A 288,358-nucleotide genomic window follows, 5' to 3' on the forward strand; every position below is an offset into this window, starting at 1 on the left:
TTTTAGCATTAGTAAGACTTGTGTGTTTAATTTGTATGTCATTATGTTCTTTTCATATTGGTGAGCAATAAAGAGTATTTGTATTGTATTAGTAAGAGACTAGTTAGGTAATACACAAATTTGACGTATCTTTTTATTTAAAAAACATTGAAAAATGAGTAACAGCACATATATAATAATTACCTATATGTATAGCATAAATACCTATGTTAAGTTTTTGCGTAGCTTAAGAGATTTCTTAAGTTACTATTTTTGAAAGCGTTTTACAATAAAAAGACACGTTCCCCTTACGGGTGGAGAATACCTACCTAAAACCTTTAGCTTAGCTTTTGGTATGCGATGTCTACAGGAAAGTCACAAATGAGTTAAGCATAGGTACCATGAAGAAACCAAACTAATTGTTAGTTAAACCGCAGCCAAATACCACTAGACCCTACTCATAGTGTTGTATTCCTGCCGGTGAGTAAGGTTGCCAGAGCTCAACGAGGGTGTGGAGTGTTAGGGTCGGCAACGCGCATGTAACTCCTCTGCAGTTGCAGGCGTACATAGGCTACGGAGACTGCTTGTTTGCCACCGATGCAGTATTAAAAAACATACTTAAATTGAATATATTGATATTAATTTATCTACTTAACGCGATTATACTGATTAATTTTAGCGAGCAATTTCCAGTCCAATGACAAGTAATAAAATATTATAATAAAAGCCCATAGGAAGCTGACTTATATAAATGTGCTAAACAGGAGACAATGGCGTATAAAACGGTTAGTTAGGTACACGCAGGGCACGATTCCTCAGACGAATAATTCTCAGTGCTCACAAAATATTTTGGTAGGTACCTATTATGAATATTAGAGTATGGCCGAAGTTTCATGCAGAAACCGAACTTTCATCATGTTTCGGCTGAAAGTTCGGTTTCGGCCGAACCTACGGCAAAACGGAACAAAGGTTCGGAAACTAAAGGGTTTCGGCAGAAAATCCGGCTTTCGTCGAACACTAGTACTTACGTACATTAGGGTGTTTTATATATTTATTTGTAGTATTTGCAACTAAAGCGGGTGACGGGAGCTAACGATTTTAAATGCTAAGAAGTATCTCTATCTAGTAACAAAGTAGTAATAAATTCTAGATACAAAGATCCCTTTGTTTGACAAAATTATTGAAAGTCATAATGTAATGATTGTCAGATTATCATTAGTCATAATTCTGAAACAGTTAACTTTTCAGGATTTTCGTAAGGATATCCTACCTATAGATAGGTTAGGTTAGGTTTGTTTTATGGAAATCCTGAAAAGTTACTCGTTTCTGAGAACAAAACAAATTATGACTAACGAAAATGCGGACAAACAATGCATTATGACTTCATCCTTTATAGGAAATAATAGAGACTAACAAAGATGTCATCATATGTTTTCATAAAATCAATAATGAGACTGTGTAAATTCCAAAAATACCTGAATTATTTTAGAACAAACAACATTAAAAACCAGTTATTCGATTATAGGGACAGCTATAGCGAGGTAGTGATCAAATTTCACATACGTACGTAAAGCTCGTCATTAAGCGTAATGACTCTTAGGGCCAGTTGCACCAAACCACCTGCTAACGTAAGCACAGCTCGCTAAATTTTAACGCTTACGTGGGGGTCTTATCGATTGCTAAATAAAATGCGTTGCACCAACTATAAAATAACAGAAAGTAAACGCTAACCGTGTGGCCATATTATGAATGCGTTCCTACTAAATTTTTTATGGTAGAATTATTTTTTCATATAGCAACCCAGTCATAAATGTCAAAGTTGTCAAAATTTCAACAACGAGAAAACTTTTGTAGGCGCGAATTAGTTTCTTTTCAGGTTTTAAATCTAAATATTACACAATTTATGCCATGCCAATCTTGAATATATTTATGATTATATTAAAAACAATGTATCTTAATGGCACATTAAAGTGAAACTGCTGACTACGATTGTTCAGTGTCCAAGTGCAAAGCCGAATCAAACAAGGAGCTGCATTGCCTGGTAAGTTATCTTATTAGTTTAATACGTATCCCTAACTACTTTCAGAGCCCTAAGCACAAGGAATTACCTACGCTACCTCCGACTATGACCCAAATACCGACAGTTGGAGTAACATTTCCAATTACATATATTGTTGACACAATAATACATAACTGTTAGTTCTGTTAGTAGCAGATATGCAAGTTACTTTTGTACTTTAATTTAAACCTGCTTGATCTAAGCATTTTCTTTTTGCCAATGGTTGAAACGGATCACAATATATTTTTATGCATAATAATTTCATGTTACTTTCTTTTCAGGTTTGATATACACCATTTGATATGGAATACAAGATGAAAGTTACACACAAGTGAATCGATTCAAGAAATCAAAGAATCATACACTAGATTAACTGGAAAAACTTGTTGTGAAAAATAAAGTATTACAAATAGTATCTGAATTTCATTTTTGATAATTAAATATATTTTTAGTTACCTTATCTTACTTTATTTTCTATCTTACACTAAATCCTTTTTAGGTAGTGACTAATGGAGGTAAAAGGTTATCCGGAGAGAAATCAACAACTCATTGACATATAATATATTATTTCACAATTAGATTTAAGTGCCTACTTATTATATTTTCTGTCATACTGGTGACTTCACTTGTTTATTCCAACTATTTTTTTTTCTTTATTGGAGTGATCATGATATAAATCATTTATGAAACATGCATGGGCTGTTGAGAAACTGGTATGGGGAAAACAAATAAAATCACCCTCAGATTGATACCCTTTTATTATGACTGAATTTAGAGCTATTTAGGTATGTTAGGTTTTAAATGATGATTTATAGGGACTGGTAGGTTAATATGTAGGTAGGGTATTGTCAGTAGTCAATTGTGTATAATAAATGTGTAGTGAGGTTTAAAAATAATGGGTTTACACATTCTCTAAAGTATGTTGTAATACTCTTTTGCAAATTAAGACCTATGGATTATATTTTTACTAATTTACTGCTATGTTATTTCCAATACATGGCTAGGGTTACATACAATTGTTACATTGTAATTTATTTACATGCAACTTTTTTTTTTTTTTTTTTTTTTTATTATTAAAGTACATCCACATCATACATATTATAACTTACACTAAACACATTTTAAAAGGTAATAAATACTGATATATACAACAATTATGGAGTACATAACATTGACTACTTATATTATACATAACAGTGAGATTACCTAAACTTAGCCTAAAACTAATCTTATACTAATCTAAAATTATACTAATTTTATTCTAACTACAATACTATAATTTCTGTTATTGAAATTTATAAAAGACACAAAATATAATTTAATTCACTGTAACTGCAACTTCACTGTATGACTGGTTGAACACAAGTAAAATTCAGGTGACAGAACCTAGGTATTGGCTGTTATATTTATAAATGGTATCCAGTATGAAAGGAAACAATTAAGATGGTCAGCTCTTTATCATTTCTCACCATGCCTGTCACGTTCTAACAAGTATGTAAGCGCAAAAGTGACAGGCATAGTGACAAGTGATAAAAATGGAACCATGCTGCCACTGCAGGTTATACCTATTAAACTACTCAGTTGTTCTCATGTATATTCGATATTTCCAGAAGAATTACTTTATTAGGCTCGGAGGCCACTATTGTCTAGACACAGTAAGAGATCCTTTGGCGTAGTATCAAGGTAAGTATGTCATCTGGCATGTCTAGGACACTGTGGTAAACCTGAAAATTCTAGAGGGATACCTTGACATTCACAAGCAGAGCTCAATGTGCAGGGATGCCTCGGCAATATGCTGAAGGACGCCCTGCCATGCCATGTCGCTAACGGGTGTGGGACCCTATAATAGGTATAATGTAATAATTGAAGATAAGAGATACCCAGGTAGCCCACACTCAAAATAAATGTAGATTTTTGGAGCTGTTAATTGTTAAATCTAATTGTAACTTTGTATTCTAATAAATATTAATTTAAATGTAAATATCACCATAAATAAAACTATTTTTAGTTCATTACTTGCAAAGTTGATGTTTCTAGGGTTAGTTAATAAGATATGTTGTAAAAGCAAATAAAACACAAGCAAGTATGTATGAATTGAAGTATTATAATCAGTTTTACATTAGGTACACATTTTGCCCACTTATATATAACCTATTATGCCGACTGGTCTGCAATTGTCCAATACATTTTGATTTCATATGTAGCATCTTGTTTTATGTGCGTTTATAGTTATAAATATAGTTCACTTCTGTTGTGGGTTACGAATTTCAGAGGCCGACTTTGTATATGTTTATAGTTGTATTAGTTGTCATCTCACTGTTTTCGAATATCATAGTTAGTCCACTAATATTTCCAAGGGATATAACATTCTTATCTTGATTCCAATAAACAGAGAGCGTTTTAAATTGATTTTAATGACCAGTCTGTCGATAAATAGTGTTCATTACATGCCGTCGAATTTCACTTTATGGGACGTATTTTTTAACCTGTGATAGCATCAATCTGGTCTTATCCTCAACTTAAACTCATTCTGCACTCGATTTCAATTTAAAACACACTTTTTCTTTGAATATCCAGAACAAATTAATGTATTTTATGAAACACAAGTTGTCCCGCAACTAAAATGACATTTAAAACTATAATGTCAACTATCACACGTTTTTGCGTTTAGATATTTCCACCTTTTTATTGTTATAAATATATTTTTAATAATTTACATTACTTTTTTACTCAAATTATTTAATAATCATACATAAATTCGTGAAATACGGACAATTTCCAAAAAGCGCCGCCATATTTATCGAACGACTTTGCTGTTAACCAGTGCTCTACCACCGGTTAAGGGCAGCGTAACTTTTTAACGGACACATAGCGTGGTGCAACCCAATTATGCAGTTAGCATTCGCTAGCGCCATTTTTACACATGATCAGTGCATCAAATGGGCATGGTGCAACTGGCCCTTAATGTCTGACGCAGCCGAGTGTACTCGTAAAATGGTGATCAACTTAAACATCTTAATATGTAAATGTGTCCGTCTTAACGTCACTTGCTTCACTGTGACCACGTTTGGTTACATGACAACTAAGAATATGAAAAAGCCAAAGGTAGAGAAACATAGCAATTAGTCGATTTACTTTTAAGTTATTTATTTGCTATTTACGTTATTTTACCGATGCATATTGAATACTTTTAGTAAAACTATAACATGTACTTGCCAAAAATACTTAGCGGGGTCAGACTAAAATAATAAAAAAACCGGGCAAGTGCGAGTTCGTTTTACTCGCGCACCGAGGGTTCCGTACAAACTTTCAATTATCTCGTGTAACTATAAAGGCGACAAGGCTTTTGATAGTTTTGATCATATGTACCTATACTATGCATAATTGTATACAGCGCCATCTATCGGCAAATTGTCTAACTAATTTGCGCGATGTAATGCACGTATGTTGGTTTTTCGTGAACCGATTTCAAAAATTGTTCTTTTATTTGAATAAACGGTGTCTTTAATATAATCTTATAGCAATTCCCAGTGTAATAAACACACTTATAGTTGGTTAAATTGCAAACTAGATTCGGAAATGTTTTTTGTTAATTAAAAAAAAAGTTACCAAGATAGAGGTCTGATTATATTTTTCCTGTAAAATTTATAGTAATGTTAATATTATGTAAAAATTTCATAATTTTTCATAGGTAAACTTCGGCGATAAGGGGGGGGGAATGGTTTTTTTTCTCATTTTCCTCCATAAATAATTTTTTTTCCACTACTAAAAAATAATAAAAAAGATTTGGAATGTACAATTTAAGCTCTTTCAAATGATACCCCACTTGACCTAGTCACTAGACTTTGAAATTTTGCCCCCTCTTCATATTGGGCATTTCCCATAGTTATTAAAAATAAAATAACTAAATAATACTTTCAATGTGTCTGGGTTAGCGTTGTCCATAAATATTTCAAATCGATAGCTTAAGTGGTTCTCGAGATATTCAGCGTTGTGACAGACGGACGGACTGACAGAGTCGCACCATAAGGGTTCCGTTTGTACCTTTTTGGTACGGAACCCTAAAAACACACACATTTGCAAACTAAGCTAAGAAATATTAGAGTAAACTAAGCTCGGGATAGATTTTTGTTAGTTAATAAAAAATATACATCTAGTTCGATGTGTACTTATATTTTTCCTGTAATATTTATGATTATGTTAATGACAAATACAAAAAATTTTTTTGCTAAACTTTGGAGATAATGGGGAAATTGTGTTTTCTATATTTTCCTTCATAAATCATTTTTATTCATAATAATTGTTGAGCATAGACTTTTCGTTTGACACGACATCTATTGTCAAGTAGCAGTATACCTGACTAGATGTCGACTACGAAAATAATACGCGTTTTGGATTGAGCACTCTATGCTTACTTATTTTATGTTACAAAATAATACTAAGGCGTATCAAGTACCTACTAAAAAAAGCGGCCAAGTGCGAGTCGGACTCGCCCATGAAGGGTTCCGTACCATTTATGACGTATTAAAAAAACTACTGACTAGATCTCGTTCAAACCAATTTTCAGTGGAAGTTTGCATGGTAATGTACATCATATATTATTTTTAGTTTTATCATTCTGTTAGAAGCTGCAGAAGTTACAGGGGGGGGGGACACATTTTACCACTTTGGAAGTGTCTCTCGCGCATACTATTCAGTTTAGAAATATTAGAAACCTCAATATCATTTTTGAAGACCTAAAGAAGAGATACCCCACACGTATGGGTTTGATTAAAAAAATATTTTGAGTTTCAGTTCTATGGGGAACCCCCAAAATTTATTGTTTTTTTTCCATTTTTGTGTGAAAATCTTAATGCGGTTCACAGAATACATCTACTTACCAAGTTTCAACAGTAAAAGTTCTTATAGTTTCGGAGAAAAGTGGCTGTGACATACGGATGGATAGACAGACAGACATGACGAATCCATAAGGGTTTCGTATTTTGCCATTTGTCTACGGAACCCTAAAAATACTGTAGCAGCAGTTTGACAGCTGAAACAAATGGCTCTGTCATTTCCCACGACATTTATCAGATGTATCACAATATTTCTACATTTTTGAACTGAGCCTTGTCTAAATGTAACATGAGCACAAGGCGCGCTCCCGAATTACGCATACTTACGAATTAAAAGCATGAAATACACGGATTAAGAAATGGCAGTGGGTCGCATCGGGCCCCGCAAGTAATGAACTCAGGAACAACGATATAGTCGGGTAATGGCCGTAGGGCTGTGACACACTTGTATCGATATCGATAGATATAATTATTACAGGGATTGAGTTACAGTGGCTTGTATCGGTCGGGCTCCGCAGGTAATGAACTCAGGAACAACGATATAGTCGGGTAATGGCCGTAGGGCGGCGACACGCCAGAGTTCGTATCGATATTTAAACAGTTTTGATTTGAAAGATTTGGGAGCTTTGCTGATGGCGAAGGCTACTAAAGTCACTCAAATTTATTAATCATGTATCACCAATTGTAACAATGAAAGCAAAACAAATAGAATATATACTGTACATCAGAGCGAGCTCATCGGCATTTACAGTGTTCCTATATGTCGACACTATCCGTCCGAAATATCGGCTGGGCCCTAGCGAAATTGATCGTAAAAGTGTCGCAGAATAATAAAAGACCTACGCAGTGCACATTTGTTTACCAATGTAAGCCAAACTATAAGCCGCATCCTATAGAATACATATAGATCTCAATCTGCCTGCCGACATTCCCAACTTTTCGATATATCGACACTATCCGTCCGAAATATCGGCTCGGCCCTAGCGGAATCGATCATAAAAGTGTCGCAGAACAATGGCTGCGGGTGGGCGCCGCGGGCGGTCCCTTCCCTAATTAATTAACTATCGATATTATTCGATATGCCCACCTCACTATTTAAGGGGCGACGTGCTGCAAAAGTTGGCAGATTTAGGACTATTACAGTTTTCCACCACCATGAGCATGACCATCTAATTTTTATGTTGCGTTGCGCATCACACGCGGGCGTTTTTTTTAAATTTAGAGCCTAATCTCTGTGGTCACAGAATAAATTGAAATATTCGGTAGACATCGCCAGAGTTTCAGGCTCTGAATTTCTAAAATACCTAAATCTGGTTTTAGGTGTGTGATGCGTTCACGTGGACAATCAAGGAGCTTTATGTTTTTATATGGTTTTGATATGACCTTGTTGATCGTGATTGGCGCGCGTCTCACGCACGACTTTCACTTAATTTTGCATATGTCGCCATCAGACATGCCATCAGATATATCGGAGCGGCCATAGTTCTCACAAATATCTGAACACGCCTCTATTGTCGAAGCGTTAGAGTGCGTGTTCAGATATTTTTGAGCACCTCTGCCGCTCCGATATATCTGATGGCGACTGTTCCAATCAAAGTGAGCGCTCTTCCATGTCCTATCAAAACAAAACCATAACAACTTGCTGTCCAAGTCTGAATCGTGCGCAAGCTCTTAATTTTATTTAATGAGACTGGTTTGGCGGCCCTTATATTATCTAAGGTAAATATTTTTCTGCCCTCCGGTCGGAAAGCGTCAACTTTCGGCCCGGTGTGTTAAACGAAGTTGCCGCTTTCCGACTCCATCGAACAGAAAAATAGTATACGCTTCGGGCAGTAAGTAAATAAGAAAACCTCAAATCACATGTGTGATCTGAGACATTTCTAGCTTTACTGTCCTAGCTATGTAATATAATTTTACAGTACATATGGCGCTAATTTACCGCCCTAGTATGGTAACTAGCGCTATAGGTGCGTATGTCGAAAATTTAAAGGGCCATAAGTATTGAAAAACGTTGTACAATTACACGTGCGAAAAGGTAATTCGTAACTCGTGCCGATTTAAAACACTTCCCTTTCGCACTTGTGTGTATGTACTAATGTCGTTCTTGTTCAGTCTTTAGCAAAATTAATCAGAAGTCATACCTATTCCTAAACGGACTGATACGGACTGAAACTCAGTACCTATTTCAATCATCATTAACCTGAATTCAGCAAACAGCTCAGGACAAATGGGCTAATGCAAATTCCAAGCCATTCCCTCCCGGCCCATTACCGTTTTCACCTAACGCTATCGAAATAAGTGACCAGATAACATTATTCTAACCTTAACTAACTATCCTAATAAAGTATGGTGGCTAAAAGGGGGTATTCCAGGCGGACACTCTCTGTTGAGAGCGAGAGGTAAGTATATGTTCTTTCCCTGTTCCTCTTAGCAGCAAGATAGCAAAGAGTCGCACCAAGAAAACTGCATGGCATTTGTAATGACAAAGTGTGGTATGTGTATATAATTCCATCTAATCGATTTGATCCCATAATATTTATTTATATTTTTATTTTTTATTATTCCAAATTCCTGTGAAAATTAGTCGTTTATAATGAATAGGTATAATAACACTGCTTCACTTTGTCTTGTTCAAATCCAAGCTGCCAAGTTAGCTTAGATGGACGTAGATATAATAACCCCTAAACGCGTTATCTAAAAGAGGGCGAAGACAACATTAACCTTTCTTGTCTGGATAGCTGGTACCACGCGACGGCTGATCGCTCTATCGCTCGTGCCGCGGCGTAATTAGAAAAAAAAAATTAGCATACGCTAGTGACGGGCTATTGATGCCTAGGTATACTCTGGGAAGCCAAATTTGTTGGTAGTAAAAGGCGCGTAATCTAAATTTGGGTCGCGTCTCCGCGGCCCGTTTTTTTCTAATTTACCGCCTCTTCTACTTGGCTTGGCTAAAGTTTTTTTTTTCAAGCATACGGCCCGCCTGATGGTAAGTAGTAAGGCCATTATCCAAATTCTACCACAGTAGAAAATAATTTCGACAAATTGTAGAACCTATTTGTAACAGATAAAATTATTTCGTCCAGCATTTTGTAGAACCCTCCCCTTAAAGTAAAAGGCAGCCATAGAGAGTAGAGTATCGTTGAAATTAAAAACGCGGCCATTTTGTAAACACTCCGTTTTACGAGCGTTCGCGGCTGTAATGACGATTAATTCATATTTTGTAATTATTGTTTGCACTTCCGCTGCTTTTTAATGGGATAATGTTTTGATTTTAATTAATAAACTTTTTGAAATATTTTTTTAAACGTTTGGTTCGGATTTATAAGTAAGCGATGAAGGAACAAAACACTACACGTTTAGTTAATCCCAAGAATTGGCGTAGGCACTAGTTTTTACGAAAGCGACTGCCATCTGACCTTCCAACCCCTCTGGGTGGGTTACCCTCTGGTAACTAGACCTTATTGGGATTAGTCACGTTTCCTCACAATGTATTCAAGTAGTTTATTGCTTTCATGTACATAAGTTCTTATGAAATAAAAGTTTCAAACATGAGCCCTGTAAAAGCATGGCAATTCTTATAAGTAACTTAAACTAATGTTTTTTTTTACACTTGGTAGCAACTGTAACAAGCTTATTATACAAAAAATTACACTTTATAGTTTGTCGTCTAAATATTCATTCACAGAATAATAAGTTTTTGTAATAAGCATTTGTTTTAATTTCTTTGCAAAAATACTTCCTTTTTCTTCTTTTTTAATTTCTTCAGGTAATTTATTGTACAATTTTATTGACATGTTTTCCTTAACAAAAAAGCGACAGGTAAATGTCAAATGATATTTCGTACAGAAGTTCCGAAAAACTCATTGGAATGAGCCAGGGTTTGAACACATGACCTCCCCGGATTCAAAGTCAACGCATTTCTCTTAAAAACCTATTTCATCACGAAACCTGAACGAGTTTATTCTACTTACAGGTAGGTACTGATAGTTACAATCTTTAGAAAAAACTTAGCTTTAATTAGCAGCAGGAATAAACTCTTAAATTAAAATAATAGATGAAGCCCAGATTGGGAAGCGCATCCAACAATTTTAATTGCAAACTAAATTCCTATCTCCAAATCGCGTTTTATTAAAACCCGAGAATGCAATGAATAAAAATTAACAACATTTAAATACGAGCCCCGCTCACGGCACGAACTGTCAACAATAAATATCAATTTAACACACTCGCTATGAACACAATGGAATACAATTAATTACCTAAACTTTTTATAATCGCCCTAATTACACGGTTTGGCCGGTTTGGCTGAACGACCGCGGCCCTGGGCGATTAAAAAAAAAACAAATACACTCCGTTTCACGGAGCAATACATCAACGTCCTTAGATAAGTCTACTAAATAGGTACTTTCAGCATTGAGTTACGTCTTAGTCGAAGTAATTAAGAATAAGGAGTTAGAGCTGGTATTGTGGCATTTGTTTATTTTTCGAACTTTAATTGAGGGTTCGAGTTAACAAACAGAACGGGGATCTTATTTATGGATCGCCCGCGGAGCGTTTTTAACGAGTCTTTGTTCCACAAATAGCCTTATTACATGAGTATTATCCATTCATAATAAGCTAAGAATAATGTCCTTTAAATAGACGGTGTATTTGGCTTAAGGACTCGCACGCAGGCTATAATTGTAAAAAATAGACGGTTTATTGATAGTATTTACGATAACAGGTGACTATAAAGACGTTTCCGTTTTATTTGATCAGCCATTTGTTGCAATTTAGTTGCTACAAAGACAGGTAAAAAATAATAACAAGCCTATCCACTCACATGATTCTGGTGGCTAGAGGTTCCAACATTGCGCACCTCTAAAATGATCATGGCAGCTCCGGGTACCAAACGGAGTGTATGCGGTTTTTGATTTTTTATCTGTGAATGGCTACACATATACGGTATAAACTATTTTCAAAACACAGACTACCAACGTGACAACATTTAAAAAATGTTTCAACCACATAGACATAAATAAAGTATTTTTTATCTACACTACTTTGCAAGGTGTTTGAGAAGTGCGTGTGTGAAAAGTAGTCGTGTGTTTTTAAATACCGTAAGTGGTCAAATTAATATATTTCTATGTGTATTATATATTAAAGTACTCATCGTGTATTCGTTTATTAGATTAAAACTATATTTTATTCTACTTAATATTAATAATCAAAAAATCTCACTTCAAAACAATAGCTCAGTAGTTTTTGGACGTGTTTCGTAATTCAAATTCCCAGAATAACAGTATTAATATGTATTTTAATTTAATATGTATCAGATTATGATATGACTATATTTTAGTACTCGAGTGTCTAAATTAGCCACAAAAAAATCATGAACGTATTGTTTCAGGGCAAGTTGAGTAATTCAAAAGTTTCATATCGGAAATTGATTTATTTATACTCAGCATTTTTAAACGAAAACTATTTAAGTGTTTAATATCGTTTGAAAGCTCATTAAGTCTCCTTTAAATTGAGTACAAAAAAGATATGTTATTGCTTTAGATTTTTTATAAATAATAACTTTCTACTAAAAATCTGTAATTATTTAATTGGGTCAACTTTATGTATTTTTAATTATTATTTTTATTATAACAGCACATACGTATGCCATAAAATAAATTGCTTGGTTTTTTATCTTTATAACATAAAAAGAATCGTTGCAAATGCTTTAGAAGAAACAAAGGTATAGATTTTTGAAAATAACATGTCACGGGGCCGTCGTATCTGCAAAATGTCAGAGCAATTCAGGCAGCAGGCACCTTTTGTTAAAATCGGAATCATGTGAGTGGCTATACAGTATTGTTATAATAATCCTAGCCTATTGTGGTGTCCCACTACTGGGCAAAGGCCTCGCCCTTGATCTCTACGACTCCCGATCTAGTACTTCTTCCGGCCCGTTGTTGAGGAAGGCGTCTCAGGGCCTACCGCGAACGCCGAAGTTCGAAAAGCAGGCAACTTTCTCTGTCACTCTAAATTACGCCTTGCTTGGAGTAAAAAAGAAAGATGCCCGCAATTTCTGAACTTCGCTGTTCGCGGTACGCTCTCTAGATTATCCCACCATCTCTGTAAATACTATAAAAAATATTGATACGGGTTTTAATAATGAAGGGAGGCCTATTTGACCAATGTTGTTTTTAGAAGGAAAATGTACTTATATTAAACTGTCTCTGTATCATGTTTTGCTAACCCCTCCTTGCTCCAGTTCCTTGCTTCAGTTAGGGTTGCCTTACGTCCCGTGTATACGGGACTGTCACCGTATGTATGTATGTATCGCGTCCCGTATTTTTCCCGTCCCCTTTATGTCCCGTATATCAATTCCGCTGTAGAATACGTTTTTAGTAAAACTCTTCGGTAGCTACTAGTAGACCCCTCCAGATTAGGTTCATAATATTAATTTTGCTGAGTCCAATTCTTGGGTGCCTGAAAGTGTTTTTAAAAATGTTTTTTTTTTATCCGAAACTTTTTAAGGGTTAGCATTGTACGTCTACCACTCGCTGGCCAGAAGGCCTACCGCGAACCACGTTCGACGTGTTGCCTCCCTGTCACGCTTACGTACGAATTTACAAGTGCGACAGAGAGGCAACACGTCGAACGTGGTTCGCGGTAGGCCCTCAGACACGCGACGTTGAACGGTGATTAACAGTCTTTATATTATAGTTGTCTCTGGTATCAGGCTTGAATTGAGCCAATGGTCTAATTAATAACGAATAGGCTGATGAATCGATATACTGCAGTCTAAGCCGACCTTTCGACAAACGCTATGAAGTGCAGGTTACCTCAGTAAAAAGTTAAGTGGTGTAAATTATACAATAGAGCATTTTTATCGGAAGGAAATCACGTGCCAATGAGAACGGTAGCATATTGTACCTATGGTACACACACGAAATGAATTCAAAAAATCAGGGTCTTAATTTCTATGGTCAATGATTGGTCACTGTATTCAGATATTGTCTAATGACCTTTCCAAACATCACCGATAATTGCATGCAATTTGCAATAAGATGCATTGCAGCTAGCGGCATTTGGTCGATTAATTAAATCCGTTTCTACTACGTACTTAGCAATTGTATAAAATCGTATGCCATTTGTTGCTACGTCTGTAGACGCCTTAAATGTGCATAGATTTAAATTAATAAGGTAGGTATAGCTACATAATACCTCCGCAATTCAATTAAATAAGTGTAGGCACTTCGTTAATATTAGTGCCAAATAATTGGCTGACCACTGAGTCCACATAATCATCTGAGTCATTATGTGGCCATTTGTTGCAACGTCTGTAGACGCCTTAAAGGTTTAAATTAATGAGGTAGGATGAGGTAATTAATAAGTTATTATGGTGACTCAGTGGTTAGCCAATTATTTGGCACTAATATTAACGAAGTGCCTACACTTATTTACTACAACCTAGCTACAAAAAGGGAAGCGACCTTTGCCGACGAAGACGGCTGTTATGATTTATGATAAAGACGCCATCGGCACCATATAAGCTGAAAAACCGCCCACTTGACAAAGGGCATTTCCGATTGTGCAACTTTCTCATCCATCGATTTCCTGGATGTGGTTAGATTAGAGGATTGGGTTAGAGGCCGGTTGGTTGTGTTGTGTTACCTCTTCTTCCAGTTTTTATACTAGATATAGTGGCAACCACGAACACTACTGTCACAGCTACTGTTACTACTTCCATTGTTCTGGGACACATAAATGAATCTGGACTTTTACCGATTTTTTTTGCAATATATTGTTACTTTTGTGATATAATTTATGATATGTGCTGCCATCTATTACTGATATTTTAGTACTAACCATCGTGCTCGATGAGATTGAATTTATAAAGTTTTCATACGAAAATTTATTATGGTCTCGCATTTTTATTAATACGATAGTTATTAAAACATATTTCCAGATTATAAAAATGAATTAACAATATTTTTGTGTTTTATTTGCGTGTATATTTAAAACAGTCTTTGTAAACACTGAACCTAATGTCAAACTATTGAAACGTTTTATTTAACCTTTTGGATGTTTGGACTTCATCTATTTTTAAAAATATATAATACGAAATATCTTATTTACGATGATCTTAATTGAAATAACAGTAAATACTAATTATTTATAAAATATCTGTCCTGATCTGCCCGATCTGCCACGTAGTGATTATATGCTCTTTGGATCTGCCCTTAAAAATGGCATGTCCGACTTGTACGAGCAAAGTCCGAGAGCAAAATATGTCAGCTGTCAATTTCACTACACGCATCGACGCTTGTTTGAGTTTGACAATCGAAAAACACCAATGATTGTATGAGTTGTTGAAGATTTCTCATAATATTTAATTATTTTTAAATAATATAGTCATTCGTTTTCCATAATTATGCTTCGTAGCTCCTAATTCTATCTACTAGTCAATATCCAAATTTATTGTTTAATGGGTTCTCGTATGTGCGGCTCCAAATGTCTCTTTATATGTTTGGGACTAACTTGTATCGTAGGTTGTTATTTGGCCTTACTTCCTATAGAAAACGGTAAGTAATCACTTCAGAAATATTTCTACATCATTGCTAGCACATTAAACACTCACAATTTTTGTCCTCAGAGAAGCTGCCATCACCTAAACCAGTTCAAACACATATCTCAAGTTTGTCTCAAAAGGAGCGATTAGCAGTAATAGTACCATTTAGAGATCGATTTGAAGAGCTTCTAGAGTTCGTCCCGCATATGCACGACTTTTTAAACAGGCAAGGGATCCCATTCCACATATTTGTGATCCAGCAGAAGGATAACAACCGTTTCAACCGAGCTTCTTTAATTAATGTGGGTTTTTTACATACGAAGAAAGACTTTGACTATATAGCGATGCATGACGTGGATTTATTACCTATGAATGATGATTTGAAGTATACATATCCAGCTGCAAATCCTGTTCACATATCGTCACCGCAGACGCATCCTAACTATCACTATGCAACATTTATCGGAGGGATCTTGCTGATCACACGGGAGCACTTTGAGCTGGTGCACGGCATGTCCAACAACTATTGGGGCTGGGGGCTGGAGGACGACGAGTTCTACCTGCGGCTGAAGGATGCCGGGCTGCAGGTGGAGCGGCCTGCGGGGATTACCACTGGGACGGCAGACACTTTTAAGTATGTATTCAAATAAACTATATTAGTCATAGTCATATTTATTCATAAACAATTTACATTGTGTTTGAAATTAATTTACATATAAATTTTCTTATCTAATATACACAAACAATTCCTATAAAATAAATTTTCGTAAGACACAAAAAAAAAAATCTCATAAAATACTTATAAAACATAACATAACGTAAAATTAAATTTAAGACATAATAATAAATAAACAGAAAATTATAATGTCATGAAGAATAAATACTGAGACTAAATTTCATTAAGAGGAAAATTTAAATTTAAAACATAATCAACCCAATAATAATAATATTTCATTTATAAACACATATAAGTACTCGTAATTGTTACATTAATTCTACTTTTTACTAAAATATTCCTCCACAGAGTAGTATTACATTTCACCCAGTTGTAGCTTACTAATACTACTCTTTACAATTGAGATCTTTCTGTGAATGCTATGAGGAAATCAAGAATCAACTTTGTTTCCTAGCCTAGGTATGTTGATTCAAATTGGAAAAATGGTACAATATCATGATTATCATGTAATGTGAATGTGACTCTTAATTCATTGTTTTATTACTTCCTGGTTAATCTGATGATTACAAAAAGATTAGTGATAAGAATGTAGTAGGAGTTTGGATTAGTATAAGCATCCTGATAAGATTATTACTAGTCACACATTTGATTTGACCTATATTACCTCTTCCATTGCAGCATGAAACTACAGAGCCGATTTTGCTAAAATTGATATGGTATATGTACATATGATATAGGTGTCACAGGCAGCATTTATAATAGCAGTCAGACTTCTAAAATATGCTTTCTTATAAACTAGTATGCCCCTAACAGAGACCTTGTAGAAATCACATATGTTATATTTTAATCTTCCTAACCTTGTAAAGCTATACGTCAACCTCATATTCAAACTCAGTACTTGTAATTATTATTATATAATATAATTAAAAAAAAAAAAAAAAATATATATATATATATATATATATATATGTGGCCTTCCAGAAGGGTCATGTACATGAAGCATAAGGGCCATTCTATGATGGAAAGCCACAAATGAACTGCTTTTCTTGGGTGCATTGACTGATATATCCCTTCAGCTAGGGGACAATAGTGTCAGTTTATTAGAAGAAATGTTACACCCGGGTATGTCTTTAAACTATGTCCAAAAGAGAGGTATGGGCATTGTGAATGTCATCTCGCTTAGTATGATAGGCGACAGCATAGCGGATGTCATACCAGATCTAGAGCAGAACCCAACTGGGGAAGTACCTCCACCTTACAGAAAAACGCAGCCAAATAACACTAGACCCTACTCGTAGTGTTGTGTTCCTGCAACAGGGTCGGCGACGCGCATGTAACTCCTTTGGAGTTGCAGGCATACATAGGCTTCGGAGACTGCTTACCATCAGGCGGGCCGTCTGCTTGTTTGCCACCGACGTAGTATTTAAAAAAAAGAATGACATACTCCATATCTTGAACCAGAACTTTCAAGAGTAACCCAGGAGAATGTAACAAATGACAACAGAAGTTGATCCCCCTATCAACCACTTGAACCAAAAGTATTCATGACAGTCACGACTTTATTTAACAAACACGGAACATGCACTTCTAAAAACTCGCTTTACTCGATTACAATTGAAATTTCGAAACTTAATTTTCCAGACATATCCACGACAAGACGTACCGCCGTCGCGACCACCGCAAGTGCTACAACCAGCGCGAGGCGACCCGCCGCCGCGACCGCGACACCGGCCTGCACGACGTCACGCACCGCGTGGTCAGCGAGCACGCCGTGACGGTCGACGGGCTGGACGCCACGGTCGTGACCGTGCAGCTGCTCTGTGACGAGAAGAGGACGCCGTGGTGCCAGTGTCCTAATACTGTTGTTAAGAAACCAGAGGCTAAGGCGAAGAGTTAATATGACGACTTCCATGCTCATATTTATACATAACACTCATAACTCATAATGAATACTATTCTCATTGGCATTTTGACACACTGAGAACTTAAGTTTTGTTTTTACATCCCGAATACTAAAAGGGACGATATATGTGCGTAGCGCATATTGTTAAAGTGAGAGAGATTGTTAGAATACTTCGCGTTCTGTATGCTATGTATTATTATTAGAGTGAGATAAATATGGTTAGATTGGTCCGTTTACCAATCTTACTGCTTTTGTACCGATTGTGCGTCGCGCCCTAATATCGCTAGATTTTCTATTGAAAATGACAGATTGATTCTACAAATTGGGGCATTGCAAGTCTTATTTTAGTGTTTTTGTTTAAAAACACTTTAAAACAACCGCATTCGATAATGTCACGATGGACGGGCTGGACGCCACGGTGGTGACCGCGGAGCTGGGCCGTGACGAGGAGCGGACGCCGCGGTGTGTCCTAATACTGTCGTTAAGAAGCCAGAGGCTCAGGCGATGAGTTAGGGATTACTCAGTTTTTTTTAGAACAATTGACTCTTATTAGTCTTACATTTAACAAAAAAATTAAAAGCCTTAAACAAATTTTACGGCTTACCTCACGTGTTTAGAGTCACTCGCGCGACATGTTTCGGAGAGACTAGGTCTCCATTTTCAAGCACAAACAGTGCGAGCAGCGGTCGCGACGGCCGGCTCGTGCTGCTCGCACTCGGTACGCGAAGTGCGCGTCTCGCGACAGTTTAAATTAGAAAATTAAAGCCGTATTTTGGTTTGGCCCTCTCAGACCGTAAGCTATTGCAGTTTAATGTAATGTGAAGTTTAAAGTTATTAAAACTAGCCAAAGCGTAGCCATATATTCGGTCTGAAATAGTCAAATTGGTGTAAAATTATGAACACGTAGTTAATTTAAGTATCTTGACGACAACTATTTGTTAGCGATTGGTTATTGGTTAGTACCTATTAAAATGGAAAGTTTTGGACACCGTATTAAATGTTACTTATATCTTGTTAAGTGCAGTAGGTTCAGAAAACGGATTTCATAATAGTCGTAGCGTTTTTTTGGATCACAATACAATTAATTGGCAATCTCAATCATACGAATCCTCAGTTTTTGACATTCGCTCGATAGAAAATAATCACGAACTGCACTTAAAAACTTCAACAAAATATGCACTAAAACTAAAAATATGAAAATTGCTTCTAAAAATCGCCAATATCATGTTTGAGGGAACGTATCGATTACTTTTTTATTTATTTCAACGTACTAAAATTAAAAAAAACATGATACCCGCACGGGCACGCGCTTCCATCTCGCTCACACATACGCTCAGTGAGAGTGAGGGAAGTACACGAACTTACTGCACCCTCAAATGTTCTTACTTTTATACATTGTTTTATTTATACTGTATCTTTATATATAACCCTGCGACATTCCATGGTAATTAAAGGATTAAATACCCATTGCTATAAAATAGTTATGTAAATTCTATAAAAAAAAATTGTAAGGTCTTCCTCACATGGGGCAACCCAAAAATGGCTACTTGTGAAGTCGCGTCACGTTGCCCCGTACGAGAAATGCCCAACTAGTCAAAACTACTTTTACTGCACGTATATTTTGCTCTATCTGTGCCCGGCGCTATGCTGGCGCCACATACAGGGATCTCTGGAATCACAGCCATAGAAATAACAAAATCAACGCCATCTATTTTGACACTTGCTTGATTGCGTTGGGCTGTTATTTCTGCCTTTCTGTTTCTATAAACTGCTATATATGGTATATGGGCGAGTCAACATTTTGACCGACACAAATCCGTCCACAACTTTTAGACTTCGTTGTAAGATTACAATTTTAAATAATATTTGTTTCAGTTTATGGTGTATGTGAAAACATTCATGGCCCCGACTGTTAAACCTAACAAACAGAAACTATGTATATTAGAAGCCCTATTACTCAGTAACTCACGAGACTGAATGAATTTCCAATATAACTTGTAACTCTGGTAGCTGTTTAAGAAGTGTAACGCTCTTACGGTAGATGTCGCCAGGGTCCCCTAGACCCATATGGTGGAAAGATTCACTGGCTATGGATGAGGTCTTGGTGGCTCAGTTGGCAGAAGTTAGCGCTAAAGTATCGACCCAGAGGCCGTTCAGGCCGTGAGTTCAGGTCTGCCTTAAGCAGTAGTTTTTCCACATTTAAATTTATTCTAAACTTCAGAGACATTTTGAGTACCTAACGCAAGAGACATTCAAAACTGTCGGTCAGAAAGTTGATTCGCCCATTCGACTTTTTTATATCCATACAAAACATACGTCAATACGTATGTTTTGTATGGATATAAAAAAGTCGTAATTCTATCTATAGGTACTATAAATAATTATACTTATATAACTCATCAGTACAGTACCATCACTCAAACGGACTGAACTTCCCTTGCAATTAATTGTGATTTAAGCAATAATTACTCTGTTGTAGTTTTATGTACATTTTGTAAATATTTTATACAGTAATGACAATAAACATTTATTTGATCCGACATTTTTTTATTTAATTCTCAAAATTTGTAAAAAGGGGGATAAAAGGAAACCACGTTTTAAATAAATAAAACACTTTATTGAAGCATTTCTAAGCTTATTGTAACAATATCCTTGTAATATTTTCATAAAGAACTCCAAAATGATGGCAAATAGAATTCATTAATTCCAAAAACATGAACATAATAATAAGCATTGAAACAACTGAAACCTTTTAAGACGTCAAATACGTCCATCGTGGTCGATAGTGTCAAGTAGAGTGCATCTAAGGATGGTATTCCACCTGTCCAATGTGCATTGCCTCGCACTCTCTCATTAAGCAAAACGTGAGATGCAAATACACATTAGACCAAGAAATTGAACAGGTGGAATACCATCCTAACCTCGGCACAGACTGGCATTACTAAGTGTGGACTGCCATTATAAACGTATTTTCATATGCTAAAAGGGCTTTCATAAATTTAACAAACCTATGTTGAATTTCATCGCTTTCTAACAAACACAAATGTCAAAATGACGGATAGGGACAAACGATTATCAACGGCTTATTAGGCCGCGGACTGGACGCACGTGGCCTTAAGAGTTGACAAACGTTTATGAATAACGGCCATTAGAAATTTTAAATATAGTGGTACTCCCACACTATTCACTGCAGTCTGTCCATGCTAATAGCATGATCCTACTTTAGTGTGAACGCCTATAGTTGTCAGTGTACAACCATTGGGACCACTCCCAGATCCGACAAGTATTTACACAAAAGCAAAGAGAATTTGAAATAGAGGTGGATTTTCATAGAAAAATGTTTTGCCACAGTAAATTTACTGCCATCTTTCGAGTTTCGGAACATGATTGTTAAAGATTGTGTAATCTATGCCGTACATTAGGGGTAAAAAGATTTTGTATCTGTGGTTTCCTCTTTGTCGCTGCCCTCAGCCCAATGCGGTTGTAAGATTGTGTCGTCCCATTTATTTTAATTATTTTATGTTTTACTCAGCCTTTATAACTTTTACAAACCTCTTTTAATGTAATGTTTTCGATCATATAAAACTAGATATAGTTGTGTATTAATTTACTACGATTAATACAGACTCATATCATAACTTGGTGTTGCTCATTCGTAATCTCGGTTAGTCCCTCGTCTGCTTCCCGTGTGCTCCTTATATTCCGAACAATGATTAATAATGTGTTAAATATCTAAAAGTGGCGCCATCTTACCGGGCATCGGCTAAAGGTTGTTGCGCCATCGCTCGATACGATGCCGCTATATCTTTGGCCTTTGATCTATTAGATGGCGCCACTTTTTGATATTTAACACATATCAGTGAAAGAATAAGGATCAAAGTCAAATGGCGTTCTAAAAGTTTTCTTTGACAATCCACCTCTATTTCAAATTCTCTTTGCACAAAAGTAACAAGGTGGATGTTTTTGGACGCTAACAAAAAAATTAATTAAACTAAGTTGAAATTAATTACAACCCATAATGAGTACAATAAATTATCAGGAACATAGTCCGAACATGATAGCAATAGATACAACATTCAGAAAATACACGTGCCAGGTGGCGCCACTATCTACGTAAAACAAACGTTTTTGTAAAAAATATAATATGAAAAAAAAAAATGTTCTATATACTATAATAAAAATCTGCAGTTGGACTCTAAGAGCAAATAGCTACAGTAGAAAAAAAACGACTAAGTAAAAATAAGTTTTTTTTTTTTTTTTCAGTATAAAATGTATAATAATAATTAATAACAAAGCGCCGACCACCATACTCAACATGCTCGCATAAAACAAGATTCTCACAGATCATTCATGTAAAATAAGTACAATTACATATTTAATATGCATAAATGCTACACTAATAAATAACCAAGGTTTGGAACCGATTTATTTCGGTTTTCCTCCGAATTTTTAGAAGAACGCGAACGTTTTAAGAACTTTATTGTAACCTAAAAACCGGTTTACTCGACGAGTGACGAAACGTGAACATAGACACCGAACGTGAACATAAACCGGTTAATTTGACAAGAACTGTTCTTTTAAAAACCGGTTTACATATAACGTTTTTTTCGAGCGCAACCGAAATTAAATGGTTTTGAGCCAAGTACATGATAACGGTTTCGAAATTTAACCAGTTTCCGAGCCTCGTTAATAACTTTTGAGATTAGTAGCTTAGTAAGTATTTTCTATTGCACATGGATTTAATAAATAAAGAAAATACATGAAGCTTCCAGGCTATTTCATTGTGGCACCGTGAAACAAGCAGACAAATCATATATATTAGAAACGTTAAATTTGAACTGAGTTAACGTTACTAAATTGGACACACAATCTGTATTAAAATTTGTGCCTTATAATAGTTATAATATAAAAAATAGGTCCCGGATACTAATATGCTGAAGGAAAGTTTCGGAACATGTGAAATGTTCACATTCTTCATTGGGAGAATATAACATTCCTTTATTTCATGTTATATTTTCCAAGAACTTCGAGAAGTTTCCAATTTTTTTTGGAAATTTTCCGCATTTTGCAAATAAGTAGGGTGTCTTGCATGAATGAAATATTAGGACTTGGAAGTCTTTCTCTTTGTAAACTCTTAATTTAATATGATTCTTATATTAGACAGCTGTTGGGGAAATCTTGGTTATTAGGTACAAATCCTAGGCAAAGGCAACAGCGCAGGCATATTACAGTAATGAACTCGTTTACAAAACATACCACATTTTCTAAAATACCAGATGCAATATTTATCACATTTGTAATCAAATGATATACATAATACATATTTATGGATAAGTAACATATTTTGTTAATTGAACTTTTTTTTTGTTACGTAAAGTAAAAAAAGTTTTTTTGCGAATGTGGTAAGTATATTACGAGTGAAAAGGACACTGAACACTACAATAAATGTTCTAACTAAATGCATGCGAACTGTCACAGTCTGTCTCATATTTATCCATTACTGGAAACGTACACTCGTCGCTCGTAGAACTCTTGATCTATCAAATTATTCAAATATATCTAAGGGATAGTGTCAACCCACATCCTGATTCTGGTCATACAAAATAATGCATGAAAATTTAGCAATGTTTACGATTACATTACCTTTCAAAATCTACATGAATATCAAAAAAATATCTATGTACTTCTGTATCATAGAAATTAAGGAAAGTGTTCAGATTTCTTCGTAGTTTACTGAAATTAAAGTTCAAGTGAATTTAAACGGCTGCCAAAGATATATTACGCGGTTTAGACGCGTGCTGTGAATGAAGATCATAAAATTATATTTTCAGGTATTGACATAATATTTTGTAGGAGATTTGGAGTTAAAACCTGACTGCGGTAACCGATATAAGATGTGGGAAGAATATATCCCTTCGCCTGGTAAAGGGTTAATTAATTTGGCTAAGCAAGCGTAAATGTCCAAGTTAGGCGAAAATCGCCAAGCTGTATAGTTTCAAATTAGCCTATAGCTACATTTTATGGCGGCCCTGGAGTCGAATAAACAATAAGGTTCAAAACAGGCGACGTCAAAGACATGTTGACGTTTTACGCCTTATTACAAAGGAGTTACGCAGCGGCTTACGTGAGCGATGACTCACGAATGCGACGCGGCGCGGCGGCCCAACGGCATTCGGAGATCGCCCACGTAGGACACTTCCATAGGTATCAAAGGATTGGATTCGCGTTCGCGAGTTATTCGCTCACGTAAGACACTGTCTAAAGGTGCTAAAGTGTATACATATCTTTGACTGCGACTGAGGATAACGCTTTTACATATCTTCACCGCAGTACAAACAAAAACTTCAAATTAAACTAAGGATAAAAACAACCAGATATTTACTAAATATCATTCAATCAAAAATATTTGCATAAGTATTCTTTCGTAACGAGTTTGAAGTATGAATGTTAATTCAGTAAACAAACAAACAGTACCATTTAATCAACTAAAACTTAAGGTTCAACTGGAAGGTTTCTACACTTTCTACATAGAAAAATAAATAGATTTGAGACAATTAAGTAACAGGCAATAAGGAACTTCGTACGCGTTTACTGACATCAGACAACATACTCGTAACAGCATTCCCAGAGGAAACTTCCAACATGATTCCTGGGCTGGACTTGAGGCTTGCTTTAGATCATTTGTTCCAATTATTAATACGTAAGTTAAATTTGGTAGAATATTGGCCTATTACAATCACCTTATCCGTGTGTATGCTAAAATTAACAACTATTTATTAATTATGATCACAAAAGTCGAGCCCGGAACCGATATACCATCTAAAGCACTTAACTGACCATTACTCAACCTTAAGGTTAGGTGAATTTGCAGGGAAAATTAAAAATGTACAGGTCTAAAACGGAGTTACTGGACATGACAAGGGACGTTTCGATAGTTGCCGATTGAGACTAGTAAATTGTAGCTTTTTAAAATGCGCCCCAGGGTGATAAAAAATTGGTAATTTTCAGAAAACTGACCAATTGGTCACTAACGTATGTGGTTTTAGTCATTACGTACATATCTAATCCCTATCCTCCTTGACCAACCTGTTGCTATCTCTATCGCACGCGAGTGATTATATGCCTGTCCCGCCCATGTGCCGACGGTCAATGCCGCTGTGAAGGCGGGAAAGCAATAGAATTATACGAGTGCGATAAAGACAGAAAACGGTATTTGAATGTTCGATATTTTCTGTGATTAACCCAGTGTAAGATTGAATAGTGGTCAGTTAACTCATACGAATCTAGACCTTATTTAGCATGCGGGTGTGACTAGAGTGCCTCGCGCTCGCGGCGGCGCGGGCAGCACGTCAGCTACAGCGGGCAACCGCCTCCCTACGACATACAGCAAGATTAGCACGGAGGGTCACACAAACAGTAAACATAGACGACACACACTTCTAGTATCTACGGACACAACAATATTTATACCCAACACTTCTTTGGTATAAATAATGGCGGCAATGGATATTCTATATAATATTGCCGGTTACGCCTTGATCTTTTAGGTCATTTATTTTTCTTTTCAGGTATTTCCAGACATTTTTTCGGCGAGAAAAAGGGAATTGCCAGCCTCGTATCCCTATCCGGCCTCGGTGTGCCGGCCGGCTAAATAGCCGTACCCGAGAATATTACAATGAAATTGTATTTTTTTTAATTATTAAAAATTTCAATTGGGCTTAATTAACCAATCGCTGCGTTTGTAGATCCCGTAACGTGACAGTAACATGTTATATAAGCAACAAGATGTAGCACACTTGAAATGAAAGATAGAGATGTCACGATCAACTTTTTTTCAGTTACTTAAATAGTGGCTTCCGCATTGGTTTTGTGGTGTAGCGCTACACCCTGACATCCCGTTGCTCTCAGCAACTGTCGATTAAAAATAAAGGTACAAGTTGGAACTCGAAGACGTGTCGCGACTGCAGCTGCGACAGTTCGCGGCGACACGAGTGGTTTCTATGTATTTCTATGAATTCGAAATCAGTAACACGAAGTCAGCAACACGATGTCACGCTTCGGCGAGCGGTAGACGATATGTCGCTCGACCGCAGATCACTATTCAATCCTATTTATAAGTGCTTGTTGCTAGGCCTACATGAATAAAGAATATATTGACTTGACTGAGTATTAGATGCGACGACGTGTCATAGCGACGGTCGCCGCGACACGTCGTCTACATTCACGACACGGTAACGTTCGAATTTGTACCTTAAGTGTCTATAAATTAAGCAAAACGACGCTAATTTGTTTCAAAACACTGATTATTTTTTAATATAGAGTGACGTTATTTTTCGCGCATCAACAAATATTTTAGTCTCCGTCGCAGCTATGTACTAGTGAAATTTCAAAGCGAAAGAGGTCTTGAAGAACTGAACAGTGCATATTTTATAGACAATATAATAAAAATCCAATAAAAATTATCTAAATTTATAGCTGAATAAAAGAGGAAAAAAGACAAATATGCAAACCAACTCAAATATGAAGCAACGGACTAACACTCACAGAAACTCATTTTCTGTCTCGGCGGCGGAAATAGCGAAGATACCTTCGTCTCATTACCCTGCCGCTGTACAGTTTCTGTGAATGAATCCACTCGTTTAGAACCAACAGTACTGCTGTGCCGGCGAGATTCCCAAGTTGCGATATGTCCACCTCTACATGGAATTATTCCGGAAACTTCTCATATTTTTGTATGGTCATCGAAATTTTCCAGTTACAAAACGAAAGCGTCTTTTCATGGTAAATTTTCGTGAAATTTCCGAACGTTTTTAACTTTTAGGAACTTTCCACAACTTGCACATCTATAATAGAAACCCCCTTAACTGACCATCGGTGAACCTTATACTCGTATCTTTGGATTAAGTTTGACGAATTATCAGTTAACAGCGTGGACGGTGCATGGTATTCGGGATATAAATGCGTATTAAAGCCAGTAGGCGTCGAGATGTCGATGTGATAATGATAAAAGCGCCCAACTTTCTATGGACCGGTGTCGGTGTCACAAGCGAGCGACGCTAACATTGCGTTATCACGTCGATAGCCGATACCAAGAATTTAATAAAATGACGACGACAACTACAACTAACAACAAATGCGCCCAAAATTATGTTTAATTAATAGGTAGGTACCTACATTTTATGATTAGGTAGGGATATTTTCCTGTGTCGGATAAGTAAATATTTAGTCAATATAATGGTTAGAGAACATATTTATATTTACGCATCTTACTTTTATAGATAAGATAATGCATAACATAAGTATACATATACTTATTAAAAACATACATGCAGCATATTGTTATTTACTCTAAGTAATATAAACCTTGATATAACTAGTGAAGGTAGTTAATGTTATAAAAAAACATTGCCTACATATTTTACATAATAAATACCTTGTCTAAGCAAAAACTGTACGTAAATTACTCGCGAAAAACAATAATATTTTATAGTAAAGTTATCACTACGTTGTACAATAATTTGGCTAACTGGTATTATAGTGGCTACAGATATCAAATCATTTAGTGCCACTGCCTCGGCAGGACTAAGTCAAAATGTATAAAAACTATCACAGAGGGGTTACGGAGGCTATACACAATTAAATTTATATATTTTTCTAAAAGTTCTCTCTTTCATTGAAATATGCCTATTGAGACATTTGCCAATATCGTGTCGTATAAGAGATTTTAAGGTGTTTTATATATAAACAGTAATAGGGTCTACCTTCAACCAAACTGAATATAGGTCTTAGCACACTATTGCAACTCAACAGCCACTCGACTCAAAATTAAATATCTTGTATGTCCTACAGTACAATGTTAAAATTTAGGTAACTGTCGGGTGGTCTACGCGTCGTCCACTCGTCGTCCACTAAGCCGAACCAAAAGTGAGTTGAGTTGGTGTGGAATTGATATAGTGTGCGAAGACCTTATAGATTATCGTCTGGTATTAAGTTTGTCTTTTGTACACTTGTTACTCTGCGACAAAGTTCAAGTAAAATATACACCTACCTGTATTTTACACAACTTTACGTTTCTCGTAGTCCGACTTATAGCCACCCACAATACATACGAACGATATTGACAAGTATCTTTGTAAGAGACAGCGTCCGAAGTTTGAGCGATAATTTGGCTAATTCTTAATACTTATCTAATAGGCAATAATACGAAATACAAATACACACCGAATTAACGGAGTTTATATACAACCACACGGGAACTGGTAATTATAATATAATAATTAGTCGTAATAGTCGTAGGGATATTAGCAAATAAATAATAAACAAATAAATATCATATGTAACACTATTTTACACAGATCTAGCTAGCCCCACAGTAAGCTCAATAAGGCTTGTATTGTGGGTACTGGACGAGGTTATGTATAACTACTTATATAGGTATATAGTAAACATCCACAACTCAGGCGCAAATATTTGTGATAAACACAAACAAATGCCGTTACCAAGATTCGAACCCGGGACCTCTAGCTTCGTAACAGGAATGATCGTAAGATTTTTTTTTACTATTATATAAAGAATCTCGACTTACTAAATTTAAGTTACAACGTATAATACGAATTCATTGACAAATATGACAAATTAACAACATATTAATATACCTCGTAAAGTTATTATCCTAATGCAATATCTTGTTTTGCAGTAAAATACTGCAAGAGTTTTATTTCTATAAAAAACAATAATTATGTATACATATGTATATATTCAAAATACATTTACCTACTCTAATATTGAAATTAAAATTGGCACTACGACAATAAGTTGCTGGAATTGACTAGGGTCAGAACTACAAATATATTATAGGTATAATTCGTTCGTAGGAAAATTGGGTATTATTATGGAGTATAAATATATTAATACTACATGCATATTATTTATCTTTTAGTTTGGGTTAGACCTCTATAAATACATAGATACATCAAATAGGTACAATATTTACTATACTATTTATACAAATTACTGTTTTAATTGATTAACTAATTTAACTTTCTATTAACTAACATCAATTCGTATTAAGTTAAATTTAAACGATTAGGTACTTTATCGATTTCTATGGAAGCGTTTTATTCTTGGGAACATTATTATTTCAAGGAATATTGATTGGTTTATTTTTCAGTGACCTTTTATACGTCATCACATAAAGCTTCTCTCTCTCTCTTCTTTTCATCTTTTTAAGTTTCGTTGAAAAATTAGGTACAAGATCTAGAGTAAACTATTTATACTGACTAATGATGTCGTTAAAGCTGAATGTTACGTTTGGGTTGACCTCAATAAGCGGGTTCACACAGAACGTGCTGCCTCGCGAGGAATTTGCCGCGCGAAGCAGCTTGGTCTGTGTAGACGTGCCTCGGCCGCATTGCCTCGGGTGAGACCTAATACTGACTGATGACTATACAACTCCAAGTTGTTAAGTGTTACGAGTAATATAGACATGCAGGTGATGCAGGGCAACATCGACTGTTGACAACCAAAACCATAAGTAAACGGATATTTTACACGACATACTTTTTCATAAATTGCGAAATTTACCACAGATCTACAATGTACAAGAATGCTTGACAAATAGTAAAAGTGCGCCAAAAATCGGAATGATGTCAAATGTGATAGGAAGTAGGTATTAAATTCATGTGTTTCCTTTTGTAACAAATATCTAGTCAGTTAGTCACCCACCGTATCCCCTGAATACAGCTTTTCAAATTTTGAAGTCCGCTAACTTTACATTCAAGAGCTGCAAGGCTCAAAAGTGGTCACAATTTTTCATTTGCCTGCCTCTTTCGCACTCATGAAATGTATATATACCTGATGGCTTCCCTTTACACACATAACACAAGCGAAGGCGTCATTCTTGATTTGTGGAATTGACTAGTTACTATAATTTTTTAACCGAGTTTTGGTTGCCAACGATTGCAGTTTAATTTATTCACTTCGTGATTGTGACTGTGACGTAATATGACTGCATCCCTTACGTCATATTACGGAAATATAAGACAAACATTTGGCCAAATACAGCCATGTGTTTCAGACAATAGCCTCAGTATCGCTTATAACATGAATCCCATGCTTCGTCAAAATGAGCCTAACAATATCATTGCAACTGCGCGTCTTATAATTCTTGCTCTCCTTATCTTTCAGTTTAATACTCTTCATTTTATCACACAACTTACTTACCTCCGACTTACTCTTCTTTATGTCAGGCTTATTAAGTTTACGAATCGTCGATGTGCATCGTTTTTTCGGTTCCACTTTAAGCGTAGTATCCACATTGCCCTCACTTACCCTTCTCCTATAAAGTTCATACTCGCACTCATCTTTGGCTAAGTAACTGTCAAGAGAACTATAAGTTTCGCTTACCTCGCTGACAATTTTGACAGCTTTCCCTGGCACGTAGTTGACTGGGACTTTATCAACGTAAGCTTGCCTGGGCCTGTCAACTATAGGACTGATGGAATCTGTCATAGTTGGCATTAGGTAGTTCGATTTCTTTCTTTTGACAGTTATAGTTTCATCGGTTATGGTAGGCTTGTCTCGTATTGAGATGAGTATGTTTTTGAAGCTGGTTTCTTCAGGGGACATCATGGGGACGTCTTGTGGAGATTTTCTGAGATTGTTGAGGTTATACTCACTGTATCCAGGGTGGCATGCGAAGAGGGCAGGGTTAGTTAGACACTGGATAATATTGATTAGGTTAGTTGTTAATTTATATGTAAGAATGCATAATCAAAATTGCTTAAATTCAAACCGACTTAGAAGATAAAAGATGTCGGATAGTTTCGAAATTAATTTTAGCCCATACTTTGAGGACTTAAGCAATTTTAATATGATTTAAAATAAATTTAAATCTAGATTTTGGTGGTATGCTTAAGAATAATTATAGAACTCTGTGTCTTATTGATGATATTTGTTAAATATTAAATATCGTTAAATTTTATTTCATATGTAACGAATTCTCACTTGAATAAATGACATTAATAAGGCATCCATAGAACTAGCTTCCTACCATTCTGCGTTAGCCTAAATCTTAGAGAGTAAATAATAACTTAAAATAGATGACATATACCATAGAAAATGTCACCAATTCCTCCAATGGCCCAGGCTGGATACCAGCCATTTTACACTTTTCTTTCTGAGGTCGGTTACCTACTTTTTCTTTGATATATGACGCGCCGTACTGCCTACGGTGCTGCATGATGTAAGCAGATCCGTTAAATATTTAGCGCTCTCCCGCCGTGAATGACCAACCGCACGGGCGTGGGTCCCTCACGCGAGGGACGGGTCACTCACACGAAGGACGGGCGCCGCTGGCCCGGTAACATGACAGCGGGTAACTCACTTGAGCGTGGCGCCGTAGAGCCGGTGCTGGCGGATGTAGGCGAGCACGGCGTCGTCGGTGAGGTACTTGGCGCTCTCGCGGCGCCGCACCAGCCGCCGGATAACTGTGGAACTGACCTCGTTGGCGATGTAGTTTGTTACTAGGGTTATGTTTCTCTGAAAAAAAAATTAACACGTAAAAATAATACTCAAATAAGGAAATTCGCGCCGCTTTAGCCAAAAAAATACCACCTTCTCTTCTTCTAAATATAGTAGTAAGCCGTAAGTTGAAAATAAGTTTTTGGGCTGATTGTAATCGTCATGACATGCGCTATGACCACTTTTATGTTATTCTTAACAGGTATGGCGACTTACCCGATACTTATACAGCATGTCGGAGTCGAACACAAACTTGTCGGGTTGGCTGCCGGCCCTGCTCACTACCACCAGCCCGTGCCGGCCGACTATCGTTTCCAACTGTAATAAAAACGTATAGGCTGTACCTAAATACATTGTACCATTGTACCTTTCTCAAGAAATTACCTTCAGTTACAGTATTTTTCATACTCGATGGGTACGCTCATAGGCGACATTTAAATACAATTTTGCGAGATTTCGCGTTTTAAGGTTGTAAATTATATGGAGATGACACGACCTGTCACCCTACCCATCGAGTTTGAAAAATACTATAGGTAATGTTTGAGTTTTTGTGTTTTGAACGCTCCGGTTGTGGAATACGAATTCTTTGTCCATGCCCTGTGTATGGGTTATGGGTCACATGGAACAAGCCTCCATCACAAAGTCGTAAGCGCGGCTTCGACCGAGGCACGTCTACACTGACCGTTTGCCGCGCGAGGAAATCTTCTCGCGAGGCTGCTCGCTTTGTGTAGACTCGTCCATCTTGTTTATGTGATGTTTTACATATGGTACTACAACACCCACGCGCATAATCACACCCTAAGATAACACAACATCGAAACTAAAGTATATACTTATATCATCATCAGACCACAAACCTGGCGTAGAGAAGGATTCTAAAAGGTCCGCACCACACAGCAGCTTAATCGTGAAGGTTTAGTCCTGGTTGCCGTTTAGTTATCAGGTTGTCGGGTTCGTTAAGCTCAGACTGTTTCTGGTGTTTCTGTGTCCTAGATACTAAAATAACAGTCCGATTGGCCAATATACTACTCAATCGTGGTGCTTTTGTACCAATTTTGTACTAAAATGACAGATAAAACTGTAATTTTGTTATTTAAGAAAAAAACAAAGAATACACTTACATCGTCATCAGACCACAAGCCCGGCGTAGCGAAAGATTCTAACAAGTCGGCGCCACACAGTAACTTGACCGTGACGGTTTCCTCCTGGTTGCCGTTGAGTTTCGTCATGAGGTTGTCGGGCTCGTCCAGACTGTTGACGTTGAGCACGTCGTCGGGCAGCCACGGGGGGGCGTCGCAGCGGCTCGAGCTCAGGTGCTGATTGATCGTGTCCTGTAATCAGAGGAATATTTTAAACCACACATCACAGCGATAATAGAGGACGAAAATAACATTTCACACTTTTGTTTATTATTTGTATACTCAATTTATCGCAGTATCCAAAACTCGTGATCTTGCCAGAGGACTTCCCGATTATCGAAAATCAAAATGTTGTTATACTGCATGTTTGAGCGATAGAGAAAACAGCAAAATTTCAAGTTTAGATGTCCGCGGTACGCTCTTAGAAAGTATCTTCCAATATGAGCCTTCCCAGTGCAATAAAGTTCGAAACCACAAGAGTATGTAAACATACCGCAAGAACAGCGAATTCTGTACCAATGGCAACACTAATAACTACCCATCGGTGGGCCTTATGTCTTGGCAATAAGGTTTACGAATCTTCAGTAGTGGATGATGATATCACTTGTATGTTACGTATGGTAGACTTACCTATATTCAATCAATTTCCATTTATTTCAGAATTGTAACATTCCATAACATAGTCTATATTATGTCCGTTGTAAAATAAACGAGTCTGCTATGGAACTCGGGTGTTTTATTATTGAGTGGCACCCCTTTACAGTCTCAATTTAGTTTAGTTTAGTTTTAATTTAGTAATAATAACTTTGTATGCACTATGGGTACTGACTGCCTGAAATAAAAACCTTTTATTTATTCCTGTGACATTGGCGCAGTCAGTAGGATTAATGGTAGTAATAGAGGAGTGGTGTATTTTGAGTTTAGTGTCGCATGCACCGGAAAGAAATGTTTGTTTACCGGGTGGCTCCATCCCCTAGATCAAGACCATGCGTGTTTTATAAAAAAAAAAAAAAATGTATGTGTATTTTGACTCAGACAAACCTGGTGGTGTTGTAATGAGACCCTGGTGCGCGTCCAGCCCTCCTGCTGCGTCTCCCATTCGGACACCTTGATCCATGCAGATGATCGCAGAGCCAGTTTTAACATGGATATCCTGCAAATATGATACATTTAATTTAATATTATACGAAAATACGGGCAAATTAGGCAATACACTGATTTTTTTCAGAAATTCAGAGCATGAATTTCTATGGTACACATAATAAATTCGAATTTGGTTAATTTGGGGCACGTTTAGGGCTAGCCTGATCTGTGTGTGTTTGTACCTAAGTAATATATAGCAACAAAACCATCAGTACCTGAATTTCTATGAACCGAGAATAAATTTATATGTTGTCTATCATATGGTACTTGTCATTTTGTATGAAAAAAAACTCCATGGTCTCTGAATATCTGAATTAATACCTGATAATAATTAAGATACAGTCCAATTAAAATGTACACTTGATATCAAACTAATATCTAAAAGATATCAGTTAGTTATCATTCGCAAGTTCATTGTGGTCGGACTTGTCTGTACTAGTCTAAGCGCGAGCGAGACGCACACCCAAATGATATCTAACTAACATCATTCAGATATCGTTATGATGTCAAGTGTACGTTCGAATTGGTCTCATAGATAAAAAGCAATAAAATTGCAATTATCAAAACAGTAAACACGCTTATCTAGCGCCTTGACCCGCGCAACTAGTGACATAACCACATAATTGTTAATTATGTGATCATATCCATGCACCCGCCCCCACTGTAACCCAATCCACCCGTGCTAGCTTCTAAAATTATTTTTTTCTGGAATAAAGAAACATACCTTATACTCCTCACGACACAGGCTTGACCTAGCATGAGGGCTACTGTTAATCTAACCGCAATGTATATCCCTTCTTCTTCCTTGCGTTGTCTCGGCATTTTGCCACGGCTCATGGGAGCATGGGGTCCGCTTGACAACTAATCCCAAGATTTGGCGTAGGCACTAGTTTTTACGAAAGCGACTGCCATCTGACCTTCCAACCCAGAGGGTAAACTAGGCCCTGTTGGGATTAGTCCGGTTTCCTCACAATGTTAACCACAATGTAACCGCAATGTATATCAAATTTATAATTACCTACTTTTGTCAACCCTGCCTCTAATCAACTCTACCTTGTTAATAAAGACATTTTGTATTTGTATTTGTATAACTTGTATTGGAGAATAGAGTTCACAAACACCTTTACACAAGCGAACTTTCCAAAAATATATTAACACGCCTCTAAGCCACTGACAATAAGGCTGTGTAAATTATATCTTTTCGGAAACATGGCTTGAAAAGATGTTTGTGAACTCAACCAGACATAAATTTATGCTATTGTTATGTGTGAAAATACAATCAGCTTATTATTTTTCTTGCAATCATTATTAACAAGCAGTTTTCCTATCACATACGTAACATATGTTTGATAAAGTATGATAAGGCATGTCTAATTAATAGGAATATATTTTACACTATAAAGAAATATTGTTTGATATTTGTATTAAATTTCATTCCTGTAACGATAAGCGGTTATATGTATAGTTTATTTAACAAGAGGGAATTAATGTTCAATACTAAACATTTGATTTTGTACCGTGTTTTAATAAACAGTACCTGGGCGACCGAGCTTTGCTCGGTTATAACTTATAACTATTTATTGTAATATGGTGGTGTATAGGTGATAATCTTAACTACATTTTTTTACTAAATTAAACTTGTCTAAAACAATAAAAATTAAAAAAAAATATATAAACTTGAACATATAAAAAAAAAAAAAAGTTAGTCACCGGGCGAGATTCGAACCCGTAACACTCGTTTCTAGCCGTCCACGTCTTAACCCGCTGGACCAGACGGACAGTGACCGGCATTACGAAATTAGCGATCATATTCTGCGTCGAAAGAAAAACGCATGAAAACTCGAAAACACGCGTTTTCCCAAACATAAGACTAATCTAGATCGATTGTATACCCCCAAAAACCCCCATATAACAAATTTCAGCGAAATCGTTAGAGCCGTTTCCGAGATCACAGAAATATATATACATATATATATACAAGAATTGCTCGTTTAAAGGTATAAGATATAATATTATAATACAAGCATCCAATGATTGAGTGGCAGTATGTGTATGCACACCTGTATGCTAATCTGACAAGCATATATGGCATGGCATATATATTATGTAAACAGCTGCCTCACAATATTATGAACACAAATGAATATTTGCCTTCATATTATTCACATGGATAACAGGTCTATAACAATGTGCAAACAGTGCATTTACTGCAACTTATTTTTCTGATAATATCTTCATTGAAAGACTATTATACATACACGGTACCTTCTGAGGTCCATAAGCAATTGTTTTGTTTTTTAATTTCAAACCTATTATTCAATAAAAACTGAAAATAAAATGTTCAATATAGGTATACAAAATGTACACACATCATCACAAGGTTAAATAAAACAATTCTCACAAAGATGGTAATCATGTGTGAATAGAAAAATTAGTAAGTTATATGCCTGATGCTTGACTTGTGCATAAGAACTGCAGTTTCTGCAAACCACAAACCAGATCAATATTCTAAACTATAAACTATAAAACTTGGCAATTTGCCAAACCATAAATTTGGTTATGGTGGATGGTGGATAACATAGCTATTGGGTTACAACATTAGACTTGTTCTAACTATACTATTGTATATATAGCCACTAATTTATGAAGATAATGATGTTCAGGCAAGAATGAAGCATTTATCTGACTCAGGAACCTGTTCTTCTACTGAAGACAATAAAGGATTGAATTATTAAGGACACACAGCCATGAATGATAAGCTCTTTGTTGGCAAGAACATATCTTCCTTCAGAAAGTTACTCCATCTTGAACTAGAATAAAGGACTTACCTATGGTGTGCGGGCACCAAGTCCTTCTTGCCATATTTATCATGCACAGGAGACACTATGCCGCCGACCACCGTGCCCAAACCCAGCGTGTGAATATAATCTCTGGCGATTTCTGAAACATCAGCTAATACCATTGAAACTACTTACTTAACCGACGTTAATACATCATAGAAACCAGCACGGCCACTAACATATAATTAACATGATATGACCGTCACACTTAAACACCTCGGTCGCGTTTTCTTGTAAGAAATAGGAAAATTGTCTACGCAATAACAACTCACCGAACATTCGTAAATGCATGTAAGTTGGTGGGCTGAAGCTGCCACAAGCCATTAAAACTATCTTCCCTTGGGACATTGTGATAAAAATTATAGTCACAATTCAATAATACTGTAATAATCTTGATTGTATCATCACTACGAAATAACAACAAAAATGATCAATCGATTGATTTTTGTGGCAATACGATCAAATACGGAAGTAATTCGTACAGTTTGCGCATGTGAGCCTAAGCACCGGATATTTGGTCATCCTAATTTGGTAGGGAGCTCACAACTGTCAAACTTTTTCTTAAAAAAATGATAGTGACCATATGGTGGTGGAAATTATTGACTATCAGCCAAATCAAAATGTAGTTAAATATTATTTAAACAATTTAGCACTGAAAACAGGCAATTTCTGCAAAAATAAACCATAAATAGTAATTAGAGATCGTAGCGTATCGTAAATACACCTGATATTATTTTTTTTCGAAAATTTTGTAATACAAGTATCATCTTTTCATAACATTTGACATTTGACCCAGAGTTGTCAAACAGTACGTAAATCGGAACACAGAACGTATAACCTAGCTAAATTAACGACCTCACCTTTTCAACAAAAATGCTTTAGTTAAAGCTATTTCCTAAATTATTTTCATAATACTTTTAACCTGTCTCGTGGAAATGTTTTCCTCTTGAAAGACAATTTTCATCGTAATTATCAAACAGATGTATCTTGTTTTATCACATGCGATGGTATAACAGTTTACTTTGCCGGCAGACAGAGATAAGCGGCAAGTGCATTCATTTCGAGTGACCTTTCTCTCATAAAATTGTTCCATCGAGGTTACCTCTTGAGGTTTTCCAAAATAAACATGAGATTAACGTTACGATTATTATTTTCTTCTGTTGTTCAGAAAAGACCATTTTTCGTTTCTACCCCGATCTTTTATGTGAATGCCGGTAAGTTGTTTCATTTAAGTTCTTTTGCTGACTTTTTCTGGCTGTTGTTATGTGAATTATTTTAAGCTGTAGCTCCAACTCCAATCGTATTTCGAGTCGAGTCCGCAGTCGTTTTAGCGCCGCGATCGGCGCTAGGTATTAATAAGTCAGTCATGATACAAACATCATTATTTTATCTATAGCCTTAGGGAAACTATTTCCATAAGTTATTTAACTTGAATTGATTCAGCAATATAATTGTAACAAAGTCGCTTTTAAATAGTCATAATCCATTTTGAAAGTTGTTAAATTAAAAACGGAACGGTAACACTGTTTAAAATTAAAAATAATTGAAACAACTTCACAAGCTGAAAAGTTTTTATAAAATGACCATTTGCTATGCTATATGGATGGAGTGGGGAGCTGGGGAGAATTTGTGGTGTGACTGAGCTGTTACAGAAAATCAAGTTCATTTATCTCAGATTGTTTATTTATGTTGGGCTTCAAATAACAGTTCAAAGCTTAATATAAAATACTTTTTTCATACTAAACAGTGGTTGACCATAGTCTTGCTTGATAAAAAGTGACAACAGGGCCTAGTTACTTGTTCTAGTTGTAATATTAATTGTTGCAGCCCCGCACCTAGGCCACCTGTACTCAGCGGTGGTGGCAGACGCCATACAGAGGTTCGAGAAGCTGACTGACCCCCACTGCAATGTCTTATTTAGCACAGGTAATATAAAGTACAATTTTGTTAAAAAGGATGCATTATGAAATAAAATAAAAAAATTAAATTTGTTTATTTCAAGTACATAATGACTCATACATATTAATTTGGAACACTATACTATAAATACACATGCATTAATACAATAAAAAATAATGCAATCTATAGCTGTTGGTTCTCCGAACAATGAATAATAAATAATAATAATAAATAATAAAATAAACGTTTTTCAATGCATCAGGATTTTAATGATTAGGAACTCTGCCAAAATGTCAGTTGAGAAGACCAAGACTTGTGTGCTAGACGGCAAATAATCATCCATTTTAGTCCTAGTCACAAAAAAAGACCAGAAGAATTGAAAACGGGTTTTTTTTCAATACAGACTAAATTTTATGACTCTACTTTTTTAAACAAAATATTGTAATGAGACCCTTAGAGAAGATGTTCAGCACAAGCAACATGTCAAAAGTGGGTCATTATACTTTTAGATTTAGATTCTCAATAAGGAAAAATTTTAAATGCCACCGTATATGATCCGTTTATTATGTAATACCTAATACAAGACTGTGGTATGTTGTGAATGAGTACAACACATCATTATGTTCAGTTTATGAGTGTTTTATGGCTACTTGTATAGATGGTCAATTCTCAAATGAACCATCACATTACATATGGGGTACCTGTTATCTTTATGCAGGTTGTAAAATTATGAGGTGACTCAATGTTGCCTGTCTGTTACACAATTTTTTTACTTTACGGCTTCAAATATGGACACTTTTTTTAATAAAAATATTCTATACAAGCTTTTGCCCACAAGTTTGTCCATGTAGAATTGTTATTTCCGTGATACAAACTATCTTCTATCTTTCCCTGGGACAAAAATGATCTTAATGCGAAATAAAGACAGATACCTTTTTTCGTATTATTTATATCATTAATTCATAATCAGTAAGGGTTGAAATTTGAGTTTCTCCAGCCACAGAAAGCAGCAAATAACATGACAGTTTATTATTCAAATAGGCATATTAAAATGCGCTTATGAACGTCAAATAAAGGCACCTCTGACCCGAGAAGATTTTAATCCCCCCTCAATTGGAGGCGATTATCTCAATATGGACCGGACACATTTTTTTAAAACATTACATCTTATAATTAACATGGATTAAATAAGAAAAAATACAATTTAAATTACTATATGGACAACATATGTATGCAAAATTGCAGAAAAACACAGACTTTTTTGTTATTGTGTAAGTTCTTACAACAAAGTTGAAGAATGCTATGAACAATACCTATGGCAATAAGCCTGCAAATTGTTAGACTAGAACAGCCCGCGTAGCCAACGTGCCTATCGTTCACGCTCCGTGGCGAACGAAACGCAACTGTCACAGTCGCACTAATATTGTCGCGAACGTATTGCGAACCAGCTAATATTTGCCAACGTCATGGAGTAGATGGCGCTAGTAGTCACGTTTAACTTAAGTAACCGCTTCTAGGTTATTGGGATTTTTTGAGGGAAGTTGAGAGGGTAGATGAGAACGACAGTAGGAAAAAGGAGGTTGTGTGCGAACAAATCGACGCGGCAGTGATATTTGCTTTTAGATCAAGTCAAGAACGTTCTTATGGTGTTATTAGAATAATGATGTGTCTCTGGTATATTGTGACCCACGTTATCAGTACTCAGAGTGAACAGTGATCCAGTGAGGCTAATATGAACTTAAGGTAAACTTTGTGTGAGGAATGGGGTCGCTATAAGGGGAGGTTTGGAGGCGACTATTAAGCTCAAGAAACCAGGTGGATAATCATGTGATACTCATGTTATATGTAGGTAATAAAGTCGGACACCAGCACAACTCATATCGTCATCTCACTAACATCCAGGCCTCGTATAGGTATGTAGTACATTTACATATCGCTTTCCAGTATCCGTAAAAGCATTAGCTCATTCGATAGGTTAATAAGTATGGTGAGCTTGACGACATGGTGGAGGTGCTGGGATAGACCTATCGCGAACGGAGTTCTCACTGTTTAACAATACCGATATTTGATATCAGATCGCATTGCCACTCTCTGACACATGGGCCGCATGACGCGGTCTCTTCTTGTGTCCTAAATTGCAACTAGGGACTGCTCGGAACAATCTAGAACCGTACGCGCGGGAGTGTAGGAAATAACATTGGTCATGGGTTGACGGAGAGACCAGTAATGGACCAAATATGACAGGTCGCAGCCGTGATCCCACTCAGCTCAGCTCAGACATCGATGGACGCTCACACCAGTTTCAGGATTCTGCTTTCAATCAGTTTAGTACGGAAATTGATCAGTATTCAGATCAGTCTTAGGATCCTGTTATTAGTTGGCTCAGCACAAACATTGATGAATGCTCAGACCAGACTCAGAGTCCTGTTCTTTATCAGCTCAAGACAGATCACTCACAACTCAACTCAGACCAGATGCACGATTGGATCGATATCAGAAACGCAGTGTCTCAGCACATTTCTGTAACGTCATCAGAAATTGCACAAAGTGTCAGGCCGTGCCGATTCACGACGCAAAGGGTGAACCATGCGGTTCGAGAATGGACGGCTCAAACACATCGTTATTCACAAGTGTTCTTATTATCTGATTGTTGATTTATTTATATGTTTGCCTATAGACATCTAATTTTAATTAAGAGTAGCATTGTCTTTCTGGGCGGGAGTGTCGCGAACGTATTGCGAACCAGCTAATATTTGCCAACGTCATGGAGTAGATGGCGCTAGTAGTCACGTTTAACTTAAGTAACCGCTTCTAGGTTATTGGGATTTTTTGAGGGAAGTTGAGAGGGTAGATGAGAACGACAGTAGGAAAAAGGAGGTTGTGTGCGAACAAATCGACGCGGCAGTGATATTTGCTTTTAGATCAAGTCAAGAACGTTCTTATGGTGTTATTAGAATAATGATGTGTCTCTGGTATATTGTGACCCACGTTATCAGTACTCAGAGTGAACAGTGATCCAGTGAGGCTAATATGAACTTAAGGTAAACTTTGTGTGAGGAATGGGGTCGCTATAAGGGGAGGTTTGGAGGCGACTATTAAGCTCAAGAAACCAGGTGGATAATCATGTGATACTCATGTTATATGTAGGTAATAAAGTCGGACACCAGCACAACTCATATCGTCATCTCACTAACATCCAGGCCTCGTATAGGTATGTAGTACATTTACATATCGCTTTCCAGTATCCGTAAAAGCATTAGCTCATTCGATAGGTTAATAAGTATGGTGAGCTTGACGACAAATATGGAAGAGTGATAGAGAGAGATGACTACGCTACGCTACGGAGCGGTAACGATTGTAACGTTGGCTACGCGGCCTGAGCTGCTTGTTTCATGTTTCGCTGGCAGTAGTGTTGGTTAAGACTCGAGTCCTTTGAATCTTCTGCTTCGAAACTCGACTCAGTTTTTCAGACTCGCATATTACTCGAGTTCTTTTCAACTTGTTAGAGACTCGAGTCTCTTGTAGGGACTTGAGTCCTTTTTAGAGAACTCTCTATTTTTTTGTTTGCAAAATTTCGAAATGCTTTGTCTTTAAGTAATATTCGTGGATTAGGCACACAAATAATACAATAACGCAAAATTTATTTACTTTTATTTAGGTTAAACCTATGAAATGGTTAACGGAGTCTTTATTTGGAGGCTCGAGTCCTTTTGAGTTCTCTTAAAAAAGACTCAATAAATGACTCGCCTCGGGACTTGTTAAAAGACTCGGAAGTTCTTTAAGCGCCGAGTTTCGTAAAAACGAGTCGAGTTCTTCAAATTCAGACTCAAAAAACTCGAGTTCCTATCAACACTAGCTGTCAGTGATCTATAAATATTTTCAGTTTCAACTTGTGGCATTTTCCACTTGCCTACTTTCTTTGTTTTGTTTATAAAACTTAACATAAAGGGAAGTTGCTTTTCCACCAGAACAAATATATACCTAAGTTACTTATACATGATGCCGTATAGCACCATCTAATCCAGCTGCCAAATTTGGGAGGGTCACGATTTTTTCTTAGACTTCACACTTTACGTCAGTAACTCTTTGGTATAGACATTATGTAATGTAGTTTTTTTTCTAAGACTATTATTGTCGCTCAGGCACCGACGAGCACGGTACTAAGATCCAGCAGGCGGCCTCAAAAGCCGGTCAGGCTCCAGCCGATTATTGCTCAACAATCTCCGAGGAATACCGCCGGCTCTTCGCGGAGTACAATGTCGAACATACAGACTTCGTCAGAACTACGGAGGATCGGCACAAGAAGGCTGTGGCTCACTTCTGGGTAAGATCATTTTTACGATTATCTAGGGAATTTCTGGCTACGAATGTCATTTGACCCTAATTCATTAAACTACATTGTACCAAATGGCAACACTGTAAACGCATTAAACGATCCCAGTTTAGACCAGTAAACTGTGACTAACATGTACCTAGGTTGAAAAAAAAAATACCTTTATAAAATGCTTTATTTAGGTGTCCGTGCCTCCGCTTGAACCACATACACTTTAGCAAATACCTACGCTTTGCTGCTTGAATACAGTGAACTAAATTGTATTTTCCTCATTGCGCGCAGTGAGTAGAATACAATTTAGAATACAACTTATAGCAAATAAAATACCAGAAGTAATAAACAATGAAACCAAAGATGAATTGTTCAAACGAAAACTTAAAGACCTGTTAATTAAAAAGTGCTGTTACTCTATTGATGATTTTTTGAATGATACAACCTTATCCAATTAAAAAATAATGTAAATATTAATAAAATGTAAATCATATTTTCTTATATACCCCATTGACAAATAATTAATAAATTAAGATTTTTACAAATTGAAAGATATAAATGGAATTTTTAATTATTATCTATAAAATATTTTTTTGCTGATGTTTAATTTCACCAATTACTTTGTTAGTTAAAATGAAAAATATTTTTAATAATTTTTAAAATGTCTTATATTTTTCCACTAAAAAGACGTGTCATATTGCATATATAATATATAAAAATAGTTTAAATGTTAAATATATAAATATAATGTTTTAGTAAATAGTTTTAGTTATAAGTATATTGCCATATACCCTAACAGGGTTCATGTGAACACTAGCTGTAAAATGCTCTTTGTAAGACCATATGTAACACATGATTATAAATGAATTATGAATTATGAGGGAAAGTCTCTTTGTCTCGTGCTGCTTGCAATCCCAAAATGTGGGGCAATAAGTAATTATTCGATTGTATAAATAAATAAATATTATAAGAAATTTTACATAGGTTGTCCTAGTACAAGATAAATGAGGCTTGTGTTGTGGATACCAGGCAACGATACATGTAATGTAATATATAAATACCTATTTAAACACATAGAAAACATCCATAACTCAGGAACAAAATAATTGCGATAAATACACAAATAAATGCCCTTAGCCCCTTACCAGGATTCGAACCCGAGAGCTCCTGCTTGGTGGGCCTTTAATTTTACTTAAACTAGTCTTAAAATTTAAATGAGGCCGGTTTCTTTAAAAATAAAAAAGGAAACAAAACAAGAAATCAGATTTGTTTCCTTTTCTGAAGAATGATAAAAGGAAACTAATCTGGTATTTGATCCTAGAAATAATTGAAGAACAATGAGTCATAACCTCTTAAGGCCCAGCCATAGGAATGAAAAATCCAAAATTTGCCACTGGAATTTGAACCTATAGTGCACGGAATACAGTAGATTTTATTTTGTTTGAAAATTGCACGAAACAAAACAAATGCAACTGTGTCCTAATTGAATATGATTTAAATTTCATCGAACTGAATAAGTCCTATAGGTAGGACCTTGGGCCTTACGAGGTTAATGAAAAGCAAAGTATATACCTATGGATATATCATTAGTAGGTAACTATCGGGTAAATGGCTTCTCGGCACTGACGTCAGTGAAATGACTAGCCAAGGTCGGAGATAAACTGTCACGATAGCACAAGTAAAAGTAACGAGCAAAACTGTCGCCAATTGCAGTGAATGGATCACAATTTGTACCTAGTCACATAGTACATGTAGGTACAACATGTTTTCGTAACATATATTGGAAGAATAACATACATTTGCTATAAATCCTGTATAGAACTTTTCAACTAAGGTTTTTTTTGAGATTATTTATTTTTCCAGAGACATGGCTACTGGAAATGTTAAAAACACTTACTTACGCAAAGTATAAAAGCATGCATGTGTCACCTCACCAACAACATCGACAATTCAATCAATATATGTTTTAGCGACGCAACAAAGTTTTATAAAATTATTTATTAAGGGTTCGTTTCCGCCACAAATGTGCGGGGATGCGTAGCGAGGGCACAGAATAACTAATAGTACAACCGTACAGAAAGTTCACTCCTTCACAAAAGTCAGATTTCGGTATAAAATTATACCTATACTCGCCGCCTGCAAGCAAAATTGAAACTTATAACCGCGCACGAACCGTGAATCTTCTTTGCGCGCCGCAGTTTTATGACCCAGCTGTGAGTGCCGGCACAGGGTTGTCACTTGACAAGTTTTTGTACCTATACCTACTAATTATTTTTAAGGTAAATAATTATGTAGGAATTACAAACGATGATTCTGTAAACATAATTTTTTTATCCGGAGATAGTATGTCTGATTCTCATCTCACGGAAATATATGTCGTTCAGTTCCTAATATTGTTTCTGGGCAATCAATATTCAATAAATTAAGGATGTCTATTTTAACTTTTACTAAGTAAGGACTCCGGGAACTAAAGAAGAAATGCGAACCGATCGGGCGCCGCCGCCTTTACGCTTGCTTCCAAGACGACGCGCCATAATCATAGTCTATGAGCTGGCAACTTAATTATGTTAATTGTTAAGTTAGTTTATTGGACCGATGGGCGTTTAACTGAGTATTTGTAACGAAATAAAATACAAATAGGTACAAAAATCAAATGTGTTTATTACAACATTATCTTTTAATTGTTTTACTTTTAAGTATTATTTAATTGATTTAGGTATCCCAAATTTAAAAGTTCGATTATTAAATCTCAGAGTTGAAAATATACAATCTTAATAAATAGTCCGCAGGGAAACACGAATATGGCAATTACCTACGTAAATGAATCTCTTGCAGTAATTGAAATATTTCACTTCGAGGATTTCCGTGTAAATAGTGCTTAAAATTGTGTGTAAATGCAATCCCTAATTTTTGAACGTACTCATTTATTTCCTGAGAAGGCACTCGGCGGCAAAATTTGTTCAACCTCTCGTGCTTCGAGGCCCTCACACGCTCAAAATTCCACTATTTGAACCACTCGCTACGCTCGTGGATCAATTTTGGAATCTTTCGCTGCCTCGGGTCTGAATATAATAACAAGAAGTTAAACAACAACTTTGCCCCCTTGTATAATAAATAACTATTTAACCACACCTATGCGAGGAAACTACAATTTGTTTTCATTGCAACAATTTGCAATACTTTTAGATAATTTACCTTGACCTCAGGTAACGTGTATTATTATATTTATTATTATTATTAGACTTGTTGTTTTTGCATAGTCTATCTTCTTGTAAAATTATGTACTTGTATAATTTAGGGCATGTAAGCATAGAATGATAGCAACTTAATCCCTTAACGTGTCATAAAAAAATATAGTTTTAAATTTGAACTCAAATGGCTGTCAATAGAGTAGAAGATTATATCAGCCATATACGAGTATATAGGTTGCATATGCGGTAAGGGGTTAAGTACGGTACCTTTTTAGGTGCATAAAAATGTAAAAAATGAGCGCTGTCTCGCCAACAAACCGCATAAGCAGTTTGGCGAGTAACTTTAAAATTGATTATGTATATGTGCCTTTGAAAAAAAAATGAAAAAAAAAAAAAAATTAATTATATGTAATATTTATTATTCAAAATAATCGTTTAAGTATTATTAGTCTATCCAACAAGCTAATTAACGCGTGAACAACAAATCAAAATCTAATTACGTTAACTCTAGAGGATAAAATGCAACTTTACTCACTGTTTTTAAAGGGTAAAATCAGCCTGTATGAGCGGGTGTGGTGAAAAATATGTTTTGTTGTGTGAATGTCGAAATTGTTGAAAAGAAAGTACGATTCGCGAAAAGGTCACTACCTCTTAGACTATATCAATCATCAACCTACTTGACGACGTAATGAATAGGTACCTTCTTGTTTAACATTTTGTGATACATTTTTGTTGATACGAGTATATGTGTGTACCTATAAGTTATTCATAAGGAATAATTTAGTAGATGCTTAATAGACCTTACCCCCCAGGCTATTGAAAAATTCTTAGAAGTAGGTATTTACCTAGTCTAAGCTTAGGAATGCATAATTCATTTTAATTTGGTCTAAAGCGCTTTAGTTTTATGCAAACAAAACAAATCAAAATGTTATCGAATTTGATTAATGAGTATTTATGTTATGGTTTAAAGTTTAAATTCATCAAAATGACTTAACTTTCAATATCGACCAGAATTAAAAAAAAATGTTATATCTGCTTCCTTGTTCTTCCGTTTATTCAGACATCAGTAAACAGAACAATAACTTTTATACGGATTAGATCGAGATTTAGACTTCAAATCCACTGTGTATTTTCAAATTTGCGCGAGCGCCACGTGACACGACTATCGTGATCGTGCGAGCCGAGCGGCAGCCCGCTGCTATACGCCTGCCCGGGAGGCGCGCCGGCCAAATATACCTAAACTGCGTAGTGACAGTGGTGAGGGATGTGTTTGCTCTAAAAACCAATAGATAGAATAGATAGATTGCCCACAGATCTGCGCTACAAGGGTTGGTAAATAAAGTGATTCTGTTGGTTATAAATAAATATAATATCCCTCGCGACGCATCCCTCGCACATCTCTGAAGGAAACGCAGCCTAAAGCAGGGCAACATTTTACGTGTGGCCGTGTGTGTGACTTTAAATGCGTCCCGCGGCAAGTCTCGCACAATGCCGCGAATATTAGGGCCACGAGTTTTTTTTTTCATTCCGATTTCAAAAGATTACAATCCATCATTCTAGCGAAATTTGTAACGATATCGTCTGTTCTAGAACGAGCTGGTAGAAGGCGGACACATCTACAAAGCCGTGTATTCGGGCTGGTACTCCGTCAGCGACGAGAGCTTCGTGCCCGAGGCGCACACGAGGGAGGTCCTGCAGGGCGGACGGAAGGTACTGTTATGAAATATTACAGGAGCGAACATTAAAACACGGCGTAAATTTAATATTCGAAAACGAGTGATGTCCACAACTATTCCATCTTGACAGTTACTTAAGGAGGAGAACAATCGAATATAAAATATTGTGGATTTCCGCAAAGTAACGCCTGATTCAATACATTATTCCTCAGGCTGTATTTTTTCTAGTGGTAGTAGGTATATGACATGACATATATTTTCCATGTAGGTGTTATGTTGTTTTCCTGGTGCAGGTGAAGGTGTCGGCGGAGTCCGGGCACGAGGTGGAGTGGACGGAGGAGCCCAACTACATGTTCCGGCTCAGCGCCTTCCGGGGCCACCTGCAGCGCTGGCTCCGAACAGGTGCCACATCCTTCGTTCCTGGTGCAGGTGAAGGTGTCAGCAGTCCGGGCACGAGGTGGAGTGGACGGAGGAGCCCAACTACATGTTCCGGCTCAGCGCCTTCCGGGGCCACCTGCAGCGCTGGCTCCGAACAGGTGCCACATCCTTCGTTCCTGGTGCAGGTGAAGGTGTCGGCGGAGTCCGGGCACGAGGTGGAGTGGACGGAGGAGCCCAACTACATGTTCCGGCTCAGCGCCTTCCGGGGCCACCTGCAGCGCTGGCTCCGAACAGGTGCCACATCCTTCGTTCCTGGTGCAGGTGAAGGTGTCAGCAGTCCGGGCACGAGGTGGAGTGGACGGAGGAGCCCAACTACATGTTCCGGCTCAGCGCCTTCCGGGGCCACCTGCAGCGCTGGCTCCGAACAGGTGCCACATCCTTCGTTCCTGGTGCAGGTGAAGGTGTCAGCAGTCCGGGCACGAGGTGGAGTGGACGGAGGAGCCCAACTACATGTTCCGGCTCAGCGCCTTCCGGGGCCACCTGCAGCGCTGGCTCCGAACAGGTGCCACATCCTTCGTTCCTGGTGCAGGTGAAGGTGTCAGCAGTCCGGGCACGAGGTGGAGTGGACGGAGGAGCCCAACTACATGTTCCGGCTCAGCGCCTTCCGGGGCCACCTGCAGCGCTGGCTCCGAACAGGTGCCACATCCTTCGTTCCTGGTGCAGGTGAAGGTGTCGGCGGAGTCCGGGCACGAGGTGGAGTGGACGGAGGAGCCCAACTACATGTTCCGGCTCAGCGCCTTCCGGGGCCACCTGCAGCGCTGGCTCCGAACAGGTGCCACATCCTTCGTTCCTGGTGCAGGTGAAGGTGTCAGCAGTCCGGGCACGAGGTGGAGTGGACGGAGGAGCCCAACTACATGTTCCGGCTCAGCGCCTTCCGGGGCCACCTGCAGCGCTGGCTCCGAACAGGTGCCACATCCTTCGTTCCTGGTGCAGGTGAAGGTGTCGGCGGAGTCCGGGCACGAGGTGGAGTGGACGGAGGAGCCCAACTACATGTTCCGGCACGAGGTGGAGTGGACGGAGGAGCCCAACTACATGTTCCGGCTCAGCGCCTTCCGGGGCCACCTGCAGCGCTGGCTCCGAACAGGTGCCACATCCTTCGTTCACAACGGTTGATTCCAATTTATTTTTAGGTTTAAGATCATTTAATCTCATTAAGAATTTTACAATTCACTTGCACGAGATAAAACATTAATAATGAAAAGATTATAATAATATGGATATGAGCGCACAGGCACTAAATTATAACATTTTAAAACGTAAAAAAGGGGTACCTGATCAAACAAATATTTATTGACCGCGCGCTTTCGAAAATGCATGCAACTAGTGACAGTAACACCAAAACAAGTAATACACGGAGTCATTACAGCTAGATATGGCATGATGCGTACGCTGAGCGTAGTTCGATTTGTACACATGAGGTTATACTTGTTTACTCGTTTTATTTGTGTTTCTGTCATTTGTCAGTATCATACATATTTAAGTTTTAGTTAATAGGTATCTTATATGTTTTTTTTTTTTTATATAAATTACCGTAATTCTGCATACCTACGTTATTTAATATTTATTCGATATATGTTTTTTAAGTAACGATTTAAAGTGAGATATTGATTTTGTTTCTTTAATGGTTTTTGGCAGTTTATTGAATAACTGAGCACCTTCGCAAAGTATACTTTTTTTTCCATAGTTGGTTCGCGACGGACGTACAATTAAGTCATCAGCATTTCGTAGTTTCATTTTTTGGACCTGATATTTTCGAGTAAATTTTAGCTGAGATAAGATGTCATTTTCAGTTATTTTTCGTACCAATATACAATTGTAATATATGTAGGTTTGAGTTACGTTTAAGATTTTTGTTTCGTTATATAGTGTTTTGGTTGGGGTTAAAAAGTCATAATGAAATAGTACTTTGATTAATTTGTTTTGTGCTATTTGAAGAGTCTCAAGATTGGTTTTGGCAGTAGTACCCCAGACTTCTATAAGATAGTCTATGTGCGGTTTTATGAGCGAGTTGTATATAGTGTGGCGCACTTGCGGTGGAAGAGTATTGGCAAAGTTACGCAGAGCACCAGTGAGAGATGTTAATTTTGATTTTACTTTGTCGATGTGTGGTTTCCAGGTCAAGTTCTTATCGAGTATTAATCCTAAGTATTTTTCACTATCTACTTTTGTGATGATTTGATTATTTATTGTTAGTGGTTGAAAATCGTTAATTGTCTTATTTTTTGCTGCGAATATGATGTAATTTGTTTTGTTTACATTGATCGTTAACAAGTTACATTGAAACCAAGTGTTTAGCACGTTTAAATCGTTTTGCGCATCTTTAATAACATCGTTTATCGTATCTCCAAAATAAAACAGACTAGTATCGTCTGCATAGAGTGTGATGTCACCTTTCAGATCAATTTCTTTTACGTTGTTAATGTAAATAAGAAATAGTAGAGGTCCTAGTATTGACCCTTGAGGAACACCGCAGGTAATAATTTTTGGCTCACTTTGATAATTTTGAATTTTGACAATTTGACGGCGGTTAGAAAGATATGATTTTAGGATGTCTAATGCTACACCGGTAATACCTAACTCTTCTAATTTTCGTAGGAGTATGTTGTGACTGATTGTATCGAACGCTTTTTTGAGATCAATAAAAATACCTAGTGCTAGTCGTTTTTCGTCTATTTTGACTTTAATATTTGTCACAAGGTCTATTGTTGCTGATAACGTATTGGATTTTGGTCGGAAACCATACTGTTTTTCGTAAAGGAAGTTTATACAATTTAGATGTGATTCAAGTCGACAATATATTATTTTCTCAAATATCTTCGAAATTACTGGAAGAACTGATATTGGACGATAATTGCTAGGATCGCATTTGCTCCCCGATTTATAGATTGGCGATATTTTTGCTAATTTTAGACTATCAGGAAAAACACCCTGATCAAGACAAGTATTTATACACATAGTAAGCTCTTCAAGTATGAGGCTTTCGACGCATTTAATTGTTTTGGTGTTAATGCCATCCATTCCACAGCTCGTGTTTGGTTTTAGGCCCTCTATTACTTTAGAAACTTCATCGCAAGTAGCAGGCTTGAATTTAGATATTTTGAGTGATATTGAAGTACAGGTGGGTGTTATATTGTTACAATCATTTTTGGGGATTGCGTTTGCTAATGTCGAGCCAATATTCGAAAAAAAATTATTAAAAATATCACACATATCCTTTATGTCAGTGGTAGTTCCTGTTGCTGTACTCAGTTTAGTTGGTGTTGAGTGTTCCTTTGTTTTATTTGTAGATAAGCTGTTGATAAGCCTCCACATTTTGGAGGGGTTATTCTTGCAATCCGCGAAAGATTTATAGTAGTATCTTTGCGTTTTGTATAGCGTTTGCTACTTTATTTCTTTTTGTTTTGAATTCTTGACTTAATTTATCGTCCAATGGGTTGCACTTCATTTGTTGCCATAGTATGTTTCTGGAGTTGATTTCCTTTATAATGTCCGCATTGATCCAATCTTGTCTCGGAGGGTTAAGGATCTTTGATTTAGTTATTCTGTTTTTATTGATGCTTGCAATCAGTCGGCTCTCCAGGACGGCGTAGTCCTTGTTCCCATTTCCCTCGTTTTCAATTTCGATTGTCTTATACAAATTGTCATAGTTAATTTTTCATAATTGAGTTTTTGTTTGGGATTAACGTAGCATTTTTTTATTTCAAAGTAAATTTGCTTGTGGTCGGACATAGCCGATTCAATAATGGCAAGGTGAAAATTATTTTCGGTTAAGTTCGTACAGACATGGTCCAACAAAGTTTTTGTTGTACTGGTTTCTCGTGTGCAGTAATCTATGTGAATCTTGTTAATAATCTGATAGTTATTTTCTTTGAGGGTTTTTTTATATTTTCTAACACATTCATCTGTAGACAGTAGATTTATGTTAAAATCACCAAAAACTATGGCCCTTTTGTGGTTCTGCAATTGTGATGAGTATACTTCCAAGAAGTTTTTAATGCTATCTTGATTTGATCTATATATAACTCCAACATCAACAGAGAACTTTTGTAGATGTATCCATAAGTAGTGGTTTCCATTCAAGCACTGTTCTTCTATTATGTGGTGTCTTAAGTGGTTGTGAGCGAATATGGATACCCCTCCGCCTCTTTCGTTGGCCCTTGTATTGAAATAGTGTGTATAGCCGGGTAGCTGGTAGTTCATGGCTTCATCCTTAGATTTTAGCCAAGTCTCGGTTAACACGATGATATGCACAGTACTTTTTATAGCTTCTATAGCACATTTCAGTTCGTCAAATTTTCCAGTTTTAACTATACTCCGAGTATTAGCATATAGACAATTTAAAGATGCTTTGCTTGTTATTACGTCATTGTAAGTGTTGATCGCTTGGTATGTTATTTTGTCCGTCGTTCTATGCTTAACGCAGGGTGCTGTCAGTTGGAGTTTTTTGGCAATGTTTTAATAATTTTAGGAACACCTTTAACATACTTTATGGTTAAAGATGTTTCACCGTTATTGATTCTCTGTTGAAGTTCTTCCTTAGTTTTCTTGTAGTTTGCTTGTTGTTTAGGAGTTTGGTCACTAAAGATTTTAATGGTCCTGTTCTCTACATTTTTTCGGTTTAGTAATATGGCAATAGCTTCTTCCTGCAATTTAAAGCATACTTTAATATGGCGATGAGTATCGGGTTTGTATTTTCCTAATCTAAAAATTTTCAGTGGTTCTGGGCAATCGTTACGCACTGTTTTTAACAATTCCATAACTTCGTGTTTATCTTGCTGCCATCTTTCTGTAGAGACAGTCAAATTAGGTTCAGGTAAACCAGATATAATTATGTTTTTTGTTCTCAAACTACGCTCTTGAAATTCGCTAAGTATGTCTTCATAGTTAGTGGGCTCTGTTGTAACAGTTGTAGATTGGCTTTTTAGTTGGTTGACGTCTGAGTCCAATTTCTCAATTTTTTCTTCAATCTGCTTGTTTACGTTGGCGAAATTTGCTATGTCACTTTTTATTTTATTTTGCTCTATGATTAAACTATCGGTAATATTTTTTATAGTGTTCACTTGATCTTTAATATCCGATACATCTTGGGACAATTTTGAAAAATTTTGGTTTTGTGTTTCGTTGCAAGTTTTTAGGTACGCCATAATTTCGCTCATTTGTCGACGCATTTCCGATAATTGTGATTGGATTGCTTCGTTATCATCTGTTAGTTTACGTTTGTTCCTAAACGTTATATGTGAATTATCAGCACGTTCTAGTAACAGTGATTCGCTTGTTAGCTCTGGTACGGAGTCACTTCGCTCCACACTCAGGCCACTTCCAGTTGGCGAGCGTAGTAGACTCATGTTTATTTATTAAGTACTCACGCGCCGCCGCTTGCAGTGATGTTGAAGCGGGACAAAAAATAGGAGCCCGTTCTCGTTGCGCGAGGTGGCGAAGAGCCGTCACAGCTATGCGTTATGTGGTATGCGTATGATTAAAAAGTTGCATGAGGCGGACACTTATTCACTTTATATTTTGTCTTAGCACTGTAATTTCAAGGTTGAAGATGGTATGCACATCGAAATATAATTTATTAAAATAAATAGCGACACGTCTGCTCTGAGCGCTCACCCGTAGTCTGATATACAGTTCATCATAGTAGCGGACGAAACAACGCTTCAAAACTATCTCCATCCGGGAATTATTTCACAGTTGGCGTTGTAAAGCATCTGTAACAGGGTAATTGTTCTACATGCAGGGACTTATATCTTTTTGTTAAAACTATTAGAAGCAAACAACGCGTCATTAGTATCTATAATGACGAGTTGTTTGCGTTCCTTTCGATGCTAACTGGACCACTGCTCATGCTCATACCCGGATCCCTTTGTTTGACATCATTATTGAAAGTCATAATGTAATGAAATCGTTAACTTCTCAGGATTTTCGTAAGGTTATCCTTTAGATAGGTTAGGTTAGGTTTGTTTTATGGCAATCCTGAAAAGTTACGCGTTTCTGAGAAAAACCAAATGATGATTAACGAAAATGCGGACAAACAATACATTATGATTTAAACTTTAATGGGAAACAATAGAGACCCACTCATACCACTATAAACAGTTTGTAAGATTTGAGGACAACTTCCACTTGACCATAGGCCGTGCAATAATTTGTGTGACAATTTAGGCCAAGTATTGTTCCAGATGGGGTAATAATGCCCAGCAAGTTCCAGAAGCAGTTACAAGAACAGTTAGAGCGAGAAACTTATTTCCCCGACATCTCCGTCAGCCGACCCGCCTCGCGGGTTCACTGGGCTATCAGGGTAAGCAAACAGCAGCAGGGGTGGGCTCTTCAAACAGTTAGTCTTTATTTATTTATTTAAACTTTATTGCACAAATTATAAAAAATAATGTACAAATTGCGGACTTACGCCTAATGACCTTCTCTACCAGTCAACCATCAGGCTAAACAGAGACATGTAAAAATGGTGCAAGGAGAAACAAAAATGATATTTATTCGAACTATCGCCAGCTCTGAATATACTGGAGGCCATTTTCTTTCGACTATGACATTTATTTCAGTTTATACTCGTAGTTTAAATAGAAGTGCGTGTGTCTATTTAGAATAACATACATTAATAGTACATTATGATAAAGGTAACAAAAAAAGTAACCAACGAGGAGGTCTTAAATAGAGTTCGAGAAAAGCGGTGCCTATTGAGAACCATCGAAAGTAGAAGAGGAAACAACAATACCCATTTAACTAAATTTAGTTATAACATTCAACATGTGTCAAGTAGCCAATTGTGGCAGGTGCCCGGCGACGAAGAGCAGAGCATCTATGTGTGGCTGGACGCGCTCGTCAACTACCTCACCGCGACCGGCTACCCGGAGGAGCAGGCTGTGCGCGCCCGCGGCCGCGCCTGGCCCGCCGACGTGCACGTCGTCGGGAAGGATATACTCAAGTATGACTCATTTTTTATGTTTTATGTTATAGTATAGTCAGCAAACGAGCAGACGAGCCGCCCGATGGGAAGCGGTCATCGTCGTCCATGGACGTAACAACATCACAGGAGGTTGGATAGATTTGTTTTTGTCTTGCGACGGCTTAGATCTATAGCATCAAGAGAAGCTGCAATGTCAGCCTATCATGGTTATGTCGCCTCAATTTTGCGTTACGGACTTATCATTTGGGGTAATAGTACTGATATCCAAAGAGCATCTGTGTCCCAAAAAGCTTGTATCAGGGCGGTAAGCGGAAGTGAATATCTCGCCCACTGTAAACCAATATTTCAAGAACTCAAAATTTTACCATTGCCTTGTCAATACATTTTAGAAATCACCAAATTTGTTAAAAAAACACCCTCAGCTTTTCCCACTTCATGATGAAGTTATAAACAAGCAAAGGCCCAGCAGGAAGCCGCTTCAGCTGTATCAACCTGCGCAAAAGCTAAAAGTCTCCAAGTCGAATGCTTGCAATATGGCTGTTAAAATATTTAATAGAGTCCCAGATGACCTCAAAATTCTACCGGTATGCCAATTTGAAAAAAAAAAAAAAAAAATCAGTGGTTGCTTGGTAAATGTTATTACTCTGTATTTTTTTATTTTTAAAATGATATTTATTATGAATTGTTAATTAATTTTGCTAATCTTATACTGACTTTGAATTTTAATGTTTAATTTAACTCCTCATGTAAATAATTATGTAAATATTTCTACGCTGATGCATGCCGGCAGAATATGCCGACCTAATACCTTCTACTAATCAACAGTGTATGTACCATATTCTTGGAAATAAAGTATTGAATTTAATTTAATTGAGCCACATTGCCGACCCTTGAGAATCCCGTCAAAAAAGACGAGTGACGTGAGTTCAGTTAAACAACGTTGCGTACAACACTTTTTCTACGACCAAGGGTAAGTGCTTTGAAACAAAATTGTAAATTTAACAAATAGTTTTTATATCATCTATCGCGATTTTGGAGGCAGCAAATTTTTAGTGACTTCTTGGGCCATCGCTGAAATTTCTTCAGGCGTAGACACTAAGTTATATATAAGTGAAAGACTCACTGTTTTTTAACACAAAAGTTAAGTTTTTATTCGACAACCACAACCACATTCAAGAAGTAGCAAAGTATGGAGGGATACGGGCGGGAAAATGAATGAATGAAATTTAAAAAAAAAACATGTATATGGTTCACTTATTTCTCAGAGATTTTATTTAATTTAAAATAAGGTCGGCAACAATGTATTTCATACAATATTTTTTAAGTGGTCATTACAGGAAGTATCGAAAAGTCCCAAAATGATATTGGTCGTATGCACAAATGCGTTTTTGGGGAATAGACTTGTCTTGACAACTATAAGGTAGGGTTTTTAAAGATGTGTGCACAAATAAAAGTATGGGAGTAGTAAATTTTGACGACCGGTTTGGCCTAGTGGGTAGTGACCCTGCCTACGAAGCTGATGGTCCCGGGTTCAAATCCTGGTAAGGGCATTTATTCGTGTGATGAGCATGGATATTTGTTCCTGAGTCATGGGTGTTCTATGTATTTAAGTATTTATAAATATTGATATATATATATATATATATATATATATATATATATATATTTTTTTTTTTTTTTTTTTTTTTTTCACCCAACTTACATAAATTAGCTATTTATTATTAACTTTATTAACAGCATTTTGTTTTATACAATTACCATTACAAAAAGTGCATGCAGAAAAAACGCAAACAAAAAATACAATCAAAAATAGAACATACAGGAAGGACATGCGTATTTTTTATGCTAGGGAATATGCTAGTCAGTTTGCTCTGGCTCCTACACTAGGCTCAGCCTGTCTCGTAGGTAACCCAGACTCAAAAGAGTTTATACAATTGGTACTTAAAGCCTATAAGAAGAGGAAATACTAAAATATTATAATTTAACATTTTTACAATTAAATTAATAAACAAGCAATTTAACACTACTTAAAACTAAATTAAACTAATTTAAATTTATCATTATGTGTGCGACTCGATCAAGTTGATTGTTGCGAGTGAAAGAGTGTGTGTGTGTGTGTGTGTGTGTGTGTGTGTGTGTGTGTGTGTGAAAAGAGAAAGTGGTTATTTATCAACTTTTAGAAGTTCTTCTATATTCTCGTAAGAGAGGGAGCTGAGCCATAAAGAATTTTTTTTCTGAACTTCCCTAACAGTACATTTTTTGATGAGAGTTTTACTATTAACTTTGTTATATACAAAAGGATGGATGAAGTTAGGCAGACGTTGAGCAAAAGCTGATACAGTCGGAGGAACTGGGACTTTGAACGTGCGCTTTTGCAGCATGCATTCGTAGTTGGGAGACATCAAGACTGTTTTGTGAATCCTTGACACCACCCGCAGAACAAAAATACCACGAACGCTGAGGACACCCAGATTGCTGTACACTAGTTTGGTAGGATATCTAATTGGTTTTCGAAGGGAGACCTTGATAACAGCTCGTTGCGCCCTTTCCAGTGTAAGCATGTAAGTTTTGCATGCTCCGCCCCAAGCAGTTATACAGTAGGCTAGTACAGATTCGCAGATACTAATGTAGACTGTTCTAAGCAATGACTTGCGTGCCGAGTTTCGTAAATTTTTAAAAACGTAAATAAGTCTGCGTACTCGATTTGCTGTGGTTATTACGTGGTTCTTGAAATCCAGTTTTTCGTCAATTACCACCCCAAGATATTTTATGGCAGGAGCCCTGTCGATCGGCTGGCAAGAACAGGGAGTTGCTGGTGATTGGGTTCGGTTGCAAGTGTGAATTTTGATACTGGGTGAAGTAGAAGGAGCTGAGGCTTTTGTTTTATGGAAACAGATGAGTTTTGTTTTTGTAGTGTTGAGTGTAAGCAAGCTGCGTTTCAGCCACTCGGCTACAACACCCAGACCCCTTTCTGCGGCTTCAGAAACACTTATCCAGCTGCAGTCGTGGAAGATTATTGCCGTATCGTCAGCATAGCAAATTATATCAGCGTTAAGTAAACTGCCTGAAGCAATGTCATTTATGTAGACATTAAATAATATAGGAGCCAGAACGCTACCCTGCGGGACTCCGAAACTAATCTCCATAGGGTTACTTATGTCTTGGTCTATCTTCACTCGCTGTGTTCGGCCTGACAGATAGCTGCTGAACCATTTCAAGGCAATCCCTCTTACTCCAGCGAGTTCTAGTTTTTTTAATAGGATTGGGATTGAGACAGTGTCGAATGCCTTGGTTAAGTCCAGAAAGACACCGATGCAGCTTTCGTTATTGTCCAGGTATCCTGATATTAGCTTTGTCATAAGTACCACTGCGTCTTCAGTCGACCTTTTTTCGCGAAAGCCAAATTGGCGATTTGAGATTATGTTGTTTTTTTCCAGGAAACTGACCAAGCGCTTACTGCCCAATTTCTCTAGGATTTTTGAGAGAGCTCCAAGCAAAGAAATATTATATATATCGTTGTCTGAGTACCCTCAACACAAGCCTTATTGAGCTTACTGTGGGACTTAGTCAATTTGTGTAATAATGTCGTATAATATTTATTATTTATTTATTATTATTTGTTAGTAAAACTTATTTTCGTTTTATTTACGTACTTAAGTTCTGCCAGAGTCAACATACTCGTATAGTAGGTGTAGAGGCACAATGTGTCGTTGCAGATTCCACGGGCTGTACTGGCCGGCCTTCCTCATGGCGGCGCGGCGCCCCCCGCCGCGCCGGCTCGTGTGCCACGCGCACTGGACCCGCGCCGGCCTCAAGATGTCCAAGTCCAAGGGCAATGTGCTCTGTCCGAGGACCGCGCCGGTCACCGGAGATGCTTTGAGATACTTCCTGCTCAGGGAGGGGACGTTACATAGCGATGCCAGTAAGTATACGATAGGCGCAGTTCTGACGCAAGATAGTAGTTATCTCTCTCTGCTAAATAGTCAGATCTGCCTCCCATTAGACCGTCGACAGTCTCAAGCTGTCTTTAAGATATTTCCTGTTCAGAAAGGGGACGTTACATAGCGATGCCAGCAAGTTCTTAATAAGCGCTGTTTTGACCCGAGTATTATTTTATACAATAGTTTGAATATTTCCGAAGCGATGATGATAACTATTGTATAGGAGCTGATTTGTGTCTGGTAAACCGGTTGTCGATAGAAGACTCGTATAGAAGTCGTCAGAAGCCCTTTGCTTTGCGTATACATTTTTTATTTCGGCGGACTTTTATTTTACAGATAAAATTGTTTTATATTAAAATAAAAATATAAAGTAGAAAAATCTGCCAGCTCTCTGGTCACCAGTAGAATCGATGAGCATTTTACTTAATTCCTTGAATAGTACCTTGGCGTTTGGACCCCAAGGCCCTAGAGTCTCGACTCCAAATGCCACAAAGTGGTATTGGGAGCTGAAATCTCGATATTTGGAAATCTTGGAAAAAAAAGAAAGTCGAATATTTTTATATTATAGTTATCACAAAACCTACTTTTTACTTACTTTTAGGGTACCAAAAAGGTCCGTCTTCTGTCATATGGCTAAATAAGCATCTCGAGAACTACTTACACTACCAATTTGAAATAGTTTTGAACACGGCTCAAACGCATCAAAAGTGTTCTTTTTGTAACAAATACATGTTTTTTTTTAAAGATTACAGTGAGACCAAGTTAATAAACATCGTGAACTCCGAGCTGGCGGACACATTAGGCAACCTGGTGTCCCGCTGTTGCGGCGCCGCGCTCAACCCGCGAGGCGAGTTCCCCGCGCTGCACGAGGCCGAGGCCGCGCAGCTCGCCACGCGGGACGTCACGCAGGCGTTGCTGACGCGGGTGGAGAGATTGCCAGGTAACGGACCCGCGAGGTACCCTTCTATCCAAAGTTGAGGCCGCTCAATTCACAAGGCGACAAGTCGCATATACCAATTCCAAACACAATTAAAGCTTAAAAAAGATATATAGTTGTTATCATCACCGCGTTGCCTAGTAATAAGATTTACGTTCCAGATGGCGTTAATTTCATTCTATTTTTTGACTTCGATTTAATTACCATACATAACCTATCTATTAAGATATAACATAGTATTATACATTATAAACCCATTGACCTCCTGATTAACTCAATCTTGGATAGGAAAAGCTTCTGGGATGTCAGAGGTTAATGTAATAAAATAAATAAATAAAAGACGTGTGTTTCCAGACCAGTGCCGGGAATACTACGCGACGTACCAGTTCTACCGCGCGGTGGACGAGGCCGTGGCCGCGCTGCACGCCTGCAACCTGTTCTTCGAAGCTCTGAAGCCCTGGGAACTACGAAAGGTAATTACGTATACATATTTATTTATGTATGTTACTGGGAAACTAATAAATCCGGATATTATATCGAAAAAATATCGACAACAAATAAAAATCTACCCATTTATAATTTTTAATTTGTATGTTAACTCGTATTAGTTCACAAATGTTTCACAATTTTTCTTTGTAAGTTTCCGTTTCTCTATTACTTTCTTACTGTAGCTAGTGTATTTTGTCACTAGTGGTTGAGCCTACCATGAGTGCGCGCGCACTGCTGGGTCCCGGTGGAATACCAGCGCCGCGGCAGCAATGCTGCAGCACATGCTGAATCGGCGCCTTTTCTCGACTATACAGTTGTGACAAAAAAATCCTAGTACTTATCTAGTTAGTAGTTAGTTTGTACTTTAGTTTTAGTTTTATTTTTATTATAAGTTTTTTTTTTTTTTGTCACGATTTAGGAGAACCGCCAACGAGAGCTGGATGTAGTGCTGCACCTGGCACTGGAAACCTTGAGAGTGTCCGCCATAGTGCTGCAGCCTGTCATACCGCAGCTGGCCGGCAGTCTGCTGGACCGGCTGCAGATCCCGCCGGACTGCAGGAGCTGGCGGCATTGCGAGGTGAGCATGTAGACACAATTGTATTAAAAGAAAGAAGATAAAATTACATAACTAGCTCAGTGGTCCCACACTAAGCTAGGCCTGTATCGTGGTGACCGCTCTACAGAATTACTACATACATTTTTGGGGTATCCGTTAAACTAAAATACATTCCTATCTTGGATAATTGATGAAAAACATGTGTAGAATCAAATACATGCAAAGAGAATACTAACGTCTAACGTTTCTAACAAAACACACGTTTTTATTTGTTCGGGAGGGTATGCAGATTTTCTCACAATGTTTTCCTTCACCGAAAAGCTAGATTGAACCTTAGGATTGAAAGTCACACTTCTTACATCATACGTCCTGGGAAAATAATTAGAAGGCCTAAATTCATGACGTTAGATGTACGAGTGATCATTAGTAGTATTTGTAAATGTCTGTCCGTCGCACAGACGGCGTCGTGGCGCGTGGCGGGCGCCATCCCCGAGACCAAGCGCCTCCGCGGCGGCAAGTTCGTGCTGTTCCCCAGAGTGTGCCGGGACAACAAGCCGGCGCCGCGGGGCGAGAGGAAGGCGGCGCAGTGAGGCGCGGGGGGCGGGGGGGGGGGGGGAGCGGGGGGGACACTGGCACGTGTTGCACACGCACGCCGCACGCCCGGCTCGAGCGCCGTCTCGGGCCTTACACTGATTGTAAGAGCTTACCGCGATGGAGCAGCTTTTTAGTGCAAAACAGTCCGAACAATTACAACGTCATGTCACTATATCTAAATGATATTTAACACATTCACTGCCGGGAACCCACCTGGTGGGCGCTCGTAAACTTTGTTCAGATGCCGGACAACCCGCTGAGCGGGCTGTTCTGTACGCAGCTGTAGACCACCGGTACATTTACACGTCACGTGTTTTTTTGTGCGTAGTAGGTTCTGCCATCTTGTGGACAACACCGGAACAATAAACATCACATTTACGCCTCGCGCCAAAAATCTGACGGCTCCTGTGCTGCCTCCTACAGCTCATGCACGCTCCCTATCCGTAACTGTAACGCGAGCGATACGTATGTACAATAACTAAATGACATCATTTAAATATCACTCTGATGTCTATTGTATGTTCGAATTGGCCCAAATGACGGCCAAACCTACATATCGCTATCCTAATTCACACTCATACTAATTACAGGAAAAAATTTATTTTAATTAATACCATAGTGCATAAACAAAATGTCTAAATTAAAACCAATTTTTCCACATAATTAATAAAAGTGTGAACTAAAGTGTCATCGTGTCGTGACACATCTTTGTTACCACAAAAATAAGTGTCTTCCGGTAAATATCCCGGGTCTGCAGTATCGGGTTCTTCGAAAAAGAAGTGTACAGATTTTTATAAAGGGTCGACAACGTGCATGTTGCAGGCGTCCATCAGCAACAGTGACTGCTTACCGTCAAACGGACCGTATGCTTGTTTGCCAACGACGTAAAATAAAAATAATACATTTGACCACTCTAGACATTACTATTTATTGAATTCTGACTGTACCATCAGATAGATTAAGTCTGAGAATTATGGAAATTGTAAACTTAGAGATTTGATCTACAACCGTGGAACATTACACTAGACAAAAATACATTGATTGACTAAGACAGGTTAAATCTAAGAACATTTCGTGCTTTGAATTTAACAGATAAACGAGATGGCGCAGTACAGTTCCATTCACATAAATTTTATGGTAACTCTGATTGTCAAAAGTTGACGTTTGACAATTCAGTGACCGCAAAACATATGGCGCAGTACAGCGCCATCTGTTTTGGATGTCAAACTAAGGGACACTTTTTTCTGAGACTTTACCTCTCTATTACAATCAATTCTCTTTCCATTGTTCAAGTGAGAAAAACAAATACCACGCAATTAATATTTTGCATAAAAGGGGTTTCCATAAGAAAACTGTACCATTAACATTAAAAACTACTAATTCCCAACCCCAACCCACCCAACCCTACTATGGCGTTCCGTACAATAATCCACTAATTTGGTAAAGAGAATGTAATGCGTCAAGCTTCTTGGGTGCTCAAACTGCTCAATAGTGGTAAGAAAATATCCTGAGATCATATGTTCATAATAACAATGCCAAGTTAAGGGTGCCAGCGATGATCTCGTGCTTTCTGTCGATTCTTGGCTGTATGCACCGTGGGCACGAATAACCGCCCGACAGATTTTAAAGGTTCATGACCGCATTTAGAGACTAAAATTTCAGACCAAATTGTCTGAAATCTGTCTGGTGTTAGATATAATGACAATTATTGTGAAAGTTTGTTTCCGTTATAAGGCGAGTGGGAAAAGCCTTTTTGTCTGCGTGACTTGGTTTATACATACCTGGCAGTCAGTTTTAAATTAAACTCGCAAAATCTGTCTGGTTACTCGAGCCCATGGTGTATATACTGGAATTGTTTAATGATTATAGTATAATGATAGTTTAATAACATATTGTATGTAGTAATTTAAAGCCGAACGCATTTAAACAAATTCATGTGCAGTCGGCAAAGCTAGCACCTCTGCACCTAGTTTAGCCGACTGTACCAATGCAGTAATATGAGTACGACAGCTAATTACCTATAATGTATAAACTGAAATAGATGTAATACGAAAGAAAATGTAACCATGTCCTCCAGTAATTTATTATAAGTCTTGTACTTGGCGTTTAAAGGGATATTGATACTGATATCTTAACACATACGTATAGCAAATAATAAATAATAATGACAACGCCCGCCGCTTGCCGCGTGTACTATAGACTTGGGTTAGTTTATTCTTACTCATATATTTATCGTTATTTTCTTGTCAAACCTAATGGACAGTTAATAAATAGATCTTTACCAGTGTACCTAACATTTAGGATAACCTACCCTTATTCCGGCACCCCACCAATGCTTGGCACCTTCAGCAGCAGTGGTGCCGTGCCAATCATAGGCTAGCTTACCATATTACCTTTATGTGTTCAGTTACCTGACTTTAGTATTGTATCCCCTCTTCCAGGCACAATTTATCGACCACAGACGCGTCAGTAGAATTTCTACTTTAGCATTTAGTTTTAAGATTCAAATTAGAGCACTCTCGGCAAATGTAATCAAATGAATCATCAAAGCTGGATTAAATGGAATAAAAGTATTTGAGTTTTTTTAGTGGGCGGCGAACATAAGAGTTAACATGTCGACTCATTTAGTCAATACATCTGTGGTGCATTTGTGTAGTTATTTTTAAATCTGATTGTTATTTATTTGAATTGTAAATACATTTGTTGTTGAATTACATTGTTTTATTTTTCCCACTACACCTGCATGTAGAGCACCCTTAACATTACATGAGAATGCTCACACGCAGAAATGCTAACGTTTCACTTCATTTTAACATAACATTTTTAACTAAGTCCGTTTTGTGACATTCTATATCCAGATAAATTTATAGATTGATTTTCAAATTAGCTGTGAGTAACGGCACAGTTAGTAAATTCAGTTGTGGTAAAGGAATAAAAATAAAACATCAAAAATTATATCGGAGTCAATTTATATTTATGAATACGCTTATGAAATAATAATATTTGCATGGAAATACTGCAATAACGACTAACAGGTCAAGCTAACATCCCGCTACACTAAGCTACTTACAGCCGAACGAAGACGTACCACTAATATCTCAACACCGATCGGACAAGGGCGGCGTCGTGGTTAAAACAAGGCAAAATTAGCTAAACTACCCATGATTGGCACTGAAAATTACCAGTAATCGGCACCTGATTTGAAGGAAAGTCACTGCTGATATTATAAGTTGGTGCCAACTATTGGCAGGGTGCCAATAATAGGGTTGTTTACCCTATTTTGATCAGAAATAAGTTATAAAAACCCGTTGCTCTGTGTACACGGGCTAAAATTTCTTCATTGTTTGCAGTGGCGTAGCGTGCCTTGGCGGGGCCCCGTATAAAAATTTGTTTGGGGGCCCTTAGGAAGGGTAAAGATTTCTCACAAAACCGCACGTTGGGGGCCCCCGTGGCCCGGAGGCCCCGTATAATCGATACGGCAGATACGGCGGTAGCTACGCCCCTGATTGTTTGTCAAATATGTGACTGGAAATATTTTCAGTTATTTGCCACATATTATGATTTAAAATATTCGTAAGTCTTTTTACACAATTTAAACCATACTTACAAAGGTATTCTTTGACGATTCACCCTATATCCGATCAGCCAACACGCCGAGTCAAATGCAGCCGATGAGTATAGTACAGGTATGAACGATTACAAATAGTACAATAATATAAAATGTTACAAAATTTGGTGAAAGGTAAATGCTCCGATTGGCGAACACCGACACCTGACTGCACTCGCCGCTCGCGGGGCACTTGCCTAATATGTTAAGACGTCAATCGGCTTCAGCTTCAAACGAAATTATAAGAAAAATTGCAACTTTAATAATTATTTTGTCTACATTGTAGGTATAACGAGAACATCAGGGGAAAATCTATGGAAATTTTACCTCACTTTTTCTCCTATTCAGATCAAAAGAGCTTGTGATTCTGTGTACTTACACAACAAATCTGTACAATTTTTTTCGAAATCCTCATAAATTAAAATTGAACCGTCTTTCAAGCCAACTGACGTCTTATATTGAGCAGTTGCCCTGCGGTCCCGCCCCGCGGCTCGGGTCCGGGTGCGCCCCGCGAGGCGGGTGGAGCGGTGAGACTAGCTGAAGCGCCTAGGAACTATCCCATCTCCCTCCACCGGCGGACGACGCGGGGTCATACGAAACTTTCCACATGGAAAAATATTGGAAATTAAAAAAAAACAATGGAGAATTTTTCAACAAGGAAACTTTCTTCTAAGACGGCGCATTGTTAAGTTTTGGCGTCAAGTATCTTGATACATCTCAGCAATTTCAAAACTTATGAAAGTATTGTTTGGTGAACTGGTTATTCATGGCATCGATTTCATTTCTACAGTTGTCGTTACACGATTGGTTAAAAATCGTATCAAAGATGTCTCTTTTAAACAAACATTTTCATTGTATAGGCAAATGGGACCTATTCAAGCCTCTGAATTTTCAACACATAATTCAATACTGTAGTTCTGATTTTTCGATTAATTGTTGGTTTTTTCTTTAAACTTTAGCGCGGGTTTCGGAAAGCAAGCAATCGCAGCATTTTTAGATTTTATTGTTTAACGATGCGTCACCTTCCAGGAGTTTACGAGAACTCTTTAAGGTCTTTGAAAACTTTTAGCCCCTTTGTGCCTCGGGTTCGTATCTGTCAACCGATTTTATCGGCGGTGGTTTTACGATATACGTATGTTTCCGCAGTGAACCCATGTTCGCCCGCCAGTGGTGTCTCTCGGTGACCTACGCTATGGCAATACTTTTCGACTTTTGTGAGCTACTAGCGACGACGGCATAACACTTGAGATACAAAAATAATCATGAATTTACCTTATCATTGAAAATATACGAATAATAAATTTGCCAATCGCAAATATTACAGTTTACACGCAAAAAATACAAAAATGTATTTTATCTGTTTACTTGATTGTCATTATTTTGTCAATACGATTTTTATTAAACAATTTAAATGATAATCAAATATTTCTTAAAAAATTGCCCAGTTTTAAAAATCAGTTTATTTATGAATATTTTATAAAAAAAGAATGAATAGTGATACATTGCACCACGACCGCCGCCGCTCGTGCTCGTCCTCCTGGCACACAACTGACACAACACACACCAAGTCAACAGTAATCTATACACGAACTCGGCAGCACAGTGGCGCCCTCAATATCACGCGGTAAACGGTTTCCAAAAGTTTGTGCAATACGTGGGACTGTGGGCGCGGGCCGGATAGCACCGCGAAAAGGGCGAAGTATTGTTAAAATATATATTTATCGCCATGGAGATTTTAAAGTAACAAACCGTTGTTTTCCGCAGCTCTACGTAATATATTATTATTACATCATACAGCCACGGTAGTATTCATACATTTCTTATAACGTTCAAATAAAGTTGAAATATGAATTATGTTTTCATTTATGACGGAAAATCTGTATATTACTATGCGGTTTTTTGCGAAAAAATAACATTGAGTTGTTTGAAATCAAAGAATACTCGACCCCACAGCCGCGTACAGATATATGTATCTTTACAACTATACAGATTTAATTTTAATAATATATTTATAAACACCGATCCCTTAGTCACTCGCAACAACATCTGGCACGACGTTGGAAACATCCGACACTAACTTTACAAACATGACACGTTTCCATCTGTCCTGTCAGATTACATTAGTACCCTGTCAATTTACAAATTTGACACATTTACACCGCGAAGTGACATTACTGTGACAAGGTACTTATTTTTGGAACGACTCTCAAATATATCGTTACATAATTATTGCTCTGATTTAATCTCGAATAATGACGTCACACCCCGGACGATGACGTCACAAGACTTTGTGTAACCTCTAAAGTACAATTCCTTTGACGGTAGAATGCAAATTAGTGATGACAGAAATATGAACCTTATAAATTAATAATTAATGTTCAAATTTGTCGGACGCGACTTCTGTTTGTACTTCTGACGATCAAAATTTAAAAACATTGAATTTTTCACAAACATCGACATCAAACGTTCAATATTCTGTCATCACAATGCTGCATTCTAGAGAATAATAAGGAACATTTCTCTCGAAGACAATTAAGTGTCTTATTTTGAACCTTATAACAATTCCGTAAAGTCTATAGATGGCCAGTAAAGTGTCACCGTGTGTGCGTCTACTCCCGAGCCGACCTACTCCGGAAGCCACTATATAAACATGTCCGAAAAGCCTAAACATATAAATTCGTCCTCTACAAAAATATACATTTCAAAAGTCATGTAAATAATATAAATTCAATACCAACCCGACGTTCCGATACATAAGGAGTACAGTCGAGCGCGGGATATGTACAGTCGCCATCGAATACATATTCATGAAGATTTAACGTCTCTGATGTATGAGCACATTGCTTGCTATATAAATCCAAGGCGTAATTCATGGAGACTGTACAATCTTTGTTGGTGTGAAGTCAGCCATAAAAAGCTACAAATATATTTTAGAAAAACTTTGTGCGAAGACTACACTTGTATACCGTATCTGGCATGTAAAGAAATATTTTAACAAAATTAGTCACTAATTAAAAAATGGTTCCATCATACCTCACACCGACAAAGTTTTGCGTAAAAATAACTACATAAATACCACTTATACATATGTTTTGTTCACATAATACTCGTCCCGAAATAATACGAAGCAAAAAATCAGTCGAAAAACTGCAAATATCAACATTTACTTACAAATAACTTAATTGTTCATGATCGTCACACACTCGGAACGGACAGGTACATTGCAAAATGCATCATATCAGATAAGTTTTAAAGGTCAATTTGGTTTTCAATATCGTAAGAATTGATTAAATTTACATTTTCGTCACAAGTTTAATACATTTCACGATATAAAATTCAAAAAAGCTACATCCCCGAACAACACTTTGAACCTTTATACTCTGCGTTACGTACACTGGCCATATCGTTCAACTTCTTATACATTTATGTACAATTTTGTTAAGCGCGTGTTCGGGAAAGTCCATCGATAATCGACACAGTCGATAATTGGTATAAAAATCGACAATCGGTTAAATGGAAATTCTGACGCGTTTCAACGGTAATGTTTTTAGAGTTACATCTTGGAATCACCGATTTATTGGACATTTTTTTATTGATTTACATCCAAGGATCATCGTATCATTAATACATTTATTCTTATCATAATAACGTGAGAGTGTAGGAAAATCGGTCGTCGCGTTTCCGATTGATAACTTGATTATAAATAAAATATATACATTTCCTTCCGCGAAACGTAGTCAAAGTAGACCACAAAGTCATAAAATACTTATTTCACATTGCGGTCGCAAATCTAGTATTAGCAGGAATAGGGTCACAACGACTTACAATTTGTGCTTGGCGGGTAATTAACACGAAAACAGTAGTTCGTCTCGAGTTACTGGACTCACCGATAAAAAAAAGTTCTCCAACTCAAAATCAAAGTCGCAGTTTCTGACCTCATACGGAAAGTGACAAAATGCGACAAGTGTAGTTAGAATCACTCTCGGGCCGTCCTTTTCATTAACCTCATTGTTCTGTGGATGCCGGCGGCACTCCGCGCCAGGAGTCTGCGTCGGTCCGTCAGCTCTGGGCGGCTGCAGCGGGAACTGCAGGTGCTGCAGGTGCAGCAGGTGCTGCGGGTGCAGCAGGAACTGCAGGGGCAGCCGGTACTGCGGGTGCAGGTGACGAGGGCTGCAGCAGGTGCGAGGGCACCGGCACCACGCGGAGCCGCGCCGGGATTTTCTTAGTCGGACACAGGACCTGCCGAAACAAACATCTCTTCTCGAATTAAAGATCCCACGAACGAGTGAACCGGTTCGCGATTCCGATCAAAAAGGGTGCTCTCGATTTCGAAATCGAATACTTCGGACGACCGAAGAAGTTTTTAGAGAGCTTCCAGAATATATTCTCGTTAATTTCGTCCAACTACGTCTTCAAAGAGTCGATAAATGTACAATAAAAGCGTGGCCCTCACCCTCCTGGCGAAGCCGAAGCAGCCGCGCTGGTCCGGCGGCGGCGCGGCGCGCGGCGCCAGCTGCAGGTCGCGCGGCGCCTCCGCCGCCTCCGCACCTGCCGACGCCCACATGTACCGTTAGCTTTGTTTCGTATACAACTATTGCACAAGAACATATATTCAATGCGTCAAATACGACTCGTAATTTAGTAACCGATTACTGATCTGACTTCTTCACCCTACGGTAAGACCCACACTTTATAAAATATGTATCGTCATTTATAATATTTTGGCCCGCATCAAAAATTACTCGTAATTTCATCCCTATCCGATTAAACTTTTTATACACGATACGATACGAATCCTCTTTATTGCACGACCTCTGAAAAAATGTACACGGAAACACATATAATATATGAAGATAGAGGTAAACGACGGGCGGCCCGTACACCTTGGTGAGTTGGTGACAAAAAAATTATCAATCACGATTTAGAAATTTTAGCCGATGCGTCAAATACGACTCGTAATTTGATCGTTGTTGACTCGAATTCCACCACACCGTGATGAATTATAGAATAATATAATAATATATATAGAATAAACTACAGACGACTGTTAAGATTTGTTAATCTAGTTAACACTTTAAATATCACGCATATCGTGCCGGCACGTCATCTTGGACCTAGTCGGAGTGCACGACGATTAATATTGGCCCAGAACCGCGAGCGTCGATTGACGTCTTTGGTGGTGACTGTGATCTAAACCACGACCTGAACTATGTCTATGATCTCTGCGGAGGTTGTGACTGACCCGTTTGGAAGACGTTGAGCTCGGCGAAGCAGCCGGTCTCGATCATCTCGGTCTGCCAGGACATGGAGACGGAGCCGGTGTTGAACTTGCCGTAGAAGGTGTCGTCGGCCGCGTCCAGGGCTACGCCCTTCACGGTCGAGAACTGCTCGATGTCTAGTACGTCTTTAGCGTACACTGCATGCGGCTGAAATTTTTTTAAAAATATTATTTAAAGATATTTACGTAATGAAATAATTAACATATTCTACCTGTATGTAACTGAATCACTGAAATTAATGATGTTATCGCAAGCAACTTAGGTAGACGTTGAGTTCCCGCAATGTTGGGTACAGGGTTGACTGTATAATGAAACAAATGAGTCATACACATTTTTAGTATGGTAAACTCGTTCACGTTTTTCCTGTAGATATCGCAAAGTCAAAAACTAACTTTTACCCTGCACCCTTACGAGATAATTTTTTTCAGTACTTGAGACTCAAATAAAAAAACCCGATCTTTTGTTGTTTTGGCACCCTTTTTAAAAATATGTTTAATTTAAAAGTGGCCAATAGTCTCAATACGACATATACCAGAAAAAAGAGATGAAAACTCGAGGCGCGCCCAGGTGAGCGAGCTGAAGAAGCGGTGCTGCTTGACCTGCGCCGCCCGGAGCCGCAGCCGAGACGCTAGGTGTGACACTCACGTCGGGCACGAAGGGCGCGTCCACCATGCCGGCCTCGAGGCGCGCCCAGGTGAGCGAGCTGAAGAAGCGGTGCTGCTTGAGCTGAAGAAGCGGTGCTGCTTGACCTGCGCCGCCCGGAGCCGCAGCCGAGACGCTAGGTGTGACACTCACGTCGGGCACGAAGGGCGCGTCCACCATGCCGGCCTCGAGGCGCGCCCAGGTGAGCGAGCTGAAGAAGCGGTGCTGCTTGACCTGCGCCGCCCGGAGCCGCAGCCGAGACGCTAGGTGTGACACTCACGTCGGGCACGAAGGGCGCGTCCACCATGCCGGCCTCGAGGCGCGCCCAGGTGAGCGAGCTGAAGAAGCGGTGCTGCTTGACCTGCGCCGCCCGGAGCCGCAGCCGAGACGCTAGGTGTGACACTCACGTCGGGCACGAAGGGCGCGTCCACCATGCCGGCCTCGAGGCGCGCCCAGGTGAGCGAGCTGAAGAAGCGGTGCTGCTTGACCTGCGCCGCCCGGAGCCGCAGCCGAGACGCTAGGTGTGACACTCACGTCGGGCACGAAGGGCGCGTCCACCATGCCGGCCTCGAGGCGCGCCCAGGTGAGCGAGCTGAAGAAGCGGTGCTGCTTGACCTGCGCCGCCCGGAGCCGCAGCCGAGACGCTAGGTGTGACACTCACGTCGGGCACGAAGGGCGCGTCCACCATGCCGGCCTCGAGGCGCGCCCAGGTGAGCGAGCTGAAGAAGCGGTGCTGCTTGACCTGCGCCGCCCGGAGCCGCAGCCGAGACGCTAGGTGTGACACTCACGTCGGGCACGAAGGGCGCGTCCACCATGCCGGCCTCGAGGCGCGCCCAGGTGAGCGAGCTGAAGAAGCGGTGCTGCTTGACCTGCGCCGCCCGGAGCCGCAGCCGAGACGCTAGGTGTGACACTCACGTCGGGCACGAAGGGCGCGTCCACCATGCCGGCCTCGAGGCGCGCCCAGGTGAGCGAGCTGAAGAAGCGGTGCTGCTTGACCTGCGCCGCCCGGAGCCGCAGCCGAGACGCTAGGTGTGACACTCACGTCGGGCACGAAGGGCGCGTCCACCATGCCGGCCTCGAGGCGCGCCCAGGTGAGCGAGCTGAAGAAGCGGTGCTGCTTGACCTGCGCCGCCCGGAGCCGCAGCCGAGACGCTAGGTGTGACACTCACGTCGGGCACGAAGGGCGCGTCCACCATGCCGGCCTCGAGGCGCGCCCAGGTGAGCGAGCTGAAGAAGCGGTGCTGCTTGACCTGCGCCGCCCGGAGCCGCAGCCGAGACGCTAGGTGTGACACTCACGTCGGGCACGAAGGGCGCGTCCACCATGCCGGCCTCGAGGCGCGCCCAGGTGAGCGAGCTGAAGAAGCGGTGCTGCTTGACCTGCGCCGCCCGGAGCCGCAGCCGAGACGCTAGGTGTGACACTCACGTCGGGCACGAAGGGCGCGTCCACCATGCCGGCCTCGAGGCGCGCCCAGGTGAGCGAGCTGAAGAAGCGGTGCTGCTTGACCTGCGCCGCCCGGAGCCGCAGCCGAGACGCTAGGTGTGACACTCACGTCGGGCACGAAGGGCGCGTCCACCATGCCGGCCTCGAGGCGCGCCCAGGTGAGCGAGCTGAAGAAGCGGTGCTGCTTGACCTGCGCCGCCCGGAGCCGCAGCCGAGACGCTAGGTGTGACACTCACGTCGGGCACGAAGGGCGCGTCCACCATGCCGGCCTCGAGGCGCGCCCAGGTGAGCGAGCTGAAGAAGCGGTGCTGCTTGACCTGCGCCGCCCGGAGCCGCAGCCGAGACGCTAGGTGTGACACTCACGTCGGGCACGAAGGGCGCGTCCACCATGCCGGCCTCGAGGCGCGCCCAGGTGAGCGAGCTGAAGAAGCGGTGCTGCTTGACCTGCGCCGCCCGGAGCCGCAGCCGAGACGCTAGGTGTGACACTCACGTCGGGCACGAAGGGCGCGTCCACCATGCCGGCCTCGAGGCGCGCCCAGGTGAGCGAGCTGAAGAAGCGGTGCTGCTTGACCTGCGCCGCCCGGAGCCGCAGCCGAGACGCTAGGTGTGACACTCACGTCGGGCACGAAGGGCGCGTCCACCATGCCGGCCTCGAGGCGCGCACAGGTGAGCGAGCTGAAGAAGCGGTGCTGCTTGACCTGCGCCGCCCGGAGCCGCAGCCGAGACGCTAGGTGTGACACTCACGTCGGGCACGAAGGGCGCGTCCACCATGCCGGCCTCGAGGCGCGCCCAGGTGAGCGAGCTGAAGAAGCGGTGCTGCTTGACCTGCGCCGCCCGGAGCCGCAGCCGAGACGCTAGGTGTGACACTCACGTCGGGCACGAAGGGCGCGTCCACCATGCCGGCCTCGAGGCGCGCCCAGGTGAGCGAGCTGAAGAAGCGGTGCTGCTTGACCTGCGCCGCCCGGAGCCGCAGCCGAGACGCTAGGTGTGACACTCACGTCGGGCACGAAGGGCGCGTCCACCATGCCGGCCTCGAGGCGCGCCCAGGTGAGCGAGCTGAAGAAGCGGTGCTGCTTGACCTGCGCCGCCCGGAGCCGCAGCCGAGACGCTAGGTGTGACACTCACGTCGGGCACGAAGGGCGCGTCCACCATGCCGGCCTCGAGGCGCGCCCAGGTGAGCGAGCTGAAGAAGCGGTGCTGCTTGACCTGCGCCGCCCGGAGCCGCAGCCGAGACGCTAGGTGTGACACTCACGTCGGGCACGAAGGGCGCGTCCACCATGCCGGCCTCGAGGCGCGCCCAGGTGAGCGAGCTGAAGAAGCGGTGCTGCTTGACCTGCGCCGCCCGGAGCCGCAGCCGAGACGCTAGGTGTGACACTCACGTCGGGCACGAAGGGCGCGTCCACCATGCCGGCCTCGAGGCGCGCCCAGGTGAGCGAGCTGAAGAAGCGGTGCTGCTTGACCTGCGCCGCCCGGAGCCGCAGCCGAGACGCTAGGTGTGACACTCACGTCGGGCACGAAGGGCGCGTCCACCATGCCGGCCTCGAGGCGCGCCCAGGTGAGCGAGCTGAAGAAGCGGTGCTGCTTGACCTGCGCCGCCCGGAGCCGCAGCCGAGACGCTAGGTGTGACACTCACGTCGGGCACGAAGGGCGCGTCCACCATGCCGGCCTCGAGGCGCGCCCAGGTGAGCGAGCTGAAGAAGCGGTGCTGCTTGACCTGCGCCGCCCGGAGCCGCAGCCGAGACGCTAGGTGTGACACTCACGTCGGGCACGAAGGGCGCGTCCACCATGCCGGCCTCGAGGCGCGCCCAGGTGAGCGAGCTGAAGAAGCGGTGCTGCTTGACCTGCGCCGCCCGGAGCCGCAGCCGAGACGCTAGGTGTGACACTCACGTCGGGCACGAAGGGCGCGTCCACCATGCCGGCCTCGAGGCGCGCCCAGGTGAGCGAGCTGAAGAAGCGGTGCTGCTTGACCTGCGCCGCCCGGAGCCGCAGCCGAGACGCTAGGTGTGACACTCACGTCGGGCACGAAGGGCGCGTCCACCATGCCGGCCTCGAGGCGCGCCCAGGTGAGCGAGCTGAAGAAGCGGTGCTGCTTGACCTGCGCCGCCCGGAGCCGCAGCCGAGACGCTAGGTGTGACACTCACGTCGGGCACGAAGGGCGCGTCCACCATGCCGGCCTCGAGGCGCGCCCAGGTGAGCGAGCTGAAGAAGCGGTGCTGCTTGACCTGCGCCGCCCGGAGCCGCAGCCGAGACGCTAGGTGTGACACTCACGTCGGGCACGAAGGGCGCGTCCACCATGCCGGCCTCGAGGCGCGCCCAGGTGAGCGAGCTGAAGAAGCGGTGCTGCTTGACCTGCGCCGCCCGGAGCCGCAGCCGAGACGCTAGGTGTGACACTCACGTCGGGCACGAAGGGCGCGTCCACCATGCCGGCCTCGAGGCGCGCCCAGGTGAGCGAGCTGAAGAAGCGGTGCTGCTTGACCTGCGCCGCCCGGAGCCGCAGCCGAGACGCTAGGTGTGACACTCACGTCGGGCACGAAGGGCGCGTCCACCATGCCGGCCTCGAGGCGCGCCCAGGTGAGCGAGCTGAAGAAGCGGTGCTGCTTGACCTGCGCCGCCCGGAGCCGCAGCCGAGACGCTAGGTGTGACACTCACGTCGGGCACGAAGGGCGCGTCCACCATGCCGGCCTCGAGGCGCGCCCAGGTGAGCGAGCTGAAGAAGCGGTGCTGCTTGACCTGCGCCGCCCGGAGCCGCAGCCGAGACGCTAGGTGTGACACTCACGTCGGGCACGAAGGGCGCGTCCACCATGCCGGCCTCGAGGCGCGCCCAGGTGAGCGAGCTGAAGAAGCGGTGCTGCTTGACCTGCGCCGCCCGGAGCCGCAGCCGAGACGCTAGGTGTGACACTCACGTCGGGCACGAAGGGCGCGTCCACCATGCCGGCCTCGAGGCGCGCCCAGGTGAGCGAGCTGAAGAAGCGGTGCTGCTTGACCTGCGCCGCCCGGAGCCGCAGCCGAGACGCTAGGTGTGACACTCACGTCGGGCACGAAGGGCGCGTCCACCATGCCGGCCTCGAGGCGCGCCCAGGTGAGCGAGCTGAAGAAGCGGTGCTGCTTGACCTGCGCCGCCCGGAGCCGCAGCCGAGACGCTAGGTGTGACACTCACGTCGGGCACGAAGGGCGCGTCCACCATGCCGGCCTCGAGGCGCGCCCAGGTGAGCGAGCTGAAGAAGCGGTGCTGCTTGACCTGCGCCGCCCGGAGCCGCAGCCGAGACGCTAGGTGTGACACTCACGTCGGGCACGAAGGGCGCGTCCACCATGCCGGCCTCGAGGCGCGCCCAGGTGAGCGAGCTGAAGAAGCGGTGCTGCTTGACCTGCGCCGCCCGGAGCCGCAGCCGAGACGCTAGGTGTGACACTCACGTCGGGCACGAAGGGCGCGTCCACCATGCCGGCCTCGAGGCGCGCCCAGGTGAGCGAGCTGAAGAAGCGGTGCTGCTTGACCTGCGCCGCCCGGAGCCGCAGCCGAGACGCTAGGTGTGACACTCACGTCGGGCACGAAGGGCGCGTCCACCATGCCGGCCTCGAGGCGCGCCCAGGTGAGCGAGCTGAAGAAGCGGTGCTGCTTGACCTGCGCCGCCCGGAGCCGCAGCCGAGACGCTAGGTGTGACACTCACGTCGGGCACGAAGGGCGCGTCCACCATGCCGGCCTCGAGGCGCGCCCAGGTGAGCGAGCTGAAGAAGCGGTGCTGCTTGACCTGCGCCGCCCGGAGCCGCAGCCGAGACGCTAGGTGTGACACTCACGTCGGGCACGAAGGGCGCGTCCACCATGCCGGCCTCGAGGCGCGCCCAGGTGAGCGAGCTGAAGAAGCGGTGCTGCTTGACCTGCGCCGCCCGGAGCCGCAGCCGAGACGCTAGGTGTGACACTCACGTCGGGCACGAAGGGCGCGTCCACCATGCCGGCCTCGAGGCGCGCCCAGGTGAGCGAGCTGAAGAAGCGGTGCTGCTTGACCTGCGCCGCCCGGAGCCGCAGCCGAGACGCTAGGTGTGACACTCACGTCGGGCACGAAGGGCGCGTCCACCATGCCGGCCTCGAGGCGCGCCCAGGTGAGCGAGCTGAAGAAGCGGTGCTGCTTGACCTGCGCCGCCCGGAGCCGCAGCCGAGACGCTAGGTGTGACACTCACGTCGGGCACGAAGGGCGCGTCCACCATGCCGGCCTCGAGGCGCGCCCAGGTGAGCGAGCTGAAGAAGCGGTGCTGCTTGACCTGCGCCGCCCGGAGCCGCAGCCGAGACGCTAGGTGTGACACTCACGTCGGGCACGAAGGGCGCGTCCACCATGCCGGCCTCGAGGCGCGCCCAGGTGAGCGAGCTGAAGAAGCGGTGCTGCTTGACCTGCGCCGCCCGGAGCCGCAGCCGAGACGCTAGGTGTGACACTCACGTCGGGCACGAAGGGCGCGTCCACCATGCCGGCCTCGAGGCGCGCCCAGGTGAGCGAGCTGAAGAAGCGGTGCTGCTTGACCTGCTCCGCCCGGAGCCGCAGCCGAGACGCTAGGTGTGACACTCACGTCGGGCACGAAGGGCGCGTCCACCATGCCGGCCTCGAGGCGCGCCCAGGTGAGCGAGCTGAAGAAGCGGTGCTGCTTGACCTGCGCCGCCCGGAGCCGCAGCCGAGACGCTAGGTGTGACACTCACGTCGGGCACGAAGGGCGCGTCCACCATGCCGGCCTCGAGGCGCGCCCAGGTGAGCGAGCTGAAGAAGCGGTGCTGCTTGACCTGCGCCGCCCGGAGCCGCAGCCGAGACGCTAGGTGTGACACTCACGTCGGGCACGAAGGGCGCGTCCACCATGCCGGCCTCGAGGCGCGCCCAGGTGAGCGAGCTGAAGAAGCGGTGCTGCTTGACCTGCGCCGCGCCGCGCCGCCCGGAGCCGCAGCCGAGACGCGAGCCCGCGTTCTTGGCGAGCAGTGCGGAACATAAAGACCGCGCGCAGTCGCTGAATTTGCTCGAGTACTTCTCCTGCTCGTGCTGTAAAACATGAAACACTCAGAGTCAACTTCCATGTTCAAACGTGGTCAAATCCGAATTCATCTAATGCATGAAACTATCGCTGGAGTCTGCGCGCAAAGAGAAGAGTCGTGGAATATAAGGGATACATTCTATGACTCTTCTCTTTCCGCACAGATTCAGGAAGAAAACTGATCTAAACTGACCTTGACCCGCCGGTCGACCTCCTCCCTCTTGACCTTCTCCTTCCTGGCGCGGAAGGGCGCGCGACCCTCCAGCATCTCGTACAGCAGGCACCCGAACGAGAACCAGTCCGGCGAGAACGTGTACCGTTCATTGTCGATCACCTGAAACCGGTCATATCTGTCAAGTCATTGGCCAAATATCCTCCTGACAATTACATTAAAATACAACTTTGAACAATAAAGAAGAACGACGAACTAACCGACAAAGAGGGCCCTAAAAAGCAAGATTAGTAAATACCAATCGACTGAAAGAGGATAACGAACCAAAGACGGCCTATAGAAAAAGTTTATCTCACCATCCTACCGACTGTGCCAGACTATTTTCTTTAACTAAGCTTTCTTTTTCTTTTTTTTTCAACAGCTAACAAAAACTACGCAGTGGCTTTTGTAGAGAGAAGCTAATAATACAGAGAGAAAAAATCCAGTTAAAGAGATGATCCTTACCTCAGGCGCCATGTACCCGACCGTGCCGACCCGGCCGCGCACGGAGCCCCCCTCCGGCACGTCCACCGCGAGCCCGAGGTCCGAGATGCGCACGTGGCCCGCGTCGTCGAGCAGGATGTTCTCGGGTTTGCAATCTCTGAAATGCCAAAATAAAATTATTACAATTGTCGCATGTGCATGGTTTTCGGATTAATATTTAGGCGACTCGGTCCAAACTTAATTCCTAAATCCTATAATGTAACGAAATTCATGTAAATAATAAATAATTGATATTCTATTCTATTCTAAATAAATATGTGGGGACAATAATAATAAATCCCATCAAAAACAATACTTGTCAAAAAAACCAAGTCTCGCAACTCAGTTGTTCTGCGGTAAAAAGTTGTGAGATCCATGTAATACCAAGTCGGTTATTAATTTATTCAGTCTCTACTTAAGCGTCTTTCTGTCTTAATACGTCCAGTCTCTAAGACCACGATCGTGGTCCATAACAATTGAAAATCAATTGTGTCTGGAATCTCCGTACTCGAAGAATTAAGTTGTTACGTAATAATTAACAGCATCTTATAGTGACGCATATCAATATTAAAATTCTTTAATGTTTTATATAAATATATTGAGACTTGGCCATCGCCTGAAAACACGTGTAAATTCAATCGCCCGAAAACACATGTAAATTCAATTATTTAGTGCGATGGTACTGAGTTGCGAGACTTGGTTTTTTTGACAAGTATTGTTTTTGATGGGATCTCATTTCTTTTTGTATTTTGTAGACAGTTCTACTTTTTTCCTTTTCGGTACCTTCTACTTATTGTATATATGTATAAATAAAACATAAAACATCGTTACGAATAAAGCCAATATTGAAAAATTTAACTGAAGACTTGGCTGTATGGGCTTAATTTTCTTTGCGGTCTTTTCTAGATTTTTTAGTTTTTCCTTGATTCATACACCAAACACTACTTATATTCCAAATTTGAAGCTTCTAGGTCTGCTAGAAGTGCCTTAGAATTTTGATGATCGGTGAGTCAGTGAGTGACAAAATTAAGAAATTTGACCCGTTATAATTCTTAAAATACTGGTTCAAATTGAATGAAATTTGAAATATACCGTGTCTTTACAATGCCTGCATGGTTACTGAAAATTTCAGTCTTCTAGTTTTATCCACAACGAATTTACAGGGGGTCGAAAATGGTCTGAATTGCTTCGAGAAAAGGATGGTACGGCCGTGCTTTTTTGCTCGACTTGGTGATAGATATTGTTTATTGGACACCACATATTGAAAAGGAGAATACAAAGAGAACGCAAATTACAATTAGGTAACAACAGGCGGTCTTATCGCTATAAAGCGATCTCTTCCAGACAACCTTTGGGTAGCAGGAAACAATAACTTACAACAATGAACGGGTAGTGCCAATATATACATACATAAAAAGGCAGCGAAAGGTAATGTGATTTTAAAAGGCTTTTAAATATGGGAAGGGATTTTGCGCATCTTATTTCCAACGGCACAGCATTCCACAAACGAACAACACAACAACAATCTTACACAGATCGAACTAGCCTCAAATTACGCAAAGCTTGTACTATGGGTTCTAGGCGACGATATACATACTGTTAACGCCAATACATAAAGCGTTGAGGCACAGGAGGAGACGCCCCCCCCCCTCCCCGCCGCGGCGCTCCAGCCCCAGCCCCGTGTCGACGCCGCACATGTTGTAGATGTGGAACTATCTATACTGGCCTGTACACGATGCCCATCTTGTGGAACTATTTATACTGACCTGTACACGATGCCCATCGTGTGGAACTATCTATACTGACCTGTACACGATGCCCATCTTGTGGAACTATTTATACTGACCTGTACACGATGCCCATCTTGTGGAACTATCTATACTGACCTGTACACGATGCCCATCTTGTGGAACTATCTATACTGACCTGTACACGATGCCCATCTTGTGGAACTATCTATACTGACCTGTACACGATGCCCATCTTGTGGAACTATCTATACTGACCTGTACACGATGCCCATCTTGTGGAACTATCTATACTGACCTGTACACGATGCCCATCTTGTGGAACTATTTATACTGACCTGTACACGATGCCCATCTTGTGGAACTATTTATACTGACCTGTACACGATGCCCATCTTGTGGAACTATCTATACTGACCTGTACACGATGCCCATCTTGTGGAACTATCTATACTGACCTGTACACGATGCCCATCTTGTGGAACTATCTATACTGACCTGTACACGATGCCCATCTTGTGGAACTATCTATACTGACCTGTACACGATGCCCATCTTGTGGAACTATCTATACTGACCTGTACACGATGCCCATCTTGTGGAACTATCTATACTGACCTGTACACGATGCCCATCTTGTGGAACTATCTATACTGACCTGTACACGATGCCCATCTTGTGCAGATGCTCGAGGCCGCACGCCACCTGCGCGGCGTAGAAGCGCGCGCGCTCCAGCCCCAGCCCCGTGTCAGCGCCGCACATGTTGTAGATGTGGAACTTCAGGTCGCCTCCTACAATCACAAAAATCACTATTAGAAAATCAGAAAAAAAACATCAGTCGTTCGCGAAAATCGCGAAGCAGACCGTGTGAGAGACGACGACAAAAACGAATACGGATGTAAAAAGGAAATGGCCTGAAACTAAACAAAATATAAATATTGAATCGGCGGAAATATTAGGTTAAAAAATGTTTCCATTTGAAAATGAAAATCAAAATGAAAAACTTTATTGGTAACAATTGTTACAGGTCGGTATTACATATAGGTGTGTTACCTTATTAATTATTAAAATTATCAGTATATGAATCATTAACAATGAGAATATAATCAATATAATATAAATGTCAAGCTGTTATAAGCATTAAATTATTAAATCATTTGTTTTCCTCTAGTGTCCTTCCAAGGGGGGAAACGGAGGATTGGCTCAAAAAAACAAGCGCTCACCGTTCATGATAGTGAGAACGAGACAGAGCGCGTCCTTCGTCTCGTACGCGTAGGCTAGGTTGACGACGAATCGCGAGTTGATCCTCTGGAGTATTTGCTTCTCTATCAACACCATCGCCTCTCCTTTTCTCTTCTTGATGCGCTTCTTCTCCAACTTCTTACACGCATACATCTTGCCTGTTGCGCGCACCTGAAATTAAAACGAAAATATTCAAAACAGTAGTTCAGTCGTCGGACTTCGGACCGTCAACATCTACTGAGCATGCCTCGTAGAGAGGCGAAACACGTGTCGAATTTTGTACTTTCGGTGGTGGATTGTTATATTTGATTGCGTATATATTTTTGAGTTGATTGCGTATATATTTTTGCGGTGAGAGGGTGGGAACATTAATGGCATATAAGAATTTGCAAGTAAGTATAACGGATTAGCACTGATTGACTAGCACGTTATCTTTTCGCAGATTAGCAAAGTATTTTTTTTTTTTTTATTAATGGTTTTCCGCAAAGTAACGCCTGATTCTATTTATTATTCGCACCTGAAATGTTAAAAAAGACGTAGGGTCAAAGATTTAGGTCATAAATTCATTACGTCTACATCAGTTTAACGATATGTATAATATTAATAAAAAATACAGTATCTCAATACGGTCCTAATAACCTGGGACTAGTCAATTTATAGTTAATTGCAGAATTTCCACAAAAACATTGTCAACAGTTAATAGGTTTATAGTGAGGACTGGGGTTTGTTGTCAGCTCTAAATCAGACTCAACTGAAGGTTCTTCTTTCTTAGGTTTGCAAATCAGATTTTTTTAAAGACGGGGCGTTGTGAGATTAGGGCATTTTGTAAACAGAACGTTTAGCAAAATTTTGCTTAAGCGGTGCCATCGGCTGTGCTCAACACCATATCTACTGCATAATCCAGTGAAGCGCACACCGAACCTTCCCTTCCCGAGGGCCCCATACATTCTGAAGGTGTATTGTTTTACTGAGTGGGCTTGGAACTACCTCCACTGCAGGTGGAAGCCCATGACGTCCATATTTCACTTGACAGGTGCACACCTCGACCAACCCTTCCCGAGGACCCTTTACATCCCTAAGGTGCGTTGCGTCACAGGCCGGGCCTCGAATCACTTGCACTGCGGATAGTCTATGGACACTCACCTGACAAGCGCAAACCTCTCCAAACCCTCCTTTCCCGAGGACCCTGTACATCCTGAAGGTGTGCTGCGTCACAGGCTGGGCCTCGAGCCACTTCCACTGCAGATAGCGGTGGAAGTACATGGAGCGCTCGAACTCCGAGAAAGGCGTGCCCGCGAGGAAGTTCTTCACGCATCGTATGCATGTGCTGAAGATGTCTTTTGAGCCGGCTGGAAATAAGAAAATAGTGTGTTAATATCTAGTAGATTACGCAGAACTACCAGTGCCGCTTACAAAGGCCATCATAAAATACTTCTGCTGGAAATGCTGAGGCAGATTCTCGAGGACACCTCTTACCAGCTCTTAAATAATAAACAATCATGATTGATGCAGCATGATAGTCTTCTTAATAACATTAAAAGAGTAACTTCACAAGCCATGAATAAAAGATTATTCTATATCAACCTGCCATTTTTGCGTAAAGCAAAAATGAACTGAGGTTTGAGGGCATACCGCAAACATCTTCGATCGCTCTTACATATTCGAGCGATAATGAGAAAAATAGTCCAACTAATATGGACGTTACGCTCCAACATCCAGGTATCCTCGTCGCCGTGAGGTAACGCCGAGCTCGCGTCGTCGATCGCCTGCTTGTCGACGACGTCGGTGACCGCTTCACCGTCCTCGTCTGTGAGGTAGCGCCGGAGACAGTTACCTTCCAGCGACGAGCTCGCGTCGTCGACCGCCTGCTTGTCGACGACGTCGGTGACCGCTTCACCGTCCTCGTCTGTGAGGTAGCGCCGGAGACAGTTACCTTCCAGCGACGAGCTCGCGTCGTCGACCGCCTGCTTGTCGACGACGTCGGTAACCGCTTCACCGTCCTCGTCTGTGAGGTAGCGCCGGAGACAGTTACCTTCCAGCGACGAGCTCGCGTCGTCGACCGCCTGCTTGTCGACGACGTCGGTGACCGCTTCACCGTCCTCGTCTGTGAGGTAGCGCCGGAACACGTCGACCGCCACCGCCGTCCGCGTCTCCTCCATCTCCACATCGTAGCGCTCCGCCTGCAAATATAAAGAGTCTACATTAAACTTGCGAAAACAAGGTCATGTTATCTCTCTGGTCTTGATAAAGAAGGTATCTCTCTACCTTCTTAGACATCACCCTAAATAAAAAAGATTCTGGACGGAGATAAATGGACAGACTTATTATCCACTCGCGTATCATCATCATGTAAATACACCATAAGCTTCGAGTCCAACGTTGAGTAACGGCATGAACAGCGGCAGGAGCATGAGCAGCAAGGTGTTTAAACGATATCCTCGCACCATACCCTGTTTACTAACCATAGTGGCACAATGAGCAGCAGCTTGCCGATCGGCTGCTAACTACACAGCCTACACTCACCGCATCTAAGAAGCTGTTGTATTTGTGGTACTCCGGCTTGGTCCGCTCGCAGAACTGCCGGAACAGCAGCTGGCCGATCGGCTGCTAACTACACAGTCTACACTCACCGCATCTAAGAAGCTGTTGTATTTGTGGTACTCCGGCTTGGTCCGCTCGCAGAACTGCCGGAACAGCAGCTTGCCGATCGGCTGCTGATCGACCACGTAGTCGTAACCTACATCTGTAACAAATGGAGAGAAATCATTACTTTTCAGTTCCTTATTGACTTTGGGTGCAAAATTATAGCAGAGATAAAGGTGACGCCGTGGAAGACATATCTACTCGTAAACGCGTTCAACGCGAGTTGACCGAACTAATTCTGCGGAGACATTCGGTAAGGGTATTTATTGGTGTGTTTAGTACAGGGATCGGAACCGGTTTTTTACAAAAACATCGAAATAACCATATATTTCGGTTTATTTTATACTCTAAATGTAGGACTCAGTTGTGTTTTCAGATAACGACTTCGTATTATTAGATTGCCTAATTAGAAATGAAGTAATTAACAAAGAACGAAAAAATACCGTTTTCGTTCCCATACAAAAAATACCGGTTTCCGATCCCTGGTTTAGTACAAATATTTGTTCCTGAGTTATGTTTGATTTTTTTTCTGTATTATATAATTTATATATATTGACATCTAGTACCTACAACACAAGCCTTCTTGAGCTTATTGTAGGAGTTAATCTGTGTAAAATAGCCCTATAATATTATTTTATTTATTTAGTTAGTCAGTGTCACCATAAATGTCAAATTTCTATGAACATGTAACGATTATTGTCATCAAGTAACCCAGTAATACCAGAGAGAGCGCACATAGAAATGTTATATTTGCTATATATGTATAAACCCAATAAGGGAGGATCTATGCTATGAGATAGAGGTCTATGATTTGCGACATGAGGCTGATTTTTTAGGGTTCTGTACCCAAATGGTCAAACGGGACCCTATTACTGAGACTTCGCTGTCCGTCCGTCCGTCCGTCTGTCATCAGGCTGTATCTCATGAACCGTGATGGCTAGTCATTTGAAATTTTCACAGATGATGTATTTCTGTTGCCGCTATAGCAACAAATACTAAAAACAGAATAAAATAAATATTTAAGGGGGCCTCCCATACAACAAACATATTTTTTCGGCGTTTTTATAAATAATGGCACAGAATCCTTCGAGCACGAGTCCGACTCGTTTTTTAACGATGAAAATGTTTTTTAGAATGCAAATAGTAGACGATTAATTAAATTACCTATCTATTATTATCAACAGAAAGGAAATGCTAGGTCGACAGATTCCATGTCTGCTAATTCGTGAGAAGCACAAAATAATTAGTCTGGCAAACACAACTTGTCAGTTAGTAAGAACCAGGAGAATGTCAGTAAGAACCAGGATAATGTCAGCAAGAACCAGGAGAATGTCAGTAAGAACCAGGAAAATGTCAGCAAGAACCAGGAGAATGTCAGTAAGAACCAGGAGAATGTCAGCAAGAACCAGGAGAATGTCAGTAAGAACCAGGAAAATGTCAGCAAGAACCAGGAGAATGTCAGTAAGAACCAGGAAAATGTCAGCAAGAACCAGGAAAAGTATACTCATCCCTTTCTTTTGGATGCTAGTACCAGCGTAAGACAAAGACAGTATGATTCTCACTGTCTATGTTTGAAATGAGACAGTCCTGGGCCAAACTATACTTTTAGATATTTGTCGACGTGACAGATACTTTCTTCATAAAGATAAACGACAAAATCACGCCCAAAGCTACAATCTATCTTCAAGTGTCTTAAAATCAAGGACAATTCACTGATCCTTCGTAACCTTTATACCAAGGAGATAAGGTCCACTAAAGATCAGTCAAGTCCAGTTCGTGACCTCGACGCCGGCAGTGAATATTCTATGAGGCCCACACGCGGGCTACATATAGCACATAATCCCGGCAATCGTGAACTTAATACAATATTCACGGTGCTGCTTTATTCAGCTAGTCGCCGCGTCGGATGATCTGATACAATATTAAAACTGATTCATACACGGATAACGGAACTATACGCGTTTAGCTTTTTACCGCCATTTGTTGTGTTCAATTATGTTAAACTGTCCTAGGGCCTGACGTGTTCGGGTGTCTTTTCTTGAAGGAGACACTAACATCGGAACATGCAGAAATATATTTCCATTTGATACATGACAGCTGGTTTAAAGCTAACAAATTCAAATTCAACAAGCCTTTAGTTTTACAAAATAGAATAAAAACATCTTATTATACATTTTGAAAAGCGGAAAAATTACTGCATTGGGTGAGACTTGAACCCACGGCAACTGCATCGATACTCCAGCGCTCTGCCAACTGAGCCACCAACACCTCATCCATAGCCAGCGAATCTTTCCACCATATGGGTCTAGGGGACTGTACCGAAATCTACCGTAAGTGCGTTAAACGGCTACCGGACTTCCAAGTTATTTGAAATTCACCAGTTACGATGTGCTACCCATACTAATTTAATTATAACAAGCAGAAAAGCCCGCGAACGATTCTATTAAGCTAATAGAATAGAGAATAGTTAAAAATTAATTTAAACCATCTTATTGTCTAACCTCACTTGTTACTTAAACTTTAAAACTAAATTACACTTAATTTTACGTTTTTAGAAATCGGAGTCAAGATTGTTTTGCGTTCCAGCATAGGCCTCCCCCAAGTTTCTCCAAAATTGCCGCTCATTGCCTTTCCGCCCCCATGTGTTCCAAGCAATAGTTTTGAAGTCATCTTCCCATCTTCGTAAAGTCTTTAGTATTGAACAAAACAAGGAAAAACCGAGCAAATATTAAATGGAAACTGAATTCAGGGCGCCGGCGGCTGGCAGGCAGGCAGGCGCCATTTCAGTTCATAATGTATAGTAGTGCGATTACTTTCAAATATGTAAATATTAAGCGCTTATTCGTAGTTGCGGCAGTTACTTCAACCTTCATAGTGCTCTTTGGGTCATGGGAGTCGTTGTCATAACTTTAACTTTTGAGGAGATTGCTAGAGTCAGATCAAGCTAAGTTGGCAGCGATTTTGTTAGCCAAGACTTTGCAAGTGTTAAGTAAACGTTACAATTTCATAGAAGTTTGACGTTTAAAATAAAACTTGTACCGTCTGGGCTCTCAAAATCGTTGCCCACTTACTTTCTTCTGACGCTAAGATTTTCTGCAAAATATAATTATTGCCGGCTACTGATAATCATCATAAGTTCTTGACTTCTTCACCGTACTTTGAAGCATGAAGCTCATTTTGACAGCGTACGCCGTAACACTTATATGACAAGCGTTATTGATGCTAAATAGGTACAACCATATTAGATAGTATGTTATTTTGGAGATAAAAAACGATCACACGATGCATTTAAGGGTTCTGGGCGTTCAAAGAGTCAACGTGATGGAGCACACAGCCAGAGATAGGAAACGAAATGGTTGCTTGTGTAACGAGTACATGAAACAAGCCTAATGGCTTCTTATCTGAATCGTGGCTTTCCCTACTTGAATATAGGTCAGGAACACTACACATTGTCAAGTTTTCACTATTCATTCAACAATAAAGAGTAAAAAATTCGACCAAGAGCATGTCGGGCCATGCTAAGTGTACGGTTTCGTAGTTACCATTCTGACAAAATAGGCCAAACGGAGGCTATTAGTAAGTATCATGTACATTGAAGCATAAGGGAGTACCTTTGCAGCGCTATGTACGTCTTTTTACTAAGAAGAGAAGATTTTTTGCAATAAAACGACTACGCCGGTCATGTGTTTACATTGAAAGTATTTATTAAGCTCTTGTTTTAGGATTTTTTATTATATTTTTTCTTTCAGGGCGATTATTTCCGAAAATATTAACTTTATTAAAAAATGATTTTGGAGACCCTTATTCATTTTAAAAGATCTACCTAATGATACCCCACACCATTGGGTTAAAAATCAATTTGTATGGGAGGTACCCTAAAAAAATATATTTGTGCACTTTTTATTTTACCGTTTTGTCGCCTTTCACGATTCATGTATCCATGCCAAATTGCAGCTTTCTAGCACTAACGATCACGCAGCAAAGCCGCGGACGGACAGACGGACGGACATGGCGAAACTATAAGGGTTTCTGTGGTGACTACGAAACCCTACAAATGGCTATTAGTAGATTATTAGTTACTAGCTATTAATCATACTTATCAACGGAGGAACGCTCCGCCGCCCACGATAATAATCAACATTTAATCACATAGGATTCATTAAATATATAATATTCGTTCGAACAGGCGATATTAAATATTAATCTTGTTGTAAACACCAGAATCAATACAGTGAGATTTCATCAAAATTGTAAGAGAAAATATCCCCAGCACCACTTTTCAGCCTCAACATTGGATTTCTTTCAGATTAGGAACACTACTACAAAGACCAAAAGTTAAACTGCGGTCTAATACTAAATATATATAAACACTGTTTTAGAGAGCCTGCTCTATATTTCTAAAAGGTTTATTTCGCTAACGATATTTTTTTGCAAAAAGAAAAGATAGTAACTTTTATATTGAAGAAATTTTGGACAAGTGGGAAAAAGCAAATGGAACGTTTTGAAAACGGACTGAAGGCGAAAGGGATGGTTTGGAAAAGCGATTTGACTTTTCAAGGGACATTTCGCATGCGTCCTAACCGTACGATAGTTAAAAATAAAAATGGCTATTATTAACGAGCTATTAATCTTTGTTATCACCGCTCCGCTCCGCCGCCCCGGAATAATGAAAACTTAATCGCATGGAGTTCATATATGATTAATACGATAACCTACTCTACGTAAAGCGATGGCTATCTCTGTAATTGTAATGGCTTGGGAACACGTGGACTCGTTTCGCGACAAGTAATAAATGTTAATTAATTGAGAATATTGATCATGTAAACGTACAGTTTACAATATCTAGAAAAACACGCGAAAATATATGACGCGCTCTTACGGCTCTAAAATATTCAGCCAGATATTTTTGCATGCTTTGTTGTGCGAGACATGTGTGCTGCAGTGGCAGCATGGTTCCATTTTTATCGCTTGTCACTATGCCCGTCACTTTGGCACTTACATACTTGTTAGAACGTGACAGGCATGGTGACAAATTATAAAGAGCCGACCATCTTAGCCCTACTGATCGACTGTAAAATAGGTATACTTATAGGATTAGAGTTATTTCACACTAGCTTCTATCCGCGACTTCATCTGCGTGAAATGCTCATGATAATTAAATAATTAATAAATATTATAGGACATTGTTACACAAATTGAATAAGTCCCACAGTAAGCTCAATAAGGCTTGTGTTTTGGGTACTTAATATATATATATATATAATATAATGTTTATAAATACAATACAGTACAATACAAATCCTCTTTATTGCACAACCTCAAAATAACATTTACAGAGAGACATACATAATACATGAAGACAGAGGTGACAACAGGCGGTTTTATCGCTAAAGAGCGATCTCTACCAGACAACCTTTAGGTAGCGGAGAAGTGATAATATTAATTTAACTATTTAGGAGGTGCAAAAAACTAAATTGGAAACTACATAGCTCTAAAGAAAAAACTTATAAATGCTAAATCTACAACAATATAACAATACTTATGTATATATACAAACTACTTACATATACAGCATACATATATACGTTTACAATACTATTAATTGTAGCCAAGTTTGATTGCATTAATGATTGATTAAATACTTAAATACATAGAAAACACCCAATGACTTAGGAACAAATATCCTATATATTGTTGCTCATCACACAAATAACTGCCCTTACCAGGATTAGAACACGGGACATAGGCAGGGTCACTACTCACTCGGCCAGACAGGTCGTCAGAAATATGATTGATACAAACTATCCTTTGACCTTCCCTTGCCACTAATCACACTATCTCCATACCCATATTTCATCTAAATCGGTCCAGCGGCTTAAGTTGGAAGAGGCAACAGACAGACTGACAGAGTAACTTTCGCATTTATAATTAATTAGTAGGCATTAAGGCACCACTTGAATAAATATACAATTTGTAGATCGGTCAAGCGAGTGCCTTTTGCCTAAGAATGACTTGCTCGACTGAGAGAAAATATTTACGAGAACGAATTGAGTTCACGTTATATCAAGCCCGTTTCAGTCAGACAGTAGTTAGAAGTTACACTATTCATTATTTATTTGAGAGCAGACGAAACTCATTTTAAAACTTTAAAATGAGTTCTGTAAAGTAAGTTTGTGAGCAAAGGCGGCGCGAGGTCTTTAATGGAATCGAGGATCTTGAACTCAATTTTTTATTTGGCAAACATCGAATTACAGTCGCGACTATCGTATATTACATTTGTTAAATTTAAATCAAGTGTAAGTATTTGTAAGCATATACGAATATCGATCAGTTAAGTCAAACATTGCAAATACAAGTTATCATTTTCGAAGAAAAAGAAAAGAATGAATGAAAATTTCACGCTTCCGATGGCGTCAAAATGGTTAACTAAAAACTTCATATACATGTGTTTTCTCATACATACGCGGAAACATAAAACCTTACAGAAAACCGCAGCCAAATAACACTTGACCCTACTCATAGTGTTGTGTTCCTGCCGGTGAGTAAGGTTGCCAGAGCTCAACGAGGGGGGTGGGGTTAGGGTCGGCAACGCGCATGTAACTCCTCTGGAGTTGCAGGTGTACATAGGCTACGGAGACTGCTTACCATCAGGCAGGCCGTATGCTTGTTTGCCACCGACGTAGTATAAAAAACATGTAAATGTTGTAAGTTAATGGCACGGTCTACACTACACCTACCTAGCTGGCATCCCCTTATTTTCCGGCCGGTTAAGAGTCGAGTCCTTCGAGTCCTCTGCTTTAGGACTCCACTGTGATAATATTAATTAAGTCGAATCTCGAGTTCTTTTCATCTTGTTAGAGACCCGAGTCTTTTGTAGAGACTTGAGTCCTTTTCAGAGAACGTCCTTGTAAGAAATTTCAAAAGATACATCATTAAATAACGTTTATTTTCTTTGCTTTATTTATATTAAACAGCAAAAGAAGACGTAAGAAAACCAGTAGGTATGGTATGGTAGTATTTAGATGAAACCTAAAACTGTTGACAAAGTCTTTTGTTGCGAGAGTTGTGCTTAGAAAAGCCTCAATAAAGAACTCGCATCTGGACCTAAAACAGTTGGAAGTTTCTAAGTGTGTCTCAGTAAGTAAAAACGAGTCGAGTTCTTCAAAAGACTCAAAAGACTGAGTACCTATCAACACTACCTTTACATATAGTAATGTACTGTCTTCGCAGTGATGAATATTGCAAGTCACTGTAGTCGGCCGGGCGTGTCGCGTTAATTAATATCTAATTGGTATCAATTGCCGGCCCCGGGGAGCGAGGGTCACCACTACAACTAACTACATGTAAATATAACTAGATCTATTAACTGTATCTCGTTCAGTTTACAATATGATTGAACCTCGATTAATCGATCATACGCGTGAGGCCGTCAAAAATCGTGGGTGCTATATATAGAGCTGAAAAAATAGTTATCGAAAAAAGTTCGGCCAGGATCCTTATTATACGCAGGCAAGAGGTTTATTTATTCTTGTCCAAAATTTGTCGAACTTCATTTCGCAGCTTAACGTTTTAATAGGAATGATTCCGCATTTCAACTAGAGTCAGGCAGCGATTTTGATAGACGAGACAGTATCAGTGTTATTTTAAACGTCAAACATCTATGAAATTAGGCCGTTTCCTTAATACATGCACAGGCCGGGCTAGCACTCGCTGCTAAGTTAGCTTGGTCTGCCTCTAGTTGGATAGGCGGTGTCGCCACTAATTCGCCATTTGAAGCCAATCATGTCGGCGCCAGGAATAACCTGCTCGGTGCAGTGCATTACGACCGAATGTTGATTGATTGATCATCAAAGCAATTGATTCTTGATTCAAAATATGATTCGTCTCTTCACAACAATTTATTTATTATCAATATTTATAATCTCAAATTCATTACAAAAAATTGTTTAAAACAATAACTTAAATATTAAGTGCCAGGGACCCGCTAGACGCTTTTCTGTTGGTACGCGGTTTTCGCTACAAACGCGTAAAACCTCTATCCTTTTAAAAGGGGCCTAACGCAAATTTGTAGTTTTTATATCGAGTTACTCGTTTTAATCAAGGGTAAATGCCATAAAAAATCACACGGAAACTAGACAATATTTGCGAGGGCAGACTAACCTAGATAACTTAACCTAAGATAGAATACAATCACGAAAATAGGAGTCTACTTTTAATTTATTTTATTTATCGTTACCATGCATACCATAGCAGTATACTTTTGGTATAAAATAGCCAGTGATATAGTCGACGTATCCGACGAGATTTTTTTTAAACAGAAGGATATTTTCTGAGTAATTGAGATAAAAAGTAAAAACGCGCGACGGCCACATCTTCCGTCAGAAGTCTCACGCGGGGCATCACATCATTCTCTCCTACTAATTTCCTGGCTTAACGCCCCCTCTTAAAATAATATAGTTTCGTACTTCAACTACGGACATACTCACTAATTCGCCAATGACACCAATTGCGTCGGCCCCAGGAATAGCAGTTAATCATTTGGATCAGGCTTTTTGGGGAATTTGCACAGTTGACTAACTAGATAATTCAATGTATATATATACCGTATTTTTTGACATTTAGATTTTATTCTAGAAAGGTTCTAGACTAGTATTTTTATGCAATTTTGATGTTTGACGATCCTTTTGTGTAATTCTTATTATTAAGTTTACCATATCTATAATAGTTCAATGTTTTTTTAGAACAATAATAACTGCATCAATAAATTGCTCTGATATTTAGATTAAGATGATATTTGTAAAATTTGACGATTTAAAAGTGCTTGTTGCTAGGCCTATTTGAATAAAGAATATTTTGACTTGACTTGACTTGACTTGACTTGACTTGACTTGACTAGAAGACACAATACGGTTAGGTATTAAGATTGGGACAAGGAAAATGTTAGTCTTGTAAAAAAATACTTAACATACATACGGAAGCCAAAACACGGTGTTTTTTAAATTCCGGTAACTTCGGGGTATGGCTAAATAAGTATATTTAAGGAAACCGAATGGCATTTATTTTTTTTCGTGAAAAGAAATTAATAGCGTTATTGTAACACGAACATTATATTTAAATCCACCAAACAATTGAAAACTATGACATATCAATAACATTTCGAATACCGATCGTCCGAGATAGTACTTGCGTTTAGCAGCGAATGTATAAACTCATACTAAACACTAATTTCGAATTGGAGGCCATTCAAACTTATTGAAATGATGTAATTTTACATGTACGGACCTACGGACAAGTGCAAGCGCAAATGATTACAAAATGATACCATTTAGTATCATTTTCACTTTCATGTCAAAGTGCACGTTCAAATTGGCCTCTGGGCCTCAATGGTACTACCGTTAGGTAGTGCACGGCGTAGCGCTACGCCGTAGCACCTGCAGCGCATAGCACGCCAACTCATAAGAAGTGGGGAAAACGTAGCAGCCTGCGTAACGCAAACGTACAGAAATGGGTTATGGGACAAACGATCAACGGTTTGTTACATTTGACGAACGGTTATGAATAACGCCATATAATATACCTATACACCTACTCTTTTTGATTAATTGTTTTGTTTCCGCTACCCAAAGGTTGTCTGGAAGAGAACGCTCTTTAGCGATAAGACCGCCTGTTGTCTGCGTCTATCACTAATCAATTGCTTTAAGCTGTACCTTTTACTGAGGTGTGCCAATAAAGAGTATTTTGAATTTTGAATTTTTGAATTTTGAATTATATCTATCTATCTATCTATATCTGTGTATATAGAGCATTTATTTATTTAACTCATTCGGCGCTAAACGACACGTTGTAGTTTTGCCTCTACGAAGCATTTCCACTACATACCGGGAAATCCATGTTATCGGTTACGACGTAGCGCTACGATCGTAGCTCAGCGGTGAATGTGTTTGCATCCATACACAAAAAGAAACTACGACTTTGGAAGTCTAAATACTCAAATCATGTCACTTATACTTCTATAAATGGTGAGCCGTTTTCATCGTTCTCAAGTGTATAGGTAAGTGAAAGGCGATCGTTAGTCGTCGGCTAATGATGAATTAATGTCAAGATTGATAACTGCTCAGTCAACAGTCGGAACACAACCAGCACTGCTTCACTGCAAAATGGACCTTGGCCTAAGAACACTAAGTTGATATTTGAGTCAATAAAAGGGAAAAGGAAGTAGGGCAGTAAGATTTCGATTCCTACGCTCAGAATGTCACTACTCAATATTTTTAACATAATGATATATTTGAGGACAATCTATAGTACATTGTAACACAAATTGACTAAGAGCGGTTACAGACTAGCGTATTTTTACGCGCGTACACGGTCTCTTATGCAAACGACCGTATATGCGAGCTTCAAACGGAATGAGCTTGTACGAGCTTATTAGCGCGACGACGCTCGTACGAATGGCACGCGAGCGTATATACGCCTACGCGCGGTTTTAAAACGAGCTTATACGCTCGTATATTCTGAAACCGCCCTAAGTCCCTCAGTAAGCTCAATAAGGCTTGTGTTGTGGGTACACAACGATATATATAATATATAAATATTTATAAATACATAGAAAACACCCATGACTCTTGAACAAATATCCGTGCTCATCACACATATACTAAATGCCCTGACCAGGATTAGAACCCGGGACCATCGGCTTCACAGGCACTAGTTCCGCGACTCCTGATTCGTGGGCAGGGTCACAACCGACTAGGCTAGGAGGCCGCTGTCTCACTCGTAAATGGCTAAATAATCATTTGTAAACCTAATGATGTTAGGATGTAGTGACGGAAAAGTCTTTGTGTTGTATTGAAATGCCCAACTACAGGTTGACTACCTTAAAATATCAGTAAGTATGAGTCAACACCGGCCAAAGAATTTGATTTCTATGCCCCTTCTTCGTACCGTTGTCAGTGACAATAATATGAGTTGTCTGACGCATCACATAATAATATAGGGAGCGTGCATGAGGTGTAGGAGGCAGCACAGGAGCCGTCAGATTTTTGGCGCGAGGCGTAAATGTGATGTTTATTGTTCCAATGTAGCCCACAAGATGGCAGAACCTACTATGCACAAGACAACACGTGACGTGTAAATGTACATGTTTATTGTTCCGATTGAGGCCACAAGATGGCAGACCCTCCAACGCGCACGGTCCCTATTACTCGTCACTAACAAGATACCAAGTCGCACAGAAAATACAGAAATCAAATGACTTGCCTGCACGGTACAGTCAGTGTCAAATACTTTGTAGCAGTCATCGTGTCCAAATAGTTCGGTACACCATACTAAATATATGGAGTACCGAACTATTTGGCTACTTTAGTTGCTACAAAATATTTGACGCTGACTGTACCTATATAGATAATGTAAGGAGTGTACAGGTTAAAGGGTTGCAGTTGCATTTGCGAGTTGCAGGCGTCCATAGGCTACGGTGACTGCTTACCATCAGGCGGGCCGTATGCTTTTTTGCCACCGACGTGGTATTAAAAAAAAGATAATATAGAATTAGGTAATAAGTGTACACAAAGACAACAATCCCTTCTTGCAGAGCAAGCAGAACAATTGGCAAGTTTACAATAACTTCGCCGATCGCCTTATCGTATTCAAAAGCCAGTCTGTAATCGACTGAGCTCAGAACAGTTTGAGCTTTAGATTTTTTTCTCTTCTCTAAATTATTGAAGTGAGTTCAGATTTTTCTCCCAAAGCAGCTCGCTGAACACTGAGCGGGACGGCCATGCGTGCCCGGGATCGCGAAACTCATGTTAATTTTTAACAAACAAGAATATCCGACTAAGAATTGCCGCAGTAACACTGGTCCCTTCGCAAAGCAAACTTCATGAATGTCCCGGGCCCGGCGAATATTGGCCAGCTCTTCCTTCCATAAATCAATAGTCTAATTTCGCCGAAGATAAATAAAGCCTCTGCCCTTTTGCCTGCGTTTACACAAGGCTTTCTCTGACAATTTAAATTCTAATTGTAATTCTGCAGGTCCGATTTGAATAGCAGGCGTCTGACTGATCGCACCTGCTTTCCAATTAAGAATCGAAACGATTTTTAACCGAGTTCGAAATTACAAAGGAGGACGTTCTCAATTCGCCGGAATGTTTTTTATGTATATTTCTCGATTTCTTGACGACTGGACCAGTTTATGAAATTCTATTTTGTTTGTTATATTGTTACCTGTGTCTTCAGGACATGATCTTATGATGATGAAAATATTTAGGTTTACACCTAAAGAAACAAAGAACACAGGAAAATCCTAGTAATGTTTTTTTTAAAGAAGCCGATTATTTTACCTATCTTAAAGATTCTTAATAAAAATATAAGCGTTTTTTCTAATAATAAGGCCCATTTAAACATATTTATCACTGGTTAATTCCAAAAGGCACTATCAAAAACATTATTTATCCAAAAACCCTTCTAACGGCACTAAATCCACGGGTAAGAAGTTTCGTCGTAAAGCATTGACTTGATTCATGATGTAAATATACTTGTTATTTAAGAAAATTACGTATGATTTGCCGTCCTATCTGGGCTAGTGGGTGATGATCATGACTATGCCTATGAAGCCGGTGGTCCCGGGTTCAAATCCTTCGAATTTATTTGTGTGATGAACACTGTGATGAATATTTGTTCCTGAGTGATGTGTGTTTTCTATGTATTGAAGTATTTATAAACATGTATGTATATATATATATATATATATATATATATATATATATATATATATATATATATATATATATATTATTCTTATTTTTAATTTTACTTTATGTAATTTGTAATTAGTACCTAAGTTATTGTAACACTTCTACAGAGAGGTAGCATGCACGACACAAACCTAAGCTATTCCATCTGCAACTATACTCGTACCTATGTATGTACACAATAAATAAACATGAAATATGAAATATATATGGTAGTCTAAATACCTACAACACAAACCTTATTGTGCTTACCGTGGGACTTAATCAATGTGTGTCCGATAACATACATTTTTAGGAGGTAAGGCTGTTTTGGGTGCTATTGTTATGGTATGTGTTTTATGAGTAAGCGAACTGTAAAGAGCAGTAAGTAACATCCGTCCTTCCAAAAATATGTCTTTATCTAGTTTCCTTATCTAGTAGTTCTACTGTCTTTATATAGTAACTCGGTAACAACACAACTCGATCTGAAAACGTGACTCGTTATAATAATATATTAAATATCATTTTCTTACGTTATCGGATAACCTCCTGCTATTAAAACCTGCAAGTAGGATCAAGGGTAGGTTCCAGCAAGTTGGCAGCCTCGTTATATTCGGGAACTTCCCACAAAGGCTTACGGCACGTTCAAGGGCAAGCAACTTTGTCTTTCTCCCCTTCGCGACTCGCGAGATATTCCTAAACCATTTTCTGCTATTATTATTTACTTTTACTGCTGTAGACTAAATGACATATACTTATTTTAAGCTTAAAAATTACCTCCGACGTTTCAAGGACGGCATTGTCTCCGTGTGTCCTTCTCCGAAGAGCTATTGGTAAATATCAAATGATATTCCGTACCCGACACTTCTGTATTGAAAATTGGGTGCCAGATCCACTCGACCACCACCGGTTACGATATGTTATAAGTTAGTAAGTAGTACAAGAATACAAGTTATCTTTAGTATAATTTGCGCCGTAAAAAGGCTACGAGGGCTATAACCGAGGGTTAGATATTTTGTGGATAGATTAGCGAAGAGCAACGGTTATTGTATTCCAGATCGCGAGTTGAAGTTGCGTTATAGCCGCTGCCGAATATAAATAATTATTGTCGGTCGAGCCTCGGGTCTCGAGTCTAAAGAAGAACTCTACTTATCGCTACGAGACCTTGCGCTTAAAAAGATTCCGAGTCTTAAAAAGAAATTGAGTCTTTCTTTAAGCGCATCAAAAGGACAGAAGGAAAATAAGCCTTTTTGTATGGTGGTATCTAACCCATGAATTTTACCTGAAGACAATTTTTTAGAAAAATGAAAGTAATTGAAAAGGACTTTAGTTTCGATTCGACTTAGTTGTATTACAGTCGAATCTTAAAGCAAAAGACTCGAAGGACTCGAGTCTTTACCAACACTAAATATAAATGTTACTGTAGATTGAGAGTTGAGACTCTTACTTTCAAGTTCTCACGTTTAAAACTAAACTGTTTTTCGACTCTATTAGACTTTTCGATAAAATTAGAGTTATTTTCAATGTGATGACGTCCTGAATTTTATGTAGTCTGCGATTGAAACTAAATTTACCTCCGGGGAAAATATTTGTAAAACAGGAAGAACTTGCTACTTTTTGACTTGTCTGCAATTGGCACATTTGTAATTACACTAAAAAGAATATACCGCCCAATTCAAACCCACTAAATGATACGTTGAAGTTGAAATGAAACATAACGGCAGCAAGTGAAATTTCGATATTGTCGATAAGTTTCATGTCGATGACTCGGCAGTTGGGATGCTCGTAATGTATGGCTGAAGATTGAATACCCATGGAAATGGAAATCGTTCGCGGAAACTAAAGATAGACGTGGAAGATTGAATACTTACACTCGAGAGCAACGAAAGTGGGACATTTTCTATAGACATTTCAATTCTACATTACTTGTTTTGTTTGCTTTTTAGTATATAATAGTAGTTTCAATCTGAATAATATCTTAGTAATATGTAAAATCTTATACTACCTGAAATGGTGCCGTGAAATGGCTGTCACATGATGTCATTGTTAAGTCCCACCTCCCCACAAAATGTCCTCGTTATCGTCCGCTTTAAACTCCCAAAATACCTCTTGCAAATATTCCGACAGTAATAGTAATTTAAGATAGGTAACTGAAATATATAAAATATTATTGTCATTTTGGTACGTGGCAGCGTTGAACCCAGAAGTATCTAAGCGGGCAAAGTGTTCAAAATGACCTGCACACGTTCTTACTCCCCCAACAACTCTCCCGCTCACTATGCCGTCTAACCATTAGTGTCAGATAGAAACTGAATTAATTTTTTGCCGAAACCAAGTGAGTCAGAATGGCGGGTGTACCTAAATAAAATCAAATGAAAAGAATACCATATTTTTGTACCTAATTTGTATTTAGTACCTCGTTTAAAAAAAATTGTACCAGCTTTAGCCACCGAATCACCTTGTAATATGCTTCTGGTCGGTCGGCTAATGTGGAGCCAACGATTAGTCGTTGATATAAAATGTAAGATTGGTTAGCTTATTGGTTTGACGACCGGTCTGGCCTGGTGGGGACCCTGCCTATGAAGCTGATGGTCCCGGGTTCAAATCCTGGTAAGAGCATATATTTGTGTGATGAACACGGATATTTGTTTCTGAGTCATGGGTGTTTTCTATGTATTTAAGTTTTTATAATTGTATATTATATATATCGTTGTCTAGGTACCTACAACACCAGCCTTATTGAGCTTACTGTGGGACTCAGTCAATTTGTGTAATAATATTTATTGTACGTGACGTTGGGGCAATGGACGGAGTCAACGTCCTCAGTGAATTCACAATAGTATCAGAATGCAACAAGGCTTCAAGTAACTAAGCGGTACAAGTGGTAAGTAGTTTAGTTCAGTCGTGCTCGTACCCGGCAGATAAGACGATGAAGCTCGCCGCCAACTTCCAAACTCGGGTAGTTCGGTTCACTTGAATCTCCTATTCTCCTAAACTACAGTACTATCGTTCACATTGTTTAATAACTATGTAACTCGTAAACCGCACTACCTATACAGACATATCTAATCAAGATATACCTAAGATTATACAAACACATAATTTTATCGGGTCTATCGCAAATCTTTCTGATTCCTTTATTTCCCACGCCTTTAAAATTATGTTTTTATATGTAAATGTTATCTGAGCTCATTTTAACATAAATTGTGATCTCAAAACTGAACAAGAAGCTTCAGAATGTTCGTGAAATTGAGTTGCAAATGAGCAAAAGTTAAGTCCCTAACGAACGGCTCGCCCATTCAAACAATCTCCATGCTTTCCACAAGCGGACCGACTATTTAAGGCCTTTAAGGCCCCGTAGGTTAGTGTTCTTATCTCACTCTCACTGAGGATGTGCGTGCTCCGGACCGCGGATATCATTATAGGACAATTTAATATTATACGAGTATTTAGTAGTAATTTTTTAAAGTGCATTTTACCTTATGTTCATGATTTTATTCTATGAAGCGAAAGTCAAAAACTCGGGATTCGATTCGCTGAAGTCTGAAGTGCCAACAGAAAGGCCTTATGATAGCTAATAATTATTTTGTCAACCGTATTATAATCTAAAAAAGCGCTACGACTTTTCAAAAACTCCGTTATCTGACAAAAGCAAAAGCTGACAATCGCGAATAACTGACAGGCCGATATCGCCCGGCCAACTGGTAATCAGTGGACGCCTTTGATATTAGTCTGTCAGTTAATTGCAAAAGGTCACACACTGCCAGTTCTATTTCAAGTTCCGGCCTGACGACTAATACGAACCGAGTGTGTGGCCGCTTGACGACTCCGGCCAGCGTCGACAGATATCGGCGGGACAGTACATGGTCTAAGGGCGAAAACTCACGACTCTCAAGCTGCTAGTGTGTAGTCAGAGGTGGCAGCAGGCTGTTGCCGATAGGACCAGAGACGGACTGGTAATGGGTGGGATCTACAATATTAACTAACAATCAAAGGTATACATTAGGGACAAAAGTGCAAGCCTTCGAAGAGCAGCGGCGAGTGGAACTCGACGCGAATCGGAAAGAGTTAAAAGCTCGATCACCTGCGGTCATCAACTACAATTTTGCCGGAGAGGACCTGCTGACCTGCAGTGAATGTGATCGTACATTTGCTGCTACAAATAGGCCGGACACCTTAGAGCTCACAAACGTCGCTCTCACTCATCAGTACAAACAGTCACCGTGGTCAAAACCTACGAGGTCAGGATGATGATGATGATGATAACTAACAAGTGGTAAACATTATTGCAAAGACATAAGGTACAAGTACACCAACGGAGTGTTTCAGTTCTTATGAATTTTGGAACTCAAAATATAGTTTAGAAGTTTATCTACTAAAAACTTCGTGTTTGCTCCTGGGTGTTAACAAACAGAAGTCGTCAGGAATTCCTCCGTAGACGCCGGGCCGATCTGTCCGTACACAAATAACTGACCAATCTTAAACCTTGTTCCATCAAGATAAAGTATCTCAAATGAAGTGTTGTTAATGTTCGCTTCTTCAGCAAGAGCCAAGCACTCAAACCGAGTGCCGAGTTGAAACTTACAAGCACTTAACACTTGAGCCTAAAGACTTAAAGCCATTTACACAAATAAATACAATACTAATCTTGTATTTACTCAAGTTGTCCTTTGTTCTTTTGACGTTAACTGTTTATTTTGCTCGAAATGCTTTTACCAAAAGATTTGCCTTCATTGTCGGTTTTTAGTTTGGTGTTTTGCTTGTCAATATTATGGGAGGACGAGGGCGAATTTGCCACAGCATTTATAGAATCCGAACACTTAAATGGAAATAGACAGGGCACATGATGCGCTCACAAAAGGACAAATTGACAAAAGATGTCACAGAATGGTACCCAAAAGGAAAGAAAAGACCCCAATGTAAACCGTACAAAAGATGGGAAGATAATTTTCCCGAAGCCTAGAAAAGACTCAAAAAACCGGGAGGAGTGGCGCCGCCTGGAGGAGGCCTATGTCAAAGACAGCCTGACAAAAAAAGAAGAAACAGAAAAAGAAAAACATAAATAAATAAATGTATACTTGTGTGACCATAAAAAGGTATGTAACAATTATGTGTCAGAAATAAAGGCTATTTCAATTCTATTCAAAAGATATAGAGTTTTTAAAATGCGTAAATATGACTGACAGTCAAATATAATAACCGGCCAAGAGCATGTCGGGCCACGCTCAGTGTAGGGTTCCGTAGTTACTCTTCCGTTACAATAAGCTAAACTGGAGCTTAAAGTATAGTAAATTGTTAACCAAGAAATGAAACGGTACCTTTCACCCGAGTTAAACAAATAGGCAAATTGGCATAATCAGTACCTAATTAAAGTAAGTCTTTTTACTATGAAGGGAAAACTTTTTGCGATAACTCAAAAACAGCTAAACTGATCATGTCCGCTATAGTTTTCATTTAATGTCTTTCTTAAGCTCTACTTTCACGATTTTTTTCATATTTTTTGGACCTATGGTTCAAAAGTTAGAGGGGGGGGGACACATCTTTTTTTTCTTTCGGAGCGATTATCTCCGAATATATTCACTTTATCAAAAAATGTTTCTTGAAAACCCCTATTAGTTTTGAAAGACCTTTCCAACGATACCCCACACTCTAGGGTTGAAGCGAAAAAAAAAATTCACCCCCACTTTACGTGTAGGGGAGGTACCCTAAAAAAAATTAAATTTTTAGATTTTATTGTACGACTTTGTCGGCTTTATTGATTTATATATCCATGCCAAATTTCAGCTTTCTAGCACTAACGACCACGGAGCAAAGCCTCGGACAGACAGACAGACAGACAGACAGACAGACAGACAGACAGACAGACAGACAGACAGACGGACATGGCGAAACTATAAGGGTTCCGTTTTATGCCATTTGGCTACGGAACCCTAAAAAGCATAGCCAAATTTCCTTATTCTTGTTACCTACATATTTTATTACTGACATATGTTATTGTTTTTATTCTACCGGAAAATAACTCGAAGTCCACAGTAAATGAACTCATTTTTGAAGTATAACTGTCTTCGCTATCGTCACGTCATTTGCCATACTTCTGTACTGCCTGATGATTCATTGGTTTTGTTTCCACCTTTTGTATATCGGCACCTTTACAAACATTGAAGGCGTCAGAAAAACCCAAAGGGTACCAGCGCCGCTGTGACAAGCGTCAAGGAATGTCACGCGTCACGACTCTGAATTTGAATGAGCGGGACGAATCCACTGTTTGTTTGTTCTGTTATAACATCAAACATTGATTAACTTTTCGTAGACCTTAACTCGATGGAATACGGTCTAGGATAGGTCAATTAAATATGTCGGCGATATATCACTAACCTTGTCCAATTGAAGAATAAGAGCAGTCGCACATCTCGATATGTAACGCGAAATGCGAAACGCAGTATTCTGATTTTTTTAAATACAAGTTTCTGAATTCGATCAGATCCACAACTAATACATAACCTGTGTTATTCAAATCAGGATACGCCTGTAAATCAAACGATGACGTGTTTTTGCAGAATATGAAATCACTTTCGGGATGAAGCGCGACGACGTGACCTGAGACCGACATGACTTGATAAGGTTAATTGTGCACTTAACTTTTAAAAAGACATCATCAGAAACTTAAGCGATGCGCTCTTGTCGGGGAAGGAATCTCCAGGTGTTTCTTGGCCTTTTCCTTGACAGCCTGATACGGCGCGGCGTTCACTTTCTCCTTCACTTGGTCCAGGTATACCCTTCTTAGCTTCCCTCTCTTCCTCTTTCCTTCGACTTTCCCTTCTATGATGGTCTTGATGAATTCATCATGTTGCACGTCACTGCAATGTCCCCGTATTCATAAAACTTAGCAAAACTTTAATTCTGTCTTTCTCTAACAAACACAAATGTCAAAATGACGAGTAAAGAACAAACGAGTATCAAGGGTTTATTAAATTTTATTGGCCAGACATAAATTCAAAAACTCACAAATATTATTGGAAATGCTACCATCGGCAACTTTATTGTCGTTTCACGAGTTAGTTACACGACGATGCAGCCATATTTCAAACTTGGACCGGAGATGGCAGTTTAAATATGAGTTTCAGAATGTTTATGGAGAAACTACTGAAATATGAGGGAAAGGATAGCTGAGGAACTGAAGCGAATTCAATAGCTTTTCTATTAGTTCGATCGCTGATGATGAATCGGTTAAACGAAGGTTTGACAGTTTTTTAATGGATATAACAAGAAATCCTGAATTGATATAATATAACATATGTAGATGTGATTGGTTACTAAGTACTAAGCTGCATAAATGTTATAATATGGTTATGACTATGTTTAATATCTATCACAGTTCTTTTTAACTCCCCGCAAAAAGAGGAGTGTTATATGTTTGACGCCAATGTCTGTCTGTGGCATCGTAGCTCTCCAACGGATGGACCGATTTCGATGCGTGAAAGTGAGTTTTTCTGCGGTGGTTCTTAGCTATGTGTGATACAAATCGATCCAGCAGTTTGAAGAGTCCCTATCAGCTCTTTTCTAGAATGATGTAGGACATTCTCGACATGCAATTTGTTTTTTTGGCAAAATGTAAATGTAATTTTTAATTTAATAGTTATAAAGCTAAGAGTTTCAGTGGAGTCCCGAAGAAGATAAAATGCGTCTTGGAAATTTTATTTTATCATTTCAAAAACTAGGTTTCGTGTTTTAATGAAGTTGAAGACGTTTTCTTCTATGAAATGGCCAAATGGGACGATCGATACCGAATTTGGACCTTGATTTAACATTTCCGAATGTATCTCACCCATAGATATGATCTGAGATCTCACCAGTCACATTAAGACAGGGTCCGTTTCACAAAGTCAGAGTAAAGTCAATACTCCAAGTAAGTGTAAAATGTATCCTAATTAACAAATAAATGAACTACCAGATAAAACAAATAATTAATAAGCATGATGTTAAAATATTTTCATTAAGGAAACTGTAAGTCTAGTTTTAAGAAAAGTTCCTGTGCTATATATAACTATAAAAGACTGTTTGTTTCTTAAATAAATAAATAAATAAAACTTCTTGAAAATCTTAGCACCTTATCTGCCAGTTAAGCTTATTTGAAGATTGTGAAACGACTCTATTCGTCAGATAAGTGGCAAGTAGCTTATTCAGGACTTTATTTGGACATTGTGAATCAGAATCTAACAAAAATACAACGGTCTCTATAACTAATTATAAAGAGGTTTTAGAGATATCTACCCTCTAAGTACCTAATTATGTTTTACAATCGAAGGTTTTTGCCGTGCAATAGAGTCGATGTCAAGATGTCCAGATCGTCAAACTTACATACCCATTTACATACAGACGACAACGTTTGGGAGTTACGACGCGTTACGTAACGTAACTAATAAACATACAATGCAAACGCTGTTGCTTCGTAAACACCTAAAGCGGCCAACAGCGACAAAGACCGTCAATGTGTATCAGAATCGTATAAGTTACGTCCTTTTAGTCTGCGGTCGTTAAAATGGTCGTTGACCGAGTAGAGAAGAGCGTAAGTCGAGAACATACATACAGGGTGGTCTTAGTAAAACAACTTATTTGTAAAGAAACAAAAGAAAGACAAAATGGAACGCAGTATTTTTACAGAGGCGAACTTATTGAGTTCCTCCGTCCCCATTTCACCATCGGGCTACCAAACAATCTGCATTCCGGCATCGCTTCATAGTAGGTATTCCACAAATACGCACGAAGCGTTTTGCTTCAACATTCCATATGCGAACTGCCAAGGAGTGGAATGCCCTGCCCGAGTCTGTGTTTCCGCGTTTCATGAGTACAACCTGGGTCTCTTCAAGGCTAGGGTAAATAAGTATCTCATAGGTAAGCGTGCTCCACCGTAGACCGCATCGTCACTTACCTTCAGGTGAGATCGTGGTCAAACGCCTGCCTATCCTCCATAAAAATAAAAATAGGTAAAAAGATTTTTGAGACCGCCTTGGGCACTCCTATGTATCTGATTGCGACCGTACACAAAAGCTGTATTTCGAATGGATGACCACCGCTTGCCTAAAGCATGGAAAAATAAGAAATAATCGAGTGCTCACTCCATACATCAGTTCCGCTACTCGATGCTAGATATCGCGGCAAACAAAAAGTATAATGCTCAACGATTTTCCGCTAATATTATAACCTGAGTAACCGGAACTCTATTTTCAACTCCTACGCCTACTGCAACAGCAGTACTGAGAGTTCCGCTACTCGATGCTAGATGTCGACTGCGAAAATAATAAGCATTTTGGTACCAAAACTGATGTATGGAGTGAGGACCCTATTACTTCATATTTCTCTATGCCTAAAGCTGTTCTCTACTCTCAGTTAGCGATGGGTAAGGGGAAGGACGGTGGTCAGCAGTGTCAGCACCTGCGCTACAAGGACGTGTTCCAACGACATTTTTATTTACAAAAATTAAATTGCACAAATTTAGCCACCTATTGGTCGGCTGAGTAGGCTCACCCTGTATACGACTTCTTATGAGTCACTTGTTATCATTAAGTAATTGCTTCGAAATTTGGACGTCAATGGGCCTCTGTGATTCACGGGCTTATCTCAGGTCACCGCGTACGGCGTCTGAATCAACGTCAAGCTTATTGAACGGTAATAAAGTCCACTTCCAAATCTATATGGGGTCACCGGGGTCCGGACAATGAGTCAATGACTGATCGAGTGTCAACCTTATATAAATAGTAATAAGGTCTACTTCCAGTCTTGGTACGGATCACCGCGGTCCGTACGGTGACTGATCCATTGTAAGCCTTATTGCACAGTAATTAGGTCGGCTAGAGACAGAGAAGATTCGTTACGTTTTGACGACAGTTTAACCGGACGTTATTGAATCAACTTCTTGTTTACATTTAGTTTCATTTGATGTTATTGTTACAAATATAATAAAAAGGGTTTAGACCGCACGCTTGTTTGCCACCGTCGTGGTGTTAAAAAATGTACGAAAACCAGTGTTGGCCGAACGTTAATTAGAACTGAAAATATTGAAAATGTATCATTACAAATTGAACCATAAACTGTAACCGTGATTACCGTGAACTAGAAGGGGCTTGTAAAGTTTTTTAATGAGTATTCTACATACATACTGTAGAAACAACGTTGTGGCGGTGGCAGTTAACCGACCCGTAAACCCTATTGCAGACATAAGCCCTACAAACGGTCAGTAGTTATAGTTAGTATTCGTGTCATCCGCGATTTGTTAAATGTAACCTTTAATAACATGACAATACGTGTCAAGGCGCGCGTCGTCGTGAGTGACACGATCATTAGTGCATGAGTTTGATGACAGTGCGTTATTTTTAGCTTTACGAGTACGTATGCAATAAAGGTTGCTAAGGTGGTGTACCGAAAAAAAAACTGTAAACGTCAAATCTAAATATTTAATAAATATAGTTAGCTTTGTTTCTTAGTTTAGTAGTATAGATTGGCATTGTCATCGCCATCTCTCTCGCTATAACGTAGTCCAGTAAAGGATTCGTACAGGAGATGCAAGCACACACTGCTCGCCCTTAGAGCTGGTCAACGGCCGGCGCCGGGACGGGTACTGCCTGCCGTGGCCGTGGCCGGGTGGCCTAGATCCAGGCGTTAGTCGCGTTAGCCGAACAGCGGGTTCGTTTCTAGCCTCGACCACTGGAGAGCTCGGTCACTTTTCTTTTGTATACGTATATAACATTTATTTCAGTTAATAACACGAAAGAGTTCCGCAAAACGTTACAGGTAAATAAATAACAGCTTGTAATAACTAAAAATTGACAAACAGGAGTTACAAAGATCAGTGTCCTCTGGTGAAATCTGAAATCTCAGTTTTCTCATTAAGAACATCAATCACCTCGATCTACACGTAAGCAATAACTTCTAGTATAATTATATCTCGGTTTACCCACAAATAACAGGATTAAATAAGTTGATCTCCTCGACCGGGAGTTTAAGATACCGCCATTCCCGCAATATTTACAGGCTTCGCGTAATTAAATAGAAATAATAGCCGTAAAGAGTGGGCGGGATCAAGTTCGGGTCGGCACCTCGGGACTTGGGGGTCTACGCGCCGGCCTCTGTTCCGAAGGTGCTGAAATCGTATCCCTACCTTAATGTATTGTATTAATAACTTACATTCTGGTCTGAGTTTACACATTTATTGTTAATTTACTTCGTGGTCCTTATGAAGTTTCGCCACTGCTTTTACTTTCATTTGACGTATTAATAAATAAGAGTAGTAAAGAGTGGGCGGGATCAAGTTCGGGTCGGGCCTCAGGGGCCAATCTCTGTTCCGGCCTCCATTCCCAATGTGCTTCAATAGTATTAGTACTTCTTAAGACGTAAATTCCCTAAATATTGAATAAAAATGCTGCCTTGCAAAAACAATTATTCTTTACCAAACGACTATATCTGAATAAAATTATTCTATATCAGAAATACACAATATAAAATAAATTAAAAACTGACTTAAGTAAGAAAATAAAACAAAACTACTCATTTTATGCTCCATTCCGTTCCGGCTGTCACCTGGTGCAAAAGTGCCAAAAATATCTATAACTAATTCCATATACGAAAAAAAGCCAGTATTATCAGGAATTTCGAGTAGATTCAGGACAGCTGTTTGGTAGAGAATCAATGTTTTTACAGACAATTGGCATGGCATTTACTGTATCACATGTATTGAAGCAAGTAGGTATCGCTAGCAATTCAAAACACAGACCTGGCTTGCGTGAGCCGCAATCGAGGCCGAGAAGCAATAAGTTGCCGAAGACACCCACGCACCATCGGGTCGGGGATGTTAATAATCTATTCTCGACGTTACGGCTTTAAGTTGTTCGGTTCGAATCCCCGGGTAGCATATAGCTAAATTCGTAAAAAAAAAAATTGTAAGAAGGCCTCAAGGGCTCTTTTGCAAGTCACTCAATCATTTACAATGACATCGACATCTAATGGTGACATGAAAAATACATAGCAACGTTTATAAATACGACATCCTGGGTAATTAAATTACATTATAATATTCTTAAAATATATAACTACTACAATACTACAATATAACAGAGACGTATAAGTCTCTATGGTACATTAAATTTGGAGATGTAAAAGGTCTCCAATATAAAAATACTAATAACTTTTGAAGGTGTAAAGGCTCTCCAAGCTACAAAATGAATTTTCGTAAGATGACAGGCTTATAAACGAATGCTACAGAATACATAAATGGTATAATGCTATCGCATACCTATAGCGTATTGGAGCCGCTTTTATTTAAACTTCTACACACCACTTTTTATTTTTATTTTTTTTGTTTTTTTGTCAGAATCACGAGCTTTTGAATAAATAGGAGAAAAAAAAAGTGACCCAAAATATCCGTATTTATTTTACATCCATTTCGACAGACTCATACATATCATATGAAAAAAACCGGACAAGTGCGAGTCATACTCGCCCACCGAGGGTTCCGTACTTTTTAATATTTTTTGTTATAGCGGCAACAGAAATACATCTGAGAAAATTTCTACTGTCAAACTATGACGGTTCATGAGATACAGCCTGGTGACAGACGGACGGACGGACAGCGGAGTCTTAGTAATAGAGTCCCGTTTTACCCTTTGGGTACGGAACCCTAAAAATAGCAACGAAATGGAAAAAAACTATCTAGGAACAGTTGACTCTTCTAAGAATTCTAAGTAATCTTGTTTGTTGTCCCTGCGAATGTGTACGGCTTTAGTAGCTGAGCCGTAATCTCGAGAAACAATAAGTTGCCGAAGACACCCACGCACTATTGGATCGGGGATGCTGATCTAATATATACGCTATACGTATAGTCAAACAAAGTGATTTCTGTACCATTTCGTACCTTGTGACAGTGACAACCAATAAGAAAATTGCAAGGGACCTTATACTAGTGTCACTCTGACCATAAGGTACGAAATGGTACTGAAATTAAATTCCTTGACCGTACTTAAGTGATTTGCAGATATTTAAAGATTGATAATAACTTGTATGATAAAAGCCCTCCCACCCTAATCTTAAATAAATGGGGTGTGAGAAAGGATATTGGTATAGATACTTAATCTCCCAGTGAGCCCGTGGGCCATAGTTGCAGTATGCGACTGTCGCACGATGTTACGGGGCCGCGGCCGGTGCGGAAAATACCTAACCTAGTCAAGTAGTCTTCCAACACTTGTGCCCTCAATCGCACACTTTTCTTTCACTCATTTAATTCATTCAATGGCATGTATTTGTGTTCATCGCAGATTAATATCTGACCGTTCGGGATCGGGCGATGGGAAACACTCTAAACTTATAGCAAGGGTAGAATGGCCAATATCCGTCAGTTATTGTTGTTGGTATGAAAGGGATGAATGGTCTACTTTCCTTGTGAGAGAAGTAGGTAGTTACGGGAACAATAAGTACCCTTACCATGAGTTTTCCGCGACCGTAAATTCTAACGACTGCGTCAACTCAAACGCAGTCGCTAGCAAATATGTCAGTGTCAAATTCGTGCTAAGGGTACAGGTACGTGTAACGTTTGTTTTGTGTGTGACAAACTTACTTAGTATTTGTTCAAACCTTAGAGATATAATTATACCGTATTGAAATACTTTTTTTGTGGGATCAATCGCGAAAATAATTGTCAGTATACCATTTTGGGCGGTTTTCTATGGTTGAGCCAATTTTCTTCGGAGTTTCGTGGTTGGCATATCTGCACGTCGCGAAGTATAGTTTAAAGAGTTGAAATAACACAAATTGTAAAACAACACCTTCGCTAAACATCGCTTCTCCATCTCAACGCCTCGTTCGCATGTTCCGTCAAACATCCGCGGCATTGCTCAACAATGTATAGATATCGCCAAGAGAGTTCAGGTAAATGATTACAACACAGCTACACATAGAATACTAATCGTAGAAACATTATTGAATGTATGAATGAGAGAATGTGACATAATTAAATATTAAGCAGATTAAGCTAAAAATTAAATAAAAAACCTTGAAGAAACTTTTTGGTCAATCTCGCAGTTCGTGATTCAACTTGCTATCGGTATAAAAAAAGAATACTAATTTCATCAAGTCTCTGTCATTAAAGACTGACCAGTAATATATGATCACGCGCCATATTGCGGAATTTCATTGGAACTAAATTTCTCATACTAAACTGAACTGTCACCCTATACACGAGAATAACAGCGCCCTCTTGACAATGATCATATATTTCTGGTCGGGCTTTACATGATTTTGTTGTTGTGTACGTGACTTCAACTCTAGTGTCAATACCTATAACAAGAACGATAAAATTTGTTTTCCTATTATTCTGCCGCGGCAACGCCGCCTGTTTTGTGTTTTGGTTTAGCAGCGCGTGAAACAGCTTTTCGGGCATTCCGAGTTTCGTTTTCCATCGTTCACACTGTGGTTGTCAATTCGTAGACCTTAACGCCAATACACACGGTCCATTTATGTTCAGAAAGGGTATTGCTATTAGTACCCGTGTTAGGCGCCTAGATCAAGCGGGTTGTTTTGGCAACAATAATGCTAATACCGCCATTAAGAATGCTGAAAGTTGATTGTTGTTTTGTTTATGTAATTTAGGATTTGGACTTACTCTGCGAAAGGCCAGGCACGTGGATGTGAAGGTATGCTATTTATTGAATAAAAACAATTTTATTGTATTCTATGGTTTAAGTACAGCAAGTTATTCGAAAACGATATCAGCCCAGGTAACATGAACCGATTCAATCTTCACGTGGTTTTAAGCGACATTTTGACGACCAGTCTGGCCTAGTGGGTGTGACCCTGCCTATGAAGCTGATGGTCCCGGGTTCAAATCCTGGTAAGAGTGATATTTGTGTGATGAACACGGATATTTGTTTCTGAGTCATGGGTGTTTTCTATATATTTATAAGTATTTATAATTATATATTATATATATCGTTGTCTAGGTACCTATGACACAATCCTTATTGCGCTTACTGTGGGACTTAGTCAATTTGTGTAATAATGTCCTATAATATTTATTTATTTATATTTATTTTACCTGTATCCCCTATTAGTCGTGAGTCGGGTTACCTACCTGTAAAATAATAAGTCAAATTAATAGTGCGTCAAATGAGTTGATTCTGGGAATGATAACGATCAATTGTCGAACTTAGGGCTCATAATCAATCAGCTGATTATTCGTACCAATCATATTTTTGATGATATCACAGTGATAAGATTATCTCTGCAGAAACACTGTCCTGCCCTGACTGGCGGATGTGGGTTTATCTGTGTGAACTAAAATCTAGCTATCTTCCAAGTTTAGGACTCGAATCTTAAGAGGCTGTCAACACCCAATGTCCTTGAAATTGATGTTACTTAAACAGTTTTTTAAGAAAGACTATTTGTTTTAGTCAAGTAAGAAAAATATATGTTCATATTAATTATATTTCAAAGACCGTGGTTGTACCCGATACATGATTGAACGAAATCGGCTCGATAGAAAATAATTGCAAAGATTGGTCTTAAAATCACAATTAAACGGTTTTATGTCTTTATTGTTTTGACTTATGAGTCTGCAATTAAAATCACAATTTCAAAACATTTATATCTAAACCGCTATTGAGTAAAATATTACACTAATAATCCACTTTTTTTTATTTAAATATTTTTCTTAATATTCCTTTGCCCAGGCCCAGTAACATGCGACAGTGCTATCTCATTTATTCCGATACAAATAGACAGTGTGCTTTAGGTATTATTGACAGCCTCTGAAGCGTGAAAGGCAAACTTTGAGATAAACTGACATACCCGAAAGATAGCCACTAGCAGACGTAATTTTACATAAACGAAGTCGTCTATAGGACTCGATTCCTACCTGCTTACCCAGTTTTAGGGAAAGAGCACCTTTCGCTATGGATATCAAAGAAAAAGTTTGTCAAAAAGCCCCAGCTTGCCGAACACGTATGTTTAAATTGATTAACCCGCCGCCATAAAGCCACAAATGCCAAAATTATCTACTCTCGAGTTATAACGCGTTTCGTGCAATGTTACGGCTACCGTGGCGGTGTAGTGCGTCTGGTATGTTCGCCGAGAACAGAGTAGATGACTTTTACGCTATAATGCGTAAAAGGCACTGGTCGTTTGTCGGGAGAGTGAGCGAAACGGCGAACAGTATTGTTAAAGTAGTGTATACAACCTGCTACTGTATGAGCAAGGTTTCCCCGCTGCACCTATATAATTAGTCTTAATTTTAATTGTATATTTTATTTTATTGTATTGTTGCTTTATTGTAATTTAATGGGTTAATACCTGAATAAATAACATTTTTATTTTTTATTTTATTTTTTATAAACGGAGGCCAAATTCTAATCTCACTCCTAAGCAATATACGAAATGTTCCACTTACAATGGTTTGTTATAAGTTGGCAAGTTAAACGACGCACGGCCAGGGAGCGGAATGGAGCCGTGGAACTTTGCCAAAGCGCCAGCTATTCACTTGCCCAAACTATGCCAAATGGAATGCCCTTTTTCATAGGAAAATAATCTTTCAATCTGGACACAATGCATCGTCAATACGCTAGTTTCCATATAGAGCAGACAAATCAGCCAATTATTACGAAACATCCAATCGATTTTCGATCTAGTGTGAGAAATTTAACCTACAGCATTACTTATCAGATGAACTCACTGTACACGAGCTTGTGCTGATTTTTTAGTAGTTATTTACATTTAAATATTATTTTCGTTGTAGTTACATTCGTAAAAGAGTTATATCTAGACTATTTAGGGACTATAAAATAAGTTCATTTTCCTACAAAAATGTCAGCCTATTGTGCAATAGACATGCACAATACTATTGAATTTATAGGGACCGTGCGCGTTGAAGGGTCTGCCATCTTGTGGCCTGAATCGGAACCATAAACATGTACATTTACACGTCACGTGTTTTCATGTGCATAGTAGGTCCTGCCATCTTGTGGGCAACATCGGAACAATTAACATCACATTTACGCCACGCGCCAAAAATCTGACGGCTCCTGTGCTGCCTCCTACAGTTCATGTACGCTCCCTATTATCATTAAAACCACACGTATTTTACCTTTACCTATATGTATATAAGTACTTATATTGACCGGGATATGACCCGTGATTACCTTTTGTATTGTTTTCGAGCTCCCACAAAATACTAAAGGTAATCTCGGTCCATATCCTGGTCAATAAAAGTCTAGTGAAATTAACCGTGAACCATTCAAAACTGTTATATACCTAATCGTAGTTCATAATGTCAATTTATTTATGACCCCAAGCCATTCCTCTTGAGGGGAATTTGCTCAAAGTATTTGTTATTTCCTTCCACGTCGTACCCACAGTTGAACCACAACCCACAACACTCGGCAACAGTTGAACACCTATAAATAAAGCAAATCAATTACGTGCTTCACACGTCAATGTGATAACAGTGGGAAAATCGGCAAGTAATTATAGACATTAATTACCTATTGGCGCGTTCATTAATTATTCGCTAAATTTGCCGTTTCGCTACCACCGTCACATGGGCGTAAGGTGAAAAATGTATTTACTGTTCATTACTTTTTTGCTATACAATAGTTCTTGTAGCAACGAAACTGCCAAGCCACATATTTTGACTAAGGTGTAGAGTTTGTGAAGTTATGGCTTGTAGAGTTAGAAGCTTGGCTCTACATGAGATCTGATAACCTTTTGACAGTGCGAGCCTTATGGTTTCGTCTTGGCGACATTTTACATGACAATGTTTTTGGCGGGATCTACTATTACAGCTCATCAATATCGAAAGAAACATGACATAAAAATTAAACTATAGTAGACAACAGGTGGTTTTATCGCTAAAAAGTGTAATCACGGATCTTGGGCCAGGGGCCCATTTCTCTAACGGTATTAGACTAATATTATTAGTCCACGAACTGTCAAGTCGTATATTATTAGTGTGTTGCCATGGTAACACACTAATAATATTAGATTAATAGGTACCGTTCGAGACACGGGCCCCAGCAGAGGATTCGTAGCTCTCGGCGTAGCAACGGAAACATAATAATTGGTATTATTGGGAGTTTTAGTGGTTTATTCATTATTCGTTACTGGATCGAACCCATTTATTGTCAGTTGTTGTCATTGTCGAGGTTACTTTCATTTTTTTGGCTTACCCGATTTCAGTCCTACAGGACGCTCAATAAGGCTTGTGTTATGAGTACGTTAGTTAACGATAAGTATCATATAGAGACACATTGAAAACACTTGAACCCGGGAACTTTGTGCCCATGCCCTTATCGGGACGAAAGACGCAAGGCCCAATGATGATGATTTCATTCCAGGGTGTGCTCTGCTCTATTAACCTACCCGCAATTTGACACCTATCTCGGAGACCATTATACTTGTTTAACGACATTACGCGCGCGGAGGCTCATTAATATTTCTAATTAAGTCGGCGAGCGTGACGGGAGAATACGCTGCTTCATCACATCCATCCCACCGTTGACTGATCGTGAACCTTAATACCAACGCAGAAGGTTCACCGATGGCGATGGGCAGTGTGTTGCTGTTAAAGTACGGGGTGTCCCGTGGAAGATTTTCACTTTAAAATTTGATAAAATCAAAAAAAAAACCATAACTATTTATTTTTATAAAAAGAAGACGAATGCGCATTGCATTTTTTTAAACTCACTTTTTGCCCATCGGCTTTCAATCAGTTTAGTTGACGGTGCAGTCGGTGCATCACGAATCCGGTATATATTGAAATTAACGCAAAACATACGCCTTAGAGCCCGATCCTGATTTTAATTTCTTGTTCTGAAATTTCTGAACCAAAAATGTTACTATTGACAGCTTTCAGATCAAACCCATAACACTTTTAGAACAAAGAAATAAAATCAGAATCGGGCACTTGCAGTTCTGAGTGAAAAGACGTTGGAGATACGCCTCAATAGCATGTGCCGTGCACACTGCGCTGCTGGCCAGCGATCCATTCTCACCAATCAATCCGCAACACTCACGAAACTTATCATGCAAGTCCTTCCCGTTACTGCACTTAACTAAGCTAGAGACGCGACGCGCCAGAGTGGAGCCTGTATCAATGGAATAAGGGTGTCGAATGATAGGTCATACATAACTGTATGGGCAGCGGGAAGTTACAGTACTGTGCACGGGACCGAAACGATATGCATACACTTAAGTATACCACCCACGTCTTCATCCATACCATATACACCTTATTTATCATAAAATCGTTTCATTTATTAACATTATCAATTATGAAGACCAAGCATAAATACTCGTAATTATCATCAGTCATTATTATTATGCATTTTTGTTGTGTCTGCCACTCTGGAATCCTTTGTACTAAAGTATCTGTCAAGTATCCGTCTATAATGGTTCTTACCGGGACTTGTATCTTTTTGTTGCGCTATTAGAGAATTGTAGATACTTCTGACGCGTAGTCTGATCCGTTACTCTTGATGCTGCTGTACACACTACATCATGCAAGCAAGAGGGGCTCTAAGTAAGTACTTTATTTATAGTACAGCTCGTGAAGGGACGCAATTTAATGACAGTTAGATAAAGCGGCGGAATTAGGCCTTAATTTGGTTTTATTGTTTCAGCCTAATGAAAGGAAAGCTGATTTTAAATTGGCAGGGCTCATGATTCTGCCAATTTGAACCTTATACAGCAGGAGATAAAGTTGATGTTTGATCGAGGGGATTGAAGTGAGGAAGTGAGATGTCTGAATTATTCCAACTGCTGAACGCTCAAGAGTCGAGAGGACCAGAAGTCCTGTTGTGAAAATGGAAAATCAAGCTAGATTTCGGTATCTGCATTCAGCTGATAGATATAGATTAAAGACTCTGACTACATTCTGTACAAACCGTTGAGTTAGGTTACGTTTGATTGATCTCTTCCAAAAACCAGAGGATTTTTTTTAAACTAGGCTCGGTCAAATGGAAATTTGTCAAATAAAATATCTGAAAAATAATGTTCCGAATTTGTACGCATAGTATTTCAAAAATATCATAGAGCTCTAATATTTTTTCCAAGTTCAACTCCTAAGGATATGAAAATAGAATTGAAGATAAGTTGGCAGCGATGTTGTCGCTGCCAACTTATCTTAGTCGGACTCTAAACGACATGTACTTTTGTTTATTGTGTTGTACTTGTACCTCACTAAAAGCAAACTTATTGGGAGCGTGCACGACTGTCACGCAACCTAGTGTCCGCAAGTCTAGGGGAAAACGTCAATTCACTAGATCTTATAAAACTACTCCAAAACTAAAAACTACAGAACGGATTTTCATACGACTGTCATCTATCAATAGAATGATTCTTGAGGAAGGATTAAGTATATAACTTGTTAAGGTTTTGTGTAAATTGTTTGAAATATAATGATGTTGTCGGAAAAAATCACGCTGGCTAGGAGCTCTAATCGAAAACGCTGCCTAATCCGTTTGAGCTATAACAACACAAATGTCCACACACGAAGCTATATTTTTACCTTACGATATCTTACGATATCTTTTAGTATATTTCGTCTCTATCACAATGTTGGTGCTAGAAAGCGATATATATTTTGGTATACAAATAAAATCTATTATATTCAATTCTATCGTTGTCGTGTGTGTTGCTTAGCGATACTATAAGATATATTTCGGTATCTTACAGTATATCAATATGTTTTATCGCTCCGTCTGTGACGAGCTTTAAGCAGCATTGAACATGACCTTGAGCCGACCCCTGCATACCTCCGCGGGGGCAATATCGCGTGCCGGCGACGACGTCCGAAAATGGCGGGCCAACGCCACGGCTCCCAGTACTTACGTACATCTACGGAATTCAGACCTTGGACCCGCACCCGGACCTACGGCCAATATTGTTCAATCTACGGAGAGTAGGTCGACACTCCGTAGATTGAAATATATTGGCCGTAGGCTTTATTACTTATATCGCCAATAAGTAGAAACTAAATAAAATACATGTTATTACTTATTATAAAGCGAAACAGAAGAAGCAGACTGATGACAGATGAGTTTTATATCTAAAACTTCTACTCGCTCTAATTTATCTGTATTACAATTTCTAACAACTAAATCTAGTACCTATGAGACATGACATATGTGTTACTTGAATGTGCAATGTGCATACTAAATTGCATATGTTATTTCAGAATGATTTTAAAATGAGAGTGTAACACAATTGGTACTGAATGTGTACTTATCTGAATGTACTTTAGTTTTAGTTTGGGAGTACAGCCAAATGAATTGGAGTTGCTGTAGAGCATTACCACGATTTTTTACCCTCCAAGAGCATCTTTATCATATGTAACTCATATGCTTATTTTGGGCCTTGGACCACGATACAACCAATTGAAACCAATGCCAAAAGTTGGTTTTATTTGCAAGTTTCTTGGCAACTACGAGGTATTGAACAACTACGAGGTTGCTGGAGAGATGCTTTACAGCAACCCCCAACTTCATTTGGCTTGTACTTCCAAACTATATAGTAAAAATTGTGTACTAAATCCTCATATAATAAAAAAATCCAAAACGCAATGTGGGGTTGCTGGAGAGCATGACATCCCAGAGCTCCTCAGCTGAGAATTTCGGCAGAGGAGAAATGATATAAATGTTTTTTCCTGTCGTGTTTCCTCGGAGGGACGACCCTGGCGCGGTCACTTCGACAACTATGCACGTGTTCCCCGTCTAATGCGTTTAACACGACAAGGTTCTGGGGAATTTCGAGAGAAATAGAGCCTTCGTGTTTGCAAAATGTATAAATGACTAAGTGGCCCTAGTGAAAAAGGGTACAAGTCTCTGGCAGCGCAGGTGTAAAGGGGTGTAAGTTCCACGTAACACTTATGCCCTTATACACCTAAACTGCCAGAGACTTGTACCCTTTTTCACTAGGGCCACAGAATATGTTTAACAGATTCGACTGCTACTGACATTACATGTTACGATTGATCTGATGTAAAAATCCACCACGTCACAGACCACCACATATAACCTGTTTTCTTTTGTTTTTAAATTCTCTTTATTTTGCGTCAACCACCGTCGCTCAATAATAGGTAGTTTGCTCAGTGTTCCAGACCTGCGAGTTCAAATCTCGCCCAGTACAAAAATACATTTTTCTTCATTAAATAATTGTGATATCAATACGGATTCATTTGGAATGCAAAATTAAGTACTTACTTACTTAATTCACGCTATTTGATAAAAAAAATGTGGAATCGTCTTATATTAAACGCGCTTACGTTTCCATTCTCACTTTAAAATTTAAAGCATTTAATGCTTTTTAATAGCGACAATGTCTTAAAAACATACCCATTAGCTTCTACGACTTGTGAAGTTCCTCGCACGTTCGCTAATCTTTTAACTGTTGTATAAACGGCCTCATGTCAAGGGAATATGGTGGTATTTCGTTTGGCAAACAGTAGTACATTGAGGATATTAATTAGCCGCTATATCGTGGTGTTAACGTGATAACTTGTTAGCATGATAAAAGATAAAAGTTATATTATTCTCGCACTGTCTAATGGCGATATTAATTATAACTTGACACTAAATAAAGAATGATTCATAAGTCGTGATGTACGTTTAGTATAGTATAAACACGTAAGAATATTTAAAAATCTCTAAGGCCCCATACGCACTATGCGGCCAGCCGCGCGCGGTTGCGGCGGACCGCTTAGTGCGTTCAGTATTTATGGTTGCGGTTTCATACATTCTTAACCGTCATGCGGCTGTCCGCACGCGGCTAGCCGCTTAGTGCGTACGTAGCCTAAACGTATTTTGTTATAATTAATTATTTTTTTTACTCACATTTACCAAATTACAAGGGAAAGAGTGAAACCGCCACTTGTGATATCTGGGGGCAGAGCGGTAACTTTAGACAATTTCCAATGATTCATAGATTGTAAAAAGTACACTGCTGTCAGCCACGTTCATAATTGGGGAATATTTCCTTTGTCCAATGTTGTCCCCAATGTCCCCACTTACCCCACTTAAAAGTAGCTTTGAATACAAAACCATAATCAAAACTATAAAATAAAATGTAATATAAAAACTTATAAAAATTTATAACGGACTACTCTATGATTATAGAGAATTAAAAAAAACTGAAAACCTAAACATGTCAAACCTCGACACTAGCTGTCAAATAGTCTGCGAATTAAACGTACATTGGTTTATATGCGCACGTGTCAGCTACATTATAAGCGTAAACACGGGCGGTTTATTTACGCAAGGTTATTATATTTGCACAACTCCATCAAAGTACCGCTCATTAATGGGTTAGCGAAGTTTTACGGACACAGAGCTGCGTTAGCAGTAGCTGGAGTTCGTGTCGTGTGTGTGCAATCACCATCAAATCAAAAGTAATGGATCAGATCAGGGCTCGAAACCCGTATTAAAAAAAAACAACGGGTTGCACTCCATGAGTGCCGGCAGAAGTGAAAACTTGAATATTAACGTTATGTATTTTTAATATTTTGGAAGAGTTCGGGAATAATTTTGCACGAATTGCTTTAATTATTAGTATAAAAATACTATCATTTATGTGGTAAAATACAATATTCATTTGGAGTTTTTCGATCAGGTCACGTGTCCGTCTTACGAATTTTCAATCTGTCGAATCGGTCGGTCACGTGACCTGTCGCGAGTTTAACATTTTTTCCCTATCACAAAAAGTGCACAGCGCCGCTAAAGAAGATTTCACTTCAAAAACGAAAAAGCCCAATATTTTGAATTACTTTAGGCACTAATATGGAAAAGTGATAGAGAGACACTAAGCGTTTCGTTGCCGTAGCGATTGTCACCTTGGCTAGGCCGGCTGAAGAGATAGTCTCTATTTGGAAAATAATTCCAGGATGGCAGATACTTTTGGAACGTTTATTCATTCGCTACTATTGGTGCTTACTGTACCAGAGCGAGCGAGACTCGAGTGGTATATTTTCAATAATTTAACGCGCAGAGGACAGAATAGCGGGATTAAATACCTCCTATGATCTAGGCTAGGCGATTTTGTCATGGTAACTATGCGCATAGACAGATTCACAACATAAATCTCATAGTTACGTTCGCAAAAACGTCGAGATACACCAAGTTGCGGGCAGTTTCTGCAAAAATGAATACTGCGTCAGATGACATGTTACAAAAAGGCCGTCAACTGAACTATCACCGTCAGGTTTACATCCAATGACAAATTTTCCCTCCTGCACTCATGCAGGCTAGTCACTCTTAACTTGTGAGTAACGACGAGTCTCAAAGCTCATCAAACCACCATAAAGATAACATAATCTGCATACGTCATACTTGAACACTCAGTAGTCACAGATACTGACTACATTACGCCGTTACACGAAGTCAAGGCACTGTTAATAGCTTCTGTATGACGTCGCTACAACATCACATCGTTGCGTCAATTATTTGATCTTGAATATTTTTTCACGTTATTCCATTGATATAAAGTGTACACATATTCATGATGATTGACTGTACAGTCATGGACTGTCGTTTTTAAGCAACTTAGAGCGTTTTCAAATTGTGCGACCCGATATCGGATATCGGTTAGAAGTAAAATGTATAAATATATTTGTTTTTCTGTATTTACTGATTCATATAAGAAATCTTTATTGATTAAAAAAAAGCTAATGCAAAAATGGCGGACTTGATGCAATAGAACATCTCTAGGAGCTGTTTTTTTTTTTCAAAGGCATCATCCGACATCGCAGAGGCACTTCTGATAATGTTCAGACACGTCGAATCCCCGTCAGCTGTCGTTCCGACATTATCGTATGTGCGGTCCTACATTCGATATTGCGAAATACTGTGACACTGCGGAAGCGAATGTAGGATCCTACATCCGATATCGGATCGGACAATGTTGAAACGCTCTTAGGGTTTTCTTTACATTCTCCTTAATTCGTGTCGAGGTTTCGTAGACCATATGCTCAGAAAGCAGCAGCGCTGACAGTCCGGAACTTCGCGTTTTAAAATTGAAAAATGTATCAAATGCAATGTACACCGTCAATTGGTCGAGGCTCTGCTAATAGCGCCCATGTGACGTCACACGACGTCACAACTGTGCGTCACCCGCATCATCTTAACACACGTAACTTCTGAATTTGAATAAATAATCCTTGCTTCGTATGGCGCGCACAATTTCTTGCGTTCTTTTGTTAACCATTTAAGATTAGACCCTCTATTCTATTTAAAAGCTTTTATGAAAGAAAATGATAGTAGCAAATAGAGACAAACGAATATAAACATTGTATTAGGTTTGACAGAAGTTTGTGATAAACGCCATCGCCATTAGGTTTTAGTTAAAATAATGGAAAATCAGGGTTACGAGTAATATTGATTTTTATACTCAGATTATTATAGAAAATTCTTGTTACAAAAAGGAGCAATCCTTTTTATGTATTTTTCTTGAGGTTTTAAATGGAATTGTTCAAGTCCCATATCACTTCCTTGCGGGACTCCGGTGCACCTACTTGGCCTTAAATATGTAAATGTAAATAATGAAGTATGCTCACGCGCAGGGTAATTAGGATGCAGACATGCTCTGGTGATGACGTTCGAGGCGTCGCACGGTGAATATTTGCCGCGATATCTATATGCTATTTCACGTTTGGGAACTCTGCTGCACACTTGGTTATGTATCATTTGGCAAGTATTAGACGAGGTAGTGAATTAATCAAGTTAAAAAAAAAGGTTTTTGACAAAGGTTTCACCTAGCTCTAAGAATACGTGTTGCATGGTTAGGCTATACGAAATTGTATTTGTCATGTTTAACATTTAAGCTTGTTACTAACACTTATATGGGCAATGCTTATTTAATTTATAGTAAGCTTTTATCGCTGAGTGTTCTTTTCTCTCAACAGGCAACTAGAGTTAGACCAACAAAGTCTGCAACTATTTTGATAGCACACCCAGTGCAAGCGTTATTTATACGTCATCATTTCATAGAAGTTTTGACGTTTAAAATAACGCTTGCACTGCGTGTTGCGTGTGCTATCAAAATCTTTGCAGACTTGTCTTGGTCTGACGCTTAAAACTCATTGAGGCAATTCTAAAATACCCAAACACTAGGTTGTTGTTATTAGGTTGCATTGTTCTATCGCAGAGTTCCTATGGCCACCACCTGTGGCCATCATCAAATCACTTGCATTGTCATCCAATTTACATATGTATGTAATAAACTATCTTTATCTTTATGTGAATTTTCAGCTCAATCGAACAATGGGAAGTGGGTCTAATTTAGCTTGCAAGATTTGACCCGAACATACATACAAATATTCCAAGTTACATAAAACCTTGTGATAACATGAAAGATTGGTGCTACACCACGGTCATAAGTGTTAACCCTTCAGCCGCCAACGAACGACAATACTTAGACGTCAGCCCTAATCCCTCGACGGTCGCCATCAGCCAACCCTAGCGTCGCAATAAACTCAGCAGCCGATAAGGAAAATTAAAAAGTCGCTGTCAATTCAATTACGCCGGAGCTTTTAGTGCCGGAAAATGTGTCACGATAATGTATGGGAAACTCTTTGTTGGAGATAAACAACTTTTTACGCGATTTTTACGGCGACATTTTTTATTGTGCCACGTAAAAGTAAAACCTTTGAACTTTGAGCTCGTTAAATGAAAAGACACTCGGGAAGAGCCATCGCACACTTCTTTTTTCGTCTATTTTTAAAGTTATTAGGTCCTCGCTTACAGTACGGGCGGCCTACAATTCTTATTACTTTGTTTTATGTGTGTTTAGCATTTTCATGACTATTTATTACTGTTATCATGTAGTATAAGTATAATATCATTAAGTCGTGTCGCCATTTGTACCTTCATGTATTGTGCAATAAGGATTAAATAAATAAATAAATATCATGTAGTCGCAAAAAATCAATAATGGTCGTTGAAGCGAAATAATGCAAAAAAAAAAACATAACTTCTCAACGAGAGAAGGGATTTTGACTGCCTTTGGAAATTATTAGGGATTGCAATCCGGTCCGGCGGATCCGGTAATCCGGCCGGATCCGGCACTTTTCAAGAGCTACCGGATCCGGTAAAAATCACCGGATCCGGTAAAATAAAAAAACGTTTAAATACAGCACGCGCTGTGCATTTTAGATGAGGAAAAGGCGACGGGTGAGAAGTATGAAGTTAAACAGAACAAAAAATGAATGAAAAGTTTGAATTTAGTAAGATATTTATATATATTTATTATGACGATAAATGGGAACAGAAGAGGATTTCTTCTTCTTTTGTGTTGATGGCACGATATGACGATTACATAAATACTGTAATAGAAGGAAAAATTAAAGGATGCAGATGCCATGGAAGGCATTTGTAATTTATGCTAAAGAGAAAGTTAATGTTGTGTCATAATGTTGTGATAGGAGATTTATAATAGTGAACAAATGAGCAGGATTAAGTCGGCCGTACTCTACCGACTAGAGTTGGACTCATCAATATTTAGTTTACTCCGATTATATATATATAATTAAGATAAAATATTGATTCTTTACTTACTTTTGTTCCCTATAATTTGACCAATATACTTTCCTGTAAATTAAAAAAAAGTTCATTTTTTTTATCATAGAGTCTGCTACATTCTCGGACAAAAAATTAAAGCAAGATGATACTGGAGCACATTTAATATCATTTGGTTAAAAGTAAAATATCTTCCTTTCTTACTAGAATGGATGTCAACGTTACAAAGAATTCAATCAAAGAACTGTAACAAAAACATGTCCTTTCAAGGAGTTCCAATTCCCACCCCACATCCCATCATCGGGCTTGGAAACTAATCAAATTTATAATTGTAATCGAAAATTTGAGCACATCTGAATGGTTAAATATAATAAATGACCGATTTCATATTTTGTTATTAAACTGATATAGACATTGTAACACTTTTTAGTCTTTTTACTACCAAGTTCTATTTTATTGTTAAGAAGTTATTTATTTACTTCAAATTATAGATTTAGGAATACGTATTACCCAAAAAACTAGAAAAATATGACATTTAATTAACTTCAATATACCTATACCAAACCGGATCCGGTCCGGCCGGATCCGGCCGGAATATGGCCAAAATCCGGCCGGATCCGGCCGGATTGAAAATCAATCCGGTTTGCAATCCCTAGAAATTATATGTACATAGTACATAATGCATTGACTTTTTGCAGCGAATGCAGCAATTTAATAGTTTTTAGTGAGTGGGCTACTGCGGACTTACATCAACGAAGACGTGCACTGTATGCCTTGTATGAGGAACGGCGGTTTAACACGAGTGATGAATTTAAAGAACATGTCAAGCAATATTCGAAAAAGTTTAAAATAGATTGTCATATAGCTAAGCGAAATTATCTAAGTCAAAGAATAAAAAATAGTACCAACATTATTAAAGCAACCTGGAAAGTAATCAATGTGGAGACTGGTCGCTCGAAACACAGAGTGAATGATTTTAAACTAAATATTGATAACAAAATTATAGATTCCAATTTAGAAGTAGCTACAGAATTTGAAATTTTTTTCACTGACGTACCAGTTTTCACAACTAAGGATTTAAATTCATCACCCTCATCTGCTGTTACTCTATTAAAAGATAACGCTCCAGAGTGTTGTGGAGATTTTCATTTTGAACGTGTTTGTACCTCCGATGTAATAAAGGCGTTTAATTCGGTTAATGTCAAAAAAACGAATGACCTCTGGGGAGTCTCTGTCCATGCTGTCAAATCCTTAGTAGAAATTATAGCGCCTGACTTAGTAATTATATTTAACAACAGTGTTGATTGCGGCGAGTTTCCTGATTTAATGAAACATAGTAAAATAACTCCTTTATTTAAATCGGGTAGCAACTCTGACCCCACTAACTTTAGACCGATATCTGTGCTACCAACGTTCAGTAAGATTTTTGAAAAATTAATTCTTTCTCAATTAGTACGACATTTTAACGTCAATAATTTAATGCATAATAAGCAGTTTGGTTTTACACGGGGTCGCTCGACAACCGATGCTGGTGTTGAGCTAATTAAGCATATCTTCGATGCCTGGGAGGAGTCACGAGATGCTATAGGTATCTTCTGTGATTTGTCTAAGGCCTTCGACTGCGTTTGTCATGAAACATTAATCAGGAAACTACACTATTATGGAGTTAGAGGAGCGGCACTGGATTTACTTAAGTCCTACTTAAATGGTAGAATACAAAGGGTCGATGTGAATGGACAGCGATCACCGGGGTCATTGGTCTCTATGGGTGTACCACAGGGGTCAATATTGGGACCTTTCCTGTTCCTTATCTACATAAATGACTTGCCATTCCTTGTAAAGACCCACCATGATATAGTATTGTTTGCAGACGACACTTCACTTATTTTCAAAGTCAAACGACAGCAACAAGCTTACAATGATGTAAACGATGCTATTTCAAAAGTAGTAAATTGGTTCAATGTTAATAATTTATTGTTAAATGAGAATAAGACTAAATGTATTAAGTTTGTCACTAGTAATGTAAGGCATGTACAAACAAGTGTCATTGTGAAGGATGAGGAATTGGAATTAGTTGATAGTACAGTTTTTCTTGGTATAACTTTAGATTCTAAACTCCAGTGGGGTCCCCATATTGCTACTCTTTCGAATAGACTGAGTTCTGCAGCTTTTGCAGTAAGCAAAATCCGTCAGTTAACTGATGTCAAAACAGCTCGATTAGTATATTTTAGTTACTTCCATAGCATTATGTCATATGGTATTTTACTGTGGGGTGGTGCTTCAGAGATAAATACCATTTTTGTTCTGCAGAAGAGGGCTATTCGAGCAATATATAAAATGAACCATAGAGACTCACTGAGAGATAAATTTAAGGAAATTGACATCATGACAGTGCACTGTCAATACATTTATGAGAATATTCTGTATGTGCATAAAAATATTGCCGATTTTAAGAAAAATTGTGACATTCATAATATTAATACTAGAAATAAACATAAGCTCGCCGTGCCCTTCACTCGGCTCCATAAAATTAAAAAATCATTCATGGGTAATTGTGTGAGATTTTATAATAAACTTCCAAACCATATTACTGAGTTACCAATTAATAAATTTAAGAATCATGTAAAGCGTAAACTTATTTCTAAAGCTTATTATACCACACAAGACTACATGAATGATAAAACAACGTGGGATTAATTGTGATTCGAAATGATTAATTATTTATTATATTTGAATAATGATGATGAAATGGATATTCCAATGCATGTATTTCCTTTGTTGTTTTTATTATATTTGTTTGACATTTAGAATTTATTCTAGAAACAATCTAGACTAGTATTTTTTATACATTTTTTTTTTTGTATGACTGTATTTTGTGAAAGTTTTAGTATTAAATTTGATCTATGAATTATATTCATTAGTATTATATATGGAATAATATTTACAACATCAATAAATTGCTCTGATAATTAGATTAAGATAATTATATGTAATACTGTCTTACTATTCATAAGTGCTTGTTGCTAGGCCTACATGAATAAAGTATATTTGAATTGAATTGAATTGAATTCAAAAATGTGCTACATGCATTCAAACTTTGTAAAAAGCTGTACAGAAAATCCGAATAGCGCAGAGAGTGCCATGAAGCGCGCCATGCTCAGCTTCAAGGACTGTGGAATGAACTGTTGTCCGCGGTATTTCCGGACCGATACGACCTTCAAACCTTCAAGAAAAGAGCCTACCACTACCAATCCTCAACGCCCTTGCAACCCCTCTGGTGTGCAGGTGTCCATGGGCGACGATGATTGCTTAACATCAGGCGATTCGTTTCCTCGTTTTGCCTCGTGCCGCATCACAACATAAAAAAGTATAAAGAATGTCGACATCTGACGCCGCAGCAAGCTGCAAGACGGTGACAAGACCCCTCTGGTGTTGCAGGTGTCCATGGGCGGCGGTAATCGCTTACCATCAGGTGATCCATCTGATCGTTTTACAGGAGGCAAACGACTTTTTAAAAATTCATATATTTTACTGTGTCAATGTTCATATTTGAGTTGGATCAAAATGTTTAGAGATTGGTGGCCTCTTTCGGAATATTTCGGATGAAAGGAGCGCCAGTCGTCCGTTGGCTCGTTACGTGGACGATATTCTGGGACGGGTGGTGTATTTCAAGTGAAGACTATGCTCAGCAGAGAGCGATGAAAGACTGAAATGATATTGTTATTGAAATAAATGAATGATAATATGGCCAATAATTTTATTGTATTGAATGAAAACAGACCAGGGTGCCTATCTAAGATGCCAATCGTTCGCTCTGTAGCGAACAATACGGTAATCTTTCTCTATCACTCTTCCATATTAGTGCGACAGAAAGTCATTAGCGTATCGTTCGCTACGGAACGAACGATTGGCACCTTGGCTAGGCACCCAGAACAGAATAAGAAGCTATAGGGCCAAAACGTCGCCAGCCGATGGACTAGAGATGAACTAGATGGATGGGGGCAAGTTGATATAACCGAAGGCACACCGGAAGGGGGGGCATACGTTGAAGCGAAATATCTGTAACTTTTAATCTCCAGTCCTCTGGCGACGCCCATGTATAGAGCAGCCCTGCGTGTTTGTGCGGGGCAATAAGTAGTGATTTCCTGCGCGCACGCACTTCGGGGGCTAATCCTACCAATGCCCTTAATGCGATGGCGTGCATGATTTAACTAGAGCCCGTCTAACAATAAGCAAACTCTGAACCGTGTTTGAGAACACAGCGAGAGAAAGTATTATTTTAAACGTCATATATATACGAGTATATATAATTTCATAGAAATCATACACTGTGCTATCAAAATCAAACACGGTTCTGATTTAGCTTCGAGGGACTCTAATACCGCTGCTGCAGTACGATCGTTCACACTGTTCACTAACGATTCGTAAACCTTATTTCGGCCTTCGCCCTACACAACATATCTTTACCACTATGATTGCATGACTTGCAAGCAGTTCTCAACTGTGCGTTTCTCTAGAAACTACCTGCCGCACAGCTAAACTGTGGAATGAACTGTCACCGGTATTTCCGGACCGATACGGACTCCAAGAAAAGAGCGTACGCCAATATTAAAGGTCGGCAACGCTAGTGTCCATGGACGACGGTAATTGCTTACCACCAGGCCCCTCGTTTGCTCTATCATCCTCACAGTAAACTGACAATTCGTAAACCTTAATGCAAAGACATAAGGTCTACCGATGGTCAATTAACTCTTGCTGTTACTATACAGCAAGGGAATATGCGGAAATAAGTGAAGTCAAATGAGGCAAGGATCAAGTTGTTATCACCGAACGGTTCATTAAGCAATATTTTGAGTTTATGGAGTCGTTTTGTTTTGTCGTATGAGGTTTTGGAACATTGCTAATTTTTTCAAGTAATAGGACCTTTTGCAGATTGTAATCCATCAGCGGAGCGGAGATCAAACCAATGCTATTGTTTGATTCCTCACAACTCCGCTCCGCGGCGCCTCATTGGCCAGGCAGCCTAATACTGGTTCCAATTAACCCTTCGCCGTGCTCGTCGTACGATTGTAACGAGACCTTGTGGGGCATTCATAAATATTGTATAGTTATTCATAAGTAGGTGACGCGATGTGGTTAACCGCGCTCACGCCAGCGAGGAAAACTATGTTATTGTCAAGTTGTCAGTTGTCAGGCGTTGCATTTTCCAGACAACAAATATCAGACGCTGTTGCAACACCAGAAAATACTCGTAACTCTCCATTTTATAGCATTATAAAATAAATTAGTTAAATAAAACCTATTTAAGAATGAAAAAAATCAATATTGCTTTTCTATTCCACCATAGCAATTCGATACTATTGTTTTAATTAATATGTACCTAGTTCCGCAAAGTAACGCCCGAGTTAATCATTTGAAACGGTGTTTAGGACCACAATGACTATGGCTGTCGAAAGTTGAAAAGTGGTAAACCACTTTCTTGGCTGACTGCACACCTCGCGACCGGCATTTAGAATTTCCAAAAAACGAAAAAGCAGAAGAATTATATCTAATTATCGATTCTACTTACAAAATTTCACGAGAATCAGGTAAGAAATATGACCTGCAGAGGAGAACATACGAAAACATTTTTGCTCAAGCTGAAACAGAGACCTTCGCTAACGCTTGTCAATGATGGTTTCTTGATGGTGTCTCATAAACCGGCGAGCGTGTATTAGGAATATTATGAAAGTGAAGGGAGCGACAGACGTATGTTAGGATCGTGGCAAGTGGAAGTCCGAGGTCTCTGCCTACTCTCCCCCTCCGGGAAATAGGCGTGACTATATCGATACCGTATCATAAACCCTTTTGCCGAGAACCGCAATCAAATCAGCCAACCCGTTTAAGAAATAAATTGGTAAGATTCATTGGCATGCACAAAATTCAGAAAATACAATTTTCGGCAAAAACTGATTGACAACATCACTTTCATCGAAACGTAAAAAAATAAACGTACTTATATCCCAGCCCAGCTCGTTATAAAAGTCGTAGTTATCTAATTATTTGACAAATATTAATTAATCATTATTTTCTTATCAAAGTGCTTTTATCTAAATTCAAAATCGTATTAAAATTAAGTCGGCCATTAAACCCGTAGATTATTATTGCTATCGGGTTTAACCGTTGACCTCGAGTAAACCCAAATCCCATCAAAAACAATACTTGTCAAAAAAACCAAGTCTCGCAACTCAGTTGTTCTGCGGTAAAAAGTTGTGAGATCCATGTAATACCAAGTCGGTTATTAATTTATTCTTACTACTTCTATTCTATTCTAACAACTTTTTACCGCAGAACAACTGAGTTGCGAGACTTGGTTTTTTTGACAAGTATTGTTTTTGATGGGATCTCATTTCTTTTTGTATTTTGTAGACAGTTCTACTTTTTTCCTTATAAATACTTAGGTACTTAAAGTATCAATATTTAATTTAAATTATTTATCCGAACAACGTCCAAATTGTAAGCAAATAATATCAGTAAACCAATGAGAGTAGCCTTTAGTCGTCAAACTAATATAGCAATCGAAATTATCAATGAAAATCGCAAACTTATAGGTAAGAATTCTGGGCACATCCGAACAGCATTGGGTCGCTCGCGCGTGTGAGCGCGGCTGCTGCTCGCTCGGCGACATTCACCTTTCCGCGCGCCCCGCCACTGTCCCCGCCCCGCGCCCTCGCGCTAGCACCGCGCAGCGCGTAGTAACGGCCCGCGCTCACTCGCTAGCATCGCAGCGCGTGGTATAATAATTAATTTACAACCTTACGCACTCGTAATAAGTACGAATACGCACGTAGGTACGTTTTTCGCATTAAATAATTTAATTTACACGTGTTTTCATGACGGGAATACCCATTTTTTGCTCGATTTGGCAGGGGCACTACCATGCGCCTATATTTATATGGGACTAGCTTAAACCCGCGGCTTCGCACGCAATAATAATAACTGCCGTAAAACATAAATAAAACATCGTTACGAATAAAGCCAATATTGAAAAATTTCACTGAAGACTTGGCTGTATGGGCTTAATTTTCTTTGCGGCCTTTTCTAGATTTTTTAGTTTTTCCTTGATTCATACACCAAACACTACTTATATTCCAAATTTGAAGCTTCTAGGTCTGCTAGAAGTGCCTTAGAATTTTGATGATCGGTGAGTCAGTGAGTGACAAAATTAAGAAATTTGACCCGTTATAATTCTTAAAATACTGGTTCAAATTGAATGAAATTTGAAATATACCGTGTCTTTACAATGCCTGCATGGTTACTGAAAATTTCAGTCTTCTAGTTTTATCCACAACGAAGTTACAGGGGGTCGAAAATGGTCTGAATTGCTTCGAGAAAAGGATGGTACGGCCGTGATGCTTTTTTGCTCGACTTGGTGGGGGCACTGCCGTGCCCCCAGATGTTTAGGTTTACGTCGATAAAAACCTACTCCCATACAATCCCAGTTATTTATTTAGGCGTGCTAATCGTGCAAGATATTAGAATTATTGCATGTGGCTGTACCAGAGCATATCAAAAAGAGGCCTCTGTCAAGTCTAGTGGTTCTATGAACTGTAGATCCCCATGGCTACGCCATTTTGAATTTTCAAAATCTGTAAGTATAAAAATATCAATTTAATTATTGAACCTGCTCACAAAATTTCACGAGAATCGGTAGAAACATGCTAACCTGTACAGGTGAACATCCGGACCGGCGAAGAGTGTCGTATACTTGTCACTTGTCATTTATGTCCATGCTACAGGATAAAGCAGACACAAGGACTTTGGCGAAGTACTTACGTCAGTTCAGTATTATTCAACGCCTACCTAAACCATTATAGGACCGGAACCTAATACTTCGCTCGGACACAGAAAGGTAGAGCTTCGCTCCCTCCGCTCTACCGACCTTCTGTAAGTGAAGTATGTGTTGTTGAAAGCTAAAGAGCTTACCAGATAGACCGCAGGTCTTCTCCACATTGACCTTACTGTAAGTCTCCCCAGACATATCGACGCGGAATCGGCAAACGCCGTTAGAAAAAAAAGCTTTATGTCTACGAGCCGATCTGAGCCATTGCGACGTCTCTTTCGCTCTTGTTTCGGAATCATAAACCTTTTTTTCTATCGGCTTTTGCCGATGGGGCGTTGAATGGCGCCGATATATCTGGGGAGACCCTAAACATGCAGGCAGGTATTAAAAGTAGGTGACTTACCTATTTTTGTTTTTATATCTAAGCATTGTGATATGTGAGGGAACTGGAGGATCTTGCGCCACTTCTTGCTCTTGCCCTTGTTGCTATCGGAGCCACCTGCCGACAAACAGCAACAAGTTAAACACGTCAACATAACAACAACACTGTAACGAGCCCCGATGCAGTGGAGTTCGTCTTACACACAATTATTGTGTTTATTCTAATAAATTTTACACATGCAGATCAAACGACTCAGTAATGGAAACCATTAGAGATGTGCGAGGATGTGTTTGTTAGGAACCAATAGAATCACTTCATTTGTTTTTCTCGCTCAGCGTGCAGTGATTATATTGTGTTTTTTTTAAACACACCCCTTGCAACGTGACTTATTTTTGAAAAATTTACTAAATAAAACTGAACCTAATCATGTTGTCCTCTCCTACAACACTTCTACATGCGTACATGGACGTTTTATATAAAATTAAACTACATTTTGTATTACTTAATAGTATGTTAGTTTTTTTATGTCTTATGCGAATGCTTCATTTGTAATTTTTTAACTAAAACATATTTATGTACCAATGGAAGAACCTCAAAAAATGGTTCTAAGCGTAGTCAACCCTGGCGTACCTATTTCGCCCGCGCGTTGAAGGTCCAATATTATTGCGTGGGTATTTAAACTAATAGTTATTTGTTTTTTTTATGAGTATTACGTATCTGTTCGTAAGAACAATATTTATAATCTGTCCCATAAGAACATGCCGTATGTTTTTGCTTGCTTAGCTGTCCAAGATATTGCAATTGACCACGTAAATAGAAGAGGCTATTAGTGAAGCTATTTCTGATGCCATTACCATAGAAACAGGTTACTAACGATGAAAACAATCATTAAAAGAACTGATAAACACATTACCTTCCTTTGCGTCGCGCTGTCACAAAATTAGACTGCTGTCCGACAGAAGTTCGGATTCGGCAAGTTTCGGTATAAAAATCATGTTCGGCCGAAGTATAGGTTTCAGCAGGTTTAGGCCGAAACTAGAGCAAAACCGAACTTTCAGTTTCATCAAAAACCTTGGTTTGGTTTGGTCCTACAATTAACTCGTTTGAGACTATCTCGACTCTAGACAACTAAAACTAATTTTAAGACTGTAACTATAGTACAAATTGACAACATTTCAACATTTGTAAAGTGGGCTAAATCGAAAACCATTTCGGTAAAGGATTATCCGACATCGGATCGGACAATGTGAAAAGGCTGTAAGGGCCACGTCCCGCGGTCTCGCTAAGGGTCACGTCCCGCGGTCTCGCTAAGCATGCTAATTCTGTGAGTGGTGACATTGCGTTTTGCTGATTCTGCGCTCGTTCTCATTACGGTTTTAGCTGCAAAGTACATTTCGCTTGTCAGCGAGTCACCAACATTTCGATGTAGCGTTGTGCTACTTCTTGATTGTTTATTTAAATAATTAAAAGCATCCCGAAAATTTAAATGATATTTTCAGAAATAAAACTGTAAAATGTGTAGAAGTGAGGCTAGGCACTGGCTGTGATAATGTATATTGTATACACACTGTATGTAGCCCTTGGCGTGAAATATAGCGTGGTCTTACTTTATTATATATTTTTACTTAACTCCAAGAAAAGTCACCAATATCAGAACATAGCAGATAATAGATTGTCAAGAGTATCAAGACATTAAAGTGTTTGTTCCGATATTTTTGAGCACTTTGGTCGCTCTGATATATCTGATGGCGACTGTACGTCGACTTATTTCCGCCGAACACTATTAAATCACCCTAATGCCTAAACCAAGCGATAAAAGCGAACAAATGGCGTCTTTACAACCGACAAATTTGTCTGTCCTCGCACTCAGACAAAAGGACAGGAAGGAAGGAAGAGTGACAGAGATAGGTAAGTTTAGTTCTCCCGGTTCGATAATCTTGTTAGTAGACTTAGAGCTCGCCCCGAATAAAGGTTTATATTTTTGAGATGAACGGTACCCCTCTGTACTATCCGCAAACCAAACTGTCGACTACAGTTTGATCATGCAAGTGTGAGTTAAAGATGTCACCCCGGTCATCAGTTTGGTTTGCAATTTTGCATATGATAGTTTGCTGTCCTTAATGTCATTATTACTAGATCCGAGCGTCTGGCAGCCGTTCATCAGTAGAATCCAATATCCATCAGTAAAATCAAATGATATATAAACGTTCAGAGTCTAAGCTAAGTTTTTAAATTTCTATCGTTTGTTCCGCCATCGCGTCGTAATCTAAACTTACGAGTCGATTTTCAATAATGTGTCAGTCGACGAATGAATGATGAATGATTTATTGCGTATACTTGTTCAGTTCTTCAGGTTACATGCATATTACAAAATAGTTCCACTGAACACTATCTTTACAGTTGTATACGCTTGTATATATTTAACTTATTACCCTATTAATAAAAACTAAACTAACTAATCTACTAACGGTTCGTCTTTATGATGCGGTTGAAAGTAAATAAATATTGTTTATTACACCACAAAGAAAACAAATTTACAATGTAAACAAAGGTAGGAATTTAACTAGTGTTTTTAGATTATTTTTAGCCCCTTTACTGACATTCTGCCCTGATCTCCACCGATCCACACCTGCGAGACGCCCGCTGTTACCAAAATTGACAAACTTTTTCCGGCGCCAGCTCTCCGTGTATAGGGAACCATTTTCAGTCCTGCAACCACGTTAGGGATTATTGGGTCCTTATTTGATTAGGATCAGCGGGGATCTGCAGGAAGGACGTTGGACGGTAATTCCGTTGAAAACAATGATCATTTCCACTATACAGTGAAAAAAAAGCGGGTAATTTTTAACCCACTTTAATAAGATTTCAATAAAATTTTCTTAATTGATACGAGTTTATTCTCTACGGTATAGGCGCAAAATTTCACCCTGTGTCCTAAAAAATCTTTCCCTAGCTTACATCTATTTTGTCGCATTTGGATTTCGTGTTTATTTCACCCAGAATGTCTGCCTCTACATTTAATCAATTGTTTATTTTCTTGTATCTTTTTACTGAGGTGTGCCAATAAAGAGTATTCTATCTTCTTCTATCTAATGTCTTTATTCTCTTGAAACTTGCCAAATTTTATTAATTTTAAATAAAGACTACCCCGTGACCGACTGTACCTGTTATTTTTGCCACCGTGGCATAAGACATCTTTTAATTACAATCCAGACACCGATAATCTACAAGTTAGGGAACTGCCTTCCAACGAGAGCGTTGGAAGGCAAATGAAGACGCTCGCAGAATGATTTGTGAGTAATTACCGAGTCGGCGGCTCCTTTGCGGATTAACCGGTTGCTATTCAATATTAATCACTATAAGATTAATAAAATGATATTTGCTACTGAAGGCAGCTGCAGCTATAAATGAGAACCAGCGCACTAGTTTTTACAAAATAAAAATTTTTTTTTTTGGAAACATACACCTTTTGTCCCAATTGGGACTTAGTGTTTCTTACGCCTATAATTACGATGACCTATAATAGCTATATGCATAATTATATACGTTTAAACATCTTTAAGAAAGTTTGTTTTTGATGGTGAAAATGTATAATTTACAAAAACTTTATTTTCTCTAAGCTTACCTCCTTTCGGCGTAGGCCCTGCTACGTATTTAAGTATTTAAACTTACCAAATTTTATCTAAATCTGAAGACAACCAAATGATAATCGGCCATCTTTTTCAGGTATACCTAATAGTGGTCGGAGATGTGTAACGTGGTCTGGGCGGGGTTTAAAGTCGTGTTTCATTTGTTATTGACGGACATAATTATGCGGTCAATTTCCTATTTAGACAGTGATCACTCGAGCCAAACAAACAAACCAATGCGAGTGGTCGTAGTCGTAAGATCAAGTTAACTTATATTGCATGCTTTTGGTTAGGTTGTTCCAGTGACAACATCTTGCTTCCATACAGAATATCTGTGATAATGTTGTTCTAGGGAGATTGCAAGAAATACAATGTGCATAAATCGAAACCCTAACCGTAACACTCGTGTTTTGTCTGCTTCAGCACTCGGTCGGAGGGGCTTGAAAGCGAATGTAAACAGACAAAAGTCGCCGAGTAAACACACTTGTGGCCTCTCTTAACGCCGAGGGAATCAGGAAAATAATACGCGAATAGAGTTTTTATACGGAATTCAAAAATATTTGACCTCTAATGGCTACGCAAATAGTTTTTGAGAGCCTTGTTATGTTTTACACTTAGTTGACCAATGGAAGACCTTCTATCGTTGAAATTAAGGTTACGAATGGTTTGTTATGATGGTTCACCTTAATGGCCTTTTTCATGAAAGCTTGTAAGTTGTATTGTACCTAACTCGTAGTTCACATGGAGATCTCGTTATAACTTCTTTTATTAGAAAGACACTTCTTTTTATAGTTATAACAAGTTTTCTTGAAACAGGCCATGGATATATGAAGACAAATAGCACTTAGCATTCAGGTTCGGTTAACACCCTATAAAAGCAGGCAAAAAGGGACTTGCGCCGTAAACGACAAGCCTTTACGCCTTTCTAGCAGCAAACTGCGTAATTCCAACGAAATGTGGTAGTTAACTCCAGCTCGACCGTTCTGCAAATATGTGAGCTGTTGAAAGGTCGCCAGGGGCTCAGGCACAGCAGGTCTGCAGGGACATTTACAACACTATCAATTCGTGTGTTGTATGGATCTTCTATTTACAGCGCGTTTTGAGGAATTCTACAGGAGCACAGCTTGCATCCCCACGATCGTGGGTGATGAAACTGATGAACAATGAACTAACGATATACTTGTAGATACATTTGCGAGGATTACATTTTCATGTTGAAAATACACGAAACTTCGTGCTCGGATTGTAGCCTTATCAATCTATCAAAATTGATAAAATAGGAGTCGGCCCTGTTAAAATAATTGAAGATTAAAAAGGACACGTAAAGGTACTTCTGTAATTGGCTTTTATCGTCGTGGGTTGGGCAAGAGATTAAGGCCACTTCACCCCAACATATCGTCGAGTATTTATCGCAATTTCCCTATTATTTAGCTACTACGAGTAGGTTTGTCAATATTTACCAACGTCACGTTTGGTTGCAGTTTTCCTTTCTTGTTTTCTATGAAATGTACGGATTTTGTCTGTTTCAGAAATGTCATAGAATAGTATTGATTGTACACGTGTTATCTTGAAGTCAGTTAGTTTACAACGGTAGTAGGTTTCAAAGGTAGCTTTTTACGTTACAGGAAGGGATCTTATAAAACCTGTCAACCTTTTTTTTTGTCGAATATCGGGATAATCAGAAGAAGGAATTAAATTCGGTAGAAGTTATTCCGTAATGGACTGTTTTTAGTTACCTCGGACCTTCTGTCCGCGCCTCCGATGTGCCGAGACTATCTTAGGAGATTTGTATATTCAGAGAGGCCCTTCAATTTGGTAGGTATTCCGCAATGGGCTCCGGCTTTTTCTAGCTTGGACGTTCTCAACGCTTACCGATCCTTGGCCTAATAGCACAATCCTGTATAAAGATGACCCCTAACATTTGAGCAGCGGTCACTGAGGCCGCTCGCATTTGTTTTCATTTGTTTAAAGCGCCGTAGGTTGTGACCGGGGTTTTTGAAAAATCGTACCGCTTTTTTAGATTCAATTGGCAAAAATTTATTGAGCGTTCGTTGGCTAAACAATGTTGAGGATTTACTCTTCATAGATTCCAATCCTGATTTTTTGACTTTCACTCGAAGAAAAAAATCGTGAACATAGGTCTAAAACGCGATATCTGGGACCCCGATATCGCTGGGGCGATGCTGTTGAAGCGGACTTGCGCGATCTCCAGGCCGATAACTGGTGGGAGATGGCGCAGGATCGAGACAACTGGCGTGTACTCGTGTCGGAGGCCAAGACTCATTTTGGGTCGCTGCGCCATTAAGTAGTAGTAGTAGTAGGTCTAAAACGCACTTTAAAAATGTGTAACAATTTAGGCACAAAGGCCAAAAACATTAAAATTGTGCAATTTTATTTTTGTTGGAACTCATCGACACTTTTTTTTTTGTTAAAACTTACAACAAATTAAAATATAAAAAGTCCAGAGCACGCACATCCATCTCGCTCACACTTAGGCTTAGTGAGAGTGAGAGAAGAACCAGAACCTACGGGGCCTTAACATGGACGAACCGCTCGAGCGTCACTCAGTTTCAGTTTGCACACATGGGCACTTCTCAGGGGCTCACCATTATTCTGGTGCGTGAGGCTAATGTTAGGTAAGCGGTGAATTCAGCTCAAGTATATTGTGAAGGAGGGTTTTGTGATGGTAATCGCGGGTTTCGCTCAAGAATAATGCGCTTAGAAGACGACATTGTATAGGCCTCAGGGGTAAACTAGATTCGCCTTCGTTTGAATGCGCTTGGCGCGTGCAAAGTTTGTAAGAACGACACTGGGTACAAGCTGACTGAATTCTGGGATTGGCTTTATATTTTTACAAGCTTTAGTAAATATCAGGTAAAGTCGTATGACTGTAAGCAAACATTAAAATGTAGTAATACGTAATTAAAGTCGAAAGCCTTAAAATTTCTGAACAAGTTCTGAAGCTGGTGCAGTCGTGTTCAAATCCGGTAAGAGCAATTATTTGGGATATTAATTTCAGGGCCCACAAACCCCACAAAACAGTTTTTAAACGCAATTATTAATAATAGTAAAACACAATATTGTACAAAATAGAAAACAAAATAGGAAAAAACGTTCATCGTTAGTACTAAGTTGAACTTACCTCTTCTCTGACCGACTGACAGAACTAATCTCTCCCAGTTAACCTTTGAACGATTGAGGCAGAATTAGACGGTAGACATCAGAACTGTACTAAACGCTTAATGTGTTTTGTGTAGCTTAATTTGGAATCCTAAGTAGATTCGTTTCAATAAGATTGTCCTATTATATTTGTATTAATTTTTCTATTACATGACTTGTAACAGTTCCGTGCAGCCGGTTTACAGAATAAAGTGTAAAACTCGAGACAAGATAGATAGATAGATAGATAGATAAAAACTTTATTCGTTTCCACAACATACATGGTAGGTAGGTATCAGTGGCGGCGCGTCACAAATATTCGTAGGGAACCCGGAGCTAATTTTGCTTTCATTTTCTCCATGAACCCGTTTGTGAAAGTACTCAACGGGCTGAAATTAGACAAGCCGGTGGGAATCGAGTTCTTTGAACGATCCGCCACTGGTAGGTATAGACAATAAGAACATGCAGCTTAGAATTATTCTTAAAACTAGTTTACAATTCTTGAATGCAAAACCATGTGTCGTGGCAGAGAATAGGCGCTGGCTCAGCATGATGACGCGGCAAGCCACATCGCTGATATTCTGCCAGGACCTTACAAAAACAAAAAAAACTGTACAACGCTTAATTCTTATTAATATAACCTAATTATGCTCATGTTGTGTTGTGTGTGTAATGGCGTGTGCCTTTGTGTATTCGATATAGTAGGTAGCTACATTATTGAGATTTAATTTATATGTTACAATTTGACCCTAAGATTTTGTAAAATTTGAATTTAAATAAATAAATGAGACTACTTCATCTACGAGGGAGTTGCAAGCACGTTGTGGGAGTACGAGCTCCCGTGCTCTCGAAACATGCCTGTGCTTGAGCTTACTGCATCAGATCGCGATGCAACTAAACTAACTTTTAACTTTTATCCAGTTTTTCTTCATGCAAGTTCATATAAAAGTTCACTATTTCAACTATATCTACAATTCCCGAGAAACTAAAACAATAAAAATTATTCTTCTTATCCGACTGACAAAGGGAGGAGGGTAATATTTTTCGAGTGTATGTATGTATGTCTGTTTCTTTGTGGCTTCCTGTAACCTAAACGGCTTGATGGATTTTGATGTATGAGGTATCGTTAGATTCGTCTTTTTGGGGGTAACTAAAAAGTTATAAATAAAAATAATAATTATTATAAAAAAAAAAAAAACAAAAAACCCAACTGCACACTAAAAAAGAGGAAAACAAGCCCTACAAGAATATTGTTGTTGATGGTAAGTATCGCAGGCGGGGACCAACAGAGCGTTACTTATAGTCATTTTGGTTGTTGGCCCCGCCTGCGGTAATATTCTTGTGGGGCTTGTTTTCCTCTTTATGTAGGGTATCTGACTCTCTATCTAAAAGTTTTGACGGTGCAGACGGTGGTACTGGTATTGGCACCCATGCCCAAGCCACGTCCACGGTCCCTTCGCCTCTGACCCGGTTGCGCCGTTCGCCCTCGCATTCTGTCACATCGACACCTCGCCTTGAGCAGATTACAGGCAAACACACATTAAATGCCAGTCCTGATTCCTGCCCGTCTTTCCCGCCTGTATATTAAAAAGCTCGAAGTCTGCTTCGAAAACCTAATAATCCCACGAATTAACGCAGCAGTTCTTAGAATTTACGAAATGACAGCCATTTGACCTTTTGACCCAGAGGGGAAACTAAATCTTATTGGGATAAGTATATTTTCGTTATGTTTTTCTTCACCGACCACGCTATTGTCGATTATAAAATATTCAATGCTGTTTCGTAGTAGGTACATAAATTCCGAAAAAGATATAGGTATGAGCTTAGACCCGCGACCTTCGGATTGAAAGTCGCAATTCTTACAGCTAGGTTATAAGGTTACCAACACTCTCATACTAAATCTATATTACTTTAATTAAAGTAAATGAATCCTCAGTCACCTTTGGCCCTGTTGTGCCATTGGCGTTCCACTCACGAACACAAAGGTCGTGAGTAGCAAATAGTAGTCAAAACGTGCACGCAAATCTAATGTTAAACAAATAAAATGTTCGTATATTTGTTGGATATACAAACCCAGCCAAATAAACCTCACATAATTACCATCTTACTCGTAACGTAACATAGCAATACGTGGTGGTGTGGAAAAATTGGAATGCGAGGTATATTATATTGTCTTTTTTATATACATGCCTACTTATTCCATAGATCTTTTATTCCATTTCCATTACGATTGCGGAAAGATAATAAAGTGATCGTGATAAACAATTTTATGGGAGTTCTAAAATAAGCATCAGATACGCGAAATAGTAATTGCACTTAAAATAGAATACGGTTGTTCGAACGCTCGCTTTTACGAGACGAAACCGCGCTATAAAAATGTTATGGCCTCGTCCATTCTCAATCAAAGTCATTTCTAACCAGTACACTTTGACCCCTCATTTCCTATCCTTGTTAGGGATTTAGGGACCAGACTATAAACTGGTTTCATCTTGGAATAGGAGTCGGGTCGGCGGCCGCGCGATTAGTGGTCACTGACGTATAAACATGACGGAGGCGTATTGATGACGTGTTCGGTAGCAGAGCTTTTTCAGTGTTTGGGCGGCGTTTGGGTAGCGTCCGTAGGCTATGGTAACTGCTTATCAGTAGTGTTAGGGCACCGTCAACCTCGATGTGGAGTAAATCTGAGAATAACTAATACTCATCGTCTTATCTATATACATTTTCAGTTTCAGGTCATCGCCTGATTGAAATTATTCTAATATTCTAATTTTACAATTTGTTAAAATTTTGATATGTTATGTTATGAATGTTACGATACTACCTTCCCATAACTCGCAGTGGTGTATGCCCATTTGTCCCCACCGGGCACAGATGGGAACAGGCCCGGTGCATTCATGTGAATCATTCCCATCTGTCCCCGCCTCATGTGCGGCGGCGGTCACCTGGAGCGTGGACAAATGGGAACCTCTCAGTGCATTTAGAGAGCTTGCTGTGGAAGGTTTTGTTATCCAATCAATAACAAAACCTTAACAGAAATTGAAATAAAAACACCGCTCTGCATTAGAATGAATATTTATATGATATGCGTAATTGTTTGAAGGGATTTGTAACCCTAATCAAGGCGTGGGGGCAGCATCCGGACGCCACCAGTGATTGTAATTATCGCCATGTCCGGTCGGGCTTATCGATCAGCTACTGATTGGTATTCATTAGACTCCTTGTATGGTCCGGAGTTTTGATTGATATTAGAGAAATGAATTCGGATGTCGTGGAAAGTGGAACATCGCCCGGTTTTCGGGGCCAAAAACGTACCAGTGCTAGTAATGAATTAAATATCGGCTCAAGTGTTATCGATATCGATTGCTTGCAATTTCTAATAATAAATGTGACTTATCCTTGTTGACTCTAGTCATACTGTCAAAAATTCAAATTGCATCGAATAATAATTCAGTTCATTTTATTGTAAAAGCGACAATAATATTTTAAATTCCATTATAGTTAGTTTTGCCTGTCCTCGCACGGTATAAACGTCAAATGTAACGTTCGACGGGATAGGGTACCTTATGGCGGCTAGCGCTTACGCTGTTATTCACGTCGCTCCTGTACGAACAGGCTGCAATACGTCGTAAGCGCCTACCCGCGCCACACCGGGGTATGTCTATGAATGAACTCGTAGGTCAACTCACGAAAGCCGGCGCGGATATTCTGCGGAAATAATGTTGACAATTTAGTACTAATCTCGCGACTTATGAATCTACAATAGAATATAAATCTTCCGAGTCGTCATTTTAGAGTTTTCCTCTAATCCACCCAAAGATTAGCTGGGAGAAATCCCTCATAGGTATATAAGTATTAGTATAGGGATAAGTCCTTCTTTGTGCCTTAATTTCCTTAAAACTGTAAAGTAACCTGTTTTGTGTGCAATATATCTTGCTCGTTTCATTCTTGCAATGTAGTAGTCATTATATCCAAAAAACCGACCCTACCCGTGAATAAGTTCTTGGATTTTTTTTCGTAGGTCCCTCGGGGGGGTCACTGGGAGTTTGGTTTTGACCGTCGTCGAGGTTGGTCGGGTCCCGGGACGCCTCTGGGAGCCCTTTTGATGACCATTCTGTCGCCAGATGTGCGAACCGGACCGTATGGTTTTGACTGCGCGCATTTCTCGTTTGATTTTCGACTTTATTAAAATATCCCGAGAAACGCGGGTTTAATGTGTGTCGGTTTTATAATGTGTAAAATCACCGCGCATACGCCGAAGTTAAACCTCAGCGAAGCCAAGAGTACGAGCTGTACGAGTTACCCGGTGAGAGCTTTCCATTTAACCTCTAAGTAAAATTATGTTAAATGTGCATAATTATGTCATGTTCAAGCAGGTAACAGTTGTTGTTTTCTTACGAACATCCTTGACTCTTGCCTCAAAATAGGTACAGTTAAAGACAGGTTAGTAAACGAACTCTAATGTTGTTTTTTAAGCATTCCAATTTCGTTCTAAATAAACGATTTATAGGGCTCGTACGAGGGACGCTGCATTATAAGTATTCGGCAAAAGCAAGCCAAGCCAAGACAAGCAAGCAATACGCAAGAGAAGTTCGCTTAAACAAAGAAATCAAAATACGAAACCCTACAAACGGTCATCCTATTATTAACTAACTGCAAACTGACATCAATACAGAGCTCTTTTTAGGGTTCCGTAGCCAAATGGCAAAAAACGGAACCCTTATAGATTCGTCATGTCCGTCTGTCTGTCCGATTCTGTCACAGCCACTTTTTTCCGAAACTATAAAAGCTATACTGTTCAAACTTGGTAAGTAGATGTATTCTATGAACCGCATTATGATGTTCACACAAAAATAGAAAAAAAAACAATAAATTTTGGGGGTTCCCCATACTTAGAACTGAAACTCAAAAAATCTTTTTTCATCAAACTCATACGTGTGGGGTATCTATGGATAGGTCTTTAAAAATGATATTGAGGTTTCTAATATCATTTTTTTCTAAACTGAAAAGTTTGCGCGAGAGACACTTCCAAAGTGGTAAAAAGTGTGTCCCCCCCCCCGTAACTTCTAAAATAACAGAATGAAAAATCTAAAAAAAATATATGATATACATTGCCATGCAAACTTCCACCGAAAATTGGTTCGAAAGAGATCTAGTAAGTAGTTTTTTTTTAATACGTCATAAAAATTAAAAAAAAAAAATTTTTTCATCAAACCCATACGTGTGGGGTATCTATGGATAGGTCTTCAAAAATGATATTTAGGTTTCTAATATCATTTTTTTCTAAACTGAATAGTTTGCGCGAGAGACACTTCCAAAGTGAAAAAAATGTGTGTCCCCCCCCCCTGTAACTTCTAAAATAACAGAATGAAAAATCTAAAAAAAATATATGATATACATTGCCATGCAAACTTCCACCGAAAATTGGTTCGAACGAGATCTAGTAAGTAGTTTTTTTTTAATACGTCATAAAAATTAAAAAAAAATTTTTTTTTCATCAAACCCATACGTGTGGGGTATCTATGGATAGGTCTTCAAAAATGATATTTAGGTTTCTAAAATCATTTTTTTCTAAACTGAATAGTTTGCGCGAGAGACACTTCCAAAGTGAAAAAATGTGTGTCCCCCCCCCCTGTAACTTCTAAAATAACAGAATGAAAAATCTAAAAAAAATATATGATATACATTACCATGCAAACTTCCACCGAAAATTGGTTTGAACGAGATCTAGTGAATAGTTTTTTTTTTAATACGTCAATAAATTAAAAAAAAATTTTTTTCATCAAACCCATACGTGTGGGGTATCTATGGATAGGTCTTCAAAAATGATATTTAGGTTCCTAACATCATTTTTTTCTAAACTGAATAGTTTGCGCGAGAGACAGTTCCAAAGTGGTAAAATGTGTGTCCAAAGTGGTAAAATGTTGAACAAGATCTAGCAAGTAGATTTTTTTTTAATACGTCTTAAATGGTATTTATATGGTCCGACTTCAATGGTCCCATCCCAACACGTGCATTTGTGCAGTTGTAAAAAAAAGGGTACGGCTACTTTCACCACACGGTGCCGGAGCGTCAGAAATATACCTAATAGAGATGCTGGTCTAGAGACTTCAAAATAAATACCAGACTGAATTGCAAACTAAAAGATACCAAGTAGGATCAGTAAAAGGAATCTTTGCATTACGAAATAGATTAGATACCTACCGGAATGGAAGAGGGTGTCAGGGGTCTCTGGTAGACCAAACTACCTAATAACATTCAAGTTTAACAGTCAATGGAAGTGGAATTCTACTAATAGTTTTGTGTTTTTATTATTGAATGTGTGTGTGTTTTCTTTAAGTTAAGTGATAGTGCAGTTCTGTTATGCTCAAAGTAATTATGTCGGTGTGCAAATTATATCTGTTTTTGTGTTTTCCTTGTGCTAGAAGTGTCTGTGTTGTGCAGTGATATAATCCAGATTTGTATGTCCGCTGAGCAACCAACCCCGTCGTGATTGTCTAAACTACTATCGAAATTTAAACGCGCAAGTAACGCATCTGGAGGGCCGTATGCTTGTTTGCCACCATTGTGGTATTAAAAAAACGAAAAAGGTAATACATAAGAAATCTATAGCGCAACTCAAGCAACTTGATTTACTTGTTTTAACACTGCCATGTCTAAAAGTGACCTGATGGCACCTCGCTAGAAGTGCTTAGTTTTGGTGCGCTTAAATTACTATATACCTATATATAAGTTTGATATCTATGAATAAGGAAGAAATGTAAATATTTCTTCCGTGCTAATGACAGCGTTGTTTATTTTTTACTATTATTTTATATAAACTACCATTTTTATTGGATCGAGTGCTATTCTATTATATAGGAGCCTGCCAGCCTTGCTTAATAAGTGCTATTACTTTTGGTTTATCATCAGTAACACAGTGCATAGTGGAGCTTGTCCTCGACCGTATAGTAAGAAAGCTAACGGTCCTCTTGGATACTCCTGCACCTATACAACCATTAAATAAAATTAAATATCTTGGCACTTATATCACCTCAGGTCATGACAGGGACGCCCAATATACCTATACGCGGGAGGGCTCACTGAACCACGATATTCGGCACTATTACCCTGACCCTATTGGGAACACATATCCGAAATCAGAAGCAGCCTAAAGAAACAAGTGGAAAGAATTTATAAACAACCGGAAATGGAAGGAATCAGAGCCAGAGGAAGCCGAAAGCGATGGCGGCACTAGCGGTAGGACATGTAATAAGGAGCCAGCCCTAGGTGACCTACCACGCTTTGATTAGCATCACGAATGAAGAAGAAATGACATTACGAATTAAGGATAAGATTATCCAGGCTCTTAAAGTTGTAAGAAACAAGAGGGGGGGGGGACTTCATAAAAATAAAAATACAGCAGTCACATACCCTCACATTCCTTATACCAAGTATCTATTCTATTACACACCAAGTATAGTATCTATCTACCCCATGCTGACTTAACGATGCCTTGTATTCGGGTCGGCTAAAACTTTCCTGTCTCTCCTACTATCCTGACTGCAAACCCTACACTCCAGTCCTATCTACTGGGTGCTCCGGTGTCTCGGGCAGGCTGCGGGTGCCTACGGCGGAGTGGCAGGGGTTGTTGCGTAATGAGCCGGTGTGCGAGCGTACTTTGTTTGATTTCGCGTTTGAGGCTTAGCCGGTGGCATGTGACGCTGACATAATCCACCGACTCGCTGCCTCTTAGGTTGAATCAGCAGAGTCATGCGAGCTTACAGTGCTATTTTGTATCAACATCGCCTCCCCCTTGTAGTCTCCCCTTCCTAGTCCTTGCTGCAGGATCTGCTGGCTGGAGTTACCCCAAGTATCAGTATCAGTATCAGTAGGTCCCTCGGGGGGGTCACTGGGAGTGTAAATTCAAAAAGTAGACCGAATCAGCCTCCTGTGTATATTCGAAAAATGTTTTAAAAAAATACGGTTTTTCTTGAATAACTCTGCCATTTTTGATTTTACAGTAAAACCGTGAGGACAAAAATTGTAGGAAATTTAATTCTCTACAAGTTTGGTCTTCACAAATTTTCTTCTAGGATCGATATTTTGGAAATTAAACCTGGAAAACGCGACAAAATCAAAATATTATCATTATCTCCTATGTTCCACGTTTTACGGCAGGAATGAAGAGAAACAAAGTTGTAGACAATCAAATTTCCTACAATTTTTGTCCTAACAGTTTTACTGTAAAATCAAAAATGGCCTAGTTATTCAAGAAAAACCGTTTTTCGAATATACACAGGAGCCTGATTCAGTCTACTTTTTGAATTTACACTCCCAGTGACCCTGATTGAAGAACTGATTATTCACGGGTAGGGTCGGTTTTTTGGATATAATGACTGTACTAATGTGCCTAATAGTAATTGGGAAGCATATGCTTTAAGTAACTTAGGTCAAGTAAGACAAAATTATAGAGCAAAACCATAACAAGAAATAATTTGGTAATAAGATGATAACACTGGTGGCTCTGTGAGCTGTAAACCTCGCGAGCATAACTTAAAAAGTAAGTTTTAAGGTATTTATCTATGGACCACTAGTTGCCGGCTGAATTAAAGATTTTCATTCATTCATTAAAACTGAATCAATGTGACGATCTCAACTAAAAGGTTGTGATACCTTGTCGGTTGTTGATAAGGTTGATTTCAAATTGAAGCTATATGGAAATAGCGCCTTATTGACAACCGACCAATAGTAGACATTTGGTTGAAAATGGCATAAATGTATGGCTCCGCCATTTTGAAAATAATGCAATAACTGAATCGACAAAAAACTAATCATCGAACCAGGGGCAGGAGGGGTATTACTATTAGTCTAATATTATTAGTGTGTTGCCATGGTAACTGATAAGATTTGACAGTTCATGGACTAATATTATTAGTCTAATACCGGTCGAGAAATGGGTCCCTGCTCACAAATTTTCACGAGAATCGGTTGAGAATTTCGACTTGCAGAATACATTTGCACATGGAATACTGTTCTCATCTATGGGCAGGGGCAACCCAGTACCAGCTTCTCTCTCTGGACCGCATCCAACGAAGAGCGACTCGAATTGCCGACTGCTAGCGTATTTCGGATCGGCTTGACTCCTTGGCGCTGCGTAGAGATGTGGCCTCGCTCTGCATTTTCTATCGCTTGATAACGGGGATTGCTCCGAGGAATTGTTCGGATTATTCCCTGCCGCTTCTTTTCGCCCTACGCGACAATAATTCCATGTTGTGAGACTGAGATGGTTGGCAGTCCTCAACTGTGCGTTTCTCCAGGAACTTTCTGCCTCGCACAGCTAAACTGTGGAATGAACTGTCGCCTGCGGTATTTCCGGACCGATACGACCTTCAAACCTTCAAGAAAAGAGCGTACTCCCATCTTAAATTCCAGCAACGCACTTACAACCCCTCTGTGTTGCAAGTATCCATGGGCGGCGGTAATCGCTTACCATCAGGCGATCCGTCTGCTCGTTTGCCTCCTCTATCATAAAAAAAAACGAAAGCATTTTTGGCCAAGGTGAAACGGAGACATCCGCCAATGCTCGGTCAATAACAAATTCAAACACAATTTAAGTTCGTTTACATTTAAATATAAAACGTAAGTGACATTGTAAACACTGGTTTTCACTAAAGTAGTTTAGAAAGGTAATATGTAATAATTTGTAATAAAATGTCGGTGTAATGAAATATAGAGAATTCATTAGAGCTGGGGGTTCCTAAAGTGTGGTACGCGAACCCCCAGGGGTTCGCCAGCGAGCGTAAAGGGGTGCGCGACAAGCACCTATAAACTGAGTTTCTAAAAATACAGACTATACAGTATAATGTTCTTTTTTTCATGGGTCGCAGTCATTTGGAAAATTGATTAGAAGAAAAAAGTTTGAGTAGGGTGCCTTAGGGCCGATACAGACGAACTGCAACCAGACCAACTTGTATGGGAACTGCACGCCAACTGCAACCTCGGCGTGCAGTTCCCATACAAGTGTCCAGTCCGTCTGTATCGGGCCTGAGACGAACCAATGGATAATTAAAAACAATTGTTGCATTGTTTAAGATTTGTTGTATAGCTACTGCGAGTTGAAGTAGCCAGCCCGTTATCACGGTGACGCTGGCTACGTTTACTGTTATCTAATTCTTGGGGTTCCTTCGAAAGCTGTTAGATTTATACTTATTACGTAAAGTCAGACCTACCACGGTAGGGCGAACAAGGGTTCGGTCAGTGTAATAGTAAGCGATCAGTATAACCTATGGACAGTCGGAATTACAGGAAGTCCACAACTCCTGATAGTCAGGTTTTTCGCCCACAAGCACATTTAGACGATCATGTGAAAAATAACTTTTAACAAAAAAAAGGACGTCACAAAGGCGGTTATTAGAATGCCGTCGCATATCGTTGCGAAGTGCGTACCGACGAATTCGCGTGCGGCGACGACGGTACGATGGTGCGGTTTTCTCCTTATCTTCGTCCGAACGCTGCGAGGCGCGACGTATCGCGTTTATGAACAAAAATCCGTACGGTACTATAGAGCTCGGCGTCGCTGCGGCGAGCATCACATTTCCGTCCGAAAGCACGAATCGTCGTGTGATTCGCACCTTAGCAACGAAGAGGCGGAGCCAATCTGTGATACCATGCGGTTTGTGCATATAAATCGAGATTCTATAGTACAAAGTAAAAAATCGCAGCACCCGATCCGGACGTCGCTCCGACGACGTGCGAAGCAGTATGACCGCTTAAGTTAATTAGTTAATAAGTTGTACGCGAGTTTCAAACTTATTAATACGTTTTCCCATACCTCGAATACAACTTGTTATTATTACGTAAGGAAACTATGAAGAGTATGGAGCACTCGAAATTGTTCTATGCTGGTACGGAACCCTGCCGCCTAAACCTCAAGTTACGTAAAGCACTTTAGATATATAAGCGAGCCCGTCACATGTCGATGGATAACGAATATCTCCGCCTTAATCTTCTCAACTACAACTGTTGTTATGATACCGTACAGCCTCTCAATTTTACTTATCTTGAAAGTCAATTCTCGTTCGTGCATTTTGTATGACAAAACGGATGTTTCGCTTGAAGTACAAGTAGGATGAAATACAAGAGTTGCACTAAATTTAAATTCGTTCGATCGATGTTGATGATGTCGTGCTTGGAGATGATTTTTATGTTAGGTATATGAAATTTATCAATATCTAATGTTAACATACATCACACACAACGGATTTGGCCCCCATTCCAATGAAATAAATGCCCTCATCGTGGAACGTAACGTTAGCTGCAGTAAATAAATGAACAATTTGAGTTATGAGATTGTGAATATTGTGATTGGTAATTAAGCTTAATCTTTCGCTTCGCCAACCGCCACGGATTTTTTAAATCAAATATTTTTGCCTTCGCATTGAAGCCATGGGCTTGCACCACGCGCAGTCAACGAACTTATTAATGTTAAATATGGCGACGGCTTTAGGAAACTGCCAAAATCATACAATACAAGCAAATTTTAACGATTATGCTGACTTCGTCCTAGGCACCGTTGGAGAGACGACTTCGTGCACGTGCACTTGCAAAAAGACCTTAGCGAACTCGGCGCCGTCGACTGGACAGAAATGGTTTTGGACTTTGGACAGAGAAGCATGGCGGTCTTTGGTGTCGCAACCGTCGCAAGACCAGATCCACTTCGGGTCGTCGTCACCGCGCCTGAGCATTAGGTAAGTAAGTAAGTAAATACACTTTTTTCCACCACAAAAGAAAAATTCAATAACAGATTTACAATGTAAATAAAGGTGGCAACAGCCAGTCTTATCGCTGTGAACGATATCTTCCCAGTATGTTGACAAAGGTTTTTGAGCAGCCGTCCTAAGTGTTGTGATTTGTGATTAGCAAATAGGCCCCTCGACATGTGCATTTTGTGATCGGTTCGCGACTAGTGTCATGTCGCGGCGATAAAAATAAACCCGATGGGGCAGGATGCGGGCAATAAAAGCAGAGCCCTCGTGTGACCGGTCCGAGAACCGACCCTGGGACTATTGGTAAACATTTACATACTAACTGTACAACTGTTTAATATGTATTATTGCACAATACACTATTTTTCACAAAGTCACCATTCACCAAAAGGTGCATCCACACCGCAGTTGTCTATTGTGGAGCAACACTGTTGTGCATCAGTAAGTTACCGTTTGATGTTACCGTGTTTCACAGTTTCATAGATTCCATTTATTTTTCTGTGTGTTTTTGAGTGTCTGAAACACTAGTTAATTTGTATAACAATTAAGGTTTACTGAGTTTACTTCTCTTACCGACCTTATTGGGACCGCTACACTTGCAATCTTGAGCATTGCGAGGGTTTCAAGGCATGAGACGTGAACAAATTGTGCTAATGAGTGAAATATTAGGCCCTTAATTTTACACCTCACAACTACTTAAATTGATATTACATTCAGATTATCGGACAGCAAGACACCTTCGGAGATCATTACACTGGCGTCGCGTTCGCATACGGAGTCCGCATCAGCATGACAACCGCCTAAGAACGCGAGGTAAATAAATAATAAATAACCGGCCAAGAGCATGTCGGGCCACGCTCAGTGTAGGGTTCCGTAGTTACTCTTCCGTCACAATAAGCTAAACTGGAGCTTAAAGTATAGTAAATTGTTAACCAAGGGATGAAACGGTACCTTTCACCCGAGTTAAACAAATAGGCAAATTTGCATAATCAGTACCTAATTAAAGTAAGTCTTTTTACTATGAAGGGAAAACTTTTTGCGATAACTCAAAAACAGCTCAACTGATCATGTCCGCTATAGTTTTCATTTAATGTCTTTCTTAAGCTCTACTTCCACGATTTTTTTCATATTTTTTGGACCTATGGTTCAAAAGTTAGAGGTCAAATTTTTTTTTCTTTCGGAGCGATTATGTCCGAATATATTCACTTTATCAAAAAATGTTTCTTGAAAACCCCTATTAGTTTTGTAAGACCTTTCTAACGATACCCCACACTCTAGGGTTGAAGCGAAAAAAAAAATTCACCCCCACTTTACGTGTAGGGGAGGTACCCTAAAAAAAAAAAAATTATATTTTATTGTACGACTTTGTCGGCTTTATTGATTTATATATCCATGCCAAATTTCAGCTTTCTAGCACTAACGACCACGGAGCAAAGCCTCGGACAGACAGACAGACAGACAGACAGACAGACAGACAGACAGACGGACATGGCGAAACTATAAGGGTTCCGTTTTATGCCATTTGGCTACGGAACCCTAAAAAAAGCTCGTAAAAGGTAAATCACACAAGCCCTTATTTCTGACCTTTTAGATTGCGGGTAGTTGGCATCGCGCGCCAAGATGAAACTACTCTGTTCTGTACAAGTGTACACAATTCAGTTTTACGGCGTTTTCATGTTAATGCGGCTTTATTCAGTTGGTATGGTTGCGCGATTTATGCGAGTGGCTGTTTGCATTGTTTGCACTGGTGCGAGAAACGTGCAGCTCTTAAAATGAAATGAAATCCTTTATTTCATATACAGAATGTCTCTTAAATTTGACACTGTGGAAATTTCAAAACTTGATGCAAGGATCATTTTATTTTATGGATATAGTTAGATTTTTTATAGCAAAAACAAGGGATTCACAAAATTAAATATCAACATAGCTGCTATCTATATGTAGGTAGGCAACTTAACTCTATAGAAAATATTATGCTAAAAAAGTTTATGGAAAAATAAATCCTAGTAGCTGAGGGCCTAACGCGAAAACCAAAATTTTCAAAAAGCTCCCTTAACTTTAATATTAGTTTTCAGAACAAACAGGTAGAACATGTAAATACAGCTACTCTATTAGGAATAGATCTCGACAGTAATATGACCTGGAAATCCCATATCCAAACACTATCCAAAAAGTTGTCCTCTTTCATCTACGCGCTCCAATACCTTAAACGAGTTACAGACTTCGCGACTGCCCTTACCGCGTACTACGCAATTACGCATATGCCTATTCAAGGCTGTCCTACGGTCTCGTATTGTGGGGAAATAGTTGTGATGTTGAGACAAAATGTTGAGGCAAAAAAAATGCATCAGGATACTGGTAAATATTGATCAATTGGACTCCTGTAGACCTTATTTTATTAAGCATCAAATACTCACCCTGGCATCCTTACATCCTTGAAACAAGTAAATTTGTCAGAAAACATATTAACCTTTATTCACTAACAGACAATAGAAGAAACAACCGAAATTTAAATAAACTAGAATTGCCTTTCTCGTCATTAAAACTTGTTACATCTAGTCCTCATTTTATGTGTATTAAAATTTATAATCACCTTCCGAATTCGTTGAAAAACATAGAAAATTACAAATTGTTTCAAAATAAGTTAAAAATCTTCCTTACTGATAAGTGCTTTTATAATGTAAAAGACTACTTCGATGAAAAATTTGATTAGTAATGCTCGTATTCTTAATAATATGTAATGTTAAATTATTTGAAATGTATTATTTCTTAGTTTTAAGTTAACATTAGTTTATATGTTGCTGTGTCCTTACAGGACGTCACTAAAACTAACCACATAATATGTACCACCTTTATAACTGGTTTGTGATATGCAATAAACAATTCATTCATTCAAATTCGCAGACTGCGGGGATCTTCCTCTTTTACTCCAATGAAGGCGTAATTAGAGCGTCAGGGAAAGATGAACTTCGATTTTCACGGTTATAGCCCAGATATCAGTCCACATGACTCCAACTGGTATGTCTGCTGTAGAAAAATCAATAAAATAATAGTATTTGTCTGATACTTTCTGCTATTTAATTAACATTAGAATTTGGGCAACATTTAAGATTTTTGGGACAGCTTAAACTTAATCCAGCAACATATTGTCATTTTGTCTGTCAGAAGCATTTTCGTTACGGGGACCGTACCTGGACCGGTAGTGAGGCAGCCTGGGCGGGGAATGAGTGCAACAATAATTTTGATCTTATTAACATTGTGCTCACATCACATCAATACATGTTGATGTCTAAAACTTTGCTCTATGTTGCTTGTATACTCAAAGATACTGCAACGATTGTATCAATGTCTAATATAACCTATATCCTGTATCTTCTATATGCCAAAACTGGCCCACAAAAAGAAATGTCCCTGTACACATATAGTAATCATTACCTAAACATGTACATATTTCAAACAAGTGCAAGAAAATCATTGTTATCATTTACTGCCAAGTGTAACACATTCCACCATCATAATGTCCATACTTTTTGGTAAATAAACACTATAAACAGTACTGGTATAATTCTATCTAATTTAAACTTTTTTACTCCTAGTAATGCCTAGGTAATGAATAAGTTTAAAATATTGATTTAATAGGCCTACAGTCACAGATCACAGATTATTATATAATGTGATAGTTATAAAAATAAATACTTTAAATTATTTTTTTATCTCCTTTCACCGAAAGACTGACATATACTAACATTATCAAGGATGAGATGTTTTTACAACACTCTGAACAGCCTTTTTTGGACAAATTATGTTCCATTACCAAAAGCTAAACACAAAACTTAGCTTCCTAAGCATTTAAAAAAAGAAAGTCAAGTAGCATTCCTTAGCTTTATTCGTCTGCCAACAAACCACTCTGTGGTTTGGCAGAAGTATATTGTAAATATTTATAAGGCATGAAACGTGAATAAACGTTTACAGTACATATGGGGCTACTTTATAGCACTAGTGCGAGAAGTAGCATATTACGTTACTGTGTCGAACATTTAAAGGGCCATATGTACTGTAAAACGTTGTACGATACATGTGCGAATAGGTAATTCGCAACTCGTGTCGATTTAAAACACTCCCTTCGGTCGTGTTTTAATTTATCGCCACTCGTTTCGAATTTCCTATTTTTCGCACTTGTATCGTAATGTACTATTATTTATTTATTTATTTATTTTTTAAGCTACACAATGCCATGCTCCTATATAGGCCCAATGCTCGTATATAGGCCCCCTTGCGGTGTAGTATGGATTAGTGATTGACTTTCTTCACAATAGTATAAGCAGATTTCCTGTTTTATTTTTCCTTAAAAAAAGCTAGTGGTAAATACCAAACGCATTAGATTAACATTGTTAACTCCAGTTCCAAGAACCGGCCACAAACATTCATTAGTCTGTGATAAGCTATCACTATAGGTACCAGGCTGCCATTAACTTTTACACTAATTTACATTACTAACCAGTTGGCCAGACATTTACCGTTTTACTAAGGTTATTTTGGGCTAATTGAATATTGTGTTCTGTTTTGAGATAACAACAAATTATATGTAATAAATCTGAAAAAAATTGTTGTCTGTCTAATCTACGAAAAGAGTTTGCTTTTGTACAGTCAAGTCTGAAAATATCGGTACAAAAAATGTGCCAAAATATGTATACACTAGGGATTGCAAACCGGATTGATTTTCAATCCCGATTGGTATAAGGATATTAAAGTTAATTAAGTGACATATTTTTCAAGTTTTTTGCATATTATGAGAAATAAAGGGTATTTTTATAATAAAACTTACTTTTATAAAGTGTTACAATGTCACTTTAAAAACAATATTTGAAATCAAAGTCATTTGTTAATTCTCTCAAAATTACCTTTACAATTATACATTTGATTCGATTCTAAAGCCTGATGATGGTATATGGGACGGGAGTTCCTTGAAAGGGCAAGTTTTCGTAACTGTTCTTTGATTGAATTCTTTGTAACGCTGACATCCATTCTAGTAACTGAAAAAAGATATTTTACTTCTTACCAAAATTATATAGAATGCGCTCCAATATTGTCTTGCTTTAATTTATTTATTTGAGAAAATAGTTTTATAGACTGTATGAAATTAAAAAAAAAAAAAAAACATTTATTTAATTACAAATAAGTATATCAGTCAAAATAAAGGGAACAAAACATAACAAGACGATCTCATGTGAAAAATTATAGAGTGTAGGATTGAAAACCATAGCGGAAAGAGAATTCTGAAGAAAAATTACATTGGATTAAATAAAGAATCGGATAAACGTAGAGTCGCATGTACTAAGAGATAGGAAAGAGAAAAGGAAGGAACTTGTGTTTAAAAGAAAAGATTGGGGGAAACTGTGCAAACAAAAGATTCCCACTTAAATTTTAATAGAATAGAATCTAACTTTATAATATTTTGCCATATATATAATCACATAATCACCGTCAAACTAAAGATCATCATACAGTAATATTCAGTTTTTTGTTCAGTTTTGATATCCTATCATAACATAACATTAACCTCCTCTTTAGCCTAAATCACAAATGCCTTCTTTGACATCGACATCCTTTAATTTTTCCTTTTATTACAGTGCCTATTGAAGTAATTATCATGCCACCAACATGAAAGAAAAAGAAATCCTCTTCTATTCTCAATCATCACCATATTAAATATCTTCTTATCTTACTAAATCTAAACTTTTTAATTCATTCTTTGTTCTATTCAAGTCATACTTTCCATCAGTTGCCTTTACCTCATCTAAAACGTATGTGTGTGCTGTATTTAGGCGTTATTTATCTTCCCAGATCCGGTCCGGATCCGGTGATTTTAACCGGATCCGATAGCTTCTAAAAAGTGCCAGATCCGGCCGGATTACCGGATCTGCCGGACCGGATTGCAATCCCTAGTATACACTACCTTAATATGTGGGCACTTTTTTCATATCAATATTTTCAGACAAGACCATACTTACCCTTTTCCTAATGTAAGTTACATATGTTTTTTCTTTTGTACAGTCAATGTCAAAGATAATGTCAGATTTGTTGAATTAAGCCAGCCCTTCCCAGAAAAAAGCCTTCAATGGGCTTAGATCTTAAATGAAACCAGCAATAAGCCCCAATTTGCTTCCCCTTTGAACTGATTACCATTTATTTTGCTTAGCTCTAGGAATGGGTTTCCCTTTCTGATTTCACATATCCTCTTCCTAATTAAAAAATGTACTTATGGCACCTGTGCTTCCAATGTGCTGGACACCCAGTCTTTCAGTTATAAGGGATACTACAAGAGGTTAGTGCTTAGGAACAGGTATCAGACATTCGAAAAGAGAGCTACTTACCTGTATTATGAAGAGCTTTAAAAGCCAAATGAAAGGGTTTTGGAGAGCAACCAATGGCTTTGGTAAAACCCTCAAAGAGGATACCGGACTGGTTCCTGGTCTTCAACACAGTAACAGATCATTCATGCGTAATAAAAAGACCCTGTGAAACTTGGGAATTAAACTATGAAAATGGGAACAAAACTAAACAAGTAATACTTTATTCATAAATTGCTCCCTAAAATCAAAAGTTTCTGTAAGTAAATAAACCGATTAATGATCCAATAAAACTGTTCTACAACAAGCATTACATACACTATATGCATGTTCTAACAGCAACACTATTTACTAGCCAATAGTATACCCTATTTCATTGCAGTAAGGTGTATAAACAGTCAGCCAATATTTGTAAACTATCTGTGGCCTGCACTGTCAACCACAACTCATTGAGTTGTAAAACGATACTTCACCACACATGAGGCCAAAAGGAAGTAAGGATCTCAGTTGTATTTACTGTTAGTGCCTTCATGCTTGGGATAGAAGTGTCCTTATTTAGTTCAGTAGAGCAGTTACCCTGTCACATGTGATTGAATCAGTGTCCAGAAATACATATTTGTTTGATGCTGTTGTATGTTGTACATATAGTGTTGGTTTGTCTATCTAAATCTTACTGTTATTCAACTGAGCCAAAAGCTTGCTGAAAGAGGTCTATTATAAGGATAAATTGACCAGTTGTGTACCTATAGTGTTAATCTGTGGCTTGAGGGTTGACTGATAGTTTCATTTCTGGCATTATGTGCACCTTTTCTACAATTTCTGCCGTGTAATAAAGTGTAAATTAATAAATGCTGACACTAATGTTGACCCTATTCCAACCCCCACACATTGTCCTATCTGACTCTTGCTAATAATCACTCTCAGTTCAACATCATGTTCATAATCAGCAAAACATTCTTGCATAGTAGAGGTTAAACAGCATGCATTTTGTCAAACACAGACAGAACACACACAGAGACCTTGTCTTCTACAAACTTTAAAAACTGCTAAATATGATTATTGTCAAATATTAAGGAATACAATGAGATCTTTGTTTATTAATTCAATTATCAATACTGATGAGATACACGGTGTTGACTGATGCAATTGATATCTTCATTGCATTCAAATTGCTCTCAACTGTAGACTACCGAGTGAGACGACGTTTCTAGAGACAACTGGGCCTATTTTCCACTTGACAAGCCCCAGACTAACTGAATTGAATACAGAATCGTGTACTCATGAATAATTCCGAGCGCGCGGCTAGTTTAGTTTTCTTAAAGTTTACAAGCGTTTCGGCTACCGGGGCAATCAGGACCTTGATAAGAAGCGACCGTACCTTCTCTGGCCTTCAAATAGACTGTGTTGGCGACGATGTTCTCTAATTCCATTAGTTCCAGTGTGGCGAGTTGAGGCGTCCTTCCGGCAAACGAGGTCTCGCCGCAGCGGCCGCTCCGCCGCGCTGCGCCAGCCCCTGCAGCCCATCAATGCACCCCGCACGCACACTGCACGACACTGCGGCTAGCCCGACCACATAACACTTCGGCAACTATCACCGACACCGCGCTCCGAGGGTGTGGTGGCACGAACACGTCTCACTGCTAGGCGACCGCGTGCGACTAACTAAACACCGCGGCGTTAAGCTCTCACTGTTTCAGTTATTTGATCGTAATCGGTGAACACGCCCGAATATTAGCGAATTATTGACGACGGACTACGCGAAACGCTATAAAATTACTGTGAGGTAGAAATCGTAAATGGGGTTGCCAGCCTACTACGTACTAAACTACGGTTTTCTACTATAACGGCATGAGTTGAACTTTCTTTGGTACGATTTTAATGACATTGACAAGTAAGCGAAACTTTTGAGTTTGAAAGTGCTTACTAACATTTTAGAGTACCTATTCTAAAAGGTTAGTAAGCACTTTACTTATTTTTGAACTCGACGTTGCTGGGCTACCGCTGTAAAAAATCTGAAAATCGCAACAGGCGGAGCTTGTTTAGCGTCACGATTGTTAGAGCCAAGTCAACACAAGATTATATTAGATTCAGGTGGATAGTTTCTAAACAAGTGGGTAGTTGTTTAAAATGATTTGTATGCAGACCGCAAAATTTTGCTGCATTCCCCCCCCCCCCATATTTCTTAAACTTTCCAGGCGATAAAAAAAGTTTGCCCACCACTCGTCTAGTCATTTAGTAATAATATGGGCCATAAATTAAGAAAAAAAGCACGAAAACTTGATAACGGTTTTGACATCAAATACTGCATGTTTGCACTCTGAAAAATCTGGTTTGCCAAAGTATAGCATATAAATATGAATAGAGCCGGACCAAGCTATCTCTGCATGGCATTCGTAATGACAAAGTATAAGTTAATTTTTCAAGGAAATCTTTGTTGTACCTATGAAAAGGGATGTAGAGTTAGCTTAAGGCCTCTCCACATCATAAAACTTTAGCCTCAGATTATCGTTGGCCCCGTTCCCACGGCATGGCATAATTGAGCGTTATCGTTTCTCGTTTTCAACCACGAAAACCAGGTGTAAAGAAAACTCCAAATAATATCACTAACGTTTTGCTCAACAACAACGCTTCAGTGTCTCATTCTGGCTATTGTCATTCTCAATCTGTTGGGCCGATATATCACATTCTCTTGGAGATTTAGACGTACTTTAAATAACGACTAAACTGATTTCAATTCAAACTACTAATTTAGTAGACTATTTATGCTGGCAAAGAAGTACACGTCAATTGAAATTCATTGCTGCCAACAACGCAAATCATATTTTCGTTCAGAAATTGTCATGGCGCTAGCATTTACATTCACATGCGAGTGGCTAGCCGAGCCACGACGCGAGCCGAACCAAGAGACGCATGTAAACGGTGGGTTCGTGACTCGGCTCACCACTCGCCGAGCTCACGTCCGGAGCGGTTTATTAGGCAATAGTCAAAGGGGCTCGCTGGGGACGCACGCTTGCTGTTTACATTCGCGTTCGGCTTTTAATTCGGTTACAGGTGGCCTACCGCGAAAACCGAAATTCGCAAATTGCGGGGATCTTTCTCCTTTACTCTCCCTTAGACGTAATTAGAGTGACTGAGAAAAATACCCGCATTTCATAAACTTCGATTTTCGTGGTTATAGCCCTAAGGGCCTATCGCACACCACGACCACGTTCGATATGTTGCCTCTCTGTCACATTTGTAAATTAGGACATAAGTATGACAGAGAGGCAACAAATCGAACGTGGTTCGCGGTAGCCTCTCTGACGTTATACCGTGCCGTGCCGCTTGTGTTAAAATCGATTAGCTCGACGAGCTTAGGTTCTGTGGCCGAGACACAAGAACAGCCGCGAGCCGAGCCACGAGGCGAGAGTGCAGAGGCATTACATTAGCTCGAGGAGCTTACGAGCTGTGGCAGAGCCGCGAATGTAAACTGCGATTTAAAATCTAGTTTTCGTACCGCGCGTTTTGACAATGACAGTCCGTTTCGTTTTCTTTTGACTTTGACATTTCTCGTACAGTCCGCGAGTTTTCGTTACCCGTGCAAATGCCCGTGCACGTGTAGTGCTAAACTTTATAAATAATGAGTTAAGTTAGTGATATAAGGTAGGAAAAACAAGAAGTATGGCTAAAGGCGACCCGTGCGGCGTGTGCGGCGAGACGAGGACGCGGCTGGTGGACGGGTTCTTCTACTGTGTGGAGTGCGGCACGCAGGACACGAACGTGCAGGAGACGGTGGTGGAGCAACAGGCGCTGGCCGACGGCACGTTCACTATCGCGCGCCGCTCCCGGTACTCCGTCAAGATCAAGGAGGGCGTGGAAAGTATGTGGTTCTTTTTTTACCAGTTCTTCTTTTCCTGTTTTGTTGTTCCACCCCAGGCTAGTTATATCTTAACAAGCTGCTTAGGCTAATGAATAGTGCTTTAAAATGTTGGTAATCCTTGGCTAATATTACATGTGGTTCATAGTTAGGTACATTGTTGGCTGCTACTGCTACTACATTATTGCTGACACAAAGAAATATGTATACAACTTGTTCCAACTTGTATCAAGCAAGGCCAAATACAACTCCTAATTAAGCCCTGTTATTTAATTTCCTAATTATTTATTTATTCGAAACAATATACAGCATTACAGTGGAAACCAAAGTACTGTGCAATTCAGATTATAAAATAGGATTACACAATAGGAAAAACAACTTTCGTCTATCACCTTACAGTACTGCAGACACAGCTGATACTTCAACATTTATTCAGCAAATAGGCCACAAGGGCACTTACTTTTCAACATGGAATTTACATACAAGCAAAAAAAAGCACATCCACAATTATAACACAACTAACTGAAAATATCAATGCAAACTAAAGTGTTATTATTACTTAGAGATGTTTAAAGTCACTTAATATTGAATTACAAAAGACCTTGGTTAGTAACAGTGTAACAAAACAATAAAAATTATGTTAGTACAAACAAATAAACAAACATTTATTCAGCAAAGGGCTTGTTGGGCACAAATCACGCGTGGTTCAATAGGGGTCCTCCCCTAGAAAAGGGAAAAAGGGGGGGCTGGAATTTTGTATGGGGAATCAATAACTGCTGAACCGATTTAGTTTTAATAATGGTAATATGTGGCTTGGACGTTTCATTAGTACAAGAAGTATTACATACTATAAAATACATTTTTTTTTGGCTCTACAAGAAATCTGATAACTTTTTGACATGCACTGTCAATAAATATGTATGTATGTATATACTTTATTTATTTATTTATTTAATCTTTATTGCACATAAGAAAACACACTGTACAATAGGCGAACTTAATGCCGTAAGGCATTCTCTACCAGTCAACCTTTAGGCAAAGCAGATAAGTTGTAGGCGGTGCAAAAACATAGGTATAGGTGATACAATTGATACAAGTACGAACACAATACATTCATAAAAAATACACATACATAAACATACATATATATTAATAATATTGATACAAATACATATACTTACATATACATACATATATATATATATATATATATATATATGAAATCAGATGAACTTACAAAGCAGAAACATTAAGATTTTCCAGTACTGCCAGCAAAGTGCTCACTTAAGGATTTTTTAAAAGCAAACCTGTTCGGACACTGTCTAATTTTGACAGGGAGACTATTCCAAAGGCGAGCTGCCTGAATAGAGAAAGAATCGGACATGTAACCAGTTCGGTGAGATGGTATAGACAGAGATAGATTGCCAGAAGAGCGAAGCTGACGGACACGAGAGACACCATAGTAGTGGAAGAAAGATTTTAGATATTCGGGGGACTGAGGGTCGTTAAGAACAGAAAAGAGGGTGCAGAGCATGCGAATGTTGCGCCGAATACGAATGGGAAACCAGCCAAGTTTTGAGCGGAATGAGGAGACATGATCGTATTTGCGGAGACAGAAAACAAAACGGATACAATTATTCATTAAACGATCTAATTTGTCCAAGAGCTCCTCATTTAAGTCCGGATAACACACATCGCCATAGTCGATTATTGGTAGGATTAAAGTTTGTACTAATAATATTTTGGTTTTAATAGGTAAAAAGTGTTTAAGTCTGTTGAGAGCATGAAGAGAACCAGTAACTTTGCGGCTTATTTCAGCTATCTGTGTCCTCCAGCTCAGGGTACTATCGATATAGACACCCAAGTCTTTTACACTTTGGCTGTAGGGAATAGGCGTGCCACTAAAGTATACAGGAGGTATAAATTCGAGTTTAAGGAGCTGTCGGGCGCCGCCTATGACAATGGCCTGACACTTGGAGGGGTTAACGAATAGACCGAACTTCTGAGACCAATGTTGGATGTGTATGAGGTCCAGATTTAACTTATCAATGGTGGCAGTAAGGTCAGCAATGTTACATCGGTCATAGAGTTGCAGGTCGTCGGCGTAGAGATGGTACGAGCAGCGAAGGTCCGGAGTTATAAAATTTACAAAGATAGAAAACAATAGGGGTGAAAGAATACCTCCTTGTGGTACACCAGTGGCTAAGTCACACCATTCGGACAAAGTGCGGTCGACACGTACAGCTTGCTGACGTCCACAAAGATACGCCGAGAACCAATTCAAGGCACAAGGCGACACGTTGAGGTGCTCAAGTAGGGCAAGGAGAATTTCATGGTCGACAGTATTGAAGGCGTTTGAGAAGTCAACGAGGATAAGTACTGTGACCATTTGGTGTTCCATACCCTGCCTGATGTCCTCGGTCACTTTGAGCAGCGCGGTACAGGTGCTATGTCCCGGTCGAAAACCAGACTGAAAGGGGCTTAGAAGTTTGTTTGAGAGAATAAAACTTGACAGCTGTTTATGAGCCACCGCTTCAGCGATCTTCGATAGAAAAGGGAGTATAGAAATAGGTCGGAACTGACTAACCAACGAGGGATTATTTGTTTTCGGCAGAGGTATGACAAACGCTTTGCGCCAAAGTGACGGAAATTCACCGTTAGAGAGCGAGAAGTTAATAATATCAGTCAGTATAGGAAGCACGCAGTCAAGGACAGACACTATCATATACCGACTGATATCATCACAACCAACAGCTTTAGATTTAATGGCCTTAATAATGGTCTTAACCTCGGATTGAGTAGTGGGTGAGAATGAAAACGAGACAGTGTCAATTGAAGGTAGGGCTAAAATTTCGAAAATGGTATTGATTTTAGTATTGCTATCGACGGATTGGGCAGACGAGAAATGCTTGTTAAGGTCAGAAAGGGAGAAAGAAATACCGTCAAATTGATTAACGGGTTTGCCAAGACCGAGAGATTTTAAGAACTTCCAAACGTCAGCCATGGAAGATGAGGTGACATTTAAATGGATAAATCGCCGCTTCGCTGAACGCACCATTTGGTTACACCGGTTTCGTGCAGTCTTAAAGAGCGCCCAGTTTTCGTCTGTGCGGAAACGCTTAAAGCGTTTAAAGGCACGGTCTCTTCTACGCATAGCCATGCGCACGCCGTCTGTAATCCACGGCGCTGGAGGCCGCTTAACTCTACACCTGTGCAACGGAGCATGTTTATCAAAAGTTTTTAATATTGCAGCATTGAAGAGACATACTTTGGTTTCCGTTGTGGTAGCTGCAAGTACAGGGGACCAGTCAATTGCCGCAGCGTCGCGGCGCAACGCATCAGGGTCGACTTTAGCGAAGCTACGCATGTATATAATGGCTGGTTTACACTTCGCCGGTTTAATATTATAGGACGCGAAAATCAGGTCATGGTGAGAGAAGCCGGGTGCAGAAAACTGACCATGTTTTATGATATTCCTGGTAAAAGAAGTAAGTATTACGTCCAGCCAAGTATCAGAGGTAGCAGTATGATGAGTAGGAGTTAAGGGCAGAAGAGACAAATTAACAGATTGAATTAAATAATTTAGTTTACGGCTCTGTGGAGTGTCCTTACACAGATCAGTGTTAAGGTCACCCATAATGAGGTGATGTGTGTAATCCGAGCTTAACGATTCTAGGGCCCTCTCTAGGTCGGAAAAATAATCAATAGTAGGGGGACAGTAGACTACACCTAGTACAGCCTTGACTCCTTTGACATTTACCTCAAGAAATATCCATTCCGCACAACCAGAGTAAGGAGAAGGAGATAAATTTAAGATTTTGTACGGAATGTTACTTCTGAGGTAAATGGCAACACCGCCCCCACCCTTGCCGGTACGATCGTTTCTAATTAAAACAAAACCAGGTAGGGCATAAGATGTGGAGTCGAGGGTAGGCTTTAGCCAACTCTCCGATACGAGTATTGCGTGGACAAAGTCAGTCTGAAATGTGTCTAAAAGGTCAGTAAAGTGAGAAGGGATACTTTGGGCATTAATATGACACACATTAAAGTGTTTGGAGTTAAGAAATTCGCGCGATACCAAAGTACCCAAATTGTAAGAGTTGTCAAGTGAGCTTAGTGAGATAAAATCAGAGCTGTTATTACTGGCAGAGTAAAAAGTTTCATCATTAGACATATATATAAATATAAGACAAACACAATTAAAAATATGTGTACGTACCAAAAGAAAAAAACAATTATTTTAAAAATAAAAATTGCAAAATTAAAATATAGGCCCAACTCTGCTAATCCTGCCGATTGCTCTGTGAGAAAAATTGATACAGACAGGAAAAAAGTAAATTTACACACAGATTTAAACGTAGAAAAAATTAATGATGCGTTACCACTAAGAAAAATAAACCGATAATTTCATAACAAAATCAAGCGATAATAACAGTAACTCAAACACGCCGAGTCAAATTGACAGAACATAGGTGTCAAAATACCCACTAAACGTCAAATGAGATGCAAAACAAAATAAATAAAGTTAAAGGGTAGAACTCACAATTTAAGATTACCGTGCAAAACTTGGAAAGTGAATTTTAAATTGAAAACATTAGTAAACGGAGTATACAATGTAACAATTTCAGAAAGAACATTTGTTAATTTCGCGTTATAGCAATAGTAGACTAGGCTACCGGCTTTTCACGTCGAGACCGGCCAGCTTGGCCGCCGCAGTCACCAACGGTCCTGCTCTGCTCCTCGGTCACATTAGGGTCAGGTGTCGACGAAGACTGTGACTGGCGCACGTTGCGGGGATCTTTGATACGATCAATATCTTCGCTTGACTCCACACGCTCACGCACACCTGAGGACAGCTTAACGAAGATGTTCCCGTCGAGTGACCAGCAGCTTTTCATGCCGAATGCCTTCCGCGCCTGAGTGAACAATTCCTGTCGATGTGGTGTAAGGAACTCTGATATGGCAAAAGTACTTCCCTTACACGCTGTCTTCTTCTGCCAAACCAGGGACTTTAGGCGCATGTCTGCAAAGCGTACAAGAATGGGTCTAGCCCGGCCCTCGGACGGCTTACCCAGCCTGTGACATGCCTTGAAAGAATCGGCAGAGACATCGGGGATCTTGAGTCGCTCTGTTACAATACTGGTGATTGAAGAAACTATATTTTCACCAGGATCCTCCGGCACCCCTTTGAAGAGAAGATATTTTCTTCTATGTCTCATTTCTAAGATATCTTGAGTATTACTGAGAGCACTAATTTGGCTTCGTAGAAGTTTCAACATGCCCAATGTGTGATCTTTGAAGCTGGAGAATTCTTCGCTCAAACTACTTACTGTGGCTCTGGATGCTGGTGACTTCATTCTAGCCTCAAACTTAGAAAGCATCTTGTTTACCGATTTCTCCAAGGATTTTTGTGTCTCTGCTATTTCACTGTAGCTTGCCATATTTAATGAGTTGTAGGTCGACTTGGAGGTTATGTTTTTGACACTTGTTGGAATCAGCAGGATTAGACAGTGCTAAATGTTAAGACTTACTGCATCTATAGTGCTGCAAGTATTTATTCAGTGAAATTATAGACTAAACTTTACTTCACAGTGTTTAAAAGTGTAAATTGTAAGTATTTCACAATTATTTCAATAAATTCTCTAGAGGTGATGTATTACTTTTTTTATGTCTACCGCCCAAAAAAGCTGTACTTTATTGTACATAGAAATAAAAACACGAAAAACACAGTTACAGAGCAAATTAAATACAACAAAGGCGAACTTATCCCTGTATGGGATCTCTTCCAGTCAACCTTTGAGGAAATGAGTCAAACAGAAATAACGGTGAATCAATGACAAACGCAAACAAAAGTGTACAATCACTGAAATTAATGCACGTTTTGAATACACAACAAACAACAAATACAGCAAATAATCTAACAACAACAACAAATAATCTAAAATAGGCGACGTAAAAGGTTTAAAGAGGTATTCCCCGTTGAAAATATGGATAATACGTATCATTTTATGATTAATATGTACCGTGTCTGCAGTGCAGTTCCTCAAGTCTCTTAAAATAGGTACTGAAGTAGTATTGCGACACTTTGTAATATTGAAAAATTAAAAAATACTTAATTAAATCACTTTCAATACTTATTCCTTTTTCGGGATTATATATTTAAGCCCTTTCATATGATACTACACATGATAGGTGTCTGAAGATAAAAATACCCATACAATAAAAAAAGGGGATTTTTTAAGGAACTGCGGTCAACAAAAATTGTATTGACTCTAGTATGCGCATGCCAAACGGCTAAACTGTACATCGATTTGCGGTTTTTCTTTGAAATTGGGCTCGCACGGCTTCCACAAAGTAGGTATTTTTTTTTTTACTACTAAGTGTGAAACTATTATAAGCATTTTTCCAATAGATTTTTATTTTTCATTGTATAAAAATGATTATAAAGTGGTTTCTCCATTATTTTACAAAAACTTATGTTAAGTATGGGTGGCAAAATGCTCCCCACGCAAGCACTCACGTTCACGAAACGGCGCAACTACTCTAGGGTTAATATACTAATTTTGCAGTGAGCCAGGAGTGGTACAAATGGCACAGGTACAACTTCCAGCTGGCAGGGCTGACGGAGATGCTCATCGAACTTGGCGCCGCCCCTAGTGTGCGTATGAAGGTGCTGTGGATCTGGACCCGCTACATCAGGAAGTTCCAGAATAAGGAGGCGATGGGGTGAGTGTAGAGGTCTATAATCACAATGCTGGAAAGACCCACCATCCAAAAATTTTAAATTTAACCTCGGTATTTAGTAAATTGGGATGAATTTCTTTTGTTTGAGACTACTAGACTTAAATAGACCGGGATATAAACTTTTATATTGTTTTTATTGAGCTCCCAATATTTCGACGCACAACTTTGTCAAATTGTATAGGTGTCTGATTTCCTTTCCAACTCTCTAATGAGGCCAATGGGGCACTCAACGAATGTCAGTTACATAACGCTTTTGCCTTGTATGGCAGCTAGCTACCCCAATCAAATCCGTGAAATATTACCAAACCCCATATCGCTTTCTCAGCATTTTGAGATGTTACATAAGCAACATTCATTCTCATAGAATGCTCCAATACATTTTTAAAAATAGTTAACGGTAAAAAAAAAAAAAAAATTTTTTTAACCTAAAATATAAATTTATTTTATATTATTTATTAATAAAATTTGCCTTTCAGAATACGACAGTTACATATTACAGATGATTAATAGTTACATCCCAATAATTTCATAAATATTACAACTCTACCTCTATGAAAACGGTAAAGCTCTCATAACAGTTACCTAATGGGGTAGTGTAGCGAGTATACTTATCTAAACACCCATCCCCTTTTTAGCCCCGCTCAAGTCCTCAGGCAGCTGGAAGTCAGTTCCTCCTCGAGCGAGGAGGAGGAGGTCGAGGATTTCGGGCCCCTCACCGCCCACGCCAAGACACTGCGGGTGGACCGCGTTACCAACTACATGATGGTCGCAATACTGGCGCTGGCGCTCAACTTCGACCGCAGGTGTGTGTGAACTATTCTCAACAACTGGAAGCCACCTCCTCGAGCGAGGAGGAGCAGGCCGAGGAGCTCGAACCCCGCACCAGCCACGCCAAGAGCCTGAGGGTTAACCGCGTCACCAACCATATGGTGGTCGCCATATTGCGCTGGCGCTCAACTTCGACCGCAGGTATGTCCGAATTATATTCAACAGCTGGAAGCTGCCTGCCGCTGGCGCTCAACTTCGACCGCAGGTGTGTGTGAACTATTCTCAACAGCTGGAAGTCACCTCCTCGAGCGAGGAGGAGCAGGCCGAGGAGCTCGAACCCCGCACCAGCCACGCCAAGAGCCTGCGAGTCGACCGCGTCACCAACCACATGATGGTCGCCATACTGCTCCATACGCTCAACTTCAACCGCAGGTATGTCTCAACTATTCTCAAAGATTGAACCTGCTACCTCCAGATTGAAAATTGCACAAATTTACCGCTAGGCTATCAACGCTTTTTTCGGCTCTAAGCATCTTCAAGATTATAAATAGGTTAAAACAATGTACGTTGTTGCAGCCCCATCCTGGTGTCGCACTTCATGCGGTTCTTGCGCTGGCGACTTCTGCCCGTCGTCGACAGGTTCCGGTTCGTGCCCGCGGAGGTGCTCGACAAGCTGCGCCACAAGCGACCGCGGCAGCCCACAGCCAACACCTACGACTGGGGCACCGTGACGGTGTTCCACTACCTCCCTTACATGATGTGTAAGATAATATAGCTCCGGTTCGTGCCCGCGGAGGTGCTCGACAAGCTGCGCCACAAGCGACCGCGGCAGCCCACAGCCAACACCTACGACTGGGGCACCGTGACGGTGTTCCACTACCTCCCTTACATGATGTGTAAGATAATATAGCTCCGGTTCGTGCCCGCGGAGGTGCTCGACAAGCTGCGCCACAAGCGACCGCGGCAGCCCACAGCCAACACCTACGACTGGGGCACCGTGACGGTGTTCCACTACCTCCCTTACATGATGTGTAAGATAATATAGCTCCGGTTCGTGCCCGCGGAGGTGCTCGACAAGCTGCGCCACAAGCGACCGCGGCAGCCCACAGCCAACACCTACGACTGGGGCACCGTGACGGTGTTCCACTACCTCCCTTACATGATGTGTAAGATAATATAGCTCCGGTTCGTGCCCGCGGAGGTGCTCGACAAGCTGCGCCACAAGCGACCGCGGCAGCCCACAGCCAACACCTACGACTGGGGCACCGTGACGGTGTTCCACTACCTCCCTTACATGATGTGTAAGATAATATAGCTCCGGTTCCTGCCCGCGGAGGTGCTCGACAAGCTGCGCCACAAGCGACCGCGGCAGCCCACAGCCAACACCTACGACTGGGGCACCGTGACGGTGTTCCACTACCTCCCTTACATGATGTGTAAGATAATATAGCTCCGGTTCCTGCCCGCGGAGGTGCTCGACAAGCTGCGCCACAAGCGACCGCGGCAGCCCACAGCCAACACCTACGACTGGGGCACCGTGACGGTGTTCCACTACCTCCCTTACATGATGTGTAAGATAATATAGCTCCGGTTCCTGCCCGCGGAGGTGCTCGACAAGCTGCGCCACAAGCGACCGCGGCAGCCCACAGCCAACACCTACGACTGGGGCACCGTGACGGTGTTCCACTACCTCCCTTACATGATGTGTAAGATAATATAGCTCCGGTTCGTGCCCGCGGAGGTGCTCGACAAGCTGCGCCACAAGCGACCGCGGCGGCCCACAGCCAACTCCTACGACTGGGGCACCGTGACGGTGTTCCACTACCTCCCTTACATGATGTGTAAGATAATATAGCTCCGGTTCCTGCCCGCGGAGGTGCTCGACAAGCTGCGCCACAAGCGACCGCGGCAGCCCACAGCCAACACCTACGACTGGGGCACCGTGACGGTGTTCCACTACCTCCCTTACATGATGTGTAAGATAATATAGCTCCGGTTCCTGCCCGCGGAGGTGCTCGACAAGCTGCGCCACAAGCGACCGCGGCAGCCCACAGCCAACACCTACGACTGGGGCACCGTGACGGTGTTCCACTACCTCCCTTACATGATGTGTAAGATAATATAGTTCCGGTTCGTGCCCGCGGAGGTGCTCGACAACAACCAAAATCAGCTTTCTAGAACGTCAGGAACTACCCTAAGAGTTTTGAAGATCATCACCGAATGAGTGAGTGAGTGAGACAGTGACGAAAGTTTTTTAGGTATCAATAAAATCTAAACTATAAAAGGTATGCAATTGTGACTTTTTTATGTTTAATACGTTCACTATTGACATCTTATCCCGAGAATTTTGTTTATCTGGGATTATCCAAACCTAAGTTAAGAGGGATCAAAAAAGGTAGTGCCCTTGCGCTTCGCATGTATAATATATCGTCGTCTAGTAGTTCCAGTACCCACAATACTAGCCTTATCGAGCTTACTGTGGGACTAGGTCGATCGGTGTAAAATAGTCTTATAATATTTATTTATTTATGAGAGACATGATCCGGTTCCAAGGGAGAACTCAGGCAGTCGAGTAGTTCTAATTGTACACATTATAGACCAAGATCTCTAGAACTGTGTCGTATGCAAAATTATTAGACCGCAGTTTGAGTTCTGATCCTTGTAGTGGAGTTCCTAGGCTCCTAGAAACCTAATGTTGCCAGGCTGAAAAGTAGTGCCACTACCCCCAACAGCCCTTTGAATTTCCCTCTTAGAATTCTCATACGAGTACATTCGCTATCGAAAAAATCCCACTTTTTTTCACAAATCGGACTTATTTGAGTCTAGCTGTTAGCATAATTGGACTATCAAACTAATATTGGTATCAAATTAATATATGTTTAATTACCTTCACATTGACATATTTTGTGTTTACAAAAAATATTTTTAATTAGAGTTAAAGTAGTTTGAAAAAAAAATATAAAAGCAATTCTTTGAAGCGTCGCGCGTTATCCTCATTTCTAAGGCTTTTCCATTATGGTATAAATGTCCTGGAAATGATCAAATAATACTTATTATATATTAGAACAATGTGTATTAAATGCACCCCAAGCCAGAAAATTATCAACAATAATGGAAGCTACTGTTGCTGTACCAGCTAAAATAGTGCACTAAGTAGTTTTAATCTAATAAGAGTTGGATAGTGTAATATATTTATGACGGTGAATTCAGCCGTTTGTTATTTATCAGATTTTCAGTGGTTCAAGGGAATGCAAAACTACATTTTAAAATAATTAAAAATGTTCCTATGGTGCACATTTCTCAAGATTGACTGTGTTTCTCCAAACATGCATAACGCAGGGCTTTCAAACTTTTTTTTTAGTCTCAATCACAGATAAATAATATTTTATGGAAACTAAAAATATGCCAATGTAAAGGTGCGTTAATAGTACATTACGATACAAGTGCGAAAAATAGGAAATTCGAAACGAGTGGCGATAAATTAAAACACGACCGAAGGGAGTGTTTTAAATCGACACGAGTTGCGAATTACCTATTCGCACATGTATCGTACAACGTTTTACAGTACATATGTGTTCGACACAGTAACGTAATATGCTACTTCTCGCACTAGTGCTATAAAGTAGCCCCATATGTACTGTAATAGTACATTATGATACAATATACTAAGTTGGTCATTACACACGAGTCGATATTGTGCGCGCGAGCTGTAAGCGAGCACGCAATAAGAAAGCCGATGTGGGTAATGACCAATGCACACGCGTTTCATACGTCGTTTTTCAACACACTTGTGAGGAAAAAAATACTTACAAGTTAGATGTTTTTGTCAAAACAGTAAAAGTACAATTTTCAAAAATGGTGGCTTACAGTTTTAACATCGAATAATGGCACCAAAGCGTGCTGGGCTTGTAGGCACTTATTCGCTAGTTAATTGAAGTAAGCTACCAACACGTTTTCTAAGAAATACTGGGCGTTTTTGCTGATTTTCCATTGAATACAAGTTTCATATGCCGCCAATTATTTTTCACCCGATTTTGATGGTAAAAGGCTATCGTTCTCGGCTCTTCCTCTATTAGTGTTACTGGCAGCGTCAATTTTATGTGCTCTTCTTTTTCAATGCTTGAAAATGACATTTTCGTCAATATATAAACTAAAAGATTTTGGCAAAAATTCCATTTTTGGTACAAGCTTTTATCGCTGACTGTACTTTTCTTTCCACAGACAACTATTACGCGAGACAATTCTAAAAACCTCAAACACAATGAGGTTGCGTTGTTTTATCACAGAGTTCCTATGGCCACCTCCTGTCTCCATCATCAGATCAGCTCGATGGACCATAATATTGCATTGTCACCCGACTTACATATGTATGCAAATTTTCAGCTTCATCGGAAACCGAGAAGTGGGTCAAATTTAACTTATAAGATTTGACCCGTACATACATAGGTACATTGCAAAATAATAAAAAGCTTGTAAAAACATGCAACACAATTCCAATTTTATGACAATAATAGACCAATAGTGGGACCGGATTTTTGCCCTATAAGTTTCGATAATTCTAAAGAGTGAAAAGTGATGTTTATCTGGTATGGGACATATTTTTAAGCATATTTGTAATATATGAAGAAAATTTAGAACGAGCGTTAGATATAAATAAGGTATTTATGTATTTTTATTGATGAATTTTGAATATTGAATTAAAGTACAAAATTTAAGCATCGTCTTTTATAATATGTATGAGGCTTTATGCTATCAAATTTTTAGAAAAAAAATCAACGTGCTACTTTGTCAAACTCAAATTAGCTTATTATTTTGTCAATATTGAATTAAAGTTTGAAAAATCCACAATATCATATCTAAATTCTTAAGTTAATAGGCAAGGCAAAAAATTAGAAGAATAGGATATGTGCTTTACAATTAATATGCGTTTTTTGTCCTGTAAGATCTAATATTGAATTAAAGTCCGTAGAGATAAGTCTATTACTATAAAATAATATATGTAGCCATTTTATGGAAAGTAAGAAATATCTGTGTGTAGCTTGCATTGTAATAGTAAAATCAACTTAAAAAGGCGCGAAATTCATAACCACGCCGCGCTGGTCCGTCAACATGTCGGCTCGGCGCGCGGGAGCCTATCGTAGCCGACCTAGTGAGCGATAGATACCTCGCCCCGCCCGCGGCCTCCGCTTAGCTTCGCAAGCGCTGTTTGTCTTTTCTTTTAAATCATTCATTTGTTTGTTTATCGTGCACATAAATTAGATGCGGACATTACATGAATTTAATTATAGAATAAAAGTTATTATGACTTCAAAATGAGTGAAAAATGTTTGATATGTGTACTGTACTGACTTAGTAACAGAGAAAAAACGAGGAATTGAGCAGCTAATAACCTCGAGCAAATAATCTTTCTTGGTGATGGGAAAGTTAAATATTTCTACGGGAAGGAGGAACTACGTTTCCATAAAAAGTGTAGATTATACATTGAGTCGAAGGCTATACCGGCGTACAAAAGACTAATGGAGGTGGCATCAGAGGGCTTACCGCGAACCACGTTCGACGTGTTGCCTCCCTGTCATACTTACGTACGAATTTACAAGTGCGACAGAGAGGTAACACGTCGAACGTGGTTCGCGATAGGCCCTCAAATGTACAGCCAAGTGACGATGATGAAAATTACATTTTCAAAACTTTTGTCTTTTGTTACCATTGTGTTAGCCGCCTGTACTTACTTTCAACATATATTAGTAGTTTATGTTACTGCTACATAATAAAAGGCATTAAAATACACGAGTGTGGGCTTAGGAAACGAACGAAGTGAGTTTCTTAAAAAGATCACACGAGTGTTTTAATGCCTAATTATCTTATACCTTTAAACGAGCAATTCTTGTGTATATATATTTCCGGGATCTCGGAAACGGCTCTAACGATTTTGCTGAAATTTGGTATATGGGGGTTTTTGGGGGTAAACAATCGATCTAGATTAGTCTTATGTTTGGGAAAACGCGTGTTTTCGAGTTTTCATGCGTTTTTCTTTCGACGTAGAATATGGTCGCTAATTTCGTGTTGCCGGCCACTGTCCGTCTGGTCCAGCGGGTTAAGACGCGGACTGCTAAACGAGTGTTACGGGTTCGAATCTCGCCTGGTGACTAACTTTTGTTTTTTTTCATACGACATGTGCTAATTATTTGTCTCAGTGTAAACAAAAATATATCATTATTATGATATCAATTTTCAAATTCAAAATGGCGGACATGTTTTATAACTTATTTTAAGAAATTATGAGTAGTTTAAGACTTTAAAAAGCAAGAAATTGTTTCTTGCTTCTGTTTGTATATGTATCATGTAGTATTTGATGTTTTCATTATTTTTGAAAGTCCTCAGGGTGCCGATTACGAAAATGACATCCATTATGGAACCCAAGATGGCGGACATTCATGTTTCTTAAAAATCGGTATGGGTGTCATCTCCGAGGTTCTTCGAGGTTCCGATTACGAAAATGACGTCCATTTTGCAATACAAGATGGCGAACATTATTTTTTCTTAAAAATCGATATGGGTGTCATCTCCGAGGTTCCTCGGGGATCCGATTACGAAAATGACGTTCATTTTGAAATCCAAGATGGCGGAAATTATTTTTTCTTAAGTGGATATGGGTGTCATATCCGAGGTTCCTCGGGATTCCGATTACGAAAATGACGTCTATTTTGAAATCCAAGATGGCGGACATTAATTTTTCTTAAAAATCGATATGGGTGTCATCTCCGAGGTTCCTCGGGGTTCCGATTACGAAAATGACGTTCATTTTGAAATCCAAGATGGCGGACATTAATTTTTCTTAAAAATCGATATGGGTGTCATCTCCGAGGTTCCTCGGGGATCCGATTACGAAAATGACGTTCATTTTGAAATCCAAGATGGCGGAAATTATTTATTCTTAAAAGTCGATATGGGTGTCATATCCGAGGTTCCTCGGGATTCCGATTACAAAAATGACGTCTATTTTGAAATCCAAGATGGCGGACATTAATTTTTCTTAAAAATCGATATGGGTGTCATCTCCGAGGTTCCTCGGGGTTCCAATTACAAAAATGACGTCAATTTTGGCGGTTCTTGTTGGTGCAGATTTCAAAAATAGAGACCATTTTAGAATTAAAGGTGGTTGATATCACGGCTACACACATCGACACCCATTTCAAAAAGTAGCGTCCGCCATATTTATTTTCAAAATAGATGCCATTTTTGAAATCCACACCCCTAAAAACCCAGAAAACAACACCCATGACGACTTTTTCAAAAAAGTGACGTCCGCCATCTTTATTTCCAAAATGGACGTCATTTGTAAAATTAGTACACATACATCATACAACATGAAAACTAAAAACATTTCCATCCTCTTTTGGGCAGTTGTGTAAGTCTGTGATAACCCTAGGTAGGTACGGAGACCTTGAGTGGTGTCGGCATTTACGCAAACATCAAAGGCGTCGGCCCACTGTTACTTTTTACACTGTGCTTTTAGTGTGTAAACGAAAACGTCACATGATATATCAAAAGAAAAGTTATTTTATCTTATACCTTTAAACGAGCAATTCTTGTATATATATATTATATAATTATATTTCTGTGATCTCGGAAACGGCTCTAACGATTTCGCTGAAATTTGGTATATAGGGGTTTTTGGGGGTATACAATCTATCTAGATTAGTCTTATGTTTGGGAAAACGCGTGTTTTCGAGTTTTCATGCGTTTTTCTTTCGACGCAGAATATGGTCACTAATTTCGTGTTGCCGGCCACTGTCCGTCTGGTCCAGCGGGTTAAGACGCGGACTGCTAAACGAGTGTTACGGGTTCGAATCTAGCCCGGTGACTAACTTTTTTTTTTTTTTTATATGTTCAAGTTTATATATAATTTTTTAATTTTTATTGTTTTACACAAGTTTAATTTAGTAAAAAAAATGACCTATGTAATAAGAGAAATCGACAATAGATGGCGTTACTCTGTGACAAGTGCTGTAAGGTTAAAATCGATTGTAAATAATAATAATTGTCAGTTCACATTTTACTTTTTAAGTTTATGTAGATTATCACCACCATATTACAATAAATAGTTATAACCGAGCAAAGCTCGGTCGCCCAGGTACTATATTACTAACTGTACTAGGTTGCCTTTTTAACAAGTTGGTCCAGTCCATGGTTGCCTACATTTTATATAAAAATCGGTTAATCTAGGCGACCATTAACTGGACCAACTTTTTTAATACGGCAACTTTCAAATAAGCTTTCATTTGATATATCATACGATGAAATAACAAACAAAAAAACTATCCGTACGCAATCTTACAAGGCAACCTACTAGAAATGTATCACTGTGAATTTTGTCTTATCAGAAATAAATAACATGAGGGTGCATATACCGTGATCGGCACGACCCGTGTCGCACGGTGTCAATGACCTCAATCATTATGTTAACATGGATATGCCCCGAGATTTCGGTCTTTTTAGGAAGTCAGTATTTCCGATTATAGTACATAAAGGTATTCCACACAGGAAGATGAATGATTTTTACCATTAAATAAAATGACATCAAGTTCGTTCGTTTGAGGAAAGGTCCGAGTTGTCCTACGCGTCATATTCAGGACACACGAGCAACAGTTCACTTTGTCCAATCAGCAGCCAATAGGAAGTCCAGTTAGTGTAACATAAGAGATTATCGAGTCCGTAAAACAAGCCAAAGTCGTTGAAATAAACACTGAGATAATAAGGAACTTTAACAACACGTGCGAACTTAATGAACCGAGGAACATAAGTAAACATATTTGCCATTAGAAAATAGTTGCAATCCTTATCAGTAAACTAGAAAAGGATGGCATTAACTCTTTATTTAGGCATTTCAATTAGTCGTCTTTTTTGCACCGCACCAGTTTAAACAAACGCAAACAATGGAAAATTCGCAAATGACCTTCGATAAGCCAGGTAGTCGGTCGAAGGGTTTAGTTGCACTTGAAATGGTTACACCGTTTTAACACTTACGTATTTTGTATGAGTGCAAAATTACGTGCCGCTACTTAATATTTCACAAACTGTCAAATTGAAATATTCAACATTCGAAATATATCAATTTTTTATTTAATAATTAATTATACATTTTATAAGCTTATTTAACACTTTATCGTATATTTGCAAATATATATCATACAATAAAATTATTCTATTTAACAAAATCACGGAGTTATGTTATAATCTAATCATGTCCATATTATGATTTCTGCTCGCAATCCCGCGGTGCGTCACGGGTCGTGCCGATCACTGCTTATAACGTATCTCTATATAACTATCGGTTATCAATATTAGCATTAGCGGTTAACAACAACATTCCCCTTAAAACAAATAACTATCGCGAGGAAAATACCAAGTCCAAACATCTGAAAAAAATCGGGAAAGAAAAGCTGCAACTGGCTTTTAAAATGGTACAAGGAAGGGTGGTCATCTGTATGAGAATGTGTTTTTTTTGTCTCTATTTGACCCAATGGTTGACTGGTAGAGAATGCCTTTTGGCATTAAGTCCGCCATTTGTGTTTTTTTTGTTTGTGCAATAAAGTTCAAAGAAATAAATAATATTCATGTAACGCGATAACGAACTCTACGTGAACGAAACCGCGGGCAATACCTATTATAGTAACAACAAAATAAAATTTTTCTATTGCTATTAATTTAAAACACGCTTTAGGATTTTTTTTGATGGACCGTAGACGCAGTCAAGGGCACCCCGCTCCCCACTACCGTTGTTCGCTGCCTCCTGCCACAGCGCGCGGCGCGCGCAAACTTGCCGCGCGTTTGAAACGTAACGTATATAAGCAAGGAATGCATACATATCAGTAATGAGTGTCGCCGTGATTTTATATTTCTAAAGTTTTGTTTAGTAACTGAGATCATTGTTGATGATCGATTATTATTCACTCTACAAACTTTAATTCAATATTAGCCATACTGCTTAACCTGAAATCAATATCTAGACAAGCACATTGTCTACATGTCTAACTTTTTACTAGAATACTAAGTTGTTATGTATGCATGTTTGTGTGTGTGGCTGCGCCCACCTTAACAGTTACCGCTACAATAAACCAGTGCGATTAGAGCAGCCCGTGGTTTCACTCGTGTCCTCGTACTCGTCACTGGCGACGAATCGGTTAAATCCCACGTGTTTCGCGATAAAATAAGATGTCTGGTGCTAATTTCGGTGTGTTGGATACCTTTGATCATAACGTTCAAAGTTGGAACAGCTACAAAGGCCGATTACAACAGTATTTTATCGCAAACGATATAGATAATGCGAAAGATGCGACGGGAATAAAAAGACGGGCCATCTTACTAACGGCACTCAAGGAAGAAACGTACAAGCTCACAGCTGATTTAGTCTTGCCAAAGCAACTGGACAGCGTGCCTTATGAAGATATTATAAAACTTCTGGATAACCATTTCACACCCAAGCGGGTTGGATTCGGCGAGCGCCACAAATTCTACGCCGCGGTGCAGCAGGCCGGTGAGACCCATACACAATGGGCCGCACGGCTACGCGGACTCACCGCTTATTGTAGTTTCAGCAACGTGGAAGAGGCATTACGCGATCGGTTTATCATGGGTTTGCTTCCAGGCCTTGAAAAGGAAAAATTGTATGCGCAAAACATCTCCGAGTTGACGCTAGCGAAAGCGGTCGAATTTGCCGAAAATATTCGCTGTGCGCGCGCCGGGGCCACTGCAGCTGGCATTACGCCTTCGTCGGGCGACGTTTACAAAATCGCGTCAAATAAACAACAAAATAAGTCTGACGGGAAAGTGAAGTGTTCAACATGCGGCTATACTAATCATAAAGTGTCGGAGTGTCGGTTCACTAATTACGTATGCAAAAAGTGCAAAGTGAAGGGTCATTTAGGTAGAATGTGCCCTAGTGTTAAATATTTGGATATGAATTACGATGGCGAGGACGACGACGGTAAGTTGTACAATATTCGTTCTGTTAAGGGGAAACCCATGGTCGAAACAGTTTCTATTCAGGGCAAAGACATTCAATTTGAAGTAGATACGGGGGCTGCCGTTTCTGTGATATCCCCAAGTTTTTATAAAACGCATTTCAATAACATTCCATTGTCACCTGCAAATAAAGGCCTGCATGGATATGCGAGTTATAAATTACAGTGCGCGGGTATGCTGCAGTTGCCGATCACGTATTGTGGTGCTACCCATACGTTGGATATATATGTCGTATGTAACGGTTCGGCTCCGCTGCTGGGCAGAGATTTTATTTCTAAGTTTAATTTGGAATTGGCCCCTATTTATTGCAACAATATTAATGCCGTTGAACAAAATTTCCCACAGCTGTTTTCGGACAACTTAGGGTGTTTCAATAAATATCAGGTTAAATTAACTTTAAAAGAAGGTTCTAAGCCTATATTTTTTAAAGCACGCCCTGTAGCTTTCGCCTTGCGGGATAAACTAAGTAAAGAAATCGATAGGTTGGTCGATTTAAACGTCCTTGTTCCCGTAGAACATTCAGAGTACGCTTCTCCAATTGTACCCGTACTAAAGCGTAATGGTTCCGTACGATTGTGCGCGGACTACTCAGTTAGTATTAACAAGCAATTAGTCATTGAACAATATCCCTTGCCGACTGCTAACGAGTTATTTGCCAAGTTACATGGTGGACAGAAGTTTTCTAAACTAGATTTATCCATGGCTTACAATCAGCTGATGTTATGCGAGGAATCTCAGAATTTAACCTGTATAAATACGCATCGCGGATTATTTAAATATACTCGTTTAATTTTTGGGCTTAGTAGTGCTCCGGCAATTTTCCAACGCGCAATGGACGAACTACTCGCGGGTATGGATGGCGTGCTGTGCCTGCTAGATGACGTGCTGGTCACGGGTCGAGACGACCAGGAACACGTGGCCAGGTTAGTTAGTGTCTTACAGAGGTTACAGGACGCAGGCCTAACCTTACAAAAGGAAAAATGTGAATTTTTTAAGAGTGAAGTTAGCTACCTAGGCTATGTAATTAACAAAGACGGGTTGAAAAAATCTGCTGATAAAGTAAAAGCGATTGTTAACGCACCTGTACCTGACAGTGTTAATCAACTTCAATCTTTTTTAGGGTTGGTTAATTATTACAGAAATTTTGTTCCCAGTGCGTCAAGCATTTTAAGCCCCTTGTATGATCTGCTAAAGAAGGGAGTTAAATGGACTTGGACCACCGTTCACGAAGAGGCTTTTAATAAAATCAAAACATGTCTTGCGTCCGATCAAGTGCTGGCGCATTACAATCCTGAAGCCCAGTTAGTTTTGACAGCTGACGCGTCACCGCACGGACTAGGTTGTATCTTGTCGCTAATTGATTCGGATGGCCAGGAAAGACCTATTTCCTATGCGTCACGCACCCTGAATGCCGCTGAGAAGCGATATTCTCAAATTCAAAAGGAAGCCACTGCCCTCGTCTTTGCAGTACGTAGGTTTCATCAGTACCTGTACGGTAGGTCCAAACCCTTCATATTACGAACCGATCACAAACCTTTAATCTCGATATTTGGACCGCACCGGGGAATACCGGAAGTCTCCGCGAATCGCCTACAGAGATATGCTATTTTCCTAAGTAGTTACAACTACAAAATAGAATTCGTTCGTAGTGCAGACAATAGCGCGGATTACTTGTCTCGGGCTTGCGCGCCAGAAGGGGACGGGCGGGGGAGCGCGGGGGCAGCAGATACGTGCTGCGAGCCCGGCGCCGCCGCCTCCGCCGCCGCCGCAGAAACGAGCGAGCGTGCAGCATATGTGTGTTTCGTGGTAGAAGGTAGCTTGCCAGTGACACTACAAGAATTACGCGACGAAACACGCAAAGATGTAACTTTGTGTCAGGTAATTAAATATACGCAGGAAGGGTGGCCTAAGAAAATAGATAATTTAAAATTAAAGCCATTCCATTTATGTAATACACAGCTGTCAGTGGAAAATGGATGCTTAATGCGTGGGCATAAGGTCGTCATTCCTGAGAATTTACGGTACAAAGTTTTATCGGAATTACACGCTTCTCATTTAGGGATCGTGAAAACTAAGGCGGAAGCCCGTTCACGGTTCTGGTTCCCAGGAATGATTCCGGTTCGTTACAGCCAAATATCATAATAACGTGTTTCTAGAATGTCAGAATATCAAAACAGATTATTCTCATAATGTCTAAAGCTCGAAATGACTTACGCCTACTTCTTAAATTACCGTATTCTTAATATGACTATAACTCATTTAAACTCTATCGCGTTTTGATAAATTTTCAATTCTACCATTTCCCAAAATGTCTAAAACTTGTCTTGATCGTGTTTTGATGATTTTTTAATTAAACTATTTCCCAAAATGTCTAAAAATCAAATGAACTAGATGCAAAAACGTCACATTGTCAAAAAAATTCTAAAACACAGTATCTATGGAAAATATTTAAAATTATGATCAAGTTTTCAGTTTTTAAGCAATGAGTAATTAAATTAATTATAATAATAATATCCCCATCGCCCACTGGTTTTCCAGTGCAATCAGTCAACGCAGGGCAGCTTGTGGCGAGCTGTTGGGGAGTAGCGATACGGATAACTATTCAATTGATACCTTTATTTTAGGTTACCGGCTTTTGAGGTTTTTCAGTCCCTGATTTCCCATAGTTAAATTTGATAATATAGTTGAAATTGTATGCTTGTAAAGTTTTGTGGTATAGGTTTTCGTTTACAAAAGCATAGTAGTTATAAATTGCTAAACCAATTCTGATAAAGTGAACTAATTATTTACATAATATTGTCTTCGGTTACCGCGATAGTTTCTCATGAAATAAAACTATGGAAACGGATTATAATTATACGCGATATAATCCGTTTCCATAGTTTTATTTCATAATTATTTACATTTATAAATACGTAACACTAAAAATACTGCGTGGTTAAAATTTTAGGTATTATGAGAAAGTGTCATTATGATGTTTGGGCAAGTTTGAATTTTGGTAATTATGAATCTTATGCATTTTCACTTTCAGTCTTAATAATAATTCGGTATTTGAAGTTATTGTTCATTTTACCAACTATACATTTTGAATATCGGATGTAATGTGTAAATGTTATTATGACATTTGATTGTATTGAAAACAAGTCAATTTGGGAATTTAGGCTTTTTGGAACTAAAACAATTTGGGATTTAGTCAAATGGGTAAAATGACATTATGACATTTGGCTGTAACAAACCGGAATCCCAGGAATAGACGAAGCTATCGAAATGTTAATAGGTACTTGCGACATATGTATCCAACTACGGCCAGCACCAGCGCGCGCGCCACTCGCGCATTGGAAATTCCCGCCACAGGCATTTTTCCGATTACATATAGATTTTTGTGGCCCAATAAACGGTCGATCATACTTAGTGATAGTTGACGCTTATACCAAATGGGTGGAAGTGTTTGACATGAATAGTTCAACCACTTCCACCGCTGTCATAGAAAAGCTATACGAATACATGTCTAGATACGGCCTGCCTCACACTATAGTAAGTGACAATGGAACGGCTTTTTGTTCACAGCAATTTGTTGATTTCTGTTCGTTAAATGGTATATCACATGTGACGTCACCCGCCTACCATGCACCTAGCAACGGACAGGCCGAGAGTTACGTCAAAGTATTTAAAAGGGGATTAAAATCTTGTTTACTTTCGAGCACCGGTGTAAAAGATAACAAAATTAAATTACTTAAATATATGTTCGATTATAGAAATTCCATACACTCGACCACAGGGTTTTCGCCTGCACAGCTTGTTTATGGTCGAAAATTAAGATCTCGACTTGATTTGCTGAATCCCGCTATCTTGCCGCCGTCGTCATCGTCTATCGCCTTATCTGATGTCGTTGCAAAAAAACAGTCCTTGCAGAATAATAAACAAAACAGAAAAAGTAAACCAGTTTTTAAGCAAGGTGATGTAGTATTATATAAACAGTTTAAGGGCAATAATAAGTGTGCTTGGGGTAAAGGGATAGTTGTTAAGGAAATAGGACGAGTTTTATATAAAATAAAAGACATTTCTTCTAATTTAATGGTAAAAAGGCATACAAATCAACTTATGCCACTGAAAGGGACGATTACCAATCGGAATGCAAATGAATATGACGACATACCTGTAACGCCTGTACCGATGTCGAGACACGTCGATACGCCACCGCCAGCGCCGTCGCCTCCGCCGCCGCCATCGTCGCCGCCGCCACTTCCGCCATCGCAGCCTTCGCCGCCTCCTCCGCTAGCGCCGCCGCTGTCGCCTTCATCGACAAGTGAGATCCTAGATACTAGGCCGGTTTCACCGCCACTTGACGACGAAAACGAGGCGCCATCTGCGAGTACACCGTGTAACTCACCATCACCTCCGACGGTTCGTCAGACAGGAAGCCCATCATATTTCTATATGGGGGAAAAAAAGGATGATCGAAGACCAGAGACTGTCGCCCGAGCAAGGCAACATGAGCATCCGGCTCCAGCGATTGCCGCTACCTCGGACGAGGATGATTTCCAAGAGGCGATCGAGGAACCTAGACCAGGCGAGCCTCTTAGGGACCCCCCACCAGTGGTGAACCCCAGAACAAGATTGCGTAACCGTCCCAAGGTCAATTATAAAATATAGTTCACTATAATATAGTTATTTAGAGATAGTACTTATACTAGGGGAAGGGAATGTTATGTATGCATGTTTGTGTGTGTGGCTGCGCCCACCTTAACAGTTACCGCTACAATAAACCAGTGCGATTAGAGCAGCCCGTGGTTTCACTCGTGTCCTCGTACTCGTCATAAGTTGATCGATAATATCGTAATTTTGCAATATCAGCAACTCTAATTCTATATTTACAAAATAACTCGTGTTTTTACGTTTACCAGAAAGCAGCTGTTCCAGATTTCTAAAAACTGAAAATTGTACATAAATTGAAGTGTTATTCGATATGCTAAAGTTTTCTGTAACTTTAATTCTATATTTACTTAGTTATTAGCAAAAATTAAAATATTTAAATATAACCGAAAGCTCAACCTTAAAATTTCTAACTTTTTACCAAAGTATTATTTAACATACTCGCAATGACATATCAAAAAAGAAAAAACTTTAATATTATCGAAACCCATTTTTGTTCAACCGCTGGTCTATAACGGAAAATGGCTGGTGCGTTTTTTTTTTACGCACGATTCCAATGCGCGCGCAAGACAAAGGCGCAAACGAAATCTACAAACAGCCAATTTAATACATGGATATCGTACCAAAAAGAGGTATTGCCTTACATCAAATGAGGTAGTTCTGTTTTTTATATATATTATTAGTGATGAAATAGTAATGACAAATCCAAGTTTTCCACCTCGAAAGCCCTTCGGATCATTGTGTGTATAATATACAGTACAGCGAGGGAACTAGGTATAACTCGTATCTCTTGTATATCTTTGTTGGACCTGGCTTGTCCTTTGGATCCACAGCACTACTTTTGGGGCCAGCGCGTGGGGTAGCATTTCTTCGTCAACCTGATCAGGCACATCGAAATCTTCATCGGATGGTGGATCATCAATGAATGGTTTTTCAATGTCGGCACACATCTCCGGTCCAGTATATTCTCGCAGGATTGAGCATTGCAGTAGTTGCAAACAGCTGAGCATTTGAGAGTTGCTTTCCTGCAACCACAACTGTTGGTACAACCTTTGCAAACCTTTAAGAAGCCGTATTTTAGAAACTATTTGGCCTACTAACATTATATATTGTCAATTAATTGCAAATTTAATGTTCTTGAAAATGTGCATAGTAACTTTTGCCGTAACTCCGGTTCTTGGTGGAAAAAAATTACAAAAACTGAAAAAAGTCCTAAAATTAAATGGATGTTCACTTTACAATGATTCCAAGGTCAATTCGAGGTCGAAAACTCGGATTTGTTATTGCCATTTCATCACTACCAACATATTAAAAAAAAAACAGAACTACCTCATTTGATGTTAGTTATAATGTACCTAAAATATAATATATAATGTAAATAAATAAAAATGGAATAATAATATTTCTATTCGACAGATGGAGATCAAATCGATAAGATGTTATGTTTATTCATTGATGTAATTTTCGAGATAATTTAATCTATAAATTATGTTTGGTGTGATAAAACCTCTTTGAACTAATATTTGAATTTGAAACATGTTGGTTAAAAAAATGTATTACTCGACTAAATTAAGAAGGCTCCGTTTCCATGCATATTATTAGCAATCATCCGTTACCTCCTTAACTCAGTCGGATAATATAATGAAAAAGCACAAGTGTTATAATATACTGAAAAATCGCGCGTGATTTAATATCTAGTATTATGAGCAAAAAATCGGTGGAATAAAAACGTCGTTTTCAGCAAGTGTGTTGAAACTAACTAAACTAAAACTAACTGCTTCGGCTCAGCGATCAGTGTATTGAAAAGTGCTTTAAATTGATACCAATATTAATTCGGTACCAGTTCAATTACACTAAGAGCTAGACTCAAACATGGAAGATTTGTGAAAAAAGTGCGATTGTTTCGACGGCGAATGTATGAGATTTGTAAGGGGAGAATTCAAAGGGCCGCTGAGGGTAACGGCACCACCTTTCAGCCTGGCAACATGGGGTTTCTAGAAGCATCACTACAGGGGTCAGAAGTCAAACTGCGGTGTAATAATTATGCATACGACATAGTCATGGCCAGGACGGACATGGCGGTCGTTGCGTGAGATGACGTGAGCTCGCCCGCAGGCCGCATGTCGTCGCTGCTGGAGCTGGGCGGGCCGCTGACGCCGGACGTGGACGGCATGCTGCACGGGCAGCTGCGCGAGCTGCGCCTGCCGCGCGCGCTGGCGGCGCTCGTGCGCGCGCTCATAGACCTAGCCCCGTTGCCGATCAAGGCTGGATCACTGAAGAAGGTATGTTTCATTATTTTTCAGGTTTTTCCTTCCTTTAAGTATCGTCTAGAAGTAAAGCGTAAGGCGTAAGCGTAAAGTCGAGCCCTTTCAATAATTCAAAGAGTCCGAAAATGTATGATTGTTTTCATAATTAATTAATTATCTACAGGACTTGACATCTACCGCGCTGATTTAAACTTTCACGATTTTTGCACATTTTATTAGTCAAACGGCACTAAATCGCGCACTAAAGAAAGTACCTAACTAAAAATAAAGCTCACTTATAAATAACTAGCGACCTGCCCTTGTTTAGCACGGATTACACAAAACCTCAGCAAATGATACACCTACACGTTCCTCAAGAATCATTCTATTGATAGATGAAAATCGCATGAAAATCCGTTCAGTAGTTTTTGAGGTTATCGCTAACATATATACAGACAGACGTGGCGGGGGACTTTGTTTTATAAGGTGTAGTGATAACTTGACATCCATTGCTATCTCAATCTGTTCGTTCCGTTCCATTTATTAAAAATACAATTAAACATTTGAACTCTTTAAGTAAAACATATATCGAGAAAAAGGCTTGTGATCCCCCACTCAATTAAGTTTTTTTCTGCGTAAAGGACGGATTGACCGACCAGTTCCCTGACTACGAGACGACGGTGATGGCGTACATCGTGGTGGCGCTCAAGATGTGCTTCGGCCTCGACGACGATTACGAGCGTCGGCTGTCGGACGCTGTCGAACGGATCAATGAGGTAACTGATGGAAGCTGTAACACTTCACATAACGTTTACATCGTTCAATTTAGCCCTTTAAGGCGTCGGTAGCGATGGGTATATTGTCAGATTCTGTCAATTTACCCCATTTCACACACAGGCGCACTTCACGCACACTACTTTACTGGGACAGGTTAATAACCCAATATGTTTTTTTAAGATAGCACTTTTAGTTTAGTATTAACCACTCTCCTCCTCCTCCTCGGAGGCCTCCTTTGAGGAACAGCAACTGTAAAAGTGTTCCATTAAAAGAAGAAAAACAATACATTTCATGTTGTTTTCCTTGTCTGCTCATGTCACACATGACGTATTTAAATGTAAATAATCTAATTCTTTTGATTGTTGACTGTTTTCTACTTAATATTGCTTCTTCGAGATATGCGTGTTTTTTTTTATTAAACCGAATAAAATCAGATGTCATTAAGTGAGATGTAAAATGTTATTTACTACTCTATACGGTCTTTCATAAGGCGCAGAATCAATTCAATGGGAATTTAAATTAATAAAGTTTCGGCAGGGTGGAAATTTAATTTTCGCTTATACCTATACTAAATAAAAAATGAAAATATATAAATGGAAACAGTGTTGGCTAACGTACCTAATATCTTTACTGATTTACTATTATGTGGCATATTTACTATTTGTTTCGCTATTATAGGATTAACGTAGGACGTGAGGTGCGTTGGGATAAGTGTATATGAGTCGCTGAACTTCAAACTCAGGTAAATGCAACTGTCAGATTTTGCGATTTTGGTATTAACGAAGAGAGGGTCGAATGGATTTATCTTAGTTTGAAGTTAGGCGACACATATATAATATATTTCTTCATTTTATCATTTAAAAGCATGGCTCTTGTCGGTGGAGGAGTAGACGCCAGTTTTCGCGGTCCTCGGCCAAGTTTTTTAGATCCCTGTAACATACGTCATTTGTTTTTCCTTTTAGTTGCTGCGTGTAACTTGCTCGTGGTTTTCCTCCTCTACCTTCGATCTTGCCTAATATATATATATTTATAATATACAGGGTTCTTTTTGAGCAGTTAGCCATAATTGAATATGTCATTATAGATTAGCAGTAGAACACATTTTTGAAATAAAAAGTAGTTCTTTGAAATAAGTTTTTTTGAAATTTTTATCCATCAATAATAAAAAATATGGTTACTTGTTTGTTTCGATTCGTGCAATACATTGGCTATGGCTGTTAAAATACACTAGGAAGGGTTGTTAGAATCTAAGCCAACCAGGGCATCGCAAACGCCTTGTCTGTTTTGTATTCATGTAAATCATCTTGCTTATCAAGCGAATCTATGACCAACGCTTAGGAAAAGCAGTACGAGCGCACTCCTTCATTATGCAATAGGTACCTCAAGGTCCAAGTTACAGTTGCTAAACAAAATACTACAAAATCATAGGCGGCGGCGTCCGATGATTTTTTGGCTGGCGGCGGCGGCGGCGGCGTGATCGGCGTGATATCGGCGTGGCATAATTTTTGTTACTGCTTAGGAACGTTGATATAGAAAGTGCAGGAAAAAACCCGCGTGTATTCAGTCCTTCATACTACGAGCGACTATCCAAAGATTTGATAGATTAGCCGCTGACGAAAAAGGAGATCGTCGATTTTCTTAAGCGTTTGTCGAGTTGAACTGAACGTATACATTTAATATATATAGCAAATTCATCGTTAACATTGCTAAATTATGATGGTGAAAAGAAAATTACGAAGCAAAACGGGAATTTTGAGATATCATATAAAAAAACTTGAACATGACAACAAAAACTTGTATACACAAAGCGTATACTACTCACACGATTATGTCAAAGTATTATGGCTTTTTAAAAGAAAAAAGAACTAATTCGGACAAGTAAATGAATCTGAAATCGTATCCTCATACAATAAAAAGCGGCCATGTGCGAGTCGGACTCGCCCGTGAAGGGTTCCGTACCATTTATGACGTATTAAAAAAAACTAATTACTAGATCTCGTTCAAACCAATTTTCGGTGGAAGTATGTACATCATATATTTTTTTTAGTTTTATTATTCTGTTATTTTAGAAGTTACAGGGGGGGGGGGGGGGACACACACTTTGGATGTGTCTCTCGCGCAAACTATTCAGTTTAAAAAAAAATGATATTAGAAACATCAGTATCATTTTTGAAGACCTATCTTAGGGTTCCGTAGCCAAATGGCAAAAAACGGAACCCTTGTAGATTCGTCATGTCCGTCTGTCTGTCCGTTAATGTCACAGCAACTTTTTTCCGACACTATAAGAACTATATTGTTCAAACTTGGCAATTAGATGTATTCTATGAACCGCATATGATGTACATTACCATGCAAACTTCCACCGAAAATTGGTTTGAACGAAATGTAGTAAGTAGTTTTTTTTATACGTCATAAAATTAAAATAAAATAAAAAATTTCATCAAACCCATACGTCTGGGGTATCTGTGGATAGGTCTTCAAAAATGATATTTAGGTTAGTAACTAGTTTTTTTTTTATACTTCATAAATGGTACGGAACCCTTCATGGGCGAGTCCGATTCGCACTTGGCCGCTTTTTTAATATTATTTAAAAGAGTTGAGAAGTACCCTCGATTCCTCATGGAATCCATCATCAAAACTCAAGCTTGACAAAAATGTACCTTGAAAACCTAACTGCTTCACAAACATGCGAAGAGAACAAATTGCCAAACGTGAACTATGCGGCGTTGAAGAGTTCCATTCTGTTCATCATCAGCAGTTCCGCTTCATCAGATGCCACTTCTACAAATATAAATGCTTGATTTGATGATGAAAATACTAAGATCACTTTATATATGCCTTTAACATTTGAGGAGTTCCCTCGATGCCTCATGGACCCCATCGTCAGAACTCAAACTTGACAAAAAAAATTCTTAAAAATCTAATTTGCTTCACAAACACAGCGAAGAGAACAAATCGCCAAATGTGAACTATGTGTCTTTGAAGAATTCCATTCTGATCATCATCAGCAGTTCCACTTCATCAAATGTCACTTTTTAAATGTAAACGCTTGATTTGTTGATGAAAATTCAAAAATCACTATATGTACGCTCTTCACATTTGAAGGGTTCCCTCGATTCCTCATGGATCCCATCATCAGAACTGAGTTTTGACAAAAACGGGACCAATCTGTATATATATAGATTCAAACAAAAAAATAATTTTCAAAATCGGTTCAGAAATGACGGAGTTATGAAGTAACAAACATTAAAAAAAAACCGGCCAAGAGCATGTCGGCCATGCTCAGAGTAGGGTTCCGTAGTTACTTTTCCGTCACAATAAGCTAAACTGGAGCTTAAAGTATGGTAGTTTGTTAACCAAGCGATGAACTGTGGGTGTACGTCTTTTTACTATGGAGGGAAACTTTTTGCGATAACTCAAAAACAGCTAAACTGCTCATATCCGCTATAGTTTTCATTTAATGTCTTTCTTAAGCTCTACTTTCAAGATTTTTTTCATATTTTTTGGACCTATGGTTCATGGCACATTTTTTTTTTTGTTTCGGAGCAATTAAATATTCACTTTATCAAGAAATGTTTGTTGAAGACCCCTATTAGTTTTGAAAGACCTTTCAAACGATATCCCACACTGTAGGGTTGAAGCAAAAAAAAAGAACGCCCCCACTTTACGTGTAGTGGTGGTACCCTAAAAAAAATTAAATTTTTATATTTTATTATACGACTTTGTCGGCTTTATTGATTTATATATCCATGCCAAATTTCAGCTTTCTAGCACTAACGACCACGGAACAAAAGCCTCGGACAGACAGACAGACGGACATGGCGAAACTGTAAGGGTTCCTAGTTGACTACGGAACCCTATCAGATACCCTATCGGAATATAGGAAATCTTGAAGTCGGTTAACAATATAAATTTGATACTTATATGTACATAGAGGGAAAACATCCATAACTCAGGAGAAAATATTCATAATAAACACAAATAAATGCCCTTACTAGGATATAGGATACAAACCTGGATTGTCCTCATTTAATGTAAGGGGTATAAAAGTAAGATCTAAGCATGGGCCCTTTTCAGGCAGACCACTCCAAGGATTCAAGCTGCTATATGAATACTTATTATATACTGAACAATGAAAACAAAACTTATTACAATAATATGCTATCGCATTCGACTCGCTCACTCAAATAATTTGTCTGTTAGAATCCGCCTTATAGTTGTGTTCGTTAGTTAATTTAGACTTTACCAGCTCGTAGTAGAAAGCTATTATTAAGTAATTACGCGATGAAAAAAGAATTGAGAACGCTTCTGCGTAGAAACGCACGAACGTGTCTTGCTATTTCGATAAAAAAGGACTGAGGTTGATTGAAGTACCATGACAAATACGAACGATTCCGAGAAAATACGATGGGAAAGGATTATTCACTACATCTGTATTTGATTTTCCTTTAATAGTTTTTACACAATTTCACGACACAATTTGGTATTTTTGAAAATTGGAAATGGCATTACGTGACGCCTTTCCACTGCGAAATTCGCTACACAACTGAGCTCAGGGGTGTTACTAAATGCTATTTTGATACCCATGAATTGGCCCCATTCGTAGTGCTCGTACGGCCCGTCTTTACGAAGTAATATATATGTCATTGGTTCACTCACACATGCTTAAAACGCATCCAACAGCTAACCGTCAGGTACCGTCAGCCGGGGTGAATAGGGACTAAACTTAAAATGATATTTTTCTGACAATTAGTAGAAACTACTCACAGAAATTGTATCATACAAATCAATCGAATAATATAATAGTTAAGAAACTACATTTTATGTTTTGTCCCTATTCATGGGCGTCAGCAGGTACAGGCGGGGGGGAGCTGCCCCGGGGCTGCCTCTAGGAAGGACCCTAGAGCTCAAATTTTACATACAATGCCTCTCTGCGGCGTCTGCCCCCCTAGGCCTCCGGCGATATCAACTTGCCCCCCCCCCCCCCCCCTAGTTCTCTGCCTGGCTACGCCCTTGTCACACCGATTGACGGTAGGTACGTCACTTTAACGATCGAACGATAACGTTTTTAAGTTTTAGTGATCCAGGGTACAATCTGTATAATTGTTTGCCATCGTATTTTTACGGAAACGCACAAACTTGTTATGCTATTTCAGTCAGTCTCAGCACAATAATTACAACTAAGAACTCTGAACGTGTTTAATATCCAAGGAGGCGGAGCACCCTCCCGCCTACAGCTCGAGCCCCGAGCCGACCGGGCGCCTGTTCAGCTTCCGCGCGTGGGCGGCGCAGCTGCGGCTGCGCGCGCTCGTCACCACGCGCCACTGCGCCCCGCTCGCCTGGGCGCGCGGCGAGCGGGGCAGCAGCGACGCCTCCATGGAGCACTTCCAGGAGTTCACCAGCGCGAGGCGACGTGATGCCAACAACGGTAAGACTGTCCAGCCTCCGCGCGTGGGCGGCGCAGCTGCGGCTGCGCGCGCTCGTCACCACGCGCCACTGCGCCCCGCTCGCCTGGGCGCGCGGCGAGCGGGGCAGCAGCGACGCCTCCATGGAGCACTTCCAGGAGTTCACCAGCGCGAGGCGACGTGATGCCAACAACGGTAAGACTGTCCAGCCTCCGCGCGTGGGCGGCGCAGCTGCGGCTGCGCGCGCTCGTCACCACGCGCCACTGCGCCCCGCTCGCCTGGGCGCGCGGCGAGCGGGGCAGCAGCGACGCCTCCATGGAGCACTTCCAGGAGTTCACCAGCGCGAGGCGACGTGATGCCAACAACGGTAAGACTGTCCAGCCTCCGCGCGTGGGCGGCGCAGCTGCGGCTGCGCGCGCTCGTCACCACGCGCCACTGCGCCCCGCTCGCCTGGGCGCGCGGCGAGCGGGGCAGCAGCGACGCCTCCATGGAGCACTTCCAGGAGTTCACCAGCGCGAGGCGACGTGATGCCAACAACGGTAAGACTGTCCAGCCTCCGCGCGTGGGCGGCGCAGCTGCGGCTGCGCGCGCTCGTCACCACGCGCCACTGCGCCCCGCTCGCCTGGGCGCGCGGCGAGCGGGGCAGCAGCGACGCCTCCATGGAGCACTTCCAGGAGTTCACCAGCGCGAGGCGACGTGATGCCAACAACGGTAAGACTGTCCAGCCTCCGCGCGTGGGCGGCGCAGCTGCGGCTGCGCGCGCTCGTCACCACGCGCCACTGCGCCCCGCTCGCCTGGGCGCGCGGCGAGCGGGGCAGCAGCGACGCCTCCATGGAGCACTTCCAGGAGTTCACCAGCGCGAGGCGACGTGATGCCAACAACGGTAAGACTGTCCAGCCTCCGCGCGTGGGCGGCGCAGCTGCGGCTGCGCGCGCTCGTCACCACGCGCCACTGCGCCCCGCTCGCCTGGGCGCGCGGCGAGCGGGGCAGCAGCGACGCCTCCATGGAGCACTTCCAGGAGTTCACCAGCGCGAGGCGACGTGATGCCAACAACGGTAAGACTGTCCAGCCTCCGCGCGTGGGCGGCGCAGCTGCGGCTGCGCGCGCTCGTCACCACGCGCCACTGCGCCCCGCTCGCCTGGGCGCGCGGCGAGCGGGGCAGCAGCGACGCCTCCATGGAGCACTTCCAGGAGTTCACCAGCGCGAGGCGACGTGATGCCAACAACGGTAAGACTGTCCAGCCTCCGCGCGTGGGCGGCGCAGCTGCGGCTGCGCGCGCTCGTCACCACGCGCCACTGCGCCCCGCTCGCCTGGGCGCGCGGCGAGCGGGGCAGCAGCGACGCCTCCATGGAGCACTTCCAGGAGTTCACCAGCGCGAGGCGACGTGATGCCAACAACGGTAAGACTGTCCAGCCTCCGCGCGTGGGCGGCGCAGCTGCGGCTGCGCGCGCTCGTCACCACGCGCCACTGCGCCCCGCTCGCCTGGGCGCGCGGCGAGCGGGGCAGCAGCGACGCCTCCATGGAGCACTTCCAGGAGTTCACCAGCGAGAGGCGACGTGATGCCAGAGGGGAAGGTTGGGCCCTACAGCTTAGTGGATCGAAATGACTAAAAAATGGACATTCGCATTATTTTAAAACCCTATTTATACAAATGCTTTTTGGTTGAAAATGATATAAGGAATAAACAATGTTATATAAATTCTTTCAAAATAAGGCTTATTTAAAGCAGAAAAATATAAAATCTGTTGTTTTTTTTGTATGAAACTGAAAAATAGGTATCTTATTATAAGAAAACCGTTACCGATCCCGCTTTCCAACCTTTAGAATATAATTCTCCTACTTAAAAACAGTAGAAAATAGTAAACAGCTTATCTAGGTAGGTGCCCGTTTTTTTTTATAGTCCAGTCAAAAGTAAGTAAAAAACAACACTTTTAACAACACTAAATTATCATTAATATGTCGTTAAACTATTGAAAATAAAAAAATTAAACACTAAGAAAAATGTTGTTTTTTACTGACTTTTGACTGGACTATAAAAAAACGGGCACCTGCCGAGATAAGCTGTTTACTATTTTCTACTGTTTGGCATCGAGAATGGCAAAAGATCGACGCATTTGAAGTGCTAGAGGAATATGTTGAGGATACCCTGGATCGCCATGCGCACAAATGTATCGAACCTTTCACAGCTTCTTGTCCGAACTCTCCTATCCACAGTTTGACAGCATCGCATATTGTCCTACTTCACTACGTCGTCGTATATTATACAGATTGCTATGCTAATATTTTTTTGATGATAATAATATTATGAAATCATAAATTGACATTCATAACTTCTTACTTTACGAATAGATACATACAGGCTGTAACAAAAATAGTGGGTAATCAGAACGTGATAGCGAATATGCCCGGACTCCCACTATTTTTGGTACGGCTTGTTTCTTGGACCTCGTATATATAAAATTGACACAGAAATATTATAATATAATATTATTAACTCTTATTTTCTGTTATCCAGCTATCAGGAAGGGCGCCAAAGCGAGACTGACCGACCAAGTCACCATGGAGATATTAGACAGGATCCCCAAGCGGTACGAAGGCGGCATACTGTCCTTCGAGGAGCTCAAGCCGGCCATGGCCTCGCGGGAACCTCAAACTGCGATAGCGCGCGCCGTGGGACACCTACTGCCTTCCGAGCGGAGGAAGCTCCTCGACGAGGACTTCACGCAATACTCCCTCGAGTACGCCTACAGGCACCTCGCGCTCCCCTCGCAGCCCGACAACAAGCTGTTCCGCGGCGTGACGGTGAGCGACGCTTGCGGACAACGACTCGGCAACGCCCTCTACTCCAGCGTCGCCGACACCTCCACCGTCTACGTCAAGAACTGCTCCAACAAAAACTGGGCGAGGACGAGGCGGCCTACCGTCGCTCACGTGGTCCGGGACAGCGACGCCGGGTACGACTCCCGACAGAGTTTTGAAGAAGATGAGAAGAAAGAAAAATTAGAAACGTTTGTGGAAGAAGACGAAGGCAGAAATATTTTTGACGATGATTTTTCCGACATTCCGATTAAAGAGGAGAAAGCCGATTCGAAGGATGATGTCAACGTTGGCGAGACAAAGGATAATATAAATTGGGTCGACGATATTGACAACCTTGAGAGCGCTGGCGTCGAAGATGACGACGAACGCAGCATATTCGACAGCGACGACGAGGTTGAGCCGCAGTTCGACCCCGAAACCTTCAACAGAAAGGAGGTCATCAGAGAAATGATGGCAGCCGCCTATAAAAACTGCCACACAAGGGTACCGGCGCGATTTTTAACTCTGGGTGAAAGACCGCTGAAGAAGAAGCATAAATTCCCACGTGAGGCGCCAAACGTTCGGGAATACAAGTTCGGCATCGGAACCGAGTACTGGGCCAACAAGCTCAAGGAGCAGGAAGCGGCGGCCAAGGTCGAGGATCTCATAACCACCTACAGGGGCAACTTGCACAACGACGTGTTACACCAGGTGGAAGAGCAAGTGCGCGCGTTTACAAACGCTAATAAAAGTGCCGACATCATCGAACCCGCGACTGAGTTCGCGGACCCCAGCCTCCACACGGACGGAAACGGCATGGAAGCCCAACATGTGGATGACTCTAGAGACGTGGAATTAATTGAAAATGAAGCAAAAAATGATAAAAGTAACGACGAAGACTCGTGTGAAGAGCATGCCTACGACCCTGTTCTTAAAAGCGAAGCTAACTTTGATGAAAAAACGCACGACGTTAAACAGCTGTACGTGAAGCTAAAGGAGCTCCCGCCGGAGGCGGAGCCCGAGCGAGCCGCGACTCCGGCGCTCGACGACGACATCGTCGCGATCGTTGACGAAGCCATCCGCCAGGCGAAACGTCAAAAAATATATAAAAAGGAGAGAATTATCATAAACACCGATATCGATCACCTGGTGGATGATCCGAAACGTATCACCAGATATAATTACTGGTTCACTATATTTCATGTAAGTAAACAGACGAGGATATTCAACGGACCGTACCGGAGACTCGAGAAAGAGTTTGAGAATAATTCGTCCCGCAGCTTCTGGTTCGTGCTGAAGGAGTGCTCCGCCGTGTTGGACGTGTCGCCGTTGCGCCTCTACCGCCTCGTCACCGACATCGAGCAACAGATGATTAAACTCCTGCCCAGAAAGCCAAGAAAAGGAAATGAACCAAAAAAAAGGGGAAGACCTCGCAAAAACATGGACAAGAATCTTTCAGGAAAAAGTGGCTTACACCGGAGACCAGAAAGACTTCACAAAGACTTCAAAAAAGCAAGCGCCTCCCAGAGTCAGCACCGGCCAAGAAAACTAGGAAGACAGCACGAAACCTTAGATAGGAACCTTTCAGAAACTAGCGACTCCCAGGAGTGGAGGCCAGAAACACTCGGCGAAGACTCAGAAGATTCAAGTACCTCGGAGGATCAAGACCGGCCAAGGAAACGAGGAAGACCGCGTAAAACCCTGGACGAAGAGGTTTTAGAAAACAGCTACTTGCAAAGAGAAAGATCCAGCAAACACTTAAAAGAGTCGAGCACCTCTAAGAATCAAGACAAACAAAGGAAACGAGGAAGACCGCGTAAAACCTTGGATGAGAGTTCAGAAGATAGCGACTCGCAGGAGTGGAGATCAAAAAAATCCAGCAACAACTTAAAACATGCGCAGAATCAAGGCCAACCAAGAAAACGGGGAAGACCTCTCAAAACTCTGAGGAAATTCATTTCAGAAGACAGCGACTCAGACTCGCAGGACTTGAAACCTCGAAGATCCAGCAACGACTTGAAAGATGCTAGCACCACGCAAAACCAAGACCAACCAATGAATAGTGGAAAATCTCGCAAAAAATTAGATGGGAACCTTTCAGAAACTAGCGACTCCCAGGAGTGCAGACCAGAAACACTCAGTGAAGACTCAGAAGATTCAAGCACCTCGGAGGATCAGGACCGACCAAGAAAACGAGTAAGACAGCGCAAAACCTTCGATGAGAACCATTCAGACACTAGCGACACCCAGGAGTGCAGACCAGAAACTCTCAGCGAAGACTCAGAATATTCAAGCATCTCGAAGGATCAGGACCGGCCAGGGAAACGAGGAAGACCGCGTAAAACCCTGGACGAAAAGATTTTAGAAAACAGCGACTTGCAAAGAGAAAGATCCAGCAGGGACTTCAAAGAGTCGAGCACCTCGAAGAGTCAAGACAACCCAAAGAAACGAGGAAGACCACTTAAAACCTTGGATGAGAGTTCAGAAGATAGCGACTCGGAAGAGTGGAGATCAATAAAATCCAGCAACAACTTAAAACATGCGCAGAATCAGGGCCAACCAAGAAAACGGGGAAAACCTCGAAAGAATCTGGGCAAATTTATTTCAGAAGACAGCGACTCAAACTCGCAGGACTTCAATCCTCGAAGATCCAGCAACGACTTGAAAGAAGCTAGCACCACGCAAAACCAAGACCAGCCAAGGAATAGAGGAAAACCTCGCAAATCATTGGATGGGAATCGTTCAAATACTAGGGACCCGCAGGAATTTTATGCAGAAAGACTCTGCGAAAGGGCAGAAGATACAAGCAGCTTGCAGTATCGACGAAGGAAACGAGAAAGACCCCTCAAAGCCTTCGATGACACTCCTTCAGAAGACAGAGACTTACAGCAGTCGAGATCAGAAAGATCCAGAAAACACTTTGAAGATGAAAACACCTCACATGATCAGGACCAACCAAGGAAACAAGGAAGACTCCTCAAATTTTTGGATGAAAGTGTTTCAGAAGACAGTGACCCGCCGGGGGCTCAAAGCAGCTCACAGAATTACTACCCACCAAGGAAACAAGTAAAACCCCTCAAATTCTCGGACGAAAGTCTTTCAGAAGATAGCGACTCGCAGCATTGGCGATCAGAAAGACTCGGCAAAATCTCAGAAGATGTTAATACCTGTCAAAATCGTGATCACCCAAGGAAACAGGGAAAACCCCTTAAATCCTTGGACGAAAGTCTTTCAGAATACAGAGACTTGGAAAAATGGAGACCTGTGAGATCCAGCAAAGACTTAGAAGAGTCGAGAACCTCGCAGAATCAGGACAAATCAAGGAAACAAGAAAGTCTCCTCAACTCCTTGGACAAAAGTCTTTCGGAAGACAGCGACTTGCCGAAAAGAAGACCAGAAATACCCAATACGTTAGACTCGAGTCTTCAAGAAGATGAAAGCGCCTCACAGAAACAGGAATACCACAGGAAAGGAGAAAGATCCCGAACATGCTCGGATTCGAGTCTCCAAGAAGATGAAAGCGCCTCACAGAAACAGGAATACCAAAGGAAAGGAGGAAGATCCAGAACATGCTCAGATTCGAGTCTCCAAGAAGATGAAAGCGCCTCACAGAAACAGGAATACCAAAGGAAAGGAGAAAGATCCAGAACATGCTCGGATTCGAATCTCCAAGAAAATGAAAGCGCCTCACAGAAACAGGAATACCAAAGGAAAGGGGGAAGGAACCTTCTGCATAACCAAGAGCATCCTAAGAAGCGAGGAAGGCCTCTTAAATCATTGAACGAGGATCATCCAGCAGCAAGTACCTCGCAGAGGTGTACCCCAGAAAAATCCAGCATGTACTTGGATTCGAGTCTCGAGTCTTGGAGCCCCTCACGAAACCAGGAACCGCCAAGGAAAAGAAGAAGGCCTCGCAAATCCATAGATGGAAGTATTTTAGAGCTAAGCGCCTCAAATAAGGGTTCCCCAGAAAGATACAACAAATTTGACTCGAGTCTTCAAGATCAAAGCACCTCAAGACCCCACAAATACGTAGCTGGAAACCTTCCAAAAGGAAACACCTCTAATAGGAGCACTCCAGAAAGACCCAGCACTCATTTAAGCTCGAGGCTTTTAGAAAGTAGTAGCACCTTGCAGAGCCAGGAGCACCCAAGGAAATCTCGAGGAAAGAGCACTTTGCAAAACAGGACCCCTGAAATAGCCAGCACAGACATGAAATCGAGTCTTCAAGAAGCTAATAACGGCTCAAATAACCAGGAGCAACCAAGAAATCGATACAGACTAATGGATGGGAGTCATTTAGAAGCAAGCGCTTCACAAAAGATGACCCCAGAAAAACAATCAAGACACAGCATATACTTAAAGATTGCAAGCCGTTCACAGAAGGAGAAGTATCCAGGAACGAAATCTGTAGAAGTGACCCTTTCGGAAGTAATGAACATCTTGCAAGAGAGGAGACCAGAAAGGCTAAAACCCAGCAAATACCTAGAAGATGCAAGTGATTCACAGAACAAAGCTCATCCAAGTAAACAAGGAAAACCATGCAAATCCATGGACTTTTCTGGAATAACAGACAGGAAACCAGAAAGACCTAGTACATACTTAAACTGGAAACCTCTAGGAAATGCAAGCACCCCGCAGAACCAAGGACACCTATATAACCCAGAACGATTCAGCAAATACGTTGAAAGAAGCCTTCCAGATATAAGCGCCATTCAGGACAGTACAGCTAGTTTCTTGCGGAACAAAACAGAAGAATATTCTGAAACGAAAGTGATTAGTTTCGATCAATTCTAGTGACTATGTGATATGGATGGATGGTCTGTCCAAGGCGTATTGTTGGACGCAAGACATGATACATCCTCATTTTATTTACACTTTGTACATAGAGAATCACCTGCAAAAACGTGTAAAATCAGTGTATTGAGTAGGAACGAATGAATTATAAACTGTAAGTGCGGAGGGCGTCTCTGCTGTATACTTTGCTTTTTTAGCATTAGAAATAAGGTAAAAAAATCTTAATATGTCTTTTAATTCAAAAACGCCAATTGATTGTATATGTATATGATTTATAATTGTTGTTTGTGGTGTGTTATGATTTATATTTTTTTTTTCTCTGCACCAATTCTAGGTATCACTGTTTGGCCCTATAGTTGACTGGTAGAGAATGCCATTTGGCATTAAGTCCGCTATTTGTACATTGTTGTGTATATTTTGTGCAATAAAGTTTAAATAAATAAATTAATAAATATTTAAATACAATAAAAATACGCATCAAAATCTCTTACCTTATTTCTAATGCTAAGAACGGACTATAGTAAGTACCTATTGTACGAACCCGATTCGTAATAATGAATTAAATTATTATTTTTGATACGTATTCCGAAAACTGTCAGTGTTACGTTGGTATTGCTATTAACCCTTAACCCTTTGAACGCCACGCCTATTAAATGTAACGCGCCATAGTAAACCTTATTGGAATACGTGAAGGTCTATATTACCTACACTGAAACGCGCGCGTCAGTTGACGTCTTGGGCGGTCAAAAGGCTTTATAACTAGATTTAATTTAGATTTATAGGCTTTTAGACTTTTGACTTTATAACCTATTCTATAATATAGTTTCAGAAGCCAGGTTAATTGTTACCTAAGCTGCTAGCTGTAGTGTTAAGTGTTTTATAAATTATGTTATTTTTACAATAACTTGTTTTATTCCAACACACGTGGAAAATCGTAGACCCAAGTTTGACAGCTGAAGTAGATAGCGCTGTATAATATGAAAATTACGGAGCCGTACAGCGCCATCTACATTAGCTGTGCAATTCAAAGCACGGATTTGTTAAAGACTTACATACCCTCTTATACATACAATCAATGATGAACGACTAAATTACATATCTTATGGGACATCAAGTACATTGAAATGTTTTATTAGGGTTCCGTAGCCAAATGGCAAAAAACGGAACCCTTATAGATTCGTCATGTCCGTCTGTCTGTCCGTTTATGTCACTGCCACTTTTTTCCGAAACTATAAGAATTATACTGTTCAAACTTGGCCGCTTTTTATTTTTTCGGTAGCATTTGTTTTAACGGAAATAAAGAGGTTGCAAATCGAGTAACAGAACTTAGTAACCAACTAGGTAGTTGAAATATGTATTACACCATGTTGTACGTCCGTGATAAAACGTAGTAATTATATGCTCTTTGGTCCGTGATTACACCTACTTCGTCGTAACTGCCAAATAATTTCAAAATTAAATTTCGAGTTCAACAGTTGAACGCGAAAGACAGTTACTGTCTTTCGCGTGTCATAGTGACGATAGTCAATTGGCCGTGTCCGTGTGTCTTGTATACCTATCTATTGAGAAATAAAAGTAATTTAGTGGGAATGTTGCGAAATTGTTTGTCGCTCCTGAATGGGCCGGCCAGGGCTCCGAGCCGCACCGTGGTGCCGGCGAGGAGGTGGAACCAGTGCACCATGTGCATCAGCCTGCCGCCGCGGAACCCGCACACGCTTGGAGTAAGTTTGGCGCCGAACAATTCCTCTTCCAATAATCCAATCCTACTCCGAAACTTTCTATGCTTGGAAGTTCATTGCTTGAAACCAAATCTACATTGCGGTCATTTTTAAGGAGCTATAGGGGTGGCAAACCTTTTAACGCCTAAGGTATTAAATCTTTAAATACGCCCTTGATTATAACAGATGGTTTCAATTCAGTGACAATTAAGTAACTGACGATAGGGATTATATTCAGGAAGGTGTACACTCTGACAAACCCGCTTTTACAGGAGTAAAAGGCGTGAATTTAAAATTCTCTTTGGAAGGACAATATCTTTCCCTGTCCTTTCTAACAAAGTTCCTGAAACCGTCACGGGTATGCCATACCCTACCTAGGCGTTGAGAACGTTAGAGTCACACTTATTTATTTTGGTTAGTAACAACTAACAACATTGAGTTATTATTAGTATTAGGTACAAACAAGGTTTCAAAAGTAGGTATCTACCAAAGTTGATGTTTCTATATCTAGAACAATTTAGAAAGTAAAAGATATAAGTACTTTGAAAGTAAATTTTAGAGAATTATCTTTATTTGGAAAAGTTATCCGGAATATCAGATACTTTTGGCGCGTTGTTTCATCCGCTACTATTGATGCTGACTGTACTATAGAGAAGCCATACCAAACAATGAAATTGTCGCAACCGCAACCTGTACCATGCGACCAAAACGTCGTAAGCGCCGTAGAATACACGGCGCTTACGTGCAAAGAGCATAATACAATCACTACGTTTCTAACGTGTTTAGGTCGCGAGATTCACGCTCCGCTTCCATGGTTTGTTGTCAAAAGAACAACAACTCAATACTTGTTCCCTGTGCCGGTTCTATTAATACGCAGTAAGTAATAATAGTTGAATGAGTAACAATAACGGAAGGTCATTGTTGTGTCTCAGGAGTCGGTGGCGCACGGCGCGTTCATGATGGTGGTTTGGCTCACGCCCTTGCTCGTCCTGATGTCACAGATCAAGGTCTGGAGACGTAAATATGGGTCAAACTAACCTGAGGGCTAAATACGCGTCTATGTCAAAAATAAATACAGTTTAATTATTCTTGTTGTTTTATTTCTTATTCCACTATAATAACTTTACTACTGCCGTTTGTTGCATATTAAAAAGTATATAAAGGTTAAGTCGCTGTTGCATGTGTAGGTCACGTGGACGGAAGGACGAAGACCTGCAGAAACCGAACCTTTCTCAGTAAGCAACAGGTTTTTAACCCTTTGAACGCTTGTCATAAACACAAACATCACTCAAACGATGCTCGAACGGCAACTCCCGGGCGCAAGCGAGCTAATGTAAACCTTGTGTGGTTATTTTGACAGCGTACGCTGCGTACGTCATTCATGACATGACACCTATAGCTGTCCTAGGGTTATATTGTATGTCTATGTTTTATACATACATCTTATCATGTTTACATTCCTTAGAGACTGCATTTTGACGTACATACATGACAGTAGGCACCTACGTAGCGGCGGGCACGTCAAGTGAGCAACGCGCGCACAGCCCGACTTGAGCCCGACTAAGCTCTGCCCTCTGCCCGAGAGTGCCCGAGAACGCCTGTAAATGTAACGTCTGTGCGTAAATGTCACGTCTGCGTGCGGCGAAAATGGCACTTTGTACTGAGCGGACTCTCTGCTCCGGCGCGCGCCGCCGCTATTTACTTTGTGGCACGACTAGTAACGACGCCTTTAGGGGTTCTTGGCGTTCAAAGGATTAATGAACGCACCCGTAATGTTTTTTTGATGTAGCAACCCTAAATTGACAATCGAATCGGACATCGGACAACAAATGTCAAACCGGCTCGGCGGGGTGCTCCGCCCGGTCGTTTGCAAACCAGATTATAATTATTTACGTGGTTGCTTTATAATTTAGGATAATACACTTTTATATCATAACACAATCATGAAGGAGCCGAAGCAAACTCCTATAAAAGAGTTGGCCGAGTTACGCGCGTACTTCGCGTCGCATAACGCGGTCCGCGAATACGTCGCACATTCGTCCAAGGTGCACTCGGTAGGCTGGTCGTGCGACGGCCGCAAGCTCGCCTCGGGTTCCTTCGACAAGACCGTCGCCATCTTCAATCTCGAGCGGAACCGACTGGTGAGCTTGCTACATGTTTGTAGGTTATGTTTGTTTACAACGCGAAGCATGTTGTCACCGAAGCTGTTGTATGACTTGTATTTTTATCTGAATTTAGTACTTGGTAAATTAACTGCTCAATGTCAAATGCCAAGCCATGTTTTTAGTCATAGCCATTTGAACATGAACTAGCTTTTTCCCGCGGCTTCGCCCGCGTACTAAGGAAAACAAAAGGTTCTTAGTTTCACCCGTATGTTTGTATGAAAGCATGTAGGTATGTATGTTTGTCCGCGATTATTAGATTTAGAATCATGTTCTGAAAAATGCATAAACTTACACAGAGCACGCCAGATAGAACTGGCCGTAGGAGAAACAGTCTTGCCGTAGGTCTACTCCGGCGAATTTGAGAGTTTGCCCCCTGCGACTTATTTATGGACATCGCGAAACAGACCTTCAGGGGAAACTGGAGCCTTTTGAAATCAAAGGGAAGATAATAAGTAAAAAAGAAAATAAGTAAAAATAATGCATGAAAAAAGGCTATCTAATACCTACAGTATAAATAACAAACTGAACTAACCTATCACCCCTACCTACTAACGGTATACATACTAAGGAAATGTAAACCTACTAAGAAAAAAGAAAGAATAGGCCACTACCACAATCCATCAAAATCTAAGGGTCTACCGCGAAGCAAGACTACTCCCTCCTCTCGTCTCGCCGTGCTGCCCACACTCGCCTTAATAGGTTAGGTACCGATTGACAATGATAGAGATGGCACCGAATACAAATTAAAATATTTATTAGGAGAACGCGGGTCTCGTTCCATACCTCAAAAGCTAAAATAGAACCCTTATAGGATCACGTGTGGCTGTCTGTCAATCCATCTGTTACCACCGATTTGCTCCGAAACTACTGGACTGATTGAATTGCAATTTGCCAAAAATACTTTCAACATTTTTCATGTCCACAATATTACATTTTAAAATCATTCAATGCCAGTTTCGTAAATAACGTCCCAAAAAACCATAAAACGACACCCATATTGATATTTAGTCATTTCAACCCCATCGCACCCCAACAGGGGATTTGTATTTCACATCTACCTCGTTAGATTTTACAATCGTTGTTATTTTCGTAATCAGCGGCCTGATAAACCATAGAAATAATACCCATGTTGATATTTAGACTTTGTCACCATATTTCCTCCTTTTAGGGGTTGAATTCTCAAAAAACCTGAAACACGTGTTTACTCATTTATCGTTAGGAATACTCTTGTAAAGTTTCGAATAAAATAGTCTGACTAATCTAGTTTCCCCAAACAAACTTTGGACCCCAATTTCACCTCCTTGGGGGTGAATTTTGAAAAATCCTTTCTTAGTGCAGAAGGTCTAGCTTCTAAAGAACCTACGTGCCCAATTTGGAATCTCTAGAACCAGCGGTTTAGGCTGTGCGTTGATATGTCAGTCAGTCAGTCAGTTTCTTCTTTTATATATTTAGATTTCCTTTTGTACTGGAGTGTTTTGTTATTGTGATTATAGGTGCAAGATTTTGTGTTCCGTGGACACACAGGGTCAGTGGACCAACTGTGCTGGCATGCATCACACCCGGACCTGCTCAGCACAGCCAGCGGGGATAAATCTGTGCGCATCTGGGACACCAGGTAACTTGAGTAGCCGATTGTAACTTATTGTGGTAGATATTGTGCTGCAAAGCATTAGGTCCTGTGACGTCTTGGCTCTGTTGTATGACAAGGTGGTAAATAAAACACAGATTATGATCGCATGCTTTGCGACCCAGCTGCTCGCTCGGCACTTGACAACGAATTGTCGACTTGCAGGTAGTTTCGCAAATCATATTTTTATTGTGTAAACGTCACAGATCCCCTAGTGAACGTAACAAGTAAACTTTGTAGCACATGACTGTGGTGCAGCTGGGAGGGAAAATCCCCCATACAAATTTGAATACTCGAGCTGTAGCCATTTTGGTGGATAAAATGTGTATGTGGACTGGTCGATTTTAATCATGTTATATATTGATAAGCGCTAAACAGCGAAATGGAATAGGGATTTATTGAAGTTTCGATATCTTCACTAAAAATAAACGTCATAGATATGCTAATGGATAATAAATATTTCATAATATATTAAATAACTCAATTCTTGCGGAAAACTTATTTCAATAAAAAAATCGAAAATTCCCTTCATGTATCGTCAGGCACGATAAATAAAATCGTGACCTGATAACTACAATAAAGAATAAAAGCGTTTTTTGATCATTTTAGGGATAGCTGATCCTTTCAAGTAAAATTAAAATTGTAAGAAATGTCGATAGTTTATCGATATGACTTTATATTGTTAATCGTACATAGAAACCAAGTGGTTACGGAGACTGCTGGCTTCTTCTGCATCTATTGAATCTCATATATCTATGTAGGGGGGACTACAGGACACATTAGTTATATGCTAGTTAATGGGGAATGGATGAAAATATTAAATGTGCCTGATTATTTTTCTGGTCATAGGAATAACCATTTCTAGTTACAGAAAAAAGTTACAGATTTTTTGGTTGCGTCATACATTTTATAAAAATAAAAACATTTTGCTTCACCGCACGTCCGGCCCATTACGGCTGTTAAGAGAACTTTCTAAGTCTTAAAAAGTTATCGCTATTTGAATCTGTGGAGCGCATGACATTGACAGTTGATTGACAGCTTGTCATTGTTCTCGCGGAATTCATAACCTTTTGTGCTCTCATCTGGTGAACTGGTTTCTTTGTATTTATGTGATTATTACGACTCGCTTCCCCACCCGGACCTCTGATTTTGCCTGCTCCAACGACGACCTTCGCTTTTGAACCCCGGACCTGATTTTGATAGCAATTTCGACGACCCCTGGCATTTGAATTCTGCAAACATGGATACCGCTGCTTTTGTTAGAGCAAACTCATCTAATTTGCCAATAGTAGACCCATATATGCTTATGGAGTTTATGAAGAATAGCGACAAACATAATGCCGGTGAAATAAGAGATGCCAAAACTTTGTCGTAAGTATCAACCTAACCCCTATCTCATTACCGCGCTTTATCTTGATATTGACCTGGCAAGCGAAAAATTAACACGCGGGACCTGGGTCATTTTTCATAAAATGTTTCAAATTAAAACAATATAAATTTTGGACATTTTTCATTTTGTAGCAAAGTAATCACATATTTAAATTTGCTTTAAAGTGTCTGTGGTTCCTTTAAATTGGTAACATTAATCCTATTTTGTTATAAAAGGAGAAAGTACTTAATTGTTTGTTTGTTTAAGGTCTTCAAGAGAATCATATGTTGAGACTGCTATTGGATATGTTGAAACAAAGCGGACTGGGAATCTTTGTGATGTGAGAGCTAAAGTTGTTCCTGAACAAAGAATAACAAGCAAATACTATGTTGTGATGTTCCATTTAGAACGAGGCTACACCTATATGCAGTGCCAAGGAGTCGAGCCAATCTGAAATACGCAGGCAGCCGACTTCACTTGGGATGCGATCCGGAGGGAGAAGCTAGTACTGGGGTGCCCCTGGCCATAGATGAGAACAGTATTCCATGTGGGGGCGCTTATAAAGCTGTGGGCCGGTGTGAAATACTGTCTCATTTATAAATCTATCTAGCACCCCAAAGCTTTTTGGAGGCTAATTTGGCCTTACCCTCTACATATATGGCCTAGGAACTGGACTTACCTGCCTACTACTCGAGGTTACCTATGGTATATGATAAAATAAAACAACATAATATCATCAAACGTCTTTTATTATTGGATTCTGAAGATTACTTAATCCGCAAGCTATAATGACCAGGTCGTCCAAATATTTTAAATGTTTGTTATTAACCACAGAGTGGGGTTTTAACATATGGAATTCCCGTAATCTCCTAATTACACGCTCAACGTGCACCCTCAAACTGGCAATCACCTTAGTTTTAATTACGTCTTTTTTTGTCATTTTTTGATTGGCGAAGACACTAGGAGGTCTTAAGAGTTTTCCATTTTTTGTGATTAAGAGTGATTCAATCTCCTTAAAACCACGATCGGCCATGATTACTGCATTTAGGGGAAGTACATCAACAAAGCAACTGTTCTTCGTGATGGCTTTATCAGATGTACGTCCCCCATAACCCTGTGAGATGAATGAAATGTATCCAGCGGGTGTGCAGCCAATCAAATATTTCATTGTGTTGCATGATTTGTACTGCGACCAAGTCTGCGCCTGCTTCTCTGGATCGCTGGGTTTTTCTATTTGAATCTCGAAACAGTCTATAATACACTGTACATTCGAATATCTGATTTTAAATGCTAATGGTAAAAAAATTTTTATTTCTGATAGTGGTGGTAAATATATACAATTTTGAAAGTATGTGGACAAAACTATTTCAAACACTAAATGTATGGTTGACCTGGCCATTTGAAATTCTTCACTCATCCTAGCAAAAGAGTCATTGTTTTTTAATTTAAATAGACATATGATAATATGAAATGCCAAACAAGAGCACTCCTGGGCAATGAAATTAATAATCCACCAAAAGCTTTTTGGCAGACCTAAAAACATTTTGGGTTTGTTAGTAATAATTTTTAGTAGGTGCTCCCTGCCACGTTTTTCAATATCCTCTTGTTGAGCACTCGAAGACGAGTCGAAGTTGGATGTCCCAAACAAGGATGGTGATTGATTGGGACTCTTCTCAGTGTTCGGTAGTTGCATCATTCGTGATGGCATCACACTTTCTTTTATTTTTCGCCCACGGAATTGAGTAGCTATGGTTTGAGTCTTCGGCTGGGCCAAAACAAACTTGTTTGAAACACCTATTCTTTTATCACACTGTATAGCTGCATCTATCTGAAACAAAAATGCAAAGAATAAATAAACAAAATATAATGCAACTTGTGACCCTACAATTTAACAATCACAGAAACAGGTAAAAGTTTATTTTTAGGTAAGGAAAGTGTGCATTTATTAAATTCAAATTATTAAAGCCACACAAGTTGTAGTAGGTGCATTTGTATATAAATATTTGACATTATATCCATTCCTGTGTTCTATAAATACATCTTCATGCACAAAGACCACTAGTAATTTTTACCTATACTTTTTCAGTAGGCCTAGCACATGACTGGCGCTACAGTATCTCGCAGCGAGATAGACTACCCGTCTTTTTCTATGTTAATTTAAGAGGGGCGGGTAGTCTATCTCGGCGCGAGATACTGTCGCGCCAATCACGTGCTAGAGCAGGTCAAGTGCTTATTTAACAATACTACGTTACCATACATTAGAACTTGTAAATTAGTGATTTAAGAAAAATTTAAAAAAATAAATAATTAGCACAGGTAGCAAAGTAAAGTTGGAATTTAAATTCAGTGTGTCAGATTAACTATACCCAATAATATTAATACATTTATGTGCGCAACACTATTGTGAATATTTACACTGTCAGAGACCTGCATGCCAGCATTGTCAGCAGCACTTGAAGTTGATGGCCGATTAAGATCTTCAATATTCTTATTGATTGCACTTAATGGTTTTTTTGAAAAATTCTTAAGTATGGCATTTATTTTCAGTCTTGGCTTTGCACCAGAGATCCATTGTCCATAATTTTCCAAATCTTCTTCAAACTGTAAAAATATTAGAAAACATTAAACTAACAGTTGTCATAATCTTCCAAATGTTCCCCAGTATTTGCTGTAGCTCACTTATGGAGCCTGGGGTCTGCTGGGCAATATAACATTAAGTATTGGCATAGGCACACATTTTTTTAACTGGAGGAAACTAGGCATTGTTTTGATCAGCCCAGTTTCCTCATAGTGTTTTTGTTCACCATGTACTGACAAATACCACATGTTATTTTAATACAAAGTGAAAATTCATTGATATGACAAAGGGTTTAAACATGACATAGCAGCATCCACATTAATGTAATGTATTAATAAAATTGTTTTTTACCAGCTTACCATAAATTATTCCATCCATTATTCCACAATTTAAAAAAATGCCATATCATCAAAACTAACATGGGGGGTAATTCATTTTTTTACAGAATGGTAAACAAAACAAGGTAACTAACATTTAAGTGGTCCGCACAGCAAAACAGTGCTCGGTTTGGACAGTTCCTGCCAACCAATTGACACCAACGTTGTTTCAGCTCTTTTCTTACAGTAAAAAACTTCAAATCCGGGTTTTTCAGATCAGTCTTGGAGCACGTTGGTATAAAGCATGTTTTAGGATCTTTATATAGTTTATAAGTGTTTGTATTCATGGTGATGAACACGGTACCAAACTAATAGTCCAGTTTCAGTTGCAGTGCAGTCGTCCGGGGTTCAAAAGTGTAGGTCGTCGTTGGAGCAGGCAAAATCAGAGGTCCGGGTGGGGAAGCGAGTCGTAATAATCACATAAATACAAAGAAACCAGTTCACCAAATGAGAGCACAAAAGGTTATGAATTCCGCGAGAACAATGACAAGCTGTCAATCAACTGTCAATGTCATGCGCTCCACAGATTCAAATAGCGATAACTTTTTAAGACTTAGAAAGTTCTCTTAACAGCCGTAATGGGCCGGACGTGCGGTGAAGCAAAATGTTTTTATTTTTATAAAATGTATGACGCAACCAAAAAATCTGTAACTTTTTTCTGTAACTAGAAATGGTTATTCCTACGACCAGAAAAATAATCAGGCACATTTAATATTTTCATCCATTCCCCATTGGCAGGCGTCAAAAATTATGAAAAATTTGTCCCATAAAAGTTGACATTTTTCCCTGTTCCCGCTGTGTATTGTTGTTTCTTGTATTTCCCCCACCATGTGCTTTACACTGCACATACATATTCTCAAATTTCTAGACAACAGCCTTATTGTTTGATCTGGCTAGACTAATACTTAATAGCAAGACATTTTAAACTAGTCATAAATTGGATTTGACTTTTTTAATGTGTAATGTCTACATCAGATACATTGCAGTTTCCAATGTGCTCAAAAATTTCTAAATATACATTCTTGTTTCAGCAATAGAGACTTAATATACTTGTGAGCGTCTTGGCAGCTCCAATATGTTTAATATCATCTGTATGGTGAAGTTCACATACATACAAGTCAACGTCCCAAATATATATTTTCACAACCTTATTGTCATTGTCAGGAACTCAGAGGCGTGTAAATATATTTATCAGTCGCGGCGTGTCACAAATATTCGCAGGGAACCCGGAGCTAATTTTGCTTTGCTTTTCTCCATGAACCGATCATGAAAGTACTCAAGGGCTTAAATTAGACAAGCCGGTGGGAATCGAGTTCTTTGAATGATCCGCCACTGATATTTATACAACCTTATTGCCATTGTCAGTGACTCAGAGGCGTGTAAATATATCTACACATACACAACCTTATTTGACGACCGGTTTGGCCTAGTGGGTAGTGACCCTGCCTACAAAGCTGATGGTCCCGGGTTCAAATCCTGGTAAGGGCATTTGTTCGTGTGATGAGCATGGATATTTGTTCCTGAGTCATGGGTGTTTTCTATGTATTTAAGTATTTATTAATATTGATTTAAATTTTCACGAATTTTACACATTATTAACTAACACAAACGGGACTTAATCGCGTATTAAGTTTCAAATTTACCTCCGACGTTTCGAGGACGGCGTTGTCGCCGTAGGTTTTATTAATATTTATATATTATATATATCGTTGTCTAAGTACCTTCAATACAAGCCTTATTGAGCTTACTGTGGGACTTAGTCAATTCGTGTAATAATGTCCTATAATATTTATTTATTTATTGTCATTTTTAGTGAGTTAGAGGCGTGTAAATATATTTACACAACCTTATTGGAAAGGAGCATGATAGGTGTACGTAAGACTGACCGGCTACGAAACACCCTAATTAGGAATAGGATGAAAGTCCAAGACAGTGCCACAAAAATTAGGAGACTCAAATGGAAGTGGGCTGGCCATATCATCCGAGACCATACAGAAATAAGAAGTAATAGAATGCTTACTCCATCCATCAGTTTTGGTACCGAAATGCTTAATATTTTCGCAGTCGACATCTAGCATCGAGTAGCGGAACTCTTAATATTGTTACTCGACAATAGATATCGCGGCAAACAAAAAGTCTAATGCTCAACGATTTTCAGCTAATATTATAACCAGAGTAAGCGTATGAGTTGAAAATAGAGTTCCGGTTACTATAGGCACAGACAAATGGAGCAAGCGAGTCACCCAATAGTACCCAAGAGAGGGAGAGAGAGGGGCGAAGAGACCTCTAATGAGATGGGACGATGACATCGCGCAGGTAGCTGGCCGTACCTGGAGCAGAGTGGCAATAGATCGGAGAGAGTGGAGAAGGTTGGAGGAGGCCTTTGCTGAAGGGCAAGCAGACAAAGAATACAAATGATGGGAGATAATAGAGAGATAATGTGTTCTTTGTACTGTAAATAAAGGCTATTTTTATTGGCATTGTAAGTGACTCGGAGGCGTGTAAATATATTTACACAACCTTATTGTCAGTGACTCAGAGTCGTGTAAATATATTTACACAACCTTATTGTCAGTGACTCAGAGTCGTGTAAATATATTTACACAACCTTATTGTCAGTGACTCAGAGGCGTGTAAATATATTTACACAACCTTATTGTCAGTGACTCAGAGGCGTGTAAATATATTTACACAACCTTATTGTCAGTGACTCGGAGGCGTGTAAATATATTTACACAACCTTATTGTCAGTGACTCAGAGGCGTGTAAATATATTTACACAACCTTATTGTCAGTGACTCGGAGGCGTGTAAATATATTTACACAACCTTATTGTCAGTGACTCAGAGGCGTGTAAATATATTTACACAACCTTATTGTCAGTGACTCAGAGGCGTGTAAATATATTTACACAACCTTATTGTCAGTGACTCAGAGGCGTGTAAATATATTTACACAACCTTATTGTCAGTGACTCAGAGGCGTGTAAATATGTTTACACAACCTTATTGTCAGTGACTCAAGAGTCGTGTAAATATATTTACACAACCTTATTGTCAGTGACTCAGAGGCGTGTAAATATATTTACACAACCTTATTGTCAGTGACTCAGAGGCGTGTAAATATATTTACACAACCTTATTGTCAGTGACTCAGAGGCGTGTAAATATATTTACACAACCTTATTGTCAGTGACTCAGAGGCGTGTAAATATATTTACACAACCTTATTGTCAGTGACTCAGAGGCGTGTAAATATGTTTACACAACCTTATTGTCAGTGACTCAGAGTCGTGTAAATATATTTACACAACCTTATTGTCAGTGACTCAGAGGCGTGTAAATATATTTACACAACCTTATTGTCAGTGACTCAGAGGCATGTCAATATATTTTTGGAATGTTGACTCGTAAAGGTGTTATCGAACTCAATTGTACTAAGGTTGGACTTGTAATGTTTTTGCAAGATTTTAAAACTAACCCATTCCGCAGATCCCGCAAATGTGCTGCAGTGATCCCGACTAAAGGAGAGAACATAAATATCGCGTGGGCCCCCAATGGCGCCGCCATCGCCGTCGGCAACAAGGAGGACCTCGTGTCGTTTATCGACACGCGCACTTATAAAGTGGTGAGTGACGCGACAGACTAAGGACAACATCGGCACCGCGTGGGCCCCATCGCCGTCGGCAACAAGGACGCCTCGTCTCCTTCATCGACACGCGCACCTACAAAGTGGTGAGTGACAACACAGACGAAGGACAACATCGGCACCGCGTGGGCCCCATCGCCGTCGGCAACAAGGACGCCTCGTCTCCTTCATCGACACGCGCACCTACAAAGTGGTGAGTGACAACACAGACGAAGGACAACATCGGCACCGCGTGGGCCCCATCGCCGTCGGCAACAAGGACGCCTCGTCTCCTTCATCGACACGCGCACCTACAAAGTGGTGAGTGACAACTCAGACGAAGGACAACATCGGCACCGCGTGGGCCCCAAGGGCCGTCGTCCGTCGGTCCGTCGTGTCCGTATGAAAGCCATCGTATTCACGTATCAGCACCTATCCGTTATTTTATCAAAAACCATCGTAGAAATCTGATACTTTATCAAAATTGTTTTAAAACAACAACGGACCAGTTTAAAACATTGACAATGAGAACGTCTTCCTTCGTTGTCAATGAGTTTCTTTTTCGATCGAGACAAGACGAGATCGAGACGAGATTATAAATTAAATACAAGTCCTATTGAAACAAAATAACTATCAGCGTATTCCTCGTTTCAATTAAAATGTAGAGAAGCAATAAAATTACAGGGTCAGAAATATGAAATGTTGTTAATTAAGGTTTAAGTAAACATATCCGATAGGTTGGACTTTGCCGCCCAATCCGCTGCCTACTACATTATCGTTATAGATTGGAATATTCTGATTATGTATGTACTTATATTTTATAGCACATATGGTAAAACCCGTGTCAATTTAATAATGAGTCGAAATACCGTCACCAAAAGATATTTCTACATAGCTATATTTCTTATTGCTGTTAATTAAAATATATTCTTAAATCACGTAAAAACGGATTTTCGTGACATTTCGACACGTTACTATCCGTCATCACATGTACTTGCTGTAGATTGCGTATCCCATTGTTCCTAGCTCTGTTAGAATAGAATTGGGACCTACACCTATTCTGCTGGTCAGGCCTCGTTGCTCCTCGGGCAGCCGCAGGTTGGGAGCCACGTCCCGTGCCTCGCTGTCGGCTGCTTTCATTTTTGAATAATTATCGAGAAGTGACATGGCATGGCAATGATAGTTCCATTCAGCCAAATAATTAAATAAGTTTTTTAGCGGAATACGTATTATTTGTCATTTTCTTTATATAATTACAAAATAAGTATTTACTCGTGTAATAATATTTTTTGTACGTAATAAATGTATAATGGTGGAATATATATTTTTTGTGGCCGTATGGATTACGGATTAATTGCATATTTTTTAAAGGTTTACATGACTCTCTTGTAGGGATGCCACACATTGTCCTTGGGCATTTCTTTTGGGCTATAAATGTCCTATCGATGTCTGTAGAATTGCCCCAAAGAACTAGACCATATCTTAAGGTTGATTCGACATACCCGTGATAAGCCATAAAAATTGTGTCTAAATCGGAAATCTTACGAAGGCGACGACCCTATATAAAAATACAGTTTTGTACCACCTATAATTGTAATTTTGTTTCTTGCCTATTATTTCCAATCAAAGCTTTCCACCTAAACCCAGGTCAAAAACTTTTCTGTAAGACGATCTTCGTCTCAAAGTGTTCTAGTTCCATCATTCTTCAGCAAAACCAAGTATTGGTCAAAAAAATAATTACCAAGTCCTAATGACGGACCACTTGTACACTCTGCGACGATGATCCTCTTATAGAAAAGTTTTTTTTTTTCTGGATATCATGGGTTTAGATGTTATACTTTGATTGGAAATACAAAATTACAATTATAGTACACACTTGTATTTTTTTCGTAGGGTTTCACGTTTTTACAAGAATTTCTGTGAGTTGGAAAAAATGCCGGTTTTCATGTTTTTATTTTACATCCAATATTAAGAAAAGGTTACGATTAATTTTGAAATAATGTCAAGTAGTTCAGAAGAATTATAAAAAAATAACCAATATAATTGATCTTATATCAATATAATCTTATTGATTGCTATTATATTGCACACAACTGTACATTAAATAAGTGTCGTAGCGTGCTTTTCTTAACTCCTTATTTTTATATAATAATATGTATATTATTGTATACTATTCTTAGCATTAATTGTGACTTTTTTAACCTGTATTTCAGTTCATGTTGGTAATCATTATGGTTGTACAAAGGATCTAATGTATCTCTCCAATTTGTCGGTATATTACATATTTTTCCAAAAACAAGTTCAAATGTATTTGCTGTATTTGCTTTCGGCATGAACAGTAGAGTAGTAAAAGCAAACATCAGTAAGAAAACCATGTCCTCCAATTTTGTTAGTTGGATGTTAGTGCACCTATAGTTGGATGATGATAGGCAGGTGAGGTTAAATGTGTAATTTTGAAGAGATCACATACTTCATGTATCGTAGATGAAATAAATTCTGTGCCGCGGTCGGTATCAATTTCAAAGTTGTTTATAAATGCAGTAGCGACGGCTGCCGTGGCCTTGTAGTGAGCGGGCGCTTCGACATGTTTGGTGAGATCGCACCGCAGTGTTCAAATATAACCACACATAATTATTATAGTGCATAATGAAGGGGCCAACTAAATCGAAGAATATTCTACTAAAGGCTGGCATACCTGTGTCACATAACTTTACGAAATTTCTGTTCAAATCGGTGCAAAGTTAACTTTGACGGAATCTAGCTTTCAACATGTTCCATCAACATGCGACATACTAGTTTATGGTCTACATCTTCACAACATTCCAGGTGACGGAAGAACAATTCCACTTCGAAGTGAACGAGATCTCGTGGAACAACAGCTCGGACCTGTTCTACCTGACCAACGGACTGGGCTGCGTGCACATCCTGTCCTACCCGGGACTCGAGCTGCAGACCGTGTTGAAGGCGCACCCGGGCACGTGTATATGTATTGAGCATGATCCGACGGGGCGGTACTTTGCGACGGGGTCGGCTGACGCGTTGGTTTCGCTGTGGGATGCGCAAGAATTGGCTGCGCTTAGAGTATTTTCCAGGTAAAAATATGGTTTTGTTGTTGAAACTTTATTATTGGGAGTACAGAGTGTACCCCCTTTTTTACGAAGTGGGATTGCACTTACGCACGGTGTGTGGGATTCGCCGCTCCTTTCCCCCTCCTAGTGAGAGTTCATCCTCTTTGCCGTTCATGAGGGCGCGCCGGGACCACGAACATTTCACCACAGCGCCCTCCGACAGCCCCAGCTTATCGCCAGGGCATCCGCGCAATAGAGGGTGGGGATCGGAAACGCTCGAGTATAATTCACGGTTCATGACACATCGCCTTCCTACATTATGTACGAAAACGTTTCGAAGCGGCATCATGCCTGTCTTGTGCCGCGCTTTCACTTTGCGTCGTCTATATATAATTTGCGCCTAAAGAAGTATGTTTACGATCCCACACAAGTAATTTCGTAACTATCTTGATGGTGATCACGTAACATTTGGTGCTCGTCCAGGTTGGAGTGGCCGGTGCGCACGCTGTCGTTCAGCTTCGACGGGCGCCTGCTGGCGTCGGCCAGCGAGGACCACGTTATAGACATCGGAGACACGGAGACAGGTATATTCTACTATTCAAGCTTACAAACCTTAACCTTTTGGACCCCAAGGACACATAAAAATATCGAGAGAAGTGCCCGCGACGCAGTGAACAACGTTGACACGTTCATTGCCACCAACCTGCTCGGCAGGTTTTCCGTTCGCAAGTTCTTTTCGGTTCAAAGCAGAAAAAGGTCGCCATACGGTACGAGCGTAGCGCGTTCGTCAGCTCTTATGAATTTTTAGTTACTGTCCTAGCAATTCTACAAAGGCCCAAATGGTGCCGAGTGATAATGTTGTGAACTGTTACTAATGCTGACTTGAATCCACAGGAGAGAAAGTAGCCGAGATCCCGGTGTCCGCGGCCACGTTCACGGTGTCGTGGCACCCGGGCCGGTACCTGGCCGCCTTCGCCTGCGAGGACAAGGAGCCGCCGGAGAGGAAGAGGGACGCCGGCAACCTCAAGCTGTGGGGGCTGCCCACCCAGGACCGCAACTAGTCACAGCCCCGGGAGGAACTTGTTGCACCGCACCCGGGGCACTGGGGCTGGCTCCCGGCCCCTGTGCGCTCACCTGCCTCCGGGGCCCCTCCGAGAGGAATTGCGACGGACATCTGACCGGGCCTCGACTCCTAGAGCTTACGGAGGCTACCTTCAAACCTGGCCCAATACGGTGTCAATAGAATTAAATTTTGCCCATTTTGAAACAATTGCATCCTACAGAGTCTGAAGAAATATTAACCAAATTAGCTCCGAGTCGCCATGATTGACGCCCTATCCCTGACCAGAATGGCTATGTGGTCTGGAATGGAACCATGGAGAAAAACTCAGATCTAAAGTATTAATTAGTTGCTGAGGGGCTTCTGCAAATTGAACACGTGAGTGACTTTTTGTAAATATAAAGTGCGAATCATGACGTGTTAAACGAAAGTGAGACAATAGTTTATATAAGTGAATGTGAAGTGATTTGTGGCTTTCAATAGAGCCGTTAGATGTCACTTTATATCATCCTCGTCAAATCGAAATATGTATGTGGAAGTGTTTTAACATTTTCCATCTTGCTCGAAAATTTTATTTCATGTGCTTATTTCTTATTCAAATGCTTATTTCATGCGGATATACTGAAGGACTAAGGCATGTATTGTTCCCTCGGGAGTTATGGATTGTGAAAAAAAGGCATAACTGCCAAGGGAGTTATACCTTTTTTTTGCCACTAATTCATACAAACCAAGTAGGTATAAATGAGTTTTACTTTTAAAATATTAAATAATATAAAATATTATTAATTATTTCTTTTTATTGTTTATCTTAAAACATATTTATTTGATTCATTTAATAGCTGTTCAAACTATTTATACAGAATTTTCAATCATGGCTGAATGCCGGATTGGTCTGTGCCGGCGGGGCGACACTCCTCCTTTCGGACATTCTCGACTCCGTCCGGCTCTGCATTGCTTCGAGCAATTCTTAGGGTTGGCACTAGTGACACCTATAAAAATTCGTAAAACTATGACAGTTTGCAAAACCGCCATTAAGGAAATAATATACAACGTGCCCACAAGGAACACGAGAGATTTTGACAGTATTATCCCTGAGCATTTTTTTTTTTTACATTTCGCCTAGTTTCAGTGTTAAAACCAGTTAATTTTACTAAGTGCAAAACGCCTTTTTGATGAACGCCAATGTTGCCACTATAGGGACCGTGCGCGTTGGAGGGTCTGCCATCTTGTGGCCTGAATCGGAACCATAAACATGTACATTTACACGTCACGTGTTTGCTTGTGCATAGTTGGTTCTGCCATCTTGTGGGCTACATCGGAACCATAAACATCACATTTACGCCTCGCGCCAAAAATCTGACGGCTCCTGTGCTGCCTCCTACAGTTCATGCACGCTCCCTATGGGACCCAGTCCAAATATCCTTATTGATAGATGTCAAAAAGTGACAAGTAACACTGCAAAAACTAGCTTTTACAAAAAAAAGTCTATGTTCTTTTTGAGTGACAGTTTTACAAATAGCATTAAATTAAAAAAAATAAGTACAAATAATTTAACGATAAATCTAAATAAAAAGAAAATAATGCATATGCATTTTTATCGAAGAAAAGTAATGAGACCCATTGATTGATTATAAAAGAACGGTTATAGAATCAGTAAGCAATAAAAAAAAAATTAGGAATCCCGATTGACAATCATTGAAATTGGACAGTTCATACTAAGACAGGTCGTCATATAATTTTTTGTCAAAAATTTCATTTTTGGTACAAGGTTTTATCGCTGACTGTACTTATCTTTGCACAGGCAACTAATACTCATAGAGACAATTCTAAAAACCCCCAAACACAATTAGGTTGCGTTGTTTTATCACAGAGTTCCTATGGCCACCTCCTGTCTCCATCATCAGATCAGCTCAATGGTACCATAATATTGCATTGTCACCCGATTTAAATACGTATACAAGATTTCAGCTTTTTTTAAAATACCAGTTTCATTGAAGGGAAAAGTTAAGTTTAATTAACTTTCTCGTCCATTACCTCTACCGTTCCCCATTCCCTGTAAATACTCGGCAAAACACGCAGAAACTGTAATTATACAGGTGATTTTTTTTTCGTGTCATAAAAAAAAATCTAATATTCGGTCGAATATTCGAATATCAAAACAGGTCGAATATTCGACAAATTCGAATATTTGAATTGCAAGCCCTACATAGAACGCACGCAGAGGCAACACCCGCCAGGGTGTAAAGCACTATTGAGAGAGTTCATGGAATCGAAAATGACAGCGATGGAGTAAATTCTGAGCTATGGAATATTGAGCGTAAATCATTAGTTTTTATATATATATTTTTTTACAATTTTGATTGATATTTGGGGTAACACCCAGAATTTCCGCACCGGGTGCCACCCATGCTAGCTACGCCACTGCATGCTACAATCACGAAAATATTACAGTCGTAATGCAGAAAGCTGCAATTCTAATTTCTTGTAGGAGAGTCGGAAGATTCTTACACAGCGATATACAATTGGGTACTTGACACATGTTGAATATTATAACAAAATTTAGTTAAATGGATAGAAAATGAGCCATCCATTATAAAAATGTGGAATTTAAAAAATTATATTGAGATTATAAAAAAATACAAGGCTCCTAAATCTCAAAAAAAAATATTTTTTTGTCTTTCAAAAATAGAAAAGAAAATGGTACCATTCGATTCCTTACATTTTATTGAAAAATAAATTGTATGACAACTATACACATAAACGCAATATTTCAGGGTCAAAATGGCAATTTCCTTGATCTTCCTTACATTTAGGACAAACTTATATGATGTGACGTCACAGCACCTTATCATTTTGTTAGAGGCGTTTCAATCGTCGAGTGCGAGCGTCAGACTTTAACACTCATTTCTGACCTTTGTGTTGCTTAAATGCCATGAGTCCTATATAGACATTTGATCCTCAGGAAAATCAAGATCGTTTGACATTATTTACAAAAAACAGTCAAGTAGCCAATTCACAAATGCAAACAGTAAAGACACTTACCATTACCCATTCCATTTTCTGTATCTCATCAAAATCGAAACCTTAGTTAATCATTAATCAATTCATTCTAAACCTAATATGGGGTACTTTCAATGTGTTCGTGATGGCTTTGTTCAGAACTACTCCAAATAGTCCAAATCGATACCTTAAGTGGTTCTTAAGAAAGGCCATTGTCGGGTTTCCATAGTAAGTCGGCCCTTAAATCAATTTGACTCTGCTATAAATATCCTTCACCATATGAGGTACTCACAAAAAAATCCCTGAGTCAAATTCATTTAAGGGCCGACTTACTATGGGAACCCGACTATGGCCTTTAGCGATGTGACAGACAAGATGGACGGACGGATAGTCGCACCATACGGGTTTCTTTTATGCCTTTTTAGTACGGAACCTTAAAAATGTGTCAATCAATCGAATAAAAATACAGCTTATATTAAATATTTTATTTTCTATCAAAAAGAACAATTTGTATACATATAAAATAAAAATAAACATCGCATAAAAACGAGATCTATCGTAAGTACAATACAACGAACACGAATCGAGTCTTAGAAAACAGTTCTGTAGGAATTCTTATAAAATTATTGCAAAAGCTTTGAGCAGTCATGTACTTTTAAAGGAGTATATATAGTTATAGTCACTGTAGTCAGCAACAGAAGTTGGTAAGCACTAAGCGGGCGAGGCGAGATGCCCAAAACGATCAAAGAATAACGATATTGTTCCTGGAGCAAAGATACATTGAGTAAGCTGTCGTGCTTCGAATTTGACAGGTAAACGAGATGGCACTGTACAGCTCCATACATTTTGTGCATAGAGATATTAGATTCAATAGATGTAGCGAAAGCCAGCTGTCACCGTAACCAATTGGTTTTAATGTACAACTAACAATGTGTAACCAGGTTGATATGGCCTTGTCGATAAAGTCATATCGATAAACTATCGATATTTCTTACAATTTTAATTTTAATTGACATTAAAGTTTCGTGAGACATCTTCTAAAATATTTACATAATACATATCACGGCTACACTCACTTGACTTTTTTCGTCGGTATTGGCGACATGTTTCCAGCCCATCGGGGCTCCTTCCTCAGGCTTAAGTGCTCGCGTCGGCTGCACGCCGTGCACCTCCGATGGTTTCGAAGCATGTCGCCATTAGTGACGAAAAAATTTTACTTGAAAGGATTAACTATACCTAAAATGAACAGAAAAGGCTCCTATTATTCACCGTGGCTATCAGGTCAGCTTTCTATTCCAATACATTTTCTTTGCCTGGAGTAAGCAGTTTTTAGATCGTTTTGACCACCTCACCTGCATAGCTACTTCTGCTCCAGACTGTACAATATGAAATAAATATACCTAATATGTAACTTATTTACTTTTTTGTATATCATACTGAAAAGTAATATTAGTACATAATATGTTTAAAACATTTTGTCTGTAATATTGGTATGCCAGCGTCAGGCTCGACCTTGAGGAGGTGATATCTTTGACAACTAGCATTTAATCTTGTGTAAATAATTGGAAATCGAATTAAATAAGTCACATTCCAATATATCGATGCGACTGATTTGCCAAAAATATATATGTATGTCCACATATTAATGTACACCGCTGCGCAAAATTACAAGGCAACTTTATGAATTTGATTTCTTCATGGATGTGTCCTTCCACCGTGATTTTTTTTTCTCTTTCCTTGCTGGGAAAAGTAGTAGTAGTAGCAAAACCCTGTATGTACAACAATGAAAAAAATTAATCGCCATTAGTACAACGGCGAACTTATCCCTTTAAGGCATCTCTTCCAGTAAAAGTTGTATTACGGTTTACGATCGACACGGGCCTCTAACCAAAACATATTTACAATTCTATCAAGATAGGTTTAGGCTTATAAAAGACTATTTGACTCAAAAAGTAACAGAAGGAGACATCGAGTTACTTAATGCGTTATATAAATTGCTGCCTCGCCCTCGTCTAATTCCGCAATCCAATGTCTTTTCTTACTATACATGGTCTGTCGACTTAATTCCAATGTTACCAGTAAAATACTCCCTATGATCAACGTTGAATCTCTCTGGCTGTGATGTACGAGTAATACTTAAAAACTAGTGGACGGAAGCAACAAGCTGTCATTCTATGAGATGAAGGACGGGAGTCGATGAACCTCGACTCGTAGTGGGCGCATGATGTCTCTGAAATTAAAAGCAACCCATCGTAAGTATACGTGTTATTGGAATATTGACACTGATAACAGGAATTGGAACAAGGTAACGTCAAAAAAGCGGCCAAGTGCGAGTCGGACTCGCGCATGAAGGGTTTCGTACCATTTAAGACGTATTAAAAAAAAATCTACTTGCTAGATCTTGTTCAACATTTTACCACTTTGGACACACATTTTACCACTTTGGAACTGTCTCTCGCGCAAACTATTCAGTTTAGAAAAAAATGATGTTAGGAACCTAAATATCATTTTTGAAGACATATCCATAGATACCCCACACGTATGGGTTTGATGAAAAATTTTTTTTTTTAATTTATTGACGTATTAAAAAAAAACTATTCACTAGATCTCGTTCAAACCAATTTTCGGTGGAAGTTTGCATGGTAATGTATATCATATATTTTTTTTAGATTTTTCATTCTGTTATTTTAGAAGTTACAGGGGGGGGGACACACATTTTTTCACTTTGGAAGTGTCTCTCGCGCAAACTATTCAGTTTAGAAAAAAATGATATTAGAAACCTAAATATCATTTTTGAAGACCTATCCATAGATACCCCACACGTATGGGTTTGATGAAAAAAATTTTTTTTTTAAATTTTTATGACGTATTAAAAAAAAACTACTTACTAGATCTCGTTCGAACCAATTTTCGGTGGAAGTTTGCATGGCAATGTATATCATATATTTTTTTTAGATTTTTCATTCTGTTATTTTAGAAGTTACAGGGGGGGGGACACACATTTTTTCACTTTGGAAGTGTCTCTCGCGCAAACTATTCAGTTTAGAAAAAAATGATATTAGAAACCTAAATATCATTTTTGAAGACCTATCCATAGATACCCCACACGTATGGGTTTGATGAAAAAATTTTATTTTTTTATTTTTATGACGTATTAAAAAAAAACTACTTACTAGATCTCGTTCGAACCAATTTTCGGTGGAAGTTTGCATGGCAATGTATATCATATATTTTTTTTTAGATTTTTCATTCTGTTATTTTAGAAGTTACGGGGGGGGGGGGGGGGACACACTTTTTACCACTTTGGAAGTGTCTCTCGCGCAAACTTTTCAGTTTAGAAAAAAATGATATTAGAAACCTCAATATCATTTTTAAAGACCTATCCATAGATACCCCACACGTATGAGTTTGATGAAAAAAGATTTTTTTAGTTTCAGTTCTAAGTATGGGGAACCCCCAAAATTTATTGTTTTTTTTCTATTTTTGTGTGAACATCATAATGCGGTTCATAGAATACATCTACTTACCAAGTTTGAACAGTATAGCTTTTATAGTTTCGGAAAAAAGTGGCTGTGACAGAATCGGACAGACAGACGGACATGACGAATCTATAAGGGTTCCGTTTTTTGCCATTTGGCTACGGAACCCTAAAAAGGCATTTACAATTTTTATGAAAATATGACGTAGGTATATTGATTTGTCACCCTCACTTTGTTTTATTCAAGTTGGTGCATAATCAAAAGTGGAAAATTCACCGTTTTGGGTGGGACTTGACCCCACGACCACCGGATCGCTAGCCCGGTGCTTCTCCAGCTGAACTACCATGACCTGACCCATCGAATATTTCCACCATATTATATCAGTCTTAGGGAGGTACCCTAGCGACATCTACCGTAAGAGTGTTATACTTCTTAAACGGCTACCGGAGTTCCAAGTCATATTGGAAATTCACCAGAAACGATGCGCTATCCTATACTAAATTAATAAGACACTCAATTATTAAGACTGCACCTACTTGATCTTTCTGGTTTAACCCATTGGTCGACTGGTAGAGAATGCCTTAAGGCATTAAGTCTGCCATTTGTTGTAAGATTAACCCCCTTATTCATGAACGTGTACTAAAGTTACGATGTCGCTAATAATCGTTTGTCCCTTTCCGACGTATTGGTATGATGGAAAGCGACAAACGATTATTAGCGGCATCGTTACTTTAGTACACGTTTATGAATAAGGGGGTAAATAAATAAATAATTACATAATTGGATAAGGTCTTGGTAGCTTAGATGGAAGAGCACCGGGCTAGCGATCTGGTGGTCGTGGGTTCAAGTCCCACCCAAGAATGTGAATTTTCCACTTTAAATTTGTTTCTAAGCTTAATAGCATCATTCGCAGACGTTTCTGCTTGATACAAACTTAATTTAGACGCACTCTACTTCACGCTACAGCAGGTGCTGCCACCGGCAGTTCACGCACGCTTTTTACCAGTTGGAAGCTCTGCCATCTAGTGGCTTAGATCGCAAACTTTGTACCAATAAGCAGGGGTTTTCTGTGCTGCCCTCTCCAGTTTAAGCACGCTTCAAAATGAGGTAAATATGCTCAGCCCAGGTCACTTACCGAGTAGTCTACAGCTTCGTGGCGATGGTGATGACTGCTCCCAGCAGCAGCAGCGCCAGGCTGGAACCGGCAGCGGCGGCACTGTTGCCCTTCTTGTTGAGGTTGCGTTTCGGCCGGTCCACCACGAAGATGCGTCCGCCCATGCCTGCACATCACAGAAAACCGCATATAGAAGCCTCATATTGGCCATTTTGTCCGCGACGCGAATCACCAAACCGTGAGGTGCGGGACGGGGCCGTTCCAGACATGGCGTAATGAACATGTCCCATCCCTACGCATACACGTGCCAGCGGTGTATGCGTAGGGATGGGACATGTTCATTACGGGAATTGGTATTGGAACCAGTGATACCGTAATATTATCTTATCTTATCTAATGTTTAATTAAGTACTTTAAAAATGTATCTAAACAAATACTTGGGTGCCGTTCAATTTTAATACAAACTTTTAGCATAATTTCATTTAACTACTATTGAAACTCATAATAAACATTATGTATAAAAACAAAACATATAAAGTTGTTAGTCATACTAATTTAATGACAGAATGCTCTATAATCATAAAAACATTCTTTATAACAATCCTTAGAAATAATTTTACTTGTTATAACATACATTTCGTATAATAATTAAAATATAGTACTAAATTTTAACGAATGGTGACATAGTCTTCTATGATATACTTGGTGTCAATCAAACTATTAAATTATATAACAATCTACCTTTTCAACTTTAAAGCTGGTCGCCGTTAGGTACGACGACGAGCGAAGCGAGGAGGAGTGTTAGGTAGAACTGCGACCATATGGGCAGAACCATATGTCTCGGAAATTGTATTTTTGCTTGTTCATTTTCACTAGGCGTTTATTGGGAGCGTGCACGACTGTCACGCAACCTAGTGTCCGCAAGTCTAGGGGAAAACGTCAATTCACTACATCTTATAAAACTACTCCAAAACTAAAAACTACTGAACGGATTTTCATACGACTTTCATCTATCAATAGAGTGACTCTTGAGGAAGGCTTAAGTATATAACTTGTTAAATTGTTTGAAATATAACGATGTTGTCGGAAAAAATCACGCTGGCTAGGAGCTTTAATCGAAAACGCTGCCTAATCCGTTTGAGCTATAACAACACAATGTATGGTGGGGTTGTTTCTCATTCATAGGTCTACAAAAAAGTCCGCGATGTGAAATGTCTATCTTTTAAGGATAACTTACTATATCTATTCTTAACTTCTAGAAAAAGATCACGTAATATGTGGCATTTTCAAAGCTATTTACATGGATACATTATTAACAATTATCAAAATAAATACGTTAGTTATATTACGCATTTCATACAGTTTACAATGGTCCCTTACACCATACAATTTAAATGAATATTTCAGGAGTAATCGTAAATCAAAGTTTCATTTCGAGCCATATAATTGTACGAAATGTTAAAGACGCTATCCGCAGTTAGTTCAAATTTTTACCACCTTATGCGCTGGGATCGCTTTACTTACCCCCACCACGCACTTCGCACGGTCCCAATATGAAGTTTATCTGAATCCCTTAGGAACCACAGAGGTTTCAACGACACTGGCCGCTGCTTTGCGCTAAAATGATATATGTCGACAGAGGTAAAGTATGGATGTAGGTAAGTTTGACGCTTAGAAAAATCGATTATGTTCCATGCAAATATAATGTTTAAGTATTTTAGTAATTCAGTGTTGTTAAACTTTCAGCAAACTCAATCAAATAAAGTTTATGAACGATTTGCCGTGGTTTGATTGTGAAACCACACCTTCAATATTATGCTGTTGGTTTTCATGAATAAAACACGTTCTGAGTATAAAATAGTATACAAAGTGAACATTATACTGGTTGCCTGTTATGCAAATACATTACTATGCTACTAAACTATAATTACTTTCGAAATTATGCAATTCTTTTTTATTGTATTTGTTTTTATACCAAATCATAATTTCTGCATTTCAAAATTATGCAATTCAAATTATGCAAAATGAAATTTCGCAACTTGTTATTATTAAAAACATTACACACCCCAAATACTTTGCATGTTAATGGGATAAGATTTTAAATATAAAATAATAAGGGTCCCAGAAAATATGTATGAAATTGAATACTTGATGTTGCATGCATTTTGTGGTTAAATTCACATTCATGAGATTTACACAGTATGTATGTACTTGGTAAGGCGTTAAAATAATAAGATGCTTCCAAACAGGATAATATCGAAATCGTGAAACTAAAGATAGATGCTCTAGCAAAGCATGGAGTGTTTCTAATCTATTTGATAATATACTAGAAAAACTTCATTTTCTAGCACTTACTGAACAAACATTTCTAAATGCGCCAAAAAGGGAGTGGTAAAACTTTTTTTTTTACATTTTAGTCGTAAAAGTATAATTGACAGATATAACTCATTTATTTGCATTTCTCTCGCTAATAATTGCTGTTATAATGAAAATCGTGATCATACATTTTATTATAAAAATAAAACAATAAATCAGTAATAATGTCCTATAATAATATAATCATTATATTTTTTTAACGTGTGATCAATATTCAAAACTATAATTTTCTCACAATATATACATATCACAAACCAACCCGAGACCTAACTGCTCACCAAGAGGATTCTAAAAAGGCCACAGAACATATATGCCTATCACAAACTAACACAGAGTTCCCTCGCACTTCTTCGAAGTTCATCATCAGGTCCATCTGGTTACCCGAGACCTAACTGCTCACTAAGAGGTTTCTAAAAAATCCACACAACATATGCATATCACGAACCAACACCGAGTGCCCTCACACATATTCGAACAATGCCTATAAGATGTCGCAATGATACGATACAGACCGGTCAGTGTCAAACGTTTTTGGTTAAATAAATGTCACTTTTGACACTGACAGATCGATATCGTATTGCTGTGACATATTTTAATCATTATTAATGAGCAAGAGGTTCGCAATGCAAATTTTCTTGCTTGATAAATGAATCATGTTATAGAATTTCAAAAATACACATATTTTTATACCTCGTCACTCAAGTGGCAATCGTAGCCTTTGGACGTTTGCAACTAGGAGAATGTCACATGGGCGTTCCCGTCTCTGAAAGCCTGCTAAAATTTGGATTTTTTATTTCATTTCTTATTTTGATACTATCTCAAAAATGATCATTCTACTAAGATAAACTACCAACTAAATAAAAAAGAACAAGAATAATAAAAAAGAACAGTTCACACAAACAGTTTTCTCTAATATTTTTTTTAATGGGACAATACGGTACGAACGAAAGCACGAACTTTCCGCAACGGATGAAACCATCATCGTACATCACTATTCGTTTACGTGAAAGGGATAGCACATTGCATTTTCAAGTTGACGAAAAGGGACGGAAGTACTTCGTTCCCGCTCAGTACAACCATATTGACCAATATAACATGAACCCCGCGGACATGACCCCCCCCCCCCCCTCAAAACAAAGTCACAACAAACAAACAGTCAAGTTCAAATTTGACTTACTTATGGAATGTCATTCCATCTGTTTTGTATTTGGAAGACTGAGATGACTTGCCACACCATTTTACGCTGCAATATACCATTATTAGGGAAGGAATTCAAATTTACGATTTATTTTCGTACAGACGGGCACACTGCTAACAGGTCGTAAATTTGGGGGCAACTGAACGGAGCGGCGCGTGTGCTATCTTATATGTACCCTATAAACTACACGGGCGGTGACTCGTCCTATAAGCTCAGTCTATAGTGGTTGGTCTGTGTTGCACATACAGCATTTGGTTAGTCTACTGGAAATAGGTATTCTCTTTTTCGTAGCCGATTTAAATATCCCAATAGGGCAAACGTCTCTCCCCTCGATCTCCACATCTCCCCGACGTTAAGGAGAGCGTGCCCAGCACAGTCCCAATTAAGCCTAGGGATTTTTTCATTTACGTCAAAAAAAAGTAATGTTTCTGTATCCCATATAGTTGAATAGATAATGCCGCTAGATGCTAGATGACTTCGACGTCTTTAAATTAAAAAACCGGCCAAGAGCATGTCGGGCCACGCTCAGTGTAGGGTTCCGTAGTTACTCTTCCGTCACAATAAGCTAAACTGGAGCTTAAAGTGTAGTAAATGGTACCTTTCACCCGAGTTAAACAAATAGGCAAATTTGCATAATCAGTACCTAATTAAAGTAAGTCTTTTTACTATGAAGGTAAAACTTTTTGCGATAACTCAAAAACAGCTAAACTGATCATGTCCGCTATAGTTTTCATTTAATGTCTTTCTTAAGCTCTACTTCCACGATTTTTTTCATATTTTTTGGACCTATGGTTCAAAAGTTAGAGGGGGGGGGACACATTTTTTTTTTCTTTCGGAGCGATTATCTCCGAATATATTCACTTTATCAAAAAATGTTTCTTGAAAACCCCTATTAGTTTTGAAAGACCTTTCCAACGATACCCCACACTTTAGGGTTGAAGCGAAAAAAAAAATTCACCCCCACTTTACGTGTAGGGGAGGTACCCTAAAAAAAATTAAATTTTTAAATTTTATTGTACGACTTTGTCGGCTTTATTGATTTATATATCCATGCCAAATTTCAGCTTTCTAGCACTAACGACTACGGAGCAAAGCCTCGGACAGACAGACAGACAGACAGACAGACAGACAGACAGACAGACAGACAGACGGACATGGCGAAACTATAAGGGTTCCGTTTTATGCCATTTGGCTACGGAACCCTAAAAAAAGTCAAGGTACGAGTATAAGTGAACAAACAGCCATCTTTCTGCATCATTTTCGGGGCGTAATATCCCAAACAATCTCCATAAGTCGTATGTGATCTACATTTCGATTGCGTCTTTGTTTGTAATCTAAACTAACAAGCTTTGATGATAATCCCTCGATTAGTTGAAATTGTGCGTCAGGTTACCACACTAAGGCGGTAAATTAGCACAATATGTTCTGTATAAGAGTTATAGGACATGAAACCCGGCCACGTATCATTCGGAGGCTTCTGCAGCTCGGCGGCGGGTCCGGCCACGTGTCGTTAGGAGCTACTTGTAGCTCCGCAGCGGGTCCGGCGGCGCAGCTCCACTGCAGCGTGCGGTCGAGACTCACCGGCGTGGGTGAAGGAGTTGTAGTACACCAGGTCCGGCCACGTGTCGTTAGGAGCTACTTGTAGCTCCGCAGCGGGTCCGGCGGCGCAGCTCCACTGCAGCGTGCGGTCGAGACTCACCGGCGTGGGTGAAGGAGTTGTAGTACACCAGGTCCGGCCACGTGTCGTTAGGAGCTACTTGTAGCTCCGCAGCGGGTCCGGCGGCGCAGCTCCACTGCAGCGTGCGGTCGAGACTCACCGGCGTGGGTGAAGGAGTTGTAGTACACCAGGTCCGGCCACGTGTCGTTAGGAGCTACTTGTAGCTCCGCAGCGGGTCCGGCGGCGCAGCTCCACTGCAGCGTGCGGTCGAGACTCACCGGCGTGGTTGAAGGAGTTGTAGTACACCAGGTCCGGCCACGTGTCGTTAGGAGCTACTTGTAGCTCCGCAGCGGGTCCGGCGGCGCAGCTCCACTGCAGCGTGCGGTCGAGACTCACCGGCGTGGTTGAAGGAGTTGTAGTACACCAGGTCCGGCCACGTGTCGTTAGGAGCTACTTGTAGCTCCGCAGCGGGTCCGGCGGCGCAGCTCCACTGCAGCGTGCGGTCGAGACTCACCGGCGTGGGTGAAGGAGTTGTAGTACACCAGGTCCGGCCACGTGTCGTTAGGAGCTACTTGTAGCTCCGCAGCGGGTCCGGCGGCGCAGCTCCACTGCAGCGTGCGGTCGAGACTCACCGGCGTGGGTGAAGGAGTTGTAGTACACCAGGTCCGGCCACGTGTCGTTAGGAGCTACTTGTAGCTCCGCAGCGGGTCCGGCGGCGCTGCTCCACTGCAGCGTGCGGTCGAGACTCACCGGCGTGGGTGAAGGAGTTGTAGTACACCAGGTCCGGCCACGTGTCGTTAGGAGCTACTTGTAGCTCCGCAGCGGGTCCGGCGGCGCAGCTCCACTGCAGCGTGCGGTCGAGACTCACCGGCGTGGGTGAAGGAGTTGTAGTACACCAGGTCCGGCCACGTGTCGTTAGGAGCTACTTGTAGCTCCGCAGCGGGTCCGGCGGCGCAGCTCCACTGCAGCGTGCGGTCGAGACTCACCGGCGTGGGTGAAGGAGTTGTAGTACACCAGGTCCGGCCACGTGTCGTTAGGAGCTACTTGTAGCTCCGCAGCGGGTCCGGCGACGCAGCTCCACTGCAGCGTGCGGTCGAGACTCACCGGCGTGGGTGAAGGAGTTGTAGTACACCAGGTCCGGCCACGTGTCGTTAGGAGCTACTTGTAGCTCCGCAGCGGGTCCGGCGGCGCAGCTCCACTGCAGCGTGCGGTCGAGACTCACCGGCGTGGGTGAAGGAGTTGTAGTACACCAGGTCCGGCCACGTGTCGTTAGGAGCTACTTGTAGCTCCGCAGCGGGTCCGGCGGCGCAGCTCCACTGCAGCGTGCGGTCGAGACTCACCGGCGTGGGTGAAGGAGTTGTAGTACACCAGGTCCGGCCACGTGTCGTTAGGAGCTACTTGTAGCTCCGCAGCGGGTCCGGCGGCGCAGCTCCACTGCAGCGTGCGGTCGAGACTCACCGGCGTGGGTGAAGGAGTTGTAGTACACCAGGTCCGGCCACGTGTCGTTAGGAGCTACTTGTAGCTCCGCAGCGGGTCCGGCGGCGCAGCTCCACTGCAGCGTGCGGTCGAGACTCACCGGCGTGGGTGAAGGAGTTGTAGTACACCAGGTCCGGCCACGTGTCGTTAGGAGCTACTTGTAGCTCCGCAGCGGGTCCGGCGACGCAGCTCCACTGCAGCGTGCGGTCGAGACTCACCGGCGTGGGTGAAGGAGTTGTAGTACACCAGGTCCGGCCACGTGTCGTTAGGAGCTACTTGTAGCTCCGCAGCGGGTCCGGCGGCGCAGCTCCACTGCAGCGTGCGGTCGAGACTCACCGGCGTGGGTGAAGGAGTTGTAGTACACCAGGTCCGGCCACGTGTCGTTAGGAGCTACTTGTAGCTCCGCAGCGGGTCCGGCGGCGCAGCTCCACTGCAGCGTGCGGTCGAGACTCACCGGCGTGGGTGAAGGAGTTGTAGTACACCAGGTCCGGCCACGTGTCGTTAGGAGCTACTTGTAGCTCCGCAGCGGGTCCGGCGGCGCAGCTCCACTGCAGCGTGCGGTCGAGACTCACCGGCGTGGGTGAAGGAGTTGTAGTACACCAGGTCCGGCCACGTGTCGTTAGGAGCTACTTGTAGCTCCGCAGCGGGTCCGGCGACGCAGCTCCACTGCAGCGTGCGGTCGAGACTCACCGGCGTGGGTGAAGGAGTTGTAGTACACCAGGTCCGGCCACGTGTCGTTAGGAGCTACTTGTAGCTCCGCAGCGGGTCCGGCGGCGCAGCTCCACTGCAGCGTGCGGTCGAGACTCACCGGCGTGGGTGAAGGAGTTGTAGTACACCAGGTCCGGCCACGTGTCGTTAGGAGCTACTTGTAGCTCCGCAGCGGGTCCGGCGGCGCAGCTCCACTGCAGCGTGCGGTCGAGACTCACCGGCGTGGGTGAAGGAGTTGTAGTACACCAGGTCCGGCCACGTGTCGTTAGGAGCTACTTGTAGCTCCGCAGCGGGTCCGGCGGCGCAGCTCCACTGCAGCGTGCGGTCGAGACTCACCGGCGTGGGTGAAGGAGTTGTAGTACACCAGGTCCGGCCACGTGTCGTTAGGAGCTACTTGTAGCTCCGCAGCGGGTCCGGCGGCGCAGCTCCACTGCAGCGTGCGGTCGAGACTCACCGGCGTGGTTGAAGGAGTTGTAGTACACCAGGTCCGGCCACGTGTCGTTAGGAGCTACTTGTAGCTCCGCAGCGGGTCCGGCGGCGCAGCTCCACTGCAGCGTGCGGTCGAGACTCACCGGCGTGGGTGAAGGAGTTGTAGTACACCAGGTCCGGCCACGTGTCGTTAGGAGCTACTTGTAGCTCCGCAGCGGGTCCGGCGGCGCAGCTCCACTGCAGCGTGCGGTCGAGACTCACCGGCGTGGGTGAAGGAGTTGTAGTACACCAGGTCCGGCCACGTGTCGTTAGGAGCTACTTGTAGCTCCGCAGCGGGTCCGGCGGCGCAGCTCCACTGCAGCGTGCGGTCGAGACTCACCGGCGTGGGTGAAGGAGTTGTAGTACACCAGGTCCGGCCACGTGTCGTTAGGAGCTACTTGTAGCTCCGCAGCGGGTCCGGCGGCGCAGCTCCACTGCAGCGTGCGGTCGAGACTCACCGGCGTGGGTGAAGGAGTTGTAGTACACCAGGTCCGGCCACGTGTCGTTAGGAGCTACTTGTAGCTCCGCAGCGGGTCCGGCGGCGCAGCTCCACTGCAGCGTGCGGTCGAGACTCACCGGCGTGGGTGAAGGAGTTGTAGTACACCAGGTCCGGCCACGTGTCGTTAGGAGCTACTTGTAGCTCCGCAGCGGGTCCGGCGGCGCAGCTCCACTGCAGCGTGCGGTCGAGACTCACCGGCGTGGGTGAAGGAGTTGTAGTACACCAGGTCCGGCCACGTGTCGTTAGGAGCTACTTGTAGCTCCGCAGCGGGTCCGGCGGCGCAGCTCCACTGCAGCGTGCGGTTGAAGGCGCGGAAGGTGGCGAAGTCGGCCGCGCGCCGCGGGTCCGCGCCCGCCGCGTGGGACGCCAGGCACAGCGGGCCCGCTGGACAACAACATTACTACAATTACTAACTATCCTACTATTCTAATAAGTGTTTTGAAACTTTTAATCAATAATCTCGTGGCGAATGATCGACCACCTTTATTTCAGTTCAGTGTTTTAAATTAAATGCTGTGACTGTGGGCGTTAAGCCATCAAATGTTTAATGTATTTTTTGTCGATTTTATATTTATACACTTTTACATTTCACAGTTTTGTTTTACAATTTTACTATTCATTTAAGTCAAATAAATTTTCCAATGAAATAAATTAATTAATTATATCAAACCATTTCAATGTTGTATACAATGAATTATAATTATGTCAATGGCTTAAGTCAGTTTTTAAATTATTTACTTACAATAATTTTAATTGTTAATTAGTATTTAGTAGTAGTAGTAAACTATTGTACAAACATACATATTAAAAGTAACATACAATTAATAAGAAGTACAAAGGCGAACTTATCACTTTGAGGGATAAACACATCTCTTCTTATTATTAGATAAATAGCTGTTGTCTGCGACTTCGTACGCGTGGATTTGTATGTTGGTGGTTATATACATAAGCATAGAACATTATGCAGCAAAAAAGGTAGCAGTAGGGACGGCTAATCACTTGTTAATAATTATACAACGCATGAGATTTTTCTGACACAACCTACGAAGTTTCAACAGAATACACAATAACAGCGACTTGCAATCCGGAGGTCGCGGGTTCAAACCCGGGCTCGTACCAATGAGTTTTTCGGAACTTATGTACGAAATATCATTTCATATTTACCAGTCGCTTTTCGGTGAAGGAAAACATCGTGAGGAAACGGGACTAATCCCAACCAGGCCTAGTTCACCCTCTGGGTTGGAAGGTCAGATGGCAGTCGCTTTCGTAAAAACTAGTACCTACGCCAAATCTTGGTATAAGTTGTCATGCGGACCCCAGGCTCCCATGAGCCGTGGCAATATGCCGGGACAACGCGAGGAAGAAGAAGAACCTACGAAGTTTCAAGCCCCTAAGTGAAATAATCGTTCTCAATATAATTCCTCTCAATCCTTTAAGAAGATTTTCAAGTCCACTATTCCAATCGAATGCAAACTTTAAATCCTTTTTTCACCTATTTAGGGGATTAATACAAACTTTCAATTAACGCCATTTTAACTCCCTTGGGGAATTAATTTCTAAAAACGTTGAAACCACTTTTCTTGTTTCCTATTATTGTGTCTTTCTTTTTACGAAATTTCAAGATCACTTTTTTTAATCTTACATTATTAATTTCTATGAAGTTTTAAAGCATTTGTAATGGTTTCAAACTTTCAATCCCTATTTAACCCTTTTAAGAGAAGATTTTTTTTAACCGCTGAAATAATTTTTTTTTATTCTAAATAATCCACCGATGTCAATGACATAAAGGAAGCCTTGAACGAAGTCGGTCATGAAACAGTAAATGTATGGAATGTAAAGCAAAGATTTACGAAAAAGCCGTTACACATGTTCATTGTAGAACTTGCACCGAAAGGAAATAATCAAGATGTCTACAAACTCAAAAGCATCCTTCATTGTCGAGTTGTAGTGGAGGCTCCGAGACCAGTACACGAGATACCTCAATGCGGAAATTGTCAACGCTATGGGCACACCAAAAAATATTGTCACCGGAAACCCAAATGCATAAAATGCGCTGGAGACCATCCATCGACAAAATGTCCAACTAAATATTTAGGAAATAAAGTAAAATGCACGTTATGCGAAGGACGGCACCCGGCGAACTATAAAGGCTGCAAAGTCTACAAAGATCTACAAAAACGAACAAACCCCAAACTGAGGCCAAAAAAAATACAAGACGAAGATGACGATAAATCGCACACAAATACAATACAATACAAATCATTCATTATAGTAAATGATTAAAATGTACCTAGTTTAAGCTAAGTAGATTTAAGTTATCTAAATTTAAGGCTTAAATTGCTATGCCCTTGCCCTTGCAGGGCATCACATGTATACCTTCTAAAATGTACCACCTTTAACAATTTATGTAATGTGACATGCAATAAATATTCATTCATTCATTCGCACACCTAACTACTACTCCTTCCTTGCCGTATCCGGCAATGGCGACTCCATCAACAATTCTTATCCGGATTATGAAATGCCCTTATGTGGCTCGCAAAACCAAACTTTGTTTTGAAGATGCGGTCACACAATGCGCAATGGAGTTGTCCAGTCGAGTTGCGGGTGTATGTGTAGGAGGGCTTAGGTCGCGTCTTGCGGATATGATGCTTAGCATCTAGGTCTTCCAGACGCTGCTTCTCAAATTGAGCTACTTTCTTGTGAACACTAGAACGCCATTCCGATCTTTGCAATGCAATGCCCTCCCAGCAGTCAGTCGGTATCCCGCAAGCGACGAGGTGGCGTTTGAGAACGTCTTTATGTCGCAGGTATTGGTCCCCCTGCTTCCGCTTTCCACAAGAGAGCTCCGAGTAGAAAATTGCTTTGGGCAGTCTCTCATTCTCCATACGCACGACATGGCCAGCCCAGTCAAACCGGAAACTCCTTTGAAGGCACAACCAAAACAAGCTGGAAAACAAAACCCAAAAATGATAATAACCACACGGATTCCTGTGGAAACTCTAACAATGACATGAAACAATTAACGGAGATGTTTAAACAAATTTTGAACCAATTAAGCGGAGTGCATGTCGGCGCCGCGCATTGGCACTGCAATCGCCTTCCGTTGCTGTTGCTGTGTTAAGAGCTATATATACACGACGCCGCGCTGTACGAGTATGTACGACGAATATACGGTTAGAACGAGACAGTGTACGCTTATTAGCTCTTGTAATGCGATAGCTGGACTTCACAAGTACCACGTGGACTGCCGGCAGGGAACTCCAAAATGGTGGCTAAACGCGTTTCAAGATAATTTCTTCACCATCTGCATACTCCCACATTAGTTAAGTACATAAGTGCATAATAAGCTATGAATATTACATTTCAAACAATATTAATGAGCAACAAACAAAAGAAATGGTCACGAGGTACGAGCACCAAAACGGTGCTCGTACCGGACACCAGAAGGCCGACTCTTTATTTACTGACCCAGAAACGGACAGGAATTGTCAGGGTGAAGTTCCAACAGGAGGACACTCTACCTGCGGTGGCAGTGAGGCGGCCCCGCCGCGTGTAGTGCACGCCCGCCAGGACCCGCACGGCGCGCTGCGCGGCCTCGGGCAGCTGCTCCAGCCCGCCGCGCGGGTCCACTGACACGATCAGCGGGTGGTACTCGTGCGCCGAGTGCGGGTTGTTGCCGCCGAATACCTGCGACACATGTCGTTTGAGACAAAAATAAATAGTTATCGGAAACAAATATTCACCTGTTAGACCGTTTACTTTGTATATATATTATTATACGTTCGTTGTTTTCACCGCACAACGGGCCGTGTTATTTACGACCGGTTTTGTTTGTTGTTACCGACAGCTACACCCAAGAAAACAAGACATCGTCGCTTAGTACGGACAATTGTCCGATGCAAGCAATGTACGTACACAAACGATCTAAAAGTAACCAAACTGAAAAAAGTTAATTACAATAAATGTCTACCATACGAGTAACATTTACTTACATTCTTAGGTTTAGGAGAAAAAAGGTAAATGTCTCGTGACTCAGTTATTTCGCTAAAAATAAGATTACTCTGACTAAGTTGTCGGTAGGACGTCCAAATACATGGTTTCTTTGATCAATCCAGTGATCACTCAGAGTGTCCAGTCAGGCGCGGATCCAGCCCTCAAAAAAGGTTGTGGTCACAACCACCCGAAAATCGGCCAAGTGCGAGTCGGAGTTCGAACTCACTCATGAACAATCATGACTTATGAGTCATGATCGTCATCGTTCAGGAACGATCATCAGCCTATCGATCTCAATAGACCGTGAAAGTGTTACGTCACAAGACTATAAGGGGGTTCCCTAATGATTCCCCGACCTATTTTTTGTAGATTATCGATTCGCAGACAACGTTTCGCCGAACATCGCTTTGCAAAGGGATTTATTCGTACCTAGATGTAACTTTTAGTCGACTAACGTTTGGTAGAGTGTAGGTTCACATTCCGTTCAATTACAATTATTAGAAGGATTGCGGGATATTGCTATTTTACAATAAAAAAAATAATTGCACACTAAAAAAAAAAGAGGAAAACAAGCCCCACAAGAATATTGTCGTTGATGGTAAGTATCGCAGGCGGGGACCAACAGAGGGTTACTTATAGTCATTTTGGTTGTTGGTCCCCGCCTGCGATACTTACCATCAACAACAATATTCTTGTGGGGCTCGTTTTCCTCTTTTTTAGTGTGCAGTCGGGTTTTTTGTTTTTTTTATAATAATTTTTTTTTTTTTTATAATTTTTCAGTTACCCCCAAAAAAATTACACTCCCGTGATCAAGACGAATCTAACGATACCTCATACATCAAAATCCATCAAGGCGTATAGGCTACAGGAGGCCACAAAGAAACAGACATACATAAATACACTCGAAATACATTCTCCCTTTGGCAGTCGAGTAAAAAAAAATTAACCAAATTTCATTTCCCAACATTTTTTTTTCCAACTATACATTTTTCAATCAAATTTTCCCTATATACTTATTTGACAGATTTCAATTTAACAAATTACCATTTCCCTAACAATAATTAAATAACATTCATTACACCAAAATGTTTCACTATTTTTAAAAATGTTTAACAATTTTTAGTTTAGCAAACATGTTTAGTCTATTTTAATTTATTTTTTGAAATAAAAATAAAACATTATTTAAAGGATATTAGAGTATCTACATAGAGATTACCGTACCAAAAGTTTAAGTAGATCGCATTAGCCAGTGCGGGTTTTTTTTTAATTATTTATAAAAAGTTTTATAAATTTATTTCTGAGAAAATAACAGAAATAGGAAGCAGAAACTAAAGTATAGTAGATTGTTAACCAAGGGATGAACTGTGGATGTACGTTTTTTTACTATGAAGGGTAAACTTTTTGTTATAACTTAAAAACAGCTAAACAGATCATGTCCGCATTAGTTTTCGTATAATGTCTTTCTTAAGCTCTACTTCCACGATTTTTTTCATATTTTTGGGACCTATGGTTCAAAAGTTAGTGGGGGGGGGGGGATTTTTTTTTTCAGAGCGATTATCTCCGAACATATTCATATTATAAAAAAATGTTTGTTGAAGGCCCCTATTAGTTTTGAAAGACCTTTCCAACGATACCCCACACTGTAATGCTGAAGCAAAAAAAAAATCACCCCCACTTTACGTAAAGGGGAGGGACCCTAAAAAATATTTTTAGATTTTATTGTACGACTTTGTCGGCTTTATTGATGTATATATCCATGCAAAATTTCAGCTTTCTAGCACTAACGACCACTGAGCAATGCCTCGGACAGACAGACAGACAGACGGACATGGCGAAACTATAAAAACTATAGTTGACTACGGAACCCTAAAAATGGGGACAAAAATTTTTGAAATACGGAAATGTATAAACATTGTTTTTCGAAAAATCTCATGCAATACATATTTACGAGTATGCTATGTATTGAGTGGAAAAATGATTATTTGGCGTTATGTTTTTACGATAGATTCTTTGGAAAATGAGAATCAAGCAAAAAGCTTTTGGTAATCTTTTGGGTCTTTGAATTGGTGTCTTTTTTTTCTTTATTCCTTACTTTCTTATTTAGCAAAAAACTTAGTAATCCATTAGTAACCTAAGAATTTCATATGGCAGAGTAATCTGTCCGATTAAACAAATTTTACTCGAGTAACGTTTTTTACATTTAATTTCGAATAAAGTGACAGTTAAATTATAACAGTTTAGTTAGTTTAGCAATTGCGGTACTACGACATACATATTATCGGCGTATAAAGTAATGTATCGGAAATGGCAAGCAATTTATTGCAGTCCATGGAGCCGTTTAAACAGATAACTACGCTAATAAACTCCTACGCCTGAAAATTAAAAGCTGGTATTATTTTTAGAAATTTGTACTAATATTTGTAAATGTTTCAGGTTTCTAAGACTCCTTAAGCTAAAAACAATGGCCCCTGTAATGTTAGTAAATAATTATTATTCTTGTAAATAAGTATCAGCTGATATTAACATGCTCGTGTTTCGACCAAGGGTTTCTCGGGTAATTGTGACGGTTACTAAACGATTATTCTACCACAAGTAAATCTGCTTATCAATGTTATGCCAAGTTGCCAACTGACTACTCTGCGTAATGAAATTCTGTCAAACCGTCCTCTGCCAAAGCGTCTGCGAAACGAAAATCTGCGTAATTTTACTCGGCGAATCAATAGGGCACCCTATTAGGGTTGTGGGCATGCCCATCGTGCCCATAACGGTGGATCCGCCCTTGTGTCCAGTTCGTCACCTTGAATGTATAATGCAGTCCCCGGCGTATCTGCAGGTCCGGCGCGAGCTGGCCGTTGACGTACCACGCGAGGGGCGCCCCGCCCCCCGCGGCCCCGGCCCCGCCCCCCGCGGCCCCGGCCCCGCCCCCGCCAGCCGCGGCCCCGCCCCCGCCGGCCCCCCGCCCCGCCACGCCCCGCGCGCCCCCCGCCGGGCCCAGCGAGAACGAGAACACGCGCAGCGCCGGGTCGAACAGCTCCGCCGTCTCCCACGGCGCAGGTGCTGACGAGGAGCCCCTGAGAGATAGACATTACCAAAGATCAAATGTATTGCTACAAAACGGAAGATAAGAAATGCATTTAGGTAAAAATTGCGATAGACTTGAATGATTTAACCCTAAAATTCCAATTCTTCTCATAGTAGTGGCCGAAGTCGAAAATAACCCGCATTCGACTGGGTCGAATAATAGTGGAAGCTCGACGACGCCTTTGTATGTATAATCTCATTAAAAAAATTAAATGCCTCGTCTAATCTTGGTTCAGGAAAACCGATAAAGAGACTGGCTCGATAAATAATTTTCAATGTATATATTAGTAATGAATCATGGTCGCCCTAAATCTACTTGGCGCCGATCCGTGGAGCAACAGTTGGGTGTATTGGGGATGGGGTGGGAGGAGGTTACCCAAGCTGCCCAGGACCGGAGTCAGTGGGAGAAAATGGTTCGAGCCCTACACCCCAGCAGGGGGCAACAGGATTTAATCCATCCCCCCCCCTGCGAGATGTTGAGCACGACGTCAGCCCGCGGCCAGAGACGATGGAACATGGGCTCCCCTGCCAGTCCAGCGCCCCCACCCCAAACGGGCTACTTACACGCTGAACTCCACGCAGTCGTCGGCGGCCTGGTCTGCAGTCTGCGAGATGTTGAGCACGACGTCAGCCCGCGGCCAGAGACGATGGAACATGGGCTCCCCTGCCAGTCCAGCGCCCCCACCCCAAACGGGCTACTTACACGCTGAACTCCACGCAGTCGTCGGCGGCCTGGTCTGCAGTCTGCGAGATGTTGAGCACGACGTCAGCCCGCGGCCAGAGACGATGGAACATGGGCTCCCCTGCCAGTCCAGCGCCCCCACCCCAAACGGGCTACTTACACGCTGAACTCCACGCAGTCGTCGGCGGCCTGGTCTGCAGTCTGCGAGATGTTGAGCACGACGTCAGCCCGCGGCCAGAGACGATGGAACGTTGGCTCATCTTCAGAGTCCAGCGCCCCCACGGCCCACACCACGAATATTGGCTTGTCCGTCACCCACTCGCGGTTCGATCGGCTCCGCTGAAACAATTTAGATCAGTTAACATTTCATTAGACGAGCCAACAACATTTTCAAAGCTGTGTAACGGATTTTATTGGTGTTTTTGTTTTTTAAGGAGCTATTTGAGCCCTTCAAACATGGCGAAAAACGGCCTAATTGACTATGCCGCAAAGAGAAACTAATATTAATTAGTCAAAAAAGCGAAACAGTCCGACACAGATAATTTCATCACCATTTAGATTTCCAAATGTAGTCAAGTTTTGGAACAGGAAACAGTTGTCTTTATCGCATTAATTTTAGGGGCGGGGTCAAGTTTCTAAATATGTACACAAACGGAAAAGTGATGAGCAGTAGTCGACATTTAATATCGATAATCTAGTGATGTGAGAAGTTATCGATAAACCATAACAAAGTCGCCATTTTCCTCTTAGTAGGTAAAGGACGTGAAGTGAGTACGGGTATGCACTTCGGTCTCAGGAGTTTAACACTATTATTCCATGGATTATATAAAGCTGAGCTGAAGCGCTAGCTACGAGATTAGCTCCTGGCTACCCTCCAAAAAGGGAGGGGAAAAGTCGGCTTCAAAATTCAGAAAAATATTCTGCAAGTAGGCCTCAAGGGCTCTTTTACAAGTCAATACAACATTTAGAATAACACATAACAACATTTATAAAATACAATCAATACCTGGGTAAACATTACATTATAATAATCTTAAAATAAAAAAGCGGCCAAGTGCGAGTCGGACTCGCCCATGAAGGGTTCCGTACCATTTATGCCGTATTAAAAAAAACTACAAACTAGATCTCGTTCAAACCCATTTTCGGTGGAAGTTTGCATGGCAATGTATATCATATATTTTTTTTAGATTTTTCATTCTGTTATTTTAGAAGTTACGGGGGGGGGGGGGGGCACATTTTACCACTTTGGAAGTGTCTCTCGCGCAAACTATTCAGTTTAGAAAAAAATGATATTAGAAACCTCAATATCATTTTTAAAGACCTATCCATAGATACCCCACACGTATGGGTTTGATGAAAAAAGATTTTTTGAGTTTCAGTTCTAAGTATAGGGAACCCCCAAAGTTTTTTTTTTTTTTTTCTATTTTTGTGTAAAAATCTTAATGCGGTTCATAGAATACATCTACTTACCAAGTTGGAACAGTATAGCTGTTATAGTTTCGGAAAAAAGTGGCGGTGACATAATCGGACAGACAGACGGATATGACGAATCTATAAGGGTTCCGTTTTTTGCCATTTGGCTACGGAACCCTAAAAAGTAACCTTCACTCACAAAATCATATGTAAATGGAGTTAAAGTTACATTTACTTAAACGATAAATTTGTCAAACATGTATTTATCTTTTATATACCGGTTTGATAAAATCATATAAGGCGTGTCACACTAGGCGTGGTCCTTGACTCCTACCTCAGCTTTCATGACCATATGATATCATTGTCACGTGACTGCTACTAAAAGTTAGGGTTTGTAATCAGGAATTCTAGGGATCTTCATGACTCAGGTACCATAAAGCTCCTGGACTGTGCCCTAGTGAGAAGCAAAGTTGAGTCCGCCTCCGTCATTTTGAACCCTTATGAGGCATCTTATGTCTTACTTCTGGAGAGAGTGCAAAAAGTATTCTTACGACTCCCCTATAAAATAATGAATCCGTATCCGTTTTCATAACCAGCCAAATTTTTGCTAGGTTTTCTTCAGTAATTCAGTCCTGATAATTAACTTATACCTCCTGAGGTATCCATATAGCTAGTTTTAAAAACTGTTAGTACTGTTTAGATTAAGCAACATTCGCATTTATTTTATGAAGTTACTAGGTTTTGCCCGCGGCTTCGCCCGCGTACTAAGCAAAAAAAAAACGGTTCTCAGTTTGACCCGTATGTTTGTATGAACGCATGTAGGTATGTATGTTTGTCCGCGATTATTAGATTTAGAATCATGTTCTGAAAATTGCATGAAGTGTTCAACAACTTTATACTTGTTAAAGTGTCAGTCAATCAGTCAGTTTCTTCTTTTATACATATATTTTGGTGGTTGTAATAAGGTTCACTTTGGTAAGTTGTGGTTTTTGCATTTAACAAAATCAGAAAGACGTGTGATCTTGTACGAGTTTATTAAGCGACTGATAGGACATATAAAATAGAAAGAGAAGGCGGGAATATACTTAAACAGGCATGCATAAGGTTCAAATTTAACACAACATACCGCCCACCAAAAGGACACTTACGTCCTTTTCATAACCTTACAATAGTACAATTTAAATTGAATCAAATTGACATTACAAAGTTTCAGTATCAACGGGCAACGCACATAGTTTAGTTACAGACCGTTTCACTATAGCACTACCAGATTTCACACTATACACTCTAGTAAAACCGTCTTCAGCAGGGTGTTTGTCCATAATGCGGCCCAGTGACCATTTGCCTGGAGGTAAGTTATCAGTTTTAATAAGCACTATATCTCCTATTTTAAACTCCTTCTCTTTTTAAGCCATTTAGGTCTTTGTTGCAGTCTGGATAGGTACTCATCTTGCCATCGACGCCAAAAATCTGCCAGCAGCTTCTGAGTAAGTTGCCAGCGTGACAAGGTATGTATTTTGCATTCTTTATAATCTGCTGCTGGAACAACTATAGGGGCTTCACCTATTAAGAAATGTCCTGGGGTGAGTATTTCAGCGTTTTCAGGGTCTGAGTTATCGAGAGGACACAGGGGCCGAGAATTCAAACAGGCCTCGATCTCGTAAAGTACGGTCGTCATCTCTTCGAACGTCAGGTTTGTTGTCAGAACTCTCTTTAGATGGTGTTTTATGGACTTGACGCCAGCTTCCAAAGACCACCGAAGTTAGGGCTATAAGCTGGAATGAAGTGCCATTGTGTGCCTTCGATTGCAAGTGTCTCTGCTATTGGTCCGGTAAATTTCAATTTAGCTTCATTCCAGGCTTCTACAAGTTCTTTGTTAGCACCTATAAAGTTTCTACCCTGGTCGCTCCACATGTGAGTACATTTTCCTCTTCTAGCGACGAAGCGTTTGAATTCTGCTATGAACGCTTCTGAAGTAAGGTCTCCAACTAGTTCAATGTGAATTGCTTTGACGGCCATACAAATAAAAATAGCAATGTATGCCTTCACAGTTTTTCCTCCTCTGCCTTTAGACGTCAATATCTGGTATGGTCCTGCAAAGTCTACTCCACTGTGTAGAAATGGTCTCGAAGGAGTGACTCTCGTCTCCGGTAAATCTCCCATGATTTGAGGTTTCGACGTAGCATTTTGTTTTGCACAAGTAAGGCATTTCTGTATGTGTCTCTTGACTAAGGACTTTGCTCGTAATATCCAGTATTTAGAACGTAAGTAGCATAGCATTTCAGCTATAGTGCCATGAAGCGTTCTCGTATGTGCATCAGCAATTATTAGTGGTACTAACAAGTTCTTGTTTCCCAGAATGATTGGATGCTTTCTGTTCTCATCTATATTTGCATATCTGAGGCGACCGCCCACCCTGAGGAATTTGTTTTCATCTACGTATGGGGCGAGGGATCGTAAGCAGCTCTTTCTTTTGACTTGTTTATTTGATGTTAACCGTACTATTTCTTCTTGATATTCTTCTTGCTGTGCCATTTTTATGCAAATATTCATGGCGTTTTGTAATTCCATTGTAGTTATATCTTTGTCAATGCCATCTGGATTTGCTTGTAGTTTAGGAATCTTCGGCAATAGACAATACTTTTAAGTAGTTCAGTTAGTTTATCAAAATCTACAAATTGTGTAGTCAATGCCTTTTCTTGTTTTTCCAGGTCCTCAATATTCAGGTAAGTTTGAATTTTTTGTACTTTTATTTCTTCATCTGTTGTAAAATCCTCTTGTTTACTAATATTTATTTCTTTTTCAGATAACCAGCTCGGGCCGTGCCACCACAGATCATAGTTCTTAAGTGTGGACAGTTTCATTCCTCTTGAAGCGATATCTGCAGGGTTATCTTTAGATTGCACATGGTACCAGTGTTTGTTGTTTAAGTTCTCAACAATTTCTACGACGCGGTTGGCTACAAACGGTTTCCATCTATTGGGTTCTCCACAAAGCCAAGCGATCACTATCGAAGAGTCGGTCCATGCGAACATGCTTGTAGTTGGTACTTCTTCTAGATGTCCTTCATCCAAGTAATCATTAATACCCTTTATGTATTCTGTTTTCAGGTTCGGCGAACGCTTAAACTTTCTTTCCAATTGCATGAATCTCCTTTTAGCTATCTCTTTTGTATTTCCATCAAGTACTCTTGGATTCTCAGTCTTAAATGGAAGCTTCATAATGTATCTTCCTTCTTGGTTTCGAGTGACTGTTTTCTCATAAATTTCTTCACATAGTTGTTCTTCCTCGGTGTATTTTCTCTTAGTGTCTGTTTCTATTTCCCATAGAGATTTCAGTGTGTCTTCTATATCGACCTGATGGTGCATGACGATGTAAGAATCTTCTTGTGATGTGTTATCACTCTCTCCAAAAATAATCCAGCCCAGGTCAGTTCTTTGTGCGCATGGTGTACCTGGTGGACCTTTGACTAGTTCTGCTTGCAGTATTCTAGCATATACTCGGACCCCTAGCAAGAGATCTATGGGTCCCGAGTTGTTGTAATTAGGATCTGCTAGCTGTAATCCTTGTAAATGAGGCCATGGTTGTTGAACAATATGCTTCTTGGGTAACTTCTTGGTCAGCTGTTTCGACATTACATAAGCTTTGACCGGTAGGACAAATGTTTTATCCCACTGTGATTTTATTTGTAGCTCACAGACGTGGTTGATTTCTGTTCTCATAGGACCCAACCCCGTGATGCTACCCCTTACATGTTGTCGGTCAAGCTTGAGCAGTTGAGCCGCTTTCTCGCTTATAAATGATTCTTCGGAACCTTGGTCTATTAGCGCGCGCAGTGGAATGATGTGACCTTGGTTGCTTCTTGCTTCCACCACAGCAGTCGCTAGTAGTGCTGATTTCTGTCTAGTAGTGAGATGTAACGCGATCACTGTGTTTGCTTGTACTTCTTCTATGTCTTCTACAACATGTAATGATGAAGCCAGTGGTTGTGAGGGACTCGTAGGGGCCACAGGCTCAGTCTGCTTTAGTTGATGTAGAAGAGAGTGATGACGTCGGTGACATATTCTACAGGACACAGGTACTCGACATTTTGATGCTGAATGCCCTGGCACTAGACAGTTGTAACATAAGTTGTTATTCTTGACATATTCGCTTCTCTCCGTAGGTTCCATCTTGGTAAACTCCTTGCAGTGACATAATGTATGACTTTCTTTACACATTACACAACTCCTGTTCTCGAAGGTAGGTATGGCAACATGGCATGTACTTCGCTCCTTGTTTGACTTCACTTCCCTTGTATTATTAGAAAGAAGTTCCAGCGTACGAAATTTGGCCTCTAGAAACTCCTTAAAATCGCTCCACTTCGGTAAGGGTTCAGAGTCACTCTTATAAGCATGTTCTTCCCAGTCTTTATGCGTCTCTGGGTCCAATTTCTGAACAAGCAAAAATAACACTAGTGGATCCCAAGAGTCAACAGAAACATTCAGGTTCTGAATATTGTGTAAACACTCTGACGTTGTATCTAAGAGTACTTTCAATTGAACAGATGATTGTGTGGTCATTTTACGCTGATTAACCAATTTCTTTAAATTATTGTTCAAAATTAATCGTTTGTTGCCATACCTTGTTTTCAGGATCAGCCATGCTTGTGAATAATTATCAGACGTAATTTGAATGTGCCTCAGTAACGACGATGCTTCGGCAGTAATACTTGTCTTCAAATAATGTAGCTTTTGTACATCACTTAACATCTTGTTATTATGCACGAGTGACATAAATAAATCCTTGAACGCGGGCCACTCTTCATAACTTCCACTAAAAGTAGGTAATTCGATCCGCGGCAAACGTACAAAGTTGTTTTGTGTTCCTGCTATAGCATAGCTTGCATTCGTAATAGAAGTTTCCATTAAAGTATCTTGCACTAAACTTGAAAGTCTGTCCATTAAATCTCCCCGGAGTACGTTGTATAAATCTTCGTAAATAAAAAACTCTTCATTCAAAAAGTATGGTAAAACACCCCTTTGGTCCGAAGGTGTAGCCTAACCAACTCTTGATGTCCATTATTGAACGTAGTCCAGTACTCATCAATCATTTTAATGCGAGACTCGATGTAACCCTTGGTTAATCTTTCTTTAGGGCATTTCTTTAAGTTAGTTTGTGTTTTCCGAAGCACTATAGCACTATCTTCAAGCACAGCAAGTAATTGTTTTTGTTTATCAGTCATTGTTAACGATAAAACACTGCAATTTCACGTACAAGTCTATAAAACGTTGTTATAACTTTAAGCAATAAAACTTGTTTATATTCAATATAACTCATTAGTTTGAGGTGCAATTCGTTAGCATTTGCCGGCTCCTTATCTCTGGAATGCGCCTCGCTATTGTTCTCGCCGCCGGGCGGCCGGTGTCCGATGCACTAATTTATCCGGTTCGATTGCGACCATATGGTGGTTGTAATAAGGTTCACTTTGGTAAGTTGTGGTTTTTGCATTTAACAAAATCAGAAAGACGTGTGATCTTGTACGAGTTTATTAAGCGACTGATAGGACATATAAAATAGAAAGAGAAGGCGGGAATATACTTAAACAGGCATGCATAAGGTTCAAATTTAACACAACATATTTAGATTGCGTGACGTGGTATCATAATTGATGTGCCCTACTGTAGTATTTAAATAACTTTAAATAATAATTTTAAATGACAAAATGTTATGAAATCATTCATAAATTTCATTCGAAAACTGTTTCTGCTATAGGTCTATGAAAATATTTAACGGATCCGTAAATCCAAAATATCCCGATCCTATGATTCGTTGAATCCGGATCATAAATTTGTTGTACCTATATTCGGATATTTCGGATATCCGGATCTCAAACCCTACCAAGAATAAATGTTAGCCTTTCAGTTTTTTGGCAAAGTTAACTAGTTTGTTTTTTACCCTTGTAAAATTAATATAGCTACAGTACTCACAGGGCTGCAGGGTCCGCCTGTAGGTGGCGACGGTGACGCCATCTGTCCGGGACGCGGTGAACACTTGGTCGGAGTCTTAACGACTGTCCTGATCTACAGCTACAGTACTCACAGGGCTGCAGGGTCCGCCTGTAGGTGACGACGGTGACGCCATCTGTCCGGGACGCGGTGAACACTTGGTCGGAGTCTTAACGACTGTCCTGATCTACAGCTACAGTACTCACAGGGCTGCAGGGTCCGCCTGTAGGTGGCGACGGTGACGCCATCTGTCCGGGACGCGGTGAACACTTGGTCGGAGTCCTTAACGACTGTCCTGCTCTACAGCTACAGTACTCACAAGGCTGCAGGGTCCACCTGTAGGTGACGACGGTTGACGCCATCTGTCCGGGACGCGGTGAACACTTGGTCGGAGTCTTAACGACTGTCCTGCTCTACAGCTACAGTACTCACAGGCTGCAGGGTCCGCCTGTAGGTGACGACGGTGACGCCATCTGTCCGGGACGCGGTGAACACTTGGTCGGAGTCTTAACGACTGTCCTGATCTACAGCTACAGTACTCACAGGGCTGCAGGGTCCGCCTGTAGGTGACGACGGTGACGCCATCTGTCCGGGACGCGGTGAACACTTGGTCGGAGTCTTAACGACTGTCCTGATCTACAGCTACAGTACTCACAGGGCTGCAGGGTCCGCCTGTAGGTGACGACGGTGACGGCCATCTGTCCGGGACGCGGTGAACACTTGGTCGGAGTCTTAACGACTGTCCTGATCTACAGCTACAGTACTCACAGGGCTGCAGGGTCCGCCTGTAGGTGACGACGGTGACGCCATCTGTCCGGGACGCGGTGAACACTTGGTCGGAGTCTTAACGACCTGTCCTGATCTACAGCTACAGTACTCACAGGGCTGCAGGGTCCGCCTGTAGGTGACGACGGTGACGCCATCTGTCCGGGACGCGGTGAACACTTGGTCGGAGTCTTAACGACTGTCCTGATCTACAGCTACAGTACTCACAGGGCTGCAGGGTCCGCCTGTAGGTGACGACGGTGACGCCATCTGTCCGGGACGCGGTGAACACTTGGTTCGAGTCTTGCGCTCCCAGCCGCTCGTCGCGACACACGCCGCGCCATTGGCCTAACACTTGCACGCACTGAAACATAGAATTTGGGTTACAGATTATTACTTGTGATGAGCGATAACCTTGATCAGTTCCATTCCAAAACTAAGTCAGGGAATTACCAATTAGTTTCTTCAGGGTTCCGGGCTTTAAAATAAAATGACCATCGCGGTCCGTTTATTTTTAGTTGAATAAACGAATTCGTACTCCGCGAACTGCATGTCTCTTTCGCGCGTTATTTCGCTCGTCCGTTGGCGAATTGACGACAACAAAGGCAAAGCGCGGGATGCATCAAATTACGTACTCAGTAATAAGTACAAGTTACTGTTTATTTCAGGTCCGCTTAAAATAGGTCGGCAGTCCGGATCCGGACCGCGGTCCGCCATTTGGTGAACCCTGCTATAGGTGCTAATACGCTTAAACATTCACTTGACACAGTAAACAATTCGCCGAATCTGCTCAAACCTACGAATGCTTGATGTTCTGGTCAAGCATAGGGCGGACACGCCATAAATCGAAAATCAGAGAACCGCGGCTCGAAGCTGGCGACGGCCACGTCCGCGCCCTCCATCTGCGAGCGTTGTGTACCGACACTGACCGGCGCTAGAGCGGTGATGTTGTAGTCGGTGGCGCGGCCGCGCTGGAACCTCGGCTCGAAGCTGGCGACGGCCACGTCCGCGCCCTCCATCTGCGAGCGTTGTGTACCGACACTGACCGGCGCTAGAGCGGTGATGTTGTAGTCGGTGGCGCGGCCGCGCTGGAACCTCGGCTCGAAGCTGGCGACGGCCACGTCCGCGCCCTCCATCTGCGAGCGTTGTGTACCGACACTGACCGGCGCTAGAGCGGTGATGTTGTAGTCGGTGGCGCGGCCGCGCTGGAACCTCGGCTCGAAGATGGCGACGGCCACGTCCGCGCCCTCCATCTGCGAGCGTTGGTGTACCGACACTGACCGGCGCTAGAGCGGTGATGTTGTAGTCGGTGGCGCGGCCGTGCTGGAACCTCGGCTCGAAGCTGGCGACGGCCACGTCCGCGCCCTCCATCTGCGAGCGTTGTGTACCGACACTGACCGGCGCTAGGAGCGGTGATGTTGTAGTCGGTGGCGCGGCCCGCGCTGGAACCTCGGCTCGAAGCTGGCGACGGCCACGTCCGCGCCCTCCATCTGCGAGCGTTGTGTACCGACACTGACCGGCGCTAGAGCGGTGATGTTGTAGTCGGTGGCGCGGCCGCGCTGGAACCTCGGCTCGAAGCTGGCGACGGCCACGTCCGCGCCCTCCATCTGCGAGCGTTGTGTACCGACACTGACCGGCGCTAGAGCGGTGATGTTGTAGTCGGTGGCGCGGCCGCGCTAAAACCTCGGCTCGAAGCTGGCGACGGCCACGTCCGCGCCCCTCCCATCTGCGAGCGTTGTGTACCGACACTGACCGGCGCTAGAGCGGTGATGTTGTAGTCGGTGGCGCGGCCGCGCTGGAACCTCGGCTCGAAGCTGGCGACGGCCACGTCCGCGCCCTCCATCTGCGAGCGTTGTGTACCGACACTGACCGGCGCTAGAGCGGTGATGTTGTAGTCGGTGGCGCGGCCGCGCTGGAACCTCGGCTCGAAGCTGGCGACGGCCACGTCCGCGCCCTCCATCTGCGAGCGTTGTGTACCGACACTGACCGGCGCTAGAGCGGTGATGTTGTAGTCGGTGGCGCGGCCGCGCTGGAACCTCGGCTCGAAGCTGGCGACGGCCACGTCCGCGCCCTCCATCTGCGAGCGTTGTGTACCGACACTGACCCGCGCAAGAGCGGTGATGTTGTAGTCGGTGGCGCGGCCCGCGCTGGAACCTCGGCTCGAAGCTGGCGACGGCCACGTCCGCGCCCTCCATCTGCGAGCGTTGTGTACCGACACTGACCGGCGCTAGAGCGGTGATGTTGTAGTCGGTGGCGCGGCCGCGCTGGAACCTCGGCTCGAAGCTGGCGACGGCCACGTCCGCGCCCTCCATCTGCGAGCGTTGTGTACCGACACTGACCGGCGCTAGAGCGGTGATGTTGTAGTCGTTGGCGCGGCCGCGCTGGAACCTCGGCCTCGAAGCTGGCGACGGCCACGTCCGCGCCCTCCATCTGCGAGCGTTGTGTACCGACACTGACCGGCGCTAGAGCGGTGATGTTGTAGTCGGTGGCGCGGCCGCGCTGGAACCTCGGCTCGAAGCTGGCGACGGCCACGTCCGCGCCCTCCATCTGCGAGCGTTGTGTACCGACACTGACCGGCGCTAGAGCGGTGATGTTGTAGTCGGTGGCGCGGCCGCGCTGGAACCTCGGCTCGAAGCTGGCGACGGCCACGTCCGCGCCCTCCATCTGCGAGCGTTGTGTACCGACACTGACCGGCGCTAGAGCGGTGATGTTGTAGTCGGTGGCGCGGCCGCGCTGGAACCTCGGCTCGAAGCTGGCGACGGCCACGTCCGCGCCCTCCATCTGCGAGCGTTGTGTACCGACACTGACCGGCGCTAGAGCGGTGATGTTGTAGTCGGTGGCGCGGCCGCGCTGGAACCTCGGCTCGAAGCTGGCGACGGCCACGTCCGCGCCCTCCATCTGCGAGCGTTGTTGTACCGACACTGACCGGCGCTAGAGCGGTGATGTTGTAGTCGGTGGCGCGGCCGCGCTGGAACCTCGGCTCGAAGCTGGCGACGGCCACGTCCGCGCCCTCCATCTGCGAGCGTTGTGTACCGACACTGACCGGCGCTAGAGCGGTGATGTTGTAGTCGGTGGCGCGGCCGCGCTGGAACCTCGGCTCGAAGCTGGCGACGGCCACGTCCGCGCCCTCCATCTGCGAGCGTTGTGTACCGACACTGACCGGCGCTAGAGCGGTGATGTTGTAGTCTGTGGCGCGGCCGCGCTGGAACCTCGGCTCGAAGCTGGCGACGGCCACGTCCGCGCCCTCCATCTGCGAGCGTTGTGTACCGACACTGACCGGCGCTAGAGCGGTGATGTTGTAGTCGGTGGCGCGGCCGCGCTGGAACCTCGGCTCGAAGCTGGCGACGGCCACGTCCGCGCCCTCCATCTGCGAGCGTTGTGTACCGACACTGACCGGCGCTAGAGCGGTGATGTTGTAGTCGGTGGCGCGGCCGCGCTGGAACCTCGGCTCGAAGCTGGCGACGGCCACGTCCGCGCCCTCCATCTGCGAGCGTTGTGTACCGACACTGACCGGCGCTAGAGCGGTGATGTTGTAGTCGGTGGCGCGGCCGCGCTGGAACCTCGGCTCGAAGCTGGCGACGGCCACGTCCGCGCCCTCCATCTGCGAGCGTTGTGTAACCGACACTGACCGGCGCTAGAGCGGTGATGTTGTAGTCGGTGGCGCGGCCGCGCTGGAACCTCGGCTCGAAGCTGGCGACGGCCACGTCCGCGCCCTCCATCTGCGAGCGTTGTGTACCGACACTGACCGGCGCTAGAGCGGTGATGTTGTAGTCGGTGGCGCGGGCCGCGCTGGAACCTCGGCTCGAAGCTGGCGACGGCCACGTCCGCGCCCTCCATCTGCGAGCGTTGTGTACCGACACTGACCGGCGCTAGAGCGGTGATGTTGTAGTCGGTGGCGCGGCCGCGCTGGAACCTCGGCTCGAAGCTGGCGACGGCCACGTCCGCGCCCTCCATCTGCGAGCGTTGTGTACCGACACTGACCGGCGCTAGAGCGGTGATGTTGTAGTCGGTGGCGCGGCCGCGCTGGAACCTCGGCTCGAAGCTGGCGACGGCCACGTCCGCGCCCTCCATCTGCGAGCGTTGTGTACCGACACTGACCGGCGCTAGAGCGGTGATGTTGTAGTCGGTGGCGCGGGCCGCGCTGGAACCTCGGCTCGAAGCTGGCGACGGCCACGTCCGCGCCCTCCATCTGCGAGCGTTGTGTACCGACACTGACCGGCGCTAGAGCGGTGATGTTGTAGTCGGTGGCGCGGCCGCGCTGGAACCTCGGCTCGAAGCTGGCGACGGCCACGTCCGCGCCCTCCATCTGCGAGCGTTGTGTACCGACACTGACCGGCGCTAGAGCGGTGATGTTGTAGTCGGTGGCGCGGCCGCGCTGGAACCTCGGCTCGAAGCTGGCGACGGCCACGTCCGCGCCCCTCCATCTGCGAGCGTTGTGTACCGACACTGACCGGCGCTAGAGCGGTGATGTTGTAGTCGGTGGCGCGGCCGCGCTGGAACCTCGGCTCGAAGCTGGCGACGGCCACGTCCGCGCCCTCCATCTGCGAGCGTTGTGTACCGACACTGACCGGCGCTAGAGCGGTGATGTTGTAGTCGGTGGCGCGGCCGCGCTGGAACCGCGGCTCGAAGCTGGCGACGGCCACGTCCGCGCCCTCCATCATGCGAGCGTTGTGTACCGACACTGACCGGCGCCTAGAGCGGTGATGTTTGTAGTCGGTGGCGCGGCCCGCGCTGGTAACCTCGGCTCGAAGCTGGCGACGGCCACGTCCGCGCCCTCCATCTGCGAGCGTTGTGTACCGACACTGACCGGCGCTAGAGCGGGTGATGTTGTAGTCGGTGGCGCGGCCGCGCTGGAACCTCGGCTCGAAGCTGGCGACGGCCACGTCCGCGCCCTCCATCTGCGAGCGTTGTGTACCGACACTGACCGGCGCTAGAGCGGTGATGTTGTAGTCGGTGGCGCGGCCGCGCTGGAACCTCGGCTCGAAGCTGGCGGACGGCCACGTCCGCGCCCTCCATCTGCGAGCGCTGTGTACCGACACTGACCGGCGCTAGAGCGGTGATGTTGTAGTCGGTGGCGCGGCCGCCGCTGGAACCTCGGCTCGAAGCTGGCGACGGCCACGTCCGCGCCCTCCATCTGCGAGCGCTGTGTACCGACACTGACCGGCGCTAGAGCGGTGATGTTGTAGTCGGTGGCGCGGCCGCGCTGGAACCCTCGGCTCGAAGCTGGCGACGGCCACGTCCGCGCCCTCCATCTGCGAGCGTTGTGTACCGACACTGACCGGCGCTAGAGCGGTGATGTTGTAGTCGGTGGCGCGGCCGCGCTGGAACCTCGGCTCGAAGCTGGCGACGGCCACGTCCGCGCCCTCCATCTGCGAGCGTTGTGTACCGACACTGACCGGCGCTAGAGCGGTGATGTTGTAGTCGGTGGCGCGGCCGCGCTGGAACCTCGGCTCGAAGCTGGCGACGGCCACGTCCGCGCCCTCCATCTGCGAGCGTTGTGTACCGACACTGACCGGCGCTAGAGCGGTGATGTTGTAGTCGGTGGCGCGGCCGCGCTGGAACCTCGGCTCGAAGCTGGCGACGGCCACGTCCGCGCCCTCCATCTGCGAGCGTTGTGTACCGACACTGACCGGCGCTAGAGCGGTGATGTTGTAGTCGGTGGCGCGGCCGCGCTGGAACCTCGGCTCGAAGCTGGCGACGGCCACGTCCGCGCCCTCCATCTGCGAGCGTTGTGTACCGACACTGACCGGCGCTAGAGCGGTGATGTTGTAGTCGGTGGCGCGGCCGCGCTGGAACCTCGGCTCGAAGCTGGCGACGGCCACGTCCGCGCCCTCCATCTGCGAGCGTTGTGTACCGACACTGACCGGCGCTAGAGCGGTGATGTTGTAGTCGGTGGCGCGGCCGCGCTGGAACCTCGGCTCGAAGCTGGCGACGGCCACGTCCGCGCCCTCCATCTGCGAGCGTTGTGTACCGACACTGACCGGCGCTAGAGCGGTGATGTTGTAGTCGGTGGCGCGGCCGCGCTGGAACCTCGGCTCGAAGCTGGCGACGGCCACGTCCGCGCCCTCCATCTGCGAGCGTTGTGTACCGACACTGACCGGCGCTAGAGCGGTGATGTTGTAGTCGGTGGCGCGGCCGCGCTGGAACCTCGGCTCGAAGCTGGCGACGGCCACGTCCGCGCCCTCCATCTGCGAGCGTTGTGTACCGACACTGACCGGCGCTAGAGCGGTGATGTTGTAGTCGGTGGCGCGGCCGCGCTGGAACCTCGGCTCGAAGCTGGCGACGGCCACGTCCGCGCCCTCCATCTGCGAGCGTTGTGTACCGACACTGACCGGCGCTAGAGCGGTGATGTTGTAGTCGGTGGCGCGGCCGCGCTGGAACCTCGGCTCGAAGCTGGCGACGGCCACGTCCGCGCCCTCCATCTGCGAGCGTTGTGTACCGACACTGACCGGCGCTAGAGCGGTGATGTTGTAGTCGGTGGCGCGGCCGCGCTGGAACCTCGGCTCGAAGCTGGCGACGGCCACGTCCGCGCCCTCCATCTGCGAGCGTTGTATACCGACACTGACCGGCGCTAGAGCGGTGATGTTGTAGTCGGTGGCGCGGCCGCGCTGGAACCTCGGCTCGAAGCTGGCGACGGCCACGTCCGCGCCCTCCATCTGCGAGCGGCTGGCCGACCCCGAGATCCCGAACGCCATGTACTCGTTATCGCCGATCTACAAATAGACACACACATTTTATCACTTTGGAAGTGTCTCTCGCGCAAACTATTCATTTTAGAAAAAAATGATATTAGAAACCTCAATATAATTTTACGTAAAAAGAGCGTACCTGGGTCGCCTAGCAGGAGGACGTCCTATCGGACGCCCTAGGTATCGCTGGAGCGACATGGTGGAGGCGGATCTGCGCGAGCTTCGAGTCGACAATTGGCGAGAGGTCGCACAGGACCGAGAAAAGTGGCGCTGTCTTGTGTCGGAGGCCAAGTCTCATTTTGGGTCGCTGAGCCAACGGAGTAAGTAAGTAATATAATTTTTGAAGACCTATCCATAGATACCCCACACGTATGGGTTTGATGAATTTTTTTTTTTTAGTTTATGACGTATTAAAAAAAACTACTTACTAGATCTCGTTCAAACCAATTTTCGGTGGAAATTTGCATGGTAATGTACATCATATATTTTTCATAAATACCCCACACGTATGGGTTTGATGAAAAGAAAAAATATTGAGTTTCAGTTCTAAGTATGGGGAACCCTCAAAATTTATTGTTTTTTTTTCTATTTTTGTGTGAAAATCTTAATGCGGTTTATAGAATACATCTACTTACCAAGTTTGAACAGAATAGTTCTTATAGTTTCGGAAAAAAGTGGCTGTGACATAAACGGACAGACAGACGGACATGACGAATCTATAAGGGTTCCGTTTTTTGCCATTTGGCTACGGAACCCTAAAAAGGAGTGATTCGACTTGTTATGTTCACAATTACACGTAAAACTTAAATGGCAAATACAAATTGAAGAGAGGTATCACTTTCAGGGAGATGGTGCTTCCCAAGCAGCGATATTTAGCGATGGAAAACTCTTACACCAATCTCCGTCTATTTATTAAATTTACAATCAAATGAAACATCAATCGTCTCTAATTCCCCTATTCATATAGTTGGGATCTCTAGCATACTATATCATGTATTTGCTACATAAAAGTATATTAACTTGCAACATTGGTATTTATTCATATTTTCCAATTTGGTGTACGGAATAAAATAACCACGCGCAACCAAACAAACACGTCCCGACCGGCACGCGGCAAACGACTGAGGCGCCTTTGAGCATGCCGACAAACCGACACCGAGCGCCTCGGCCAAGGTCGCGCTCGCCCGAGGGAAACGTGCGCTCGGCCGAGGCACGTCTACACTGGCCGTTTTGTGCGCGAGGAAATTGCCTCGCGCGTATATGCTCGCTCTGTGTGGACCCGCCTAATAATGTAGGAAAAATGGTACTATGAAAAGGAGTGTGAGGCTACCTTGCCGGCGAGTTGTATGGTGAGCTGGTTGCCGAACACCTCCCAGCTGGCCTGCAGGTCGCGGTGCAGCTGGCGGCACGCCGGCAGCGTCGACCTAAACAAACCAACACATTACTTATTCAACCGTAAAATAATTTACAGTACATATGGGGCTACTTTATAGCACTAGTGCGAGAAGTAGCATATTACGTTACTGTGTCGAACATTTTAAAGGGCTATATGTACTGTAAAACGTTGTACGATACATGTGCGAATAGGTAATTCGCAACTCGTGTCGATTTAAAACACTCCCTTCGGTCGTGTTTTAATTTATCGCCACTCATTTCGAATTTCCTATTTTTCGCACTTGTATCGTAATGTACTAGTTTGATTTCTTTCATTGATAACAATATTACTTACATATACAAATTAATTACCGACACCTCTTGGCAACATTTTACATGAAAACGGTTTTGATGGAATTTATTATTCCTTAAATGAACACTGACAGTCAGGTTATACATGTTAATTGTGCAGGAGGGTATTATAAACATAACAACTTAGATCAAGAGTAATGTTAACATAACATCACGAGTGAATGGAACTTAAGTCGTGATAGACTCCAAGCTGCTAATCGAAAGACATTGCGATTCAGTGCTGTAGAACATATCCCGTTTGCTGTCGCTGTCCAGTATATCATCGAGCAGAGTTAAGGCATGGGGCAGTGGAGAGAGAGCAAGGAGTTCGTGCCACTGGGATAACCAATAATTTGACGACGGAGACGGAATTCTATGCCAGTGATAGGACGCACTTTGAGTGAAATGAGAGACAACAAAGAAGGGTTAATAATTTCGCCGCGTATTAAAGGAGAGAAGAACTTTATGAGGGACATATTCCTTCTGCACTCTAGTGAAGTATAGTTTACCAATCCCAGTGCATAAAGAGTAGGGTAAAGATGTGGATAGTACCCATAGAGTTTAGCCATGACCAAACACGAAGGTTATCGTGAACAGCGTGTGCGGCTACTCTACATATGGCTCTACAGCGACCTGTGCGGGTGGAGGGTGGTGAGCGTCGGGGGCACGTTGGGCCGCTCCGGCAGCAGCACGGAGGCGAGCGCGCGACGCGAGGCCGCGTCCCACACGGCGAGCCAGCTGATTGTAAAGAGGGTGTGCGGCTTCTCTACATATGGCTTTACAGCGACCTGTGCGGGTGGAGGGTGGTGAGCGCCGGGGGCACGTTGGGCCGCTCCGGCAGCAGCACGGAGGCGAGCGCGCGACGCGAGGCCGCGTCCCACACGGCGAGCCAGCTGATTGTGAAGAGGGTGTGCGGCTACTCTACATATGGCTCTACAGCGACCTGTGCGGGTGGAGGGTGGTGAGCGCCGGGGGCACGTTGGGCCGCTCCGGCAGCAGCACGGAGGCGAGCGCGCGACGCGAGGCCGCGTCCCACACGGCGAGCCAGCTGATTGTGAAGAGGGTGTGCGGCTACTCTACATATGGCTCTACAGCGACCTGTGCGGGTGGAGGGTGGTGAGCGCCGGGGGCACGTTGGGCCGCTCCGGCAGCAGCACGGAGGCGAGCGCGCGACGCGAGGCCGCGTCCCACACGGCGAGCCAGCTGATTGTGAAGAGGGTGTGCGGCTACTCTACATATGGCTCTACAGCGACCTGTGCGGGTGGAGGGTGGTGAGCGCCGGGGGCACGTTGGGCCGCTCCGGCAGCAGCACGGAGGCGAGCGCGCGACGCGAGGCCGCGTCCCACACGGCGAGCCAGCTGATTGTGAAGAGGGTGTGCGGCTACTCTACATATGGCTCTACAGCGACCTGTGCGGGTGGAGGGTGGTGAGCGCCGGGGGCACGTTGGGCCGCTCCGGCAGCAGCACGGAGGCGAGCGCGCGACGCGAGGCCGCGTCCCACACGGCGAGCCAGCTGATTGTGAAGAGGGTGTGCGGCTACTCTACATATGGCTCTACAGCGACCTGTGCGGGTGGAGGGTGGTGAGCGCCGGGGGCACGTTGGGCCGCTCCGGCAGCAGCACGGAGGCGAGCGCGCGACGCGAGGCCGCGTCCCACACGGCGAGCCAGCTGATTGTGAAGAGGGTGTGCGGCTACTCTACATATGGCTCTACAGCGACCTGTGCGGGTGGAGGGTGGTGAGCGCCGGGGGCACGTTGGGCCGCTCCGGCAGCAGCACGGAGGCGAGCGCGCGACGCGAGGCCGCGTCCCACACGGCGAGCCAGCTGATTGTGAAGAGGGTGTGCGGCTACTCTACATATGGCTCTACAGCGACCTGTGCGGGTGGAGGGTGGTGAGCGCCGGGGGCACGTTGGGCCGCTCCGGCAGCAGCACGGAGGCGAGCGCGCGACGCGAGGCCGCGTCCCACACGGCGAGCCAGCTGATTGTGAAGAGGGTGTGCGGCTACTCTACATATGGCTCTACAGCGACCTGTGCGGGTGGAGGGTGGTGAGCGCCGGGGGCACGTTGGGCCGCTCCGGCAGCAGCACGGAGGCGAGCGCGCGACGCGAGGCCGCGTCCCACACGGCGAGCCAGCTGATTGTGAAGAGGGTGTGCGGCTACTCTACATATGGCTCTACAGCGACCTGTGCGGGTGGAGGGTGGTGAGCGCCGGGGGCACGTTGGGCCGCTCCGGCAGCAGCACGGAGGCGAGCGCGCGACGCGAGGCCGCGTCCCACACGGCGAGCCAGCTGATTGTGAAGAGGGTGTGCGGCTACTCTACATATGGCTCTACAGCGACCTGTGCGGGTGGAGGGTGGTGAGCGCCGGGGGCACGTTGGGCCGCTCCGGCAGCAGCACGGAGGCGAGCGCGCGACGCGAGGCCGCGTCCCACACGGCGAGCCAGCTGATTGTGAAGAGGGTGTGCGGCTACTCTACATATGGCTCTACAGCGACCTGTGCGGGTGGAGGGTGGTGAGCGCCGGGGGCACGTTGGGCCGCTCCGGCAGCAGCACGGAGGCGGAGCGCGCGACGCGAGGCCGCGTCCCACACGGCGAGCCAGCTGATTGTGAAGAGGGTGTGCGGCTACTCTACATATGGCTCTACAGCGACCTGTGCGGGTGGAGGGTGGTGAGCGCCGGGGGCACGTTGGGCCGCTCCGGCAGCAGCACGGAGGCGAGCGCGCGACGCGAGGCCGCGTCCCACACGGCGAGCCAGCTGATTGTGAAGAGGGTGTGCGGCTACTCTACATATGGCTCTACAGCGACCTGTGCGGGTGGAGGGTGGTGAGCGCCGGGGGCACGTTGGGCCGCTCCGGCAGCAGCACGGAGGCGAGCGCGCGACGCGAGGCCGCGTCCCACACGGCGAGCCAGCTGATTGTGAAGAGGGTGTGCGCGCCCGGCAGCGTCAGGCGCACGTCCGCGCCGCGATACGCGGGGATCGGCTCCAGGCTGGACACATACACATAGCGCTTTGAAGACTATATCACATTAATGAACATAAACCACGTGACCTACGCGATGCTGTATGAAAACCGAGTAAATATTGGCACTAAATATTCATTCATAAGATGAAGGTACTATATACATATATTAAAACGTATTTCACGTATATTAATTCGAAAATCGCTCGAAATGTTTCACTCCGTACCGAAAAGTGGCATCAGGAATTCAGGAGCTCACGGTTATGCAACTATTTTGTCAGTCTTTTTAAATTAACCACACAGCTGAGATGAAAACCCTTGACGTCGCTGTTGAATGATATGTTTCTCTATTATCATCCGTTAGAGAACTCGGTTACTCGGTAACGGCATTACGATTATTACGAACGAAGTCCAGTGTTGGGGTCGTTTGGAACTCAAAGCCAAACTGGCCTCTCAGAAGCTCGGGGTGCTCAACAGAGCGAAAAAGTACGTCTACGTACGTAGTCTTTTTTTTGCGAAATTTTTTTTTTCTTTTTCTGTATACGACACGTTTTTACATCTTAGCGAAAAAAACATTTCAACGAATAAGTAGTTTTATTTATTTATAGATAATAAATTGCGACTTTCCTTTAAAACTTCAATGTCTGTTAGTTGATATGTCTAATCCAAGTCACATAGTGGCAGCGTCGCAGCCGTTTTTTAGGGTTCCGTAGCCAAATGGCAAAAAATGGAACCCTTATAGATTCGTCATGTCCGTCTGTCTGTCCGATTATGTCACAGCCACTTTTCACTAAGTTATTTATTACAGAAACGATTTTTTTACAAGAATTGTCAATATCTCTAAAACAAGACCGATTTCAGAAAACTTTGTATGACGTTTTAGTCTTTAAATGCGGTCTGTAATACACCTACTCGTATAAAATCTGTCGGGTTTTACCAGCCCATGGTGTATTTCCAGGTGATATTTCTAAGTGCCTTTTTTTAAGAAGATTTAGGTGTTGGCTGTTCAGTACTAGGTAAGTAGCAAAGAGCATATAATCACTACGTTTTAAGAGACGGGACTCCCATACTAGCGAGTGGAATCAGTTTGTTTCGCAAATCATTACCAAACTATACGACAAAGAACTGTCAAAGAACCATAGTACCAACAACACGCTTGCGTTTCTTATCGATACCGATAAAATGAGGAGTGTTGAAACATAGGCTCCTGTCTACAAATTTTGTACTCGAAATCAGGTTAGGATCGAGTCCACATTTAAGTTGTATATTATGTGGATAGTTCTATGAGTGGACTAATACGTGGTCGGGCTTAATGTGGACCCGATTTGTTTTACAAAACCTTATGTTGGAAAGGGGCTTTTCTATGGGAAGGTGTATCAGGTCTTCGTTTCTCAACAAATTTGACCCACTGCCTCCATCTGAAAACATACCGCCTTAGATAAACATGACTATATCTACAGTTTATATTCCTAGTGTTTGCTAATGAGATGATCATCTAATTATTTAGCGCTATCTATAAATCATGTTTTTTGGCATCCCGTTATCAACAACCCTTTATCAATGCTCTAACGTTTTATGTATTTATTTATATGTCTGTTAATCATGAGATCTGAGATCTGGTCTGGCCTAGTGGGCAGTAACCCTGCCTATGAAGCCGATTGTCCCAGGTTCAAATCCTGGTACGGGCATTTATTTGTGTGATTATTATTATTTTTTATTATTATTTCTTTATTTAAGACCATCGGGGATCATTGTGTTAGTAAATCTTATCCAAGTGTTAGAACTATAACTATCTATACATAACTATACTTAATAACTACACTGTACAATTATTTATTACTGCGTGCGTGTATCAAGCAGCAGTTATTCAAATACATGCAATCCAATCTTTTTGCTAACATACTCAGAATGCTGTTGGAGCTGGCCCTCACTCTGCGCACAAGGGATGTCGCTCGCTTGCGCATGGTGGTGTAGAAGCAGTCTACCCGCGCCTCCGCGAACATCCCCGATGCACTACAGAATTCGGGCAGACCCATCAGCACTCTGAAAGCGTTATTATATTGAACACGCAGAGCGCTGTACCGTTTACGAGTATAATCAGCCCACAGGTTGCTTGTGTAGAAGGTTGTACAGTAAGCCCTAAAAAGGGTGACCTTTACATCTTTGGAACAGTGAGCAAACCTGCGAGCTATCATATTAGCTCTGACGGACAACGCTCTGCGTTCGCGTTCAATATCTACGTCGTCCTTAAGGTCAGAGGTAACCATGTGTCCCAAATATTTAAATTGATCCGCTATTCGTAGCGGATGGCTATTTAGTTTGACACTTGGAAACTTGGGTGTAGCTTTACCTCTGGCCTTAAAGACAACGCATTCGCTTTTGTTTACATTATACAGCAAACCATGGCTAGAAGCGTATTTCTCACATATAGAGATGAGCTTAGCCAGTCCGCACGCCGAGGCACTCAGCAACACCATATCGTCGGCGTAGCTCAGATTATTTACGCAAACTCCATCGATATGGCAGCCAATACGAGTATTACTGAGCTCCTCTATCAGTGCGTTTATATATAGGTTGAATAGCCTCGGTGAGGTTAACCCACCTTGGCGTACACCACATTCCAGTCCATATGGCTGAGAAAAAGATTCCGACCATCTGACGACATTAACCTGGTTGTGGTACCAGAATTTAAAAATCCCACTAATGTCAGCTGGCAAGTTGATGTCGTCAAGCTTCTGCCACAAGATGTTATAGTGCACAAGGTCGAATGCCTTTGAAAGGTCTAAGAAACAGGCATAGACAGCTGTTCGGCGGTCTGTGTAGTACCTAACGGTCTGTTTCAATGCCAAAATAGCGGTTTCGGTCGACAGGCCTGGTTTAAACCCAAACTGATTGTCGTGAATTTTTAAACACCTGTCTAGTTGGAAATTGAGCAGACCGTCTAGCACCTTCGCCACTATGGTGGCAAGCGAAATGGGCCTATAGTTACACTTATCGCTCACATCACCTGTTTTGTTTTTTACGATAGGAACCACTACAGTTTTCATCATTTCAGACGGCAAGTAAGTGTGTCCTATACAAACGAGTAAAACATCGCCAGCACTCGACTCACGTGCGGACCGGCATGATGCAGATGCTCAACACTGAGACCGTCGTGGCCAGGCGACTTCCCTCTAGAAATAGAATTTAAAGCCATTTTTACATCCTTTGCTGTAAACTGAGCGGTCGTCTCCCGTCCACAGGTCCCAGAGTCGGCCATGCAAGTCTGCGACGGCCCTAAAGGTGACTTAACTGTAAAGTGTTCCCTAAATACCTCAGCTATAGACCCACTTTCGCTCACCCCATCGACACTCACAGGCAGACCGGGCTTCCCATTCAATCTATTGGTAGATTTCCAAAAACTACGGAAATCGCGCCTAGAATGATGTTCCGCAATGATATTCATTTTTATTTGCTCCTCGTGTTTCTGACACCACTTTAAACGCGATTTGAAAATCTTTCGACTTTCCAGCATATCATCGTAAATATGCCCCGATTTCGGTTCACCACACCATCTCCACAGATTAAACTTACACCTAGCCTCTCTGTGAGCCGCACTAACATATTTATTCCAGCCTATTACACGTTTTCTATTTCGAACTAATTTTAAATTATAAGAAACAGTTGCAGCATCACTCAAAGCGGTTATAATTTCATTATACAGCTTGTCAATTAAGATAAGATGACTAGGGTTGTTACACAAGTGGCCACTGCAGTCCCGGAAAGGCTCTGGAAAATCTATTTCTTTTAACCTGTCATGACACTGGATGCTATATAATTTTACTTGTTCCGAATTTCTTTCACCCCATATAACTTTATTTACTACTAAGTTTTTATTACATAACATTTTAGGCTTAACAAAATTAAAATTACATTCTACAATTAATGGGGAATGGTCGGACCACATGACATCGAGTTTGACGTAAACATCGGTAATAGAAGGCGCGCCAGATTTTGTAGTCACACAGTGGTCTAACCACCTTTTCGATCCGTGCGCTTCACTTATAAATGTATAAGTTCCAGACTGCCGGCCCAGTGCTTCAACGTCCGCACAAACCCACTCTTGATCGGTACAAAAGCAAGCCAGTTCGTTGTAAAAGCGCTCACCCGGGTGAGCATTATAGTCTCCAAGAATGTAAACCGATTCGGCGTTATTACTATTAACAATAGCACTTACCAGCGCAAGACAGTCCGTAAATTCATTCAAGTTGTCCAGTTTGTCTGTTGGCATATAAACATTTAGCACCAGGAATGATCTTTGCCCGAGCGATACACTGATACCACACACTCGCGGATTACCACATTGCACTATGGATACGTCACGAAACACCGCTTTATTCCAAAGTAGCGCGACTCCTCCGTATGGTCGGCCCTGCAGCATACCGGTCGTAGTATCGATTGCCGATGTTCCAGTATAGCCGAAATTATCATCGATGCTGCCAAGAAATGAGATACTATCCGGCATAAGCCATAACTCCTGTAGTGCAATTATGTCCGATGTTTGACATAATTGTCGTACACTATCGATCGACCGTTTTACACCCTTACAATTAAAGGTAACTAATTTATATAAAGAGTTGTTATCTCCCATTTAATTGTTCATTCGCGCCGCCAAGGGCCGTATTGCCAGTCCCTTCCATTTTTCTGAATTTAAAATTCACAAATCTTCTAAAAATTACACCTTGAGGCCATAACGACTCATTCAAAAACAAGTCTAACTTACTTTTAGGTACCCAAAACTTATATGCGTTGTGATCCTTTTCTTTTCTAATTGAGAGCTTTTCTAAAGTAATTCGCTCTGTGGTCTTATCGTAAATATAGTCTACTATGTTTTGCTCAGTTGTATCGGGGTGTACTTTTGTTATAAACATTGGTAACTTCGGGTCAGCGGCCTTGAACTTCCCGCCACTAGCGATAGCACAACCTGATGAGCATGAATATTTGTTCCTGAGTCATGGGTGTTTTCTATGTATTTATATGTATATATCGTTGTCTAAGTATCCACAACACATGCCTTATTGAGCTTACTATGGGTCTAAGTCAATTTGTGTAATAATGTCCTATAATATTTTTTATTTATCATAAAAACAGAAATTAATTTACTTACATTTCAGGTTAATATATTAAATAATTACTACATAAAAAAGTTAAATAATGACCATTAATGCATAGATGATAAATAATTTTCCACTGAAAATCTTCGACGAATTAATTATGTGTCATATTCATATTGCATGCAAGTTTTCCGGAAATTTCACATATTTTATCTTATTATTTACACCAATATACAAATAAACATACAGTTATCGATAGTTTTAGTACATCCCTAGTTCACAACTAAAAATAATATATAATATCAAATTTTAGATGTGTTTAACGCCTGCTGCACCAAAATAAGGTCAAAAGTATCTAAAGCAATACTTGCGGACTTCATCCAAGGGAAATTTCGCCATAAAATCCCTTTTTTTGTGATTTTCTCGAGTGACTCGCTAGCCACATATTTCACACTTAGTAAACCGTTCTCTCGGTGGCATTGTAACCAACTCGCTCTTTAATCTGATCACGGTTCACTATTTTCGATTTTTTCACTAAATAAAAAAGAAATTGCACGAAATACCCGAACAAATCATTGAAGCCTTCATAACAAACAAAACAATTAGGCTGACAGTTGACTTGATGTAAACTTGACAGAATAAATAGCACTGACGTTTTCTTTTTCTTCGTTGGCAAAGATCTGCTAAACAAACTCCATACAAAACTTTTTTTGTTCCTAGTTGCGTCAGCCTGGTAAGTAGGTACAGTACTATACTCACTATCCATACTCGTCGGGCAGCTTGAAGCCGCGCGCGCTGGGCTGCGGGCCGGCGCCGGCCCAGAAGTACGCCTCGCCGCCCGCGCCGTCGTACCGGAACTCCGGCACCCTGCAACACGCCACACACCGCTGCAAAAACTATTTGACACAAAATGGGATTGTAAGGGACAAGCCCGTGGAATGCTTCTCCAGCGTTTGCAGCAAAGATTCAAACGCACACATTCAAAAGAAAGCATGGTGGCTGACAGACTCTCCAGCATCTGGCTTTTCCTGCTGATTGTTCCCTCTTTGGTTAAATACGTATAATTAGTGCACCTAACTGTTCATTTAGTACTAGTGGCTCTGTGAGCTGTAGACCTCGCGAGCACAGCTTATAACGGAAAAAATGTAGGCATAACTCCGCAATTAAAAAAAAAACGATTATTCAAAATGGCGCTGTTAATATAAATCAATCGCCCGTACGGTGCACTCACAGGATAGTCTTGGCGTCGAGCAGCTGCAGGGTGGCGCTGGAGACGCCGGTCCCGGCCAGGGTCGCGGCGGTCTGCGGCGCCGGCGCCTCGAACTCGTCCGGCACGTACACGTCGCCGAACGCGTTCTGCGATGCGATGTCGTACACCGCGAACCACTTCAGCCGCGACACGCGCTTTCCCTCTGGCAGCGAGATGCGAACCTCGGCGTTGTAGTACCGCTCCAAAATGTTGGTTCTGTAGGATGTATAAGCCAGCAGTAGTCTATCACCATAGAAAACACTAATATGCTTTAAAATACAACAAAATATGAATCCAAAGAACTATAGGGCTATAGAGTCCAACTGTATGGGCTGCTACTGCTGCTAGTGCTTCATACACCAATTATATTATGTTGTTGCTGGATTTAATGATAACTCACAATATTGCTTAAAGTAAACACTTTATTCATACAAAAATACATTAACTATAAAAGCGCGATATTGTGTATGATAGTTTTAATGAGGACACGCGTGACGGTTTCTAATGATGAACGTGAACTGGCTCGTATTTTATTGCTTTACGCAATTGTAAGTCATTTCGCTGAGATGGCAATGTGCGGTATGTAGACCGTACACCAACCATGTTGTTTTCGCTGAGATGGCAATGTGCGGTATGTAGACCGTACACCAACCATGTTGTTTTCGCTGAGATGGCAATGTGCGGTATGTAGACCGTACACCAACCATGTTGTTTTCGCTGAGATGGCAATGTGCGGTATGTAGACCGTACACCAACCATGTTGTTTTTAGCTGAGATGGCAATGTGCGGTATGTAGACCGTACACCAACCATGTTGTTTTGCCAAGTGCTACATAAGTAATGTAAGTATGGCTCTTCTATCACTTCTATGGGATATCACAAAATACGCTCCTGCCAGCGTGCTGTGGAACGAAGCATCCTAGGAGTAATACTTAAGAGACAAATAAAAAAGTGAAAACATATGTATGAAAACTAAAATAATAGATGCAGTACAACTCGCGCAAAGGATGAAATGGAAATAGGCAGGACATCTTACCAGGTCAACAAATAACAAATGGACAAAACGCGTCACTACATGGATGGGTCCAAGTGGCAAAAGGAGACCAGGAAAGCCAAATGACCGTTGGGTCAACAACATCAAAAATATAGCGGGGATGGATTGAATGGAGAAAGCAAAATACCGGAATGATTGGAGACAGTTGGAGGAGGCCTACGCCCAAAAAGGGGCCATGTCTTAATATATAAAAATGTTCTATGTTTTTAACTTTTTGTATGTAAAGTCATGGAAATAAAGGCAATATTATTATTATTTATTCTTGCATTTTCACTGTTAAATCAATGCAAACTCAGCATGGTCGGAGTCTTTACACTATGCAACTGGACACAACTATGAAATGCACCCTAAAATAGTGTCACAGACTAACAGGCAACCAAATCAGGAATACATCTGAAATGGTCGCATGAATTGTACATACAAAAGTGATGAGGGCTTGGAACAAACTCCCAGAACATGTGGTTTTAGAACAAAATGTGAACCAGTTTAAAAATAAATTAGACAAGCATATTATATCTACTACTCGTTCATGATAATTATCTTTATGAATACTGTCATGTGTATGAATACTGTACTGTGAAAGTCATGGAAATAAAGGCAATATTATTATTATTTATTCTTGCATTTTCACTGTTAAATCAATGCAAACTCAGCATGGTCGGAGTCTTTACACTATGCAACTGGACACAACTATGAAATGCACCCTAAAATAGTGTCACAGACTAACAGGCAACCAAATCAGGAATACATCTGAAATGGTCGCATGAATTGTACATACAAAAGTGATGAGGGCTTGGAACAAACTCCCAGAACATGTGGTTTTAGAACAAAATGTGAACCAGTTTAAAAATAAATTAGACAAGCATATTATATCTACTACTCGTTCATGATAATTATCTTTATGAATACTGGATACAGGTCATATCAGTTGTCAAAACTGCCTACCTGTTTATTAAATAATAATAATAATAGAAACTTAGGAGCCTGATATAAGGCATGTTCTGATTTTATACAGTAAGTGGTAAGTCAAAATTAAAAAAAAAGTAATAACAAACATACTTGCCATGTTCATCAGGCACAATGAAGCCCTGCGGGCCAGGGCGTGCTGAGTCACCAGCCCAGAAGAACGTGTCGTCCCCTGTACCATCATAGTTGAAGTTCACCAGCAGCAGCGTCCAGTCATCCACTGCATACACCTCACCCGTCACCTGCAGACAGTCATCACAAAGGATAATAGAAAATTTTGATGCTTTTTTTAACTAAATTATTAATTGGGGAAATAATAATAGACCTACAACTCAGATATATAGTAGAACGGTTTTTCACTTATTTTTTTTATTGCTCTCATATTTAAAATTCTCATATTGCTCATCATTGGCCACATCATCTGTTGTAGATGTTTGTCGCGCTTGTGGGTTTTTAATAATAAATAATTATTTTTATGGGGTCCCACATCCCCATTGATGGCTATTAAGTCCTATAGCAGCACAAGATTTCTTATATTACTATTGTTCATATTAAATTGTGTTTCACTTGTTAGATCCTTTCACATTTTCTCAAAGGTTAGCTGGGAGAGATCCCTTTTAGGGGTAAGTTCGCCTTCATAGATAACATTTGAATTTTTGTTTTGTCTGTTTTATGTAAACCTGTTGAAGTGAAATAAAGTGACACACATACATTCTCAATCACAAGACCAAAGTAGTTTGCTGAATTAAAAAAAAAACGGCCAAGTGCGAGTCAGACTCGCACAGGAAGGGTTCCATACCATTATTTATAAAAACGGTCACCTATCCAAGTACTGACCCCCGCCCGACGTTGCTTAACTTCGGTGATTGGATGAGAACCTCGAGATTGCAAAGAAATATTTATTTTATTCTGTTTTTAGTATTTGTTGTTATAGCGGCAACAGAAATACATAATCTGTAGAAATTTCAACTGGCTAACTATCACGGTTCATGAGATACAGCCTGGTGACAGACGAACGGAAGGATGGACGGACGGACAGCGGAGTCTCAGTAATAAGGTCCCGTTTGACCCTTTGGGTACGGAACCCTAAAAAAAGACAGATTTATGCATGTGCACAGACCTCGGAAAATTTTGGTTAACCTGGACAACTGCAACTAGCCACGTTTTTAAGCAATCTACTCGATAACAAGTTTTCATTAGTTAATGATTCAAATTAATTGGAAACTTAGTCATCACTTGTTGTATTTTCGTTACAAAGTATTAAGTAACTATTAAAGTGTTTAAGTATAAAGTGAAGTGGTACCTGGTGATGGTAGGAGTTGAGTTTCCCGAGCAGCTTGCCGCGATAGGGCCCGTCGTCGTCGTCCTGTGCCCAGCCCTCTGCAAACACCAACACTCAATAACGTCAATAACACCAAAACACACAGAGAAAGTCGCACACTAAAGCTCGACAACTTACCTGTAGCCAGCACTAGAAACGTTAGCCATGCTAAATACATTGTTACACTTAGCGTTAATCCTTAACACTAGTTTTTATTGTTCCTAACTTTCTACGCAAAGGTCATTATTTGTACGAAGTTTTCGCAACTCTCGCGCAGACTTCCGATTTCAACTTCAACTTGACAGCTGACTTGTCAAGTTGTCAGTGCTTTCTCGTCGGCTGCGGCGCGGGCAAGGCCGCGAGCGTGATTGGTCGCTTGACCGCCACAGGTTGCCGGCGTCCAATGGCAGAGTTTTACTTTCACCTCGTGATGTACCGTGACGTAGAATCAAAAACAGCCTTCGCTTTCTATTTTTTTTTATACTACGTCGGTGTCAAACAAGCATACGGCCCGCCTGATGGTAAGCAGTCTCCGTAGCCTATGTACGCCTGCAACTCCAGAGGAGTTCCATGCGCGTTGCCGACCCTAAACCCCCCCGTTGAGCTTTGCCAACCTTACTCACCGGAAGGAACACAACACTATGAGTAGGGTCTAGTGTTATTTGGCTGCTGTTTTCTGCAAGGTGGAGGTACTTCCCCAGTTGGGCTCTGCTCTAGATCTGGAATGAATGGCTGCGCTGTGCCCTACCAAACAAAGCGAGATGACATTCACAATGCCCATACCTCCCTTTTTTAGGGTTCCGTAGTCAACTAGGAACCCTTATAATTTCGCCATGTCCGTCTGTCTGTCTGTCCGAGGCTTTGCTCCGTGGTCGTTAGTGTTAGAAAGCTGAAATTCGGCATGGATATATAAATCAATAAAGCCGACAAAGTCGTACAATAAAATATAAAAATTTAATTTTTTTTGGGGTACCTCCCCTACACGTAAAGTGGGGGTGAATTTTTTTTTTGCTTCAACCCTACAGTGTGGGGTATCGTTGGAAAGGTCTTTCAAAACTAATGAGGGTCTTCAACAAACATTTTTTGATAAAGTGAATGTATTCGGAGATAATCGCTCCGAAAGAAAAAAAATGTGTCCCCCCCCTCTAACTTTTGAACCATAGGTCCAAAAAATATGAAATAAATCGTGGAAGTAGAGCTTAAGAAAGACATTAAATGAAAACTATAGCGGACATGATCAGTTTAGCTGTTTTTGAGTTATCGCAAAAAGTTTCTCCCATAGTAATAAGACTTATTTTAGGTACTGATTATGCAAATTTGCCTATTTGTTTAACTCGCGTGAAAGGTACTGTTTCATCCCTTGGTTAACAATTTACTATACTTTAAGCTCCAGTTTAGCTTATTGTGACGGAAGAGTAACTACGGAACCCTACACTGGGCGTGGCCCGACATGCTCTTGGCCGGTTTTTATTTTAAAATGTTGCTATTGAAAGCTTTATCAACTTTATCAAGACACAATAGGATGGTATTCCTCCACACTTAACATATGAAGTGACCCATTTCCATTTCTCTGTTGTTACGCAATAAAAGTGCCACGGCTAATGACTATAGTTTGCGGCGCGTGTCGTGAACCTTCTCGAAATGCACGAAGGTTCATATTGGGCTGTAGCGGCTGTTGGCGTCTTGTTCGTTCAAATGGTTAATCTTAATAAAATACAAATAAATATTAGATCAATTTTTATTGGGTATGTGAGTATTTACAAATAAAAACCGCCAAGTGCGAATCGGACTCGCGCACTGAGGGTTCCGTTCAAACCTGAAGGTATTATATAACTAAAAGCTCACCCATCACGACAATCGAGTAGACCTGAGCATTTTGATATAAATTCCAGTTTGATACCTCCACGCGTTCCTGAGAAAAAAGGTCTTGACAGACAGACAGACGGATGGACGGACAACAAAGTGATCCTATAAGGGTTCCGTTTTTTCCTTTCGAGGTACGGAACACTAAAAATGTTGTCTTAACTTAGTGGTAAATAATAACCAACTATAATAATAATTATATGTAGTCCATCGCTCTCACCCAATATAGCCTGGTTCATTTTAGATTCCATCAACTATCAATAATCCCAACAGGCTTACACCCTGGCGGGGCTCACGGGGCACGGGGCACGGGGCACGGGGCTGGCTCTGCGTGCGTCCCGTGATACGGGCAAGGGCTGCATCCGCTAGGTGTACCCCTTATATTTCATAAGTGTCAAAAGGGCCTCCACGTGTTCGAAATACATACCTATTTACAAACTTTTATAGATATGAAAATGGAAAATTGTTTATTCTGTTTAAGAATTACTTATACAGTTGTAAGTGTTGGCGCCTCTTTTTGAGTAACAAATACCTGTGTTAAGACTGTTAAGAGGCAACGCTCTTCCTTAATTAGTAATAGAACAACATTTTTTAAATTTAAATAGAAATAAAAAGATAAAATTAACATATCAGACACTAACAAAAGTGCGCGTATGCGCGTGTGTGCGTGTGTGTTTAAAGTCCTAACATACTTTGAATTAAGTTTTCTGTTTCATAATAACTCTTACATTTAAGTCAGTCTGTTATAATTATTTTACATTCATAAAATGGTAAATGATGTATATTTAAGTGCTTATTTGAGAAATTGTATAATTTGCCGGATTTAAAGACAAACTGTCTACTAGCGTATGTGGTATTTATTGAAGTGGTTGGAAGTATGTTACCGTTTCTCCTATTATAGTATTTTGTGTGGTAGGTGATATGGTGTTAAGGTTTCAAATAAAAAACTTAGGTAATTTGTATTAAAGTATTGATTTAATAAAAATAATAATTATAGAAATGTATAAGCATTACCAATACTACCAATTTAATATAATAGGTATACTTATTTTATTGGTCACTCAGATCATAAAACACTTAATTAACATTCACATACACTGACTTGCGATCATTTTTAAAATCAGTCGATTATCACGGAATTTAAGGCGCGGTAGATACAGCTAGCCGCATTGGTAATAATTTCGTTCAGACCAAAGAGAATTTGAAATAGAAGTGTATTATGAAAGTGGCGCCATCAAAGGCCAAAGGTAGTGCCCGGTAAGATGGCGCCACTTTTTGATATTTAACAAATTGAACACATCAGTGAAAGAATAGGGATCAAAGTCAAATGGCGTTCTAAAAGTTTTAATTATGTGTCAAAAGATGGCTGTAAATTTACGCCGCTACAAAGTTTTCTTGGACAATAGGTAAAGCATAGTTCATATACAATTGGTACGCACTAGAAGATTGTTATTTTTTTTTAAGTTAATAAAATAAGAAAGTGGGGTAAGAAAGGGTCGTACAATAGTCGAGCTAGTGTCTTAGCTTGTCGGATCTGTCTTCCGATTTGGCTGTTTATTGCTTGATAGCTCTTATAGCCACCTCTGAGGTGAATCATCTTTATCTTTCTAGAAGTTTCTTTGAATTTTTGGGATAAATCGTAATTAGACCGTCCTGAATTTTGTTTGAGTGACCTTGGGACCTTTTCCCCAAAATCTTGTTATTTGTCCCAGACCTCCGATTAGTTTGTGTTTTCCTGTCGGCTGATAGTGTCCTTGTAACGTTTTATGACTCTACTAAGCGACTTAGCTGTCTTTGTCCGGGATCGAAAAGAATTTTCGAAGTATTTGTGCACGATCAACCTCCTGTTCTCAATTTTCATGGTCGAAAACTTTAAAATGCATAAAGTTAGGAAAATAATATTCTCACCATTAATACTTTGAAGGTTGGTGATTAAACTGTAATTGTCAATTTTTTTCCCGCCATGGAATTATTATTTTTAAACATTGCTAATTATGTGCCAATTCTATATGAATTATGCTTTATACCTCTATTTAAAGTTCTCTTTGGTTCAGACTGACAAGGCCACCGGAGCAGTAGGCGCCGGTCTGCCGGTAGCCGGTGCGTCCCTGCTGCCTATTGCTGCCGCTGACTATACTTAAGCGCGCGGTTGCTTTACTTATGCGATAATCACAGCGTTAAACGAAATGCGTTTGCCGCAAAACCATTTTACATCAGAACCCCTAGTGTAAATTTATTCGATAGCGAAACGTGACGTACGCGTTTGCGTTAGTTAATTAAGTCGAATTTTGTATGGGATTTAGAAACAGCGCGCCAAGCGGGACGATTTGGAAACTCAAAATCCCATACAAAATGACACTGGAATATTGAGATTCTTTCGTAATAAATGTTCACCTCGTAATTGTAATTTGTCACTTGTTGTCTCTTTTTTGTAAGACTAGTAACTATCGCTAGACATAAAGATATCACTGGGCGTTAAGTGACAAATTGTAAGAAGTAATCAGTCGTTGAACAACGCCGACGTCAAGTTTCAGCTTCAGCCTGTCAGATGTCGTCGCTGCGTCACCGGCGGTGCGTCGCGTCACGCAGGCTCCACGAGGTCTCTCTCGAGTCGCGCCAGCGGCAACGACAGCGCCGCGCCCAGCAGCGGCCGCGCGTATGCCGCCGTGCATTGCCATCTGTAAAAATAATAACTCATTACAAAATTATCAAAAATAGTGGGATTCAATAATACGGACTATATGGTGAGAGGTTCTAGTCCGATTAATCGATCTAACAGGAAAAAAAAGGCCAGGTAGACCGATCACTCGAACTAAGCAGAATGTGAATCCATGTAGGCCGATTAGTTGATCTAATTGGAATTAAAAAGACCAAGTAGACCGATTACTCGGGCGGAGTGGAATTGCGATTCGTCATAGTCCGATAGACGAACCAACGGAAAAATAAATTCACGTTCGTCCGACTAGTCGGACTACGTGGCCACATCCACAGGGGAAATTATGAGGTTGACTTGACACTTGCACCGTCTGGGCTATCGAAATCGCTGCCAACGTATCTTGGTCAGACTCTATCAATTTCGGAAAATGAAAACGTAAGATGGAGATGACAATCATGCGACGGTAATGACAATGACTCTTTTATGGACTGTGATGATATGAATGGTGATGATGATTTATGAACTAATACAACGTGTCTCTACCCTCTGGACATAGATGAATAGGACGTGTCGATTAGGGTATTTCTAACCTATGTACAAAGTCTCATTGCAAACGCCACAGTATTAACGGAGAAATGAATGATTAATGATTTAATACTTCGGAACAGTCTGTATTTAAGCAACACACACAACACAATTAATTTAACTCTAAAATATTTATTTTATGTTTATCTAATGAAGAAGGAACTCTACTCAGGCTCTCGGCCAATGTCCAGAGAGTAGAGACACGTTGTATATTAAAAACATATTAAAAAAAAAATTTTTAATGGTGAGGGTTTCAAACTTTAATAAACATTACAAATAAGTAACATGGTTTCGAACATAAGACTAACTACATAAAATATTTTTAGAAAATTATAAAAAACATATCATTATTCATATAAATAAATATCTAACAAGTATGTGTAATTTTAATTAATTTATAGTCCGAAATAGGACATTTATGTTGAAAATTGCATCATCATTTTATTTTCCTAGCATTTTTAGAAAAATTGTCTTCGCATCGCTCACATACTCTACTACACCTATTAGACTAGGCGGGATTTTTTTACGAATATGATCATTAGGACAGACAATCAATCTTACATGCCAATCTTCTTAATTCCAATCAGTAGGTATTTAAAAATTAAATTAATACGTGTCTGTAGGCAATTTTTCTAAAAATGTTAGGAAAATAAAAAAGCCATCACGATAGTGTAAGCCAATACCGTAACCTATGTCGCTTACACGTAATAGATGATACTTGTCTAAACACAATGTTTTATATGCTTTAAAACCTGGACCGAATGATATTAACACGACTAACATGCAATTTCAGATTGTAAGTTTGGCGATTTACATGTATTGGATTATAAAACAGTATATTGTATGTTCTCAGTGGCCAAAATTTTGCCTTAATCATAATGTTATTTAAAACTTAACTAACCTCTAGTATGAAATAAATAGTTATATTTTTTTCTACTTTTATTCTATATTTATAAGGTAGCAACAAAAATGTTCATTAATTTTTCTTCAACTTTCAACATTTTTTCCCGGTGACAGATACGATTTGAAACTTTATTGTCTTTATTTCTAGAATACGAATAATAGTAGTTAATATCTATACCACATAATAAAGTTCATGTACTATTCCATTGATTTCCGTAATGATTTCTAATGGTATACATTCGTAACTTCTTTAAACCAAAGCATAACGGTGATGGCGCTCTGTTGTGACAAAGTACATTTTACAAATTTATTCGTAATACTTCTCACGATTCAATCATGTGAATTTGAACTGAAATCACTTTTTGCATTTTATACCCAGGTACGTCTTTAAACTACGTCCAAAAGAGAGGTATGGGCATTGTGAATGTCATCTCGCTTAGTGCGGAAGGCAGCAGTAGTCATTTCAGATCTAGAGCAAACAGCAAAGGAGTAGTCATTCCAGGTCTAGAGCAGAGCCCAACTGGGGAAGTATAGTCTGTCAAGCAAAGTATGTCAGTAGCAATAAATATAAAAATAATAAATAAATAAATATTATACGACATTATTACACAAATTGACTAAGTCCCACAGTAAGCTCAATAAGGCTTGTGTTGAGGGTACTTAGACAACGATATATATAGTATATAAATATTTATAAAAACTTAAATACATATAAAACACCCATGACTCAGGAACAAATATCCATGCTCATCACACGAATTATGTCCTTACCAGGATTTGAACCCGGGACCATCAGCTTCGTAGGCAGGGTCCCACTAGGCCAAACCGGTCGTCAAAAGCAATGTACAGCAAAGTGAAGGAGGGCAATACTCAAAAAGCACTCTGCGTTGGTATTGCGCTAAGAAAAGCAGCAATGCACATCAAACCAAAACATGTTATTATCATAACCTCAAATTTCCTCAAATTTTACAAATATTTACGATCAACGAGCGTGATTGTATGTTGTAGGCACCTTGACTTTGCTGAAGTTCATGCACAAGCTTATTTAATATAGGTATAGGTATTTAATGGTGACACCAGAAGTTTCTCTTGAAATAGCAACGATTCACAATAAAAACAAACAAGATGGCTGTCATTCGCTATCCACATTCAAAAGATAAAACTGATAAAACACAGATGACACGCGATTTTTGGATTATTCGAAGTGTTGCTAACCCGCGATTTGCTACTAACAAGATTTGCTTGACCAAGTATACCTCCACCTTACCGAAAACCGCAGCCAAATAACACTAGACCCTACTCATAGTGTTGTGTTCCTGCCGGTGAGTAAGAGCTGAACAAGGGTGCGGAGTATTAGGGTCGGCAACGCGCATGTATGTAACTCCTCTGCGCATGTAAGTCCCTACGGAGACTGCTTAACATCAGGCGGGCCGTATGCTTGTTTGCCACCGACGTCGTATAAAAAAAAAATACTAAGAGAAAAAAAGGGCAGGGAATTTTAGCGGTGTTTTGTAGTTAATATACGGAGCTAATGTCTATCATATCATGCATCACTGTGTTGACGAATATCCGTGACAAAATTTTAAATATTTCCATCATCTCGGTAAAGGAATTATTTTATTTTTTCCTTGTGTTAAACAACAATATGGAAAAGATATAACTAAAATAAAAAATCGCAATCGTACAATATAATATAGCTATACGATAATTTTCACTCCAAACAATTTTTCGGTAGACGGTGAAGACTTAAAACATTTTATAAAAAATATAAAAAAACTTTTGTGTTATTGGAAATGTTAATTGAAGGAATATCAAGCTAAAAGTTCTTAAAAACAAATTAAAAAGTTGCAACACGCAGAACCTACTAGTTTTTTTTATAAAGACCGAGACACAATTTTTAGCCGGAATTTGAAATCCACCCGATAACGCTATGCGCGTATTATAGCGACATCCCGCTTGCACGTCGTCGACGTGCGAATCCGACGCAGTGTGCTAAGCGCCTAAAGTACAAGCCAGCAGTGAGGTGTAACGGTGTAACCTTTATTCTACTGACTAAAGGGTTTGCAAGTTTGTTAGGAGTATTAGTTCGATAAAGTCGTCAAGTCACCCCTGGTCGTGTAACAAGGCGCGCGCGGCGGGCTGCAGCGCGCTGGTGGCGGCGTGCAGCGCGGCGTAGCGCAGGTGTTGCGCCGCGCCGCCGCGCGCCGCCGCCTCCCGCGCGCGCGCCAGCCCGCGCCGGCGCCAGCGCGGCGCCACGGCCAGCCCCTGCAGCCAGCCGCCCGCGCCGTCGCGCCGCGCCGCCACCGACACCGTGCCCACCAGCGCGCCGCCCGCCGCCGGCGCGGCGCCGTCGTCCCGCGCGACGGCCACGCGCGCCGGCGCCGGCGCGCCCGGCGGCCGCCGCGGCCCGAGCCGCTCCGCCACCCAGCCCGCCCGCTCCGTGTGGAGGCGCGCCGCCTGAACGAGACCATTTCGGCGGGTATTAATGACATCACAAAATTCACAAATATGTATGTTCACATGAATCTTGAATGTATACAATGTTATGTTTTTATCAAAGCAGAGAATATTTTAATGCTGAAAATCATATTTAATAAGTGTAAATATGCATAATAAATAAATTAAAATAATCAAAATTATTTTAAATAATGCCGAGCATCACGTTACTGCAAACGCCGATCGGAGCGCGTTACGTCACAATATGAGAAACACCCACCCACATGCTAGCACTGCACATGGCTGTATTTGACAAATATTCGTATTGCATCTCTTTCCTTTGACATACACAACAAAAGGTATACAACACAACACGAATATTAGCCAAATTATAAAGCCAAGTGAAGTGCCAGTAATACACAAGTTGTCAAGACTGGCTAAAATTCAGTGGTTCCTAACGTGGGGGTAAAACTGGTATTACACGGGGGTAATAAGCTTATTTAAAGATGACAAAGATTAGACCTGATGTAAGAAAGACTATTGATGATTATTGGGAGGAGGGGTAAAATCAGGATCCCTATAGAGAGCGTGCATGATCTGTAGGAGGCAGCACAGGAGCCGTCAGATTTTTGGCGCGAGGCGTAATTGTGATGTTTATTGTTCCGATGTAGCCCACAAGATGGCAGAACCTACTATGCACAAGAAAACACGTGACGTGTAAATGTACATTTATATGGTTCCGATTCAGGCCACAAGATGGCAGACCCTCCAACGCGCACGGTCCCTATTTTCTAAGTATAGGGAACCCCCAAAATTTATTGTTTTTTTTTTTCTATTTTTGTGCGAAAATCTTAATGCGGTTCATAGAATACATCTACTTACCAAGTTTGAACAGTATAGTTCTTATAGTTTCGTTTTTTGCCATTTGGCTACGGAACCCTAAAAATTAGTCCTATGCACATAATTACAAAATAAGATGTTACAAATATAGTTAGTCAATTCATGACACCGTGTTAGGGCATACAATAGTGCTATGTAACTTACTATCTAATACCTATTAATACATTTCGTCATAATATATCAGCCGTAATTAGTGTGTATAAAAAATCAAGTAATAATAAAATTTCAAAAATAAATATAATATACAAATAACATTCCACACATTCAGTTTTTAACTATAGTCAAAGTAATTACCTATATACTTTATATAAAAAAAAAAAAAAAAAAAAAAACATTTCATGCAATAATTTAAAATTCGATTTCACAATAAATTAAATATTTTTAATTTTATTTTTGAGTATTTGCGCTATTGTATTTCGCCAGCTTTTCATCATTCAAAAATTCCTAAACTGAATAGTAGCATTTGTGTTTTAACACGTCTATTAGTTTATTTTTAAATAATTTGTCACTTGGTTCTAGTTTGATACTGTCTGGGATTTTATTGAAAATTGAAATACACTTTTATTGTGGCCCATTTTCGAAAATAGCTACGTTTCATTTTGGTAGGAGTAATTTGTTTTATATATTGGCTTCTAGTTTTTGATGTTTCCGGTTTTAATCAGGAATAGGGCTGGCTGTATTCGAACAAAGAGGGCCGCTTCCATTATAAATATTGAGGGTAGCCTTATTAAGGCTAAAATTTTATAAAATGTGAGCTGCAACTATTAGGAATGTAGACATTAGTTAATATGTGGATACACTCCTTTTGCATAATGAAAAGTTGGTGAGAGTCTATGCTGGCTCCCCACAAGACCACAGCATACCGGAGACTCGAGTAGATATACGCGAAATACACAGGCAATGTAGATTCAAAATTTGTGTCCTATTTTTGTTTTGGTATTTTGAATGTGGGTTTTCCAGTTTATAATTATTTATTATTATTTGTAAAGCAGGCAGGCAGTTGAAAAAACTGATAATGCCTGTATCCAGAGTCATCAATAAAGTTTTCAGTGTTGAGTAGAATTTGCATTGTGCACATCTAATTTGACACTTTGGGCCAATACTATATCCTCTGGGAATTTGTTCCAAGCTTTGACCACTCTGTTGCTAAGGAAGTGTCTATGAGGATTGTTGTAGGACCTGCAAGACACCAGCTTATACTGATGACCTCTCAGACGGTTGTTGTTATTGCGCTCTAGCATCTTATGAAAATCTTTGAGGTCATAGTGTTAGGTGGTGTTTAACCTGGAGTGTATTGTGATTCCTAGCAATTTAAATTCGTTAACCTCTTCAATTTCATTATTATTTACTTGTTTATTATGACAAAATAAGTACTGCCAATTTTTTAAATTCCTAAAGTAAGTAATGAGTAAAATACCTGTACAGATGCCGTATGATCATGTGCCAGCCGCACAGCTAGGAACACGGCGACAGCTGCCAGTGCTGGTAGTGCCGCCAGCGTGCCCAGTCCACAGCCAAAGAAAATGAACAACCCGGCACCCACCAGCACTACTGCTTGCAATGTGGCCTGCCGACAATCACTCTCTCTACAGATGTTCACTATCTGCTTTTGGGTATTACATGTTAAATTAAATAAGTACCTAAATAAAATGTCAGATAACTGATTGAAATATCAACCCAGAAAAAAAAAAACAAGTCTGGTTACATTCCAACTATGCCAAAGATTGACCTCTCAAAGTAATTACATCAAAAACATTTTCATGTAAAATGTTGCCAAGACAAAACCATAAGGCTCGCACTGTCAACAAGTTATCAGATCTCTTGAGGAGCCAAGCTTCTTACTCTACAAGCCCTCACTTTACAAACTCTACACCTTAGTCAAAATATATGGCTTGGACGTTTTGCTACCATCCGAAAAATTTATTCACTATTCATTATTTTTTATTATACAATACTTCTTGTAGTAACGAAATGACAGATTGACGAACAGATTGCTTAACATTTGTCTTCCATACAAGCCATCGAACTCTTGTCTCACCTCGTGAAAGAAGAAATACATGAAGGCATCGTTGTTGAGCGCGGCGTACGCGTCGCGCAGCAGCTGCGCCCGCGCCGCCGCGTCGCTAGGGCGTGCGCGGCGCACCACTACACGCTCTGCACTCATTAAGCTGCCGGCCCGATTAATATGCTATTCATTTAAGCCTCTTAGCCTCCACTAGTCTAGACCACTCCTGTTCGCAACGCCAGTAATCCGCCGGTTTTTGACCTCAACGATGGTTTCGATTCAATTGAAGAAGCGATGTAACTATAGTCAGTTATTATTGTTAGTTCTTTCTAGGGCAAGATTCCTCTAGAAGCTAATATTTCGTTTATTTGACTTTCAATTATTTTATTATTCGTAATAATAGCTTCTGCTACCAGGATACTTGTCACCACCAGGGCCAGCCTCAAGTGTTTTAGATATATCTAGCAGTCGTCGATATTAAGTCAACCGTAGAGTAGAGGCCTTCAAGATGCACTGGAGGATAGCTGGAGCAGCAATACTTTCAATTTGTCGTTTTAATTATCATTTTTGTTGATAATGTTGACATCAAAGACTGACATCTGTCACTGTCATGCATCTCTGTTCGAAAATTCGTGAAAATTCAAAATTGGCAACATTTATGGATGCGTTCAGTTATAGCTTGGCCCAGGACTGTCTCATTTTAAACATAGACAGAGAGAATCATACTGTCTTTGTTTTACGCTTGTACTAGTACCCGAAAGAAAGTGAAATGATATGATATGATATTTATTTATTTCATAATATTACATTGCATTATAAATTATTGTAAAATATATAAAAATTAATATTATGATCGTCAAGAGTACATTATAAAATACAAGATTTCAGGAATTCGTTCATACAATATATTGTTCTGGTTTTGTCTCTAACTCCTTCACCGTTCAGGCGATCCGGCTTTGGAATGATCTTCCACTCAACATCAGACAGGCTCAAACCAAGCTCTCGTTTAAGCGCATGTTACGAAAGCACTTTTTCGACAAGCTCTCTGGTTAATTGTCCATCGTAGTCATAGTATTTTTTGCACTGGGTACATAAATTAATATATATGTATGTATATTTGATTATAGTATATTTATGTAAGTTTTTTACCGTTAGTATATATATATATATATATATATATATATATATATATATATATATATATATATATTTATTTTTTAATTTATTGTTTTATTGGTCCTTTATACCATTGTACATATCGGCCCTATGTTAGTATATATTATTTATCGCTATTTTGCTTATTTTAAGTTACTTATTCTATGTTTTTTGTTTAATGCCTGCACGTACTACTGTTTCTGTTTAGCCTGATGGTTGACTGGTAGAGAATGCCTTTAGGGATTAATTTCGCCATTTGTACTTTATTTGTTATATTGTGCAATAAAGTTTAAATAAATAATAAATAAATATAAATATTTTCTAGCAGTATTTGCTTAGTTCTAACATAACCTAACCCACCTTTCTAGCAGGATTACGGTTCTGCGAGGGTCGCAATTCTAACCTAACCTAACCCACCTTTGTGACAGGATTTTCCAATCATTTTTGTTTAAAATTAAAATTAATAATGATCATTAGTATGTAAAATTTTATGAGAAACATTCTCGGAGTTTCAATAATCGAATTTGCAATTTTAAATGAACTTTGGCGCACCCATTTTTAGTTGTAGGTTTTTTTTTCTTGCTCTCTCACACCGTCCCCATACAGCCCTCCGTTTGACTTCTAACAATTTTCTTTAAATGCATTAAACGGCTATAATATTGTTATATTATTATTATTATTTAAACTTTATTGCACATAAAAAAGAGTACAACAGGCGGACTTTAATGCCAATAGGCATTCTCTACCAGTCAACCATAAGGCAAAACAGAAAAAAATTCAAGGTGGGTACAGGGAGAATTATACAAAATAAATTTAAAAAAGCGGTCAAGTGCGAGTCGGACTCGCGCATGAAGGGTTCCGTACCATTTAAGACGTATTAAAAACAAATCTACTTACTAGATCTTGTTCAACATTTTACCACTTTGGACACACATTTTTTCACTTTGGAAGTGTCTCTCGCGCAAACTATTCAGTTTAGTAAAAAATGATATTAGAAACCTAAATATCATTTTTGAAGACCTATCCATAAATACCCCACACGTATCATTTTGATGATTTTTTTTTTAATTTTAAGACGTATTAAAAAAAAACTACTTACTAGATCTCGTTCGAACCAATTTTCGGTGGGAGTTTGCATGGCAATGTATATCATATATATGGGGGGGGGGACACACATTTTTCCAATTTGGAAGTGTCTCTCGCGCAAAATATTCAGTTTAGAAAAAAATGATATTAGAAACCTCAATATCATTTTTAAAGACCTATCCATAGATACCCCACACGTATGGGTTTGATGAAAAAAGATTTTTTGAGTTTCAGTTCTAAGTATGGGGAAACCCCATAATTTATTGTTTTTTTTTTCTATTTTTGTGTAAACATCATAATGCGGTTCATAGAATACATCTACTTACCAAGTTTGAACAGTATAGCTTTTATAGTTTCGGAAAAAAGTGGCTGTGACAGAATCGGACAGACAGACGGACATGACGAATCTATAAGGGTTCCGTTTTTTGCCATTTGGCTACGGAACCCTAAAAACTTCATAAACGATTTTTGACACTTGGGCTTCCGCATATCGGCGGTATCTTTTATTTCGTTATTCTTGCATTACTCCCATCAAAATAAAACTTTATTTTATTTTATTATTATTTGTATGTCTTTCCATATCTCGGGACCATGGGGTCCCGGACCTTTGGGAGGCATGCGTGGGGCCGAAGCAGGTATGTCCTTAAACTACGCCCACAAGAGAGGTATGGGCATTGTGAATGTCATCTCGGTCTGTGTGGTAGGGCATAGCACAGCGGATGTCATTCCAGATCTAGAGCAGAGCCCAACTGAGGAAGTACCTCCACCTTACAGAAAATCGCAGCCAAATAACACTAGACCCTACTCATAGTGTTGTGTTCCTGCTGGTGAGTAAGGTCGACAGAGCTCAACGAGGGTGGGAGGGGGTTAGGATCGGCAACGCGCATGTAACTCCTCTGGAGTTAAAGGCTTACATAGGCTACGGATACTGCTTACCATCAGGCAGGCCGTATGTTTGTTTGCCACCGACGTAGTATAAAAAAAAACAGAGGCCCTTTTAGACAAATTTGATGTTATGTAATACACCAGCTAGAACCCATTCACGGCTACAAATAGATACCCGTAAATCGGTCCCAGCTGGTGTAGGGGCTATTAAATAAAGTGGAGAAGAGGGCCGGTTATGGTGTTGAACTTTGGCTGGTCAAAAGATTGGGCTATTGTAAAGAGATCCGGACACCTGCCATAACAATGCTTGAACACGTTATCGAGGCAGGCGGTGACTTGCCGCTGACTAGATGGGCCCCTGAAACTGCCGTCGTAAAGACAACCAGGAGTAACACCGGTGTGAGCGGCTCAGGGGTGTCGAGAGGTGTGCGTCGCTTTCTACCCAGTGGCTGATAACAGCCACTGTGCCAACTCGCGTCTTATGAATCTTTCACTTCCACTCCCGGAGCATTTGTTTAGCTCTAACGATTCCTCTCTGGACGGCCAATGAAGGCAAGCCAGAGCTGAGAGTCCTGCGGGTCCCCTTGGGGTCCACTCCGACCGACGAAGACACGCCGGAGATGGAGACCCTGACCAACTCTCGGGAACACTCGGGTCCGTGGGGTCGTAACTCCCCAACAGCTCGCCACAAGCTGCACTGCGGGCTTATTATTATTATACAAATTCTCGGGACCAATGGGGTCCCGGGCATTTTGAAGGCGTGCGTGGGGCCGAAGCCAACACGTAGAGGCCCCTTGTAATAAGACAATTTACTCTAAAAGTAATGTGACACCAACCGACGATTATCCCTGTTCACACTATAGCAGTGCACCCAAGGACAAGCCCCGGTTAGTGTAGGACTATTGTAAGAAAAAGGTACAAAAAGAAACCGGGCTATTGGGTTGAGTTGCTAGTGGACTGGTAACCGAGACTATGGAGGTGACTATGGCACCTGCCCTGATCATATGTTAAAAAACACGAAAAAATGGACAGGTGGTGACTCGCCAACTCACAATATGGGTCCCCGAAAACGGCCGCTCGCACAGAGCGACAAGGGGACAACATTGCGTGAGCGGCTCAGGGTGTGGAGAGGTGTGCGCCGCTTTCTACCCAGTGGCTGTCAGCAGCCACTGTGCCAACTCGCGTCTTATGCATATTTCACTTCCACCCTGCGAGCATATAGCTCTGACACCCCACTCTGGACGGCCGGTAAAGGCAAGCCAGAGGTGAGAGTCCTGCGGCCCCTGCTCAGTGTTCACTCCAGCCGGCCAATCAAGGCAAGCCGGAGAGAGGGGCCTGACCGACTCTCGGGGGCATGGGACCCAAGGGACGTCACTTCCCATTCAGCTCGCCACAAGCTGCCCTGGGGGTTTATTATTATTATTATTAACGGAACACATATTGTGAATAATTTGATTACAGCATAATCAATTCTCATTATAGCAATATTTATTTTACCTAAAATTAAAACCTAACCTCGAACCGTGCCTAACCCCTATAAAATTAAAATTGATTAGATGATTTCAGGAAAATCTTAACAGTCAATATGCTGAGGTAACAATTTTCGAATAGTGTTCAAAATGCCCAGTAGATGGCACTTTTCATTAAATAAGCCCAAGATAGATCACGCTGTTAAGATTTTCGTGAGATCATGTAATAAATTTTAATTTTACAGGGGTTAGGCACGGTTCGGAGTTAGGTTAGGTTCAGAGTTAGGTTTTTTTTTTTTTTTTTTTTAAAGGTTTACCAGTGTCAATTAAAGACACGGGGCCCTCGCTATTGATACGGGCGACCCCGTGCCCTAGGTGACATTTGTGAGAATCTGTTATGTTCGTAGTGTCGGATTCGGCATCATTATCACGAAGTTGTTAATGATGCTCATTTTTGAAATCTGACTTTATTAATGTGATTGAGCTAGGTGAGCATATGGTCCCCGTTAGGATACGGGCGGCCATATACCCAATGTCGTTGATTTGATTGGGTGATATGTTTATGCTTTGTACATTATTCGGAATTAACTCTGTTGTTATAATGGTTATAAAAGGATATGATTTGATTGTGGCAAGCTGTGTTTAATGAAGTTTACATGATAATTTAGTCGTATGATATCCTACTGTCAATGTTTATTTTTGCTGCGGTAAGTCGAGGGCAGTTAGTGCTTATTGCCGTGTGGTTGGTTTCATGGTTGGTTTTATATTTCAGATTGTGGTTGTGACAATTATAGCACTTCGGTATATTGTTGCGGTTGGGGCAGTTTTTGTAGTTATGATTATTATCGGCACAGTGGGAGCAGGGTTTGATGGTTGCCTTGCAGTGGACGCGTGTGTGTCCAAACTGAAGGCAACTGAGGCACTGCTTGAAAGGAGAGTGCTCACTAGCGTTGACACGCTGATGGTCAATATTGAGCCTGCCTTGATCCATTATGGCTCTCCAAGCAGCAGGTGGGCACTTAAGAACTGCGTTGTATAAGTTCGGGTTGCGGTTGTTGGTAACAAAGCACAGCTGAAGTGTTTGTTCCTCGGCCAGGGTTGCCTTCACCGACGGGTTCTGATGGGAGATGATGTGAACAAGTTCGTCCTTAAGGGTATCCTTGTAGATTCCCTTCAGAATTACCATCGGTGATAGCGTCCTAGCCGGTTCAGCGCTGATGTTGTTTGCTTTCAGACTGTGCAATGTTTCATCGCGTTCGGTTGGATGATCGAACTCAATACGGACTTTAGAATTCGTGAGGGGCTTGATTTTTGATGGTGCGTATTGTTTAGTTTTGAAGGACACTTTGCTTCTTAGTGTGCCCAAGGCCTCAGCAGTTGTTTGCGCGTTGTCTATTGTGGCGATTAAAGCGGGTTTGGCAGATTTTTTCCTCGCAGTATTTTTGACCTTCTCACTGTAGGAAGGTCGAACTGTTTCGACGGAGCAGCCCGACTCTGTTCCGCCGATTGCAGTCTTGACCAGTTCGGTGAGGGCTTTTTGCT

General features: G+C 41.1%; 10 protein-coding genes, 2 long non-coding RNA genes and 1 other non-coding gene across 17 annotated transcripts; 7 read left to right on the forward strand and 6 right to left on the reverse strand.

Moving 5' to 3' along the window:
- Positions 1–15,104: 15,104 nt before the first annotated feature.
- On the forward strand, positions 15,105–20,537 carry LOC133529567 (beta-1,4-galactosyltransferase 7). The gene is made up of 3 exons (XM_061867314.1): positions 15,105–15,431; positions 15,503–16,052; positions 17,736–20,537. Exons 1-3 carry the CDS (start codon positions 15,335–15,337, stop codon positions 17,989–17,991), a joined length of 903 nt encoding a protein of 300 aa, XP_061723298.1. The 5' UTR covers positions 15,105–15,334; the 3' UTR covers positions 17,992–20,537.
- Positions 20,538–20,592: 55 nt separating this feature from the next.
- LOC133529566 (nicotinamide/nicotinic acid mononucleotide adenylyltransferase 1) lies at positions 20,593–37,116 on the reverse strand. 4 transcript variants are annotated; one of them, XM_061867311.1, is made up of 8 exons: positions 36,913–37,116; positions 36,629–36,740; positions 33,699–33,810; positions 32,640–32,849; positions 31,735–31,836; positions 31,382–31,536; positions 30,403–30,673; positions 20,593–25,371 (listed from the first exon to the last, which is right to left on the reverse strand). In XM_061867311.1, the coding sequence occupies exons 1-8, from the start codon at positions 36,986–36,988 to the stop codon at positions 25,351–25,353; spliced, it is 1,059 nt and encodes a 352-aa protein (XP_061723295.1). In that variant the 5' UTR covers positions 36,989–37,116; the 3' UTR covers positions 20,593–25,350. The 4 variants fall into 4 exon arrangements, with proteins under 4 accessions (XP_061723295.1, XP_061723297.1, XP_061723296.1 ...); XM_061867313.1 differs by lacking the exon at positions 30,403–30,673 and adding an exon at positions 30,675–30,717; XM_061867312.1 differs by lacking the exon at positions 30,403–30,673.
- A 471-nt stretch (positions 37,117–37,587) lies between these two features.
- LOC133529909 (methionine--tRNA ligase, mitochondrial) lies at positions 37,588–61,606 on the forward strand. The gene is made up of 14 exons (XM_061867711.1): positions 37,588–37,854; positions 38,468–38,566; positions 42,682–42,863; positions 47,645–47,764; positions 48,024–48,699; positions 48,767–49,131; positions 49,174–49,252; positions 54,351–54,469; positions 54,960–55,111; positions 58,810–59,015; positions 59,780–59,974; positions 60,326–60,444; positions 60,879–61,037; positions 61,475–61,606. Exons 1-14 carry the CDS (start codon positions 37,767–37,769, stop codon positions 61,604–61,606), a joined length of 2,691 nt encoding a protein of 896 aa, XP_061723695.1. The 5' UTR covers positions 37,588–37,766.
- Positions 61,607–64,562: 2,956 nt separating this feature from the next.
- Positions 64,563–159,452, reverse strand: LOC133529582 (G protein-coupled receptor kinase 2). Its single transcript, XM_061867327.1, has 13 exons — positions 158,639–159,452; positions 132,400–132,495; positions 83,898–84,010; positions 83,201–83,447; positions 82,411–82,616; positions 81,249–81,438; positions 80,684–80,816; positions 78,260–78,395; positions 77,777–77,917; positions 77,388–77,591; positions 70,460–70,643; positions 69,671–69,765; positions 64,563–69,456 (listed from the first exon to the last, which is right to left on the reverse strand). The coding sequence occupies exons 1-13, from the start codon at positions 158,688–158,690 to the stop codon at positions 69,277–69,279; spliced, it is 1,977 nt and encodes a 658-aa protein (XP_061723311.1). The 5' UTR covers positions 158,691–159,452; the 3' UTR covers positions 64,563–69,276.
- Positions 159,453–160,596: 1,144 nt separating this feature from the next.
- LOC133529874 (uncharacterized) lies at positions 160,597–203,136 on the forward strand. The gene is made up of 21 exons (XM_061867676.1): positions 160,597–161,119; positions 167,686–167,842; positions 168,496–168,663; positions 169,205–169,400; positions 169,539–169,631; positions 169,674–169,766; positions 169,809–169,901; positions 169,944–170,036; positions 170,079–170,171; positions 170,214–170,306; positions 170,349–170,441; positions 170,484–170,576; positions 170,619–170,739; positions 186,422–186,588; positions 187,194–187,328; positions 192,541–192,914; positions 192,966–193,367; positions 193,460–193,617; positions 193,795–194,133; positions 195,250–202,051; positions 202,981–203,136. The coding sequence occupies exons 1-20, from the start codon at positions 160,921–160,923 to the stop codon at positions 200,328–200,330; spliced, it is 8,241 nt and encodes a 2,746-aa protein (XP_061723660.1). The 5' UTR covers positions 160,597–160,920; the 3' UTR covers positions 200,331–202,051; positions 202,981–203,136.
- Positions 178,690–183,673, forward strand: LOC133529729 (uncharacterized). Its single transcript, XM_061867527.1, has 2 exons — positions 178,690–179,615; positions 183,557–183,673. Exons 1-2 carry the CDS (start codon positions 178,844–178,846, stop codon positions 183,568–183,570), a joined length of 786 nt encoding a protein of 261 aa, XP_061723511.1. The 5' UTR covers positions 178,690–178,843; the 3' UTR covers positions 183,571–183,673.
- A 728-nt stretch (positions 203,137–203,864) lies between the features above and the next one.
- LOC133529731 (THO complex subunit 3) lies at positions 203,865–218,705 on the forward strand. Its single transcript, XM_061867531.1, has 6 exons — positions 203,865–204,189; positions 205,707–205,828; positions 213,656–213,791; positions 216,618–216,883; positions 217,343–217,443; positions 217,754–218,705. The coding sequence occupies exons 1-6, from the start codon at positions 203,992–203,994 to the stop codon at positions 217,918–217,920; spliced, it is 990 nt and encodes a 329-aa protein (XP_061723515.1). The 5' UTR covers positions 203,865–203,991; the 3' UTR covers positions 217,921–218,705.
- Positions 206,638–207,942, forward strand: LOC133529732 (uncharacterized). Its single transcript, XR_009801191.1, has 2 exons — positions 206,638–207,211; positions 207,477–207,942. It is a non-coding gene; the product is annotated as an uncharacterized LOC133529732 (long non-coding RNA).
- Positions 207,941–210,881, reverse strand: LOC133529730 (uncharacterized). 2 transcript variants are annotated; one of them, XM_061867530.1, is made up of 3 exons: positions 210,260–210,881; positions 209,637–209,810; positions 207,941–209,037 (listed from the first exon to the last, which is right to left on the reverse strand). In XM_061867530.1, the coding sequence occupies exons 1-3, from the start codon at positions 210,449–210,451 to the stop codon at positions 207,946–207,948; spliced, it is 1,458 nt and encodes a 485-aa protein (XP_061723514.1). In that variant the 5' UTR covers positions 210,452–210,881; the 3' UTR covers positions 207,941–207,945. The 2 variants fall into 2 exon arrangements, with proteins under 2 accessions (XP_061723514.1, XP_061723512.1); XM_061867528.1 differs by having other exon boundaries at positions 209,625–209,810.
- A 2,684-nt stretch (positions 218,706–221,389) lies between the features above and the next one.
- On the reverse strand, positions 221,390–230,778 carry LOC133529583 (uncharacterized). Its single transcript, XR_009801170.1, has 3 exons — positions 230,668–230,778; positions 225,534–225,678; positions 221,390–223,149 (listed from the first exon to the last, which is right to left on the reverse strand). It is a non-coding gene; the product is annotated as an uncharacterized LOC133529583 (long non-coding RNA).
- Trnaa-agc (transfer RNA alanine (anticodon AGC)) lies at positions 225,188–225,260 on the forward strand. Its single transcript has one exon. It is a non-coding gene; the product is annotated as a tRNA-Ala (tRNA).
- Positions 230,779–234,018: 3,240 nt separating the features above from the next.
- Positions 234,019–272,442, reverse strand: LOC133529910 (protein Skeletor, isoforms B/C). Its single transcript, XM_061867712.1, has 13 exons — positions 271,012–272,442; positions 270,856–270,932; positions 269,646–269,794; positions 267,516–267,749; positions 267,044–267,151; positions 261,037–261,219; positions 257,838–257,931; positions 256,385–256,531; positions 250,043–250,182; positions 241,814–241,987; positions 240,688–240,961; positions 237,419–237,584; positions 234,019–234,278 (listed from the first exon to the last, which is right to left on the reverse strand). The coding sequence occupies exons 1-13, from the start codon at positions 271,049–271,051 to the stop codon at positions 234,019–234,021; spliced, it is 2,046 nt and encodes a 681-aa protein (XP_061723696.1). The 5' UTR covers positions 271,052–272,442.
- A 1,247-nt stretch (positions 272,443–273,689) lies between these two features.
- LOC133529616 (uncharacterized) lies at positions 273,690–282,883 on the reverse strand. The gene is made up of 3 exons (XM_061867371.1): positions 282,255–282,883; positions 281,634–281,783; positions 273,690–275,414 (listed from the first exon to the last, which is right to left on the reverse strand). The coding sequence occupies exons 1-3, from the start codon at positions 282,378–282,380 to the stop codon at positions 275,202–275,204; spliced, it is 489 nt and encodes a 162-aa protein (XP_061723355.1). The 5' UTR covers positions 282,381–282,883; the 3' UTR covers positions 273,690–275,201.
- Between the last annotated feature and the right edge of the window lie 5,475 nt (positions 282,884–288,358).

This window comes from Cydia pomonella, chromosome 21 (genome assembly GCF_033807575.1).
Source record: "Cydia pomonella isolate Wapato2018A chromosome 21, ilCydPomo1, whole genome shotgun sequence".
Lineage (NCBI taxonomy): Eukaryota > Metazoa > Arthropoda > Insecta > Lepidoptera > Tortricidae > Cydia > Cydia pomonella.

What these genes read in the sequence shown, in the direction of transcription:
- LOC133529874 (XM_061867676.1), top strand. Translation starts at nt 160,921, where the DNA reads ATGGCTAAAGGCGACCCGTGCGGCGTGTGCGGCGAGACGAGGACGCGG. An exon ending in GCGCTCAACTTCGACCGCAG is followed by an intron (nt 168,664 to 169,204) that starts GTGTGTGTGAAC and finishes ACGTTGTTGCAG; the next exon opens with CCCCATCCTGGTGTCGCACT. An exon ending in GCGACGTGATGCCAACAACG is followed by an intron (nt 193,618 to 193,794) that starts GTAAGACTGTCC and finishes AACAACGGTAAG; the next exon opens with ACTGTCCAGCCTCCGCGCGT.
- LOC133529910 (XM_061867712.1), bottom strand. Translation starts at nt 271,051, where the DNA reads ATGTATTTAGCATGGCTAACGTTTCTAGTGCTGGCTACAG. An exon ending in GTTTCTAGTGCTGGCTACAG is followed by an intron (nt 270,933 to 271,011) that starts GTAAGTTGTCGA and finishes TGGTGTTTGCAG; the next exon opens with AGGGCTGGGCACAGGACGAC. An exon ending in GACTGCGTGGAGTTCAGCGT is followed by an intron (nt 240,962 to 241,813) that starts GTAAGTAGCCCG and finishes TCTATCTCTCAG; the next exon opens with GGGCTCCTCGTCAGCACCTG.
- LOC133529616 (XM_061867371.1), bottom strand. Translation starts at nt 282,380, where the DNA reads ATGAGTGCAGAGCGTGTAGTGGTGCGCCGCGCACGCCCTAGCGACGCG. An exon ending in TGTATTTCTTCTTTCACGAG is followed by an intron (nt 281,784 to 282,254) that starts GTGAGACAAGAG and finishes GATTGTCGGCAG; the next exon opens with GCCACATTGCAAGCAGTAGT. An exon ending in ATCATACGGCATCTGTACAG is followed by an intron (nt 275,415 to 281,633) that starts GTATTTTACTCA and finishes TTATTTTTACAG; the next exon opens with ATGGCAATGCACGGCGGCAT.
- LOC133529567 (XM_061867314.1), top strand. Translation starts at nt 15,335, where the DNA reads ATGGGTTCTCGTATGTGCGGCTCCAAATGTCTCTTTATATGTTTGGGA. An exon ending in CTTACTTCCTATAGAAAACG is followed by an intron (nt 15,432 to 15,502) that starts GTAAGTAATCAC and finishes TTTTGTCCTCAG; the next exon opens with AGAAGCTGCCATCACCTAAA. An exon ending in GGGACGGCAGACACTTTTAA is followed by an intron (nt 16,053 to 17,735) that starts GTATGTATTCAA and finishes TTAATTTTCCAG; the next exon opens with ACATATCCACGACAAGACGT.
- LOC133529582 (XM_061867327.1), bottom strand. Translation starts at nt 158,690, where the DNA reads ATGGAATTAGAGAACATCGTCGCCAACACAGTCTATTTGAAGGCCAGA. An exon ending in AGATATAAAAACAAAAATAG is followed by an intron (nt 84,011 to 132,399) that starts GTAAGTCACCTA and finishes CATTTGTTACAG; the next exon opens with ATGTAGGTTACGACTACGTG. An exon ending in GAGAGGTTTGCGCTTGTCAG is followed by an intron (nt 81,439 to 82,410) that starts GTGAGTGTCCAT and finishes TTTTAATTTCAG; the next exon opens with GTGCGCGCAACAGGCAAGAT.
- LOC133529729 (XM_061867527.1), top strand. Translation starts at nt 178,844, where the DNA reads ATGTCTGGTGCTAATTTCGGTGTGTTGGATACCTTTGATCATAACGTT.
- LOC133529566 (XM_061867310.1), bottom strand. Translation starts at nt 36,988, where the DNA reads ATGTCCCAAGGGAAGATAGTTTTAATGGCTTGTGGCAGCTTCAGCCCA. An exon ending in TTGGTGCCCGCACACCATAG is followed by an intron (nt 33,811 to 36,628) that starts GTAAGTCCTTTA and finishes TCATATTTGCAG; the next exon opens with GATATCCATGTTAAAACTGG. An exon ending in TCTCATTACAACACCACCAG is followed by an intron (nt 32,850 to 33,698) that starts GTTTGTCTGAGT and finishes CTCTGATTACAG; the next exon opens with GACACGATCAATCAGCACCT.
- LOC133529909 (XM_061867711.1), top strand. Translation starts at nt 37,767, where the DNA reads ATGAGATTAACGTTACGATTATTATTTTCTTCTGTTGTTCAGAAAAGA. An exon ending in AGGCTGTGGCTCACTTCTGG is followed by an intron (nt 42,864 to 47,644) that starts GTAAGATCATTT and finishes CGTCTGTTCTAG; the next exon opens with AACGAGCTGGTAGAAGGCGG. An exon ending in TCCTGCAGGGCGGACGGAAG is followed by an intron (nt 47,765 to 48,023) that starts GTACTGTTATGA and finishes TTCCTGGTGCAG; the next exon opens with GTGAAGGTGTCGGCGGAGTC.
- LOC133529731 (XM_061867531.1), top strand. Translation starts at nt 203,992, where the DNA reads ATGAAGGAGCCGAAGCAAACTCCTATAAAAGAGTTGGCCGAGTTACGC. An exon ending in ACACGCGCACTTATAAAGTG is followed by an intron (nt 213,792 to 216,617) that starts GTGAGTGACGCG and finishes ACAACATTCCAG; the next exon opens with GTGACGGAAGAACAATTCCA. An exon ending in GCGCTTAGAGTATTTTCCAG is followed by an intron (nt 216,884 to 217,342) that starts GTAAAAATATGG and finishes GTGCTCGTCCAG; the next exon opens with GTTGGAGTGGCCGGTGCGCA.
- LOC133529730 (XM_061867528.1), bottom strand. Translation starts at nt 210,451, where the DNA reads ATGAATACAAACACTTATAAACTATATAAAGATCCTAAAACATGCTTT. An exon ending in GCTGTGCGGACCACTTAAAT is followed by an intron (nt 209,811 to 210,259) that starts GTTAGTTACCTT and finishes ATATTTTTACAG; the next exon opens with TTTGAAGAAGATTTGGAAAA. An exon ending in GCATGCAGGTCTCTGACAGT is followed by an intron (nt 209,038 to 209,624) that starts GTAAATATTCAC and finishes TTTTTGTTTCAG; the next exon opens with ATAGATGCAGCTATACAGTG.